This window comes from Eublepharis macularius, chromosome 8 (genome assembly GCF_028583425.1).
Source record: "Eublepharis macularius isolate TG4126 chromosome 8, MPM_Emac_v1.0, whole genome shotgun sequence".
NCBI classification, from domain to species: domain Eukaryota; kingdom Metazoa; phylum Chordata; class Lepidosauria; order Squamata; family Eublepharidae; genus Eublepharis; species Eublepharis macularius.
The window spans coordinates 21,801,472-22,069,395 of NC_072797.1; the positions used below are offsets into that span (position 1 = coordinate 21,801,472).

At 43.7% G+C, this 267,924-nt stretch overlaps 2 protein-coding genes across 2 annotated transcripts; one reads left to right on the top strand and one right to left on the bottom strand.

Moving 5' to 3' along the window:
- Positions 1-6,233: 6,233 nt before the first annotated feature.
- ADAMTS12 (ADAM metallopeptidase with thrombospondin type 1 motif 12) lies at positions 6,234-236,126 on the bottom strand. The gene is made up of 23 exons (XM_054986785.1): positions 235,934-236,126; positions 228,100-228,461; positions 155,931-156,105; positions 123,007-123,203; positions 118,882-118,965; positions 114,320-114,444; positions 104,867-105,016; positions 101,782-101,925; positions 96,089-96,233; positions 90,378-90,470; positions 86,065-86,210; positions 83,947-84,116; positions 82,218-82,351; positions 67,734-67,854; positions 46,234-46,478; positions 44,198-44,339; positions 41,229-41,355; positions 30,678-30,888; positions 26,881-27,930; positions 15,656-15,808; positions 11,417-11,590; positions 10,188-10,341; positions 6,234-7,380 (listed from the first exon to the last, which is right to left on the bottom strand). Exons 1-23 carry the CDS (start codon positions 236,058-236,060, stop codon positions 7,214-7,216), a joined length of 4,596 nt encoding a protein of 1,531 aa, XP_054842760.1. The 5' UTR covers positions 236,061-236,126; the 3' UTR covers positions 6,234-7,213.
- Positions 236,127-257,791: 21,665 nt separating this feature from the next.
- RXFP3 (relaxin family peptide receptor 3) lies at positions 257,792-259,153 on the top strand. The gene has a single exon (XM_054986119.1). The coding sequence runs from the start codon at positions 257,792-257,794 to the stop codon at positions 259,151-259,153; it is 1,362 nt and encodes a 453-aa protein (XP_054842094.1).
- The last annotated feature ends 8,771 nt before the right edge of the window (positions 259,154-267,924 follow it).

Consider the following 267,924-nt stretch of genomic DNA (forward strand, 5'->3'; position numbering starts at 1 on the left):
TTGCCTCCTTTTTGCTTCTCTCCCCCCCCTCTCCTTTTCCCTGGGAGCTGATTGGTTTGTGCAGAATTAACCACTCCCACCCTCCTCAGCTCTCTGAACTCCTTGTCCACCATTATTTTTAGTAAAGCGAGCTGAGGGTCATAAGGCTGCTTCTTGGTTTCCTTCCTCCCGGTATGCATGCTGTTGTTTTTTTTTTCAAAAGCCAGGAATGATTTCTAAACTTGCTGCTAATTCCCTGCTAGCTTTAAAATCAAGGAAAGTGTTAAATAGCTGCTTTCTCCTTCCTCCCTTAGGGTATGCACACACATTCTTTTTTTTTTTTAAAGACAAGAATGGGTTGCAACGTTGTAATGTTCCTGCACTTTCTTCCTGGCTTTAAAAGCCAGGAAAGGATTAAATGGCTGCTTTTCCCTCCCTCCCAGGCATGTTTCAGGCTTTGCCAAAGAGGAGGAAAAAACCCAAGCATTTTGCACAGCCCTTTGGAAACAAGCCTCTGCTTCCTGGGAGGAGATTAATCGGCAGCATTTTAACCCTTTCCTGGCTTGATTTAAAAAAATGAGAGTGGTACATGTTTTCCCCCAGAACTCTGCCACCAATTGCCTCTCCGGTGGGCAGGGGACAGCCCAATCAGCAAAAAGGGGGGAAGGGTTCCAACATTGCAACGTTACTATGCATGCTCAATTTTTTTTAAAAAAGTGTGACGTGAATTACAAGGCCTCAAAAGCCCAAAATTGCACCGAGGTTTTGAAATGAAGCACAGACACCAAATCGAAATTGCAGTGGACAGTGTGAAATGAACAGGTGCAATGCCGAAGCCACTGCGATCGGGGTGAATGCTCATAAATGGCGGTTTAAACCGTAAGTGCGAAAAGGGCCTTAGTAGAGTTTCTGGAAGAGGAGTATAAATTGAAGACAAGTGAAAGTTTACAAATGTCAATGGTTCTTTTATGCGCAATTGTTAACAAGGTTTAAATTGGACAAAAAAGAATGGGGATTTCAGCAAGAGAGGACAGATTTTGAAAAAGAAATATATACAAATGATGATAATAAAATTAAGAAAATGTATAAACTGTTGTTGAAATTTGATATGGAGGAATAATCTGTCAAAGAATGTATGGCAAATGGGCAAAGAATTTTGGTACAATATACAAATAGATCAATGGGAAAATATGTGGGTTAAGGGCCTCAAATTTACTTTGTGTTCCACTCTCAAGGAGAATTTTTACAAAATGATGTACCAGTGGTATAAATCTCCAGACATAATTAAAAAAATGGCCGAAGGTGTCTCAAATAAATGTTGTAAATGTGAAAAACAGGAAGGAATATTTTATCATCTTTGATGGACTTGCAACAAAGCAAAAAAAAAAAATTGGTTACAAGTGCATATGTTAATGCAGAGAATCTTAAAGGTTAAGAGTTCTGTTTGTTGAGCAAATTGGCAAAAGAGCACGGCATTTTAATTTTATATATGGTAACAGCGGCACGGCTGTTATATGCTCAAAAATGGAAGTGTAAAGTGCTACCTGCACTGGAAGATTGGACAGGAAAGATGATGGACTTAGCATTAATTAGAGATAAAACACTTTCTATATTCATGGCAAATTGGAAACCCATTATGGACTATCCACGAGAGTCAAAGAAAAATGAATTAATGATTTGTGGCTTTGATTTTTAAGAATAAGGAGATGAGACACAGAAAAAAGATATTAATAAGACCACAAGCTGATTGATAATAAAGAGGGAAGTGTTGTAGGAGAAAAACTGTAATAGATTAATAATATGCCTATTATGTTTCTTACTGTTTTTACTTTGTAGATTGATTTGTAGGCCATTCTTGGTCCTTTGTAGTTGTCTTTTTGTTATGCTCACTTTCTTTCTTTTGTTCTATCTTTTAACTTTTCTATAATAAAAATGAAAATTAAAAAAAAAATTCTACCCCTAATCTCACCTAACCTTTCCCCTCTAAAATATATAAAATGGTTATTTTTGAATTTTAAAAATACCTCATCTGGTCCCATTTCTGCTGTTTAAGGACAAAGGAGAGGGAATGAGGAGAAGGAGGGAACGTTATAACCCCATTCTGGAAACAGGAGCCTAATTCTAAATAAGGGCCTGATTACATGTGTGCTAAACACAGGTTTGATGTGTTTGGGGGTCAGAGGAAAACCAACTGAACTCTCATTTCATTTGTGACTGCACTCACCTTCAAAACGGTGTGTGCTGGGGGAATGAGCGCACGAGAGCATGTGGAGAAAGGATAGGCTTTAGCACTCCCTGCTTTCTAGCCAGCATGCTTTGGTATTTACAAAAGAGGTGTGAGGGGCAAGATGTTTTGTCTTGCTGCCATAGATATGCGTCTCCTGGGCAAACTTGTGAAAAAGGCAGTCCACATTTCCCCTACATATCACGTGCAGTCATAAAATGCAAGTTCAGGCCCTAACCCAGTTCAGGCTTTCCCAGGTTGCCTGATGGTGGCGGATGTCAGGATCTCTTTTAACACTCATGTTCTTAACCAGAGTTATGCCATGTGTAAAATTGTAGTTGTTAAGCTTTTTCTCCCTCCAGGTCCAGATGTTGTTTTGACCGCGTTTTCCACGGGAGAGAATACTTCTTATCTGTCTCTTCAGCCGAAGACCTTGACAACCTGAGCCTTCCCACGTCCACGTTCTCAACATACAGAACTGTGGGGGGAGGCTGGGAACGAGGGGTTTGATGTATTGCCAGTTTCGTTTTCTCTCTCATTCTCAACAATGCCTATGTTCAGTCAAGATCCTTTTTAGGCCTTGGAATATGGATACTTGTATCACAGCCTAGTCTTTCAATAAACCTTTTGAAATCAAGAAACTTGTGCTTCTTGCAGAAGGGGGAGACGAACTCTAGATAACGGGGATTCCATAGCCTGACAGCGGACAATTCCTAGAGCATTTGAAACCTCCCGCCAATTGCCAGTAACACACACACCCCGGGGAGATTGCCTGCCTCTGGTAGGCAACTGGGAAGCCTACCATGCTCCCAGGTTCCCAGTACCAATGGAGAAGTGCATGTAGGTGGTGCACAGCAGTGTCACTATCTGCTGTACTGACCGGTCAGTGCCATCAGGAAGACAGCATGAATGTGGAGCTGTGAGCACAGGCAGTGGAGGGATTGAGCCTGGGCAATGATGCAGTCATGACAGGGGAACATACATAAGGGTGGGTGGGAGACATGAATGAGGCCTGGTGGTGGGCAGAAGGGGATTCCCAAAACCTGGAACCAGCACTGGTTAAGTGGCCCTGGGGGAATACAAGCCAGCTTCTCCCTGCACATGGAAAGCTAGATTTCAGGGAGAAGGGTTTGCCTCCCTCATATTTTAGAGCTGTGGTTTTCAACCCATGACTAAGGACCTTCAAGTGGGTGGCAAAGCTCCACTCACCAGTCGCCACTGTCTATAGAGCCACCATTCAGATTTCATGCAAAGCTTGGATGTGCGAGGTTATTGTTTTTTGGTGTTTGGCAAACCAGCCTGCTGGTTTCATTTGAATGACATCTCAGACATGTGCGTGGGGGGGAAGCACTTTCCTCATCATGCAAATTGGGCTCAGCAAAAGGAAAACGACCCTCTGAAGAGGGGCCCAGCCATTGGTTCTGCTGCAAATATTACAGGACCAGAAAGATCTTGCTGACAACTTGCTATTCATGTATACCCATCGCTACATTTCTCTGCACTTTTGAGGCACTTGTGTTTTGACAGTCAGGATAGCAAGTGCAAATTTCGTTACTCTGCTGATTCACTTGCTCCTTTCAAAAATGGTTGAGTTGGCAAAGGGCAGAACAGCAATTTCTCATTGTTGTTGTGACAGGATAAGAAAAGAGTCGAATCTGGATGGCTCCCTGGGTGAGCAAAAGGCAGATAGCATTTTAAGTCTATGTGCTAGTTGCTTCCTCTTCTCATTCACTGGCAAGGCTACGGTTTGCAACCAGAGAGGTAATAAACACCCGTTTGCTTTAACTGATGTGCTGCAGTGGATTAAGAGATGCTGTTCTAGCCGTTAGGCATAGGAGACAAGGCTAACATGATGACAGGTCAGCTCACCATGGAGTTTGGGAGATGCTGGTTTTAAGGGAGGGAACTCCTTAGGAAACAGGGCGCTTTTACACATGCTGAATAATGCACTTTCAATCCACTTTCAGTGCACATTGAAACTGGATTTTACTGCATGAAACAGCAAAATCCACTTGGAAATGATCACCAAAGTGCACTGAAAGTGGATTGACAGTGCATTATTTAGTGTTGTGAAAGTGCTCAAAGATACAAAAAAGCTTTGCTGTGTTTTGTGTGTGTGATTCAGGGGATGGAGAACGGAGGGTCCTAAAGAGGGGCTTGCCTTCACTTTCCCAAGCACTCCATCCCGGCAACGGATGCCTCCGGTACTATCTGGTAACTTTAAAGGGACAATTAGAGATTCGACCTTTGGATTTCTTTTTCCCCCTCTCATTAGCTTCCTGATCTTAACAATGGTTCTCTTATTATACAGAGCTCATGTCCAGCTCTCTGGCGTCTGATCCATCAATTACAGTGCAGGGGACGCTTCATCTTGAATCTCAGCATGGCTCTTAACTTACTTGGGTAGCGCTGGGAAGTCCACCCCTCTCCAATCACGAAATGCACATAGGCTCACATCTGCACACCGGTCTCCAGTCTTACGCTTATGGATGCATAGGACAAGTCCCTGTAGATTAACAGCCTTCCCCTAAATAGTGTGTGTATCAGACATCAGTTACACTCGAAAAAGTCCTTTCATGCAAAAGCCTAATTACAGCTCTTTTTGACAACACAGAAGAAGATATATTTTTATTCTTTTAAGGGTTTATAAAACAGTCCACATTTTACAGTTCAAAGCGGTTTGAAGAAGCACATCATTTAACACATGAAAAGCAACACAACGGGCATTGCACAGCAACGCCATGCTTAGGCATCATTTCAGAGCGGATGTAGATTAAAGTTCATCTACATTAACCGTATAATATTTCTAGGCACCATGCAAGTGTCAGCAGCACCAAGGTATAATAGCACCGTAATTTTAAAAAACAGAAACCAAAACAGCTCAATTAACTTAGAGGTATGCGCATCTATTCATTCAGTCTTCAATATAAAACAAGACGTGCAACTCTCCAGAATTCCCAGTGACCTCTGGCCAAGGTGGGGATCTGAGGTGTTTAGCTTTCAAGCTCACTTTTGTGGCTTATCTCCCTACATAGAGCTTCAGGGGTAGACAGACGGCAAATTGTATGAAATAATTTCAGTTCAGACGTGTTCTGTGATTGGTGACAGCTGAACGTCTCATTCTTTCACGTTATTGGGGCCCATGGTAGAGACAGACAGACAGATTCACGGGGCAGTGTACATTGTAAGGAAGAGTCACCTTCAGATAGAGTATGTGCTACACATGTGGGAGATCCCGGGTTCAATTTCTCAAATCTCCAGTTAAAGGATTTTGGGCGGAGAGGGTGGGAAGAATCCTGCGTCTGAGATTTTGGAGAGCTGGTGGTGAGACCATTGGGCGGAACGATGGGAATGTATGGATACTTATATTTCTTCACTGTGCGTATGGTGAATAATTCCCATGGGGAAAATAAGGCTGCACTGGAACATAACAAAGACTGGGGCTCTATACCACCTGATTGACAAGTCCAGTATGCGGGGAGAAAACAAACTACAATTTGTCCATGCCCGTGCCTCAGAATGGCCCAAACGGTTGGCATTTAGCAATTGCTTTGAAGGCCAGGAAGCCTATAGTTGTGTTCAACTTGTGAGGGGAAGGGAGGGGAGGAAGGAGGGGGCATGGGATCACAGCAGCAGGGTTATTTCCATCACAACCCGCTGTTTGTTTGTGATGTCTGAGTGTATCCATTCTCTTTAGATCAACTGTGCTTCAGTGCTCTGCGCACCGGCTTAATTGCTGCCTTTGATATTTCTTCCCTTTCTGCATTCTTTTTCCAAGAAATGTCTCTTACTTTCAAAGACTTCTCTCAAAATAGCATAGTCCTAGATAATTTATGAATGTAAGAACCCAGAGCCCTGAATGAGACAGCTACCCAGGGCTTTTTTTCTGGGAAAAGAGATGGTGGAACTCAGTGGGTTGCCCTCGGAGAAAATGGTCACATGGCTGGTGGCCCCGCCCCCTAATCTCCAGACAGAGGGGGGTTTAGATTGCCCTCCACGCTGCTGAACGGCAATCTAAACTCCCCTCTGTCTGGAGATCAGGGGGCGAGGCCACCAGCCATGTGACCATTTTCAAGAGGTTCCGGAACTCCGTTCCCCCGTGTTCCTGCTGAAAAAAAGCCCTGCAGCTACCACTGCAAAACTGTTTCTAAAAACTAGTAGCTAGTGAGAATATTCTCCATTATTCATTTCAAAAGCTGCATCCTTTGGTAGAACCTTGATGAACATCAGAACGCAGATCTAAATGCACAGCTCATCTGTGTTAATCGCACAGACGGAAACCTACTCCCACCTGTGCACTGTCCTTGCTTGTGGGGAAAGTGGAATATGAATTTAATAAAATAAAATAATTGATCAGAGTGGCGATCTTCAGCCGGTGGTGTCTCTAAAAGCAACCAAGCAGAGCGAGCGCAACTTCGTCTAAGGCTGATCAGATAAGTAGCACCACAACTACCTTTTGAGGACAGAACAGGAAGAAGGAGTGGGCAAGAGAAAGATGGAAAGGAGGACAGATAAATACAGGACAGATAAAAAGACTATCATATATAAAATATAAAATTAAAAGTAAGCCCCATGTTGCAAATGTGGGTTAAGGATGGGGGAGGGGTGTTCCGGCTTTGGAAAGGATGAAGGCCACTTCATTAGAGTTCTACAGACCTTGGTAGGATAAGCACCAGAAAGCCATCGTATTCTTTAGTTTTGAAATCTGATTTGGCAACTCTAGTTCATTGCCATATCTTCCGTGCAGACCCACATGGGAAGTGCACATGTGCAGGGCTGTCCTGCACATGCGCAGTTTCCATGTGGAACGGCACAGAAGAACACTCAATGAACAATGGTTACAGGTAAGTGCAACCCTGTTTTCATTGTCATATCTCTGTGCAGTCACACATGGGAACTGCACATGCGCAGGCCAGTCCTGAGCACGCTCAGTTCCCATGTGTCCCTGCACAGAAGAATATTCGATGAACAACAGTGACAGGTAAGTGCAACCCTGTTTTTTCAATGATGTCATGGTTTAAGATGTGGACGATTCCGAGGTCTCATTTTGTTAACTGTCCGGGATCTCTGGCAAGTAACACAACACTGGTTTCTCACGGGTGGCATGGAACATTTGCCGAGACTCCTCAATTTCTCACAGAAAGTCACTGACAATTTGTCTTTACCACAAGGGAAACCTGTAATGAGAAAAAATGCATGCATGTGCGCATGCATGAGCACAACACAATAGAAATTATTAATGTTCGGTGCCTAAAGACATAGACCAAGACAGTAGAATACTAGAGAGATGAAAGGAAATAAAATGAAGTGACCCATCCATTACCAGATTTTAGTGACTATGAGCACTCCCAAATTCCACTCTAGTCCGGAAAAGGCATTGGGCAAGAGATGGAGACAACAGCAACCTGTGTATTTCATCTTTTATGTAAAAAGGAAAGCAAATTGCTAGTTCTTGTGAATGCCAATGCCACAACCTTTTCATACCTGAGGAAATCTCAGAAGCACAGGGTAGTGTATGTGGCGTCTTTAGAACCCTGTTCCTTGCGTGCCTTGAAATGCCTGAAACTGATGACAATTTTTTTATTCCTTCGTTTTCCTCCCCTTAAAAAAAAATTGCTCCGATACAGTTCTAGTCATGTCTAAAAATGATGGCTTAGATCCACTCAAGTTTTTTCATAGGTGGAAGGATTTCTGCTCATGCTGCGTGACTTTCTCGCCTTCCTCCTCCAGTGGAGCCCCAAATGACCCTCAAAATCCTATCCAAAATCCTTCCACTCATGGAAAAACTCAGGTGGATCTACGCTGGGTGTATATCTCTATGACTACGTGTGCCAGACTGCAGATGGAGGATTTGTATTCAAGCACATGTCTGAGTTAAAGCAATACATAATAACAGTGTGCCTGTGTACTGCCCTTGTGGACAGATTAGTGTCCAATTGAGAGCGATGAACAAAGTCAGTGTTATTGTTATCCCCACAATACAGCGGGGGAGCTGGGACAGAGAGGAGTGGCTTATCCAAAGCCACCTGCAGAGCTCATAGTCGGGGGACAGACAGCATCTGTACTTGGATGCGTATTTTGATCGCATCTGATATATGCCTGCAGTTCCTGATTCAGGAAGTCCGATTTGTGGAGAGAAGCTGGTTTTCATGCATAGATCTTTGTCTATGGATCACAGCAAATTTTCTAGATAAAATCCATCCTTTGTAATGTACTAATAGTTTGCGTCATGGACCTGATGACCTTTGATCCTGCTGCGAGAGTGGCTGCAAAATTTTCATTTTATGTCAGTTCTGGAAATAAGAGACAAGCGTCCCTGGTGTTCTGATCGATATATATGTTGCTGTTGTCAAAGTAGTGCTGAGTCGACACACATCCTACTATATAAAAGGCAAGTCATACTGTTGATGACTCACTTTTTATCCCAGTGCAGGCGCACTCTGGCCTGCACAAGGATAAAGAGTCATCATCAACATGGCTTGCTTAGGAGGGGGAGGGGGAGGCCAACATGCCCCTCCCAAGCTTCTGCAGCAGCCGTGGGAAGGCCTGGAGTGGCCCGGCACTACCACCCGGCAAGCCGGTGGGGAGGGCTGTGCTTCCCGCACCGGCCTTTTCCGTTGCTACAGCAGCCTCCTCGGGGTCTCTGGAGAGTTGTGCCGCCACAGCCGGCAAAGCACTGGGGAGGCCCGCCATGCCGGCCTGGCGCTCAGCAGGGCTGGATCGACAGGGGGGCAGGGGGGTAGTCTGCCCCCGGCCCCGCCAAAGAACTCAACAGCGCAGGCAGCCTCCGAGCCACTCGCGCTGTCGCCGCCGCCAGCTCTGCAGCGCGCCGGGACAGCCGACTTGCCATGGGGGCGGGGGGGGCACCCCAGCTTGATGACATCATGGGAGTGACATCATCATGCAGCGCCAGGAGCGCATGCATGCTATGCATGCGCGCAACTAGCCTGACTACAGTTGCCCTGGGTGCTGGTAACCGTAGATCTGGCCCTGGCGCTCAGCACACCCTGAACAGGCTGGGGTGTCATGACAGGCCACAGAGTGCTGCTCTGCTCTGCACCCACCTGATTTCCGCCCATTTGAGTCTGGTGCAGAGCGCAGGAATATTGCTGAGGTAGTGCAATGGGCCCTGGAGTGCTTCTGCATTCCGCACTGGCCCAATTTCCACCTCTTTGAGGCAGAATCAGGCTGGTACAGAACGCATGAACACTGCTGGGGCAGTGCAATGAGCCCTGGAGTGATCCTGTGCTCTGTACCAGCCCAATTTCTGCCCATTTGAGGCTGAATCAGTCTGGTGCAGAGCACAGGAATGCTGCCACGGCAGTGAGACAGGGCCTGGAGTCCTCCTGTGCTCCATGCTGGCCCGATATCTTCCTGCTTGAGGCAGAATCGGGCCGGTGCAGAGTGCAGGAATGCTGCCCGGGCAGCACGATAGGCCCTGGAGTGGTGCTGTGCTCTGCACTGGCCTGATTTCTGCCCGCTTGTGGCCGAATCGGGCTGCTGCAGAGTGCAGGAACACTGCCGGGGTGGTGTGATGGGCCTTGGAGTGCTGCTGTGCTCCGTACTGGCCTGATTTCACCTGTTTGTGGCCAAATCGGGCTGGTGCAGAGCACAGGAATGCTGTCAGGGTGGTGTGACAAGCCGTGGAGTGATCCTGTGCTCTGTTCCAGCCCGATTTCCACCTGTTCAAGACCAAAGTGGGCTGGTGCAGAGCTCAGGAACGCTGCCAGGGTGGCACAATGGGCCCTGGAGTGATCCTGTGCTCCGTACCTGCCCGATTTTGGCCCATTCAAGGTTGAGGACATGCACCACTCCAGTGCCCCACTACAGCCTATTGTATTTTTAAACACAAGAGGCTTTGTCGCTAGTCTTAAGATATTTGTTATTTTTTAAAAGCAACATTAGAGCAATCCCATTGTAATAATCCAGCAAACTGAGTTCTGAAAATAAGACAGCTCTTTGGGTGCTACGGAGTTAAACCCACCTGTAGTTTCCAAGCACTCGTGTAGGTTGCACATCTGAGAGTCTGCAGGCTTGGTGTGATGTTCACACATGCTCTTGTTCTTAGGCGCACCATCATCAGTGCTGATGCACTCCACTGCTCTTTCCTGAATGCCTCCTCCACATGAGACAGAACACTGCAAGAGATTAATTTACCAAAAAACATTTTGATAACAATGGGTACATGCATTTTAAGAGGATGTGAGATCTGCGATGCTTCATCAGGCCAAGGGTCTTTCCGACTCAGCTTCCTGGTCTACCAGATGCAATTGGATAGAGACATTTGGGAGGCTTTCTGGCAGAACATGATGGTTACATTCATAATCTGTTGACAATGCCCAGTTCCTGATAGTTAAAAAAATCCTGGACTACACTGCTGCTGATACCCTCCCAACCAATGGCCAAAGGCAGAGTAGATACTGGGTGGACAGCAATTTCATCCCCACTACAATCTCCAAAAGGATTGAGGGAAGTCATGCTCTTCTCTTTCTTGAACCTGACTCTTCTCTATTCCCACTCAAGAGCCCCATTGCTTGGCAGGCTGTCAGCTTTCTATGCCTGCATGGGGAAGAGAGGAAGAGAGGAGCTGCAATGGAGAGATCCTCGAGACCCTTGGCGCCATGACAAAAACTGGCATCCACTCCTGGGGAGAAGGACATTTTGTAAAGCAAATCTAAATCACGGGCATAACTGAGCAAATCCCATTACTGCAGCCAAGATTTACTCTTCTGAGTCGTCCTTCTTTTTAGTCTGAATATACCAGCTCTGAAACCTGTTTTGCACACCAGGACCCAGTCCAAGGATGTGGGAAATAAAGAAGACTTGATGGTTATTGATTATGTGCTGAAAGCCTTTCCTCTGGGCATTAATTACAGTGAACTCCAGTACGGGTTTAAGGGAATGCATCACAAATTAAAGAGTCTATAGTACCAATAAGCCTGTCTTAACAAAGTAATGGCACCGTTCACATCACACTTTACAACAGCAGCTTCTTTTTAAAATGTGGGAATTGGAACCCCGGCCAGCTGATGGAAGACCTTGGAGCTGAGCTCAAGAGATGTTTTTCTGGCCTCCCGAACAGGAACCTGATTAATCAGCCGCATCCCTCTTTTTGGAGATTAAAAGCACATAAACCATTGTGAGGCATAATGGATGTGCCTGTAAAGAACAGTTAATTGTTCTGCCTAATAGCTTGCTTTACAGACAGTATACCTCGCCCCAGTCCTCTGCACTCCATTCCAAACAGGGCTCTGTATTGCAGCGGATATTCAGTTGTGGCTTGCGTCCTTTTAAGTGGCAATGAAATGGCCTCAGGACTCTGTTGTCACGCTCATCTATGCAGTAAGCTGTGCGGGTCTTGAAGCCGCCTCCGCAGCTAGAGGAACACTGCAAAGGGAACAGAGAGAAAGAGACTTCAACACATCATCACTGAGCGATCGTGGTGCATCTCATGGTGGATCTAGATTATACTGAAATGCCTGCTTCAAGCTATTTCACTAAATGGCCTTCTGCCCTGTTCTTAAACGAGAAGATGCACCTTTCCTGTGGCAAGCATCTATCAGCAGATTTGACTGGATTTCAGTGCTTGTTCTAAAGATCCTGAATTATTCGAAAATATCTATTTTATCACACCTCTGCTGTGAGTAGGGCAAGCTACCAAGCAGTGTGTGTTTTTAAAATACTGTTAAGTCACAGCTGTCACACGGTGACCCCATTGTTAGCGGTCAGACTTGCCCTCACAGTATTAAGAAGGCTTATGAATATGGCAATATCATAAGCCACTCTCTGTATGTGGTCTAAACGCAGAAATGCTACCTATCCAGGCAGAAAATGGATGCTAGATCCCGGCCTGGAGCTGGGAAATTATTAGTATGTGAGATGCCAGACGAGACCAGCTTTTAGCCCCTATACCCCGGAGATGTGCAAAGATCCTAAGACAATAGGGTCTTCCAGGAGTTCCTGAATTAATCCCCTTAACACACACTACCGAGCTTCCCTTATCCACTCTCCCATTTTAGACGATTAAGGGCTCTGATAGCCTTACTCACTCATCTTCACGTATCATCAATCATTGTTGATAACTTTAGTTATCAAATCCTCCCAGTTTTATTGTCTCACCCCAGAGACAGCTTTCCAGCTTGTTGTTTCACCCCGAAGACGACCATTAAGTTATTGTTTTTGGAGGCAGAAGATGTAATCTTGCCTCAGGATATGCTCCACAGTATAATTTGACTGCCCCTCCGCCATACTTGGATCTAGCATCCACCCCCAGACTTCCATCAATGCTCTCTCTCATGGATGCCCACTTCAGGACTGATAACTGTCACCCAATCCCTCAACTCAATCAAATTTTCTTCACTGCTTTCGAGTTAGCTCTCTGTGTTTCTGTGTGCAATTGATCTTAATTATTTTTAAATAAAAACCCTTTTGATTGAACACCTGCTTCATTATTGAAAGAGTTCTCTAGAAGGGACAATCCTTGTGATACATAGGTAGAGATCTCACAAAGTTACCTGCCTCTTGCTGCCTCTCCTTGCATGCTGATTCCCTCAACTCGCAAGGAGACCCTCCGTTTGGGTGACACCAAAGGGTTTTTAATGCAAGTGGCAAACAGTGATGGTTTGACATTGCCTGCCTCTGTATAGTGATCTTGGACATCCTTGGTGGTCTCCCATCCAAGTGCTAACCAGGATTGACCCTGCTTAGCTTCCAAGATCTGATGAGATCAGGCTAGTCTGGGACATCCAGGTCAAGGCTTCAGAGAAACCTCTGAAAAGTACAGAACTCTTTCTAAAAAAAAATGCATCTGTGATGACAGGTTCCATCAACCACTTCCAAAGATCCCTTTTCTCTGTATCTAAAACAAAATGGTATGTCCATGTCACCAATTTTTGGAGGCTATCAGTTTGGGCATAAAGACTCAGTGAGTAAGTAACTGGCACATCTTGGGAGAATGGCATAGATGCTCTGAAGTCTGGCAGGTTTGAGGAAACTTGATAGCCTTGATGAGCTAGTTTGAACAACTTGCAAACTAGGGGTGTACAATTCGATTTGGTATTCGGAATTAAACGAATTTTAGCTGATTCGGTATAATTCAGATATTCCAGGTCAAAATAATCAGTACCAAATCAGGTTCAGAGAATACCAAACTCAGTTTTACCAAATTAAATTAGTAAAATTCAGCGGACTGTTCTTTTGCTGTTTCCCTGCAAAGAAACAGCTGTTTCTACCTCTCTCTTGTTTTGGCAGAGAGGTTGGGGTGGGATTCATTTTTCAACAAAACTCCACCAAATTTGCAAGGATGCTACTTCTGATCACCCTCTAAAGATACTCTAAGATTAATGAAGATTGGACCCTGGAAGGGGGCAATTCTATGGGCCCCCAACAAAGATGCCACTCTCCATTATTCCCTGTGGGGAAAACTACCTGGGGGCTGTCTAGAGGGCTGGATTCAACCAAGCTCCAGCACATTTTCAGGAGAACTACTCCTGACTGTCCTCTAAAGACTCCCCAAGTTTCTGTAAGGTTGGGCCCTAGGGGTTAATTCTATGGGCTGCCAAAGAAGGTGTCTCCAGCCACTCTATTTGTTCCTATTATGGCGGGAAAGTCAATGCTGACTCCCACAGCAGAAACACACTGGGGCAAGGCTGCCATGGCTAAGGCAAACTACCAAATGCAAGCCAAGCTCATCCCAGAGAAAACCTAAAAGAAGCAAACTGAAGCATGGGAATGATATCCCCCCAGAACCAATGTGAAGAAAGGGAACAAATATCACACCTCATCAATTCTATTCATCCATTATGAATATTTAGAGGGCATTCAGCAATAGGTTCCCGGCAAATTTGGTGAAAATCGGTTGAAAAATGCCTCCCCCCTCCCCCCCAGCCCATGGGATAGCTCTGGATTGAGTTTCCCATAAGAAACAATGGCCGAATTTTACCAAATTTCTGCTATATTACAGAACTGGAGAAACAATTTGATATTGAAAGAATACCATTTTTTCCCCCTCTGGTTTGGTATTCCCAGTTCAGATTTATCAAACGTTTTTGTGTGTACACAACCTTACTTGCAAAAGGTCCACCATAACACTTCTACCATGGAACCTTACATGGCCTAGGTGAGCGAATGCTGGACATTAGCCAATGGGATAATGGCCAGTCTCTAAAATTCAAACAATGGATAAAAAACTTACTCGGGCTGTGGCATCATTGTTCTCTCCCAGGCGTGCTGAAAGAGGGAAGGACGAAGGCTGGATCTGATCACAAGTTACTATAAATTAGGCGATTTGAAGTGTGCTTGTTCCAAACTTCGTCCGTACTTTTTAACCTGTTGTATAAACTCCCCCTGTCCCTTTTCTTAGTGGCAGCTCTGTTTCTTTGGGAATTCAGCCACATCCTTCAAACTGCTCAGCACAGCTTCCGCAAGAAAGGGAAGAGTTATCTTTCAAAGAGTTTTTTGCCCTTTTTCGTAACTCCTCAAATCGTAAGAGGATGCAGCCCAAAGCCATAGCTGAATGTTACAAAATGTGTAGCAGCTCTTTCCCCTAAATACATCTGCTGCTGATGGCAACTAAGTCCCCCCACCCTGCCTAAGCCTGGAAAAGCCTCCTCGGTTTTTTCTCAACATCCAACAAAGGGTGTTCTCCCTTAAGTCGCCACAGCCTCTCAAAGACATGCTTGGAGATCCACAGGGAAAAGAATACAGATGAGCACATTAGAGGATTCTAATTGCCCTAAGTCCTGCAGTACCTCCTTACTTTGTCTGCCTGGGTTTTTGGTTTATTGGGCCACAGCAATGGACCTATGGTTAAAGTTTACAACTTTGATAAGATGAGACGAGACAACAGGCAGAAAGACATCTGCATGAAAATTATCTCCATACTTGCATTTAAAACCACTTGAACAAGTCTTGATTCAATTAAAGCCTCTTTCGCACTGCTGATTTTTGCTGTTTCGGGCACCATACCTCTTCAGGTTTTCTTGCGAATTCCGGACTCTTCACTCCCCCTTCAGATTTCAATGCGGCATTTCAAGGGTTCTTTTCTGAATTTTCTTTCTGCACTCTGCGCTGCATTGAAATCTAAAGCATCCAGAATTTGGAAGGAAACCTGCAGAGATATGGGGCCAAAGGTGGTAAAAATCGCCCGTGCAAAAAAGGCCATCATTTCCCTTTCACCTTTCTTCCTTAAAAATACCAGTATCAATCAGTTAGGTCCTGATACGGGGAAGATTGTTTGGGGGCTAAGGAGACTGGGCTGCAATTAGGGTGGAGAACTACACATGGTCTTTTGTGCGGGGGATTTCCTTTTTGCTACTCTTCAGCACCTTTCATGAAAATCCCCATGTGCAGTTCTCGGGATTCAGGCCGGAGAATTACGTGTCTTGAGATCTCCTTTGGAACCAAAAGGCAACATAGAAATGCAACAAATAAAATACAGATGAATGACATTACTTTGCTCCAGTCTCCAGCTTTCCACTGGGCACAGGGAGGAAAATAGCACCTTCGGGCTGGATCAGGTTTCTTAATGTGCTGACAGTCAGATTCGTTCTTGGTGCTGCATTCCACAGCTCTCCAAAAAGCCCCCACACCACATGTGGTGGAACACTGTAAAAAAAAATATATTAAAAAGCTTTTAGTCCTACAACATTATAATTACATTGTTGTGATAGCCTCCGGAGATGAAGTTAGTTCTCCACTTGCAGCCCATGGGGACAGAGAATAAATGGAATCAGAAGCTAATCTGTCTTTCGTTTGAGGCATCATGTTTAATGCAGGCAAGAAATTAACCGAAAATGATGGCGCCTTAAGCTCTTGGCAGAGGCTGAAACATCTGCAGCATCACAAGTACTGCCATCCCGGTCTTCGCTGAACTTAATGACTTTTAAAGATCTTTCTGAAGGTCACTTTTTCCTTAGGCCCAGTTCTGCCTCAGCTGTTCCATCTTCTAAAGCCTGACAGCTCAGAAACAAGAGTGTCAAATATGCAGATCACTCCTCATCCAGCATTAAGTACTCTTTCAAATCCGACACCTCTTTTATGTAACTTGTGATTATTCTAATCCACTTCCCATTTTCTGTCCTGTAGACTGAAAATGGGTATGGAGATGAGAACTATTTGCCAACAGAGTTTCAGGGTCACTTCCAATGGAAAGAATTTCCCCTAATGGATAGCACTTCTGTAAGGGAGAAAAAGCACACACTGTGGAGCGCAGCTGTTTCTCTGTGTGTGCGGACACAATGAAATAAAAATTCTAACACACAACTGGAAGCCTACAGCCAAAGAACGGGCTCGGTGATTCAAATCGGTATGTGAAATAGAGAACACCACACCTTGCGAGGCCACTTTTAACAGCACCTGCCACAGGTAAAACTTCTGCCAGCATGGAGATATGAAGGAAAGTCACATGTGTGTGTATGTGCAGTCAAGTTGCAACTGACTTATGGCGACCCCAGCAAGGGGCTTTCAAAGCAAGTGAGAACGGAGGTGGTTTGCCATTGCCTTCTTCTGCAAAGTCTTCCTTGGTAGTTGCCCATCCAAATATCAACACTGCTTAGCTTCTGAGATCTGATGAGAGTGGGCAAAGTGGGCTATACTATGCTACCTTCCCTCCCCAAAACCACTTGGGTTGCTATTCTTTAACTCCTTAGCAGCACCGTCCCCTTTTCTCAGTGCCGATCCTGTGGTGTTTCTAACACAAGATTTTAATCTAGGGTTGTCAACTCCAGGTTGGGAAATTCCTGGAGATTTTGGGCATGGAGCCTGAGAAGGGCAAGGTTTGGGGAGGGAAGGAACCTTAGCAAGGTATAATGCCATAAAGTCTATCCTCCAAAGTAGTCATTTTCTCCAGGGGAGCTGATCTCTAGGGTCTGGAGATTACTTGTAATTCTGGAAGGTCTCCAGCCACCAGTGGGAGGTTGGCAACCCTATTTTAATCAAGCCAAACTAACCACTTTCCCATATATCATTCAAAGCAAACTGCATATATTCTATAGCTGAAAGTTTTAGGAGGAGGCTTCACTATCAGAAGTTGCATTTTATCATTTTCTTTTTCCATTCTACCTTTTTCATTATGTGAAACTCTTAATAAAAAAAGTTTCACTGCCACTAATGCAATACAATCCTACTATATAAAAGGCAAGCAGTATTAGCAACAACTCACTTTTTATCCCCATGCAGGCACACTCACAAGCCCTTCTGTGGGGATAAAAAGTGAGTCATCGGCAACATGGCTTGCCTTCCCACCGCCATGGCGGCCTCCTTGGGGCCTGTGGAGGCCCAGGAAGGCCTGATGCAGCAGCAATGTCTGGGGACAGCCACCCAGTCCCTCCCAGATTTACTTGGCCATGAGAGCCCAGAGACAGAGTATGCACCCACGGACAGAGCCAGGGTGTAGGAGGAAGATGCCCGAGCACAGGCCACTGCCAGAGCAGCCAGTGGAGCCACGCTGGCCCCTCCTGGGCTTTGACTGCCAGCCCAGACTGAGGGAAGAGATATGCCAGCCAGAGCAGCTGCTGGAGCAGCCAGAGGAGTCACACAACTGGCCCCTCCTGGGCTTTGACCGCTGGTCCGGGTGCAAGCAGGAGACGCGCTGGCCTAAGTGGCTGCCAGAGCAGCCAGAGATGCTGTGCTGGTCCCTCCAGGGCTTCAGCTGCCAACCTACGCAGCGCCAGGGATGGCACCAGACATCCCAAGGGCAGCAGTGGCTGAGGAAATGGCTGCACTGCACCATTGCCCTCTGAGCCTCAGATGCTGGCCTGAGTGGTGGCAGGGGCATCAGGAGCCTTGGCATGGAGGGCTGAGTCTGTGGTCAGGGCACTAGAATTAGGCTGGCCACAGGCAGACAATGGCTGGAGCCAGAGAGGAGGGGCGAGGCCATCAGCTCAACCAGCCCCAGATGGGAGGAGGCCAGCAGTCACCTGTGGATGGGTAAGATCAGTCGGGTTGGTTGGTTGGTGGTGGTGGCAAGATCAGTTGCCCTGTGCTGCAGCATTAAAAAGCACGGAGGGGCACCCCAGAGAGGTCCTGGGAGGTCCTATGCCTGACTGGACGAGGGGGCCAACCTGGAAGGCATACTTCCCCCAGGCTCTGACAATGAAAGCACGGAGCCTGACAGGCAGGAAGGCTCAATGCGGCCCTCCGGAGGTCTGGGAAGGCCCACATTGGGAGGCTGTTTTCTAGGGCCTGCTATTTACACAAATGGCTTGGTTGCTAGTATATTTATAGAGCACAATTCTTAAATGCTCACAATAGTTCACACATTTTCCTTCTGTACTTCTTACAGGCCAGCATGGCTGTTGCATTACTATGCCCATTTCACCCCTGTGGTATTTGTGGATTTGAAGCTGGGAGGCACAGTGGCTGGGTTAAAGCCAGCCAAGAAACTCATGTCTGAACAGAAGGTTAGCATAACGGAAGAGCTCAGGAGGCTGCTTTCGTACAGGACAGGACAGAAGTTTATTGCAATGTGTATCGTGTATATCACCTTCCTTCCACTGCTCTGTGTTCTGCCTTTGTAACCTCCTTTTTGCATTATGGTATAAAATAACATGCCTTAAACCGTTTTTTTGTTTGTTTGCATTGTTCTCCCGTTCCGTAATCCTAGTCCTATCCGCATTGTTCATAGGAGGTTTTTATATTTTGTAATCTGCTTTGAGTCCTAGTGAGAAACAAATATTGCCCTCAGACCCTTTTTGCATTTCCATAATGTCAGATCCAACCATTGGTCTCTCATGGAGTTCGTCCTGATCTAAGCGAGACATGTGTGTGATAACTACTGGTGACAATCGGCACACTGTTTGTGTGCCGTTTCTCACACGCAAATGCTCTCTGCACAAGTTAATTCATCGTGTGTTAATTTTCAGGCCAATGGGAGGTCAGCATGAAAACAGTCATTGCAGCAACAAGGACTTAACCCAGCTGGCAGGCATGCTGTTTCAACAGATAGACATTTGGCAGCACAAAGGGAGATTAGGAAAGCGTTTGTGGTCCTAATGGCAGCTGATGTAGGGACTGTAGCGTTCTGCTCTAGTTTGAAAACGTTCATAACACATTCCTACAAAACTGAAGGCAATGAAGGGCATGGAAAGGATTCTGTGAACTCACCTGAGAAGTAACCCCCCAAATTTTATACCTGGCATTTTTTTTTAGGCAACCAAGCATGTGCCCCTGAGACATTTCACCTGCTGTATCTAAATTCTTTTGACCTCCCTTGAAAAACCTTGCATGTTTCACCAGAGCGGTGGCTCACCTCCCTAACTGTTGACATGTTTCCTTTGGTGACCACTCGGATTTTAAATACATTAAAGTGCTTCAAAGGAAATGGATCAAATATTACAAACACATCCACTGGTTTGTCTGGCTCAGCGTTATCTAATCTGACTGGCCCTTCACAGTCTCAGGGCAGAGTCTTCTGACACTGGCTCCCACAGCCCCTTTGAGTGGAGATGCTAGAGGCTGAATCCGGGGTCACGGCTGGGTCCAAGTGTTTTTGTTGCCCCAAGCAGGGTACCCCTGTTGCTTCCTCTTGCGCTTCCACTGGCCCGGTCCAAGCACAGTACCTGTGGCAAGACTGCAGGGGCTTGGCTTGGACCCACTGGTGGCGATGTAGATTCAAGAGGGGATGCCCATTACTTCCTGCACCACCGATGGCCGAGTGCAAGCCAAGGCCCTGTGATGGCCCCTGAGTCCTCCTCATTGTGCCACCCAAAGTATTCGCTTAGCTGGCTTGGCCAGAGATCCACTCTGTTTGCAGCAAAGCCCCTCCTGGACGCTCTTTACCTTAAATGGTTCTCAAGTGGCTTAAGTGCTAAGCACTTGGCTTAACAGGGAGGGTGGAACTGGCTGCCTCTTCTATCACTCAAAACAGAGAATTCTTAAGAGATAAGCAACAGCTGTACAGAGTCATTCCATTATACTGGAGTCTCTGCGGTAATCTTATTCATTGGCTTGACAATTTCATGATAAACTGGGGGAACATCAATTTCTTGCCTAACTGTATTCACAAGCTGTTAAGAATTTCTTTATAGCACCTCAGAGTTTCCCAGCAATTTGTAACTCGCTGAGTAACAAGCAATTCCTGACAATTGTCCAAAGAGCACCAATGAATTGCAATTTGCTAACAGAAAGGGTTTCCATTCTGGGATTGGGTTGTAAAAATTAAAGACGGATGTCTTTGTTTGTTTATTTCTCAATGAGATTCAAGATGGATTACCTAGTGTAAGTCAATATGAATGACCACTGAAATGTCCCATAACATGCAATAGGTTACAGTAACAGTCAGTACATAGCAATATAGTCTGCAGTCCCTACCCCTTCTCCAAATTATCTCTCTGAACCATTTTGATGCAGTACAGCCCTTGTACCTGTATAAAAAAACCTCCTAAATAGTTTTGCATAGTTTGCAGAAAGCCAGGACAGTGGAAGCCCCCTTAACTTCATCAAGCAGGTCATTCCACAAGGTGGGGGCCACAACAGAGAATGTGTGTGTGTGTGGACAGTTGTTGATTTTATTCATTTGCAGGGTGGTACCTGCAGAAGGTCCTCTTCAGATGAGCAAAACTGACATGGCGGAGCATAGGGAGAGAGGCCGTCCCATTGATATGAGAGACCAAGGCCATGTGATAGCTAATGCCTTGAATTAGGCTTGGTAACTGATGGGTAGCCTGATGAGTAACTGATGAATGACTGCAGAATACATGCACGCCCCACTTAGCTGCTGATAATAATCAAGCTGTGACATTTTGCTCTAACTGGAAGGGGAGATCTATATAGAGTGCATTACAGTAGTCTAGTCTCTCGATGTTACCAGGGCGTGGATCTAGGTAGCCAGATCAGCTGCGTCAAAGTAGGGGGCCATCTTCCAGGCTAATTTAGAAGAAGGCCTTGGCCCTTTTCACACTACTTACTTGCTTCCGGAACATCGCGAAATGTAGCGCAAAAACCGCGGAAGATAGCGTCTTCTCACGAGAGTTTTGCGCGACATCGCGCAAAACTCTCGCGAGAAGATGCTATCTTCCATGTTTTTTGCGCTACATTTCACGATGTTCCGGAAGCAAGTAAGTAGTGTGAAAAGGGCCCTTTTTTGCAGCTGCATTAACTTGCTTCTCTAGCAGCAATGCTGGATCTAGTATAACCCAAAGGCGCTTGACCAATTCAGCAAGAGCCAATTGAACCCCATCAAAAGTGGGGAGAAGAATGTCCTTTAGGATCTCTGCTATCCCATCCAGAATTGCTTCCATTTTGTCTGGATTCAGTTTCAATTTGTTTGCTTTTAGCCATTTGATCATAGCAGTCAGGCAGCAACTCAAGAAAGACCTCTAATGACCCCCCACCCCCAGATTTTGATATGAGATATAGAGCTGAGTGTCATCCACATACTGATGATAACCAGTTCCATAGCTACAAATGAAATGATTAGCAAAGAGGTGCGGAAAATAGGGGTCTTTGCATCATTAATTCTTAGGATGCTATGGAAATTAGCTAGGCTTTGAGCATCTTTGCCAGATACTGGTCATCTTTGATAAATTCCACCCCAATATCTACCAGCTTCCATGTGCACTGGATTTTGTGTAGTTTTTAAAAAACATCTTAATATGGCCATAATTACCTTACTTTTTATTTACCAGGGATAAAAGTAGGACTGAAGTGAAACTATCCCTTCCCCTTTGTGATTTTTTAGTAATTCTGGAAAACCCTTTTTGATGATTTTTCTACACTGCTTGCAAAAAAGTTCATATTCATTTAGATTTCCCTCAGTTGATCTCACTTTCCCTTCCTAGATCCAGAGGAGTTAGCTGTGCAGCGTTAGTCTGTAGTAGCAAAATAGTAAAGAGTCCAGTAGCACCTTTAAGACCAACCAATTTTATTGTAGGATAAGCTTTCGAGATCCACAGCTCTTTTCATCAGGTGCTACTGGACTCTTTCCTTTCAGCAATCCATCAAGTAATGCTGTGATGCTAATCTGTTCACTGCAAGATTATTATTCACAAAAATGTACATCCTGCTTTTCTGAGTTGTTCAAAGAAGCTTCCAAAAATAAATTAAAACTCCAAAATCTTTAAAATTAAAGACACTGGTTTGTATCCTATGGATGTTCTGCTGACAACGATGGATCTTTTCTGCATTGCCCTTCCCCCAGCATCTTCCTGTGACCTTCCCAAAGGGCCAAGCTACAAGTGACGAATGACACTTGAACGGCAAGTGAACAGACTCATGTGTATTCCTCCCTGTTCACTTGCCCTCCACTTGCACTACGTGATCAAGTGGAGTGCAAGTGGAGCACAAGTGAACAGGGGCCAAATACACACTTCCCTACCTTCCGCTTTTCATGTGCATTAATCGCGCTGGATTCTGTCCCGTAATGTCCCAGTCTGTGTTCACATCCCTTCTCTTAGTGCTGCTGCCTCGCGCTATACTTTGTCCACATCCCTGGTAGAATCATGTAATACGGGGCGGGTTTAGATCCAACGTCACCGATGATGACATCACGTTCATATTTTTTTCATTTTTTCATCAGATTTCCGCTATAGCATTTTTTTGCTAAATTGCAATGGCGAGGCCACACCCCTGTGATGCCTGTGATTGGTTAATGTTATTCTATGCCTTCTTTGAAATCCATTGGACCATTATTCTGACAGGCTAATTTGAACTGATATTTAAGGTGGGGGTGATCCAGACTCTCCAAACAGGCAGACTAATTATTTGACGCTTGAATGTAATATTAGAATGACGGATTTCCGCTATAACGGTAATTTCAACAGTTAAAAAAAATTAATTTTAACAGCCACCGATATTTCCGACTGTCCGGCATCCTAAAAATGACATGGAAATGGAAATGACGCCACCCCTTGATGTCTCTGCGGGGATTTTGGAGCACCCCGATTAAGATTTATGGCCGGGATTGTGCAACAATGCTGGGAAAGTCCCCTTTAAAAGGGGGGGGAGGGCGGGCAAGCAGGCATGCTGCGGAGAGAGTGGAAAAGCTTGATAATTGCACGGCAAAGAGGGATGGTGTTCCGGAAAGGCTGCAAACATGGAAGTCGGGTGGTTTGAAGGGGGCGGTCTCCTTGTGAAATGCCTCTATTTGTCCACATCCATGGTGAGAACCGCGCAAGAGAAGCGTTTGAACGCATGACAAATTCGTCTGAGGCGCAACGCGAAAGACGCGAGAGAATGGCGGGATTGAGGTAAGAGTATGTGAACAGCCCTCTGAGAAGCGAATAATGGGCGGGGGAAAAGCGGAAAACTTGAGACGTGTGGATTCGGCCAGGGACTCAGGGAAGAATACACGTGAGTCTGTTCACTTGCCATTCAAGTGTCATTCGTCACTTGTAGCTTGGCCCAAAGTCACTGTTGATAGCTAGGGAACTCCCACATACAACAAAGCTATGGAGGTTAGGAGGATGTAGTGAGGAGGGGAATGAGATTGTTTCTACTCCATCTTCTGCCCGCAGAACCTATGATGCACACACTCCATTAAAATTATTAATTTAAAAAAGCCTAAGTTAAACTAGAGAAAAGGAAATATAAAGCGGCTAATCAAAACAGGATTTTAAAAGCAGCAAAGCAAGCAACAGTAGCCGAGAACAGTAGATCAACTATTGGAGTAGTAAAAACAAATCATAAGTTAGAGCCATAACAAGCTCAACCAAAGGCAGAGTAAAATTTTTAAAAAGCCTTCACCTAGTGGCTACACACAAAAAGCAAAGGCAATAGGCAAGCCTCACAGAAAAGAAAATATTCCAGAGATATGGTGCCACCACCGAGAAACCTTAATTCACCACCTACTCCACCTTGGTGTGTGTGTGGGGAGGCAGGTATCTACAGTAGGGCCTCTGAAGAATATCAACAAACAGGCAGATTCATATGGGAAGTAAAATCAAAAAGAGTCCAGTAGCACCTTTAAGACTAACCAATTTTATTATAGCATAAGCTTTCGAGAATCAAGTTCTCTTCATCAGATGCATCTGATGAAGAGAACTTGATTCTCGAAGGCTTATGCTATAATAAAATTGGTTAGTCTTAAAGGTGCTACTGGACTCTTTTTGATTTTGCTACTACAGACTAACATGGCTAACTCCTCTGGATCTATGATATGGGAAGTAATAATGTTTAGATAACCTGGGTCCAGACGGCATTAAAGATCAAAAACTAGTATGGTCATTACAAAACCTGATGTGAGTGCAGACCAGAAGGTAGCCACATTTTGCTCCCATCTCTGGAAAAGAGGATAAGTAGCTTTTGTGGCTCTCTTTCAGATAACTGGGCCTCTGTTCCATGTTCACACAGCTCTCTTTTTTGAACAAAATCAAAAAGAGTCCAGTAGCACCTTTAAGACTAACCAATTTTATTTTATTGTAGCATAAGCTTTCGAGAATCAAGTTCTCTTCATCAGATGCCTGATCCGAACTGGTCAAATACAGAAGAGGAGGGGATGGGAAAGAAGGGGACATATATCACAACAGGACATGGTGCAATTAGTGTGAAGGCAATCAAAACATTCCTTTGCTTGTAAATGTAAACATCTCCTTTTGGTGTGGAGTCAGTTTGCCGTGTTAGTTAACCGCAGTGAAGGTATCCAATTCCTATGCAGTATAAGCCCTCGATAACCACAGCTCTCCCTGCCAGCTGCATCTGACAAAGAGAACTGTGGTCCCCGAAAGCCCACACGTACTCAGGCTGAGATAATTGACAAACAAAGCCCACACCAGGCGTCTCTGGGCTCCCCCAGACCACGCCTCTGTAAAAGAAATCTGTTACCTGTGATAATGTGATAACCATTCATAGTCTCTATTCAGTCCCAGCTTGACAGAGTCAAATTTGCATATGAATTCTTCATCAACCGTATCTGCTCCGATGCTCTCGACCGAGACTCACACTTAAAAGATTTACAACAAGCATTTTTGAGACTACAGTACCCACCAAATGAAGTGAAGAAACAAATCAACAGGGCCAGACTAGTACCCAGAAACAGTCTGCTCCAGGACATACCTAAAGGAACTAACAACAGAACACCACTGGTTGTCACCTATAGCTCCCAGCTCAAACCCATCCAACGTATCATCAGGGAGCTACAACCCATCCTGGAAAATGATACCTCTCTCTCAGAAGTCCTGGGTGGAAGACCTTTCCTTGCCTACAGACAGCCCCCCAATCTTAAACGACTTCTCACTTACAATCATGAATCGGCCAGCAGAGGCACCAGCACAGGGACCAGGCCCTGCAACAGACCCAGATGCCAGCTCTGCCCCTATATCTACCCAGGGAATACAATTACAGGACCCAATGGCATCAACTACACTGTCTCTGGCTCTTACAGCTGCTCATCCTCCAATCTGATATATGCCCTCATGTGCCAACAATGTCCTTCTGCTCTGTACATTGGACAAACCAGCCAACCTCTACGCAAAAGAATAAATGGACACAAATCTGACATTAGAAATGGAAACGTCCAGAAACCAGTGGGAGAACACTTCAATCTACCAGGACATTCCACCAAAGACTTAAAAGTCGCTGTGGTTCAACAGAAACCCTTCAAAAACAAAATCCAACGGGAGGCTGCTGAATTGGAATTCATATGCAAATTTGACTCTGTCAAGCTGGGACTGAATAGAGACTATGAATGGTTATCACATTATCACAGGTAACAGATTTCCTTTACAGAGGCGTGGTCTGGGGGAGCCCAGAGACGCCTGGTGTGGGCTTTGTTTGTCAATTATCTCAGCCTGAGTACGTGTGGGCTTTCGGGGACCACAGTTCTCTTTGTCAGATGCAGCTGGCAGGGAGAGCTGTGGTTATCGAGGGCTTATACTGCATAGGAATTGGATACCTTCACTGCGGTTAACTAACACGGCAAACTGACTCCACACCAAAAGGAGATGTTTACATTTACAAGCAAAGGAATGTTTTGATTGCCTTCACACTAATTGCACCATGTCCTGTTGTGATATATGTCCCCTTCTTTCCCATCCCCTCCTCTTCTGTATTTGACCAGTTCGGATCAGGCATCTGATGAAGAGAACTTGATTCTCGAAAGCTTATGCTACAATAAAATAAAATTGGTTAGTCTTAAAGGTGCTACTGGACTCTTTTTGATTTTGCTACTACAGACTAACACGGCTAACTCCTCTGGATCTTTTGAACAAAATAATCTCTTAAGCATTGTCTGGCTGCTTCCAAATTGTGATGAACCTAAGATCTTTTTATGTCTCCTAATTGCTACTTTGTTTACATAATTACAGCCCGCATTTGTGCTCTTTCAACGTTTGAGTAAAGGCAAAGTAGAGAAATGTATTTTTATGGCTGGAGGATTTAATTGCCTCAGTGTAAAAACTTGGACCAGTCATATTTTTAATCGAGTACAATGGCAGCTTCTTCGTCTTGGAAGAAAAATATAATGGATCTGAAGAGACCCACCAGAAGTTTTTACAAATAATTAGGGATTTTCAAAAGCTAACTTTAGTGATGAGGTTTACATATAATTGCTTTTGTTAGGGATGGAGGAAGCAATAATAATTATGGAGGGGACTGTACTATTCTAGGGCTGTCTTGTTTGTGCAACTCCCTGCTGCTGTATGACTGATGTTCTCTTTGTTTTACACATCAGGTAACAACATTCTGGAAGCTACAAGGCAGTGTATATACATATACCTCTCTCAAATGAAAAAGCCAACACTTACATCACTCCAATTCCCCACTGTCCAGTAAGCATCATTGTGCAAACTGTTGGGCTCCTCTGGATATCTGGAGGCATTCAGCAATATTTCCTTGGAGGTTTCATTCTTCAGCACATTCTTGACCCACAAAAATGGGTTTTCTGTGGCTTGAGCAAGTGTTTCATTGGCAGAGGATTTCAATCTTGTTCTGTTCGAAGACCTGCCTCCTGATATTTCATGTGACGGTGGTGGGCGGATTGTGACAGGACCTGCTGTTTCAGGTGTACTTATTTGCACGTGGAACTCTTTGAGGCCTACTGTTGTCAAAGAGATACCAGCTCCTGCTAAGGGGTTACCAGAAACCTGGGTAGAAGTATCATGATGGTACACTGTTGGTGACATTTCTGAGGTGTTACCAATCATAGTAGGGGGCTCTCTTGTCAGCGGTTCACTGCGGGCATTGTCTATTGTTCCTTCACCAGTCTTGTTAGATACTGTATTAGATACTTCTGTTAAATAATTATAGCTAGGAGTAATAGTCAAAGGCACAGGGCTAATGGTAAATGAGGTCCAGTTTATGAGCCCATCTTCTGATGAGTTGTATGATTCTATGGATGCATTCTCCGCATTTTTAAAAGAAATACTTGAACGATTTGTGATAGGCCAAGGAGTGCTGTATTGCTGGGAATAATTACTGAGAACATTTAAGCCACTGGAATTACTTTGGAATATTTTTGCTTCCAGGTCTTCTTGAGAAAAGTTCATTGGGTTGAAGGGTGTGGGCATCAAAGTAACATATCTGGGCTCAGGAATTGTTGGTGTTGCAATTCTTTGGCTGGGTTTCGGGATGGGTAACTTGTCCATGGGGCCTCTTCTGGGATTACCTCCAGTTCTGATTATCTTCCCATCATGCACTTTGAAATGGGGTATCTGCAGTCTTCTGGTGATCAAACACTGCTGGAGTCCACACAGAGCTTTAGAATGAGGTTTCTTTGAAATATTACACGGCTCCCCGTTGTTTTTGGTACAAGTCACATTACGAGTACGTATTCCTCCGCCGCAGGTAACTGTACACTGCAAAACAAAGTTTAAGTCATCTGATTATTTTTTGCATACTCAAGTGAAAAATACCTAATGTGCATACATTTATAAAACTTGCCAGTCTCATTTTTTTTAAAAAAAAATCAGCGGGAAGCTTTAGCAAGAAATGCAAGTGAGAATTTTAACTAGCAGCAATTGCTCTTTGAACTTTGCAAACAGACTTCTTGGATCTACTAAGGAAAGACAGGCAACAGTATTTCTCAGAGTCTCTCTACACGAGACGTCTGACACATGAAGAACATGTGTTGGGAGATGCAAAGTTAGCTGGGAAGGTAGTTTAAAGAGCCGGTGGAGCTGTGTGAAGGGGTTGTGAAATGCCAGAAGGGAAACTTCAGCCAATTATAACCTCCCTTGGTCCAAGCCTGGTTCTGGAAGGCACTTCCAGCCCATTTCCATTCTTTGCTGCCCTCTGGTTGCAATCTCACACAGGTTTAGACTGGAGAGGTGAAATTAACAGTCTTTTGGGGGCAAATATGAAATTAACAAACCCTCTGAGGAGTGATTTCCACCAGCTCTGTCTTTTTAAACTACGCTTCCCAGCTAACATTGCGTCTCCCTACACTTGATGAACACGCACTGAGGCGTCTTGTGTAGAGAGACTCTCAGTCACCCCATGTTATAAACAAGCCATTTCACTGGCACGGACATCAGTTCCAAGACAAGTTTAGAATGGTTGTAGACTTTAAAGCATATTATTGAGTTCCATGTTATAACTGCACAGATGTTCTGAGCAGGGGCAGTCTAAACCAGAAAATAAATCCTATTAACTCTTTATGTCTAGTGCTGCAGGTTTAGTTTTCTCTTTGTCGGCCTGCTGGTGTTTGCACACTATGAGAAGCTGCAACAATATCAGTATATTTGGCACGCTGCCCTTACTAAGCCTCTCTCACATAATTTCTCTCACATCTTGAAAATATGCTTAGCTTTACACAATTTAACATTATTTTAATCTGTCAGTACATTTGACTGCCTTTGATGCCCATTTTGCGTTCATGCTGAGGCCAAGTGCCCTTGTTACTCCACTGTAGCCACATGGCTTTTTAGCAGACACAAACTGCCACTCCAAACCCAGAACTGCTTCGCAGGAAACCAAAACGTGACTCTGTTAAGAACAGAGTCATTAGAGTAAATGTCATAGTACATCAAAAACATTACCCAAAATTAAGCCCCCATTTAATCCAATTACTATCAGCATCATATTTTCGTTCATACATAAATTAGACCGGAACAGGCAGTAATAGCATTTTGGAAAAAACATATACAGTTTCACCCTTCATTTAATTTTTGCTGGAGATGGGGAAGTATACCTTAAAGGGCTTAGAAGCAAACATCTGCTATGCAGCTGTTGCTGATTAATGATAGCAAAATCAAATGATAGTTTCTTCACGACAGGAGGCTACAAAACCTGGTATTCCACTGCTGAACCAGAAGTAAACTATGCACAGCTGTTCTTCTATATTAATTTAAGATTGGACTAATGATATATATTAGTCTCCCCGGTTGTGGAATGCCTCCCTCTTCCTCTGAACCTCTTGGTTTTTAAGCACTCGGCAGAAACCTTTTTCTTTCCCAGGTATTTTTTAACCCATGTTTGGGATTTTTAACCCATTCTCTAGGGCCTGCACAGAGCCAAGCTACAAGTGACGAATTACACTTGCCTGGCAAGTGAACAGACTCAAGCGTATTCCTCCCTGTTCACTTGCCATTCACTTGCGCTCCACTTGATCAAGAGGAGCGCAAGTGAATGCCAAGTGAACAGGGAGGAATACGCTTGAGTCTGTTCACTTGCCAGGCAAGTGTAATATGTCACTTGTAGCTTGGCTTTCAGTAATGTGTATACTGCTGATTTTACTGATTATCAGTTTATAAAATGTTTCAAATAAACGAATGAAGGTTGCTAGGAATTGTATTACTGGATTGTTATCTATCACTTTTAACTGGCACTTCCAGCCTAAACAGAGTCACCCTTTTATGCCCACAGCGTTCAAGGGACTTGACAGAGTGTCAATCTAGTCAGGATGGCAGTGTAGTTGTATTATTTTCACTGTTTTACTTTTGTTGATGACAAGATTTCTTGGAGAGGCAGGATAGAAATATTCTAAATAAACAAGTAAGTGTGTTTGTGTAGGCACAGGGCACATGGGTTATGGGTTTTTTGGCGGGAGGATTCTTCCCTCATGAATTGCATGGGATTACCTCACCATAAATGTATGGCGTTGGAACCTCCAAGGTAAGTCTGTGAAGCCAGGATAAAGAGGAAGGACAGCACTAGGTGGTTTTTGTGTTTAGAGAGAGAACCAGGACCCCGTGAGGAGATGGGACAAAAGTCAAGTAATATAACTGCCTTCTCGTCAGCTGATGCCAAAGTTGTCCAGGGCGCATCCTGCCCCACCTTCCCTCAGTTTTAATAATGGCTGTGAAATTAATGTAAGGTTTTCCATGAGTTGTAAAGATTAAAACCACACAGCATGCCCACCTCTTCCCCAGACAAATCATAATGCTAAGTAATATTTGAACAAGCCCAAAGCAGACATCTCTGTTTTCAGGGGTTACTGTTAAGAGAGACCCAGAGAATGTTCTGAAGGCACACAATGTGGCTCTGCTGCTGAGGCCAAACCCGAAGAACTGGCTGTATGAAAGATCACTTGGGAACCTCATGTAAGCTGCCCCGAAGTTGGGAAGTAAAGAGGGATAGAAATGTGATACAGTTGTCAATTTACCTCAGTCCAGTTGCTTACTGTCCAGTCAGAGGGGCACAGGATATCTCTGTTGCACGAAAGGTAGGTCTTTGGCTTGAGCAGATGATGGCAATCTTCTGCAGGCAATGCCTGCTCATCCAGCCCCATTGTCTGAATGCAAAGGACAGTTCGTTTCTTCTCTCCTGTGGGGCCACAGGTGGTTGAACACTTCTGCCATTCTCCGGCCCACCACCTAGAAAGCCAGTTGAACTAATGTCAAAATGGAGTGCATATTTAGTCATAGCGCAACTGTCACACCTTTTCCCATCAGACTGTGGGAATGTTACATTGTTCCCTTGGCACATATGATCCGTATGCACTTGTGAGTTCCCCCACAGGGCCTGATTAGGATCATTTTTGTGACAACTGAAGAGAGGGGACTTCAGCCTCCTTCCGATGCTGCTTCCCCAACCTAGTATTTCCCCCACTGGGGGCTCAGGTATACTGATGGGATACATGAAAGTTTCCCCCAGTGGGGCAAATGTGCTCTTCTGGGACCATTTCAGGTTACGGGAAGGAAGGCACAGACACTCTTTCCCAGTACACCACAGCACTTATCCAAACTAGGCTCACGTACTCCAGGTAATTAATTTCCAAGCCTAGAACTCCAGGCTCATCTCTTATTGCGTGAACCCAAGAAGGATCCAGGAAAAATGTAATATGTATTTAGGCCCTGAGCTACGTGAAACTGTAAATAGACTCATGACAGTTCAACAAAACAGAAAACTTTATTACTATCTATTATTATACAGCATTTTAAATTTGCATACTGCTTCCAATTCATTAGACAGAAAGATAAATAAGGCTGAGACACTGTAACTTGTCTAGGGTCCTATAAGTCAGTCCATGAAAGACATAACACTTGGTAGGTAAAGGTAAAGGTTGTCCCCTGTGTAAGCACTGGGTCATTACTGACCCATGGGGGGATGTCGTATCATGATGTTTTCTTGGCAGACTTTTCATTATGGGGTGGTTTGCCATTGCCTTCCCCAGTCGTCTACACTTTACCCCCAGGAAACTGGGTACTCATTTTACTGGTCTCGGAAGGATGGAAGGCTGAATCAACCTTGAGCTGGCTACTTGAACCCGGCTTCCACCAGGATCAAACTCAGGTCGTGAGCAGCCCTTGGGCTGCAGTACTGTAGCTTACCACTCTGCGCCATGGGGGTCTGATAAAAACAAGCCTGGGTCACCATTCATTAGACCACAGTGACTAGATGTATTTGCATGTTAGCATTGAGGCATGAGAGAGGCTTCCATAGATCTATGTAGATTTGGGGGGGGGGGCAGGACAAGTTTACTTCACATGCAAACTCTGTTCCTTTGTGGAAGTTGCCATATCCTCAGCTTATCTCACATTGCCCCTAACATTAGGGTTGTCAACACTGGGTTGGGAATTCCTGGAGATTTGGCGGTGGAATCTGTGGAGGACAGCGCTTAGGGAAGGGACTGGGAGCTCAGCAGGTAGGTGATGCCACAGATCCACCTCCTGAGCTGCTGTTTTCTCCAAGGGAATTGATTCCACCTGCCCACTCACCCCTGTAAGCTGCAAACTCTACCTGAGACGCAGATGATTCCAATGGGGTATGGGCTCATGCCTTGAAAAAGCTGCTGTTGGAGGGACTGATCCATCCATCCATCCATCCACCCTACCCTACCCACCTTGAGACTGATACACTGATTTGAAGTTAATAATAGATTCTAGATTATTGCCATAGGGCAAGTTTTTTGGTTTTATGAATTGGCCTATTCACCGCCCCAACTCCACACTTGGTTCTATTGCAATATTAAAGAATGTAACTATCATACCATACGCCTAAATGACAGGAAAACAAAAGTTCCCCCAAAGAACACAATTCAATCTTTCAATGCTTTTATATTAAAGCAGGCTGCCCCTCTAGGGATTTTATTCTGAATGATAGTTTGCAATGGGAACCTAAACGTGGTCCTTTGCATGCTTGTTTAATTACTGTACTTTGCACCTTTGACATTTTCTAAGAAGTCTACATAATCCTACTCAGCATATTAACTCTCGACTGGTAAATCCTTTAATCCACACGGAGTAAAAGTCTGCTTTTGGCAATTACCTCCCTGAGGATATTGCTGGAAAACAGAGACTGTACTGCCTTCAGTGTCACAACTTAATATTTTGTCTAACAGCAAATAGACCTACTTGTGGGAAATTATTTAACTTACTGATCTTCTCAGTACAATGTATTGCCAAATATCAGTGAGCAGCCAAGGGGCGTATGCCACTTCATAGTAATTTGAAAAATAAAGAGCATATCAGTTTTGGATTATGTTTTCTGCCTAGCAAATTCTCATCAACTCCTTCCTCTTATGTTTTCATCCTTGGGTTTGCCTCACAGTCAGAGCCATTAAAATCTTTTACTACTTGCCAATATCCTGGGAAAAATCCACCAGATGCCACAAACTCCATTCATTTAAACTGGTGCCTGCACAATGTAATACAAAATAAACTGCACAAAAACAAATGCAGGATATATATTTGAGTAGCCTAATTACGATATTCTCTTGTTTTTTAAAAAAAATTACTTTGTTTTAAATGTTTTTCGTTTTTTGAAATGTCAGAATTTACTAGTCTGTAATTTGCCCTAACCTGGATAGTCCAGGTGAGCCTGAGCTCATCAGATCTCAGAAGCTAAGCAGGGTTAGCCTTGGTTAGTAATTGGATGGGAGACCTTCAATGAAGACCAAGGTTGCAGAGGCAGGTAATGGCAAACCACCTGTTAGTCTCTTGCCATGAAAACCCCACCAGGGGTTGCCATAAGTGAGTTGAGTGCATTCTCCACCATTTTTTAAAATTAGATAGCCAGACCCCACACAGCAAAGTTAGCAAATAATAGCTAAATAACTATAACTTTTCCTGTCTCGTCACTTGAAAAAGATCCTTACTCATAGTTTCCAACCTCCAAAGCAGTCATTTTCTCCAGGAGAACAGATCTTTGTGGCCTGGAGATCAGTTGCAATTCTGGGAGATCTCCATCCATCACCTGGAGGTTGGCAACCCTACTCATAATGGGTGACCAGGCTATTTACTTTATGATGTTTTTAATATGGTTGTATTTGTACATTTGTGCTGGAAATGAGGTTTTAAAATAGGAGTTTAAAATACAACTTTTACTATTATTCTAAAGAACCCATCCTACTATATAAAAGGCAAGCCGTATTGGCAACGACTCAATTTTTATCCTTGCACAGGCGCATTGCCAACGACTCTGGCCTCGAGGCTGCTGTGAAGTGCCCGCTTGCCGCCAAGAGGGGGACCCCCAAATGGACAGCCTAAGCATTCCTCCCCACGCCTCCCCTCAGCGCCCTCCTGCTCTGGCCTCCAGGACGCTGTGAAGCACCTGCTTGCCACCGGCAGGGCGCTGCTGAATCAGTTTTCTAGAGCCCGTTATAATTTTTTCACACAATGGGCATTGTTGCTAGTGATATGTTTTTATGGATTGAAGAATTGGAACCGGAAAGGGTATCAGATTTATTGTGGATTGTATTTTGTGGCAGAACAATATAGTTACTCAGTAAATCTGGGTTTTAAATTCTGAACTTAGCAATGCTTTCTACTTTCAATATAAAAAGCATAATAAAAGAAAAATTGTTTGTGAGCATCCTAAACAGACTCTAAAATATTGAGAACCATGCTGGTTCAGAAAGCCTCTTTCTTCTGTATTGGAGAAAAGATGATGATAGTATGGATTTAGAGCTGATATAAAAGTTTCACAGCAGGGTTGGAAGGTTTCTTTAAAATGGATGAAATCCTGCAACTGCTCTCCTGCATAATTCTCCTTTATTTCACTGAGACTTGAAGGGAAAAGGCTCCCTGTAGCTTGTTCCTTAAACAAGCTCTAAAAATTTCCCTTGGTGATGTTTAAATCCAATTTTCACTTCTTTTCAACCTGTGCTCAGAAGCATAAAATGTTTCTTAACCCATGGTTTAGATGCATATATTAAACAGGCAGTTTGTTACCAAATCATATGGTAAACTGGCTTACTGGTAATTTAACATGAATTATAAAGATCTCACTACGTAGCCTTTAAAAAAATTGACGAGAGTTGTAATGACAAGACATATTTTTATTTTTTTATTTATATCCTGCTTTACTTCCTGATTGGGGGACCCAAAGTGGCTTTTTCACATTGTTCCGCCCTCATCCACTTATTCCTCACAACAACCCTGTGAGGGAGGTTAGTCTGAGGGCCAAGCTACACATGACGAATGACACTTGAACGGCAAGTGTATTTCTCCCTGTTCACTTGCCCTCCACTCAATCCACTTGCCGTTCAAGTGTCATTCGTCATGTGTAGCTTGGCCCTGAGAGATTGTGACAGGCCCGAGGTCAACTAGTGGGCTCCCATGGATGAGTGGCAGGTTCAAACCTGATTGTCTCAGGTCCTAATCCAACACTCAGATCACTACGCCAAACCAGACATGACCCTATTGAGATGTTATGAGCAGCTGTTAAGGCAGAAGAGAAAAGGCAATAAAATGGCAGATTCCTCAAGCAGGTGTTCCGTATTTACTCTACAGAGACAGCATTGACAAATGTAAGTTAAGGCTAGTTAGGAGGAATGTTCTCAGCCAGAGGAACCACTTACGGGCTCCAAATTAAGAGTCAAGCTGCACCACCGTTCAGCATTGTTCAATGTCGATCGCTAGACCATGGCGGTCACTGAGCCTATAATAATAGCCACAGCGTATCATTCAATGAACTACTCTGAAGTCGGTTTGAAGTAGCAGGTTTGGCACATGACATCTACTTCATAAAAACGGCTAACTAAAATCAGGGGAGTGTAGTGGCACTTGCGGAAGACTGTTGTGATCTTGAGGAGTTAGAGTTTCTCCATCTTGTGCCCAGAGTTTCTCCATCTTGTGCCCAGAGTTTCTCCATCTTGTGCCCAGAGTTTCTCCATCTTGTGCCCAGAGTTTCTCCATCTTGTGCCCAGATTGCTCTGCGAGCCAGTCCGGAACATTCCATTCTGTTTCGGCAATGCAATGTGTTGTTCTCTTAAACATCCCATTTTCCACCTTAATATCCATTTTATCTAGTCACGGTGTCTTGTTATTATATTTGGGAGTGGGATGTTTAAACTATGCACTTGATATGAAGGTTTTTAGGGAGGATAGAAACATTTTTTGTATTTGAGGCTTGCCATGTACTGCTTATCTGCAAATAATGCAAAACTGAATTATTCAAAAGGGCTTTTTCCTCAGACAGGAGAGCTGTATTATAGGGAGGTGGTGTCAAGGAGATGCTTCACCAACGAGTTATGGACCATAGATTTCACTACTCTGTTGCCTTATGTACTGTCCGTTGCTTTAAATATGGCTGCTTTGTATCTGTTGCTTTAAGTGTGACCCTACTAGATAGTTCTATGTTGTCTAAGGTCATTCCTAGAATTGCTTATATTCCGTTTCAGCATTTCTTCAACTCTGTGTTGGATTTTTTTTTTTTGCTAATGTTATGTCTTTGTGAACTTGCATTTATTTACCCTCTGACATTGTTTATTGAAATGTCCTTGATATTGACTGTACTAATCTCACACTATGTAATCCGCCTTGAGTCTCATGGAGAAAGGTGAACTATACATGACATAAATAAATAAATAATCAGTTGGCCTGGAATATATCACTCCTGTCCAAGGCCAGTTAGGGGAAAATGAATGCACGAGCGTAGCCATGTAACTTAAAAAGTCTCTATAAGTCTTAGAAAACTCCCTTACTGATGAACCCCAGATCAGGCTGAACCGCGGAAGCAATGCTGCACAACCAGCCAGAACCAGGGGTCCACACGTTGTCATTTCCTGGGGTTCCTAACAGCATTATAAGGTCATAAGCATACTCTCTGTTCTGTACTTACTCATTTCTTTCCTGTTGATTATTGAAGGAATTTAATAAATCTATTTTCCTTCAACATTTGTGTGTTTAATGTCTTCAAACTGAAAAGAACCATTGTCCCTTGGCAACACAGGGAGAAACATATATAAGTGCATTTAAAACATCTGTTCTGAGCTTCACAGCTGGTATTTTGTATGCTTGCAAATACTATATGTAATTAGAATATTTTAAGGCTTTTGCTAGGAATCAGATACTGGAAAAATGCCCCCCAAAAGGTAAGAGTCTGCCATTTTGGTAGTTTGGGCCTTGGGATTTTCAAACATGCAAACAGGGATGAGAGGAGAACAAAATGATTGGTCTGATGTCTGGTGATATCACAAATGCCCATCACTATGCACTGACAGATCCTTTTCCTTATAGCTGTTACTAGTGAATGGGGACCTTTTGGTACCTGTCAAACAGATGACAGATCACAGTTTCCCCAAACATAATCGATTACTTCCCCCCTCAGTTTTTGGATAATTCTACTCCTGGCTATATTAATGAAGTAGTTCAGGAATATGTTGTTGAATAAGTGACACACTCAGGTGTGGGCAGACATCTGGGACATGAAGATCAAAAATAATTATCACTTTGATTACTGTTTTGCAGAGTATTCACAGTGCTTCATATGTATTACATCAGTAACTCTATGACCATTTAAGATAGGCCATACTCCCAAGATCCTTTCTTAGACTGGCAGAAGAATATAAACTGATTAATGAATATCGTTTGGGATGCTAGTAAAGCATACTTTAGAGGACTGGTGATAGGATATGCAACTGAACAAAAATGAGAGAAGCAACATTGCTACAAAGAAATATTGGGAAGCTTAGAGAAGAAGGAAAAAGGTTTAACAAGAGATCCTTCAAATATAACTTTAAAAGAAAACATTAAAGCGCTCTAGAATCAAATAAATTTGTTATTGATGGAAGAAATTGCACAGAATATTAAATTCGCTAAACAAAACTATTTTGAGCATGCAAATAAATCAGGGAGATGGTTAGTCTATAAACTCAGAAAGGAAAAGGAGAAAAGACTTATTTATGGGCCTATATGATGAGGTAGGAAAAGAAATGACACAAAAAGAAGAACTTAAGAAAATTGTGGAAAACTTCTAGAAAAAATTGTATGGTAAAGTTGGAGTACCAATAGAAAAGCAAATACAATATTTACAAAAACATGACCTACCTAAGCTATCAGAAGAAAAAAAAGAAGAAGCTGAACGAACCATTCACGGTAATGGAAATAGTGGAAGCCATACAAAAGCAAATAATGGGAAAGCACCAGGACCAGGTGGGCTTCCAGCAGAATACTACAAAGCATTGGGAGATGTGATTCTTTTGCCATTTAAAAGTATGATCATCACAGCAGTGCAAGAAACATCTCTGCCTGAATCATGGATGGATGCAACAATATCTTTAATACACAAAGAGGGAACAGATGGGAAAGATATTAGGAACTATCAACCTATATCCCTTCTTAACTGTGACTATAAAATATTTGCTACACTATTAGCCTCAAGATTGAAAAAAGTATTACCTGATATAATACACCAAGACCAGATAGGATTCCTCCCTAAAAGACAACTGAGAAATAACGTTAGAATTGCCTTAAACCTGTTGGAATACTATGAAGTACATCCTGAAAAACAGATGGCCATGGTGTTTTTGGATGCCGAAAAAGCTTTTGACAACGTCAATTGGCAATTTTTTATTCAACAAATGAAAGAGATGGAATTTGGAATGGAATTCATAAAAGCGATTGAAGCTATATATAAGAAGCAAAAAGCAAAAGTAGTCATTAATGACGATTGGATTGAAACAATTTGGATTGAAAAAGTAACAAGACGGGGCTGCCCCCTCTCACCATTAATATTTATCCTGATGTTAGAAATACTGATGAGAACTGTGAGGAGTGATTTGATAATTAAAGGAGCCACCGTCAAGGGCCATAAATATAAAGTACAAGCTTTTGCGGATGATCTGTTATTCATACTAGAGGAGGCTTTAGAATCAATAGAGCAACTAACGCATCACATTAAAGAATATGGCTCGATGACCGGAATGAAGATTAACTACCAGAAAACAAAAGTGAGAACTACAAATATGATAATGCCCCCAGATATGGAATTAATTAGACTGACAGGATTTCAGCTAGAGAAGAAAGTAAAATATTTAGGGGTGTACTTAACATCAAAATGTAGTTCGTTAATGTAAGATAACTATGGAAAGCTGCTTCAAGAGATCAAAAAAGATCTAGAGAGATGGAAAGGACTGCACCTTTCGCTGTTGGGAAGAATTGCAACCATCAAAATAAATATATTACCACGAATTATATTTCTGTACCAAACTATCCCGATATGTATTAACAAATCTGTTTTTGAAGAGATAACTAAGGCAGTGTCTAAATTTATTTGGCAAGGGAAAAAAACAAGAATTGTTGAAAACACTTCAAGATGTGAAAGAAAATGCAGGCTTTGCTTTACTGGACTGGAAAATGTATCATAAAGCGTGTTGCCTAGAATGGGTGAGAGAGTGGATTCTTCTAGAAAATCAAAGACTTTTGGCACTAGAAGGGCATGATTTGCAGCTAGGATGGCATGCTTTTCTATGGTATGGGAAAACAAAGGGACATAAATATTTTAAGAACCATTGGATTAGAAAGTCCCTCATAATAGTATGGGAAAGAACTATACCACAAATTTACTCTAAAACCCCACAATGGGTATCACCTTTAGAACCAAAGGTATTCTCATTAGATAGGATGGTTAGATATAAAGATCTATTAGATGATAAAGGAAGATTAAAAACAAAAGAGGAATTACAGAAACAAGGCCTTAATTTAGATTGGTGGTCAAGGGCCCAGATAGAATCCAGATACAATAAAGATAAAAAAACTGGGAGGTTTCCATCTAGAACAAAATACTTTTGAAAAACTGTTATGTGACTCTGATGAAAAACTGATTTAAAAGATGTATGTATTTCTAATGCAAATGAAGAAGAAAAATGAGGGGGTAGAAGAATATAAGAATAAATGGACACAAAATTTAGGATATAGTATTGATCCAATGCAATGGAACAAGATATGAAAAGTGAATGTTAAAATAACTAAGTCAGTGGCATTTAAAGAGAATTTTTATAAGATGTTCTATAGATGGTACTTAACACCAGATAGACTTGCTAAAATGTATAAAAATGTATCTAATATTTGCTGGAAGTGTAAGAAACATACAGGAACATTTTATCACATGTGGTAGTCTTGCAAAGAGGTACATAAATTTTGGATAATGGTCCACAGACTCTTACAAACAATTTTACAGATTACAATACCATTGAAACCTGAAATATTTTTGTTAAACTGTGTACCAGAAGACTTGGATAAAGATCAGAAATACTTTATTATACATGTAGTGAAAGCAGCAAGAATTTTACTAGCGTTCTATTGGAGACGACCAGTAATAGCGAATAGTGAAGCTAATGGAAAATGCGGAACTTGACAAACTAACTAGAACTAAGTTAGTATCTGTTTGTTGTTTTTATGAAGTTATTATCTTTTTGTTATTTTTATTATATGTTATTATCTGTTTGTTGTTTTTATGATGAACTGTTGTTTTATGGTTTTAATATTTGTATTATATTTTTATAATCTGTTGTACCTCGCCCTGAGCTCGCTTGTGGGACGGGCAAGTTAGAAATGTAATAAATAATAATAATAAATAATGAAAGGACCAATGGAAGAAGACTTTGCTGCACCATGGACCCCCTTTTATAACTGGATGAGAGACAAATATAAAGACTTGAATGTAGCAATTATATGAAGGCAATATCGTAACTTCTTACTAGTAATCACAGTTGAGTGATTAGCAGTGTGAAAAATGTAGATAAGCAGAGTGCTGTTTCAAGCAGAATATATGATACCTTTTTGTTTCTTGCTTTCCCCCTTTTCCCTACCCCTGAGAAAACTAATTATAAAATATATAAAATATTTATATGTATAAAATATAAATATAAATATTTATAAAATATTTATATGTATAAAATATATAACATATTATATATATAAATAAGATAGGCCATATTGCAGATCAGGTTTGCCTCAGAGCTAAACCACACAAGACGAATTGCATGAAGATGCTCAAGTGAAGGGAAACGCAATGTTAGCCGGGAAGTGCAGTTTGAATTTCACCTCTCTCTACAGAGCTGGCTAGATCGCTCCTCAGAGGGTTTGTTAATTTCACCTCTCTACAGATCTGGCAAAGATCACTCTTCAGAGGGTTTGTTAATTTCCACTTTGCCTCTCAGAAGGATCTGTCAATTATTAACAAACCCTCTGAGGAAGGATCTTTGCCTGCTCTATAGACAGGTGGAATTAACAAACCCTCTGAGGAGCGATCTAGCCAGCTCTGTAGAGAGGTGAAATTCAAACTACGCTTCCTGGCTAACGTGTCGCCCTTCACTTGAGTGTTCTCATGTAATTCGTCTCATGCGGTTTAGCTCTTAGAGGACGGAATTCCTATTGTGTCTGTGGTTGAATTAAAATTTGAATAGGAAATGCTGTCTAAGCATTCTCTGAACTCCGATTCTTGAAACTCCATTTCAAGAGTATCTTCCCTTAAATGACATATGTGCTACCTTGGTGGACAATCTTTTTCAATGCATTTCTTTTGCTTTCCATTGGGTTGGGTTTCTGGATCACAAAACAAGTTTTTCACCACACCTTTCCCCTTTCTCACACAGCGGGCAGTCTGTCGTTGGAAACCTGAAAGAGAAGGACGAGAAGGAAGAAACATGTGCAAATGAAAAAGAATTCCAAATACAACATAGCTTGTTCCAAAAACTGACTATTATGTCTTCCTTACTACAGATAGCACCACAAAACACACTTGTAATCTAACAGTACAGTCCTAAGAAAAGTTACACCCTTCTAAGTCTGTTGACTTTCTCCACAATGGAAAAAAATATTTGGGACTGAGCATAAGAACCGTTGGGCCAATGTAACATCTCAGCCTGGGACATCCCACATGTACAACAAGCCATACTGGGTATTTCATGTTGTCCAACAACATGAAACCATGAGGTCTCCTAGTTCTTTACTTGTTGGACATGGGAGAAGCAAGCACCAGGGCACCTCTTCCTTCTCCAACACCAATGGCTTCAGATCACATGGGAGGAAACTTTTCATGGACTGCCTATACCCAGTGTACGTTCTCGGCCACGGGACTGTTCCACATTGGGCCATTCTCAGCAACCAAGTTGCTGCTATCTCTGCATTAGTTGCAAGTGGAATTACAATCAATGATCAATACAACGGTGGATAATGTACTTTTAAATAATGAACCTCCTGGATTTTCTCATCTACATAGGTAGTTCTGTTTTATTATGAAAACGAATCCAGTATCCCTTCTATTTAATGATGATGGGAGAGAGACACCTCCAAAATTCCTTTTTTCAGTTTGGGTGGATTAGTGCTGTTACATCATGATATCAAGGATATGATCTAATGGAAGAAACAGGAATGGTGCCAATTCACAATAGTGTTAACTCACCAATTGCATTAGTTTTATGGCAACCTCGGAAACAATGTAGACATTCAGGGACATCCTAAGGTTTCTGAGTGCCCTGGGCACCCCTGTACAGGAAAGCTACCCTATACAAGGCTATCCACTTCTCTGCCAACCACTGGTGATGTCCAGGGCTCCTTCATCTGCCCACAGACAGGTCCTATGCAAGGAAAGCAGGCTGGCTCATCAATAGTGTGGCTTCAGGGTCAGATCAGGAGGGGGGAAAGGGTCCTACCTCCTCAGCTTGCCCCATGTCCCTCTGCTCCACGGAGTCCTCCCTATAAGCCAGCCCACTGGTGAGCCAGACTGCCATTCATGGCTTGGCTGTGCACAGGCTCTGCCTCCCCAAGGGACGGAGCCAGACTTCCAAGGTCATCCCATTGGCCACTGGGTAGAAAAGGATGCTGGACTCGATGGACCATTGGTCTGATCTGACAGGCTTGCTGGGCACTGATCAGCCTCAGTAGGAGGGAAAAGACAGGATGCCTGACCTTTGCCCCCTACTTGGGCTAATAGAGAGATGGAATTTCTGTTGTGAATTTGAAGGGGAGGCTAACATCTAGGGTTGCGAGGTCCCTCATGGAAACAGGCGAGGGGTAGGGGGACTTACCAGGTCATGAGGGTGCTTGCTGGTGATGTGGTCATATCGCCAGGGACATGCTGGTGTCACTTCCATGTGCACGGAAGTGACATCAGTTCATTACCAGGAATGCTGGGGATGCTCTGGTATTTGCCCAAATATCAGAGTGTCCCCAGCTATGTGCTGATATCACTGTGCATGGGGAGTGATGCCAACACTGACTCTCCCCTTCTAACTATTCCCCCCCCCTCCCCGGCTAGCCAAGTGGCGGCAGGAAGCATCTGCTGGTGGCGGGGGATTCCCCACCCTGACCGGGGCAATGGTAAGCCTGCTAACACTGCCCCCCCCACAGCCCCGATCCACATCAGGCACCCTTTGAGATGCAATAAGTTACAAATGTCAGGAGATCCAATCAGAGAACTCTCACATCTTTTCTAGTTGCACCTTTAGTTGTACAACGGTCATAAAAAAACTGTGCTATGTCCAACTGTCACCGAGGAACTAAGCAATGTACTAATTGTTTATCCATTAATTTAACCCAAATCCCAAAGCAGGATTCTTTTTAATCAGCTGGCCAACCTAACATGTCATCTAGTAATTTCCTGTAGGGTAGTTAAGTAATTACCCTGATAAAATTATTCTAAATGAAGCAGAAGTCCAGCAGGTCTTTTCATATTATTGGCTGTGAAGAGGCTTTGCAAATCTGAATTTAAACATTGAGGGCAAGATATATACACAATCACAGCTAAGTATAAGAAAGGCCCAAAAAACTTGTAGCATTAGAAATTTTTCTAAGTTTGAAAACAATTTATTTGAAAAATTTATATGACACCTCTCGGGAGAACCTGCTTGATAATATAATCTACTGAAAGAAACTCCTCACAGCTATTCAGCAAATACCAATGCCTTCTTTTTTTTCCTTTAAAGAGTTTCTGTGCCTTTTACAGTTGCACAACAGGCAGAAATTTAACAGGTGCAACTTCTCCATCGCCATGCCAGAAAAGAGGCTATACTTGTGGAACTTCTGCCGTCAGGCTGTATTCAGATATGACAAACTGTTACCATAATGGGCCTTGGGAAACTGTGGATTGTTGTTGCATCTGAAGGCCCCTGCCAGAAAAAGGGTGAACTAAAAACAGCATTTGTTCCCTCTCAGAGAAGTAATTCTCTCTCTTTGTTAAAAAGTTAGCCTGACAAATAGTTGTAATCTTTATAAACAACAAGTGGAGTAGTTCGGCTTAACTATTCAGTGATTAGCAGTTTTTCAAGGCAGTTCTGAACATGATCTTTTACAGGGTGGCTTATCCAAGGTCCTGGAGATCAAGCCAGGTGATAATAAGAGCCATTTCCCTACCCTTGAACAATCCATTTGTTCCCCAGTTAGCACGCTGCTAGGATAATGAAGGGTGAAGCCAAAGCAGCTGGGAGCAAGAGAACAATGGCATGGCACCGTCTCTTACCCCTCCCACACGTAACACTGCATGCTGTCCAGCTGCTGTATTGCCAAAAATATTCTGGCTCCTCCACTTCGTTCTCAGAGTTCCAGTCTTTACGGACAGTGTATTCATATTGTATCCCAGGGTTATTCTCCTGAAAAAGGAGCTGCAAAAACAATAAAGCATGATTGGTTTTCAATCGTGTAAACTCACAACAGGGAGCAGGAAACAAACAGATCTATAAACAAGAAAGCTTGGCTTCGGTACATTCAATAGAAGACAGGCTAAAATTTCCTTATGTTGAAATCAAATGCAATTGATACGCAAATGGTGCAATCCTAAGAAGAGTTACTCCAGTCTAAGCCCATTAAAATCAATGGGCTTAGACTGGAGGAACCCTGTTTAGGATTGCACTGAACGCTGCAGGGATTGGATTGGGCTGGTACTGGAAAGCATTGTTCCTGTCATTGACATTGTTCTCTATGAGTGGAAACAAACAAGACAAATTTCACGTGAAGAGCACTTGATTAGTCCTGCAAGCATCCCTGGGAGTGGTAGTCTAACCTTGCCCCTCTCCAAGCAACTGGAAGAAAACTGAGCAAAGTGGATTTTCTTGCAAAGAACAGCCACTCTACTGGAGAGATTCTCTCTTTCAAAAATCCAATTGGCTGGTTTTCTTCCAGGACAGGGTGGGGAGGGGGGATGTAACAGCACCCTGTCGAGAGAAGAAGAATGGGAGGGACTGGGTTTCTCTCTTGCTCACAAAACACCTCGGCTTTTTTCCTGCCACTTATGTTGTTCTCAACCTCCCCCCACCCCCATCCTTAGCTCTTGGAGAACTTTTGAAAGAGAGAGAGTGTGTGTGAGGAAGTCTCTCCAGTTGTGATTCTCCCCAGCTGAGCTGAGATTCACATCAAGTGGTTGGATTTTTTTAACTACAATTCCCAGGGGTCCTTGCAGGATCCGACACTCACCTGTGCATCTCGTGTGTTTTGACCCTGTATCTCATTCATGTCCATTGCATTAGAAGACTTTTTCTCACAGAGGAGTCGCTGGGAGTTTTATGAATGAAATTCTCTGAGGTTTTTAAATTTAATTATCAGAAGTATGGGGGCCCAATTTTGACTGAGATCAGGTAAAAAGAAAAGTTCAAGGTCTCACGATGCCATTTTCCTGACTGAGACCATGACAGGGAGCTGTTACATGTTCTGGTCAGATTTTAACAAGGGATCACATGACTGAACATTTTTCTATTTTTTTTTAAAAAAGAAACAAATCCCGTCACTAATGAAAAGTAGAGTCAAGAAGAGCCCCAGCTTAGCCTTCTTCCTGGCTCCAGTTTTCTATGGGGAGGGGGATTTTCCTGTAGACAGACAGGCACTCGACTGTGTGCCCTCCCACCTGAATTAGTACAGCCTGGACACAGGTTCGCCACCTCAGTGAGAACTAAAAGTTCACAGGAGGCATAACTGCAGAGAAAATGGTCCACTGCAAGCATGAAGATATTGCAAGGTATTGCAAGATATTGTATGACCTGATGAAAAGAGGGCAGGCCTTGTGTACTTTTAAATATTGCAACCAGAGAGGGATTGTTTGCAGGTTCACAACGGTTATGAACCAGGCTCTGTAGCTGTGTCTTTAAATGGCATACTGGAATTTGCAGGTGACATTTTCCTCCCAGACAGGAAGTCAAAAAAACATCATTGCCTGCTAAAGGACTGAAAATCAAGTCAACGTGAAAAACACAATTACATGGGCTAGTAATAAGATTGCCAAGGGTATAGCAGGATGTAATATATGGCCCTTTTAGTTCCAAGATCGATGCCTGGCTGAGTCTTTCTGAGCTGCAGTACAAATAAAGCAGATATATACTCTTGATTTGCTTCCAAACTTTATACCAAAATAAATAAATAAGCCGTATCCGTAACTGCTGACCTAGTGCAAGAGTGAGGAGGAGGGCACATTAAAGATGAGAGGCAGCTTCATGTCTAGTAGTCCACGGCAATCTCCTACTAGCCAGCTAGTGCCAGGTTCTCATGCAACCCGTTGCCTTTCCCTACCTGCAGCCACAACGATTCATTCGTGGGTCCTGCTGCCGTAAGGTTTTCCAGGTCTCCTTTCCTGTCATACTGAAATATCGTTCCTGCCACTTTGTAGTCTCCGTTCCACTGGATAATGAACCCTCCATTTAGATAATACTTTTCTGGGTCCTTACTTCTCAATGCAAGGAAATTTCCTGCTTCCGCCACTTCTACCACTCTGATGTTTCTTGCGCCTTTTGGAATCAGGCCAATATCAACATAGCCTAGGGAGGACAGAAAGGCATTTACCAGCTTTAATGATAATGTACCTTGACTTCGTTCTAAAAGCAGTAAGCTGTAGCCCTATTCAAGACCACGTATAGCTGAGAGTGCTTTTATTCAATTGAAGCGTTCATCTGCCAACATCCTCAAATTGCTTAAGAGCAAATGACTGTTTGAAAAGCAGTTTAGTGCCCTTGACATCAGCAAAGCTCTGCTAAGAACCAACAATAGTGTTGAATCAAACCATGAGGGCTGAGTTTTGCAAATGTTTTACATCCCTTAAAAACTCTCTAGTTATAGGTGGGGAGGAGTGTTACCAGAACTGCTCCTTTTAAATGGGGAAATTAGCTTTAGCAGTCTGGAACTAAAATTAGCGTGGATCTAACCAATGTTTACGGACGTCCCGATTCCAGACACTCTAGTGACAAAGAGGCAGACTACAAATAGGTTCAATAAACACGTGTATTTACTAATAGTGTGGTGTAAGCCTGAACTTGCACATACACACAAGAAAGCATACAAGGACTAGGAAATACAGAGTAAGAAATACAGAGACGGTCGCTTGAGCAGGTACCCACGATGATAAGGGAAATACTCACAATCCTGAAGCGGAGCAGAGACACGACAGCGAGGTGGTCCAATGCCAGCAATGGATCCACGGACAGACAGCAATGGGGTCTGGGTAGGAATGGCGTACGCACCATGCGGTCTGAGGGACCAGCTTAAATACCCCAAAACGTACCCTGGGGCTGGTACTGTACTTGGTGGTTCTCACAGATTAAAACAAAGGTTCTAATGGGTTACTGAATGGCTTGAATGGGCCACTTTAGGAATCTGATTGTGTTAAGTGACAACTCAGGAAGAGGGGACAAAGGAGGGAGGGGGAAATCCGAGTGGGATGAATGGATGTTCCAGCGGACAGGGCTTGCCCTGATGTCCTCAGCTCTGGAATGCAGAGGTTTCTTTGAGATGCATTCTCTAAGTGCTTGGGATGGTTGGCACTTAGCTTCTTCTCCGGGGCGGCTCCTAAGATATGCAGAGCGGGGCGAGGTACTCTTGCTGCGGACGTGGTGTGTCCGCTTCGCCGAAATGGCTTCTCAAAGCAGGCTTCTTCCCTTGGTCTTCTGGTTGCCTAAGAACATGATCGCTGGCTGGGCATGGCAGGGGCTGGTTAGCAGGTTGCCCGGTAGCGAGGGCAAGCTCGGGGACTGACCCGCGGGAGGCTCCATGCGGGAACTGACCAGGGAGCGCCTGGCCAGGCTCGCTGGAGGTTTCCCCGGCAGGCGCCCGGCTGCTAGCAGCGGCTTGGGCCCAGATGAGGCAGGCTCCCATGGAGGCAGGGGGAACAGCACATAAAACACAATCCATAGCAGGGAACAGGCACGGTCCGTGGCAGATGGCAATGCAGGCACGGGGCACACTTGTAATAAAGTCCAAACACACACTGGGAGGTCCAGATATAGGTCTGGGAAGGGTTGCCCAGGAAGAAAGTCCTTTGTGTAGTTATCCAGGCATGGTGTCAGGAAACTAACACAGTCTATTGCAGCAGTAAAGTAACTGACACGCAGGCAGGAAACTGACACGTGTATTAACACACACACGTGCAGGGCAATCTTGGTGTAGCAGTAAAGCAGCAATGCAGGAAACTTTAACACAGTCCATGGGAGGCCTTAAAGCAGGAGAGGGGGCCTACTTGGCAACAGGAGGGAACTGTACAACAATGTTTTTATATAGTTTATGTGATTTTTTTTAATCCATTAGTGCATAATTCTACTAGTCTTTGTGCATTAGCACTCAGTAATTGGATTTTTAAAAAGTATTTTAATTAATTCTGCCATCATTTTTAAAGCCAGTTGCTTTGCAACACATTGAAGTGTTTTTAAAAATAATCTTTTAATGTGTTATCACATACACTAGCTCTAGCAATAGGACTAAAAAAGGAGTATGGATAATACTTTGATATTTGAAGAACTAAATAGCACCATACAGCAGGATATGGCTTCAGGAACACAAAAATATTTGAGAATTAGCCAAAAAGTAGCTTTTTGGGTCCCTTTCACACCCTTCCAAATTTGAGGGGGAGTTTGCATCAGAGAGGCATGGTGGAACACATATTTGTCCGCAAAAGTTAGTCAATCTCGAGTGAGAAAGAAGATCTCTGGAAGAAGGATTGGACAAAACATTTGCTGGAGTGATCTGTGGCATCAGGCTAGACCATGGCCTAATTACATGCACGAGTCAGTTTCAGACCCAAACCAGTGGTGCTAAGGGTGTCCTTTTCATCATGGTACAGATTGACTGAAGAGCTTGGATCTCTGTATTGATATCCTGCCATAAATGTCTGGTTGGGACTATGTAATAATCCCTCTGATATTACCGCTCTAATTCTCAAAGAAAGCCAGCACTCATCTTGGCTTAAGGCTGTATACCACAAGATATCCCTACTGGGTTCCTCTTTTGAGTCATTGCAGATAATGCCATTCGGAAAAGCTAAGGCGATAGTTAAACAAAGAATATATGACATAGAAAGGCAGAATGATATTGTAAGGGTCCCTAGCTATGGGGCCCCACAGAAAATAAAATATGTAGTGGCTCCAGCGGCGTATTTATCACTGATAGAGATCCCAACACACTGCAGGGCCTACTCAATGGCCAGATGTAACATCTTTCCATCAGCAGTAACAGAAGGCCAGTACAAAAAGGTACCATTGATAGAGCGGCTCTGCCCGTGTGGGTCAGGAAACATGGAATCGACTCATCACGTATTATTGCACTGTAGGTTCTATGATGACAGCAGTGTAAAGCTTATCTACCCCTCATTAAAGAGGCTTTATGGGCTTACAGATGAGATAATATGTCAAAAGCTACTTTTCGATCCCAATCCCCAATACATATTGAATTCTGCCAAATTTTTAGCTATAGCCCACTAGATTCGTAAAGACAAAGCCTAATGTAGCTGGGAGGCTAGGGACTTATGAGAACAAGTATCTTTTTACTTTGGTTTTAATCTCTATAGAGAAGGTGGGGAATTTTAAAGTAAATCTTGTAGATAGGTTTTAATGTATTTTTATAGCTTGAATTTTAGTGTGTCATTTATTCTGTTACTCTGGTTTTGCTGTAGAGACTTGCGCTGGTTATATACCAAATTAAATAAATCTGAATCTGAATCACTACAGTTCTTCTGTAGAAAAATCATGCAAGACTAAGAAACTTTATACAATCCTTTCTTTCCATCCCATGATTACTTTCAATTAGGACTGCCCCATTTGTCTGTGTGTGTGTGTTGGGGAGGTCCTGCTCTGCTGTTCTGGATTGCAGCTTGAAACAAAGAAAGAAGGCAAGTGACAAGAGGTAAACAGCTTCATTTGCTACATCCCTGCATGTTATGCCAGTGTTAAAAGCACACGAGCAGGCCAATATAAAAGAGGACAACCCTGCTGTCCACTAAAAAAAAAAACCATCCTAGTTATCAAATATTCTGGATTCATCTCTGATTATAACATGGAGAAACCTCATTTGGTCATTTCATACGGGGCTGTGTGGGACCACTGGTTCTGCATGCAAAAGTTTCCAGGTTTAGTTCCTGTTATCTCCGCTTAAAAGGCTTTACAGGAGTAGGTGTTCGGAAGGGCCTTCCTTGGCCTGAGATCCTGGAGACTCGCCAATCAGAGTAAAAGACAGGTACTCAGTCTTGCAGAGCGTTGGACACCTTTAGAATTTTGAGAATGAGGTGCCACCACAAAACTGGTCCTGTAAAGTTGGCTATGCAAGAACATGGCTGTGCAGTATCGATGCTACCATATAGTCTAGCTGTAGCTATGTAGAGTTACATAGACTTAAGCATATGGTTAGATATTTTGGGAAAACTGTAAAAAGGTCCCTGAAATTAAAAAGGGCAATCTAACAGCTATCACTCAAGTACTTTATTTTTCTGCTTCTTTGACCAGTATCAGGGAAGCATGGGCTGTACCTCATCATCATCATCATCATCATCATCATCATCATCATCATCATCATCATCATCATCATCATCATCATCATCATCTACCTTTATTAGCATAACAACTGTCACAAGATTGATAAGGTATCTGATCCATAATATATAAAAACTTTCAACGATAAAAATCCATACAAACTACTGATTAAAATTACCTTTAAGTTTAAGAACTTCCACAAGAAATTTAGCAACTGCTTCAGTAATTTCAGGAACCGAATCATTTAGAAGAAACTGACATTTAAGGTTATTACTCAGATGACTTTTAGAATATAATAAATTAGAAAGCAAACGTTTCTGAGCAGACTCATAAAAAGGGCAATCTAAAATTATATGGTCAATTGTGTCTAAGGAATTAAGACCACACTTACATAGATGCTCTTGCCTCGGGATCTGGAGATACCTGCTAGAAAGCATCCTGCAAGGGAATGCATTAACCCTGGCCAATAAAAAGGCTCTACGCTGTGAGGGAATATCAAGAGCATGAAGATAATAAGCCATCCTACCTGGAAGACTAGCAAGGGTGAACAAATGCTAGGTTGTGCAGGACACAGTTTTTGCTGTTCAATATTTATAAATCGTTGCTTGATCGATTTAAAGATGTAAGCTTCGTCAGCTAAAGCTACATCATCAAGGGTGATCCCTTTAGACATGGGCTATACTTATAACTAGAGATGGGCACGAAGCGAAATACGAACCAAAATTAAGCACGAACCAGGTCGGGTCATGGTTCACGAACCGTGGTTCATCAGATCCCATTTTTGACAAACCGCCACGAACTTTAGGCTGGTTCGTTTGGTTCTTTTTTGGTTCATGACTGCAGACAGCCTGGTGCCAATCAATCAGTTTCCTAGGCAACAGGGGATGGACTTCCTGCAGACCTTCTGCTGACCCGGAAGTGACCTTCTGCTGACCCAGAAGTGATGATTTTCTGACCTGGATGTGATGTTTTCACGAACCAAACGAGCTGGTTCGTGAACCAGGGGCGGATTCGTGAAAGTTCATGGTTCGTGAAATTTGACAAACTATGAACCACATGGTTTGGGTTTTTCCCGGTTGCTGCCCATCTCTACTTATAACTACTCCCTTATGTTGATTTCTTATTCAACATTAGCACTCGTCTACTAGAGAAAAGGGAAATGTGAAGTGAACTTCTGATTAACAGTGCAATTCTAAACAGAGTTACACTCTTCTAAACCCATTGACTTCAGTGGATTTAGAAGAGTATAACTTTGCTTAAGACGGCACTGTTAATTTACCTAAATTTGCATATGAATAAAATAATAATTCCGAAGAAACAGATCATTTTATGAAGATTCCTGCATGTCTTGCCATTTAATCAGAGGTCATCTTTTAAATTGATCAAAAGATTTGCATTTGATTCATGGTCTAAACCCTGCATCTCTAGGTAATTTAGGTTTCATTTGTGGATACTGTGCCACGTTTTATTTATTTAGAATATTTATCATTCTGCCTTCCTGCCTGAAGGCAGGTCTCAACAGATTTAGGCACAAAATTGTTCTATTATAGAATTTGCATAAAATAACAATAACTGGTTGTTGTCCTCATCAAAATAATGGCTATTTTCATTCTTACTGGCACTATTATTGTGTCTTTAATTTCTTGGGCCTGACAGGGAACAAATAAGGTTGCCGTATAGCAGGTCAGACCACTGGTCAATCTTACAGTCTGCTCTGACTGGCAACAGCTCCCCAGACAGACAAAGGCCATTCCTGGAACCTGCTATTTGAGATCCTGTTTAAGAACATAAGAACAGGCAGGGCTTTTTTTCAGCTGAAACGCGGTGGAACGGAGTTCCGGAACCTCTTGAAAATGATCACATGGCCAGTGGCCCCGCCCCCTGATCTCCAGACAGAGGGGAGTTTAGATTGCTCTCTGCGCTGCTCATCTAAGCTCTCCTCTGTCTGGAGATCAGGGGGCGGGGCCACCGGCCATGTGACCATTTTCTCCGAGGGCAACCCACTGAGTTCCACCACCTCTTTTCCCAGAAACCCCCCCCTGAGAACAGGCCTGCAGGAAAGTGGTTTTTCTAGTCCAGCATCCTGTTTCACATAGTGGTCAACAGGGTTGCCAACAGACTGGAGAAAAATATCTTGTCTCTTTAACAGAAGCTTACAATGAAATCCTAAGCAGAGCTACACCATTCTAAGTCCATTGTGAAGATGGGTAGCGGAAGCTTTTCATGGCACGGAGGTAAACAACATCCTAACAACAACAACAACAACATTTGATTTATATACCACCCTTCAGGATGATTTGACACCCACTCAGAGCAGTTTACAAAGTATGTTATTATTATCCCCACAACAAAACACCCTGCAAGGTGGATGAGGCTGAGAAAGCTAGAAGCTGTGACTGACTGGCTCATCCTGTTGAGCCTCTAAGAATCTCTCTGCATGAGACGTCTCTGTGCATGTTCCTCAAGTGTAGGGAGACACAATGTTATCCAGGAAGCTTAGTTTAAAAAGACAGAGCTGGCAGAAATCGCTCCCAAGAGAGTTTGTTAATTTAATCTTCACCTCCCCAAAGGCTCTGTCAATTTCATCTCTCCAGTCTAAAACTGTGGGATCACAACCAGAGGGCAACGAGAAATGGAAATGGGATGGAGCTGCCTTCCAGAGCTGGGCTTGGACCTGGAGAGGTTATAATGAGCTGAAGTTTCCCTTCTGGCATTTTACAGCCCCTTCACACAGATCCAGTTTATAGCGAAGTCTAAGCCTTGCCACTGGGTCTCTCTTTTTAAACTTCCCTTCCCAGCTAACATTGCACCTCCCAACATGTGTTTTTCACGTGTCAGATGTCTTGTGTAGAGAGACTAAGACAGGACATTTTTTCTCCAGGCAGTTGGCAACCCTAGGTCAGTCATTTGTCCTACAGAGCCAACAGACAGGGCAGAGAAGACAAGGGCTGCCCCAGTGTTGCCTGTTTTCACTGGTATTCAGGAATTTACTGCTTCTGAATATAGAGCTTCCCTTTGGTCACTAAGGCTAGTAGCCATTGATGGACCTTTCCACCACTAACTAGGGGCTGGTCTTCTTAGCCCTTCTGCAAGCACAGCATGTGTTCTACCGTGGAGTCATACTGTTTAGCAGATGAACTTTTTTCTGTCCTATCCTTTTATATCCATGCCAAAGACGGTTTTCCTTGCTTAATTTCTTGGAGTCAGTTGCTGATAAAGGTAGAGAGGAAGAAATCGTTATTATTAAAAAGTGGTAATCATTCATTCATTCATGGACTCAAGGCAGATTACATAGTGTGAGCTGAGTACAGTCAATATCAAGGACATTTCAATAAACAATGCCACAGGGTATATAAAAGTGAATTTGCAAAGACATGACATCAGGAGAAATCCAATACAGAGTTGAAGAAATGCTGAAACAGCATAAGCAGTTCTAAGGCACAACACAGAACTACCCCATAGGATCATACTTAAAAGCGTAACCCTTTGTATAATTTAAATATTGAGTTGATTTTAATTATTTCCCCTAAAGTATTTTCATATCAAGGGCCAGACTTGCTTGTACTGGATACTGCTATTCTGGACACATTTCCACAAATCCACAACTGAACTGATTCCCTGCTGTATTTTCAGTTTGGATGTTCCACAGGGCATTCCACATCTGGGCTCAAACTTATTTAATTACCGCAGAAAGCGGATAGGGAACAGCAAAACATTTATTCCAATTAGACTACACGGTGTAACAAAAACAGACCCTAAATTGATCTACTTGAAAATGCAAAGTGCTTTTTATGCAGCAATAGTTTTACAAACACAGTTATTTCAGCATCAGTCACTCACAGCTAACTCACAAGCTTTAGTTTAAATTCACCTTGACAACTTTATAATAGACTTCTTACTCTCTGGTCTTTGTTCACGTATCTACTTGATCTTGGCTAGCCAAAACAGCTTTCAATTTTCTAAAACATTGCACTGTTTTCTAGTGCTTATCATGTAGCTTTTGAATAAAAAAATTCCAATGCTAATTAGCTGTAGGGCTTTTTACTTCTTCATTTTGTAATAACCAGCTTGAGAGCACCATAGCTGTTTCCTACACAGCTCCACAAGTTACAAGGTAAATCCCCCCAAAAATGGGATGGAGGATTCTGAATGCAAAAAACTAGATCCAAATAGTTATATTCAAAACAACCTGAATGTTGTCTTTCTTTCATCTCAAAGCATCGGGGCTGATGGATTTAATTACAGATGTGAACAAAAGCCCCTGGAGGCAACTAACCATTCCCTCCCTCCTTTTATTCACTTTGAAAGCATCTATAGGCTTATGCTTGTAACTTTTCCAGAAAAGAGGAGCAACTCATACTGGACTGGGAAGTGAAAGTGACCTGGGAACAAGTCCTTGTGGCGCAACAAGCCAGGGGTGCAATAATAATACACTAATAACATTCGATTTATATACCGCCCTTCAGGACAATTTAATGCCCACTCAGAGCAGTTTACAAAGTGTGTTACTATTATCCTCATGACAATCACCCTGTGAGGTGAGTGGGGCTGAGAGAGCTGTGACTGACCCAAGGTCACCCAGCTGGCTTCAAGTGGAGGAGTAGTTAAGGGCACGGGACTCTAATGTGGAGAGCTGGGTTTGATTCTCTACTCCTCCACTTGAAGCCTGCTGGGTGACCTTGGGTCAGTCACAGCTCTTCCAGAGCTCTCTCACCCCACCCACCTCACAGGGTGATTGTTATGGGGATAATAATAACATACTTTGTAAACCGCTCTGAGTGGGTGTTAAGTTGTCCTGAAAAGTGGCATATAAATTGAATGTTATTGTTGTTATTATTAAGCCTGGTCCTCCAGATTAGAGTCCTGCCACTCTTAACCACTACACCAAACTGGCTATCTGGCCCACTCTGCAAGGCCTGCATAGCCCGGTAGATCCAGCAATGGGCATTAGCTCATCCATTGCTTCCTCTTTCAAACTGATAGCAGTACAAGAGATAGTACAGGTTGAACTAACACCCATGACTACTGCCAATGATCTTAGCTGAATGGCCCCTGAGGCTCTGGCAGAGATGCTCGGTTTTGGCTTTGCATACCTATACACCAGTGGCCCACTGGGAAATTTCCCAGTAAGTTAAACGGTCAGTTTGCTCCTGGGAGCAGCCTAACAATTTATGTTTTTGCCAGTATCCACACATTGATCCTTCCTACAGTCTGCACTGCAACTCAATAAAGCCTCAAGTTCTCTCTTCAAAGGGCTAGTCTTTAATCATATTAAAGACTCACTATCAACGGTTCTACGTGGAAAATGTTTTCTGCCCATCTCTCAAACTAGAGCAGTTTCTTGAGGAGCATCCACACCAAGTTGTCATCCCATTGTTCTACTTTCATGATTTCCCATGAAGATAGTTTCAGCCTGCAGTAGAACAGCAAGATTTGAATCCAGTGGCACCTTAAAGATTTCCAGGCTATTAGCTTTTGAGAGCCAAGGCTTCCTTGAGCATGTGATGAGGGAGCCTTGATTCTTGAAAGCTTATACCCTGAAAATCTGGTTGGTCTTTAAGGTACTACTGGACTTGAATCACGATTTCCCCTGATTTACACCAGCGTTTCCCAAACCTGCTTTGATCTGATCTTTACCAAAGGACAGGAGTCATATTAGGTTTGCCTGTAGCGTGGTCAGCAAAGGGACAGATTTCCAAAGCTCCCTGCCCACACCCAGTGTTATCGTCCTTCCATATTCCCTTGAGTCCATCATTTCCCCATTTTAATATACCTTGATTTTTTAAAAAAAACCCTCTAGCCATAGTGGTGGGGAGGGGGAACGGTGGGCACAAGAGGACTTCTTGGAGAATACACACCGGCTTTCTTGCCACTTGCACATGCCTCTACATTCTCAGCAGCAATGAATGCACAATGAGGAATTGTCCTACTGTGGAAGTAGTATTGCCAAGTGTCTGGTTTCCCCCCGGACAGTACCGTTTTTTCTGGGACTGTCCGGGGCAAATGCAGTTAAAAAACTGGGCATATTTTTGAGCATGAGGGAGGAGGGGCAGCTGGCTGCTGTCGTCCATGAGCTGGAGGCAGCATCAGCAGGCCTTCCTGTGATTGGCGCAAGGTCACCCAGCAAGCTTCCCAGAGCAGGGATTTGAAACTGGTTCTTCCAGATCCTAGTCCAACACTCTAACTACACTATACCATACTGGCTCCCTATATTGAGTTCCCATAGGGAGCTGCTGTATGGCTGCCAGTCACTGTGGCGACCACGTGGCAGACATAAAGTGCAATTTGGTCCAGGGAGAAAAGCAGATAGGCACAACTATCAGTTGTTTGATGCACCTTAAGGGCGCAGTATTTCTTTCTCTGGGGATCCAGTGTGGGATAACAGCTTTCCTGCTCTGAAGGAGTGCTCCTCTGCCTATGTTCGATATGTATATTTGTAAATAAAGAAAATACTACAAAATACGATATCTGCTTCTCTTTCCTTAAAAGGTAACTAACGGCCTCCTGGAGAGAAGGGAGCAATATGCTTTCATAGCAGCATTTTGAATGCAATAATGATCAGAGAGGACCAGCTGTAGCAAGTTGATAGTCCGCTTTAGATCAATGATTCCCCCTCAATGTCCCTGATCCCCCTTTTTTGTACCACCGGCAACAGAATAACCTCATCCGACTTATATTTGTGATGGAAGGCAGCACGCGTACACAGCCTGGCTTGGGATTGCTGATAAATATGGTGAAGGTTTTTAAAGTTTAGATACAGGCTTTGATTGTATCGCTACTGAACCTTTATACAGCCACATTCGAGCTACAGAACTTTGAAGCCAGCTGAGAGTTGTCAGATAAAAAGTGGCGGACAGAAGACAAATTGAAATCATTCTGTTTCTGTTATCCTATTAATGTAAGTATAGACCAAAATAAAAGCCTTGCATAATAATTTGAACAACAGATACCACAAGTGGGGGACCTGGGAGGACTTGTGGGGGCATCTCATTTTCCCCTCCCATACCATGTTGTCCTTGAATACTGTTATGGTTGCCTAGTAATAGCCACTGAAGGCATCTGGTTAAAGCTACAGGCACTCCTTTTATCCTTTTTGGTTTTTTAACTCCTGATTTATTTATTTTTAGATTTCAGATTTTTCTGCAAACTTGAGGCAATTTTTAGGTGTGTAGGGAGATCGGTCTTGTCCATTCATGGCTCCAGTCTCCAGATTTAAGTATCTGCAGATCAGGAGGACCACTTGGCTATTAGTATCGTCATTGAATACTGGTTCATTCATGCATGTGGTCCCTCATGCCATATGTCTCTTTTTAAAAATTACTGCATGTATATAATGAGATATTCATTTAAATATTTATTCACCACTTTAAAAAAACTACCATATTTAAAAGCATCAAATTTGTTTCCTGATGTTACCAACCAGTCAGTACCATGTGCAGGCGCCTTCTTCCACAAAACCCTTAGCCAGTCCTCCGGACTGATCTTGACTTTTGAGAGAAAAGGAGTTGCTTGAACGAAATGTGCTGAGTGTGTTTTCAAAATGGTCCCACTGCTCAAAGAAATATGTGTTTGTGCTCACCTGTCGTGGTACTAATCTCATTTTTATATTGCACTAAAACCATCTAAACAGCTTTCCATAGTCTTGCTTGCTCAAAATCCAAAACCATGTCCTCTATAAAGTGCTGTTTAAAAAAGCCACCTGTGCATAATAAAAAGAACTTCTGTTGTTTACTCAAAACACTGCTGGTCAAGCATTAAAAAGTTCCATCTTTGGAATTTAGAATGCTCTGCAGCTCAGTTTTTATTTCAGTTCACCAAATGATGGCAGTAAAGCCTATACGAGTCCACTGCAATCTCCACAGGATTGATTAACTAGCCAGCTAATACATTTATGACAGCAGAGGCAGATAGTCAAAGCTGGTGTCTGAACCAAGTGCCAAAGGAAGCAAAAATCAAAGGGTGTCAAATGCAAGTGAGGTTTATTTTCTTTAGATGCATACTAGTTATATATTAAGGCAGGTCAAAACTGTTCGTATTCAATGAGGAAGTAAAGTTAGGCAGGCTCAAAAAGGGGCAAATGGGTAATAATTTGAAGAAAAATTACTTGATTAATTACAAGTGTTTTAGATCATACAAACACACCCTTGTGCTTTAGGATGGCTCTTGTTAAAGACAAAACAATGAATGCCAAATATGGTTTCTAAATGCTCACCAAATAATTTATATTTTTGTTTGTCACTTGATGTTATTTGATTTCCATAACTGGTCTCTCATATTATTTCACTGCATATGTAAATATTTTTATAAGCCTTTGATAGTTGACAGGCGACGGCCTTTAGATTTCAGCCGTGCTTGATGGCTGATCAGAGAGCTAGTATAGCGTACTGGGTAAGAGTATTGGAGAAGGACTGGAGAAAGCTGGGTTCCATTTGGCCATGAAGCTTACTGGGGCTGCTTGCACAGAAAATGATTCTCTGCTTTGCTTTTGTCATTGCTGTGAATACAGACCCATGTGCATTACCAAAAGAACTTCCACATGGGGAGTTTTCTATGCACTTTCTTCTGTTTGTTGGATCAGCAGTTTTCCATGTGCTCTGTAGTAAATTTAAACTGCCTCTCTGAGGTATGGTCATTACCAAAGTGACATGTCACTAGAGATGGGCACGAACTGGAAAAAAACCGAACCATGTGGTTCATGGTTCGTTAAATTTCACAAACCACGAACTTTCACGAACCTGCCCCTGGTTCGCAAACTGGTTTGTTTGGTTCGTGAAAATGTCACATCCAGGTCAGAAAATCATCACTTCCGGGTCATCAGAAAGTCTGCAGGAAGTCCATCCTCTGTTGCCTAGGAAACTGATTGATTGGCACCAGGCTGTCTGCAGTGACGAACCAAAAAATGAACTAAATGAACCAGCCTAAAAGTTGATGGCGTTTTGTCAGAAATGAGATCTGATGAACCGTGGTTCATGAACCATGAACCGGCCTGGTTCGTGCTTAATTTTGGTTCGTATTTCAGTTCGTGCCCATCTCTACTTGTTACTTCTTATTTTTGTAGTTCCTTTCATGATTATGTTATACTGCAATATTAGCATATAGACAGTATCCCTTGACTTGAAACACTACCCTGCACCTTCCTTTTCCTAGTACATGGAGAAATCATTGCATGGTAGAGTTGAAACAATCAGGTGAGCAGTGAATTCCCACCCCAGTCCAACCATCTTGCATCCTTCCCCTCCCCATTCCTTTCCCGGTAATGTGAACAAAAACTTCCTGCACTTTCCCCTTATTCATCCACAATGAAAAGGGCTGGAGACTTCATTTTCTTAAAAATGAAAACTGAACATTCAAAGGAACTTGAATTTTAAATGGAAAAAGATTAGAGGCAGCAGATTGTTATAACATTATAGTGTTATGGTACTGTGGCAATTACCATTTTTGAAGCCCTCCAGGTCCTCCAGTGCTGTGAAAATGGGGGGGGGGGGAAAGGTTTATAATGGGAAAATTACATGCATGAGTGGCTGATGGTGGGAATATGATGCATATGTAGGTGCAGGGCTTTTTTTCAGCTGGAATGTGGTGGAACGGAGTTCCGGAACCTCTTAAAAATGGTTGCATGGCTGGTGGCCCCGCCCCCTGATTTCCAGACAGAGGGGAGTTTAAATTGCCCTCCACACCGCCAAGTGGCGTGGAGGGCAATCTAAACTCCCCTCTGTCTGGAGATCAGGCGGCGGGGCCACCAGCCATACGACCATTTTCTCCAAGGGCAACCCACTAAGTTCTACCACCTCTTTTCCCAGAAAAAAAGCCCTGTGTAGGTGGGACCTTCGCAAGACAGGAAATAGTGCACCGTCCCTTCCACTGGTACAATAACATGCTTGGACAGCATTCTTTCCAAAAAGATGAAAGTAAAGCAGGCTTGGAGCATATTAAGGATGGGAAAAATCTGAATGATTACAGCTTGACATGGTATGGAAACTCCAAAAATAAAGACACTGCAGTGCAGTAGCCAAAGTGGAGGAAAACTCAGTGTGAAAGCAGCCTGGGTGAAATGGGCCAGTAACTCTGTCTCAACCTAACCTAAGCTGGGTTGTTGTGAGGATAAAGAACTGGAAGAGGGGAGAACCTCATACACAGTTCTGAGCGCCTTTTAAGGAAGGGAGAATAAAAATTTATTGGGCTGATATTTTTGTAAACATTCTAACCTTTCAAGGAACATTTTCAAGTCCCATCTGAGTTCTTTTCCCACCCCCTTTCCTTCCCAGCAGAACTGTGAAAGCAATTTCCTATTTACAAAAAACAAAACAGGCAAAACAGCTTTTAAAAACATAATTATTTTAAATGCAGTTCTCAAAAGAAATTTCTTTCCGACCTTTCTTTAGTCATTCACCCACACTCTTTCTAATCTTTTCTCTCCTCCATTCTTTCCTGTCACAATTAACTAAGAAGAGGGATGGGAAATCTTATATTTAACATTCACACAAAGATTGCAAGGCTAGAATATGTTTAAATAAAAAAAAACTAATCAAAATTGCAAGCAGAAAAAAAGACTCTCGGCAAAGCCTGGCATTTATCAGTGGGTTTAAAGAACTGAAGGGGGATATTATACCACAGATGACCAAGGATCAGGGCTTTTTTTCAGCTGGAATGCGGTGGAACGGAGTTCCAGAACCTCTTGAAAATGGTCACATGGCTGGTGGCCCTGCCCCCTGATCTCCAGACAGAGGGGAGTTTAGATTGCCCTCCGTGCTGCTGAGTGGCACGGAAGGCAATCTAAATTCCCCTCTGTCTGGAGATCAGGGGGCGGGGCCACCAATCATGTGACCATTTTCTTCGCAGGCAGACCACTGAGTTCCATCACCCCTTTTTTCCCAGAAAAAAAGCCCTGTCAAGGACATCTACCTCTTTTCAGTTCTGGTACAGGGGAACCCTCTTGTTCCAACTTACCACAATGAGGGTAGTAGCCACTTGATTTCCCCCTTACCACTTGCCTTACCTACTAAGATTTTTGTCATGTGGCTTATTCGCTCCTGGTTTGATGCTGTTGGGAAGCAAGCTTTCTCCCCACTTCCCCAGAACATTGAGGTGCATTCATTCTCCATTCTTGGCCTATCTACTCTGGCTTCCAATCTGTTTTGGGGCACAATTCGAGGAGCTGGTGTTGGTCTTTCAAGCCCATGTTGCCCGTGAGATTCACCGGGTGCCCTCCAGTGCTAGTACTATGAGACAGAGAGAAAAAGTTCTCCTTATCCACCTTCCGAGAGCCAGTTTGGTGTAGTGGTTAAGAACACGGGACTCTAATCTGGAGAACTGGGTTTGATTCCCCACTCCTCCACTTGTAGCCAGCTGGGTGATCTTGGGTCAGTCACAGCTTCTGGGAGCTCTCTCAGCCCCAGAAAGGGGGAAGTGAAAGTGGCCTGGGAATAAGCCAAGCTGAGAGGCCCTTGTGGCACAACAAGCCAGGGGTGCAATAATAATAATGATAAATTACTAACATTCGATTTATATACCACCCTTTGGGGCAACTTAATGCCCACTCAGAGCAGTTTACAAAGTGTATTATTATTATCTTCATGACAATCACCCTGTGAGGTGGGTGGAGCTGAGAGAGCTGTGACTGACCCAAGGTCACCCAGCTGGCTTCAAGCAGAGGAGTGGTTAAGAGCACGGGACTCTAATCTGGAGAGCCAGGTTTGATTCTCCACTCCTCCGCTTGAAGCCAGCTGGGTGACCTTGGCTTAGTCACAGCTCTCTGGAGCTCTCTCAGCCCTACCCACCTCACAGGGCGATTGTTGTGGGGATAATGATAACATACTTTGTAAACCGCTCTGAGTGGGTGTTAAGTCATCCTGAAAGGCGGCATATAAATCAAATGGTATTGTTGTTGTTGTTGTTGTTATTCTCCTCCACCATATGCATAATTATATCAGCCATCTACTTTCTAAACTGAAACATCCCAGACTTTTTAGCCTTTCCTCACAGGAAATATGCTCCAACTCTTTACTCATCTGCATCCAGTACGCCAAATGATGCCACTCCATAGGTATATTGATTACAGAATACTGGCCACTTTATTTTCCATTTCTTTCCTACAGAATGGAGTTTGCCTTTTCACCACCGTCACACATTGGGTCGACAATTTCATCGAGCTGTCTACTACAACACAAGATCTGTTTCCCTCTCCCTCTCAGCCATTTCAGACACCATCAGCACATATTTAAAGTTAGGATTTTTTGTTCTAGCATTTATCATCTTACATTTGCCTACACTGAAGTTACATGCTGTATTTCTTCCTGTTTCTTTATATTAAAGTTTATATCCCACCAACTAGCTTATATAGGTTCTTTTTTTTTTTTTGTAAAAATTTTTTATTGGATTAGAAATATATCATATCATATCATTTACACTCACATTCCTTTAAATTTCCAATTCTAACCCCCTCCCATTCCCCCTCCCATTGTTGACTTCCAACAGTTTTCCAACCCCTCATCTATTTTCCCTTTACTCATATAAATTTTACTATATTTATTATAATATACTTTCAAATTCTTCTAAGCTTATCTATCATATTTGTGCTATTTCTGATTCCTTTCAATAATATTCATTCTGATCACCTATACTCTATTTTACTCTTTCTACTCTCTTCAATATGGGACAAGCAATTTGCCCCACCTTATACATATTTTCTAGTACTTCTATAAACTTTGCAGATATTCATAATAAATCAATCAATTTGACTTATATTCTATATATGTTGCTCCTTACTTCCTTTTACATATCATATCCAATATAATTATCTAATTTCTCCATTATAGAGCTATTTAACTAGAGTAATCCATTCATATATTCGTTTAACATAAGTCAATCTATTATTTCCACATTTCACCTGCTGATATGTATCCATTCACCCTTTTGCAACTATTATTTACATCAGAAGGATATTTAATTTAGCTTTTATCCTTACATTTCTTATAATAATAGCACTACTAATACTCTATATAATAATCCAATATGGTATTTGCTTAGAATTATTCAGATAACTCTCCCCCCCTCGGTATAGTCACTTCCCTCTTCTTCCATTGTGTTTCAGTAATTTTCAAACTGCCACAGTTCTCCACCCACCTCCCATTTTTTCACCAGATATTGTTTCAGCTTCTCCCAGTCCTTGTTAAACTGCCCTGGGTCAAGGTCTCTCAATTTTCTTGTCATTTTATCCATCTCCGCCATGTACAGCAATTTGTAGATCCAATCCTCAATGGTTGGCACCTCTTGTACTTTCCACTTCTGCGCATACAAAAGTCTAGCTGCTGCTGTCATATAGAATAACAATGTCCTGTATTGTGCTGGCATATCTTGCATTCCCAAGTTCAGTAGCAGGAGTTCTGGGTTCTTATTCACTTGAAATTGTAAAATCTCACTCATTACTTTTATTATTTCCCCCCAGTACTGCCTAGCTACCTCACAAGTCCACCACATATGGTACAAAGAACCCTCATGTTTTCTACATTTCCAACATTTGTTAGACATGTTCAAATTCCCTAGCGCTATCTTCTTTGGTGTCAGATACCAACGATACATCATTTTATAAACATTCTCTTTAATATTAGTGCATGTCGTAATCTTCAACGTATTTTTCCACAAGAATTCCCACGCCTCCATTGTTATTTCTTTATTAAAGTTTATAGCCCACTTCACCATTTGTACTTTAACTACCTCATCCTCAGTATACCATTTTAGCAACACTTTATAGACCTTTGAAATTTCTTTTTTATCTCCTTGTAGAATTACTTTCTCTAATTCTGAATTCTCCATTCTTATTCCTCCCTTCGCACAGTCCGAATAATAAAGATCTCTGATTTGTCTATATTGAAACCAATCATAGTTTGGGGACAGCTCTTGTTGTATCTTTATTCTAGCTTTAGAAAGTTCTGTTTGAGTTATCTCCTTATACGTTAAACACTGTTGCTTATTATCGACCGTTCTTGGATCAATAACTTCATATGGAACCACCCAGGAGGGAGTTCTTCCAGACTGTGAAGAGGCTTCTCCGAATATAATGGTGTAGAAACATAGAATCTGCTTTCACTTTGTCATACCATAAATATGCATGCCATCCAAACAGTTTTTTATATCCCTCTAAGGCCAGCAATTTGCAATTTTCCAGCGTCATCCAATCTTTCAGCCATACCAGACAAATTGCATCATAGTAAAGTCTCAGGTTGGGCAGTTGCATTCCACCCCTTTCTTTTGCATCCTGCAGCACTTTCATTTTCACCCTAGGTTTCCTGCCTGCCCACACAAACTCCGATATTTTCCTTTGCCATTTTTCAAATTGTTTAGAGTCCCGAATAATTGGTATTGTCTGTAACAAAAACATCACTCTTGGCAAAACATTCATCTTAACTGCTGCAATTCTTCTCAACCATGACAACTTCAATCTATTCCACTTAATCAAGTCCTGCTCTATTTGAGTCCATAATTTCTCATAATTATTCTTAAATAGATCTATGTTTTTTGCAGTCAGTTCGATTCCCAAATATTTTACCTTGCTTGTTACTTCACAGTCTGTTATTTCCATAAGTTGCTGTTGTTTTTGTTTAGTCATATTTTTACACAATATCTTTGACTTCTTTTTGTTTACAAAAAAACCTGCCAAGTCTCCAAACTCTTTGATTTTATCTATTACCTTAGTCATGTTTTCAATTGGATCTTCCACAATTAACATTATGTCATCTGCAAATGCTCTGACCTTATAGGAAAAGTCCTTTATCTTTATTCCACGGATTGCTTATATAGGTTCTTGATAATAAAATGGTTTTTGTGTTTATGAATGAAAAAATATCCCCCATAACTTACATTTACTAACTGGTTTTTCAGGGCTTGGCTGAAAATAAACTTAAAAGCAGTTGTCACAGCAAGCCTGGGGGCCATTGAAATTCTGGTGGAGAAGGAAGGAGATTTCAGCAGGGAAGGGGAAATGAGGCTTGCCAATTGACAAGAAAAATGGACTTGGCTGGCTCCTGGGTCATTCACAGCATTTTGATGTGCAGAAATTGGCCTATGAAGCTTTTCTGACGCAGAGATCAATATTATCACTTGCTAGTTTTCGCTGACCAAGATGCTCTTAAAGGTGCACCAACACTGGCCGGTAAAAAAAAAAAATTCTTTATCCCCTTTTTACCTCACTCTTCCTCAAAGGAACTCAGGGCAGTGTATATGTTTCATCCCTCTTTCATTCTCTCTTCCCAACAGCCCTGTGAAATAGGCTAGGGCAAGAAGGACTGGCCTGAGTAAATTCCATGTCCGAATGGGGAGCTTGGAGCCTGGATCTGCCCAAAACTTGTTTGTTATTCTAAACACCCTACTACACTGGCTCCCTAGGTACAACTCACAAAGAAACAGCCTGCTCTTAAATATACTCAGAAGAAGTAAACTACATATTAGAGCTTTTGTAGAGTAGTGACTCAGTGGAAATACATGTTGTGGATTACCTGGGGATGCTGAAATGCAGGATTCTATGTGCGGTCCTCAATTCACGTGCTGGCTGTTCTTACTTGGAATGGTGCTTTCACGAGATCTCCTTTTGTGTGATTGCATCTGCAATTGTGTCCGGAGGGGCCTACAAGTACTGTAGGCCCCTTTGACTTGCCAATTTGCATTAAGGTGTGAGAAAGTGTCAAGATCTGCATTTCAATGAATGGATGTGGGGGAAACTGGGATACTTTTAGCAGTTGAGGAGGAACTGATATTGAACGTGTGAATGTATTCACATGGAGTACATTGAAGTGTGACTGTGCGAGTGAGTGTATGGAAAGTTGGAGGGGAGACACATGAAATTAGGTTCAATGGAGAATCCCTAGGTACTTAGTAATGTATATTTCCACCCTTTGAGGCTCATGGGCACGAACCAAAAAAAATTAATGAACCTGTGGTTCGTGGTTTGGTGCCACCGACGAACCCGAACAAACAAACCATAATGAACATTTCCCGTTACTGAACCGGTTCGTGGTTCGTGGGCATCGGAATGGCCCCCGTTGCACTTAGAGAGCCCATATTCACAGGGAGTGTTTTGCAGGCTCTACTCCAGCCAGCAACCAAGTTAGGTCAAGATTGCAATAGGGATCTTGGAGTTATATCCTCTCCAATCCGAGGCCCCCAGGAAACTCCTACTCGATACAATTAGAGCCACCAGTTGACGTTGGCCCAGTGTACAAGGGGTTGGCCATCAGAACTGCCTATCAGGGTTTGCAGGGATGAGATTGGAGTGCCCATGGCTACAGAACACTCCCCTTCCCCCCCCCCGGGTGTCTTCTCCCATGTAACCAATTGTAATCAATTTGCAACTCCATGGTTGGAAGGAAGACCTGCCGATCAAGGTAAGCTGGGCTTCGATTCTGGTTTCCAGGGCGACAGAAAGAGTGCAGACAGAGTTCAGGCATTCTCCCAGCTCCGTTTCCAAGGGAATTGTTTGATGGTGCCTGACTGTCTGGCTTCACAAACTACGGGTGAACGCAATGAACCGGGCTTCCAATGAACACTGGTTCATTGGCCATGGACCCTCACGAACCGCCAGATCATGAACAGACGATTAGGCAGTTCATGGGTTTTTTTGGTTCGTAATGCGGTTCGTGCCCATGTCTATGTGCAACAAATCAGGAAGTTCTTAGTTCTACCTCTACCCGGAAAACACCAGACAGACATTGGGCCAAGCTACAAGTGACGAATGACACTTGAATGGCAAGTGTATTTCTCCCTGTTCACTGGCCCTCCACTCAATCCACTTGCTGTTCAAGTGTCATTTGTCACTTGTAGCTTGGCCCTTAGACAAACTACTCTTCTCTCAGCGCCCTCCTCCCCCAGTTTGCAGTGGGGGTTACTAATGCTGACTTATCGTAACTATAAGGATTAAAGCAAGATAATATATATGAATTCTTTGGGGCATTTGTGAGTGCTATACAACTGCTTAATATTATTATCAGTAACAACATATGTTGAGTTTCCTACCACAAAATGACCTGAGAAAGGAATTTCCAAGGAATCACCACATACAGTTTGAAACTGAAACACAAGGGAGTAGAGGAAGAGGGAGTGACGTTCCTCCGCCCTTCTTAAATGGCACCCCTGATGTCATCATGACTAAAGAGTAATGTGTTCTGAGCTGACTTCATGATGTCTGAAAGTCCTTCTTTGATCCCTTGCTATCTTTTTTTCTGGCAGAAAACATTTCTGGGCATAGTTGTTTATTGAAATGGCCTCAGCAAAGCAGCGAAAAGCATTCTTTACCTAGTCCTTCACTTTGATTGAATGTTATCGTCACAGTCTGGCAGGAAGCTCCATCTCCAAGGCAAACACCACATCGATCTTCAGTCGCGTTGGAATTTATCTCATAATCACAGCCGACGCTCTGAAGGAAGAGAATTTTTTTTCAGAATAACTGTTGAGTCCATAAAACAGTGGATTGGGAAGAACCAACCACCATTCTCCTCCTTACTTATAACCTGCTGTTTTAGGAGGGAAAATGACATAAATTGAAGATTGTCATATGGCCAAATAGATCTACTTAAAATCAGACATGGTATTCCAGGCATAGAAACAGATAGGCAAAAGACCAGACTAGGAAAGGGATGCTGTGTTGGCTCTATCATTATAAGTATTAAAAAATAATAGATTACAGTCTATAGAAATATGTTGCTGTAACAATTAACAGGGAAAGCCCGACACTGCCACATAAAACACTCCTACGGAGTGCTCTAGGCAAAAAAATAAATCCTCAAATTGACCCAGTTTGCAGCCCTGAATACATCATACAGCAAAAGAAGATTTCCAGATATTTGTGTAATGTGTTCTGCTAACAGGGAGAAAAATCCAGGAGCAGAGTATTAGGCAGGTAAGGAATCTCACTATGACAAGACAAACATCTTGTTACAAACAGTGGCCAACCAGTTGACCTGAAGAGCCAATGAGCAGCCAATGAGCCAATGAGCAGGACAGAGAGGCCTCGGCCTCCCCCTGAGTTGCCTCCTAGCACTTGTATTCAGAGGTTTACTGCCTGTAGATCACAGAATCACAGAGTTGGAAGGGGCCATACAGACCTTCTAGTCCAATCCCCTGCCCAATGTAGGATGAGCCTAAAGCATCTCTGACAAACATTCATCCAGCCTCTTCTTGAAAACTGCCAGTGAAGGGGAGCTCACCACCTCCCTAAGCAGCTAATTCCACCTTTGAACTACTCTGACTGTGAAAAAGTTTTTCCTAATATCCAGCCGGTACCTTTGTGCATGTAATTTAAGCCCATTGCTTCGGGTCCTACCCTCTGCTGCCAACTGGAACAGCTCCTTGCCCTCCTCCAAATGACAGCCTTTCAAATATTTAAAGAGAGCAATCATGTTCCCCCTCAACCTCCTTTTCTCCAAACGAAACATTCCCAAGGCCCTCAACCTTTCCTCGTAGGGCTCAGTCTCCAGACCCCTGCTCATCCTCGTTGCTTTCTTCTGCACCCTCTCGATTTTGTCCACATCCTTTTTGAAGCGAGGCCTCCAGAACTGCACACAGTACTCCAGGTGCGGCCTGATCAAGGCAGTATAGAGGGGGACTATGACCTCCTGCGATTTCGATGCAATGGCCCTTTTGATACAACCCAAGACTGAGTTTGCCTTTTTTGCCACCGCATCACACTGATGGCTCATATTTAGTTTACAGTCCACTCTTACCCCTCTCTCTCTTTTACCCCTCTCTCTCTTTTGCATACACTACTACCCAGAAGTGTATCCTCCATCTTGTATTTGTGCTTCACATTTTTGTGGCCCAGATGTAATACTGTGCACTTATCTATGTTGAATTGAATCCTGTTCACACAACCACCCATTTCTACAGAGCAGACCAGGCAGCTAGGTTTCCCAGGTAGATGTGAAGCTTCCCTTTAGTCGCCATGGTTAGTAACCATTGACAGACCTATCCTTCATGAATCTGTCGAATCCCCTTTTAAAGCCATCCATGTTTGTGGTCATCGTTACATCCACTGGCAGTGAATTCCAAAACGTAATTACTTGTGAAGTGAAGAAGTACTTCTTTTTGCCTGTCATGAATCTATAGCCCACCAGCTTCATTGGGACAAAGATTCCAATCAAGTTCATTTAGGACAAGGGTCATTTAGTCTGGTGACACTGCAACATTAAGGAACGATCTCCCCCTCCTCTTGAACTTAGGTGAATGCAATTCATTCATCATGAAAATGGGGGTCCTCTATGCAAGTCAAGTGTCTTCCAACCTATGTTCCAGAGAACCCTGGGCTTCCTTGGAAGTTTAACTGAGGGCCAAGCTACACATGACGAATGACACTTGAACGGCAAGTGGATTGAGTGGAGGGCAAGTGAACAGGGAGAAATACACTTGCCGTTCAAGTGTCATTCGTCATGTGTAGCTTGGCCCTGAGGCACCTCAATGCAGCCAGTAAACAAACTTCCTTGAAAGACGGCTTAGGGCCTATCAAAATACCATTGAGAAGAGCTGCTGCCAGGAATCATTGATTATACTGCCTGATAACTAATAATAATCAGATTGCTTAACTGTCTAGGCTTATCGGCCCTCCCAGTTACTGCATGTAACACTTGTCAGCTTCCCTCAAGTTTTGATGGGAAATGTAGGCATCCTGGTCTTGCAGCTTGGCTCTCCGACTGCTGTCCAATGGACTTTTCAACTGTCACTTGTCCAACATTCCGCCAAGCTGCCTACATTTCCCATCAAAACTTGAGGGAAGCTGACAAGTGTCCAACCTGTGCCTTTTGTCACTTGTGGTTTCCCTCTGAGTGTGTGCCTGGGAATAAGTATTAGAATGCTCTGCAATGCACAGGGGACCTGTGGCAGACATGCAGCATTCTTTGACAGACAAGTCTCTGTTGAATGAGTTCTCTGAAGTTGCGCAACTTTGAACTCCCTCCCTCTCTCCCTGCACCTCCACCTGAATCTCAAATGCCTTGCCTTTCAGAGTTCAATGTTCCCATACCTAGACATCTCAGTGATAAGAAATTGCGTTTATGACAGGTTGAATGAATATCAATGGGAACATTTTCCCCCATTCATTTGGATTCCATCAAAAACATCCTCCATTCCCTTGAGTTCAGTCGTGCCTCTGCTCATAAAGAATTGAATGTTCTTTTACTTCTTAATCAGCTGGCCCTTCATCCAATATCAAAGGACACTTTGATAGACTTTAAAGGGCACCTTGCATTCAGTTTTGGCTTCTTCTTAGTGCACTGACACCAGCCATTTTAGAAAAGGGCAAAAACGAATCTTTAAAGATGTTTGTTTGTTTGTGTGTGTGTGTGTAACCTGCACAATTGTTACATTTTGCTTGTAGGTTCTTGACAAGGGCCGATTCCAGATGACTAACCTTAAGGCGTTTCATGCCGCCCTCTTCCGGATCGCGACGGGGAAAATGCGAAATATCGCGTTTCCTCGCGTGAGTTTTGCGCATCGTCGCGCAAAACTCGCGCGAGGAAACGCGATATTTCGCATTTTCCCCGTCGCGATCCGGAAGAGGGCGGCATGAAACGCCTTAAGGTTAGTCATCTGGAATCGGCCAAGGTCTGAGCTGGAACTGGCGTTCTAAGGCAGTAGCCTAAAAATATGGGAATGTTTGTTCCCTGTATGACTTTATAGACTACCCTTGAGAGCTGAATGGAAGTCTTTTTCAGGGACACTGTGGAAAGGGGCGGAGGATGAGTGGTTAAAGCTGGCTGCCTATTGGGACACGGGTGGCTGGTGAGTGGATATTTTAAATGTTGTGCCTTTGCTTTCCTACTTGAGGACAAAGCAAGGAGAACGCAGAGGAAGAAAGGTCTGTCTGCCAGTATAGGAGAAGACTGCATATCTCTTCTGGCAAATGACTGTGAACTGAGGGTGAGTTTCTGAAAAAAAAACAGTTCTCATCATTGGCGGGAAAGCAACTGCAGTAAGAGTACAGCAGCCTTGCCAACCCCCCTGGTTTTGATCAAGGCTGTTTTGCATTGAAACAAGAGGCTATTGAGGAAAGAATATTGTGTAGCCTCAGCCTGTCATTTTGGGCAAGTTACTTGGTTCCATCTAGTCCAGCTCTGGCCTGCCAAATGCCTCTGGGAATCTTACAGCACGGGCATGAGGAAATGGCATGCCCTTTAGCTATCATGGCTTCTTGCATGCTGTGGAGGCACTGGCCGGGGGAGTTCTGTGTGGGTTGTGCCAAGGGAAGTCCTGGCAGAATTATGTTGCCAGGGTGGGGCTTTTACAGTGCCCCCCTTTTGAAGGGCACCAGCTGCCCTTGTACATAACAGTGAAGTTCCAGTGTGAAACCCAACACTCATAAATTATATGCCTCAGACCTTTCTGGTTCATAAGAAATACAGTTTGTAATCCTAGACAGATGTTTCAAAGCAAATCATCTTGCCTATCAAGTTAAATGAAATGCTTTTGTCTTCCCTGCCACCAGCTGACAATGCCTTTTACTATTACTGCATTCAGACCTGTGGGAGGGGAATCACCTGTGAAGTGAAGATTTCCAAGGTACCGGGCCTCTCCTAAACCTTGCAGACTAATCGAACTGGACTAGGGGCAAGTGTTTATGTGCTCCCTGCTTAACCACATTAAGTGAGTCCCGATAAATGTTTCATATCTGATAGAACGTGCTTCCCAATTTAAAACGGAACATTCGTTTTGCTCTTTTGTCTCTAAATGTCACACGGTATGAGACTGAACTCTGGGAAGCAAACCTTCAGAGTCAGTGGCAGTCGGCAGCCTCTGGAGCTGGTGGGGCAGAGGGCACGGCAGTCAGTAGGAGGCAGAGCCCAAACCAACAATAGGCTGAGCTAACTAACTGGTTTTTTACCCCTCTTCCTCCCTTGCCATGCATTTAAGCACTGCATTATACTTCTTTTCCAGGTTCAAGACATCAGAACTGAAGGGAAGTTTGCTCATAGTCACCGCTGGGTCTAATGTCCTTATATGTATCCCACATGAATTTTTTTATCATATGTATCAAATGCCACATGGGCACCCAAGGTTGCCATGTTTTTCATTAGACAGCTCCTGTGTTGGATCGATATGCAGAAGTTTTGCTGTTTGTTGATGTAAATGTTGCCACAAAAAGGCCTCCATTGGTCCTTTGGTCAACCACAAATGGCTACACCTATCTGGGAAGCGAAACAAAGGAGCAATCTGGGATACCACCCTATCAGAGATCCAGTTTGGTATAATGGTAAGAGTGGCAGGACTCTAATCTGGAGAACTGGATTTGATTCCCCACTTGAAGCCAGCTGGGTGACCTTGGATCAGTCACAGCTCTCTCAGAGCTCTCTCAGCCCCACCCACCTCACAGGGTGTCTGTGGGGATAATAAGGACATTGAGCTTGTGGCACTAATTTGTCCAAAGGAGCAGTATATAAGCATAAGGTTATTATTATTATTTTCACTTGGATGTGACCCTTTGACAGGAAAATCTTGGGAATGTATTCTTAGCTGACTGAAACGAGATATAAGCCTTCTTTAATCAATCTCGTAGGTGCCCCAATGACCTCTGTTCATGGAATTTGAGAACTTATTCCAATCTGATTTACTTCTGCTTGTTTCAGATCATATTTATTTACTGTTTATGTTGCAGCACTGATGGACATTTTGCTTTAGAGAGTAACATAAGCAAAAAAGTGCTCTTCCCCAAAGAGCCACAGAGTCTACGCGTGCGTGAGGGAGACGAAAGGAAAGGGTGGACTAAACAGGGCCTTTTGTGTTGACTCAGGGACTCAGGGATTAATTCCCCACAGAGATTCTCCTAGTGTCAAGCTTATTAAGTGATACATGCCACGTAAAAGGCACACACTCTGCTAAGTTTCCCCTTCCTGGGCATTCTCATTTCTTTCCCCCTCCCTCCCTCCCTCCCCCTATTCCCTAATTGACACTATTATATTTTTTTCTGTCTCTGGTTTCGTAGTTAGATTATAATGCATCTGGTGGCTGTTAGATCTTTTCCCTCTGCTCTGTTTTAAATTATATAAGACTCTGTTTTGTTACCTGCTGCTGTTTACATTGTCTCATCTTCTTATACTAGATATTATCTGTTTTATTGATACATGTGATGATTTTGTTATGAGCCACCTCAAGTTTTTTTTTTAACAGATAGCAGAGGACAACAATATTCTAGTTCTTTTCCTAGGAGTATAACAAGAAGCTTGAAATTTAAAGTCCCTAGAATATTTTTCTCACTTGGTTGGTATCTTATGGACAAATAGAAGGTAGAATATCTTTTGTGCCTCATCTTGGCATTATCAGAAAAAACAGGTTATACTGATAGGACACCATGGTGAAAATCTTATTATGAGAAATAGCTGGGCAGTTTGATCACTCACAAACTGCAAAATTACATGAACCAGATACATGAGCTACAGACAATGCTGGGCTTCTATTTGCCTCTGTCTCCCCCTGTTGGTCAGAAGACTGTTATCAGCTTCAGGAGATCTAAGAGTAGGGTGACACTGGACTTAACGACATCAGCTATATCATCGCAGGGTCATTAATTTTTTCATCTTCCAATGTTAGATATGCCATCAAATGTCAGCAATGCCCTTCAACTCTCTCTATTGGATAAACAGGTCCATCCCTTCTCAAAAGAATAAATGGACATAAATCTGATATCAAAAATCACAACATTCACAAACCAGTGGGAGAACATTTAAATCTGCCAGTACATTACATCGCTGAACTAAGCGTAGCCTTTCTCAAGCTGAGAAACTTCAAAGAGAAATTGCAACGTGAGATTGCTGAAATTAAGTTTATTTGCAAATTCAGAACAATGGATCCCCACAGGGTTGAATCAAGACATTGGATTTTTCCTTGCACTTCAGGAGCTCATTTTCTGCACTGTGCACCTGTTTTCTAACAAGCTAATTGGTTGTGGAAAGTGCCATCAAGTCATAGCTGACTTATGGCAACATCTGCTGAGGTTTTCAAGGCAAGTGACTAACAGAGGCAGTTTGTCATTGCCTGCCTCTGCAACCCTGGCCTTCTCTGGAAGTCTCCCATCCAATTACAACCAAGGCTGACCCTGTTTAGCTTCTGAGATCTCAGACTGACCTGGGCTATTCAGGTCAGGGCACCAAGCCAATTACAACATGTATTATACCTAGCTTCCTGATCTTATGCAATACCTTTCCCACCTTCTGCATAGATTATAAAGACTACTTTTTCCACTCCATGTATCTGAAGAAGAGAGCGTTGACTCTCAAAAACTCATATCCCAGAAATTTAGTTGGTCTTTAAAGGTGCTTCTGGACCCCAATCTTGCTCATGTATAAAGGGTGTATCCCAATCATATTAGCAGACTGAATTAAAATGGAGTCTGACAGGGGCTGTAAAAAGTCACAGTCAGACAGGACAGCCTAAGGATATACTGGGTATGGACCATCATAAAGGCAGAAGAAGGTGCTAGGTGGTGTATAAGTGTAATACTGTAGACTGGGGTAGTTCGATCCTATCCCACTCAACTAGGCAAATTTTGAAGTTTTCCTCCAGCCTACAGAGCATTCCTCAAATATAAGCAGCTCTTCCTTCGATGGCAGAGCTGTTTAAGTTGGAGGAAGTCTCCTTATTCGGCAGAATTTCCTCTACCCTAAAGTGGGATACTGCTCAATATGCCATTCTATGTTGTGCTCTTTCCTCACATCATGTAATTGTATGTCATTATTGAGAATGCACATCACTCTGTGCCATGCTAACATGTTACCAGGAAGAAGGAGGAGAGAAACACACTCCGGATGTGGCTGTAGGTAGCCTGGAAGACGTGTCAGTATGACTGTGGCCCATTTTTTAAATTCAAGCCCAAATTTACATTAAATGAGAATAAGCATAAGGAAGAAGCTCTTATCTGAGCATTGACTCACACGACGATGTATTCCATAATGTGGAAAGGCACCTCTATATGAGTGGAAGAAGCAAAGACGTCCAGATAGAACAAAATGGGAGAGAACGCTTAATTGAGAGAATACTGGTGTGTATCCAACTGTCCATCACCAGGAGGCACCCACAGTTTTTCTGTGTTCCTGTAGCCCTTTCCAGCCCCCAGAAAGCTTATTCCTGAAGTCATGGAATCTATGAAAGAAACAGCCATGTGGGCTGGAGGACTAGAGGAGGGACAAGGGGGTGAAAATGACCCCTTGCCTCAGCTGAGTGGTGCTCGCAGAAAAGGAAGGAGCCATTTTCACCTCCTTATCTTTCACCCCCTTCAGTTCCCCCAACCTACATGCTATTCTTCCATTCAGGTACTGAAACCTTGGGAATGCTCTTTCCAGGCATCTGAAGGGTATGCAGAAACAGGGGAGTGCAGAAAAACTTAGCATTTGGCACACAGAATGGTAGGATACAGACCAATGCATGCAGATGACCCCCAGCTCTATCTCACTATGCAAATCACTGCAGGATGCCGTAGAGATCCTGGGTTGCTGCCTGACAACTGTGGTCAAATGGCTGAAAGCGAACAAACTGAAACTGAACGCAGATAAAACAGAAGTGATGCTGGTTGGGAAGGCAGAGATGGACACTGCACTCCCCATTTTCATTGGAGTTTATCGAAGCTTTCCAGACTCAGTTAAGAGCTTAGTGGTTATATTGGATCCAATGTTACTGCTAGAAAAGTAAATTAAGGCAGCCGCTGTCTACAAACTCAGTCTAGCCTGGAAGATGGCCCCCTACCTTGACACGGTTGATCTGGCCACCTGGATTCAGGCCATGGTAATATTGAGATTTGACTACTGTAATGCACTGTACATTAACTTGGAGACTCCAGTTGGTGCAGAATGCTGCAGCTCAGTTATTACTGGGAGCTAAGAGGAGCATGAATATTACTCCCGTTCTGCAGTCACTTCAGTCACACCCATCAGTTACTGGGCTAAATTCAAGGTATTAGCTATCACATACAAAATTCTTCAGTTTTGTAGATAGGACTTGGTCTGTCCTATCTACAAGACTGCCCTTCTCCCTATGTTCTATCATTGCAGTTTTGCTGCAGTGCCTTCTGCAGGCGCAACCTTGCACACGGGCAAAATCAACAATTGCTTGTCCACGCACATTCTCTGTGGTGGCCTTCACCTTATGGAGTAATCTACCTGAGGAGGTCAGGAAAGCTCCCATTCTCCTGGCTTTCTGTGAGCTATGCAAAACTGAATTATTCAAGAGGGCTTTTTAGAAGGGCTGTATTGTAAGGAACCGATAAAAAGATGCATTAGTAAAGAGCTAGGGACTATAGACTTTACTACTATGTATTGTCTCTTGCTGTAAGTATGATCCTACTGCATAGTTCATATGTTGTTTAACTTGTCAGTCTTAGAATTGCTTGTGCTCTGTTTCAGCATTTCTTCAGCTCTGTGTTGGATTTCTGCTGGCTTTAAAACTTTGCAAGTTTGTTTATTGAAATGTCTTTGAAGTTGACTGTATTGACTCACCCGGTGTAATCTGCCTCGACTCTTAGTGAGAATGGCATACTATAAATGATATAAAGAAACAAATAAATAAAGTCCTTTTTAACAGCAGCAGAAAGTCCACAGAAAGAACCAGTCCTTTCAGTCATCCTAATAGCTTGCAAGTTACTCCATTCAAGACGGGAAACAAGAGGCCAAAGGAACAGAATGAAAGAGAAGGCACTGAAACTACAGTGACTCTTCCTTCTAAGCAGGGCTCCAGACACCAAGGGAGGGGTGCAAGAGTTTGGGCACCCAATAATTCTAAAGGCAGCAGGTGGAGTCCGCAAATCATTGCAACAAATGGGAACTTAAGCAGCTGCACAAAGACAGGTGGCTTGAATCCAGTGAAAATAACACTTTGGGGACAGGTCCTGACTCCAGTTACTGGACGAGTAGGAAACTCCAAAAAACAAAACATTTTATTTTCTCTCACTTTCCCATGGTAACAATGAAGATCATGAAACCTTCAAGAAAGCCAGCAGCTGCAGCAACCAGTGGGCATCCAGATGTTTTGCTTTGGGGTTTCCAAAGGGCTCCTGCAAACGGCTTTTGAAGCTTCATTAAAGTAAAAACTGAAGTTTGGCTTAACTGCACAGAGCAAGATTCAGTCCCCCCATTTCCTGTTTCCTGTTGAAATGCCTTTTCCCCAATCACCTGTTGGAGAATTCCTCAGCTGTCCTTCCTTTCTGCTTGTCTTAGTATCACAATTTGCCTTGCTTGGCAAAAAAAGTTCCTTCCTCCTCATGAGTTCCTTCTGTGGAGCTTAAATGTTTAGTTGGGATAGGTCATAGGGTTAGCATGGTTAACTTAGAGGTCTTTCCTGCGGACTTCTCTCCCATCTCAGCTCTGGAGCTCACTAGCTCTAGGGGTTGCCAAATGTGTGGAAATGGACAGCTGAAGTTTTTCATGGCATGGAGGTAAATAACATGCCCTGGTAAATAAAATCTCTGCTAAGCCTCTATTAAATGAACAGGAGATTTCCCCCCCCGCTGGGCAGCTGGCAACCCTCACTAGCTCAGATGCTTGCACTTCTTGTCTTTCCTTCTCTCTATGTCAAACTGATTATATTTGCAGTCTGTACCACCTAATGGACTTTGAATCCCCTTCTGCAGAGATCTGGTGGACCACGTGACACATACGGTTGTTATTAGCTTCCCCACAGTGATTCACCAAATCAAAGGAGCTCTTTTGTGTTTATGTCTTCCATGTTCTATTTTGTGCGAATGATAGGGCATGGTGGCATTTTTGAGGGAGTGTCAACATTATTATATAGGGACTGGTTTGTTCCATGATGACTGACAAGTATGAAGATCTGTTATTGGTGAGTGTGGGGGCAATTTTACCATGGAGTCTGATTGTGCTGCAATGTGATATAGTCCTTAAAGTGAAATTGTCTCTCCCCCCCACCCCCGTTTCTATTGTTGCCTGTAGCAGCTGGACATAGGCATGTATGTGAGCTGTGCAAGGCTTGGTATTGAGGTTACCACTCTGGCGTAGCTACCCTTTTCCACCCAGATCTGTGTGCCTGCTGCCAAGACGCCAGCCGTTGCTGCTGAGACCCTTATAAGTGCCAGGGCCATCAGTGAACCGCTCTGGGTCCTGCCTCCAGATAGGAATGGGGTATTTAAGAAGACCCTCCTGGGTCACTCAGAGAGGTCTCGTCCCCACCCCCCCTTGTGTAGTGCGGGCATTACACTAGGCGATTCTCCTCCGCCCCCGCTGCCAAATCTCTGCTTCTCAATGAGCAAGTGAGTATCACCCAAACCACAATCTTCCTGCTAATGCAACCGTCTCTATTTTCCCCACCTTTTATTTCCTAGTCTTGTAATGAATGTGTCTGTGTTTCTTGTGTTCTGTATACTCAAAGTTATTAAGTTAACTCCTTGATTCATTGAAGTATTAGTCTCCGATCTTACTGGGCGTGTTCCAGGAACTCTGACCCTGGTATACACAGGTCTTGATCCCTTAATATAAGCCTATTGTCTATTAATTCCCCATCTTTAGGGCAGTTTGGCTAACACTATCCACAGGTACACCAGTTTTAACAAGTCACAGGTACAATGGGACTATGGGGGGTGCTACCTGTGATTTTATGCTTATGGTACTGGGAATTCATGCATGATGGACAAAATATGGGTCCTCCTCCAGCCCAAATCGTGGTGAATAATTAGTTGCAATCTTATAGCTGGTGGCCCAGATGGGGATGCTTCAGAACAGAACTAGATCAAAGGACACATCTGGCGAGTTGAATGGAACCCCAGTGAACCTCATAATGCAGACATGGTGGGATGGGGTTCAGCATCCAGATGTACGATCACGTCAGTTATGGATGTTGGAAACTGCTTGTACATATGGATTTGCTTTGTTGAATTTTTGTGTGTGTTCTGAACTATTACATATTGGAATGTAACTAAGAGTTGCTTGAAACCATTTCATCTCACGATGTGCACTGTATTTACTCATTTTATATCAATATGTATAAATATTCAATAAAGTACTTCCATTGGTCAGCTCTTCAGCATTTATCTGCAATAACTTGAATGCCAATTTATTTCAAGGGATTTGGAACAAAGCGCTCCCATGGACCTATTAGGATAAATGAGCTTTTATTCTGTTGAACTGTTTCCAGGATGTTATGCCTTAACATCATACAAAATGGAACAGCATTTCATTACCCTGCTGTGATCTATCAACAGAGATGTCAGTTCACCCTCACTGAGAAAAACAACAACCCTCAAACCCAATTAAAACATTTGCTGTGTATGACTTAACTAGCCACCATTTCTATAGATGAGTGACTTTTCAAAGGTCTTAAAGGTTCAGCAGGGACAAATAATAAAAAAGCCCACTGCTAGGGGCTATTATCCAAGCCATTGTCCTGGAAACAAATCGAGAAATCCATAAAAACAAATCCTTTAACTCCCAAACAGAAATATTTTGTATCTCGCATCCCTGAGGACCAACTACCCTCACATCTAGAAACTGGTAGATTTCCAGGGTAGGAACAAGGGGAAGGAACATGTAACATTTTTGTATGGTTATTATGGGGTGGGGAATTTCTTTTTCCAAAATTCTTCTTTTTAATATACTCATCTATTCCTCTTATTCTCTTTCCCCCCTCTTTTATGAATAGGATTTCTCTTTCATTTTTCTTCGAAGATAAATCAAGGTGTTGTTGGAAATGGATTTAATGAAAGAGATTTTATGTAACCTTATGTGCCTTCTATCACTGTTATGCACTTTTACTATTCTCAGGAGCTAATGTAGTAATTGCAACGCAACTTGCAAGAAAATGAATCTTGAAAGAAAAGACCAAAGCAGAATGTATGTTACACATGTAAATCGCTGTGAAATGTAAGATCAAAGTACTGTGAAGCTTGCTATCAGGTAGATTGCGCTTAATAAGTTTAATGAGCACCTGTTTGATTTTTGACACCTGTTCCTTACTTGATACAGAAATCCCCTTTGTGAAACTGTCCATGCAAAATGTTGCAGTGAAAGCTAGCTAAGATTAGAAACATCTCTCAAGGCTGAGAGAGAAAACCACAAAAAGGAGAAGGGGACTTAAAGTAATTACAAGCGCATTCCAGGGGAAGAGAGCAGCTCTCCTCCCACAGAACCCAGAGAAATATTCCTCGCTTGAAGCTTCCAAGGTTGCCAGAAAATGGCATCGGGGCGCCATTATTAAATATTACTTAGACCAAAGGAATGGGCATGAATGAGAAGCCCACGAAAGAGAAGGGTGAGAACAGAAGGAAGATGTTCCTTCCAGAGATAACACCAAGGACAGATAAGAAATTGTAATCGGGTAATGCTGTAACTATGCTGTTGACCTAAGTTGTTTCTTCCAATCAGAATACCCTTAGACACTTTTATCATGACACCCTCTTGAGCCAATGGGGGCCACTGTATTTTCTGAGCCAATGGAATAACAAATATTATAATTAACCAAAAGGTATTAATTGCTTTGTACTGCTATTGTAGCTTTGATGAGCATTGGGCACGGGGGTACCTTGTGCTCTTTGTGTAACCATCTTTCCTCCATTGTTTAATAAATGATTATAGATTGCTTCACCTACAGGACTCCATGTATGTCTCTTATTATTGGCTAAAGGGACATTCGAAGTACCAGTTGCGTACTACAGTGTCTTTTTGTAACTTCAGTCCTTGCAGTTGTTTTATATTATACTACACAGGGTGGTGCTCTAGCAGGAAGACAGAAAGGTTTGGGGAGACACTGCCTGCCTCTGAGCATCTACAGAGTGAAATTCTGCAGAAGCTCCTTCCTGCCCCACCTCTCTTCAAAGCTCTCTTTAATCAAAAAGGAACAGATTAGAAACTGAATACAAATTCCTAAAAAGAGGGAAAGAAAAGGATTGTTGGATTTCAGGAAGAAACTGGGTAAAGAGGAACAGAATTAACCCTACATTATTGCTTCTCAAAGAAATGTTCCAAAAATGTGAAGTTAACATATACTGAGAAACGCTTTTAGTGCACCGAGGCAGTAGGTCTGCAGGGTTACAGGCAGAGAGAGATCTTTCCTAGCTTTGTCTCCTGTGCCTCAGAAGCTTGCTGGCTGATCTTGGGCCAGTCACTCAGTTTCTCAGCCTGACCTACCTCACAGGGTGGTTGTTGTGAGGATAAAATGAAGGCAAAGAGAACAATGTAAGCAGTTCTGGGTCCCTTACAAGGAGAAAAGTGGTGTATAAACATAAATGTGCCTGAGAGCCTTGCTACAAGTGACATTTTACACGTGAAGGATAAAGGATCATTTTCGCAAGTCTTTCTGGGAACTGAAGTTCCTCTCCCCCACCCCTTTTCCTTCTGTTCCTTCCCCTCGCTGCCTGAAGAGACAGAGAGAGCCTACGGCAACATCAGCTTTTGCAAATTGTCTTGCTGGGCGGGGGGGGGGGAATGCTCCGGAGAAAGCTGAGAAAGTTGCAGCTGCCTGCCCCAAAGATCATTGAGAGCAGGCTTGTGACTGGAGGAACGATTTGCAAAAGTTGCTTCTCTGTCTCTTCAGGCAGCGAGGGGAAGGAACAAAAGGAAAAGGGGTGGGGGAGAGGAACTTCAGTTCCCAGAAAGACTTGGGAAAATGATCCTTTATCCTTCACGTGTAAAATGTCACTTGTAGCAAGGCTCTTAGTGGAGACTTAAACCCAGGCCTCCCCCAGGAAGAGTAAAATGCTGTAACCACTATATCCACCACCTCAAGAACCCCGATGGACTTTTTGAGACCTATAAATCTGTAGTCCCATGAAGTGTTGCAAGAAGGAAACATACCCAATACCTTACACATGCCATTAACACAGATGTCTCTGCTGTTGTTTCCTTCAAAGCAAGGTGTACCATCGATAACAGCATCCAGCATTTTCTCTGAGAAGTGGTAGTTTGGAGGGCGGCAATGTAGTTCACAAGGATTACCTAGAGGGAAACCCAGACAGTCAACGTGCATTTTCAGTGAAACAGTTTATAGATAGCATAGTGTAAGACTGCAAACTGCATAGTATCATACTGCAAAACATCTATAAAACTAAACAAGTACCAGGGCTATAATTCGTGGAAAGCCCCCAAGGCCCAATAATACAATTCTGTGTTGTTGATCTGAGAGCAAGAAATGCAATTTACACATCAGCTGCCACCACCCTGCAATTGAACCCAGAAGGCTGGCTGTATGCTTGGGACAAATAGTCTTACCTGAGCTATTTCAGAGGACAGATAAAACTCCGTGTGAACTGCCACAAGTACTTGTCATGTTCACTAACTTTCCCTACCACCTACATAAGTTCCCAGGTTCCCTTTAGTCTCAGTGGTGTTATCATCAAATAAAACACAGAGGCAGTTTATGATACATAAATAGGGTGAAAAAATATTGCAAAAGCGAGATAAAGATGCTGTTTGTTTTTCCTACTTGAAAAAAATTTGTGAGAGTACATTATAAGCTGGTTCTTCCGCTGTGCATGTGTGTGTTTTAGGTCAGCCTCAATGCTCCACCACAATAGCTTTGCACATCTGAGCATAGCTTCTGCAAGGGCCAGCCTGCAAATGGGCAAAATCAGCAACTGCTCATGCATGTGCTTTCTCCTGCCTTATGGAATGGCCTGCCTGGTAAGGTCGGAAAGGTTCCCCCCACTCTCCTGGCTTTCTGCAAACTACGCAAAACTGAATTATTCAAGAGCACTTTTCTACGCAGGTAGGATGGCTGTACTGTAACAAAATGGTTCCGAAAGATACTTGGGTGAAGCTTTAGGAACTGCGGTCTATCCTGCTGTGTGTCGTAAATACTGCCTGTTGCTGTAAGTAGAATCCTACTGTGAAATTTTTGCATTGTTTAAAGAGTCACCTAGATAGCTAGTTTAAAGAGTCAACTAGATAGCTAGTTGGTTCCAGATTTCTACAATCCAAACCCTAGTGCACCATTTATTGGATGATCCAATAAACCGATTGCATTGACTTACTCTATGTAATCTGCCTTGAGTTGCAGTGAGAAAGGTGGACTACAAATAATGTAAATAAATAAATAGCCAGTGCTTTATTTCTCATAGTTGTCTCCTGCTCTTCTTTCTTTCAGGAAGCTCAGATTGGCTAGGTTATGCTCAGGCAGTTTCCCATCCATGCATTGACTGGGCTGAGATCTTTTGAGCTTTAGCAATCGATGGCATTTGTGCCCTCACTTTAGACCATTCTAACATTTAACATTGCATTAGTGTAATAGTCTTTCTCTGGAATAGACAGCAAACTCAGTATCAGAGTAACTTCTGCAGGATATTTTTTTTAAGTTTAATTGATAAAATAACATAGTATTTTTCAAAACTTGCCTACCATCATGGAACCTTTTCTGTCTGATCATTCATGACCCCTCTCACCCACAATTTTCTTATCCATTATCACTTACATTTTTATCTCACCCTACCTCCAAAGAGTGCAGGGCAGTGTACATGGCTCTTCCCTTCCCCATTTTATCCTTACAACAACCCTGTGAAGTAGATTACCCTTCAGTAACAGGTGAATTTTTGTACCTGTGTTATAAATGGGAATCCACTGATAGAATTCGTTTTTGTAGGCAACTGTATCAAACTCGCTGCATTGCATCTGACGGAAGTTTGGCGTGGCCCTAGGGCAGGGTTTTATGTTACAGATGTGATAGCGTTTCCTCTCTCCTGTGCAATATTTCCCTCCAAACTGCGGTCTAAAATAGAAATAAGTAGTTTTGAAACCAAGACCATAAGCATGTAAGAACCGAATTCCTGGACAAGACCCTCTACTCTGCCTGACATTGTTTCCAGTAGAAATCAATCAGGCAATCACAAAAAGGGCATGAAGCAACTACAGCGTTTGTCCTTGGCATCTAGCATTAAGAGGTAGACTGCCTTTTTACATGGGGGCTCTATTTAGCTGCCATCAATAGTAATGAGTGATGGCCAGCCTTTTCATTGGCTCTGCTTCTGTCTCTTGAACATTAGTCTGACATCCAAAAATACAGCATGTGATTTTTTTCTCCATCCCACCCCTGTTTATCTCATACCAGGAAAAATTCCAGCACCTAAATTTCTGCCTAATGGATTACTGTTAATGGTGCAGGATGAACAGTAAAGTCTGGAAACAATGTAGTTAAGTAAATCTGGGAGCACAGGATTAAAGCGACAGCAGTTCGAGTAGGTGGACTGGGAAAATGGCAGAGAGGAAAAGTTAAACCTTTTTCCTAGGATGCTGTTTTGATCGGATATGTAGCCCTTTCAGTGTCTGTTCTAATGAAAAAAAATCTAAATATGAGAACTGACCCTGAATTTCCTCTATCTTTTTTGTTTTGGAGAGGGGAGGCACCATGGTATAGCCTGATCTTATCAAATCTCAGAAGCTAAGCAGGGTTGGCCCTGGTTAGAACTTGGATGTAAGCAGGGCTTTTTTTCTGGGAAAAGAGGTGGTGGAACTCAGTGGGTTGCCCGCGGACAAAATGGTCACATGGCTGGTGGCCCCGCCCCCTGATCTCCAGACAGAGGGGAGTTTAGATTGCCCTCCGCGCAGAGGGCAATCTCAACTCCCCTCTGTCTGGAGATCAGGGGGCGGGGCCACCAGCCATGTGACCATTTTCAAGAGGTTCCGGAACTCCGTTCCCCCGCATTCCCCCTGAAAAAAAGCCCTGAATGTAAGAGTCCACCAGGGAAGACAGGAGTTGCTCTGTAGAGGAAGGCAATGGCAAACCACCTCAGCTTCTCACTTACCTTGAAAACCCTTTTCTGGGGCTGGCGCTTAAGTTTTGGCCCAAAACATATTGGGCAAAAATGGGTGGTCCTTACAGGGCCAGGGGATCCAGTCCTCAAAAAGAGTTCCACCTCCCGAACATTCAACAAATAGAACTTTAAACTTCCTGAAAGGGTCCCCCTTGCACAGTGATGAGAACAGCTCGTGTTTGTGCAGTCAGCCCCCAAGCTTTTCCTGCACATATAGTGCCCCTCTCACGATCTGAGACATTACCTTTTCCTAAAGTCAAAATAGGAAAACTGGGGAAAGGGTCTCAAAGGATTGGGCGGCAGGAGGCGGCGGAGCCTATGCAGGCTGCTGTGGCTACTAGTAGAGGCAGCACATTAATTTTCCAATTAAATAAGCAAAGAAACAGGAAGCCCCAAAGTGCTAAGCGGGAAAGAGAGGACAGCACTGATGGGCATTTATTTATTTATATGTTGTTAAAGTTATATCCCATAATAATATCACCACAAGAAAGCCAAGATCAAATCAGCTCTTTTACCATCACCACAAAAAGCAGCCTGGAGTTCTTCTGGAATTACCACTGATCTCCAGACTACAGAGGTCAGTTCCCCTGGAGAAAACGACCACTTCAAAGGGTGGACTTTATGGCATAGATTCCTGGTGAAATCCCTCCTCAAAGTCCCCCCTTCCACAGGCACTGGCCCCAAATCTCCAGGAATTTCCCAGGCTTGAGTTGGCGACCCTTGTGAAGATTCCTCTGACAATTTTAATGCCTGTGGGTAAACATGGGAAATGTGCCTTCTGGAACTAGGCCGGGTTGGCTGCACTCAGTTCAAGTTCATTTGCAGATTTCCCTCAGGTACAAAGAAGATTGTACAGGGTCCTCAAACTGGCAAGAGGTTAAGACAACGGTTGTGCCTGAAACTTACTCTGGGTTATTGCATTGTCTCTCAGCAGCCTGGATGCCAGCCCCACATGTCCGTGTGCAGTGTGACCACGATGACCACGAACCCCATGCGCCGTTAACTGCTTCAGGGCTCTTGCCCACGGTTATGCACTCACCTGAGAAGCACCACTGAACAATAAAGCATCAAGTGCAATGGGTCAGGAAATGCACATTCACACACATTGGCACTGAAATACAAGACTCCCTGTAGTGGCTTGACTAGGGTTGCCAGCCTCCAGGTAGTGGCTGGAGATCTCCTGGAATTACAGCTCATCTCCAGGTGACAGAGATCAGTTCCCCTGAAGAAAATGGCTGCCTTGGAAGGAGGACTCTATGGCATTATAGCTAGCTGAAGTCCCTTCCCTCCCCAAATCCCGCTCTGTCCAGGCTCCACCCCACAAATCTCCAGGAATTTCCCAGCTGGGAGCTGGCAATCCTAGGCTTGACTGGAATCGGAGAGATCACCTTTCCTGGTTTGTACCTTTGTGATCCACTGGCATTTATTCAGATGTCTGATCCATTCTCATGGGATTTTTTTTCACAGTCTGGGTGAGGGGAACGAAATTCTACTCTCTCCCCCCCCCCCAAATCTTGGTGTTCACTGTTGCTCAAACTATTTTTCTAACCAGCTTCGGTTACTTCTGGAATCAGAGATGTACCAGGAGAAAAAGCCAGAAGCTAGAACCCCCCTCTCCAGCTTCACAAAAATGGGACAGACACGAACAAACACACAAGGCTGTTCTGTTGCATCTCGCTTGACCTTCAAGATGGGCCTCAAAGTTCATGTAATGCATTTAATTATTAAAATGATAACAAATTACACCATGTTCTTGTTTTAGTTTATAATAGTTAGCTATGTTTTCAAAGCAATAAATAGCCAGGTATCATCTTGCTCGGAGGCTCAGTGAGGGCAGCAGGCCAGACACATTCACCTTCTCACTGGTTTTCTACTGGCAACACTAAATATTTCTGGGGAGATAGGAGGGAATCAGAGACCTGCTACACTGGCCATTGGCTGCTGATTATGGCAGCAGATAAGTGTGTGTGTGTGGGGTGTGTGTGTGTACACAGAGTCTTGCTGTACAGCAGACAACAGTGGGAGCCATCAGTCAAAGCAAATGTGAAAGCTTTGCATTTCAGCATCAGCAGCAATCTTGCAGGTATTAAATCAGTCACCCCAGATTTTACCAACCACTCCCCACAAGACTCAGAGTAACTTGTGTTTAAAACAGACAGGACTCCCATTTGTACTTATTTTACCTATTACATTTTGAATGTGCATGATGCTGGAGCCCAGAGGGACTGTGTGAAAGGCTGGAAGGCCGACCAGTCATGGAAATGAGAAATTACAGTCATGTTGCTCAGCCATAAATTAACTAGGCTTTAAGCCAACTCAGTTTTTCTGGGGAAGAGAGAGCTGGGGAACTCCAGGCAAGTTAGAGTGCCAGGCAAGCAAACTGGGGAAGATTTTGAGGAGTGGCAAGAATGTACCCCTGGATGGATAAGACAATATTCTGCAAGTTGCTAAGCTTGAAAGTTTACTTTGACTAGAAAACAATTCTGGAGCCTTTTTCATCCAGTATAGTGACAATAGGGCATGGCCGTGCTCATGCGCTGCCAGGTTGACAGTGTGTATCATCAATCATGGCTACCATATGGTGCTGCTTTTTAAAAATCCACTACCACCCACCAACATTATCATTGAATCCCCCCACAATCGAGAAGTAAAAATGTTAGGTTAAGGAGCAGCACTCGAGATAAGCCAAATGTATTTATATAGGTACATTCCTCCTATCTGGGATAGTCGTCCTCTTCTACCAAGCTCATGACTTTGGGAAGGTTGCATATGAAGCATTGAAGGTGGAAGGAGACACCTGCTTAGTCAGCTGGATCAGCCAAATCAACCTTGACAACCAATGGGATGACAGTTGTAGCCAGATCATTCTAGCATTCACGTTAATCAAATATTTACAACTGCTGTATTTTGTTTTAACAATTTTATTATAGAAATGTCTGCTGACCATATAATAAACTTCTTCTTCTTGAGACTCTTGGGTCTAATGGCTATCAGCCAGCTTCTTAATGTTAGGTAGGACTCCTGTTTGCTGTGTGTTACTTTTTAAAGTGTCTGTGGAAGAAACCTAGAATCTGGGATTGTATCTTCAGGGTGAGGTGAGTAATTCTCCTACTTTTGCTGTCAGAGACCATTACTAATCTGAAGCAGGGACTGCCTAAATTCTTTAGATCCCAAATGGTTCTCATTAGCCCTCAAAAGTTCTGGATGCCCCACCCTGTCAAGATTTGTAAATCACCCCAGCGTAGCTATATGACCCCAGTTAAAGACCCCTTGACTTGCATTTCTGTCCCTAAGCATCTAAAGCCTGTTTTGAACCTTGAAACTGTTAGTCCTTGGAAGTAACAAGTCAGTTGTTAGACACCGGCACCCATCTTAAGGAGATACGCACCCAACTTTTTATTCACTGGTTTTTGAGAAGTAGAGTTTTTTCCAGTGTCCCACCAACTCATGGTGAGGAAGCCATTTGGAGCCATGGTGAGGAAGAATTGATGGAGTTTTTAAACCACCTCAACAATATCCACCTGAACATACAATTCACCATGGGGAAAGAAATCGAGGGTAAACTCCCATTTCTAGATACCTTGATCATCCGCAAAACAAACTTTCAGTTAGGTCTCAAGGTCTACAGGAAACCAACTCACATGGATCGGTACTTACACAAAAACTCCAATCACCACTCTCGACAGAAAGTGGCATAATAAAGTGGCATAATAAAGAGGCATAATAAAAACATTAGTAGACCGTGCAAGATGGGTATGTGAACTGCACTTTCTCAACGAGAAAATTAATCATCTAAATCATGCACTTCAAGCAAATGGCTACTCCAGAAATGAAATCAGAAGAGCGATTAAACCAAGGATAAATCAAACAACTAAGGAAAAACAGTTGCCCACAGGAAAAGTGTTTTTGCCATATATCAAAGGAATCACTGATCAGATGGGAAAGCTTATGAAAAAGCACAACCTACAAACAGTATTCAGACCCACCAGAAAAATACAACAGATGCTACGATCAGCAAAAGACAGTAGAGACCCCCTCACCTCTGCAGGAGTATACCGCATACCCTGCAGCTGTGGACAAGTTTACATCAGGACCACACAGCGCAGCATCCAGAAAAGAATAAAAGAACATGAAAGACACTGCAGACTTGGCCAACCTGAAAAATCAGCAGTGGCTGAACATAGCCTAACTCAAACAGGGCACAGTATCTTATTCCAGGACACTAAAATACTGGACAACACTTCCAACTACTTTGTCAGATTGCACAGGGAAACCATTGAAATCCATAAGCATAAGCACAACTTCAACAGGAAAGAAGAGACTTTAAGAATGAATAGAGCATGGTTTCCAGTCCTGAAAAACACCAGGCTAACAAAATACTCTACATCTTATAATAGCCCTGCAGATAAGATTAGCATATCAAGCACCAATTCATATGCAAAAGAACCTCCTCAGGATACAGTGAAGCATTAGCATTCCACACCCTGGGAAACTTTTACAGGATGACGCAACCCAAACCCACCTTCCTGAGTAGATATAAATTACCTTCTAACATCTTCTCCACATGGTTGTTGTGGGTTTTCCGGGCTGTATTGCCGTGGTCTTGGCATTGCAGTTCCTGACGTTTCGCCAGCAGCTGTGGCTGGCATCTTCAGAGGTGTAGCACCAAAAAGAGATCTCTCAGTGTCACAGTGTGGAAAAGATGTAGGTCATTTGTATCTACTCAGGAGGGGTGGGGTTGAGCTGAGTCATCCTGTAAGAGTTTCCCAGGGTGTGGAATGCTAATGGCGGGAGGCTTCACTGTATCCTGAGGAGGTTCTTTTGCATATGGATTGGTACTTGATGTGCTAATCTTTGTCACAGAGATCTCTGTCTTTCGGTGCTACACCTCTGAAGATGCCAGTCACAGCTGCTGGCGAAACATCAGGAACTACTATGCCAAGACCACGGCGATACAGCCCAGAAAATCCACAACAACCAAAACAAAAAAATCTTGCCTATGCCATTGTAAAAAAATGCATTGTATTTTAATAATTTCATGAAAATAAGATATTGATGGAGTCCTGGATTTAATACCACTGTGAAATAATACTATAATTTGCACAATCCACAGCTTCACATTTTTTTGATCTGAGCTCTTATATAGCATTGATACAATAACTCAGACAGCGAGTCCTCCTTTCAGCACAATTTTTCCAATAACAGAGTCCTGCAATCACCTTCTTTTCTCCACATCTTGTTCCATCTGCTGCAGCATCCAGTTTCGACCTGCAGGAACCTCTCACAGAGCACCACAGAGTCTGGCAAATATTCTGTAATAACCAATATGTAAACAAACATAAATAAAATGGTATAGGAGAAAAACAAGACATTAGTAAAATGATATCTCTCAGCTTGAGGTGTCTTCTATTTCAGGCACTAAGTGGGTGAGATTTTTGGGAACAAGAAGCAATGAAAAAAATCATCTTGAGGTTTTCACAACTCATCAATTCGCTTAGCTATAGCATACAACAATATGGTGATGTCTCTGTAAGAAGCATGGGTACACTTTGTTTGGAGGGAAACCTAACAGTAGGTGGAAATAGGAGGATGGAGCCAGAGAAGGAGGAAGCTGGGCAGGAGACATATTCTGGAGTCAAGGCAAGAACTTAACTGTTACACAAATGAATTGCCCATAGTGAACATTGTAAGGAAAGCCTCATCATTGAGTCGTCTGTTAACATGTGCAGAACGTAAGAAACATCACAATTGTAGAGCTTAGGGGATGTAAACTGTTGGCTGGAGCAAAGCAAGTACTTAATTTGCAAGCTGGGAGGAGTATATGTAGTTACTTTGTTCACTGTAAGCAGGGTGGGTTGTGGAGCACGAGGGCTGGGTATTTTGAGAGGGGGTGAGGGAAGGATTTTGGAAGCCATTGTGTTTGCTCCAACAAACTGTTATATTGCTGAAAATGCCTCAGCTGAACAAGCTGCAGGCAGGAGTTATGAAAAAAGCAAGATCCACGGTACTCTAATTTAGGACTTACCAATGCGCTCAGTGTGGGACTTCCATCCAGGCCTCTCTTTCCTCAACTTACTTTTTGGACACAGCTTATTGCTTTTGGGTTAACTAAATTCACTTTCTGAGAAGAAGCTGGCTCTGAGATCTTGTCTTTAGACTGGTGCCTGGAACTTCAAGCATATGCTAATGGAATCTGAACTTGCAGAGATGGAAAGGGAAAGAGACTGTAGGAGTGAACAGCTCAACTAAACCCAGTGTGTGGCAGCAGTGAAAAAGGCAAACTTTATGCTGGGGATTATTAGGAAAGGGATTAAAGATAATACAGCCAATATTATAAAGCCCTGTATAGATCTGTAGTGGTGGCCTCATTTGGAATACAATGTGCAGTTCTGCTAATCTCAAAAAAGACATCGCAGAGCTGCAAAAAGTACAGAAGTTGGCAACCAAAACGATAAGGGGTTGGAGCACCTTTCCTATGAGGAAAGGCTGAAGAAGAGTCTGGGACTTTTCAGTTTAGGAAATAAATGACTGGGGGAGTAGGAGGATGATAGAGGTTTAAAAAATGATGCATGGAGTAATGAGTGTAGTCAGAGAGAACCAGGGCTTTTTTTCTTGGAAAAGAGGTGGTGGAACTCAGTGGGTTGCCCTCGGAGAAAATGGTCACATGGCTGCTGGCCCCGCTTGGCGGCGCGGAGAGCAATCTAAGCTCCCCTCTGTCTGGAGATCAGGGGGTGGGGCCAGCAGCCATGTGACCATTTTCAAGAGGTTCTGGAACTCCGTTCCCCCGCGTTCCCCCTGAAAAAAAGCCCTGGAGAGAACTATTTCTCCCTCTCCCAAAATACTACTCAAGATTATCTAATGAAGCTGACAGGCAGTAGATTTAGAAGAGACAAGAGGAAAAACTACTTTGCACGGCAAGTGCTTAAGATGTGGAATTCACTGCCAGGGGATATACTGGTGGCCACAGGCAGAGACAGCTTTAAATGTGGATTGGGTAGATTCATGTTGGATAGGTCTATCAGTGGCTACTGGCCATGGTGACTAAAGGGAACCTCCATGTTCAGCAGCAATAAACCTCTGGATAACAGTGCCAGGAGGCAACATCAGGGGAAGGCCTCAGCCTCTATGCCTTGCTGTTGGCCTTTCAGAGTAACATGAGATGGGATGCTGGACTAGATGGACTACTAGTCTGATCCAGCAGGCCTAGTCCTATATTCTTACGTTCTTGGGATTGTAATCCCTGTGCTCTTCCTATTAAATAAACCTGTGAGAAGCCAGGTGAATTTTTTACTCCAGCTTTGATTTCACCATCATTCAACCATCCAAAAAGCCCCGTTTTCGATGTTTGTGGTAAGTTTGTGGAACACATTCTTCAAACCTAGTTCCAAGACAGAGCCAATTTGGGGCTGATCCTGTCTGGATGAAATGACCTGGTTGCCTACTCAATAGGAAAAAATAAGGTTTACGGGTCATTGGTCATCAAAAGCTTTACAAGTCTAGCAAGTGTGAGCCGCCATATCAGAAGGGAGACAAAGACATCCTGTCAAAATTCTAACACCAGTGAAAAGTGACATGGGGTATAACAGCAAAGGCAGATAATTAGAAAATGGTTCTTTTCATCCTTCCAATTAAAAAGACTTCAGTGTTTTGAGCAGGCAATCTTTTTATACATGCTGTCTAAAGACTGCCACAGCCTGTGATATTGTAGTCCCTATTAACAAAAATAGTGCAAAGAAATAAAACAGAGAGCTCAAAATGGGTTCAGAGGGATTTATGCTTCTTAAAAGATGCATGTGTCCACAGCATGCCAACAAACAGAATTCTGGCATATCATCTCGCTCCTCCCTCTTGGCTAGTTGGCCCATATGCTGCCAGCTGCAGCTACTACCCCCACTCTCATTTCCTCCTTCTTCTGTTTATGCACTTTATGCATCACTTAAATCTCAGAAGCTCAGTTGCTCTGCTTGTTCACATGCCCCCTCACTGTCACTAGCACCTCTTCTCCTGGAAAAGAAAGTCTTAGAGATGAGCATCTGAAATGTACATGGTGCAGCCTTCTCTTGCTTTAGGCTATGGTATACTTTATTCAGAACAGGAATAGACAGCAATCCAGGCTGCCAAAGTAATAACAAGCATTCAGTTTAATCTGCCAGCAAATGACAATCAATTGATCTGTATGGAAATTCCTGTTGGTGATCTTTGGCAGGTAATTTGTACTTATTGACGGCTCTTCCCAAAAGAATCTTGTGACACATTGGAATTGCGAGGGGACCACACAGAGTCATTTTCAAGGTTTGTTTCTCAAGATGATGCAACTGCATACAACTTGAACATTCCATCTGTCATAAAGTCAAGACGATTTGTCTGATCACTATGCAATTTGGTTGGAAGAATTGCCCAGATGAGTAGTATCATCTGGCCCACACTCAGAAGAATCAAATGAAATACAGCTGAGTTGCCTCAGCTTTTACAAAAAATGCACTAAGGTGCAATATTTCAACACTTGTGACCAGTTTGGGGCCCACCCAAACTATTATCTAAGATTTCTCCTTTTCTCAGCTTCCTTGCAGTAACAAATCCAAGAATATATTCTTGGGATCTCATGCTCACGGTTTTGGTTGACATCTCTTGTGTATTTTTAAAAGATGTGAGGTTTTATAGTTCCTTTTTTTATCAACGGCAGCTAAAGCAAGGCCTCAAGACAGCTACCTGATATGCTGGCAGAATGTGATGAAGAACAGCTCGCAATAGCATGAGCCATAGAGAGACGAGGCTAACATGCATGGTAGATTTCTCTATTAGTAATTTGGTACCTTTAATTCAATGTGAGTGCTCCCTCTTTGATGTTTGTGCCTTTTGGCTCCCTGTTTGCCCTCTGCCCTTCCCAGTCTAGCACTCTCATCCTACCCCATCCTCTATCCTTCTTCCCTCTGCTCTGCTTGCCTTCCTTCCTTCCCTCCCCTTTCCACTATTCCCACAACTTGTTTGTCTCTACTTTCTACTCAGGCTTATTCTGAGCCGTTGTGCTACTGCCCAGAGGCTAAGGGTGCCCTGCCTTTTAAAAGAAAGCCATCCAGTCATTCTCTGCAAGTAAGATAAATGATAGTATTGGCAGTGCCTGAGCCGAAGTTCTGCATCCTATGAAATAAGGTCATGAGAAGCCAATTGTGATGGACTGCACTTGAAAGCAGGTTTTCTATCAGAGAGCTGGGAGGGAAAGAGTTAACTCTTGCTTGGAACAGAAAGCTTGAGTGACAGGCTGCTCCCTCCTTTCTGATTGGTCAGTTAGAACACGGCTGAAGGGCTGACAGTTTTGGTGGGAAAATCTGCCTCACAATGGGAAAGTGAAGGGGTGGGGGGTTTGTCATACCAATATAGCCACAAATCCTCTCTTTCAGTGATCAAGGAAACCTGTAGACATCTTCCTCTGCATGTTCAGGGCAAGATTGAAGCAGAGGATAGTGTAAGGGGGTCTCTGGATGCCTAGCTGCCATGATGAAGACAGAGGCAAAGCTCTTCACTAAAATTATTTGGAAGGGGAAAAACATTTGGGATAGAAGAAGAAAAATTCATTTTAATACTTTGGGAGGAAACACTTCTGGTGAGGGGGAAACTGTTTTCACTTTGATAGAGTAAAAAATATGTGGAAAGATAGAAGAAAAGCAACTCTATTTCTGGAAGAACTGCCTGGACCCCCTCCTCTGACCACCATGAGGACCCTTGCTAGTGCCATCCTTCTAGCCCACCCATACCCCCACCTCTCTGGGTGTCCTTCCTTCCCCTGTCTGTTTGTGTGCTTCCCCACTGACTGCATGTCCATCCTGTATGTGCTGGGTGGTGTGTGCAGATGGAAACACCACCACTGCCCCTGCCAGGAGTGCCGCTACTGAATGCCACCTGCACGTCCTTCCCTGGCAGAGTGTGGTTGGAGGGCTCTGCAGCAGTGGGCCCTGCCAGAAACTCTGAGCTGCAGCAGCTGCTCCACCTCAGAGCATGCTGATGCTGGCCCTTGCTGTCATAAAGAATCTCTGGAGCACGTTGGGCTGAGCACATGGCTGCCTGCGGCTGGTGTGGGGAGGGAGCAACTCTGATAGTTGTGAAATATTTTATGGAATCTACAGAAAGCAGAGTTTCACCCCCTCCCCTGTAATTCAGTAGATAACCCAGAACAAGATCATTCCTTGCAAGAGGACAACAGCTGGGTCCCAGACATAGATTCTCTGTTGAGGAGGGCCTAGGCAAGCGGCTGCTTTGCTCAAAATCTATGGACTACCCCTAGATACAGAGAAATAAGTTTGCACAAATATTTGTTTTAAGAAATTATTCACCATCCTTACTTGTCTGGTCAATTAATTCACTGGGATGCTGCTGACAGATGTACATATTTTTTTAAAACTGCCATGAAGACTCTCTGAGATTGCTTTATATCTTGTTTAGATGCACCCATAGTTACAGCAGACAAAACAGACCAAAAACAAAGAGATGGATGAGTTGGTACATCATCTGCCTGGCTCCCTCCTTTCCAGTTCACTTACACAGCCTAGGCCTCTTCAGATCTGCATGAATTCAGCACAGTTAAAACTTCACATTAGGGTGCAAAAGCTATATTTCACTGTTATGCGGGGCTTTTTTCTGGGAAAAGAGGTGGTGGAACTCAGTGGGTTGCCCTCGGAGAAAATCATCACATGGCTGGTGGCCTCGCCTCCTGATCTCCAGACAGAGGGGAGTGTAGATGGCCCTCCGCGCTGCTCAGTGGTGTGGAGGGCCATCTAAGCTCCCCTCTGTCTGGAGATCAGGGGGCGGGGCCACCAGCCATGTGACCATTTTCAAGAGGTTCCAGAACTCCGTTCCACTGCGTTCCTGCTGAAAAAAAGCCCTGCTGTTATGAAAGAAAAGACGGGGGAGGGTAGAGAGTGGATGCTGGACTTACATCTACTTGATCACAGAATGTTGCATTGGATCCATACTGCAACTGGCACTGGTGGTGCACATCATAGATCACACCCGGAGCAATGAATGGTGGCTTTAGATCTTTCTTCTTCGGAACATCATCCAAGCAGAAGCCCCATCCTCGGCTGAGAGCGATGCACAGGAACAATAGTTTAACAGGGTTTGAAACATTCAGCAGCATTTTCTTTTTTAAAATGTTCACTTTGCCACTTGTAATGACGCTAATGGAGCAGCCTCACACCACTTCAGGGACAGTCAGAATTACCAATCACTTCCCCCACACCACATGCCGATAAGTGGGAGGACAGGACAACAGGAAAACGGGTAGTGCAGAGGATGCCCTGCCGGACAGACTGTCAGTGATTAGTTATATCAGGTTGTTTTCACAGGCATACTATACGTAACTACATGTAGGAGGTGAAAACACTGTTCTTCTCAGTGCTGGTCAGACAGCAGCTTGAGCACAGTCTCCTGTTTTGATCGCTTCATTTTCAGAAAGATCATCAGCTAATGAGATGATTCAGAGAATGACGACAATTAATGGTGTGAAATGCAAGACATAGGAGGGGAAGTCAGAAGATATGGGCATACTTAGCTTCAGGAGAAGATGATTAGCAATTTTCAGGAAAAAAATAGGTTGGAGATAAATGTTATAAGGAACACAGGGCTGCTGCTGAAAATGGCAGTCCTGAGCTGAGTTACTCCCAAGCCTCTTCTTACTTATATTAAAACTGATTGTCTCTATATTTCCTGGTGTCTGCTAATGGAAGCGAGTGACATTCAGCAGAGGGAAACGAATAGCAAAATGATTTCAGGACAACAGTAAATCACATGTGTTATGTGGAAGGGCAATGAGACCAGGCTGCCATTTTTTTTGAAGTAGCCATATGTTTCTTGTAACATTTAGCTCTGCCTAAACTGGCTACTATAAAAAAAAAGAGTCTGTCACATTTGTAATCTACCAGGTCCTCAGATGAAAATGCAAGCAGCCACATATTTACCAAAAAAATACAGAAAATTCTTTTAAAATATAATCACAGAGAAGTTTTGGAATTTCTCTCCCTACAAAATTTGAAGAAATTAGTTCAGCATGTGTCAAGAACTGTTTTGGGGGCTGATTTTTTAGCCGCTGCAGACATGTTTTGTTGCACCGATTCAATGTGTGTGCGTGCACGCATGTGTGCATGTCAAACTGATTGTGTTGCAATGTCGAACCACAAGTATGACTTTGCTAGTGGGCAAGGTGAGGTGAAGACAGAAGGCAGGGCAGGGTAAGGTGAAGAAAGAAGCAGAATCTTCTAGTGATTAGCTGAGCTTAGCAAACAAGATCAAAGTGGCCGTGACTCAGCAGGAGTCCTTGCTCAGCATCCCTCTGGCCCCAAGTTCAGGCCCTGCTGGAAAGTACGGGGTTTTCTTATCCTGTTCACTGAAATTAATCAGTGCTTGTGATGGGCCACATTGTGCATATGATCACATTGCCACATGCACATCCGATCTGTGGGAGAAAAACTCTGCAGCGTTATTTGAATTGTCTCCCAAATTACAGCCACAGGAAACTAAATCTAGTGAAATTGACAGCTGTAGGGATCAGACTTGTGTCCTCAAGGCCCCTAACCTATGGACAAAAGCAGGCAACCATTTGTCAAGTTTTTGCAGCGTTGACAAAATGGGCTTTCATGAAAGTTCATGCCACAATAAACTTCTTCGTTTTTACAAGACTTTGCAGCTTACCAAATAGTAGTTTATTTTGTGTATATAATAACTACCCTGGTGAGCTGGTCATTAGTTGCATCTGCTCATGTGGTCAGATGATTTGAAATGCAAAGTGTCACTTGGGCAGTTTCAAGACAATTGGCTCTTCATGTAGCTATATATGGGCTTCTACACGGGAGCGATTCTCGTTTTGGTCTCGTTGGATGGAGGATTGGCACAGGGTGATATCCATTCTTTAAAAAAAAAATGATAACAAAAAAAAAACCTGCCAGGAAATTCACACCTTTCTCTCCACACTTTCCCCAAACCTGATTTGGGTACTATCTTTTAGGCAGGTTTGGTAAAAGTTGCAGTGGAACCAGGGAAAACCTGGAAGGGGGACAAACACATAATGATGTTGGGCAGAAGTCCCCAGAAGAACCACTGAAGTTGGGGAGACAAAGCAGAGTAAGAGCTTCCTTTGAAGAAGAAAGGAGGACTACAGAGTCTAATGGTTAATACAGAAAACAGTAGCACAACCTACAATCAACTCCACTCAACACTTTATTTTAAAGCCATTTCTGCATGTCCTTAAAGGGACAGCCCACTGATTGAATGCAAGCATCTTTCCCACTTCGTTTCAGACGTCTACGTTTTCAAAACGGTTGCCGGCTCTTTGGTTTCTATTTTTTGGGCGCCTTTTCTGGAACTGTACTTTCCTGCGGTTCCAGAAAAGGCGCCGAAAAAACAGAAGCCAAACAGCCTGCAACCATTTTTTTCATTTTCAAATATTCATTTAGTTGTGTTTAATAAACAAATCTAAAAAGATAGTTATTATACAATGATATCAAATAAGTTTTCTTACAAATGAACATTTCATCTTTAGATTTCAAATAAAGGTTATTATCTATGAACTACTAAAAACTATTTTTTTTCTTGAATGATATCTTAAGACTTAACATTACTGTTGAGAATTCTTTATGTGAACATAAAATTATTGTATTTCTTTTTTGATGATCAGGTTATTGATAAAGATAGTATTTAGAATTAGATTCTTGTATAATTATTATTAAATGAGTATTGTTATAATGTCAAATCTTTTGTAGGTCGAATACAGATAATAATAGAAAAAAAATAATTTTGTAACCATTAGTAGAACCCTTATAAACCTTGCAAGAATAACCCCTCCTCCCCTTCCCCTCTCCCTCTAACCCCTCTTCTTCTCTGGATACTAATGTCTAGGTTGATTGATGAATAGGTATTTTTACTTACTGATTAATAAACTATAAACTAGATAAGAATTAAGTCTGCATGCAAAACAGTTCTCTATAGCCCTAGAGTAACACCCTATAGACTATTGGTATTTCTTATACCAAACTTGTACAACTGTAAAAAATAACGTGGGGCCCTAACTGTGAGCTCCACTCCCTCCCCCCCAACCCCTTCTTGTACAAGATTTATATATTATACAGTCATAACATTTTTACAGATTATTTTGGTTTGCTCTCAGCTTGGGTTTTTACATCTCTGTTTGTTCTTTGCTTGCTAGTTGTGTCTCACTTGAGTCTTACTTCCCTTGTAAGGTGATAGGAGATTAGACATTTTTCTTTTCTGTGAGGTTCTGTTGCAGATCATAGAAGACTCTCAATGCCAAGGTCCTGCAAAATAGCCTTCCAGATTCCTGATGTGTAGCTTGGTAGATGGTGTCTTGTATTTATACTTGAAGTTTTGTATAGTTAGTCCATTAGTATTTTATTTGAGCTTTTCTCAATGCTTCTGTTGTAGATCTAAATTTTCTTCTTTTTTCTAAAACTGTAGATGGCAGGTCTGTGAGTATTAGGTTTCATGATCCTTTATATGGGATTGAGTCTTTATTTCTTGCTATTTCCAGAATTTTACTCCTTGTCTTCCAGTCTGGAATCGTAGCTAGGTTTTTTAATTTTTGGATTTTTTTGTGCTCCCAGACGGAAAGCTTTGGTGTTCACTGGAGCTGCTCCCTTTTCATGCTGCAAGTTCTGTACCAGCCATGACCCTAGAAAGGAGGGCAGATCCACATTTAAAGTTGTTTGCTCCTCAAAGTTTCTGAATTTAAGATTTGATTGTTTTGTTGAGATTTCCATATGAAAATTCTTTCTTGAAGTTGTTTGTTCTCCTGTTGTCACACAGCTAATTCAGACCTCAGTGATGTGCTTAACATCAGCGCTCAGTTAGCATTTTGTGCTGCTTTATCTAAAGCTGTTCTTATTTCTGTTAGTTGTTCTTTAAACAGCTGGAGTAAGATTGACATTTTATCTATTTGTTTTGCTCCATATGGGCTAATTATTTGATGAGTGTTGGATCAGCTGAGTTAGGTAAGTTAATCTTACTCCCGCTGTTTTCGTCCGCCATTTTAGTTGTCTTGCTTTCTTTCTCCGTTGCTTGCTGTGAGATCGAGAAGTCCTGTAGCCTTTTAGAAATGTTTGACTTTGTTTTTTTTCTTCTCTGTGTTTTGTTTACGCATATTGTTTTCCTTTTTTAAAATTTAAAGCTCTGTTATGACGATTTGTAATGAGGAATTAGGGTGGGGAGGGACGGAGCTCTCTTTCCAAGCATCCTTCTCCCTCAAAGCCAGCACCACGCCTCAGCCAGCCTACAACCATTTTGAAAATGTAGCCATCTGGAGTGAAGTGGAAAACCACCTTCAATGAGTGGGCTGTCCTTTCAAGGACATGCGGAAATGACCTTGGACATATGGACATATTGATAAAAATGTGGGTGAAAATTATACTCTAAAATACTTTCATAAGATATTACTTCACTATCTGCAAACAAATCCATGCAGCTGGCTAACTATTGCATTTTCCATCCCTTTCAATATCCCCTTGTTGATCCAAATCAAAATCTTGATCCCCAACTACAAAAAAAAGCAAACAAAAAATGACCAAGGACAATCTGCTTTATGAGGAAAGACATTTGGAGCCTTGAAAAAAGAGAAGATGGGAGGCATGGCAGAAGGCTATAAAATAATGCATACTGTGAAGGAAATGGTGTTTTTTTTCTTCCTCTCTCTTAATACAAAAGCTCAGGGTCACCCCAAAAAATTGATTGGCAGAAGGCTCAAGATGGTTGAGAGAAAGTAGTTCTGCATACAACCAACAATTAATTTAGGGAACTTGCTGCTGCCAGATGAGGTAATGACAACCAGCTTAGACAGCTTTAAAAGGAAACAGGAGAAATTCGCAAAGGATAGGTCCATCAGTGGCTGTGTGTGGCTCCTGCTGGAAACTGGATGCTGGACTAGGCAAACTCTTGCGGGGCTGTTCTTATATTCTTATGCCAGTGGAGATGTTGCAAGCTATTTCTCCCCCTACATCTTATTCCATGCATATACTAAAAGCAGTATGGTAAACTTGTCTCCCCTATGGTAATTCCATGTCACACACATCTTTAAGCACAAAAACCCAGTGGCATAGAAGATGAAGAGCTTTGGAGGTTCTTTAAGAATCGTGACCTGGGAGAGAAGAGGCCGCTTCTATCTCCGCTTCTTCCTGACACTTGTTGCTCAGGAAGAAGAAATAATCAGGGTCCGTGCAAAAGGGACAGAAGCTAGAGCACTAGTGGGGCCATTGTCAGGACTGGCCTGAGAAATGTCATCAGCTTTGTCCCCCCACACCAACCCAGTCCTCCTGCAGGCTATAAACTACACTAAAGAACTATTTCAAACATGGAGCTGTAACAAACTACAAAACTGTTCCAGGATCCTTAAGGGAGCTTACTTCATTCTTCATTTGTTTCACAACCCACAGCAATTAGCTAGTAAAATAACACAACTCAGGACGTACCCCAGTTTCTACTATCGGTTTGGCTCGATAATCTTTAGTTACCCGATAATCATTAGTTATGCCCTGCTAAAGTGATGAGAGGTCCTCAGAGGAAATAAGGAAAATATGTTCTTCTAAAGCGGCCCTTTATCCTTGTTGTAGAACTGTCATCTTCACTTACTCAAGGAACCGTGTGATGTATTCCCTGCTGCATCGTGACCATGTGAGCGGAGAGGGGTCATACTGCAGCTGCCGGGACATGATGTATGGGCGTCTTCCCACGGACTCACAGTCATTTTCCTTTCCATCATGCTGGATACCAAAACTAGGAGACAAATAAGCAGGCACAAGGTATGATTTATAAAGAACAATCCTATCTACAAACAGCCGAGAGTACTATAGAAAATCTGCACGGATTGCTTCTGGTTATCTATTCATGTAAAGAAGGTATCTTATTGGCCTGGATGGAAGCTCATAAGAGCAGCATTTCTCAAGTGATGACTATAAGAAAAAGTTACGAACTAAGATTTCCACAGTGCCATCTTAAACAGAGTTCCTCCTTTCTTAGTCCATTGACTTCAACTGATTGAGAAGGGTGTAATTTTATTTAGGACAATACTTAATGATAACACTTAATTTAGGACAATACTTTCTCTTCAAACCGACATTAATTAATTTATTTTTATTTAATTATATCATTTATAGTCTGCCTTTCTCACTGAGACTCAAAGCAGATTACATAGTGTGAGATTAGTACAATCAGTATCAAGAACATTTCCATACAATATCAAGGACATTTCCAAACAGTGTCAAGGAGCTTTCCATAAACAATGTCATAGGATTTTACAAAGATACAGTGTTAGCAAGGATCCAATACAGAGTTGAAGAATTGCTGAAATAGAACATAATCAGTTCTACGACTGACATTAGATAACCTGAAGCACAGGTAGTATATAGGAGTACACATTAAGAAACATACATAGAGTAATGGGAATTAGAAAAACAGAACAGAAGAATTTCTGAATATTTTGAATTCAAGAGGAACAAATTCAGGCAGAAATATTATGAGGGGCTATACAGAAAATCTCAATAGAAGAATATCTGTATTCAGTGTTTTAGATAAACATCAACAGTTGAAGCTTGGAGAGATACAAGCTCAGACTGGGAGTGGATACAATTAATCAGAATAATTAATACTTATTTGCATCTTCCTTTGAATTATAAAAAGCACATGCCCGGAGTACTGTTGATCAAATGAACATTAATAGACTGAACAATGTTACCTAATAAAGGCAAATAATTTCCAAATTAGAAATATAGACCTTGTAACAATAAATTGAATGATGATGGCAGAATTGTATTGGTTAGAGGGGAATAGAACGTAGGGAAAGTCACTGCTGGGTGGTACCTTCCAGATGTTCTCCTAATTTCATGGGACCTTCCTATATGTGAGCAATCCAAAGCCCTTCCTCATAGCATTACTACTAACCCCCCACCCATGGCAGAAGCATTTACACTGTAAGCCTAAGGAGATCTATTCAGAATCCTACTGAAATTTACTTTATTTGGCTTACTCACAGGAGAGTATTCTTAGAACTACACTGTGAACGACATACATCCTATATGAATATATTATATTTTATTATAGAACTGTATAATACTAAACATCCAAATGCCATGACACAGTTTAGTCAATTTGTACAATCTATTGTATATTTGTGTTGAACAATTGGAACTTTAAAATAAAACCCTGGGTTCCCCCTCCTCCCTCCCCCCAGAAACTGGTAATGGGGATGGAGACTTAAGATGCTGCCAAGAGAACTGAAATGTAGAGGCTGAGACAGACTGGGAACTAAGTACAGAGTGTGAGTTGTGTACTGCATGAAGTTGTCTCATACTTATCTTAGCGAAACCCCAGTATTTAGTTCTCCCAAATAGCTGTATTAGGGAAAATAGTAAAAAAATATATACTTATGGTTTCCATCTGCAGCTGAAAAATTTATTCCTTGACTCTGTATTTTTAATTTTCACTTATTAAAAAGAAAAACTAGGTTTCTTTTCTTACAGAAATAAAAGAGGAAAAAACATAGCAGACAGCATTCTAACCAATTACTCTGTAAAAAGTGAACTGGCTTCTAAACTTTATGAAAACAGAAATCTTTAAACATATTTGACTACATGCATTTCTGATTTGCGTTGGCTTAATGTACCATTCTTAGGTCCCCTTCTGCTATCGCAACAAAATCTGGGCCTGTCTCCTCCTCAACAGCAAATGTTATTGTAAATGAAGTTGACGCTGCTTTCAGATGTATCTTCCACACAAACCAGGGTTCTGAGATTAAACTGAAGTTTGTAGGGACACAATAAATTCTGTCTTGCCCAGGCCCCTGCATTTGAGTATCATGGCAAACTGGAACTCGATTCAAGGCTTCCCAACCCAGAAGCCTTCAATCATATTCCACATGTGAGGGTAAGATGGGGGAATAGAGAGGGGAGTATGTGACCATGGGAACAAGTTGCAAGTAGACATGGGCACGAACAGAAAAAACAAACAAACATGGTGTTTGTTGTTCGTTGCCATCCACAAACAATGAACACTGACGAACATGATCCTGTCATGAACATGTTCATTGTTCGTGGGGGCCAGCAGGCTCTCCTCCAGCCATCAAGATCCCTACTGCACCACTCCCAGAAACCCTACCTGAGCAGGCAGTAGGAAATGTACCAATAATAAATAATAGCTCGGCCCCAGAGCCTGGCAGCAGCCCTGAAACCTGAAGGGGTAGATCCCTATCCCACCACACACAAAGAAAATTCAAGCTCCAATGCACTCACCCTGTCTCTCTAATAGCAGCTGTCTCTCCCTGAAAGCCAGAGCTGGGAGCCCCCTCCCCCTGGTCTTTTCCTCTTGTAACAAATTTGGAGCTCCAGTCCACACTTGGAAGGAAACCTGCCTATCAAGCTAAATTGGGCATAGATTGGGGTTTCCAGGGCAACAGCAGGAGTTCAGACAGAGTTCAGACAATCCCTGCCTGAGTTGCCATGGGAATTGATTGCAGGTGCCAGACTGTCTGGCTTGACAAACAGCAACCAAGGAGGCTTGCAACGACCACCTGTTTGTTTAAAATGGGGCCTCATGAACAGCTTGTGTGCGAACAGCAGATTGGGCTGTTCGTGGTTTTTTTTAGTTTGCTGTTCGTGCCCATCTCTAGTTGCAAGTGCTCTGCAAGTGCACCAAGACTGCTAAAATTTGCATTCAACCATACCTGTGTCCAAGTTCGTGGGCAACTGTGAATGCCAAAGGTAAGCCAGAGTCTTCATTGATATTGCAGCTCCGGTGAGGTTGACACATTCCAGAGAGATGAGACAAGCCTAAGGTTTCACATGGACGATTCATTCCAGCACAAATGTCTTTCCTGCAATTAGAGCACAAACCTTGAGATTAAAAGAACTTACTTTAATGACCTCAGGCCAAACTTTATGTGTGGCAGAGGAGAAAGGACCAAGTGGTGTGGGCCCAATTCAGTAAGGGGCCAATGCACACGATTGATGGATGGATTGACTTCATTTATAATCCACCTTTCTACTTGGGGGAGAATTTTATTAAGGGGACCTTCTGTGTGGGAAGCCCATGTCACAGGTGCATGGCGGATGTTTGAGGTACCACTCCTTCTCCACACAAAGTTTTTAGCCAGCCATCAAGAAATGCCCAGGCTGTTCAGTGACACTGAAGATAAGCAGGCTGGGACTGGATCCTGCCAAGAGAGAAGGCCTCTGTTGAACCCTAAGTACTGCTGAGTTGCATGATAGAAGAAAGGCAGGGTATAAATGAATATAGTCCATTTTACAATCTGTTAGAAAATACTCATTTCATGGGGGAGAGAACAAGTTGCGTAGACTGCAGTATGAGAAAGGTAGATATAAGCAGGTGGATGTAGACCATATATGGTGTTGCCTCTCTTATGATAAACAGACGTCAGAAATATATGCTGAAACGAAGTCTGCTTTACTACAAATGAACCAACCACATATTAACAAAATGTGCCTTTCTGTTTTGATGACCAATGAATACCATCTACTTTGTACTGAAACTTATAAAAGGTAACTGCACCATAGCTGTAGGTCTCCATTTTGGTAGAACACCAGCTGCTTAAATAGCAGTGTTGTAGCTTCTTTTAACCTTTCATTAGTTTCCACAACAATAAAAGGGGTAACATGGATCTTGTGTTAGCATTCACAGCTCTTTCAACTTTAGAAAACTTTGCTCAGTTAAGAGATGTCTACCTTTAACCCCCAAATATCTGGAGTTACACATTGGCTAAGACCAATATACATTGCTTTAAATTTCTCATTTAGAAAGGAAATAGACATATTTGCTAAATAAACAAACATTTTGTATCGTAAAATGAGGCTCCCTTTTAATTAAGTTAAACTGTGCATCACAGGGATATTTTGCGGAACTTACCTTGCCTCCTCTGAATAAGAATCAGGTCCAGTAGCACGTTAAAAACGGACTACATTTCCAAGATATGAGATTTAGAGAGTTAGAGCCCTCTTCACCAGTCTTTTGGAAGCTCCTCTCCTCGAAATCAAATTGGTCCAAATCTTGTTCTACCACAGGCCAACACAACTACCACAACTACCCACCTGAAACTATACTCTGAGTAAGGCTATTACAAAACCGTATTTCGAAATCATGCCTTTCACATGTTTAGATGGTAGGTATAGGTAACTCTCGTGTTCGTGCAAATCAACAGCAGTGTATAGATGGGGGAGATTTTATAAATGATACAGTGTTTAGTATCTGTTTTGCTACATAAAGATTCTGGTACAGTTTAGAATGGGATGAGGGTAGATTTTGACAAGTATTTTATTTAGGAAAAAGGACTTGTATTTGGCAGCAGCTGAGAAAATTAGGGGGCATCTTTTGCTTTAACCTGTCAAGATGTTTCACTTGCTGTAGAATTATCTTGTCAAGATGTTATATTTTTTTTCTGTTGTGCAGAATCTCACATGGATTTTATTTTTCTGTGATAGATTTTCTTCTTTTGTGGGTTTGAGTTAAGTTACAAACATAACTAGCCTTGCTTATAATTTGCAGGAAGTCAGCATATGATAGACTTTAATGGGGAGACAATGTATCTTTTGAACTTGTTCATTTTAGATATGGGACCGTAACAATAAAGTTGGACTTTGTCTTGCATTCTTTGACAGAGGAGGAAATAGACACAATTGGTGTGTTTGAGTTCCCTTGTTTAATTCTGGCTTCCAGGGCGGATTCTACCCATATCCTACCACTCTACTGAACAATGTCTGTTTATTTATTAATTAAAATATTTATATCCCACCTTTTCTTTTGGCTCAAGTTTGAAGCCTTCCTCCAATCTAAGGAGCCTTCCTCCACATTAAGTGGTTCTTCCATTGGATAGTTTAGATGGGTAGCCATGTTGGTCTGTAGTAGAACAGCCGGATTTGAGTCCGGTGGCACCTTAGAGACCAAAAATATTTTTCAAGGATATAAACTTTCGAGAGTCAGAGCTCCCTTCTTCAGACACCGGTTGAAGAATCTCAAGAAGAAAGAGTAAGACTTTTACTTGAGTGCCCCCCGGCATTGTGCTAAAAATGAAATGCTAGAACCAGTGGTCTGGTATGTACCACTCAGCACTTCCAACCTCTACCATTTTTGTCATTACATTCAAACTTCTGTCTGCATCTGTGAAGGACAGAACTTAAATTTGTTTTTTGAAATGTGTTGTTCTACTCTCAGATACATCTGCTTGCTAGACCTCTAGGAAGATGCTGATTGGATATGTATATGTTTGTGATTTGTTGGTTCTCTGGGCCTAGTGTAGGATATGGGCTAGTTAGAGGTGTCTTTCTCGTTTTGTGCCCTACTTTTTGACCATCTCTCGTGTTCAGAGGCTGAATCATAATTCCCTAAATTATAAATAAGCCAGTAACACATGGCAGCATCTAAAAAAACTTGGCAAACTGAGTCACAGATTCCTGATCATTACGGCACTATTCAAAAGCATGCAATTATCGTAACAAGCGCTGTTGCTGGAAAAGTCACAAGCAATAAAGCCCTGTGATTTTGTTGCAAGCAGACAGTAACATTAAGGACCAATAATATTTAGTTTTGTGTTTGTTCTCTTTGGAAAGCAGTTGGTGGAGAGACCTAAAAAAGCCGTTTCTAAAAGCGTCTGCATTTCATTTTGTTTGGCACAATGGAACAGGCCCTGACTCACAAAATGCTTCTTGGTATAAATTAGTGTGATTATCATTATGAACAGCTTGTTACATGATTTGTTCGTTACGATAACTAGGGATGTTGCTGAACAAAGGTGCATGTGTTGTAAGCATAGGAGCCTATGAAGCTAGCATTTCCTCTTCTGCTCACATGGCTGTTGATAATATCAGGTCATGAGGTTATCAGATTTAGGGCACAGCAAAAAGGTGACACAATCGATCATTCACTGTATTGTTATATTTTGACTGCTGTCGCAAACATCATGCTGCTGACTTGTGTTCAGCTTGTGATGGGGAAAGGAGCTATTTAATTATTTCCCCTTGTGCTCTTTTTCTACCCAAGTCTATTTCTTTGGGAGATTTCTAGTATGCTGTTCTTCCAAGGAGCTACAGGTGGAAGAAGTCACACAGAAGTCATTTGCTTTTTCTCCAATTTCTTAACAACTCTGTGAGGGAGACATGGCTGAGAGAATGAACAACTGGCTGAAGATCACCCAGCAAGCTGCATCGCAGGGCACCCAGGCTTCCCAAATCCTAGGCTGTTTCCACATGTCTTCCCCTCCCGAAAAATAGTGCAAAACTTGTGGAACGACGTGCCTTCATGGCGTTTTCAGACGTCATTGCGCCACGAAGCAAAGTCATGTCAGGAAATCACGGCATGAAGGAGCGTCATTCTGTAAGTTTTGCACTATTTTTCGGGAGGGGGAGAAGACATGTGGAAATGGCCCTAGTCTGACACTCTAACCACTATACACACTTGCCACCCCAAGCTGTTTTTACCCCTGCTAGGAAAAACATATTTTTTTGTATTTTTCTCTCGTATTTTTCTCGGGTTTTTTTCTCGTATTTTTTTCTCCAGAAGAGGTAAAAGCAGTTTGAGTTGGTGATTTTCAGCAGGAAAATGGCACACGGGCAAAGAGACAAATAGCCTTTCTCCTGATGACAATCAATTTCTCCTTTTAAACCAAGTCCCAACAGCTGCCTTGTGTTGAAAAAGAAATTGGAAAGAACAATTATTTGAGAATGCATAATTTCACCATCATTTAAACAAGTTGGAAACTGGATTGCATTCACATCATTGGCCTAATCATCATTACACCCCAGAAGGCGGAGTTTAGCTTTTAGAGACAATCAGTTGATTCAGGTTTTTTGTTTCTGGCAGTATGCTCCGATATGCAATCCTGGCTCCTCTTTTCACAGTACTGGCACCTCTTTCAGTCAGTGGGGTTGGTCCTCCACAGCAGCGAACATCATGAGTACTGGACAATTCTTTTCTTTTTTAGAAAAATAGCACTGAGTTAATTCTCCTGGAATTTTGCCCTACACATTGGATCCTCAGCACATCGCCCCCTACAGGTTAACCAATTGAGATCAATGTGTAAGCTGTTTTGTTCCAGATGCTCTTTTGTACCACCACCAATCTAAGAAAAGGTCATACAAGATAACCAGCCCTCTGGGCAATGACGCCCACAGGAAAACTTCCAGCTCTCATTTGTTATTTCTTTAGAGCCCATGCTTGTGAAAAGAAACCTAAAAACATTTTTTCTTTCTTTTCTCCTAGCAGATGAAGCTTTTCCCACTATTTGTTTTTACACCAGGAAAAGCTTTCTTCTTGGCAGGTTATTACAGAGGATGTCCAGAAACAAAAATATTTAAAATCCAGGATGAGCAGGAATTGGGGTCAAACTGAATGCTGAGAGAATGGGTGTACTGTTTGTGGGGCTGCTATGCATAAATACTATGGCCGAATCCACACTTCCCCGGCACAGCGCTAAGCAGGCGGAGTGAGAGCTTCTTTCTGGCGCATTTTATGATGTCACCGTGCCACAAGAGTGGCATCATGGTGCGATGACATCATAAATCGCGCCAGAAAGATGCTCTCACTGTGCCTGCTTAGCGCTGTGCCGGTAAGTGTGGATTCGGCCAGCGAGGTGGCTGCCCTACAGACATGCTAAATGTACAAGGTGTTGAACAATTATGTCCCTCCAAGCTACTGTGAAGAAAGGAAATGAAGATCAGATAGACTCAGGACCAAAGGAAAATGCATTAATTGTAAAATTTACTAAAGGTAACCTACAGTATTTATAGGGACTTAATTAACCCCAGTTCCGGGGGTAAAGGTTTGTTTGAGGGCTTCCCTTTTCTTCTCAGGGCATCACCAATAAGTATCAACTTTTGTCATGAAAAAATTGATTCGTATGTATGTGTGTATGTATATCAACTCTGTATTTTACAAAATGTTAAGATTATGTGCCTAAAAAAATAAAAGACAAAAATTACTATTAGGCTCTCTTGCAAATCCAACACTCTAGAAAATGGGAATGTTCCATTGTTTTCTGTGTGTTTTTTAAAAAAAACTTCAGATCAGAGGAATTCTGGGGGGGAAATGATGGCAACTTTGCTTATCAGGAACTTGAGCTGGACCAGTAAGTATTCCTTGCTGCTATTGGTCAAGATGATGGATTCATTGCCCTGATCTCCAGCTAAACTATTTTGCCTGAGAGTCTGAGAGAAGCAATAGGAAAGGAATTCCTATATACAGGACTAGACATGGGCACGAACAGGAAAAAAATCCCGAACACCCTGTTCGTTGTTCATTGCCACCCACAAACGACGAACGGAACCGAACATGTCCCCTTAACGAACATGTTCGGTGTTCGTGGCCCTTTAAAGATCCCTTTAAACTATCAGCTGGCAGGTGGCGGGGGGATTCCCCCTTGCCGCCTGCCAGCTGATAGTTTAAAGGGCCCTTTCCTGCCACGTGCAAGGGGCAGGGCCCTTCAAAAATCCCACAACCCCCAGCCCCCACCCCCCTGCCCCACCCCAGCGCCGCCGGGCTGCTGCTGCCAGGTATGAGAGGGATGGAGAGATTCTCTCCGTCCCTCTGACAGCAGGCAGAGCCAGCGCCGCGGGCTGCTTCTGCCCACTGTCAGAGGGATGAGGAGGCTCGCCTGTCCCTCTACAGTGGGCAGAGCCAGTGCCACCGCAGGGCCGCTTCGCCTACTGTCAGAGGGACAAGGAGAATCTCCTCATCCCTCTGACAGTGGGCAGAGCTGCCACTGCCACAGGACTGCTTTTGCCCGCTGTCAGAGGGACGAAGAGAGACTCCCCTCATCCCTCTGACAGTGGGCAGAGCTGGTGCTGCGGGGCTGCTCCTTCCTAGAGCCAGCAGGACTGAGAGATTCTTTCCGTCCGTCTCGCACCAGGAGAACCAGCGCCACCCCCTTTGCTGTCATTTTCTTTTCAAAGTGGCAAAAACTGTACTGCCTGTTGGAAGCTACTTTGAGGGGTTACAAAACTGACCTTCCCAATGTCCAATACCAACCAAATTTGCAGAGGACATAGTCTTCACTGTCCTCTGAAGACTCCCCAAGTTTCAGAGAGACTGCAGCCCGGGAAAGGCATGATCCATGGGGCCCCCCCTTTGTTGTCTATTTCTCTTCTGAGCAGCAAAAACTGGACTGTCTGCTGGAAGCTGAAGGGTTAAAGCCAGAAGGAAAGCCAGAAGGAGTTCAGACAGAGTTCTTTCCTTGCCATTGCCAGGAGAATTGATTGAAGGCGCCTAAGTGTCTGGCTTCCCAAACAGCGGCCGAACACAACGAAGGAGTGTCTTTTGGTGCTCTGTCTTTTGGTGCTACACCTCTGAAGATGCCAGCCACAGCTGCTGGCGAAACGTCAGGAACTACAGTGCCAAGACCACGGCAATACAGCCCGGAAAACCCACTACAACCACAACGAAGGAGGCTTGCTACGACCACCTGTTCATTTGGAATGGGAACTCATTCCAAACTCGTTCATAGGTTTTTTTCATTTGTATTGCTGTTCGTGCCCATGTCTATACAGGACAAGAAGAGCAGAATCTTTCCTCTGAAGACAATGACCCCATAAAGGGAGTGCAGGTCAGCCCCATTGTACTGAAATCATTCCTGATCCTATTACATGTGCACAGACCACTGTTACTGCTTTATTTTGAGTCCAGTAGCACCTTAAAAACTGACAAGGTTTTCACGGTATAAGCTTTCAAGACTCAAACCTCCCTTCATCAGACACTCGACAAAGGGAGCTTTGACACTTGAAAGCTTATACCTGGAAAATCTTGTTGGACTTTAAGGTGTTGCTGGACTTGAATCTTGACGTTCGACTACAAACAAACACAGCTAAACACCTGAAAATATGTATTACCTTGTAAGAGAAATGTGAGGCAAGAATGTGGGGCTAAATAAATAAATAAATAAGTTCTGTTTGCCAATGCTAATGTGACCCCATTCAGATGTGAAACTTGGCTGAATTGTTCCCCATTGTTTCCACATTTTTTTTAGAAAAAGATCTCGGACTTTAAATGCATTCAAGTCAACTAAGTACAGCAAAAGTGTTGTTAACTAACACTTGATTATCCAGAACACTCAGAGCTGAACCACAAGTGACAAAAGGCACAGGTTGGACACTTGTCAGCTTCCCTCAAGTTTTGATGGGAAATGTAGGCATCCTAGTCTTGCAGCTTCGCTCTCTGACTGCTGTCCAATGGACTTTTCAACTGTCACTTGTCCAACATTCCGCCAAGCTGCCTACATTTCCCATCAAAACTTGAGGGAAGCTGGCAAGTGTCCAACCTGTGCCTTTTGTCACTTGTGGTTCCGCTCTCAGTTACTTGGCATTGCTCACAGGGCAAGATCATACCATTAGTCATATTTATTTTATATTAGAAAACAAATTTATTTTAGAGGATGTTAATGTATTGTTAAACTATTTGTCTGTCTCTTGGAATCTAACTGATGGTCAACAGAAACAGACCTTCTGTGCCTTTACAGTTGCTAAAAGGTTTATACTTCAGCAGTGGAAAGTCAAAAGCCCACTTTCTGTAATTTACTGGATTGAAGACCTTATAAATTTATCAACATTTGAAAGTATCACATACGGACAGTAATTGTGTACGGACTTATTTTTAGGGTTTTTAAGATATGTATATGGTTTTAATTGTATAATACATGTTGTTAACCACCCTGAGCCTGTTTGCAGGGAGGGTGGGGTATAAATTTGATAAAATAAAATAAGAGCTTTGGAAACCTTTTATAAATATTTATGTATAGATTTGCCAATACTACTTTTGTAGCAGCACTGTCCTTTTTTCTGTTTGCTTTTTAAAAAATTTGTTTTTGCTTTGCACTAATAAAATAATTTCGTTTCAAAGCCTTGTATTTTCCAGAGTGTGCACATCCCACTTCCATCTCCCAGCTGACCAGCTTGGGGCCTCTGGCCATTACTGGGCATTAAACAGCCGACACTGCCAGATGACGCCCTCTTTGGGTGCCTCCTTCCCACTCAGCCTCTCTTGAGCTGTCCTAAGGACATCAGAAGTGCCCTGCTGGATCAGACCAGAGGTCCATGTAGTGCAGCATCCTGTCTCATGCATTGGCCAGCCTGTTACTATGGAAGGCCAACAGCAGGGAACAGAGGCCAAGGTCTTCCTTTGAAGTTGCCTCCTGGTACTGGGATTCAGAAGTTTGCTGCCTCTGAATGTGGAGGTGTCTGAAGAAGGGAGCTCTGACTTTAAAAAGTTTACACTTTGAAAATCTTGTTGGTCTCTAAGGTGCCACTAGACTCAAATCCTGCTGTTCCCTCTAGTCACCATGGTGACTATCTTCCGTGCATCTGTCTAATCCAATAGACTTATCCTCTACGAACAGGTCCAATAGACCTACTCTTCATGAATCTGTCTAATCCAGTTGGGCTGACTGTCTGCTTGCTGCATAGGATGGCTCCATGGCTCATGGGAAAGGTCCCGCCAGGCATGGGGCTGTCACCATAGTGATCCCAATGGGGTGGGGTTTGGTTGTGGCAGATTCCTCTGTGTAAGGGGCCTGGCAGAGCAATAAGCTTGAGTATCTGGTAGATTTACAGTGCAATTCTATGGTGCGTTACTCCAGTCTAAGCCCATAGAAGTCAATGGACTTAGACTGCAGTAACTCTCCATAGGACTGCACTGTTAATTAACCAGTAACCCCATTCATCATAAGTGCTGGATAACAAAGCTTTTTTTTTTTTTACTGTATTACAAATCTATACACAATTGTCACTTTACAAGAGTGTCATTTGGGAATGGCAGGGGAGCTTCACTCCTTTGTGTTTCATTCCTCAGGAGCTTCTATAAATTTGACCTTCCCTGTTTCTATATACTGTACATCTATTGCTAGTGAAATGGACAGCAGATAGGCATACCAAAGGCACAATCACGCTGCTATTTTTTTTTTCAAGCGACGAGTATTTGGTCGGTTCTGATAACATCACTTTAACATAAGGGGGTATAAAAAGTAACTGCAGCAAAGCATGCTTCTTTTTATTATATAATCAAGATTTAAGACTTTTCTTTCAAGAGTGTGCCTTTGTATCTTGCTAAAAACCCTCTCCCCATATCCGAAGTCTCTGTTCCGTTCTCCTTGATTGGAATCACGTCCCCATCGCTGCATCCATACCTGGTTAGAAGAACAGCCACGTCGTGATGATGGGCACTGGCGTCGCTTTTGGGGTTGATGCTCTTTTGCCACTTACAAAAGCTGCCTAGTGTCTTATCTGCATGGTGAACTATTTTCAGTCCTTGCTAAAGAGAGGGAAAGAAAATAGCATTACAAATGCTGAAATATATTTCCAGAAGAACTCTAACAACATCAGTCTAAATTACTAAGCCCCGTGAAGCAACTGAGTTGCAATATATGATTCTTTGCTTGAAGCAAGGAAAATCATTATGATAACATTCGGGATTTAATAAACAGCTAAAATAAAACTGTCATTATGATTCCTAGGGGGAAAAAGACATGTGGGAAACATAGTATATTAAGAGACCATCAATCTTTTTTAAAAAATGGTCATACGTCAAAACACTAAAGCGCGATCTAATTTCTTCCTTTTGTTTTCTACTTTGAAACTGCTTTGAATAATGATAAAGTTAAAATAGATGTAACATTATAAGAACAATTGGGCTGATTTGGAAGAGCCTCCCTGCATTCAGTAGAAATGTTGGTTTCACATAATGTCACCAAGTAACCTTTCCCTCCCGGTATACAAAGCAATGTTGCACTTTTAAAAGAAGTCTCCTTTTCACAATTAATAGGGCAACAAATGAATAGATGGCATGTAAGCAAATATAAGAAAAGGCTGGTAGTCTACCTGAAGCAGCTGGGTGGGAAAAGATTGACAGCTGAGACCGCATTTGATTTGCTAGTATGTCTTCTTGAAAAGGATATCAAAAAAGAATATCGCAGAGTTGGAAAAATTACAGAAAAAGGGTTGGAGCATTTTTCCTATCAGGAATGGCTACAGAGTTTTTAAAGTTTTCAGTTTAGAAAAAAATACAATTAAAGGAGGAATTGATTGAGGTTTAGAGAGCAAGTGGACAGATGGAGTTTTTCTTCCTTTCCCATAATATTTGAACTCGGCACCCAAGGAAGTTAATGGGAAATAGTAGTAGAAAAGAGCAAGAGTCCAGTAGCACCTGTAAGGCTAACAAAATTTGTGGTAGGGTATGAGCTTTTGTGAGTCGCTGCTCACTTCTTTCATGAGTCATTGCTCCGAAGAAGTGAGCAGTGACTCACGAAAGCTCATACCCTACCACAAATTTTGTTAGTCTTATAGGTGCTACTGGACTCTTGCTCTTTTCTACTGCTATAGACAGACTAACACGGCCACCCATCTTGATCTATCTCAATGGGCAATAGGTTTAAGACTGACAAAAGGAAACACTCTTTACTCAACAAGTAATTAAATTGTGAAATTCAGTGTCAGCGGTGGCCACAAGCATAGATGGGTTTAAGAGGGAATAGTCTTTGGTTTCTATGCCCTTCCATAGTGACTGGATGGCTACTGTGCAAAATGGAATGCTGGATTAGATGGACCAGAGCTCTGATGCAGCAGGGCTTGTATGTTCTTATGGGAAATTGCAGAGATGGGAGGAAGCTGGGGGCACAGCATTCACATTCTATATTATGTTCTTCTCCCCTAAGCATTTATAGTTCAGAAGTGTTACTTCCTTGTAAGTAAGCTTACGACTGCAGTTTAAAATTAATTATTAATTGATGCTCTCTTATTTGACATATGTCACTTCTGAACAAACACAATCATTCATTCCGCTATATTTTCCCTAAGAGGCCAGCTCACATGTTTATTTTATTTTATTTTATGAACCAAAAGAAGATACAATAGATACGTGGATAAAGAGAACTGTTCAAAGCTATGTGATACAAAACAAACAATCTTAGTTTTTAAAGTGCTTTGGTAGCAAAGGACATAAAAAGAGATTCATCATTTCAAACAGCAAATCAAACATCAGCTAAAGATATTTCTATTGTGTTAAATACAGAATTCCATTTTTACACATTTCTCTTATATTGCAAGCTTTTTGTAATACAGCTAGATTAGCTAACATAAAGACTGCTTTAGGTTTGTTCAGACAAACTCACATGTCTTATATATGTGTTCTGGAATTCCGTGCCTCCCAGGTGGGTCTGTTTCAAACTGAGATTGCTGCACATAGGAAGAAAGTGTATAAGCTCACCCCCACCCCACCCCCATTTTCCTAGGAAATGGTCAGGGGGAGATATTTGTACCACTGAAATAGCAAATAGCTCCCTGGGCTGTTTCAGTTCGGGGAGGTGGAGTGATGGGAAGGAACCCTCCCCTGCACGTGGTGTTTCCCAACCAAATTGGGCCCACACGCACTTGGAAGGCACAGGATTCCACACGTCTTCATATTGTGTGGAATAAGCCTTTTAAATACTGAACTATGGGAGACTACTGCCGTTAGCGTCACCTGGGACACTGCAAACCTGAATACCACAGTGGCAGCAACAGCTGAATCCCAAGTAAATCCACTTTTTAGTAAACAGTGCATATGTTGGCCTTTTGGTCAAAAGTTAAAAAGAAAAAAGGTATTGCAAAAAAGATGCAGAGACAGACACTATAGAGCATTAAAGCGTAGGTGACTGCATTGAAATGTCTTCTTCCCCTACTGTCTGTCTTGTGTGGACAGAAGCCTTAAAGCAAACAGCTCTTGTCGTGCCTGTTGCTCTTCAGCCCTTGAAGATGCCCACAAGTCTGAACAAAGTCTGAACAAAGCCTGTAGGCAATCAGATTGGCTTTAGCGGCTGCAGATTCATTCTGATCGAGGGGGTTAAATTGTACCCTCATGCCTTTTTTTTTTTAAAGTTGACTCTTTAGTCTGAATTGGCAAGCTTATTTTGTAAAGGTTTTCTTCTAGCTTGGGGTCAATCCATGCTTTGAAAGAAGGGTTCAGGTTAAGTTTGCCAACTCACAATCCAGAGATTTGTCCTGTACCTTTAAATTCATCCATCGTGTCTGATTTACACATTACGGAGTACACTGAGGGTCCCCACCCCATATGCTGTGTAACAGTTAGGCATGAGTTAAAAGTTCTAGCCAACTCGATTTGGATGGCCGCTGGGACATGCACAGAGAAGGAGCTTCTGCCTTCCCCCCACGCTATTTTCCTGACTTGAAATTATTTCAAAGGGATCCGTTAAGGAACCCTATGCAAACAATGGCTTGCTCATGGTTCTTTCACCTTCCATCACCAGTTGTGCAGCATATCTGGAATTCTGTTTGCCATGGTTGTGGGGGGAGATGGTGGAACTGGAAAAAAATAGTTGGGAGCTAAGGCAGTTGCAAATTTAAGGGGATTTTTGATTCCTTTTCTACTTCCAGTGGCAAGCAGAATTGAAACAGGATTTCCACATAACATTTTGTATATCACAATCCTTGATAAAAATTCCTCCCCACAAGAAAGATCCTGGTATGCATTTCTACTTAGAAGTAAGTCCCCTGTAGCCCTGGTATTACTTCTTCCTGCATTTTTCCTTTTGTTCCTTTGTTTTTTTAGCCCAATTAATTTTAGTCATTTGTGGGTTCCCTCCAGGCATGCATGAATCAATAAATACTTAATGGTTAGCTCTTGTTTCCTAGGCAGGAGGAAGGCACAAGTGCTGATTTTTACTTAGTAGCAAGCCAAAGTTATTGTGCATCGTTTTTGTTTATGATCAACTACCACAATTATAACATAATGAAAAATCAGTGTGTTTAGCTAACTACAGCACACAATGGTAACTACAGTACCTGCTGGTTGCAGGAGAGAACAGGATATAATTAATTGAACTGGAAGGGTCAGGAAGATATGCAATTTTAAAAGTACAGCAGCAAAAGGGAACTTAAATAGTCCCTTAATAGGACAGACTGACACCGAGATAACATTTTAACTTTAAAGCATTGCTACAAATAGCGATCTGAAAAAAATCAGATACACAACATAAAAAATATTGGAATGCAACAAGTTAACTGAATCCTCTGGATTGTCCATACAAAATTAGAAAATAGATTATGGCTATTGCAATCTAAATGGCTAAAGTGGTACCAACCTAAACATACACAGGGAATCTCTGAGTTGCAGACTGGAAGCTGTCATTCAGCTTCTTTTATGGTTCAGAGAAAAATAATAAATTTGTGATTTTACATTTGGCTTTGATTTGACTTTGGTGACATGCCAGTGCAGACCAGAGAATCTTGAGGTTAAGGTGAAATCGTCTAGCTGAAATGTGAATATCGAGATAGAAATAGTCACACTAAAAAATGAAATCTAATCTTGTAGGCAAGTATTGTCCCCATGCTTAAATTATAGCAAGGATATAGAAATATATCCTTGTAGAATCCATTTCAAGTCTCTATAGACACGTGCCAGCAACAAAAAAGGGAATACATTTTGTTATTAAGAAAAATAAAACTTTTAAGATAAATAGTAATATAATCATATTGAGTTCCTTAGGCTGCACTCTTAAGAACCCTTTTCCTGGGAGTAAGCCCCATTAAATAAAATGGGACTTACCTCTGAGAGAAGACAGTCCCATTTTATTTGCTCCAGAGGGGAGAAAAAGAGGATATAAATAATTAATAAACAAACGAGATACTTTCCTCTGCCTCTAAAATCTGTGTGACTCAATCAAATAATTCCATAGAAGGGAGATTGGAATCTTACCTCCTCTTCCTCAAGGAGAATAAGGCGAACCAGCACAATATGGATTGCATTACCAATGCTTGGGTCATGGAACAAGCCTGCCACCTGGGCCAAAGCCAGACAATACGAAGTTAATGGATTCCTCTGCAGCAAGATGCTCCAAACAATAATGATGACGACAATTTCTTTATACAGCACCAAGAGAATATGTGACCCTTTGCTGAGTAACATAAAGGACAAGTCTTTGCCCGTAGGAACTTACAGTCTAAATTTAGACACAGGAGGGGAGACAACTACAAAGGGGCGGAAGGAAAGAAGAAAGCAGGGAGAAGAGGGAGAGGGAATGGTAATAAACCATCAAAAAGAGAGGAGGAGTAGGCAGAGGTGATGAGGGACAAATATTGTTATCTGAATTGGTCTCCTTGCAATAAGAGAATTGTGAGGGGAATTAGCAGCAAGGAAGACGGCTATGTGAGAGGTGGTAACCATGAAATCTTGTGCGCCAATGTCTACGAGGATCCCTTCCTCTAGAGAACCCTTTCAATAAGCAGGCAGATATTCAATCAAAAAGGTTTTTTTTAAATTTTAAATACTACAGATCAATTGTACACAAAGCACACACACAGCACTAACTAGAAAAAACAGGGAGGAAAGTTGGAGAGAGTTGCAGAGTTGGATTTATAGTTACCAGGTTCAGAAGTTTGAGGGGGTCTGAGAGAGAGCAGCTTCAGTGACCAGTACTTCATGACAAGAGGGAGAAGGGCTCAGACATGCCATCTGAGGGTGTGTGGAAGGTCCAGACAGTCCTATATACTGCAGGACAGTCATATATACTGTGAAACATGCCCAGAGGCAGGACTGAGAGTCTCTGCCCTAAAACAATGCCTTAATGGTTCTTCCCAGGGTGGGACAAAAAACTAGGAAACTGTCTCAAGGGTGGGACAATGAACTAGGAAGGTTTGATTAGGTCTTCCTGGGAGGAACTATTGGTGTAAAAAGATTATTTGATGACCCACAATGGCTGGATGGGTGAGGCTATAATAGGAGAGTAGGTAAAGGGTAGAATTGGCAGGGTGTGTGAATGGATTCATTCAACTACTTCTGGAGACTTCCATTGTTCTATGGTTATGCACAAACTCCGGGGTGTGGGGCTAAGTTAGCCTAACTTCATTTCTCACGTTCCAGTACTTTTCCATCTCCTGCCTAGGCAGTCAGCTTTTCTGTGTTTTAAACACACAGCAGAGGGGCTTATGATATTGGCATATTCATAAGTCTTAATATCGTGAGGGCAAGTATGATCACTTACAATTAGAGATGGGCACGAACCGAAATACGAACCAAAATTCAGCACGAACCAGGCTGGTTCGTGGTTTGCGAACCAGCGGTTTGTCAGAGCCCATTTCTAACGAACCACCACGAACTTTAGGCTGGTTTGTTTGGTTCATTTTTTTGGTTCATCACTGCAGACAGCCTGGGACCGATCAATCAGTTTCCTAGGCAATAGGGGATGGACTTCCTGTAGACCTTCTGCGGACCCGGAAGTGGTGATTTGCTGGCCTGGAAGTCACATTCTCAGGAACCAAAATGAACCAATTCGTGAACCGGGGCAGGTTCATGAAAGTTCATGGTTCGTGGTTCATGAAATGTGACAAACCATGAACCACACGGTTCAGGTTTTTTCCGGTTCATGCCCATCTCTACTTACAATATGAGCAAATGCAGTTTTGGTTATGGAGAGCGATGAGGAAGCCGAGCCAAATCAAAGAGTTAGTAACCTGGTGTAAACAATCAAAAAGACATTTTCCCTGTTCATCCTACATGCAGTTTCATGTTTTCTCTAAGGTAACACTCGTGTGAAGAACCATGCTGCCCCAAAGATTTGCTCTGTCTCCCCCTCCTTTGCTCTTTCATACTGTTTCCCGACCAAAATAGTTTGATCGTAAAATCAATTTTTAAAATGGATGTCTGCTTTAAATGGCATAACAATGTTAAAATAGTGTGCTGTAAAAATGTTTTTAAATTGCCTTTATAATGTTGTAATAATGCCATGAAATGAGCAAAGAACATGTGGGATGAAAATACTCACAACAAATGATGTACAAAAATGGTGGGGGGGAATGAAAATGGCACATTCATACATATTCACCACCAGCACCTTCAACTAGGCCTGGAAGCAAATTGGAAAACTGTGATGGTCGATGATGTTGAAAACTGAGAGGCCCAAGAAAAAGAACCTCATCTTTGTCCCATATAGGCCATCACCCAGAGTACTTTTACCACATAGCAGTATTTTTAAATTGATGACGGGGTTACAAAGACAAACATGCTAGTTAACTAATGCAACTTAGGTGACTCTGTAAGTCACAATCTTACTAAGCCTGTGGGCACTTTATAATTCTGAGGATGGGAAGTAGGTGCTACCACAAAATGGCTTCCATGGAACCAGTCACAAAATGTTGGGAAGTGCAAAGTCTGTACATGACATTTTAGGTGGGGATACTCAAGACTGATTTCCATACCCCATAAAAGCAACTGATAGGAAACACCATCAAGTTCATGCCAAAGCATCACACAAGTCACATTGGAAACGATGTGTCGAAGAAGAGGCAAGGGTAGAGATTTATGTTATGGTAGATGTGGTGAGGTGTCTGTATATTCAAGATTCTGTCAGTTGTGAAGGAGAGAACACTTTGAAAGGTTTGTGGACTGCTGTTGAGCGGGAAGGCTGGATTTGTGAGGAAATAAGCATTGATTATTTCCAGTTAAAATTCCTTTGGGAAGGAATCTTTGTAATTGCTTAATCCAGGGTTTGTGATAAATTCTACAGATGAAGTTCTGCAGAGGGCAGTGTAGCCAAATGAATATACAGTCTGCCATTATCACTGCTAAAGGGGAGAATTTGAGGGAGCATTCAAAAAAGCATTTTGCTAATTGTTTTACTGCTAGGAGCAATCTGTAGAACTGACCCAGGTGGAATTCAGCTTTAAACCTGACGTGATTGATTTTTTAATTATTATTAAAAGGAAATACTACACAGCGGCATTAACCAGGAGTTCTTTACAGTTTTCTGGCATTCGTGCATTTCATTGGCAAGGGATTAATTACTATACACCACTGACAGAGTTCATCAGAGGTACTTCAGGCAAAATTCATTTTCCTTTAGAGCTGAGATGGGCAAATTATGGCTCATGGGGACCCACATCCAGCCCGCAGTTGCTTTTCACCCAGCCCTCAACAATCTGATGTGAGCATCAATCCACTGGACTGCCGTATTGGCCTTCTTTCTGAAAAACTGTTGAACAACTTGAGGCCTGAGGGCCAATTGTAGCCATTAAGAGTAACTGAGTAGGTCAGAAGGTCACATCTAGCCCTGTGCCTGCTTTTGTGGGCTCTGAGTTGCTTGAAACTTAAGTTGCTTGAAACTTGAGGTGAAATTTTTGCTTACTCTTCTTTAGATGGATAATCTGGGCCAAGTTGTACATTAAACAGATGAGACATTTCTATCAGGTGATGACTTTGACAGAGGGCGCTAGAGAATGAGTAATTAAAACTGTTGTCAGGCCCTCTGCCAGGCCCTCTTCTACAACAACTCAGGCAGTGACTTTTGTCCAACCCTGAAGCATTAGAGCCTTAGACCAGAGGTACCAGGTACTGAACCTGGACTATCTATGTTCAAGGGAAATGCTCTATGACTGAGCTATATCCCCTCCCTTAAGCCATTAAGCTGTAAATATTAAAACTGTGAGGAAACATAACATGTATCTGAGGAAGTAATATGGAGCCCTGTGGCGCAGAGTGGTAAGGTGCAGTGCTGCAGCCCAAGCTCTGCTCACAACCTGAGTTCGATCCTGGCGGAAGCCGGGTTCAGGTAGCCAGCTCAAGGTTGACTCAGCTTTCCATCCTTCCAAGGTTGGTAAAACGAGTACCCAGTTTCCTGGGGGTAAAGTGTAGATGACTGGGGAAGGCAATGACAAACCACCCCATAACAAAAGTCTGCCAAGAAAACATCGTGATGCGATGTCCCCCCCGCCCCATGGGTCAGTAATGACTCGGTGCATGCACAGACCTTTACCTTTACCTGAGGAAGTGAGCACTGAGTTGTAAAAGTTTGTTAGTCTTTATAATGTCACATGCCATGATACACACCATGTTTATGATAGTGAGAATATATGACTCCACATTCTCACTTCCGTGGTATTCAATCATCTTGCTGTCAGCAACCACCAGAGTCTCCACCCATCGTTCTTTGCTGACAGAGCGCCGGGAGGTTGCTTTGGCCGTTACATGGTTTCTTTCCCACTTTTCCCTTCGAAGTTCTTGCTGTTTAAAGAAGCTTAAAGTTTCTGAAACAGAAAAAAAAAGATATCAACTTTATTTCCTACTGTGGTGTTATTATGGGTCATGATATTTGGTTGTGCCAAGTGAAATAGCCTTCTATTTCTACATTATTTTATAGCCTGGAGAACAATAGGTTTTCCTTAATGGCTAGTAATGGACCCACACACAAGTTTTTACTAAAAAGTTCATTATGGAAGGTAATTTGAGATATGCTCAGGGTGGAACAATATATTATAAATGTGCTATTTAACATTTTTCTCACAACTTTTTCCAACGAAAAATCACTGCCACAAGTTGCTTTGATCCCCACTGAGGTAAATGTACTGTAGGTTTTCTCCAGCTGAAGTAAATGTGGTTTAAGGGTGGCAGTTGTCGGTGGTGAAAAGGCCTGAGGGGAAAGAGTACTTCACCTTTCCCCACCTTGCCAGTCTGTTTCTTTGAATTGCAGATCACATAACTGCATGCTGTATTTAGAAAGAACACACACAAGCAAATCTCAAAGTCAACAAATTTTGTCATGGTCACAAACTGAAGAGAACAGTTTGCTTGAATTAATTGCTTAACTGGCATAAAGCTCTGGGGCAGAGAGGGTGTAAGGATGCTGTGGTGCTTTGAAGACTAATGATACTTCAGGACACCTCAACTGCCTGGGTGCCTACTTGCTTCCCACCAGCTCGCCTTGTATATTCCTAAATATATAACACAAGCCTCCAGTAACCTTTCCCAGTTCTCACATTTAAGCTGCCTAAGAACTTCCCACCACTTACGAAAAGGGAAAGCATGAGTGATATTTTCCTCCTCTTCCATCGATTAGCTTCTGTTTCTAGACATTGCAGCTATCTGAAGCACAATCTGATGTAATTGAAGGGAATTCAATGTATACAATCCCCCATGTGTGCAAAAACCAGCTCCGGGAATTTTGCATTCCCTTGACGTTGGTTTGTGTGGTGTTAAGTGCTAGAATGGTGGGAGAAAGGGGTGAGTGGCTCAGAAAGAGTTGAGGACAAATCAATAACATGCTGGATTTGCCAGCTGTTTGTAGTCAAAAGAGAAATGAAAGGCAATTATGGTGAGGCAATGAATTATTACTCCAACAATGGCTAGTAATCGTCCTTGTTTCCCCTCTGCTCGAACAAATAGCCAGAGGAGCCATCGTAATCTCTTCCTTTCCCATTATCTCCAGCTGGCGGAAGGAAACCATATCAGAGGTTTGACCCGGTGTTAGCTACGGTCCTTCAGCAGAAAATGCACCACCTGTATGCTGGAAGAGGCTGTCTTCCCTTTCCTCGTCTTAGTAATTGCTTATGAATCTATGGTTAGTTTCCCATTCCTCTGTGTACCTGGCTAGGGCAATCACCTCCTGCACATTTCTGTCTTTTTCACAGAGAGATCTTCCTTGACAATAGTCCCTTCATTACTTTCACAGCCAACTCAGTTATGTCTTTCGTTTTCAAAATGGCAGTGCAATTTTTACTCATTTTAGTGGACAGACAAGTCCATATTGTTCTTTTTTGGCAGGAAAATTTCTTGTCGATTGTGAAATGCTACTATTAGTTCCTCTTTAAGTCAGTAAATAAAGTAGTGGATTTTGTCCTGTAAGTGAGTGGCCTCGAATCTCTAATGGATGTAGGCACACCACTAAGGTTCTGTATCAGCAAAATGGGAACAACTGTGGCCTACCTCAAAGGGCTGATGTGAGAACAAAACCATCTAAAAAGCAGTACAATAACAATGCAATCCTAAACAGAGTGACACACTTCTAGGTCCACTGAATTAAATGGGCTTTGAAGAGTGTAACTGCATAGGATGGCACTGTAACACCAGCCACTAACTGCTTCTGTGCTCCCGGCAAAATATGTAATTTTGACTATGACTGTCAAACCATTTCCCTTGAAAGTGTGCCAGCAAAGCTATTGGGAATACTATGTAGGAGGTGCGCTGATGACTACAACCTTTGGCTTAATTGCTGGAATCATTTGCCAATGCTAAATGTTAAACCTGGGGGTGTCTTTAGTCTGCTCAGAGCTTCTAACTTCCCAGACTACCGCCTCTTTCCCACATGGCGACCAGTACTGTACTGTTTGCAATAGGCTGTACTGAGTCTCCTAATCCAGCTTTTGGACAGTTTTCAGAATTGCAGTCATTTCAACATCTTGCCCAATGCATCAGTGTTCCAAGACCAAATGTCAGACTGGCCTCATTGGTTAGTTCCAGGATAGTATATCAAAGAGCACTACTGAACCTAGAAGGGCTGTGATCGATACCCAAGCCTTACAAGTTGCAGGCAGTTTAAGACTTCTTTGCAGAAATCTTTGGGTATGTGGCAGCCATAGTAGACTGATACTGTGGAATCCATGTCCACCAGCATTCAACACAAAGATGGGCTACAAGCCCTCCAGAACATCATTTCTGATGATGCCAAGGGACATCTGGCTGTTGAGATTTATGATTGATGGGGACATCCTATTTCTTCAACACCATTGCCATATGGCCCCATAGAATGCCAACATATTTATGGCAGACTTCAGCAGCAGCCCACAGGTTCTTCTCTACTACCTGAGAATCACTGATAATATTTATTATCATCTGGATCCATTGCAAGGAGACCCTCTAACTACAAAGTTTCCAGTGATTCCTAGAGTGGACTGATGTTACTTCTGGGTTTTCCCTGGAAGTGACATCACACCATCACCTTTACATCAATTGTTTATTTTATTTTTCTCCTGCCAGTCTCTGGAGCTGAGGCAGGAAACAGAAGCTGGGGGCAGGTGATCCTCTGCCCCTGGGGGGGCAACCTGGTAACCCTAATGAAATGCAACCATCTTAGTTAAAATTGGAAAACACTAAGGGTCTGATTATATGAGACATTAAATGTTAGTTAGTTGGGCGAAACTCGTATTTAATGTGTGATGGGCACTCACTTGCAAAATAGTGTGTGTGGGGGGGGGGACACAAGCTCATGAGTGCACACACTGAGGCAAGAGAGTCTTTGTGATTCCCTCCTTTCCACCCAGCATGGTTTTGCAGGCACAAAAGCGCCATGGGGGATGGGAGGTTCATCTTACTGCCATAGTCACGTGTCTCCTCGGCAGACACAAGGAACTAGCAGTAAGGCTAACAGCCTGCCCTCCATAGCTCTTCTCTGCCTGCAAAAGCATGCTAGGTGGAAGGCAGAGAATGATGAAACCTTCCTGTCTGCGCATGTGCTCAGGACCACATTTCCCACGCTGTTTTGAAGGTGAGTGCCGGTCACACACTAAACACGAGTTTCCCCCAACCTAACTTGCATTTAATGTCTTGTGGAATCAGACCCTAACCTAACACTAACCTATTGGGAAAGGGAGAGGGGGGAAATGTCCATGCAGTTCTAGGTCTAGAAGATGCTTTTAAGCATTGGAGCACTGTGTAACATATGGAATGAAGCTGAATCACTGGACTTAGAAGGGTGGTGGTGGTGGTGGTTGAAAACTAACAATAGAGTGGGTAGACTGGTCACAAGCTCATTTACTTTTACTTTTCGGAAAAAAATTCCAGATTGACTAGCTGTTTTGTTTTCATAGAAAGCCATTTCTCTTTTGTCTAATAGACAAAAGTCAGTTCTGCAGTTCTATGTTTCCTTCCCCTTCCCCTCTTTGTGGGAGCCAGCAGTCATTAAAAACTCACTTCAATAAGGGAAAATGCTGGTGGCAGTCAGCAATTTTCTCCTCTGGAAAATGATGGGCAATTAAAACAACAACAAAGTTTACACAGAGGGAAAAAAAACCCATTCATTAGTACATTTTATTATTCAAGCAATGTTAGTCCCACAACAGGGAACAGAATTTCCATGGGTCATCAGGTAGAGCATTAAACCCCAAATGCTTTTGGTTTATTCCCTCACATATGTATGAAGATTGGATAATTTGTCCCCTGGTCTCACCAAACGAGACCCAGTTTGGTGTAGTGGTTAAGAGTTGCGGGACTCTAATATGGAGAACCAGATTTGATTTCTCACTCTTCCGCTTGAAGCCAGCTGGGTGGCCTTGAGTCAGTCACAGCTCTCTCAGAGCTCTCTCAGTCCCACCCACCTCACATCGTGATTGTTATGGGGATAATAACATATTTTGTAAACCGCTCTGAGTGGGTGTTAAGTTGCCATGAAGGGTGGAATATAAATTGAATGTTGTTGTTGTTATTAGTATGATTAACTTGTTTAGCTGATCAGTCCTGTACTGTTAAGCATGCCTAACCCCTGTTGATTCCAATGATTGTATGCATGCAAGAGAATCAACACACAATGCATGCTTTGTTAGAATATAAGGCAACTACACACAATGTTAGAATTTAGGCAACTACACACAATGGGTTGGCTCTTCTGATTCCTTTTCATGAAGTCCTCCATAAAAAAAGGGCTTCTTTCGATGAAGAAAAGCTTTTCTACACCAGAGGAAAAGCCATTGGAGAATTAGCAGAAGGGAGGAAAACTTAGCAGAAGATTTCAGTTTAGTGGAAGGAACTCATGGGTTCCAATGGAATGAGCTGGATCTTATGGGAATAAGAGTGGAAAGAGCTCAAGGAGGCAGATCTTCTTTACCTTCTCCTCTCTATAGCTACCTTATGCACAACCCCAAATGCCTCTGCTTAAACAAAATATACTGCAGAATGGAGGGCTCCAGGGAGGAGGTGGTATTGGGCAAAACAATCTGCTTCTCCATGTTTTAGTGGCAAACAAAGTTGCCAAAGTCTTGGCAAATAACATTACCTGGTAAATAACAACCCATTCAGCCTCTATGAAAGGGACAGGTTATTCTCGTCAAGGAGGCACAATGAAGTAAACGTTCTGTTCACACAAGCAGGAGGTGGAGGCAAGTTTGCCTGATTTTTTCCTTCCTCACTGCTGCCTCCCATGCTACAGTATACTTTCACTGCAATCCTAAGAAGAGTTACTCCAGTCTAAGCCTATTGAAGTCAACAGGTTTAGATTGGAGTAACTTTGTTTAGGATTGCATGTTTTGCTTGCAAAGGTTCCCTGACCCACAGTTTCCAGGGGTCAATGGGGGCTGCTGGAAGAAGGGGAAGGAAGTCAAAAGTTGCTTCTTCATACCCTTCCTATGCTTCCATAGGAAACCCATTAAATTTTAGAGACTTGATTGAATACAGTCTTGGTTCATGACTTATAGAACCTACAAAAGATAAGCAAATCCCTAAAGCATATTGTACACCTTCTGGGTTAAACCAACAGTCCATCTAGTTCTGCACTCTTAATTTGACTGGCAGCAACTGTCAAGGCTGCAGCCAGAAATCTTTCTCAGTCCTGCTTTTATCTGTCCTTTTAAGAGAATAGGGATTTGACCTGGGCTCTTTTACCCAGGAAACATAGGGAATACTGCCTATGAAACACTAGAGTGGGGTGCTGGGAAGGAGAGAAAGGTCACCGCTAACTCAGGCCAAGTCAGACACAGATACAGATACAGGTGTCATGTCAGGATAGACCCATCGCTGCCGGTGAATGCATACACAACATCCGTTAGCAGCAGAGATGGGGAAGCACCGTGGCTACTGCTGTTGTCTCGCCGAGCACATTTTCATTCCCTTCCTGTTCCCAGACCCCACCACCATCCCAGGATTTACTGGGCCAAATGAGGGGAGATGTGCGTTGGGCACCACATCCAATGGTGCAAGTGGTCTATGTCTACATATGGATGAGATGACATATCAGTTAGGCCTTGCTGAGAAAGAAGTCATCTATCCAGCTGGGTGACCTTGGGTCAACCACAGCTTTTCCAGAGCTCTCTCAGCCCCATCCACCTCACAGGGTGATTGTTGTGGGGATAATAATAACATACTTTGTAAAGTGCTCTGAGTGGATGTTAAGTTGTCTGGAAGGGTGGTATATAAATTGAATGTTATTAACCATCCATGCATCCATGCATCTATCTGTCTGTCTACATGATTTATAGTCTCACTGATACTCTAGGCGGATTACACAGTGTAAGTCAATACAATCAACAGCTGGGACATTCAATAAACAATGCAATAGGATATAGACTGCAGAAATTTGAAAGGAAGCAGAAATCCAATACAGAGCACTGTAACAAACCATAAGCAATTGAATATGACATATTAAACGATGTAGAAACTACCCAGTAGGAGCATACTTACAGCAATAGACAGTACCTAGTAGTATAGTCTACAGTCCCTACCTCTTTAATCCAAGCATCTCTCTAAACTGTTTCCTTACAACCTTCCTAACCCTATTGCCTATGTAGAAAAGTCCTCATAAATAACTTAGTTTTGCAGTGTTTGCGGAAAACCAAGAGAGTGAGACCTTTCATGTCATCTTCAGGCAGGCTGTTTCATAAGGTGGGGGCCTATACAGAGAATATATGTATATGAACAACAGTTGATTTTGCCCATTTGCAGGATGGCACCTGCAGAAGGCCCTGTTCAGATGAGCAAAGCTGCCATGGTAGGGCATAGGTAGGGCATGGTAGGGCATTGGTCCCTCATAGACATGAGGGACCAAGGCCACGGAGGGCTTTGTATGTGATGGCCAAAACCTCGAATTGAGCCTGGTAACTGATGGGTAGCCAGTGGAATGACTGTAGAATGGATCTGGAGAGCTGTTGCCAATCAGAGTAGAGAATCCTAGGCTAGACTGACCAATGGTCTGGCTTAGTATAAGAAAGTTTCCTATGTGGATTTGAAGTTGTATGTGCAACTCTACCATATTTAGAAGATAAGAGGCATTCACTTCACAAGCAATGTTGGACAGTAGACTAGGAATGAAGGAAGGAAAGTAGACCAGATACTTGCACGAATAGCATAGTTTTTTTTAATCTCTGGAAATAACCAGCTCTTCTAGGGATAGTCACAATAAACATTATTATTTTTCATTCCCATTAGCTTGACATACAACCTTTTAGTGCTTGTCTGTCAAAATCTGTTTAACTGTGAATGTAATTATATTTACTCTCTGTTGCAAAGTACTTTAAGCTCAACAGACAAATAGGTCATTAACCAGACATAAACAAATTATAGGCTACATATTTATGGAATACGGCAGCAATTCCTAGTAGACGTGCCTAAGAAAAATGCATCTTTTATACAGCAATCTAGGGATGAAAAGCTGTATAAAAATCATTGCATGTGCAGAAGACGCTGTGGGGTAGCACACTTATAAGAGGTGAATTGCCATTCAAGTCAATATGCACAATCGCTATCCATTCAAATTAGAGTGTAGGCACAGATTTTCATTATCGAGATCGAAGGGGTATAAGGTTCTCAAAGGGATATAAGGTTCTTGCCCTGAGCCTGCTGGAAATGTGGGGAGGGCGGAATATAAATCGTGAATGAATGAATGAATGAATGACATACATTCAGAGGTGGCATGAACAATGGATTTGCAGTGGCATCTCACACTGGAAGGCATGGAGCAGAAGGCAAAACAAATTAGAGCAGCACAAGAGCACTGTAGTGGAGCTTTTGCAGAACATTGTGGTGGATAGTGCCCTTCAAAGAGAGTAGACTTGACCTAATTGTGCCCCTTTCCTAGCTTGATTTAATTATTTTGCCAATTAGCAGAATTGTCTGTGAAATGATCATGCAGTTGGATTTTTTTACTGAACGATTCTTGCATCTTCAGAAATAGTTCTCCCTCCACTTTCATTCTTGGCTCAGTTCCTGGCCAGCTGTTGTTGACCATGATTCCATTTCTCAGCAAAGTTTACATTTGTGAGAACAGCAGATATAAGGTTGGCTATGAAAATGTGGGTAACAGCCAGACAACATTATCGGTAAACACTTTTAAGACCTGTTGAATTCATGTGTTTAAGTGCATAGTCTTATTGAAAACAATGGGGCATGAAATAGTTTGGGCCCTTCTATGTGAAGAAGCCTGCTCCTGGTCCAGCTTCCAGTCATTTTAAGCCAAAACTGTGACAAAGTAATTACCTTCAGAATGTAGAACATGGGTCCCCAACATGGTGCCCGCAGGCACCATACTGCCCATCAACACCTTTCTTGGTGCCCACCAAGTGGTTTTAGAATGTGGGTGGGGCCAGGTAGGGCTCTTGCCAGCAGAGTTTCTGATTGGCTACTGAAGTTCAGATCTGATATGCAGATTAAAATAACATTGTTTCAGTGGTAGCTGCCACCACAGCATTTGTTTTGTTCTCTCTCATCCCCTTTCCCAGTGTATTTTTTAAATTATTCATCTTCTCCACTGTACTTGGGCTGCCTCTGTGTGTGTGGCTCCACTTCTTGTGGTGGCCTCTGTCAGAATTCCCGAGGCGCCCACAGACTCAAAAAGGTTGGGGACCCCAACGTAGATCAATATGTGAGTCCACTAGCACCCTAAAGACCAACAAAACTTTCCAGAGTATAAACTGTCATGAATCAAAGCTTGCTTCATCAAATACCTTTGACGCATGAAAGTTTATACCCTGGAAAATTTTTGTTAGTCTTTAAGGTGCTGCAGGACTGAGATTTTGTTCCACTGCTACAGACTAATGCAGCTACCCACCTGAAACCACCCTTAGAATGTAAGGCTGGTTGGAGCCTTGGCTTTCAGGTAAATCAAGATTTAGATGTTTCTGTGCTTAGTAAAATACTAGTCAAATGGTTGAATTTCAAGAGGCTGTATGTCTTGCTAGGCATGTGCACTCGGGTTCTTCTGGCCCCTTTTCGCATTTTAGCCTCTCACACAGCCACTCTTGAAGGACGGGGCACTCTTTGAGGGACATTTTTTGGTTTTCTGTGAACTGTGAGGTGAGTACCACTGGGCTAGGGCAATTGAGCCATCCTGAATGGGATCACAAAAATGGTATTTTTGTAAAGATCACAAAATATTGACAGTCATTGAGACGTTCACACAACAACAGCAACAGCAGCGCTTATATACTACTCTTCTAGACAGATTAGTGCCTCACTCAGAGCAGTGAACAAGTTAGTGTTATTATTATCCCCGCAATGCAGCTGGGGAGCTGGGGCTGAGAGGAGTGACCTCATGGGCCCACGCTACTCCTGCGGGGTGACCCCTTCATCAAGCACGCTTCTCAACTTCTCTCTTCTCCTTGTCCAGTCACTCACTGTGTTCTGATCTCTGATTTGGGAGAGGCTTAATGCCGCATCTGGCTCTTCCTCCTCCTCTTCTGTGTCAAGTCCTGCCTCCTCACTCATTTCCTGGGGGAATTTAATCACTCATTTAATTACCTCCTTAGCTTTCAAGCTGTTGTCTGAAATCAGCCAGCAAAGTTCACATGTGTTCCTGGGATCACACAGAACGCTCAGTATACATCAATGGCTTTCACACTCCCTGACTCCCAACTAGAGATGGGCACGAACCGGAAAAAAAATCAAACCATATGGTTTGTAGTTTGTCAAATTTCACGAACCATGAACTTTCACGAACCTGCGCCCAGTTCGTGAACCAGTTTGTTTGGTTCATGAAAACGTCACATCCAGATCAGAAAATTATCACTCCTGGGCCAGCAGAAGGTCACTTCCGGATCAGCAAAAGGTCTGCAGGAAGTCTATTCCCTGTTGCCTAGGAAACTGATTGATTAGCACCAGGCTGTCTGCAGTGATGAACCAAAAAATGAACCAAATGAACCAGCCTAAAGTTTGTGGCGGTTCGTCAGAAATGGAATCTGATGAACCGCTGGTTTGTGAACCACAAACCGGCCTGATTTGTCATGAATTTTGGTTCGTGCCCATCTCTACTCCCAACACCACAAAGCCCATGGCTTCTTTACTTATTGCCATGGCAGCTCTTTCCCCACAATTTGGGCCTCAGCTTGAATCAGGGTCCTCTGAGCACAGCATTCCTGAACACAAATACTAAAGTAATATTTAATTGTACCATGTTTTCAAGCATGAAACAGTTCTGCATGTTTTCAGGAAAGTAGATGAAAGGCCTGTTATATTCAGAGACATGGAGCTCAAGCCTGTGCACGCTTACTTGGAAGTAAGTTTATTGATATTTAATGGGGCTTACTTCCAGGTGAGCCTGTTTAGGGTTCAGGCTTGGCCTGTATTCACACATCATCAGATATTGTGTGATCACTATAGCATCCAATCACCTCCTAAAGTATCTTGTCCACACTGGAAAACCTCATTGTGAATGATTTCCATAGAGTAACAACAACATAATATCCACTAATACAGGCTTAGTGATAGATTCAATTCAAGGTATTGGTTTTGACCTGTAAAGCCCTTAGGGAAACCAACAAGGAAGTACAGAGTTGCTACACAGAGGCAGGTAATAGCAAAGAACCTCTTGCCTTGAAAATCCTCTGGGGTCATCATAAGTTGGCAGCAACTTGACGGTACTTTCAACCACCAAAGTCTGAGTCCCTCATCATTGAAAGATTGTCTCTCTTTAAGAGTCTCCCAAGCCCACTGTACTTCCCCACTATTGCTGCCAACCAGCTGTTCATGGGGGAGGGGTCTAGGTAACTGGGTTAGTGCTTTCCTGTCCACCCCACTACTTAGAGCCAAAACACACGTTAAGAAATACCTAGGTTCAGCACGTGTTCTCTTACCTCAAGGTTTGCCGGGATCTGTAGGTGTCCTGGAAGCTTAAAGTAGGCGTCCTGGAAGCTTAAAGATCTGTAGGAGTCCTGGAAGCTTAAAGTCCTGGAAGCTTAAAGGATCTGTAAGCGTCCTGGAAGCTTAAAGGCGTCCTGGAAGCTTAAAGCTTAAAATACAGGCGCCTGTATTTCCCTTCCCCTTTTTGCTGCTCTGTAATTGCTAAACTTTAAGCTTCCAGGACGCCTACAGATCCCGGCAAACCCTGGCAAGAGACTTGGAGGGGAGGGAGAGAAAATGGTGATGAAGGACAAGCAAGAGAGGAAGATGCAGGGGACAGGATTCCCCAGAAGCCCTTGTGGGTCTCCCACTGGTGTTAATTTTCAAAGGAACCTTATGCTGTTGTTGTTGTTGCTGCTGTTGTTGTTAATAAAATAAATATTCTTCAGAGCTTCTTGAGTCACAGCTCATGTTTTCGTATCTGAAGATGTGAGCTGTGACTCATGAAAGCTCCTACCCTACTACAAATTTTGTTAGTCTCATTGGTGCTACTGGACTCTTGCTCTTTTCTACAGCTGGAAACAACATACCACTTGATCACTGCTTTAACATAAAGTTAAAGCATAATTAACTTTACATAATTAACATAATTAACTTTACAGTTGTTGTTTCCTTTCGGTTTGTGTACCGGGGTTGCCCGTTGTTTTTCCTCTTTTCTACAGCTGAGCAACAATAACCCAAACCCGCTTCTTCAGTTCAAAAGAGCTATCAAAACCACCACCTCCTCCATCTTTAAAAAAAATTAAAAAGTAATTTTTGGAATCTTAGTTTGAGTCACTCTTATTAACTGTTAGTTGATTTGTATACTTTTTAAAGGTGTTTTTATGATTGATGTTTCAATTGTGTTTTTTGTTTTTGTTTTGTATGAAATTGGTGGTGGTTGTTTTTTTCATTGTATCTCACAAGATGCTGAACAAAGCTCCTGAGTTAGTTGGTGGAGTATTAAATGCTGGAAATAAAATACACCAATGCCTTTCAGATTGACTCAAAAGCGTGTGCTTCATTCCCTGCCGGGATGTTCAATTGTGTTATAAAACATCAGATAAGGAATTTGAAGCTAATATATCAAAGTCAAGGGACAGAAAAGCCTCTCTGGCAAGTTGGACGCCCTGGAGGGAGGGGGCGGGCAAGAGGATGGAAGGTTGGATCAACTTTCTGTCTCTTTTTGATGGAAGAGTTAAGCTGGCAAGAGAAGTTAAAAAGCTGCAATATTTTACTTAGTGGAAATCAAAGCAGTGATCAAGTGGTAGCACTGCACATGTGCACCATGCTGGGACATAAAATCTATAAAGAAGACAGAACACGAGCCACAATAACATCTTGCAACTTAAAAAGTCTCCTGAAATAGAAATGAAAATTCCTTCCAGTGAGGCCCGTACAATGTAACCTGTCAAGAGGAATGCGGCCTACTAGCAGTAGCCACCTACAATGGAAACCTCTTGACATTGTGTGAAGGCTGAGCAGTGAACAAGAAAATCCAAGTAGGCTAATCTCAAGAAACAAGTCCTGTTCCTAATTCTGATACTTACTCCAGATAGTGACTGTGTGCATATGAAGGAGGGGCAGGTGCACCCCCTTCCTACATATAAATGTGGATGGTGAAAAAACTTTCAAGTCGTAGCTGAATTATGGCTACTCTCAGTTGGGGTTTTCAAGGCAAGAAGCTAAATGAGGTGGTTTGCCATCGCCTGCCTCTCCATAATTACTCAGGTCTTCCTTGGTGGTCTCCCATCCAGTGACTAACCAAAGCAGACCCTGCTTAGCTTCTGAGATCTGACAGCATCAGGCTTACCTGGGCTGTCTGGGCCAGGGCTGCATATGAATGTAGGTGGAAGTTGTGAGAAAGTTAAAGATGGAGACAGGAGGAATTTGGTGACACAGAAGGAAGACAGACCTTGAGGGAAATCAACTAGGAAGTGACTCAGTCAGGACATGGAGTGGAGGAAGTTAAAGAAGCTGGTTCATTTTTTAAATGTTTGTTTATATAAATTCCTGACTTGCTCGTAATAGGCTCTTAACTCTTGTGACTCGCTCTATAGGCTCTTAACTCTTGTGACTCGCTCCATAATGTATGTAACATTGCAAGATGCAGGGCGCCATGTGGATGCTTGGATGCTTGATCCAAGAAGCCCCTGGCTTGTGCAATGGCCCCCCTGATTTTTGAGAGGAGAAGATCATGAAGACCAGGCATCCAGATGATTTTGGCATCTGCACAGAGGACCCACTCTGCACAGAGGACACACATGAAAAAGAAGTGATGTCTGCAACCATCCATTGGTCCATCGCATAAAGACTTTGATGCCCCAGTCGGCGTGTGAATCAGGCCTCCAATGAGATAAGATATGGAACATACAGAGATGAGGTAGCAATCCAGTTCGAACTCAGGGAAAATTAGAGGCCATCAGTGTTGGGAATTAGCTGCAGGACTTCGGAATGCAACATCCTGTTTTAAAGTGTAGTTCTACTAAGGCTGCCAACTGTGGGCTGGGAAATTCCTGAAGATATAGGGGTGGAGCCTGGGGAGGAAGCTCAGCAACAATGTGGTGCCATAAAGTCCACCCTTTGAAGCTGTCATTTCCTCCAAGGGAACTGATCCCTCTAGTTTGAAGATTTCAATTATGGGAGATCTCCAGATCACACCTGGAGGTTGGCAATCAGAGCTTCGACCAGGACACCCAGAGTTGACAGCCCTGAAATTTCTTACAAGTACTGTGATAAGCATAGTAGGTCACTCCTTGAAGACTGCCAAAGAGGGAGCCCACCACATCTCTTGGCAGCCAATTCCACTGCTGAATTACTCTTAACTTGAAGATGTTTTTTCCTAACGTCCAGCTGGTACCTTTCCTCCTGTAGTTTAAACCCATTGTTTTTAGTCCTATCCTCTGTCGCCAACAGGAACAGATTCCTTCCCTCCTCTAAGTGACAGCCTTTAAAATACTTAAAGAGAACAATCATGTCTCCCCTCAGCCTCCTCCATCGACTGCCCCCGCCCCCCCGCAAAGGCCATTTCCCACACTCTGTCACTGGAGGCCTTTCAAAAGAATTTTAAGAAATATTTTTTTAAAAATATATAGCATTATGACAATGCAGTAGCATTATAGCATGACAGCAATTACTGATTTTTTCATATTTACAACCCTCAGTAAGTCTTTTGGTGGCACAATGGAGGAAAAAATGCAGGAAAAATTGTGACTGATGGAAGTAAGGTGTCCAGAAGGATCCTGTCTGTGTCGAAATTTCATTGCTAACAGGCATGCCTCGGTTTTTGCAGCAGTGATGAATGCAAAACGAAAAATGCTCACCATGTAGAAAAAGCCCTAATCTATTTTATGTATTTTCATAAAGATTTATGTATCCTCATCTACTTTCTTACTAGTACTCCATATCAGCCTGTACTGGTTTGCTTTTACACTAGAGGCAACCTGGACGGCTGTTCCATGTAGACTGCACAGCATGCACTGCTGGGTTCTCGTGGGTGGGTTTAACAACAGAGGCAAGAACTTCATTAAGGAAAACTGATAAACTTTTAAAGCCTGAGCTGACTCAGAGATGTCTTGGCCTGAACTTCAGTGCCTGGAACTGGGAGGAAGATGATGGCACACAGAGAAATCTCTGTCCTGTAGCTAGAGCTCCTCCTTCCCATGTTTGTTTGTTTACATCACTATTGTGTTTTTGTACTGTAAGTCACTTGGGATCCCCATAGGAAGAAAAGTGGCGTATAAATGCTTAAATAAATAAAATTGGTGCTCAACGGTGGGACTGCTTGAGACAAAGGGATTTTTTTTTTATCATGCCCTAAGCTGGGCAGTGCAACAGAACCTTTATATGAAGAGAAAGAAAATGGGAGCTTTAAACTAAAAAGGAGAATAGGAGAAAGCCAATCAAGGAGAATAAACTGGAGGAGGAAAAGGAGAAAAGAGACTGTTTTTGGAAGGCAAACAGCTTACACATATACTTGGAAGCACTGAGTGAAAGGCAGCAGGTGCTATATAGTGGCAGGATCATGGAACTTCTCTGCTATGGCCTGAAGACAGAATATGGAATAGAAATGATCTTATACGTCCCTTTCATATGGACATTTTGGCTTCTAGAGGCAAACAACATCTGAAGGATTTTTTAAAAAGGCTCCACATGCCTTAAGGATAAAATGTTGTTCCCCTGTGGTTCATTAAGCCTTAATTCAGGTTTTCCAAAACCTGTTCTGATTTGCGTGTTGTGCTTTATCCATAGGGCATGTAAAACTTTAAAAAATCTGTTTGCCTCCAGAAACCCAAGTGGATTTAAAGAACCTGTATGAAAGGGACCATAGTAGTTGATTTTCTGATGGCAGCAAAATGTGCGATAAGAGATCTGTAATATTTCTGGGTCTGCAGAAGAACTAACAGAATAAGGAATGGCTTAAAAGAATTTTAATGTGAACAACTAAAAACATCTTGTACAGTGGTTCCCCTAGCCCTGCTAGGGGATTTTGTCAGACTCTCCACTTCATCAAACACAGTTGAATGACTTAAAGGTCTCTATTAGATATTGCTCCCTAGAAGTGCACTTGTACATAGTAATTGCCTGGAATGCCAAAGCAAAGTTTTCCCCAAAAGGTTATACCTCCAGTCCCCTCCCCCCAGTTCAAACAAGAGTAGTTGAAGTTGGCACGGAGCTGCAAAGCATGGAAGTCCTGGAAGTGATGCAGAGCTGAGTTTCTCAAGGTCAGTTCCCAGACGCTCAGTCCCAGCTGTACTGATAACTAGAGATGGGCACGAACAGCAATACGAACTAAAAAAAGTCACAAACAGCCCAATCAGCTATTCGCGAACAAGCTGTTCATGAGGCCCTATTCTAAACGAACAGGTGGTCATTGCAAGCCTCCTTCCTTGCTGTTCATCAAGCCAGAGTCTGGCACCTGCAATCAATTCCCTTAGCAACTGGAGGCAGGGACTGCCTGAACTCTGTCTGAACTCCTGCTGTTGCCCTGGAAACCCCAATCTAAGCCCAATTTAGCTTGATAGGCAGGTCTTCCTTTCAAGTGTGGAAGTCCAAATTTGTTACAAGGAAGCAAAGAGCAGGGTGTGAGGGGGGCTCCCAGCTCTGGTTTTGCAGACAGTGAGGGAGAGACAGTTGCTGTTGGCATTTTGAGAGACAGGAAGAGTGCATTGGAGCTTGAATTTTCTTTGTGTGTGGTGGGATAGGGATCTATCTCATCCCAGGGCTGCTGCCAGGCTCTGGGCCAAGCTATTATTTATTACTGGTACCTTTCCTGCTGCCTGCTCAGGTAAGGTTTCTGGGAGTGGTGCAGTAGGGATCTACCCCTTCAGGTTCCAGGGCTGCTGCCAGGCTCTGGGGCCAAGCTATTATTGGTACATTTCGTGCTGCCTGCTCAGGTGGGGTTTCTGGGAGTGGTATGGTAGGGATCTTGATGGCTGGAGGAGAGCCTGCTGGCCCCCACAAACAACGAACATGTTCGTGAACAGGTCATGTTCGTCAATGTTCATTGTTCGTTGTTCATGGATGGCAACGAACAACAAACACCATGTATTGTCGAAGGCTTTCACGGCCGGAGAACGATGGTTGTTGTGGGTTTTCCAGGCTGTATTGCCGTGGTCTTGGCATTGTAGTTCCTGACGTTTCGCCAGCAGCTGTGGCTGGCATCTTCAGAGGTGTAGCACCAAAAGATAGAGATCTCTCAGTGTCAACTGAGACTGAGAGATCTCTATCTTTTGGTGCTACACCTCTGAAGATGCCAGCCACAGCTGCTGGCGAAACGTCAGGAACTACAATGCCAAGACCACGGCAATACAGCCTGGAAAACCCACAACAACCAACAGACACCATGTTCGGGTTTTTTTTCTGTTCGTGCCCATGTCTACTGATAACACCACTCAACCCAAGCAAAGCATAGCCAAGATATAGTGAAGGAAGAAAGCAACTACACTACTACTCATCCCCTCCTTCGGTAGATATACATTCACAGATATGGCAGGCAGGCTGGCTTGCCTGTCTGAAAGTCCTAGAACAAGCTAAAGACACATAATCTTAGAGCAAGCCTACATACTAATAGTTCCTTTACACTGCAAAAATCTAAAGGGGTCTTTCTAAATTGTAAATTCTATCACAACAAAATCCGGTTGTGTAGATACAGCAGAATGCAATAGTATGCTTTTTTTTTTTTGGCCATCACGTCACAATTGACTTACAGCAGCCCTGGAGGGTTTTTCTAGGCAACAGTTGGACCAAGGTGGTTTGACATTTCTTGCCTCTGCATAATAACTATGAAATTCCTTGGTGGTCAGTCTCCCATCCAAGTACTAACCAGAGCCAACCCTACTTAGCTTCTAAAATCTGGTCAGACAAGCCTGCGTAAGCCGTATCAAAGCCATAGTTTGCCTAACATGTAGGCACAGGACATGGTCAGTACCTGAAATAGAAATTTCTTGGAAACTAAGCAGATCCTTGTCTGGTCAGTGCCTCAGCAGCATTCCTGTGTAAAGATGCCTGAGATCCCAAGAAAAGTTGGGCAATAGATGAGTAAAAGATAAGTCGCAATAGTCTTTTAAAGTTTTTCATTAAGTATCTCAGCTTCTGAGGCGGTGATGTTAATTGCTCTCCTTGGGTCATCAATAACAACTTAGCACCTTATGTGTTGTATTTCCTTGAAAAGGAGACACCCAAACAGCTAAGAGCAAGAGATTGTCTACCTGAGCATGATAGCATCATAAATGAGAACAGGAATATGAGCTGCAGACCAGTTATAAATCTAGTCTACTCAAAGGCAAACGCTCACTGTGCCAGACACAGGCAAGTAACAGGTTTTTGGAGAAATATCCATCTTTAATAAATGTCTGGACATGTGTAAGAATATTTCAGGCACTGTATTGTTCAGCGCATTTCCTCTAAGGACTCTGCAGAGAGACATCTCTTTTATTATGAGCTCAGCCAAGATTGTCTCGAAGACAGAGCTGCCCTTTCTAAATCCAGAAAATTACGGACAGTTCAGCCAGTGAAGGACATCAAAGAGCTTAGCGTAGCCACGAGACAGAAGGATCAAGTCACAGAATTGTTAAAATAATGAAAAAAAAACTAATTGCAGAGTTGGAACACAGGACATAATGTCTGCTCTTTGGGTCATGACCATTTACTGTTATCCTACCCTGCATTTTCGGGGCATAACAAACAACATACACTACGCTTTCTGTTCTGTCTCTTTGGACCTAGTTACTGACCTAGGCTCTTTAGAAGAAAAGCTGACTCGTGAAAACAGTGAGAGCCAAACTAAAAGTGACGTCTTACACAGGTTGGACACTAGTCGGCTTCCCTCAAGTTTTGATGGGAAATGTAGGCATCCTGGTCTTGCAGCTGTAATGGAGAGCCAAGCTGTAAAACCAGGGCGCCTACATTTCCCATCAAAACTTGACGGAAGCCGACTAGTGTCCAACCTGTGTAAGACGTCACTTGTAGTTTGGCTCTGAGGCTCAGTGAGATGATATGGTGGAAAATGTGACGGGCTCCCCTTTCCACTTCTGCATTTCCATTAATAGAGCTGCAAGAAGCCTAGATTTGGAGGAAGAACACAGAGTTTGTAGGGTTGCCAACCTCCGAGATCTCTTGGAATTACAGTGGATTGCTGGACTACAAAGATCAGTCCTCCTGGAGAAAAAGGTTGCTTTGGCGGGTGGACTCTGTGGCATTATAGCCCACTGAGGTCCCTCCCCTCTGCAAATCTCCAGGAATTTTCCAACTCAGAGTTGGCAACCCTACCCCTCTTTCTTCCTACTCCATTCCATTGTTTCCAAGCAGACTGCACAAGGATGAGAATGAAAGAAATCAGTGTAAGATATCAGTTCTCCTGGCTAAAATGGCATTATACCAGCCTCTCACCTAGATCTGAACAGAATGACCAAGTTTTTTGACAAGAACAGCACAGAACTCTCTTTAGCCCTGGATTTTTTTAAGGGTCAGAAATTACTTCCAGTGGAGAAGAAGCACTACACTACCAGCACTTTCCTCTGGCAGTTTGCAGCATTCAAGCCTTTATGTTGAAGCACTATTTTTAAATGAAATAAATAAAGCCCTCTTCTAATTAAAAAGAGTCTTATTAGAAAACTGGCCTGCCTTAATCAATGTTTACTCTATCCCTTCCCAGTTTACTCTATCCCTTCCCAGCACTATTGCTTCCCTCCTGGGCTTTTTTGTTAGTAACAGGAACAGTGAACAGGAAGAGAGATAAAGGCATATTAAGATAGCATGCAAAATAAACACAATTTGGAAGTATGTCAGTCTAATTCCCTTGAAAGATAAGCGTGTGATACAGTACACACTACACAGCCAGGATGCCATTAGCTTATAAGCCTATTTACTCTGGCAGATCTTCAGCAAGATAAAAGGGCCAGTTTTTGAGAATCAGTGGCCTGATATTTGTTGTATCCAGAAAATTATTTCTCCGTGAAAAGCCAAGGGGGAAAAAAATCCTGATGAAAAGGCACCAGTGATAAAAATTCCTATTCAGGAAAGGACAAATGTTATAGTTGTAGTTAAGCAGGTCATTTTTTTAAACAATTGCTGAAATGATTAAATAACTGTTGTTTAATTATAGCCCTCATTTTGTCAGAGTGCTCTCTCCTGAAAAGCTCCAAAAGAAAAAAAAAACACAGATGCACGTCAAAATATCACCATTACTTTATTAGAATATACGACCCTTGCAATGTTCTTTGGAGGCTTTTAAGCAGAGGCTAGATGGCCATCTGACAGCAATGCTGATTCTGTGAACTTAGGCAGATCATGAGAGGGAGGGCAGGAGGGGTTACATCAGTGCTTAGTTCTCTTGGCCCCTTCTTACATGCCCAGGGTAAGGCCAATTGCAACCTTGGGGCCAGGAAGCAGTTTTCCCCAGGCCAGTTAGGCTAGGGATTCTGGAGGTGTTTGCAGTCTTCTGGGAATGGAGCAGGGGTCACTGGGAGTATGGGGTGGAGGTAGTTGTGAATGCCTTGCATTGTGCAGGGGGTTGGACTTGATAACCTTGGATATCCTTTCCAACTCTATGAGTCTGTGGTACTTTTCACACTTGGGTTTTAAAGCGTGTCTGTACCTGTTCTGCATGCCATGTTTTCAGGAGTTTCACATTTGCAAGCTGGTCATAGGACGCGGTGCCACTCTTTCCCCCCATTACTCCGATTTTTCTCCCTGCTGATATACCCCGATGTTAATTTTTAATCAGCTGCCCAGTTGGAGCAGATGCGATTAATGCAAAAGGGGAATGTTTTGCGGCGCTCCTCCCCCTCTTCTTTTCCTTGGTTGCTGATTGGATTGTGTGAAATTAACCACACCCACATAACTTAGCTCTCTAAACTCCTCTTTTCCACCATTTTTTGGCTGCACGTACAGTCTCTCTTACTTTATGACTCTGACATATACTTTTCCTTTGGGTGGGACCTGCAAGGGAGGGGGGGTTGTTTTAACTTCATTCCCCTTCTCTGCTTTATGTGCTATTCCTGCGCCCTGGCGGGTTTCATGCGAGCGCTGCCTGTTTAGGTTGGGTTGTTTTCCTCCCCTTCTCCTCAGCCTGGATCAATTTCCTTTTCTCTCCCTCCCTCAAGAGCGCCTCTCAAAATGCGGGTCAGTCAGAATGGTGGGGCTTCTCTTTCATCTTTCCCCCTCCACCCTTTCAAGCCAGTGAGCAAGAGCACGAGGTGGGGGCAGAGGAGTGGGTGGCGGGGATGTTAAAGTTACATTTCTGGTGTGAGGGAGAGGGAAAGAGAGAGAGGCATACACACACACACACACACACACACACACAGAGGCTCTCCACTGGCTCTCCATTTAACGCAGCCAACTTGCTTAGATTAGCCAAATTGTGCCGGGTTCAAGAGCTGCTGCAGCCTCTCCTCTCTGGAGTGTGCGCACGCAATCCCCACACAAGAGAGAATTTCCACACAAGAGAGAATTTCGCAGCCCCCCAGAAAGCACGCCAAGCCTCAACTTGGCGCATCTCAGCAGAGCCAGAGGCGGGAATGAGTCTGCTTCCCCCCACACCATGCCCAACCTCTGGGGAGGCAAGTCCTGCCTTACCCTGGGAAGAGTGAGGTGGGAGTGGGTGGTTGAAGGGGCGGCATGGGGGGAGGCTTATCTGTCCGAAGATGTAACACAGGGTCAAACCTAGCTTCAAACGTCCAGCGTTCTCGGCCAGGAGAGCAAGAGGCTTAGGGCAAACCTCAAGGGAACAGTGCTTTGGATCCGGTAAGCATGTACAATTTGAATGGGGCCAGGGCCCTACCTTTATAGGTAAAACATGCCCTGAGGTGGGAGAACCCACCTAGCTGTTAGAACAAAAACGCCAATGGTCAGTTCCTGGGTTTGACAAAGGGTTTGATTACCTAGATTGGTAGTTGTCGGGGCATGTTCTAGCGCTGTAGGGATAGTTTGTTAGTGAAATCCACTGAAGTTAAGTTGATGGATTTAGGTGGGGGAGTGTACCTTCCTAGGAACAACTGTATAAACTTATGAATGTCATTTGATTAGCTCCTCAGTCAAGGTCAGGAGATCTCATCACGGAAGGAGGGAAAGGCATGAGTTAAGTTGGGATGACTCTGTGAGACCTTTGTTGCACTGGATTCCTTAGGGCTGGAGATACTACAAATCCAATCAGCTCTAATCACTCTGCATGGATCTCCCAGGCAGGACTCAGCAACTGTTAGCTGGAGGACTCTGGTTGCATTTCAAGCTGCCATTTTAAATCCAGAGGCCTGGTGATTTTTAATATCACACAAGTAGCCATGTTAAAATGGCTATTAAAGATGGTGGAGGCCGGGCCAACTGCTTACATTAGAGTCACCACAGGGCTGGGTCTGAGTGTAAAGAGTATTTATTGTCTGTTTGCATCAGGCCCTCGAGCTGCAATGTCTTTGAAATACCTTGTAATATTATAGACAGAATGGGGCAACTTTCCTGCCTTTGGAATATAAAGCAGCATCTCTACCTCATCTGGCTGTCTCAAGTGTATGAAGTCTGTAAACACGGAGAAAAAAATCCAGTTGCAGCTCCTATGAACAAAAACATTCTTTGCTATATTTCTGTCTTTCACACACACAGGCAAAAATGATCAGAAAAGATAAATGTTCAACAGGATGAATAATTAAAGTCATTTCATTTTTCCCTTCTGTCATTTTCTACAGCAAAAACAGTCCCTGTGTAGTAAAGTATCAACTCAACTTGTAGGGACCACAATACACTCGTCCTAACAGAGGGTGACAGGGCTTTTCATTTAGCTAATCAAAGTGGGTCATCTTATTAAAGAAACAGCCCCGAGGAAAGGAAAATGTATTCTAAATGCCTAAGCGTCTCATTTCCATCATACGATCACCTTCTTAATTTCAAGAGAAGATTGCCTTTTGCCTCACAATGAAACGATGCTGGAGAGTGGAGGGTATTTTAGAATGAATGCTAATTAATTTTCTGAAGCACAGAAATCAGGTTTCCTTTCAGCATGTCCTGACCACTTTACTTTTTTTTTAACTGTGAAGAGTGGAGCTGGGGGAGAAATACGAAATTTTGGCGACCTCTAGTGGGGTTTTCCTGGCAAGAGACTAACAGAGATGGTTTGCCATTGCCTGCCTCTGTAACCCTGGTCTTCATTGGAGGTTTCCCATCCAATTACTAACCAAGGCCAACCGTGCTTATCTTCAGAGATCTGATGAGATCAGGCTCATCTGGGCTATCCAGGTCAGGGCACAATCACAAAACATTAAGGATTCCCATGTTGTCCCCCTCTTTGTTGCGATCTTCCCAAACCTGGTATGATACAATCTGTTTTAAAGTACCATCGAATACTGGAAGCTTTGGATTTTTTCATGTTCCACCCACATAGATGCCATTTTCCTAACCTCAGTCCCAACTCCTTGTATTAGACACCCCCCTACACACACACACACACCATCTTAGCTATAATAACATTATAATGGTCAACTGCAACAATTACAAAGTTCTAGCTTTCTTTCTTTTTTTCAAGTAAGCCTCTAGCCCTTTTGATTGCAGAATTAGAAGGCAAAAGATACAGGCTGCCATTTCTATAATAGCAACATAGCTATTACAGATTTTTTTTAAGCCTGAAAAAGCCCACTGGTGGTAGGGGAAGGAATGGCAGTCACAGAAGATGGAGACAAGGAAAGACAGAGAAAATTTGTGTGGGGGTGACCCATCGCCACCATGTATGCCTCTGTATTCTCAGCAGCAAGAGTTACATGGAGAATCATTTCCAGGTGGAAGCAGCCATCATTTAGGCAGGGCAACATCATGTCATAATTTTGCCTCTACAAAAAAGGTAGTGGTTTCTGCATACAAAAGATAAAGAACTACACCCCGCCCCCCCAAAAACCCAGCCAAATGACTGAACATACACATTACAATGTACACCACAGCAACCCACAGCCACATTGCAGCTGTGAGTGGGAATACCATTTAAAAGTGCCACAATGCCCAATTGGTACCATGATGCAGCAACAGGAGCCCTCCCCCCCCTCCATGTTGTGATCCTGATCCGACCTCCCAAGCACTTTTCAATGGACTTCCCACCAGAAACTCTCAGCTGCAATGTGGCTGTAATTGCCTGTGGTATTGCAAGCAGTTAAAGGAAAAGAGAGGGGAAGGGAAAATCAATCTGCTTAAGCCCCTGAAAACTTAAAGAGAACCCTAGATGAGAGCATGGGGGGTGGGTGGGTGTCCAAATTGTTCCTCCCCTTTGCTATTCCGCACAGGTCCCCAGCTTGTTTAGACCAGGAACTCCCAAACAGTGCACCTTAACGGAACCGTTAATATGCAGTGGATTATATGCTAACGAAACAATTAACAGCTCTTCTAAGCCCAGCCAGAGAGGTGGTGTCAGTGCCAGCTGTGATGTAAGTCTCACTACTGTAGCATGATTCATTTATTTATTTAAAAACATTTCGACCCCCGTCTGTCAGCTAAATAGATTTGCAGGGCGGCTTGCAAGATTAATTTTTTTTTATTAAAAAGCATCAAAAGGTTCTTTTTTTAAAAAATCCCCATTCAACACCAAACAATCAAAACATTCTGAAAAGAAACTTATAAAAACAAGAGTACAAGATACGTAGCGATCAATTTAAAATGTAGAAGACAAGAAAAATGAAATAAAGAGGCATAAAACAGGTAAAAATGATCCAGCAATTCTTGCCTCCTTCCAATTGGGTTCCAGTGTGTGCATATGATTCAGGCATATCTGTACATCAGACATGATTGGAATAATTAATTAAGCTGCTAATTGGCTGTGCGATCCTAAACAGAGTTATTCCCTTTCAAGCCCAGTGGACTTAAAAGAGTGCAACTTTACATAGGATTGCACCATTGAACATTCCCAGTGCAGAGAATTAACCACTTTCAGAAGAGTCAGTTTGGTGTAATGGTTAAGATCAGCGGGACTCTAATCTTGAGAACTGGGTTTGATTCCCCTACTCCTCCGCCTGAAGGCAGCTGGGTGACCTTGGGTGAGTCAGCTTTGCCCTGTGCTCAGTGAAGAGTTATCAGACGAAGAGCTGCCTGCAGTTCACCCCCCACGCTGACCCAGCTGCAGCTGACCTTGAGTCTAATGAACAGCAATTGTCAGCTAATCAATCAGCAGAGCCTTCAGCTGTAACAGACTCAGCTGCAGAAGGTCACTCCTTCTCTCCCTCTTTATCAACACCCTTGCAGCGCAGGCGCTGTCAGAGATGGGTGGAGCTGCAAGAATGCAGGAGGAGTGCATGACTCGTCATGAGTCAGCGGCAACTGTCACATGACCAGGATGAATGAGTGAGGTCAGGATGTCTGCCTAGTAAGTGGCTGACAGTTTAGTTCATTAAGACTTTGCCATAAAAACAGCTGGAAGGAGCAGCAGTTTGTGGAAGTAACTAGTACACTTTATGGCTGCTTCACTTGTCTGGCTATTGTGCAAACTCTGGTACTCTGACCCTTGAATTGGACCTGACTTGTGGCTTCTCTGGAACACTGACCCTTAGACTGGACTGGGGGACTGTGCCAGAACAGTCAGTCACAGCTTTCTCAGAGCTCTGTCAGCTGCACCCACCTCACAGGGTGTTTGTTGTGGTGATAATAATAACATACTTTGTAAACCACTCTTGAGTGGGTGTTAAGTTGTCCTGAAGGGTGGTATATAAATTAAATATTATTATTATTAATAGAATTATTTACTATTAAGAAGCTGCCTGTTGTATCTGGATACGAGCTGCTGCTCTGGACTCACTTTCTTTCCGTCAAGTGAGAGGCCCAGAATAGTGACTCATGTGAGAGCAACAGGAGGTTGGTTCCCTCACTGTCCAATTCACACATTACGGAATACATAGGCTGGGTCTGGAGTCCCTGCCTATGTAATTATCAGACTAGGTTCCTAGTTCTCAATTTCAGTACTCACAAAGAAGGGACTTCAGTTTCTTCCAGGCCATTTCCCCAACCTGAACAGTCTGGGTGGCACTTTTTGGCCTGTTGAAGAATCCCATGTGTGTCCCAAGAACATGTGGCTTTCCTGGGCCAAATAGCACTTATTTGATGCTTCGGATCAGGAAAAAAGTGCAAAAGGAGAAGTCTGAAGCCCCTTTTCTACTTGTACGGGGTGATCTTAACCAGGGTAGCTGCCCTAGGCCCTGAACTGACGGGGCCTCTGACCTCCCAAAGCTCCACTCCCCCTCAATGGAGACGGAAAGAAGAGGTCGAGCCAGCAGTAGCAGCCCCTACCCAACCTCTTGGGGATTCAGGGAGCAGCTGGCTGGCTTGGCACCCACTCCACATACTCACCAGCCTTTTCTGAGGTTTGGGCGGCAGCAGCTGACTGGCTCAGTGGCTACCGTGTGCCCACCCCTGCTCCCCTGAGGCTGAAGTGGCAGCAGTTGGCTGGCTCAGTGACTGTAGTGTGCACACATGCCCACCCCCATCAGGATGAAGGCAGCAGGCAGCTTGGGAGCTGCCATACCCACCCACCTTGCATGGGATAAAGACTGCCCCTTGCTTGAGCCTGGGGTAGGTGCTGCAGGATGGGTGACCGCAGTGATTCTGAAGCCACAACCTGGACTTTTGCCAGAGTGTCTAAGACTGCCCCAGCAGACTGTGTAATCCCATCCCAATGGGGCATCCTGCATGTGAGAACTGAGGAGAAACTTTCAACTCAGGACTGCCTGTTATGGTGGGGACCCCAAATCCAACCTGTGTACTCCATAATTTGTGGATATATTTGAGATGCACGACTGACCTATTCCTCCAATTTTTTAACTCCAAACAGAAATTTGGAGTTTGGGAACCAGTGGTATTGATGTGCTCCAGTACCTGACCCCAAGCCTGTGGCATAGATGCATTACACAAGCAACTTTCATGGGAATTGCTGTGGGATAGAGGGAGTGCAATCTTAAACATTTATCTTGGCAATCATAATTTTTTAAAAAATACAAGCCCAGCAAAACTGCTGTTGGTGAGCTCAGAACTTCCATTTCCACAGGCAATTAGAAAGAAACAGCTGGTGCTGGCAAATTCTATCCATGACTAAATTCAGAAGGAATCTGACATAAAGGAACTGGAGAGTCTCAACGGATAAAATTATTATCATTTTGTTCTGCATGAACGAGGCCTGGTCTTTGATCAACTGGTATGAAGAGTTTTAGACCACATAAGAGTAGTATTAATTCCACCCCCATCTAATTTTTTATCGTCCATGGAGCTCCATGCAATGTACTTGGTCCCCTCTCTTTTATCCTCCCAACAACCCTGTAAGGTTGTTGTTGTTGATGATGATTTATAGTCTGCCTTTCTCATTGAGATCCAAGGTGGATTACAATATAATCTAACAGCTAGGACATTCACTGAGCAAAGTACAACAATGAACAACAGTTAGGATATTCAGGGAAACATACAATAGGGAATGGTAGCAAAATTTTTTAAAACAAGCATAAAGCCAAACTCAGAGATGGTATCTTTCTGAAATAAAGCATAACTAATTTCCATGACATGTTAGCAGTGTGGAAATTCCCTAGTAGGCACATATCTATATCAGCAGACGGTACCTGATAGCATAAAGTTTAGTCCTTGTCCCTACCAAGGCATCTGTCTGTGCTATTTCTTATGACACAGTCCAGTAATCTGGATGGAAGGTGCTCCGTCCTGAATAACTCAGTTTTGCACCACTGCAGAAAGTCATCATGAGAGCGAGATCTTTCCTGACCTCCTCAGGCAGGCCATTCCATAAGGTGGGGGCCACCACAGAGAAAGCAGTGCGTGGGCAGCTGTTGATTTTGCCCAACTGAAGGGTGGTATCTTCAGAAAGCCTTGTCCAGATGAGCGAAGCTGCCATAAGGGGCCAAGGGTGAAAGAGTTACTGCCCCAGGGTTAACAAGAGCTTCAGAGCAGAGTTGAGATAATTTGAAGCCCTTTCTATAACAGTGCAGAATTAAATCTTTCTAAGTCCATCAGTTAACAGGCTTAGAAGGGGTAATTCAGTTCATGGGTTGCAGTGGCAGTTCCTAGCCCCACACACTAGCCCCTACACCACACTAGCTCTCAATTTTTAACTCAGAACAATAACATCCTTCAGCTATCAGAAGTCTGGCAAACACTCATGCAGATGTATCGATATCCTAGCATCGCAGTTCACCAATTTAAAGCTACTGGACCACATCAAGTTCAGAGGGCAATGGAGAAGCGAGAGAGGGAAAACAATGAGGAATATTGAAAAGAAAGGATGATGGACCAGGGAGAGGAGAGAGGACTGTGGCATCTCTGCCTTTATTCTTGACATATAAATGCTCACCTCCCTGGAAAAAAATATGCCTTTCTTGAACCCAGTCTTCTTTATACTAGAATGCAAGTTCAATCCAATTTTAGTCCACTGGCACAAAGTCAGCAAATCCCGCCCCCCTCCTGCTGTTTTTACGCAGGAAAATGGCTTGGGGGAAGGCAGGAGCACTCTCTCCCCTCAGGATGCCATTCTGAGCTTGTCTGAGCTCTCTCTTTTTAAAAAGAAGTCATTCCCTTCAGCTGATGTGTGACTACTGGCCCCAAATCTTGTTCTTCTGCTAGACAAACATGGCTACCCACCTGAAACTATGAGATGGTGAGCCAACAGACGTGTACATATAGCTAAAAGAAAGGGAGAAAGTATGGAGGATATTTTTGAGTACAATCTATTGCCATCAGTTATTCTGTTTGATGGCATGGCTTTCCCAATAAATCAGAAAAGTATCTTCTGTTGGCTGAGCTTGATAAGCAACTGGAGCCGTTAGATTACAGCGTTCAAAAATGTGACATCATGGAAACGGCTATTATTGTAAATTCTATGTCACAAGTTCGCCAACGGAGAACAAAAGATATGAAAGTATTTAAAACTGTTTTTGACCAACTTTGGGGAAATGCAAATGCAGTATCAAAGAGCAGATAGGGTCAGCTTTGTTTCTGATAGGTACATTGAGCATTTTCTTAGAGAGGGAGAAAGAGAAGGATGAAAGATTGCTGATGCAATCGAACTGATGAAGATAGAACATGGTAAGTGGATAATTTTAAACCTTTTGAATTCACTCATGTACCAGACTTCTCCACATATTATTAGTGACATTCAATAAACCTGAGATTAGCAATTTTCATTTTTAACTCAGCTCACCATTAATATGAACGCCTCTAAGCTTTTCTGTCATGAATAAAATAACCTTTGCTGAGTTGGCGAAATATTCCTTCCCCCGTCCTTATTAAAAAACGAATTGTGAAACAGGTCAAGTTACAGAACACATTACTGAGTGAGCCACAAAGTCTAGACTTGTGTCACTTTCCACGTCCAGCATGCGCAAGGGACATTTTTGTTCCTAGATTATACCGACTGATTCATAATTGGGTTTTGTAGAGAACCATTTTCTAAATTTGCGATTGGTAGGAAGGCAGGTTTGGACTTTATCAATATGATTCAGCCCAATTAACCCACAAGAATGCTCCTCAAAAGATGTTCATTACTTCTTTTATAACAGTATTCACAAATTATTCATTTTTGCATACTAGGGTGACAGAAGCCTTGTACTTGTTCAATAATAGAGTCATTATATTTGAATAAATGACATCAATGGGGAACAAAACATTCAAATTACTGAGAAAATATCCAGAGTGCTGAACAACGTAGTCATTCAAAGGGCATTGAGGGTCCTAGATGAGACAATATCCAACCATTACACTATTTTTACCCCTCTGCATTCGATAAAAAGAGGGTTTCCATCCTTCCAATTTTTCTGGTCAGTTAAGGTTTATAGGGAGGTGCCAAATTCCTTACTGTGTTGAATGTGAGCATGGATTTGAGGGTCCACACAAATGATTTTGGAAGAAAAATATAGATGGGATATTTGGTATCCCGTAATGTACTTCTGCCAGGGCAGAGCTCCAAATCCCCCCCAGATACACCATGCAGTCTTGGATTCTAAGAGTCAAGCTACGAGTGACAAATGACACTTGAATGGCAAGTGAACAGACTCACACGTATTCCTCCCTGTTCACTTGCACTCCTGTTCACTTGCCGTTCAAGTGTCATTCGTCACTTGTAGCTTGGCCCTAAGATCATGTTCTAGGGAGTCACTTGAATGTTCCAGCCATCCTTACTCTCTGTATTTGTTGCTGCTTCACAGTCAGAGTAGAGTGGGAACATTCATGCTGCCCCCTAGAACACTTCCTTTTATGTTTCTTATGTGGGCAGCACTATCTTGGATACACAACAGAACACTGTAGGAATGTTTCCAATAGCACTTCCAGTCCTGGTTGGGCTTCCCACTTGGGAGTTCAGGCTCAGCTACATGCCTAAACAGGTGCCTGCACCAGTCTATGGAATTCCAGTTGGGAAAAGATCCAAAATCTATGTATTTCAAACAAAAGATATGGGCAGGTAAGTTAATTATCTCTACCACCCAGGTAGATGATAATAATGATAATTTTACCACTGCCTTCCCATATCCGTCATATAGCTTCAGAAAGTATCTCCTGAAATTTGCAACCTTCCCACAGAAGTGCAATCCACATTCCTGTTGTGGTGGTGCTGGCAGAAGTACTTCTGAGATAATGTGAAATACTTACTGAATGAACACTTGCTCAGCCTTGTCAAAAGAAGATTCTGAATCAGATATATAAGTGCAGTTATGATTATTATTATATCTGATGAAGAGAGTTTGACTCTCGAAAGCTTATATCCTGGAAAATCTTGTTCGTCTTCAAGGTGCTACTGGACTCAAACCTTGTTCATCCAGTTGCAGGTTGTTCTATAATCCAGGATTAAAGCATGGTTTAGAATCCTGGTTTGGAAACAACCTCTCTCTTGTTAAATCACTTGATTCAGATGCCACAAGTTGTGGCTAATGTAGCAAAAAAAGTGGAAAACCACCCGAGGAATGAGAAAATATATCTATATTACAGGACAATAGCAATGTAATGTTTCCAACATTAATACAATGTGCAAAAGTGTATTCATACATTCATTATAACATTCCTAATATGTCCAAAATCCTTTAAGTCAGTCCAAGCAGGGGACTCACTGCCCCACTCCGATTGTTCCAGGAACAGGGCAAATGTTCGATGGGTGGATAGGATGGTGAGTATAACTCAATTTGTATTCATAACTGTGTCTTGTATTTTCTTTCCCTTTCCTTCCAGGTATCATCTCACGTTTCCATAAAAGGGCTCCAATAACAACAGCTCTAACTGCAGCTGGCTAAGCGGCAGATTTCGTCTTACGACTTCTTCAGGACCTGGAGGATCACAACACCTGGAACCATAAATTCATTTTCATCACACCCAAGGAATGACGCGAAAGCCGAGGCTCGTGTCATTCCTTGGGTGTGATGAAAATGAATTTATGGTTCCAGGTGTTGTGAAACGTGAGATGTAAGTTGCCACTGGACTGTGATCCTGCTGTCTAAGCACAACAGCACATTGTCTGGACAGAACATTGCTAACTTTGAAAGCTCCTGCCCACATTGGCACCATTTCCTGTTGCCATCAGCCTCTCACTGGAGAGTGTTCTGAGAGTATTTTTTTTTAAAAAGACAGATAATTGCTATAGAGCGACAGTAATTACTGATTTTTTTTAAACACTTCAAAAAGCTCTCTGGTAGCACAGTGGGAGATGATGAAGGGTATATGATGGAGGAAATTGTACAGAAAACTCCTGTGTGGATACTCCATCACCAATGTTAATGTCTCTGCATTCACAGCCGCAATGAATGCACATTGGAGAATCCTCGCCGTGTGGATGCAGCCCAAGTATCTGAAAAGTGCGGGAAAGGATACACAGGCCTGAATAATGCCTGGGCTGTTCAGCAGGATCTTCATTCAGTGGCGCCTTAGAGACCAACAGGTTTTTCAGAGTGTAAGCGTTCGAGAGTCAGAGCTCCTGTCTTCAGACTTCTGACTCTCGAAAGTGTACGCTGTGAAAATCTTGCTGGTCTCTAAAGTGCCACTGAACAAAATCTTGCTGTTCTACCTGCAGACCAAGATGGCTATTGTTACGTATTGGGTTAAAATAGGGCTTAGCAAGGCCTCTAATGTATTGAATGTTATGCACTGTGTTGAGCTTCAGGTTATGTCTAGGTTCCTAATGACTGAAATCTCATTGGTTACATTCTGTGGGCAGCAGCCAATCGGTCCTGTCTAATAAATACCAATCATTGGCCTGCTAGTCCAATACATTGTATATAGTTCATGTAAATGATGGTATTCTAAAGTACATGTTCCTATTGGTTACTGATTATCATCAGGGCGGGTTTTGAATGTATATATTGGCTCACATTAGGGTTGCCAGGCCTCCTCAATCTCCCGGAGGGGACGGACAGGGGCCTGGCACTTACCTTTGGAGAGAGGGGTGTGTGCGCATGCAGAATGCACACGCGCCCCCACAGGCGCGATGACGTCACTTCGGGAGTGACGTCATCGCATGGCCGGGTGCTGCAGAACGCGCCCGAAACAGGCCTTTCTGCCACGGATCGGGCCCAGTTTTGAGGTGCTGTGGAGCACAGGAGCATTCCTACGCTCCGCAGTGCCTCAAAACGGGCCCAATCCACACCGAAACGGGCCTGTTTTGTGCGCTGCGGAGCACAGGAGCGTTCCTGAGCTCCACAGCGCCTCAAAAACGGGCCCAATCTGCACCGAAATGGGCCTGTTTTGGGGCGCTGCGGAACACAGGAGTGCTCCTACGCTCTGCAGCTGCTGAAAATGGACCCAGTTTGCAGTGGATCAGCCCATTTTGAGCACTGTGGAGCGCAGGAGTGCTCCTGCACTCTGCAGCGGCCCCAATCTGGGCCCAAATGGGCCCGATCCCGGTGGCTGCAGCGCATGGGAGCGCGCCGTGCCATGGGGGAGTGCACAAGGAAGGTGCGTGCCCCCCTGCTGCTCAGGTAAGTGGGGGCGGGGGGTGGGGAGTGGGGGTGGGGTGGGAGATCCCCCACCCCCACCGGGGGTCTGGGATCCCTAGCTCACATTGCGCTCCTGAGTCGGTCTGCTGTCTTCTGCGTGTTTTGGCTTGCAATAAAGCATGTTGTGTTGAGCTGAATTCACTCTGGGCTGAAATCGTTATGAGCACCAAGCTCAGTACATAATAGCTATCCACCTAACTATCCGCCTGGACTGTTCTCTGCCCATGCTATTCTACACAACATATAATGCTTCAGACTTGGTTGAACCTTTTTATTGTTTATTCTGCAGTCATGTTAAATTCCATTATCAAAATAAACCCACAATTTAAGAGAAGACCCAGATCACTAATACATTTGGCTGTGCTGGAAATAGAACGGGAATCGCCACTTGCAGGAAGGTTGGGTTAAAAGAGAGTGATTGGCCCAAGGCCATCCAGTGATCTTCCATAGTGGACAGGATTTAAACCTGAGTCTTCCAGATTTTAATCCCATACTTTAACTGATATACCAAGCTGGCTCTTTGAGTGAGAGGTGCTGGGGATCGAACCTGGAACTTCCCGCATGCAAAGCAGATGCTCTACCCTATCTAAAAGATCACCAGAGTACAGGTCCCAGGATTCGCCAATGGAAGCTAAATTTAGAATGGCTTTCATCTTTAGTGTGACTAATGCAATATGAAAGAGCCACGAGGGAAGTTTCTGTTGATATGCCTTTCTGCCATACAAAGAACAGTCCTGAAAGCATTTAAATGTGTACCATTCACTCCACAAGTTCGTTTGTTCTTCTCCCAGGTGCCCCGCCGTTTCCGTAAAGCCTTCTGAATGAGGTCTGTCCTGTAGATGATATGTGGCTGACTAGTTCCTTCTTTGAACAGATATTTCTTCACTGGCTCAATGAAGTAATCTCCATCAGGCAGACGGAAGTATCCAGTCTAAGGGAAAAAACAAGTTTTGGTACACATGGGAACAGTGGATGATATAATATCTGAATAATTACTATATACTTTGGACACACAGAACTGTTTGTGTTTATGTTATCTAGTAAAACTTCTAGAACTTGCTCCTGTGGATTGTGTAATTCTCACATTTGGTTATACTTCAGGGCATCTGACGAAGAGAACAGTGATTCTTGAAAGCTTATGCTTCAATAAAGTTGGTTAGTCTTAAAGGTGCTACTGGACTCTTTTCGATTTTGCTACTACAGACTAACACGGCTAACTCCTCTGGATCTATGACTTCAGGGTATAGTTGTTGCTAGCCATGCCTTGCAACCAGTGAGGGATTGGAGGTGGCAGGGACTTATTTTCAGCATTGCACTGGCATCATGACACCACTTACAGTGTGACATGGAAGAGATGTCATGATGTTGATTCGACACTCTAGCATTCACCCAAAATTCTACGGTTTAATCATAGAGTTTTGGATGAATGCTAGATTGTTGTCTAACATGATGATGTTACTTATATATTGCGCTAGAAGTGATGTCATGGTGTCAACATGATACTGATGCCTTCCCTTTCCCTCAGCATTTTTCTCCCACCAATCAGGTGAGCAGCAATGGGCAGAGTCATCCGGAGGCAGGAAGTCTCCCTTCTTCAGGGCAATCTTCTTTGGAATGTAACATATAATTATTAGTGGTCCTCAACCTTTCCAGACCCAGGACTAGGTGTCAGCCTGAGACTTGTTGAGCTGCAATCATGTTAAGAAGAGCCTTCCAGTTTAGCATTAGATATAGCGACAAGGTAGAAGCCCAGAAGTAATCACAGGAGGGGGAAGATATTTGGAAATCTCACCCTTAAAATCTGTCTGCCCTGGATTCTAATCTCCCAGGGACTTCAGCAGACTGATCCCCCCCCCTCTCTCTCTCCCTCCCCCCTTCGATGGATGTTCAGCTGTTCTCAACAATCCACCCCCCTGGAGCATTTTCAACTAGGCTGTTGTTATAGAGATTTTTAAATTTAAAAAAACAGTTAATTTGCGAAGCCCTATTTTCTGCAGATCTGTAGAGCTGCCGCGTCTAATGGTGGCCCCAGTGTGTGGCCTTCTTGATCCACATGGGAGCCAGGCAATTTACTATTAGGTACATAGATCCAGAGGAGTTAGCCGTGTTAGTCTGTAGTAGCAAAATCGAAAAGAGTCCAGTAGCACCTTTAAGACTAACCACCTTTACTGTAGCATAAGCTTTCGAGAATCACAGTTCTCTTTGTCAGACCCTCCACGCATCTGACGAAGAGAACGGTGATTCTTGAAAACTTGTGCTACAGTAAAGTTGGTTAGTCTTAAAGGTGCTACTGGACTCTTTTCGATTTTGCTATTAGGTACAGCAATACATATAAGCAGGGAACTATCATTCAAAGTAAATTTTCTAATAAAAAGTGTCTAAAATTAAGTTAAACTTGTGATCTACAGGAAACACCACATTTTTCCAGATTGCTTATTTTTGTTACAACCTATAAAATGAGCTTTATTTGTTGAACCCCAGCTACTTTTAATCTTTCTCACAGTTATAACACACAGTTAATTCATGTTTATCCTTCTGTTTATCCTTATGTGCATGTGAGGACTAGAAGCTTTTATTAAAAATACCAAATGACTGAAAGTTCTTCCAATCTTATTTTAACAGTTCCTAGACTAGGATGAGTCACACTCACCTGTTAAGCATTAATCTTTCAGGCCTACAAGCAGGGCTTTTTTTCTGGGAAAAGAGGTGGTGGAACTCAGTGGGTTGCCCTTGGAGAAAATGGTCACATGGCTGGTGGCCCCGCCCCCTGATCTCCAGACAGAGGGGAGTTTAGATTGCCCTCTGCATGGAGGGCAATCTAAACTCCCCTCTCTCTGGAGATCAGGGGGCGGGGCCACCAGCCATGTAACCTTTTTCAAGAGGTTCCGGAACTCCGTTCCACCGCGTTCCTGCTGAAAAAAAGCCCTGCCTACAAGGAACAATTGTATATAAAAGGCATCAGAGAAATTGCTTTTCTACTTATTTGTTTACAGGCTTTGTTGACCTTTCTTCTCCTCTCTGTAAAAATATTATTATGCAAAAGGGTAATTAAATTCTTGCTAAGAACCGAGGTAATAAAAATGCATGACACAGCTTTGGAAATGCCAGCCTGTAGCACTGCCTCGGTTGTCTGGAATATAGCGGGAATCTTTTTCGGAGGAAGAAAGGAACCCTAGGTAAAAGCTGTCACAAGCACACACATACACACTCTTGGCATGGCAAAGCAGTCTGATTTAAGCCCAGCTGTGAGAAGCAAACAGGCATTCAACAAAATCACAAATTGTTACGAGGCAGTAAAATTGTGTGAAAACTGGAAAGGATATCACTGCGAGAAAAGCTTTCTGAAGAAGCTGCTGCCTGAGATGAAAGCCTTTCTCTTTTTGCATTCCTCATCTTGTCATCTCCCTTGCCATCAGAATTAAGACCGCTGTCTGTCTGAGACAGGGACACGTCCTTTGTGGCCTTGCTTTACTTTGCATAGCATCAGGTACACTGATGGCATAATATAGCAATAGTTATCCAGTATTGAATGACATAATGTGAGAAAATCCGTTCCCTTTTCTTGTCAGTTTAACAGAGCGATCCTAGAAAACATTTTCCTGGCAATAAGCCCCACGGAAGAGACTTCAGTAAGATTCCAAGAAGTCCTGCTTAAGAAGGTTGCCGTCTGCCGCAAATTGCTCCCTTGTCACACCACTGGCATAGCTAAGATTTTTAGGGCCCGGCATCACTCGCCAACCTTTGCATTCATACAGTGCAGTCCTAAGCAGAGTTACTCCAGTCTAAGCCCATTGTCTTCAATGGCCCTAGACTGGAGTAAGTCTTCTTAGGATTGCACTGATAACGTACTAATTTATACAGAAGGAAAAACAAACGCCGCTTTACATAATAGCTTCCTACCCTTAAATCCTTCCATGATGCACTTTAAACCATACACAAAATGGAATAAACTTTGCCTTGTGGATAGGCAGTTGTGTCTTGGCACAGGCTAGCTCTTAGGGTCAAACCACACGATACAAAACACACTTGAATTACACTCGACTTACAGTCAAATACACTTGAATTACAAAATAGACTTGAATTACCTGTGTAACTTGAGTGTATTTTGTCTTGAGACCCTTAGAAGCCTGACTTGAGCGCCCACCCTTTTTTTTTGCCATCACTTGCAGCCAACTTATGGCAAACCTGTAGGGTTCTCAAGGTAAGAAATGTTTGCCATTGCCTGTCCTCTGCGAAGCAACCCTGGACTTCCTTGATGGTCTCTCATCCAAGTACTAAACAGGGCAAACCCTACTTGGCTTCCATGATCTGACAAGATCAGGCTAGCCTCGGCTGTCCTAGGCTCCCAAAATCTATCAGTCTGTGAGTGATTCTGCACACGTTGGATAATGCACTTCCAATCCTCTTTATAGATCATTTGGAACGGATTTTTTCGTGTGCAGAACAAAAAATCCACCTCAAATGATTGATAAAGTGCATTGAAAGTGCATTATCCAACGTGTGCAGAATCACTCTGTTTTTTATCCTGCCCAAGGATCTTAAGGGGCATATCAGGTTCTTCCCCTGCTACCCAGATTGGCCCATTAGGCCTAGCTGCTGCTGCTGAGACTTAGCTCTGCTCAATGACCCAGCCAGCCCTGGACCCAGAGCACCCCTAGTGTTGGGGAACAGTCACTACAGGAGCAGAAAGAGACGCAGACAAACAGATGCTGCTATTGGGAAGGGGATTTAACTAAGTTAATACAACAGCAATGGACAGCAAAAGCTTCCAGCAACTGTCCCGCTGAGTAGGATGCCAGGGTCCCTGAGGCAATCACCCCAGCAGGGCACTGTGGCATTGTATCCATCTGATCCACACAAAGCTGGACCATATTTCTGTTATGTTCTGCTATTTAATTCAATGTATTAGATTTCTATCTAATTAGATAGAAATTAGATAGATTTCTATCTAATTTCTATCTAACTATTTCTTCAGATAGTTCAGCTGTGGCTCACAAAAGCTCATACCTTGCCACAAATTTTGTTAGTCTTATATGTGCTACTAGACTCTTGCTCTTTTCTACTGCTACAGACAGACAATCATGGCTACCCACCTTGATCTATTCATCTGGCAGTTACTGGCAAACAGGCTGAAGATTTTAGGGCCACCTGTTGTACTTCAGGTGGCAGGGGCAGCCAGCAAAGAGTCTCCGCGATTCTCAATTTCATTTTTAATGCAGAGATTACCTCCCCTATTCACTCCCAGGTTTGCCAAGGTTACTTGTACAATTTGTGCAGACATGTTCCCACTTCACAGAGGTATCTGTTGATGCTGCGTACAATTCTCATAATGTATTCATTAGCTACTGTACTGTCCGTTGGGATCTCTCTAGTCTGAAATGCGATAGTTCAGTGAATGGACGAGAATTTAATTATCTGTCTACTTAAACGTTGCCTTGCTACATTCGTACAGAGAGCATTCTCTTTACTATACAATAGCTTCCACTCTGCATTTTTGTAAGGCTATTATTATTTTATTCTCTTTTTTTCTTGTTAAAAAAAATATCTCATAACCTAAAAAAGAAGACACTGCATAATTTATTCATGTGACAAGCTTCTCAGAATACAGGGAAGGGAGAAAGGAAGAGAGGGAGGGAGGGAGGAAGAAAGCTTTAAATGGGGAGATGTTTGCATCTATCTGTCTATTTATTTATTTATTTAATTTATTTAATTTATTTATAGCCCTCCATCCCCGTGAACGGGCTCAGGGCGGGTTACAATAAAATGCATAATAGGCATTAAAACATATAAATACAATTAAAAACCAACCCCCCATAAATACATGCAAAACAGCATTTCAGATGGCGCCCCCCCTCCAATTCCCCAATCCTTATGTAAACAAGCAGAACAGAACAGAAGGGGTGGGGTGGGGGCCACAGTTTATAATAATCTGGTGACTGCACTTATAGGAGGCAGATGATTTTGTTGCCCCCCCTGGCGGGAGACCGGGGCCATTTCCACACTACTCACCTTCATCCAGAATGCTGCACAACATTGCAAAAAAACGCAGAAGATAGCGATGCCATGCAAAACTCGCGCAAGAAGATGCTATCTTCCATGTTTTTTTCACGACGTTGCGCAGAGTTCCGGATGAAGGTGAGTAGTGTGCAAACGGCCCAGTTGAGGTTACATCTTATGAGAGAAATATTGTCCTCCTTCCAGACTACAAATGGTTTTGAAATGTCCCAGATAATGCATTATAAGAAAGCTGTGAGTCTCAGCTGCAATGTATCGAGAGTGATCCCTAGAAATGGAAATAAGGTGTCATATTCTAGGACCCAGTTCCCCTGGACACTGAATTTGAAGCACAGCAAATCTCTACAGATGTGAAGACCAAAATCAGTCCAGATGCTGAGAGTGGAGTTCTGTGAACTGAGAGCCAAGCTACAAGTGACGCCTGACACAGGTTGGACACTTGTCAGCTTCCCTCAAGTTATGATGGGAAATGTAGGCATCCTGGTCTTGCAGCTGTAATGGAGAGCCAAGCTGTAAAACAAGGACGCATACATTTCCCATCAAAACTTGAGGGAAGCTGACAAGTGTCCAACCTGTGTAAGGCGTCACTTGTAGCTTGGCTCTGAGTTCCCAGATTTTTTTTAAAAAATCTGTTATCAGGTATGGGGGACCCTGTTTTGATCAGGACCACAACACAAGGGACCAGGGCGGGGGCAGGGATGCCAACCTGCAATTAAAATGTACTAAATAAATAAGTATACTCTTATTTTTATCAAAAAGAGTCCAGTAGCACCTTTAAGACTAACCAATTGGTTAGTCTTAAAGGTGCTACCGGACTCTTTTTGATTTTGCTACCACAGACTAACACGGCTAACTCCTCTGCATCTTATTTTTATGATGGCCAGGGGGGCCTAAAAAGCAGCAAGTGGCCCAGACCTCTCTGGAACACTGAGAAGATCCAGCGACCATGGCCCTTTGTTATAATAAAAGATAAGCATACTTGCATGGTAAGGCAGATGGAAGAAAAATGCTCTATAATCTCTTTGTTCCTGTGATCTAGCTGCCTGCCCATGTTCTCCTTCTCTTCATGCATTTCACAGTCTCAAGGGGACAGTTAGGAGGACCGTCCAAACCCACACACGTACAGGGCCAGCCCTGTCTTGAAGCCGACTGAAAGCCAATCGAGAGAGACACTCTCAAGGGCTTCATATTATTGGTTGGTTAATCATCGGTTAGATACACCTTTTGAGATATTTGGCCTTAGTTGCCTAAATGTCTTAAACCAGACCGGTTTTGATATATGCAGGCTATATAACTAGGGAGATGAAAGTTGGGGTGATGAATGATGATGACGGGTCGTCATAAGGCAGTAGGATGTTCTATACTATTGACTTTACAATCTCTGCTCTTAAGAAACCAGGCAAGGGGGCTACTCTTGTCCTCTGTCTGTCTTTCCTGTAGAAGCTCTTCTTCATCTCTTTTATATTCTTCTCAAACGTGTTAACAGCTGGCTAGAACCACTTCTATAAAAACCATAATGGCTGGCTAGAACAGCTTCTTTCCATAGAGCTTGGAGAACACTGAGCCAGTCAGTTCCTAGTTCTTGTATCTGACAAAGGGAACTTGACTCTTGGAAGTTTATACCTTGAAAAACTTGATTGTCTTTAAGGTGCAACTGGATTCAAGTCAGCTCATACTATTCAGCTGTCCTCCACTCCAAACACCTTGGGAAGCTCAGAGATCACAGAACTTAATACCATAGATTTAGAGAATGATAGCCTGCTTGTGAAAAATTCACCAAATCTCTTTTTTCTATAGTAGCTAGATACGGGCTACATAGACTGGTTTTACATCCTTTACGTCAGCAGCAGCACTTACCTCAGTTTCATTCTCCATTTCATGCCTATTTGCATGGCTACAATGCCAGAATTAATTAATGTTTTGTGTGTTCCCTGCTGCTAAATCAAACATTTGCCCGACCCTTATTTCAGACAAAGCACTTCGCTACGTGTTATGACGTGAGTGATGATGATGACTTTATTCTTTTTCGTACACATCCCGAGCATGACTGCTTCGATTCTTCCCCAACAAAATTGCTTTCAAGGCATGATTCACCTCCTGGCAAATAACTGGATGCTCCAGTTTCATCAGAGGGAGGAGAATGGGAAAGTGGATTGGGTGCATGATAAGATCCAAATCCCAAGTCAGTATTTGATTTAAATTTTTTAAATTCACACCATATAAAGTGATAGAGGTAAATTATAGCCTCTAGAATTAAGAAATTACATCTCTGTCGAAAATAAAATGTGATAAGATGTTCTGAATATGAATGATGCGCTCACACCTAATATGCATTAACTCTTCATCTTACTAAGTTATCTGGGAAAAGCAGTGACAGATAAGCCAAAGGTGCCAAGTGGAAGTATCAGGGGTCATTTCGTAGAAAAAGAGCTGGAGGAACTCATTAGCATAACTCATTAGTATATGCCACACCCCTTGACATCACCGGAAGTGTGTCTTTAGCATGACTGAGCTCCATATGCCACACCCCCTGACATCACCTATCCTGGCTGTTTTGGACCCAATCCTGGCCATTCAGGGCCGAAATTGGGCCCAAAGTGGCAAAAAGGGGTTGAAAATGGCAGGAAAAGGGCCCAAAATGGTCAGGATCAGGCCACTGCTGGGTGGGAGACTGATCCACCACCCGTCAGAGGCCCAATCCAGGCCGTTTCAGCCCCAGTCTAGGCTGAAAGAGGCCCCAAATGGCCAAGTCAGGTGGGCAGGGCCACCTGACATGTGACCTCTTTGGGGAACTGCTGGAACTGCATTCCTGCGCATCCCCCTCGAAATGAGCCCTGGGAAGTATTATTCCAATGTGCCTTTGGTGGAAGTAACTAATGAATAACTCTGATTGGCAGCTGTGACAGAATTCACTTTAATGAAAGGTTTCCACAGTGCAGTACTCAGAGAGAACGATAGCTATTGATGGATACAACAGATATTGCCACTCTGGTGACAATCTTCACCTTCTAGCTGTTTGGGGGCATAGCTTTCTAAACAAGAGCAAGATCTAAATAGACTCATGATCTAAGTATATCATGCAGTGATTTAATTCCTACAGCTCTTAGGCGTTGATAAGCTTCTCAAGGAGCTTCAACATGCATAGAATGCTCACACTATGAGCCTGTGGAAGCACAAACAAGTCTCTGTGCACCTATACATCAAATATAATCTCCTCCCTGTAATCTAAATTCATGGTTGGTGCCACCTGGAGGCCAACTGGCAGGTACTTTTGTTTGGAAGGCAGCCTGAGCTTGCTTCTGGGGAAAATGGGATTTGAAAAATGAGTTTCCAAGATAATAACATAATAATAACAACATTTGATTTACATACCGCCCTTCAGGACAAAGTAAGACCCACTCAGAGCAGTTTACAAAGTATGTCATTATTATCCACACAACAATCGCCCTGTGAAGTGGGTGGGGCTGAGAGAGCGCTAGAAGAGCTGTGACTGACCCAAGGTCACCCAGCTGGCTTCAAGTGGAGGAGTGGGGAATCAAACCCATTTCTCCAGATTATAGTCCTGGCACTCTGGCTGAGGCCATGTAGATTGTGTGACCCTTTGGCAGCATGTCTGCTGCCACAAGAAGAGAGGGAAACACATTTGTTTTTGTTTACTGGGTGGTTTTTCAATAGGCCGTAAGTGCCTGTTTCGTTACCCTTGCACAACAAGGCCATAGTTTACATGGCTGCATATTCACCTCTGAAGCCAGAAGTGGGTCTATTCATTCATTGCTCGCATTCAAATCCCACCCTACCTCTAGGGAGCTCAGTATCCAGAGGGCAGTATCCAGAGGGAATGGTCTTCTGTTTTGCCCTGCAGTTTTTTTTACCCCTCAGGTAGGTTATCCTTCAGGCCAGAAAAGATGCTGGCAGTTCTATGTGCAGATCTCCCAGTGCTTATTAAAGCACAGTAGTCAAGGCGCATGGTGGTCCAGTTAAGGCAAGGAGGTTTAAGCCTTCCCCATGCCATTTTCTTGACCCAAAATAGCCTTCAGGAGCTTCTATTTACCCCAATGCAGTAAATATACACATACTTGTATCAGCAAATAGTGGTTTCCCAAGTCCATTTTAGTTGAGGGAAATGGCACAGGAGAAGGCTTAATCCCTTCTTCTGCAGTCCTTATCTAAACTGGGACCTGAACTGTCTGGGGTCTGAGGATCAGCCCCCAGATTTGCCAAGAGGAACAGGTGGGGCACAGCCAGGAGGCAGCTATTCTGCTGCCCTGACAGACCAGGTCCCAAACTTGCCGGCATCTAAGGGAGGTAAAGAAGCACCCAAGCCTCAGAGGGCTAGAAGGGGCAGGCGGAAACCAGCCAGCCCCACCCTCCACTGGGAGGCTGGGAGCCCAGGCAGGGAGAGTAAGGACAACCAGGAGGGGATCAGACCAGAGGGAGAAAGCCCAGGAAACAGAGACAGACAGACAGCAGCAAGACAGTCAGCAGCCTTACCTGCAGCAGAGGAAGGGCAGCACAGGGCCACGCCCCAGCCTGCAGGCAGACTAGAAGGAATCAGCCAGAACCAGGTGGGGCTGCCTACAACAGCCAAGGCTGTGGCTAGGGTGCTAGGGCCATGGCTGAGAGGTGGAGCCAGGAAGGAGGAAAGGGATATAAGGAAAGGCCACCCACAGGGCGAGGTGGGTTGTTGTGTAGGAGGGTGGTGGAGGAAAGAGAGAGAATGAGTGAGTAGTGGACGGGGGGAGGCTAACAGCTGGATGGGGCAGCTGTCATGGAAGGCTGCCAGGACAAGGTCAGGTTAAGGGGACCTGTGAGTGGACTGAGAGGGTGTGAGGGTGAGGTATATTCCCCCTCCTTCCACAGAGCAGGATCCCACATTCCCTGAAGGTCCTTCAAGGCGGAAGTCAGGCAGGCCAGCAGTTTACCAGGCAGTGCCCTTGGCAGAACCTGACATCCCCGAAGGCCCTTTTAGGTGGAAGTCTGGCAGGCCGGTGCCTCACCAGGCAGTGCCCTTGGCAGAACCTGACATCCCTGAAGGCCCCTTAGGTAGTGGTCAGGCAGGCCGGCATCTCACTGGGCAGCACCCTGGGCAGAACCTGACATCCCTGAAGGTCATTTAGGGCAGCAGTCAGGCAGGCTGGTGTCTCACCGGTTGGCGCCCTTGGCAGAGCCTGACATGAACATCTGATAATTGAGTTTTAATTCTCATCTAGTTTGGGTCTGAGAGCAAATTATTGCCACTAGTTCTTTCAACAAACTTCATAGTCTGAGCAATGAATTGAGCCTAGTCCATTATGGACTACACCATAATGGTTCTCTGTATGCAAAAGATGGGTGCTGCTGACCTCTCCGCCCATGCCCCTTAACTCTCCACACTTAGTTACTTCATGCACTTCTTCCCTTTTCTAATTTTGATGCTAGAGCTGAGTCAGAATGGAAGAAAATATCTGGAGTAATTGAAAGTAGGAAAAATTCAGTGCCCACATCCCAAGCCCCCCACCTTTTTACTGTGAAAATACAACACATATTCCCTGTATCCTCCTATGTGAACAGAGCAGTCACATGAAAAGAAATACATACCTTCCCCCATTCCACCTAGTTCCTTCAAGAAACTTCTTTCTAAATAGATCAATTGGGGCCATTTGTGTGTCCATGTTCCATTCTTGCATATTGTACTGCCAGCCTCAGTCATATCTCTAAGAAATACTTGATTATAGGAAACCCAGATTCTTTTTCTTGTGAAAGGCAGTTTCACTTACTTGTACTTCATGCTTTTGTGTGTTTAAAATAACTTTTTCATCCCAACAATACATCTTTCTGAAAAGAGGAGAGCACATTGCTCCAGAGAGGATCATCATACACTTCTTTATCTCTTTTCTGCTACCCTAAATAACAGCCACTTCATTGACATTTGATAAAGCTCCAGCTCTTAAATTCAGAATTATCTGGCCCTGGTACAAGATGGATTCTTTGCTCTTGTCATTTTTACCAGATAATCTGTAAATTCCAACCTCACAAAAGGTTATAAAATTTCACATGAGGATGGACAGGTGGGCCTTTGTTGTGGAGTCTCATCGAGTTCCTTAGTAAGTCCTTTCTGCAGCTGTGATTACATAACTCTTAACTCAAGACCCATCCACACAGCCATTCTGCTCATGGTTGAGTATTTTTTTTCCACCACAGGCTCTTGCAGGGGTCTGATTAAATGTGAATTAGGTTGGCAGTAACTCATGTTTAACATGTGGCCAGCATTCAAATTCAAAATAGTATGTGGGAGGAAATGGGCGAAATCTCTTCTGCCTCTATTTTATTTATTTAAAATATTTATATCCTGCCTTTCCACAATGCCCAAGGTGACATAGAAATGTAAAATGCACAATTAAAGACATAGTAGAAACACTTAAATCAAGTTAAAACTGCATCAGATATGTCAAGTTAAAATTGCAACAGATATGACCATCAGCTGCTATGATGGACCCCCCCTTCCCCCCCTCACTCTGAAGCAGATTTTCTCATCAAAAGCTAAGTTTGCCTGCTTTGGCTGAGCAGCCTCAGGTAGTGTGTCTCTATTAATGATGATTTCAAAGTTGTAAAGTTCCTTTTGTTGTCTCCCCTCCCCCTGTCCTAATAAGTGGTTATATTTTAGTCTTTTTAGCACAGCCCAGAAACTTGATAGGGGGAAAAGCACAAGCCCTCTTTCTTTTTATATGAAATGGCACTAGAGGCAGAATAACTCTCAAAAGAAACAGCAACTTTATGGGACAGGCAGAGATGGAATATGGGCAGTCAGGTGATGAAATTGCTGAGGTAAAATGTGTTGGTGGAATAGAATACTTTAAAAGTAACAGGCATAATAAGTTCCTGTAAGCTTAGTTTCTTATTCTTAGATCTTGATCTTGATAGTGAGAGGTGTTTTGTTTACTCCTTTGGTTACAGTAGCAATGTTTCTTTACAAAACGTAGGTTTCCAGATGTTAGTTCAACACAGCTTTCCCTTTTCAACAAACACAGGGTCCTTCTTCATAAGACATAACCCTGTTCACTTTGCTGAATGGGAGTCTCCACTTACTACCCACTCATTCCGCCAAGAACACACACACCCCTCTAATTTTTATCTTGGCTGTGTAAATGGGTTTCAATTTGTGCTGGTTTTTATACTTGGGTTGATCCACTGAAAGTTCCCCTTAAGACAATTTTGTCACAGTTAGGGCCAATGTTCTCTTTTTCCTCACTTCAGAGGGGTACCAGTCTGACCCTTTATGTCAGACTCCACACTCTCAACTCAACTCAAGATCCTAACTGAACTGAAAAATCCTGTCAGCACCAACTGTCATTCTGACTTGCCAATCAGAGAGAGGAAGGAGCAGCCTGTCAATCAATCTCTCCTTTCAAGCAATTATCAACTCTTTCCATAAACTAAACCTATCATTCTTTTCTGTTAGCAAGAGTTTTTGAAAATCAATGTTGTGAACCTTGGTATTCCCGTCATGTAATTTTGTTCTTTTTTTCCTCCCAGTACAAGGTTTGTTGTCACAGAGATGCCAAGAACTTCACAACACAGCTATCACAATTGTCCCCTGACCCAAAAAACTTGAAAAACTGGCCTGAACTAAATTTAAATTATAGTAATTTCTTGAGATTCATGTAATAAACTTTTTCAATATTGGTTTCACTGCTATTTCTAGATAAATGGCAAAGCTCTCTGACTTAAGGCAAGACAAAATGCTTGAATAGCCATGAATATTTTTATGAGATGTAGACTCTGGTAAACACTGCAAGATCCAGCTGAGACTGCACCTAAGAAGCTAGCATGGTCACAAAACTAGGGTTGCCAGTCTCCCACTGAGGGCAGGGGATTCCCTGCTCCCACCCTCCACTCCTGCTTATCTGGCCAGAGGGGGGAAAGGCAGGGGAACCTGCCTCCCGGGGTGTGCTCCTTTGTGGTACAGTGCACTCCTGTGTGCTGTAGTACGCCGGTTTGGGCCCCAAACGGGCCCGATTCGGCCTGCTGTGGAGCACAGGAGTGCTCCAGGGCCCATTGCACAGCTCCAGCATCACTCCCTGGTTCTGCAGCGGCCCAATGTGCCTGAATTGGGCTGAATTCAGGCCAACTTGGGCCCATTTCAGGCTGAATCGTGCCACTGTGGAGCACAGTAGCACTCCAGGGCCCATTGCACTGCCCCAGCAGCACTCTCACACTCCACAGATGCTTGATTTGGGCCCAATTCACCCCACTGTAGAGCGCAGGAGCATTCCCCAGAGCATCACGTGGCCTGCACAATGATGTCACTTCCCAGAATTGACGTCATCACATAGCCCAGGAGCAAGACCACACAAGGATGACCCAAAGGTGAGTGAGAGGTCTCCCGCCCAGAGGGTAAGGAGACCTGGCAACCCTATCACAAACCCATGGAAACCATCAATGGGAAGGTACTATTGTGTATAATAATGTCCTTTTCCTGAATTGTGGGGTTCCACTTTGGTTGTTTAGTTCTGTATTCAGGGAGGCTTGTCTGGTACAGTTGTTTTCTAGCATAGCTGGGTGGTGTATGGAAAAAGAACTGAGGCACATTTTGCAAGTAACATTTTTGCAGATCGGTGCACAAAGCCCCCTATTTTAAGAGGCAAGCCCAAATATGCAGTGGACGTGGTCCAGTCAAATTTAAGCACTGTCAAGCCCTGTTGATTTCAACAGGAGAGTTCAGTGTGTGCAAAAGACACAGCCACTGGAATTAACGGGGCTTAGAAGAGCTCCACTTCCACTGGATTGGACCCAGAATGCCTTGAGATGTCTCTGTCTCGAGTTGTGACATTTATTGGAACAAAACCAAGTGAGGCCCTAGACAGCTGATCCTGCCTGCTGCTTCTGACCCTACCTGGAATGGTGTATGAGCTGTACCAGCTGTTCTCAATACATTCTGGGACTTACTCCAGGAAAGACAGCTGCTGCAGACATACCATAAAATGCTTTGGCTTGCTCGCATTCTGCCTCAAGTTACACAGCAACTATGCTTTACACTGGATACTTATTCACAGCCATTTCAGGCTTCTTAAAAGTGTTTGAATTGCAGTCTTAAGAATGTATCATTTGCACAAAAAAGATGCATTTAGAAACAGAACTAGTTAATACATTTTTATTCCTGCAAGGTGGCATCTTATGTGAAAAGATTCAGATAGTTTGCCAGATAAATGATTCCTTTGACTGTTTCTGAAAGGCTTTTGATGAGAAATTTGCCTCCTTATTTATCCTGATCATATTTTAAATTCTGAAGGGAAAAGACATTGCACTATACCATGTAGGTCTGTGTAGAAAAAGAAAAAAATCTCTACGCTCCTTAGAATTTCTCCTTAGCTTTAGGAGCAAATGAATGATTTTCTTCTTCTTTTTATGAAAGGGCAAAATAGATCAGTTATTGGAACAAGATTAATCCAGTAAACTAGTATCAAAGGATAAATGATTATTTGGATGTAAAATCCTTTCTGATAATAAGCATTCTTAGGGGAACTGGGATACATGTGTGTGTTTCATAAGTAGAGATGGGCATGAACAGAAAAAAAGCCGAACATGATGTTCATTGTTGGTTGCCATCCACAAACAGGGACTCGTGAACAATGGCCCTGTTCACGAACATGTTCGTGGTTGGCTGTTGGTGGGGGCCAGCAGGCTCTTCTCCAGCCATCATCCAAGTCAAGATCCCTACTGCACCACTCCTAGAAATCTGACCTGAGCAGGCACCAGGAAAGGTACCAATAATAAATAATAGTTTGGCCCAAAGCCTGGCAGCAGCCCTGAAACTTGAAAAGGTAGATCCCTATTCCACCACACACAAAGAAAATTCAAGCTCCAATGCACTCTCTCTAACAAAATGCCAACAGCAACTCTCTCCCTCTCCACTGTCTGCAAACTAAGCCAGAGCTGGGAGCCCCCCTCACGCCCTGCTCTTTGCTCTCTTGTAACAAATTTGGAGCTCCACACTTGAAAGGAAGACCTGCCTATCAAGCTAAATTGGGCTTAGATTGGGCTTTCCAGGGCAACAGCAGGAGTTCAGACAGAGTTCAGACAATCCCTGCCTAAGTTGCCAAGGAAATTGATTGCAGGTGCCAGACTGTCTGGCTTGACGAACAGCAACAAACAGCAACGAACGAGGCTTGCAACGACCACCTGTTCATTTAGAATAGGGCCTCACGAACAGCTTGTTTGCGAACAGCTGATTGGGCTGTTCGTGGCTTTTTTTTTTTTGTTCGTATTGCTGTTCGTGCCCATCTCTGTTCATAAGTGACATGTACAATTTGAAAACACAGAAAGAATTTTGTAACATCAATAGATTTATTTATTTGTTGTGTTTATCCCACCCTTTTTCTAAAGAGTTGAAGAAGGCATTCAGAGTTGTCCCCTCTTCCATTTTTTCCCCAAACCAACCATTTGACATAGGTTTGGCTGAGGAAAAGTGATGGATCCACAGTCACCCAGTGAGCTTGAATGCTATCACATCACATCACATCTCACAGAAGGAAACAGACAGAAATATCAATAGCACTGCCACCCTTTCACCACTTGAATGAACTTTCCTATTTTGATAGATCTATACTTAATAATTAGAAAACCTGCTAGGAACAGAATTTATCTGTATTTATAAATTTCATCATTATATCTAGTTCTGAACCAGGCCATGCAGCCTTCAATACAGTAGACCATGTCATCCTGTCGAGGCATTTGGCATAGGTATCAGGAGATGTGCCTAGGACTGGTTTAAATCGTTCTTCATGGAATGGACTCAAAGGGTTGTTATTGGAAACCAACTATCTTCAGTGTGAGAATTATTTTTCGCAGTTCCACAAAGCACATCCTTATCCTCCACGTCATTCAACCTCTATGTAATGCCTTCAGGAAAAATCATTTATAGTTGTGGAATTGGATGCTATCAATATGTAGATGATATCCAGCTATATATCTCACTATCCAAATCCCTTAGTGATACAGTAGAGGTGCTGAGTTGCTGCTTGACAGCTGTTGTCAAATAGCTAAAAGCAAACAGATTGAAATTGGACCCGGACAAAACGGAAGTGATGCTGGTCAGGAAAGAGGAGATCTTGAAGGACACTGTGCTTCTGACCCTTTGACAGTGTTCAGTTGATCCTGGCTGACTCAGTTAAGAGCTTAGGGTTATACTGGATCCAGCACTACTGCTAGAGAAGTCAGTAAAAACCTGCTGCAAAAAAAGGCCTTCTCGCAACTCGGACTAACCTGGAAGATGGCCCCCTACCTTGACGCGGCTGATCTGGCCATTTGGATTCATGCCACGGTAACACTGAGACTAGACTACTGCTTCATGCTTGTTTTCAAATTTTCTGCTACCATACCAATGTATCTGTTCATTGAATGCCCTAACTGCAGATCAGATTGTATTTTGTTCAGTATATGTCCTAGCTGTTGATTATTTTGTATTCACTTCCACTGGGTAATCCACCTTGGGTCTCAGTAAGAAAGGCGGATTATAAACAAACAAACAAAACTAGTGGCAGATGGGGGATTTTGCTGTAGACATAATGGAAATCTCATGTTTGCAGAAAGATCTGAAATATAAAAAAGGAAATGCATTGGGAGATTAAAACTCTCCCAAATAATAGTAACATTTGTAGCTTTAAGAGTGTCCTCTGAGCTCTCAGAGACCATTCTGTGGGTTGTTTAGGCAACCACAAAAAAAATTGCTGAATCTTATGAGCCTTAGTTTGTGTAAAACAAAGCTGAGGGGAGAGCAGGGATAGGTAGGAAGTAGGGTTACTAGGTGCCCATCAGTGGTGAGTGTCCTGCACATGGTTGGCTGGACTTCTCAGGAGTCTGTCAGTCACTTGGTCAGTTGACCTCAGAGGCACTGAGCTTGAAGCTGAAGCACAGTTGATCCAGCAACAAGCCTCCCAAGCCTCAGCCTAAATAGGCTTAAGAGCTAATCTGGCTCAGCTGCATCTGCTGGCAGGTGTTGGAGCTCAGGGGGCTATGCTTTGTTCAGGTCATGATCCTGCAAGAAAGTATCCCATTTTGTTCTGAGTCTGCAGAGAAGTGATATGCTGCCAGCATCACACTTTGCCTCTGTTGTACCACCGCTGCCTGGGCCCTTCACTGCCACCATTCTGGGGAGGTGATCTAGAGGGGCAGTGTTGCCAGCTCCCCCTAAGGCCAAACCTGGGGTGGGGGGCATGCTTGCATCAGCCCATGGCCGAAAGCTACGGTTGCCAGTCCCCTGCTGGGAGTTGGGGATCCCCCACTCCAACCCTGTCTCTGCTTACGTGGCCAGCAGGGGAGGCAGGGGCCTAGGGGGCATGCTCCCAGGCAGCATGGCACACTCCTGGGAGGTGCAGCGCACTCCTGTGGACCATTTTGGGCCCAATTGGGCCCGGCCTGGGTTGCTGCTGAGCACAGGAACACTCCCTGGGGGTGAATCGCTCCCTGCCCCCCATGGAGTGTGGTAGCACGATGACATCTCTTCCCAGAAGTGACGTCATTGCACAGGCCCGGGAGCACACACGTACTTTGTGTGAGTGTGCAATGGATATAAGAGCAGATAAGTGCTGGGGGCCCCATCTCCTGCCAGGAGCACAGGGGCACCTGGTAACCCTACAGAAAGCACCCATACACCCATCCATTGTGCAGATGTGATGGGTTGTGCTAGGGACCGATTTGCTAAAAATCGGCCCAAAATAGAGAGTTTGGGCTGGTTTTTACAGAATCTGCCCCTACCACAACCCATTGCTTCCGTTCTATGCCAAAAATGATGTAATTTGCCAGGAATACAGGTGGGTGAACACTTTGCTCATGTGCTACTTCCACTCTTCCTCTCCTGTTTCCTGGTGCTTTTTCCCTCACCAGCCAGGTGAGGGATGGCAGGGGAAAAACAGAAAAAACTTTTCTGTTAAGTCAGTTCAAACATCTGCCTACCTGCCTTTTGATTTTAACCTTCTGTAAATAAATCTTCTGTTACCTTTTGAACCTCCTCAAGCCTTGTGTGCCAGTTTCTGCTAAAGGGAAGCACAAACCCCTGATCTGTCCCCTATTAAGACTTGGCTGGGTAACCATTTTTAATATTTCCTAAGCGTGGGACAAGAAGGAAAGTTGAAGCTTAACATCAGCCACGCTGCCAGAGGCTTCCCAGCCCGGTATACAGCTTCATAGGCTTAAAGAGGAAAAGTTTTACCTCAGGGTAGGGGAAGGTCAGCCTAAGCCTGAGTTGGAAGTGGGTTTGTGGCAGCTGTAAACAGGGAGGAAGGGAGTAAAAGAGACCAGCTGAGGCTGCTGGAAGCTCGAGCAGAGGAAGCTTGGCAGCTGGCCAAGAGAGCACAGCTGTAACTGTCCAACACAGCCAAACTAGCTACCCCAGGTCCAACTGCTTGAGGCAGCCAAGGCCAATGAAGTAGGCAAAAGAGGGGTGTGGCCTGGCAGGTGGAGCCTGGAATGAGGGACAGGATAGAAGGGAAGTCCACCCACAGGGTGGGGTGGGGTGTGTGTAGGAGTGTGATGGAATGGAGGAGAGATGAAGAAGGAATGAGAGAACAGCAGAGAGGAGGTGGAGGAAAGGAGAGGAAGAGAAGTAAGACTGACAGCTGGGTGGGGACAGCTGTCATGCAAGGCAGCTGGGACAATATCAGGTTGAAGGGGCCTGTGAGTGGACTGAGAGGGTGTGAGGGTGAGGTATACCCCCCTCCTACAGAGTGGGCTCCCACAGATTCCCTGAAGGTCCTTTAAGGCTGAAGTCAGGCAGGCTGGCACCTCACCGGGCGATGACCAAGGCAGAACCTGACAGGAAGATCAATCACAGATCTCCCATATACAATGTAGATCAGCCCTGCATTAGACAAGTTTCAATCCCACTAGATTCACATGTGCAAGGCTAAAGGAAATAACACCCATAAGGGATGCCCCTGGCTCTTTAAAATAAAGGCAGGATACAAATGAGGCCAATAGAAGAATAATTGAACAGGAACAGCAATGCTTAAGTGTGGCATTTATCTACCCTTGGCATATCCTGTGGGGAAATCTGAAAGAGAAATTCAGATGGTGATCCTTTGTTCCCCCTGCAGACAAACATTTTATCCCGTATGCAGAGACTGTTAATGACCATTCCAACAGCACAATAGTATGTCAACATCACAACTGACGTTTGACGGTGACAGCAGCTCAGAACTCTAAATGAATCCTCTCGCTTTAATCTTAGAGGCCGTGCCTTCCTCAGCAGGCGCAACTCCGTGTGCCCACTTGCTGCCAAGCTGACAGTTTAATGACAGGGTTGCTAATGAAGCAATTTGCCCAGAGCGTGGCAAAGGTCTGGTGCCTGTGTGGCTCTGCATCTCATTTCTCCACCCTGGTAAACTCTTGTTTAGTTCTGGCAGAAGGAATGTTTTGGAGAGATAAAATGAAGGTTGATTCAGTAGACAGCGGAAAGAGACATAGGGCCGGCCTTCTCTACTGAAAAACTTGATATAAGTCACCTGTCAGTATAAGCACTCTTTAAAACAGAGATTGTGCCAGGTGAGCGCACAAAAGAGCCTTATAACAAGTCAAACTGCTATTCCATTTAGCTCACTGTCTCTGATTGCCAACAATTTCCTCAGACAAAGAAAGAGCTTTCCTAATACTTTTCTCCTGGAATCCTTTTATTGAAGACTAGGAACAAAGCCCGTTGTGGGGAAAAATACAATGGGCTCTAGAAAGGGGAGGGCAGGCAGGCGGGCATTGCCTCCTCCTCCGTGACTGACCCCAGCCTGGTGAAGGGGAGGCAGACATTGCCACCTGATAAGCTACCGATCCCAACCAGGTGAAGGGGGCAGCCATTGATTCCTGCTCTGCGCCTGATTCTGGCCGGGTGAAGGGGGACACGCATTGTCACCTGCTCTGCACCTGATCCCAGCTAGGTGAAGGAAGGGGGCGGGCATTGCTACCTGATCTGTTCCTGATCCCAGGCGGGTGAGAGGGGGATGGGCATGGCCACCTGATCCTGTAAACATATAAAAGGGGCACCGTGGAGTACAGAAATCCGACAACAAAAGACCTTCCACGGATGTAATCTATTAAGCTAAATGTTCTTAAAGTGCACCGTGCTAATATAATATAATATAATATAATATAATATAATATAATATAATATAATATAATATAATATAATATAATATAATATAATATAATATAATATAATATAATATAATATAATATAATATAATAATAAACTGCATGGTGCACTTTAAGAACATTTAGCTTAATAGATTATGTCCGTAGAAGGTCTTTTGTTGCCTGCTCCTGATCCCAGCTGGGTGAAGGTGGGGGCGGGCATGGCTACCTGCTCCATTCCTGATCCCAGCTGGATGAAGTCAGCATGTAGGCATTGCCACCTGCTCAGCTCCTGATCCCAGCTGGGTGAAGGTTGGGGTGGGCATTGCCATCTTCTCCACTCCTGATCCCAGCTGGTTGAAGTCAGGGTGTGGGCATTGCCACCTGCTCCCCTCCTGATCCCAGCTGGGTGAAGAGGGGGCAGGTATTGCCACCTTCTCTGTTCCTGATCCCAGTTGGGTGTAGGTGGGGGCGGGCACTTCCATCTGCTCCGCTCTTGATCCCTGCTGGGTGAAGAGGGGGCAGACATTGCCACCTGCTCTGCGCTGATCCCAGCTGGGTGAATGCTAGGGGCTGGCATTGCCACCTTCTCCCCTTCTGATCACAACTGGGTGACGATGGGGATGGGCATTGTCACCTGCTCCCCTCCTGCTCCCACCTGGGTGAAAGGTGGGTGGGCATTGCCACCTGCTCCATTCCTGGTCCCAGCTGGGTGAAGGTAGGGGCAGGCATTGCCATGTGATCCACTCCTGATCCCAGCTGGGTGAAGGCAGGGGGTGGGCATTGCCACCTGCTCTGCTCCTGATCCCAGCTGGGTGAAGGCAGGGGGTGGGCATTCCACCTGCTCCACTCCTGATCTCATCTGGCTAAAGGCGCAGGGCAGGCATTGCTGCCTGCTCTGCGCCTGACCCTCGCCAGGGCTTCCTGCCGTAGCATGCTCTCTGGAGGTCTGGCTGCCTCATCTGGGCTTCCCTCCACAGCAGTGCCCTCTGGAGATGCACCAAGGTGGGAAGTGAGTTGTGTCAGGAACATGGTTAGCCTTTTATATAGTAGGATGCCAGAGACTGAATGTGGGACATTCTGTATGCAGAAGTAGATGCCAGGGACTTACCCAAATCCACCAATAATTCCTTCAGGAAGTATTCCACAACTGAGTGCAATAATTATGTAATGGCAATGCATTCACACATTTCAAATGCATGTCAAATAAGACATAATATTAAAGAGACTGAAAGATTATCACCTACCTGTGGTATGTCTTCCCTGGAGCTACTTTCCCTGGCACGGTTGCAGGCAATTTTAATGGACTTTTTCAGGACTTTGGTGCTGGTGATTTGAGTATATTTCTGTGGCCATTGTTTCTATTACTGTTGATTTATTGATGACAATTATTTATGAGAGTATTTATTAATTTTTCCTGAATGGTATTTGTGGCAGGTTATTTATTCTTGTGAATGTACTTGTATGATTGATAGAGGACAGTATCTTGAAACAATGAGCACCTTATGAAATATTTATAAGCACTTGGTCACTTTATTCGATGATATCTAAAGTAGTTTTGATTTTTGGTGATATACCGTGACTAGTATTTTTTCCTCCTGACTGTGGGTTTCCACCCTTGTTTGTGGCTTTGGATCAGGAGTGCCTTTGGTTATTCTTGGTTTTGTTCTTTAACATTTTAAGATATTACATGTTTTGGGGTTCAAATAAACAAGAGGTCGGTGGCACTCTAAAGGCTAACAACATCTTATTCCAGCGGAAGTTTATCGCAGAATAAAAATTATACTGGAATAAAATGTAATTACTTTCAGATGCCATGAGGCTCCTATTTATGTTTTTGCTTCAGTAGGTTGCTACTCTAATTCAATAATTTGGGTTTGTTTCCTTTGGTTTTAATAGGGAGGGGCTTGTGGCTAGGTACTATGGAATCTGTTTTGAATGCAGATTGTTCCAGGCTCAGTCCTTGGCATCTCTAGCTAAAAGAATCCTTTGTTTTTATTTAGGTTTCAGTGGGGAAGCAACGTGGCTTTCAACCACCTGAGACCCTCGAGAACAGCAGACTGACTTTAACGAATTAACCTTATTAAAGCAGCTTTCAGGCATTCAGGCGTTCAATGGGAAAGTTCTGCCTAAAAGGGACTCCAGGTCCCTAGGTGGGGGTGTGGAATCCCCTGCTCCCACCCTCCGCCCCTTGCCACCACTCATCTGGCCAGCGGGGGGAAGAGACATGGGAACAGGCCTCCTGCACACGCTTCCAAGGTGGCACAACAACATCACTTCTATTGGGTTTTAGTTAAGGCATGTTAACTAAATAAACTGCACGCAGAAAGCTCTCATCCAAATTAGAACCAATAACTGTTTATTTGTCTAAAGAAATATATTTCCATAAGATAGGGTTGCCGGGGACCAGGAGTCCCTCGGCAGGGGATCCCCAGGTCCCTGTGGTCTCCCAGCAGGGGACTGGGAGCCGGCACTTACCCTGGCTTCCTTTCTCTGCGTGTGTGTGCTCCCAGCTCACGTGATGATGTCACTTCCATGAGTGACATCATCATGCAGGTTCAAAGGGCACCCCAGATCAAAGGGCGCCCTTGTTGCTGCCACTGCCACCTGCCCACGACACACACAGGGGCCGCAGCAGTGAGAGGCAGCAGCAACGGTGACAAGAACAGCATGGTCTTGCTGCTGCCACCACCCGCCCGCTCGCCCATCTGCTTGCCCGTCCACCCACTCGCCTGTCCGTTTGCCCGCCCACTCATCCACTCGCTCATCTGCTCACCCGTTCACTCGCTTGGGCCGCGACTGCAGCCTGCGCAGGGACCATGGCAGCAAGAGGCGACAGTGAGAGGTGGCAGTGCTGGTGACAAGAGTGGTGTGCTTTTGCTGCTGTTGCTGCTTGCTCTTGCAGCGCAGGAGCGCGCCCCTACCCAGGGGTGTGCCATGCTGCCCAGGGAGTGGTCGCCCCAGGGAGTGCGCCCCCCCCCACCAGCCAGGTAAGTGGGGGAGGGGGGAAGGGTGGGTTCTGGGGATCTCCTGCCCCCGGCGTGGGAACGGCAAGCCTAACATAAGATTAGTGAAGAGATAGAACGAATAACTGAACTAATTGGCTAGGATGGCTTTAGATAGAAAGTAGGCCATCTGCTTTATTTTCCCTCAGGCGGAGACACAACGCTGCCTTTACTGGTGCATGCAGGGAAGAAGTGAGAGAGGAGGGGGAGAGAAGGGAAGGAAGGAAGTTCCCCTGGCAGGAAAGAGATTGATAGCAGGCTATCTATCTAGCTGACTCTATGGTTGTTGCCTTCCTTCTTCTCTGATGGTGGTCCTAAAGGCCTGAGCAAGAGACATCGCCAGTCCCTTCTTCTAACAACTTCTGGGAGTGTGCAGACACAGCAAGAAAGGTAAGTGAAGTGTCCCCCCCTTCCACCAGAAAGGTAAGGAGACCTAGCAACCCTAAAAGTGCCTAACCAGTTTATTACAGGCCAGGATTCCTATAGTTATCTTCTGCCTTATGCTACCCCAGAATACAGGGAAAGAGTTGTGAAAAGAAACCTGCGCTGCACACGCACAGATCTCCTGTAACAGTTAGATTTTGTCTCAAACAAAATATTAGCAAAGGAAATAAGTTTTTTGAAGTCTGAAAATAGCAGATAATTTAATCTGCAAGAACTCTCACAAGACACATACACACACTCTACACAGGTAAGGCATTAGGTATATAAGGTCTGAGATTTAGCCATATACATCAGGTTAGATTTTTCCATCTTAAGCCTACTTCCACCTCTAAGGACACAACACACACTCTTCAGGATTGGTAGCTATGATCTAATTTCTCCCTTTTTCTTAATCTTTCTTTCTCTCACTGAGAGCCAAGCTACAAGTGATGCCTTACACAGGTTGGACACGTGTCAGCTTCCCTCAAGTTTTGATGGGAAATGTAGGCATCCTGGTTTTACAGCTTGGCTCTCCATTACAGCTGCAAGACCAGGATGCCTCCATTTCCCATCAAAACTTGAGGGAAGCTGACAAGTGTCCAACCTGTGTCAGGCGTCACATGTAGCTTGGCTCTGAGACCCAGGTTCTGCACACCTTTCCTTCCCATTGCTCTTGGTTCCTGACATGGAGCCTCCATGCTCTCTCTCCAGAAGCCCCCCTCCAGATCCTCTGATTCTGTTGCTCATGATAGCCCTCCCCATTTTTCCATGTCTCCAGCAGAACTCTGTCTCAAATCCCCAAGCCTCCTTGCATTCTTTCATTCTCTCATCTAGCCTTTCTTTCCATATCTTCAGTCACACACACATCTATGCAACTCTCTCTCATAGACTAACCGTGAGTTAGACATAGTTGAGCCTCTTAATTATCAAAGATTTTAGTAAATGTTGAATTAGGATTTACCAAAGTAGATTTTGATTGCCAGCTGCCTTTTAAATTTCCTTTCTGTCTTGCCATCCATCTATTTTTCCGCAATAATAAAAGAATTTGTCTGTCTGCTGTGGCAGGCACACTTCATCTGAAAATAAAGCTAGGAACCTCCAAATTAGCCACTAGCTTCAGGATTATTGTGGGAACTGCAGTACCAATAATGAAGGGAATCAGAACATCCTGGTCCAAATTGTCTACAGAACCACCATGACCACATGCTATTTGCAATGGAAGCTAAGATTTTTTAAAAAACAATAGGGGGTGTTTAAGAAAAGATAAACTTATAGTTTATTGAAGTAGATTACATTCATGGAAATATCTTGGAGTAGAAAGAAAGAGTTCTAGTCTAAAGAATCACTTTCTGTTACCACAGCCACCTTGCACAGCATCGAGGCTGGATGTGGTTATGTGGATGAGGGCCTTCATGGCAGAAGCTCTGAAAAGTAGATCCTTCCCCTTTTGAAGGCCATGAGGCAAGAAAAGAGAATCTCCCAAAAGGAACAGAGGCAGAGGAGGAGCCCAGAGGAAGTCTGACCTTAGATAAAGAGAAGCAACTTACTAACAAGAGAATTGCACATACACACAAAGAAACAGGCAGCACCCCCCCCCCATGTCCAAGGTACGCTGAGTTACCTGTTCCCATCAAGCCATACCTACCTCACAGGGCTGTTGTGGGGATAAAATGGAGGACAGAAGAATGATGTGAGTGCCCATAGGGGAGAAAGGCAGCACAGACAATGAAGGAGGAAAATGGAAGGGGGTTAAGAATTTCCCTGAACCATCAGAGACAGTATGTGTAGTCATTAAACCTTCAAGCACTTATGCAAGGATTCAACCAAGCCATTTATGCAAGCAAAACTTTTTTTTTTCTAAATGATACTACTCATTTAACCTACAGGTTTTGAGTAGGTGCAAACAAATCTATATTTGGGGTTATGTGTGCATGGAATATGAGCTCAAACATACCTTCTCAGATACTTTGTTTTTAAAGCAAACAATTGCTGGAAATAAACTCTTGAGCAAAATTACTTGTCTGCATTTTCTTTTCTTTCAATACAACCAAATCAAAGAATGCCATGGAGTTCTGATTTGCCTCCTCTCATAATCAAGTTTTCTATTATCTTCCTCAAATCATTTAACACTTGTATCCACAGGGTGCGAGTTGCAAACCACACCTCACAGGAGAGAACATGCAAATCACCAAGAGGGATCAAAGTTTTATACAGAAAAATAATTGGAAATTCTTTCAAGCCTGTCATAAGGACAAAGAAAAGGCACTGAAAATAACGGCAAACAAGCGTCTTCATGCTGTGCTGTTAGCTGGAAATCCCAGCCGAGCTCTGGATTTCCTTGGAGGCCCCTGGCAAATCACAGTTCTTTAAACTCAGCACTCTATCTCCAAACAAGGGAAGCGAGCCTTTGTAATAGAATGTCCACGCCCTCCCAAAAAAAACCATCTGCATTTTCACTGAGCAAAGACTGAAGGGCTGGTAATATCAGCTGTATCCGATCGGGTGGATCTGAACCCTAACCTACCTACTGCTCAACTGAGCAAAGTTTATTTATGTACTTATTTCTTAAAATATTTATCCCCCCAAAACTTTGGCACAAGTTTTAAATCTTTTAATCTAAAGAGACTTCCTCCAATTTAAGTGGCTCTTCCATTGGAGGAAGAGATGCTTAAGGAGGACGACTCCTTGGAGGAGAGTTGGATCCACCCCAAAGACTCTTCCTCACAGGCAAAAAGCTATTTTAACTACAGCTTCCCCAGCAATAAACAGCACAGAGATTTTGTTAAAAGACCGTCCTACATTTTGCAGTGCAGCTTGTAACTTTAAGAGAGAGGCACGAGGCTCTATCACCTCCCTACCCTGTGTGAATTGCAAAGGAGGACCTGTTAGAATTCTTCCCTTATGCAGTTCAGTTTATATTCATTTTGTTAATCTGGATTACAAGAGGTAAACTATAACAGGCAAGTTAACAGGTTGGTTGATGGGAATACACAGTAGACAGCAGCTACTAGAAAAACTGCAAAAATGCTTACTACATTCTCACTGTAGCCTGGAAAATGGATTCTTAACTCTACACGGCCGACCTGGCCAACTGGATCCATGCTATGGTAACATCAAAACTTGACTATTGTAATGCATTACTAGGAGGCTCCAATTGGTGGCTCGACTATTATCAGGAGTGAGCAGGAGCTTGAACATCACTCCCATCCTACAGTCACTCCATTGCTATCTATCAGTGACCACGCTCAGTTCAAGATATTGGTTATTACATACCAAACTCTTCATGGTAGAGTTGCCAGATCCCTTTAGTCCCCCGGTGGGGGATTGGGAACTTGGCACTCACCCTCCACTGCGATCGGTGTCCTCTTTGTCTCATGCGCTCCTAGTGTGTGTGATGACATCACTTTTGGGAAGTGACATCACCGCACAGGTCGAAGGGTGGCCTGGTGTAAGCACCCATGCTTGCCAAGGGGCTGAATCGCCCTTTGGCTCGGGCCCGATTCGGCCCAAAACGGGCCTGTTGCAGAGCACAGGGTGCGCTCCTCCACTGGCCAGGTAAGTGGGGTCGAGGGGAGGGGGTGGGAACAAGGGATCCCCCACCCTGGGCAGGGGATTGGCAGCCCTACTTCATGGCCTTGGTCCAGCTTACCTATGGGACCATCTCCCTCCCTATGTCCCTCCATGGCAGCTTTGCTCATCTGAACAGGGTCTCTTGCAGGTGCCAGCCTGTACATGGGAGAAATCAACAGCAGCCCATACACGGGCTTTCTCTGTGGTGGCCCCTACCCTATGGAACGGCCTGCCTGAGGAGGTCAGGAGAGCCCCCACGCTCCTGGCTTTCTGCAAACAATGCAAAACTGAATTATTCAAAAAGTCCTTTTTTCTCAACTAAGAGGATGGTATTGTAGGAAAGGGGTTCCAGATGTTTCACTAATGAGTTAGAAACCATAGATTTCACCATTCTGTTGCCTTACATATTATCTGCTGCTTTAAATATGTACTCCTATATACTACCTGTGCTTTATGTTGTTTAATGTAAGTCTTAGAATTGATAATATTCTGTTTCAGCAATTCCTCAGCCTCATATTGGATCCTTGCTAATACTATGTCGTTGTAAACTTATATTCATTTACCCCATGACATTGTTTATGGAAATGTTCTTGACGCTTTATGGAAATGCCTGCCCTTGTCCTTGCCACTGATTGTACTGATCTCACACTATTTAATCCGCCTTGAGTCTCAGTGAGAAAGGCGGAATATAAATGACATAAATAAAAATAAAATTATATATACATTCTCACAAGATCTCTCATCCAAACACCAACTAAACCTATGACCTGCTGAGCTTTGGCAAGGTACTTCATGTGCTTTCATACCATCCCTTGGGTCACCACATGGAGTATTTGGGAGTAGGGATTGTTCTGAGGACCAGATGGGAAGAACAGCTCTCTCATTCTCCTGGAGGCAGTGTTGTCACGGTCTCCTTGCCACAGGAAGTTTGTTAGCATCAAACTTCTGCATCCATGGAATTTCCTGGAGCATGCAAACAGACTGCGACAACTGAAGTGCTCTCATCTTGGTGTGGAACAAGGAAGGAGGGGAGCTTGCTACAGTCGGAGGCAGCAATCTCTGGAGCACTCAACCACACTGCTTCAATCTAAGAGCTAACAGGGAAAATCGGGAGTTTAGGAAGGAGCAAGAGTCAACCAATTAGACAAAGCTTCTCTGAAGGGCACATGGTTAAAGCTAAAGGGCCAAGGAAAGCAGGGATCCTTAGAGAGGGAGACAAGGTTCAGATTTCTATACGCCAAAGTTAGAATGTCAGTGGAAAGTTGCCCCCAAAGTCCAACACAACCACATTTGATTTCCAAAGAGGGATCTTTTTAAAAAAATAAAAGGACTAATCAGAAGAAAGTCAGAAGGGAAAATCAAGAGAATTAAATCCCTCCAGGCGGCCTGGAAACTATTTAAAACCACACAAACCCAGACGCAGATAGAATGCATAACGCAAGTTAGCAGAGGCACCACCGAGTCTAAAACAATCCCTAAGGGGTTAATGGGCCGAGTAAAAGAAAGCAACAAAAGGCTTCATTTAAAAAGCTGAAGGTGAATAGAGAGATGAGGTGAATAGAAAGGGGCACTGGTTCTGGCAAAAGAAACGTTAAGTAAACAATAAGGTAAGCAAAAATGGAATTTAAGGAGCATATTGCTAAAAACATTAAGACAAACAATAAGCATTTCTTCAAGTATATTGGGAGGAAGAAACTGGCCAGGGAAGTAGCTGGGTCTTTGGATGTCAAAGGAATGAAGGGACTGTTTAAAGAAGATGGAGAGACACCAAATAAACTGAATTAATTCTTTATGACTGTTTTGACTGTAAACCACGGGGCCTGTGTCCCTGTCAGAGCTGCTGTTTCAGGGAGCGGTGTTTGCTATCTCCAGATATCTTTTTTCCTTCAAATAAGAGGACTGCAGCTATAGGCAGAGTCATTATTTAGGCCACACACTTCAGTGTTTTAAATTTGGACACACTGAGTTCATCATACATTTTGATACTATGGACAAAGGTCTTGAAATATAAACTATTCACAAAAATTGGGAACAGATGTCTACATTAATCGCATTCCAGCTATGATATGTCTCCATGCAGGCAGCTTCTCTAGAGTGGAACAAATAAAGCAGCTTATCCATCCAGTTATGGCTGTTCTTTTAGTTTTTCTGCATCAGCTTTAACTTGGCTTGGACCCGCAAGGTATCTTAGACTGCAGAGCACTGAATGAAGATGGAGAGTCTGTTCTATCACCAATTATGAGAGAGAAATTTAATTCCTAACAATGACGTCTTGGAGCTGTAGATTGTTGAACAGCAAGTCAGTTCTGACAATATGTCATATTCTGAGTCACACATCCATAGCCAGTTCTGTCACTTGGCATTAGGTCCTAATTCCCTGTTTGAGGGCTTAGACAAAATTAAATTAAAATTATTAAATTGTTTGTGCATACATGAAGATTTAGTTATTTTACTTTTTATATCTGTACCTGTCACTAAGGGATCCTGCAATGGCTTGCTATATTACAGCATTGTAATATAGGTGATTTAAACCGATGGTTAAAAGCACATCAGCTACATGAAATTGTGAGCTATATCCCAAAGGATCTAATGCAATTTTTGAAAATTTTCACTTGCCAACAGGTGGAAGAGATTTAAGTGCAGCAAAGACTGCCCTTGTTAGTAAGCTGAGAAAACCAATAAACACTGTGCAATTAACAATGCACATTGTCGAAGGCTTTCACGGCCGGAGAATGATGGTTGTTGTGGGTTTTCCGGGCTGTATTGCCGTGGTCTTGGCATTGTAGTTCCTGACGTTTCGCCAGCAGCTGTGGCTGGCATCTTCAGAGGTGTAGCACCAAAAGACAGAGATCTCTCAGTGTCACAGTGTGACCACGGCAATACAGCCCGGAAAACCCACAACAACCACCTAACAATGCAAAGTTTACTCTTACAATACTTGACAAATTAAAATAAGGCATGTACAGGCAGATATACAATCAAATGAAAGTCATTCTCAATATACAGGAAACTTTCTTCCCACTGTTTCAGTCTTTCATCTTCTGTAATGCTGTTAATGAACACACGACCTACGCACATCCGGTTACAGCATGCGTTTCAATGCCTTCCTCAGAGTCGCGTTTCACAATAGCCTACACGCAATAAACATACGACTTCTGAGTTTGCTCCTGCTTTAGAGGGTTCCACCTCTCCCTTCCCTTCAATGCAGCCCAGTCGGTAGCTCCAGAAATCGGCCTGATTTTCTGGTTAGTAAGCTGGCATGCCCCTTCCAAGGCTTAGCAGTCAGTAAAGTTTTGAATACCTGGGAAAATGACCTCTCAAAGATTAGTAAATATTACCCAGGCGTTGGAATCACAGGTGAGTTCAAGGTATACGGCCTCCCTTCTTAAAGGATCCCACTTTCTACTCATAGATCTTGGTATATGCAAAACAACTGTATTTGTTTAAGAGAGAGAAATATAACTTGCACTGTTGGATATGGTACTGCCCGCCCACAATCTCAAGTCCCAGGACATTCCATTGCTGACCTAAAAGTGGCTGTCCTCAACAGAGAAACTTCAAGGGGGGGAATTACAAGGTGATAGTGCTGACATGGAGTTCATTCACAAATTCAGAATACTTCTTTGTAGCTCCTGCCTGCTGTAGCAAAATAGCAAAGAGTCCCGTAGCACCTTTTAAGACTAACCAACTTTATTGTAGCATAAGCTTTCTAGAGCCACAGCTCTCTTCATTAGATGCATGCTGTGTCCTCCATGGAGGCATTTCCGCAGTAAACAATCACCTGAACCAAACAAACGCAAGAGCTTCCAAACCACTTCCCTGCTCTCCTCTCCCAGATGAAAAAATAACCAGCCCTCATACGCTACAATCCACCAAGCTTACAGCAAGCAAAGTACCTCCCAGCATGCAAATTAAGCAGTTACTTTGCTTTGCCCAACAGCCTATGTTTCCAAAGCGCTACATAAATGTAGGTACATGCAAGGCAGAAGCATTCATTGGAGTTTGGTTCTAGTCTGGAGCAGATTTAGGTTAATCACATTGCAAAGTCATCTAAGTATTTTTGGGGGAGGGGTTGGTTATCGATCACTGTCAATTGTATATTTTTGTTCAATTAGGAGATTACATCTCTCTTCATTTTCCTCTATTATAAAAAACTTTTAAGATTGTTACTGGGTTCATCTTTTTTGATAAAGTATTACTCAGCAGGTTATTGTTATTTTAAATAATACTAATATATTAGTAATAACAAAAGTTATTTATTTATTTATTTATAACATTACATTTCTAGACCACCCTCCCCGTCAGACGGGCTAATAATATTGCATTATTGTTTCTTTTGTTGCTTTAACATTTGACATGTTTTGTTTTGCTCTATGATAAAACTATGATAACACAGAGGAGAAAGCAAAAAAGCAACATAAAACACTTAATCATTCATCCCCAAACCCTACCCTTCCTAAATATATCTTGGTCCCATCCATATCAACTTCTTTGGGAGGCTAAAAGTGCTACTCTAAGCAGAATCTCACCATTTTAAGCCCACTGACTTCAGTGGTCTTTGAAAGGAGTACATAACTTTGCTTGCGATGGCAGCATAGGTCACTCTTCACAGGATCCATTCATGTTCTCTCTCTCATTAACCTCCCTGTGTCCCCCCCCTCCAATTTCCTGGCCTTCCCACTTTGGGCTGAGCAAGAGGGTCTGCCTTATGGTTCATTAACACACACATCCCGCCCAAAAGAAAAGCCCCTTTCTTCCCCAATCGTCCTTTTCTGGGATGGGGTACCCAGAGGAGAACCAGGAAATCACCTGGCAATTAGCCTAACACCCATCTCGGGCAAATCAGTACAGGCAAATTAGTAGAACTTGTAATCAAAGAATTATTAGGCACACAGAGGAACAAAGCCTGCTGAGCAAAAAACAGCATGGCTTCTGTAAAGAGAAATTCTGCCTCACCATCCTTTTGGAGTTCTTTAAGAATATGAACAAGTATGTGGATAACAGTGACCTGGAAGGCATTATATACTTGGACTTTCAAAAGGCTTTTGATAAAGTACCTCACTAAAGACTTCTGAGTAAGCTTAGCAGTCATGGGATAAGACGGCAGGTCATCTTATGGAAGAAAAACAGAAAGCAGAGAGTAGGAATAAACTGACAGTTCGAGCAAAGGAAGGAAGGAAGCAGTGGAAGCAAGTTCCTTCAGTAGTGAAGGAAACACCCTTTGTAAGAGGGGTATATTAATTATCCTCCCCTGGCAGGATTATCCTCCTCCTGGCAGGATTTTAACAGCTCGGATGAGCAAGGATCCAGTATACAGGAAGTGGCCTTTGCAACCTCAAGCACTCTGTTGACACGTCAGTCAGGGGAAATGAGCATGAAACTATCTACAGAACTCTGACAGGTGGTCACCGCGGATAACCCTGGGAACAAGAGCTACCCTTAAATTGGTGTCTAAGTTGGACTGAATGAGAGAGGCTCTCTTGTCAAAAAATCAAGCAGAACCATCACTGCTAATTTCCAAATCAGAGACCAGAGAGTGAAGCCCAGATGGCTTCCCAAAAGAGAAAGAAGAGATTTCAGTTCCATTTAATGTATTACTGTAGATTTTCCCTCTCCCCAAGCCTGAAATATTTTTCTGTTACAACACGAGGCTCAAACAATATATTTGGTACGGTAGAAGTGAAGTAAAATCCTAAAATCCAAGGAAGAATTATGTACATCTCAATGTATGTCAAACATTTATGATTAGTACATTCTAGCAAGTGATTTGCAAGTCAGCTTGCCTCTTAAACATGAAGATATGTGATTAGAGCGTCCTTCCACTTTTACATAACCAGCCAAATTAAATGATAGACTCATGGACAGATAAAACACACTACTGTAACCCACCAACCTAAACCTTTCAAGTGTAGCTTTCAGTTAACTGGACGTGCCCTAAAATCCAATCAATGATTTCTAGTAAGATTACTTCCTCAAGTAGTGCAAGTAACGATTGTAAAAATAAATAGGAATCTCAGGACAGCTTAGACTTCTTAATCTTTAGCCTACTTTATTGTCCTCCACAGCTTTGATGAGGTGGAGTTTATTTTAAATTTTTAGAATTTCAGCGACTTGCTCAAGATTTGGTTATCGCTATGGCTACATTTGGGCATTCCTTTAAGATGGCATGAAGTTATCATGCACAACTGTGAAGAAAATGGCTCTCTGTGATTCACTGTAACCATGTTTTCAAATCTTTGGTTCAGGCTCAGAGGCCTGCCTGAGAAAGCTGCGGACCTTACAGAAGCTCTTGGTACACACTGACCTTGTAGATAAGATAATGTGCTAGCTTGTTAAACTTGTTAGCTTCTTAGACTTCCATGGTACAGTTTGGAGCCAATTAACATGCTTGAACCATCAATGCATTTTGCACCTGTGAGAGAGGGGTGGTTCCAAAAGCTGCAGATTTGGTCTTCTCATGTATGCACCTTAGCAACGGTGACATCAGCTTTTGGGGTCCTGATTGGCTAACAGGCCTGGGCCACTTTGGTTCCCAAAACTCATAAAAATAGCTTACCAACATGGAGCTATAGGCTTTAGTCTGGTTTCAGCAATTCAAGCTGTATCCTTGCTATGGCTTCATTCCTAGCTCTGAACCTGTAAGATGGAAGTCCCTATGCAACCATCTTTTTGTCTGCTGTGATGAACAACTGAAGTCGTGTGTGCCTCTTTGCAAGAGACTCTGATATTTTGCATTTGTGCCAAACTTGTTTTGCCTTCGGGAATACTGTGGTATGTATAGGTAGTGCTTACATGCTATAGGTTTGGTTGTTTTATCCCCACAGTCTGTCTTTCTATTTTGAATATCTTTGCACCTTAAATAAATAATTATATTTATAGTTCCGTGTGGTTCTTGACTCTGAAACCTCAAAGTCATGAATTGAACCCTTGGACCACCTACTAAGTGAAATTTTGTTCCAAGAACCCTGCTTGCAAGACTGCATTGCAAGGTAGACCTTCTGTTTTAGTTCCCTGATAGGCTCGGAGAGTTGTCCCTTTACTCACCTTGGGATAGACAAAGGGACTGATGGCAGCTATTAGGGCTAACATGAGAACAGTTTCTCATTGCCAGTTTGCATAAGTTCTGTGTAAAAGGAAGCTGGGTTCTGTGTGTGCTGTGCTCTCCCTAAGAGAGGGGTAGAGGCGGTGGGCCCCGGCGACCTTGATAACAGCACACCTGGTTTGTTGCCACCAAAGCTCTCACACACCTTGCTTCTAAATCAACATAATCTTCCCTTGTCAGGCTGAGAATCTTGGCAAGAAACTAACGGCTGTAATTCAGTCTTGGATTGCACTGTAACTCTAGTTACCTATGATGTACAAATTCAGGAGTGCAGGTTAACAGGAGTAAATACTCTCTCTGCCCCCCCCCCAATGGAATTCTAAAGCAGGGTTTAATACAGGCTTAGAATCCTTGTTTGTGGATCTTCCTGTTAACTTGCTGTGCTTGCGTTCATCTGTCAGGGGTAACTGGAGTCAGCAAGAAGCTGAGATTTTGCAGTCAGTTAGAATGAATACCATCTTTGTCAAACAGCCAACATTTCACAGAGGCAAATCAGGACATGTTTATAATACTCCATGTCTAATAAATAATAATACCACTCTAATTCTAATAGCAAGGATGATTGCTAGATCCACACACTACTATGTTGCTATTTATCCATCCTGCATATGCTACATTTGGTCACTATGCCATACCAAATCCCCACTGACGAAAAAACCAAATGTCTGTTCTATTGACTAAAGATGTATTTGAAATATCACAGCTGTCCTACAATATGTTATCACCAGATCAAAATAATATCTCAGCAGTTGCAGGGTGTGAAATTTTAGACTGCACTGCATGGAGTTTTAATGCCCATGAGATCTTGAGACAACACGCATCCTGTCTGTGTATGTGTCCCCTCTGGGGCTGCTCCTGCTACAGCATATCTGATTTAGAGCTATGGCGTTCAAGTGGAAGCATGGGAAGCTTATGCATGGGCATATCCAAAGAAGGAGAAGGCAACCATGCACAAAAAGATGCATCTGATGAAGAGAGCTGTAGTTCTCGAAAGCATATGCTACAATAAAGTTGGTTAGTCTTAAAGGTGCTACTATTTTGCAACTACAGAATAACAATGCTAACTCCTCTGTATCCATGCACAAAAGACAGAACATGTGCACACCACTGCAAAGAGACTCAGTGAGAGCTGTTAATAAACTTCTCTCTTTCAAAAATGGAATCAAGAGTAGGGATAGGCACGAACCAGAAAAAAAATGAACCATGTGGTTCATGATTTATCACGTTTCATGAACCATGAACTTTCACGAACCTGCCCCGGTTCACGAATAGGTTTGTTTTGGTTCATGAAAATGTCACTTCTGGGCCAGCAATCACCACTTCCAGGTCAGCAGAAGGTCTGCAGGAAGTCCATCGCCTGTTGTCTAGGAAACTGATTGATTGGCATCAGGCTGTCTGCAGTGATGAACTGAAAAATGAACCAAATGAACCAGCCTAAAGTTCGTGGTGGTTCATCAGAAATGGGATCTGACAAAGCACTGGTTCACAATCCATGAACCGGCCTGGTTCATCATGAATTTCGGTTCGTGTCCATCTCTAATCAAGACCACTGTCTGTTTTATGTAGGCTGACAAAGAGCCAGCATCTTATTACCATTTCCTTCTATTTCAGAAACATGATGCATTTTAAAACGCATCATTTATTGCCAAGATCAGTTTGAAGCATTAGACATTTGTCATCTCAGGTATTCTGAAGTGTCCAGGTATATGTGTGTGTGTCTGGTAATAACCTGCCAGCAAATACTGACAGCTTCTGCCACATTTTCTCACTTCATTAGTGTCAAACTGCTTGATAAAGACAGAAGGGACTAGGGACGCAGCCCATCTTTCTTGCAGCTATATCCTGCCTAGAGTTGAGCTCAGTGTACTCAGAGACTTTGCAGTAGATTGGGGACAATGAAGCTGACTTACCTCAAAGGGGCAGAGAGTAACAGAAATATATCTGGCTGCCATTGGCTAAAACACACTGAACCAAAGGGTCTTTAGCTACTTTTGACTGAGTTGTTCAGATCATATGGAACAAAAAGAGAGGAAGGCCTGGAGAAAAGGGATAGAAGAAGCAGGGGCCCATGAAAGAAATACAGGAGGAGGAAGAGAAGGCCAGAAGAAAGAATCTGAGGGAATGGAAAACTGAGGATAGGAATGAGAACTGCAAATAGCCAAGAGCCACAGAGGCAAGATGGGAGTAATAATAACATCCTGGCCTGTACCCTACCAGTAAGTGAAGTTTGACAGCTTCCTTCAGCCTGAGGAGATTTTCTCCAAGTTAAGCGCCTGTTCCTCAGACAGAAGAGTGACTTAAGTTGGAGGAAGGTCCCCTTAGGCTCAAGAAACATCCTCCAGCCTAAAGTTTAGGCTGGAATTTAACAACTTCCACAAAAGTCACCATTTTAACATGTTGCTACAAAAACAACACAGGGTCCTGTGCCACCTTAAAGACCAGTATGTTCACCACAATAAATCTTTGTTGATTTGACAGATGCTTCTGACTGTAGCATGTGCCTTAAAAAGTACTATTATGTAGAAAAGAGGAATAAAAATATTCAAAGCAAATTTTACACTGCCCAAGCCCCGGGATTGTGCTGATTTTTCATTGTGGGGATATATTACTTTTCTTCCTGGAGAGATTTTTTGTGGTGATAGAATGTTTGTTGACTTTCAATTCATGGCTAATAAAATAAATGACAGAAGGGATTATTTTTCAATAACTTCAATTTAGGAGTTCTATCACCTTTGTGGCAGAATGGCGAAACTGAGAATATAAATTCTAAACAGAGGAATTTAAAAGGATTGCTGTAAACAACCTTCCAGTCTTACAAGAAAACAAATCAAGATTTTATTTATTTCAGGGACAAAAATATTTGAACCTTATACTTGTGTACTCCCTGCTCCTCAGCCATGAGAAATTCTAGGGCAGGGGTCCCCAGCATGGCATCTGTGGGCACCATGGTGCCCGCCAACACCTTTCCTGGTGCCTGCCAAGTGTTTATAGAAAAGGGGTGGGGCCAGGGGCAAATCCACATGCCCTTGGCATGACACAGCATTGCACTAAATGTTCGCTAAACACCCAGAAGTATAACATCTTTCTAGCGCGATTTCAGAAATTGTGCTAGAAAGACGCTATACTTCCGGGTGTTTAGTGAACATTTAGTGCAATACTGGGATGCTCCAAGGGTGTGTGGATTTGCCCCCGGTGGGGCTTCTAGTTAGCCATTGGATATCTAATTGGCTGTACAGATTTTTAAAAAGTTGCTTTAGCTGCAGCTACCACCACAGCACAAGAACCTTCACTGTGTGACTGAAATTAAGCTGTGTAAGCAAAAAATTGTTTTTCAATAATATGTTCATTTTAAAAGCTTTCTGGTAAGCAGAGCTTCTGCCTGAGATGTTGAAGAGTTATTAAGAGTTATGCATAACCTCTCTCCCTGATATTTTGTGGTTGGCTCCTCCTTTTGTAGTAGTCATTTTGCAGCTGGCTCCCCATAGCAGCCATTTTGTAGTTGTGCCCACCACCCTGTCAGATTTCAAAAGGTGCCCACAGGCTCATAAGGTTTGGGGTCATGTGTTCCCCAAAAGGGTTTAATAGTCTTTAATGTTACCGGAATGGGTCTCCTTGTGAGTTGGGGGAATTAGCAAACAAGGACATGGCTTTGCAAGATAAATAGTGAGCTCCTCCACCAATTTTTACAGGATTCCTTCCCAAAGGAAACTGATGAGATGGGTGTTTTCCAAATTAAAAGGTAGTTTTATTTAAAGGGGAAATTTACACACACACAAGAGGCACTGAAACACACAAGCACACAAGATTCTTAGGAAAGCAGTGATGAAAAGGGGAATAGATTGCAGGATTTGGGGTGATAACTACCTATCAGAGGAGTAGAGTAGTCCATGGAAGAAAAAAGCTTCAAATGGCCAGCATTCTTGACCAGAAGACCCAGAGAGACTCTGAGGGCACAGCGCTTGGATCCGAATAAACGTGTACAAATTGACTGCGGCAAAGCCAGTATTCTTATAGAGTAAAACAGACACTGAGGCAGGAGAGTGACTTCAGCTAGTAAGACAAAGGAACCTGTTGCTTTAAGCAACAAGTGTTATTGATCTGAATGAGGATTTAATCATAACAATAGAAGTAAAGACATGCAGATCTCTGAGGTTACGCCGCATGAAAGGAAAAGAGAGGTTGAACACTCTAACTCAATTCACAAGCAGGCTTATATGTCATATATTTGCTGTGTGCAGAGTGACTTCTTTTTTATAAAATATGTTTTCTGTATACATATATATAAAGATTATTCTTCCAGATTATGCTATTTGTTACACAGCAACTCGTGAAACATGACTCTGAGGAAGTAAGACAAGGGACCCTAATGGTCGTCTCCTGGGAAGGACAATAGGTTTGAGTATCTTGATTGGTGCTTCCAGGGTGTGACAAAAGAGTTAGATTGACCCTTCCTGGTATCTTACAAAGAACTATAGTTAATTAAGTGCTCTGCGGAGTTGGTCGAGGAATTTAGAGTTTTGATTAAATGTTCCCAGGAAGAACTTAAACTTATCAGAGCTGACTGATGATCCTTGATTGTGGGACAGGATCTTAGCTGGAGTTGTAATCAATGGGGGGAAAGGAGATTGAAATGTCTGAGAGGCGATAATAGTATTATCATCTCTCTTGTCAAGGAGCTGCTTGCTTCGGGGCATGGGAGGCAGGTGATAATGACGCCTAATTACTCGGCCTTCCATTTGCATAGTATGTGCATTCCAGCCTCCTGGGAAGAATCTGGCAATGTTCTGCCCTGCTGTGCAGTTTGGCTTAGTGCAGTATGAAATGCATTAGACTTAGAGGCTTTTGATTTTATATCATAAGCAGCTATTAAAACGCCGGAGGCTAGACAGATTGCTCACACTGGATGAAAGCACAGGAGGGGTTACAGTATGCTCCGGTTATTAGTATATATTCTACCTTAGGGTGGAGGAAGTTCTTCCAGCCTAAGGAGACTTCCTCCAACTTAAGTGGCTGTTCCTCCACTGGAAGAACGACTTAACTTGGAGGAAAGTTCTTAGACTGGAGGGAAGCACCAGACTTTGTCCAGTGGATACAAACCATTTGCTTTATCTACAAATACACAAGCAGAAAACATGGAGGCAGCAGGCTGCCTATAGTAGGCAGCAGATCCCCAGAGGGTAATTTGTGCAGCCTCCCAAAGATACCTCCAGCCAGAAATTTTCAGCTCTCAGTCCATCTACCTCTCACTGTCTATGCAACCTGCTCACTGCTGCTGGGGCTTTGTTGTTGTTGTCATCTCTGTACCCTTCCCCTAAAGTTGAGAGAACAGAAAGCACATTCTCCAAGTTCTGGGGGTGATCCCCATAACTGAAAAGCGATTCTCTATTATTGGGAGATTATTTCTTTGCATTTTCTCTCATTGATGAAATACCAGCCACAAACCTGGATAATTAGCCAGCAAATGGGAGGGGCTATGGCTCAGCTATAGAGTATATGCTTTGCATGAATAAGCAGGACTTCTAACTCTGTGCTGGGAAATTCCCAGAGATTTGGAGCAAAGCTTAGGAAGGAGCGTCTGGGGAGGGAGCTCAGCAGGCATGCGATGCCATACAATCTGACCTCCAATGCTGCTAATTTCTCTAGGAGATCTGATCCCTGTAATCTACTTGTAATTCTGAGAGATCTCTAGGCCCCACATGGTTGCCAATCCTAGTAGAAAGTCTCAGGTTCAGTCCCTGGCATTTCCAGCAAAAGATCTTGGATAGTAGGCAGTGGGAAAGAGCTTTCTCTGCCAGAGAGCCGCCATCAGTCAGTGTGGGCAATACTTAGCTAAATGGATCAATGGTCTAACTTTGTATGAAACAGGTTCATCTATCCAACAAGGCAGCTAACAAAGGAGCAGTCGTTTAGCAGCTGCAGCAATACAAAGGAATAATATTTACATGGGGTATGATTCACACATATGGGCATCAATTGGTCCTGAGCTCAATAGTTCCTCTTCTATCTCCACCCTCCCCGCCCCAGTTATGTATGCAGGGCTCATTTTGAGATGGAACACGCAGGAATGCAGTTCTGGCAGTTCCCCAAAGAGGTCACGTCAGATGGCCCACCCACCTGACTCTTGGCCATTTTGGACCCGTTTTGGCCTGGATTGGGGGCCAAAACTGCCCGGAACAGGCCTCGGATGGGTGGTGGATCACTCTCCCACTCAGCAGTGGCCTGATCCTGACCATTTTGAGCCCTTTTTTGGTCATTTTCAGCCCCTTTTTGCCATTTTGGGCCCAATTTCAGCCCTGAATGGCCAGGATTGGGTCCAAAACAGCCAGGCTAGGTGATGTCAAGGGGTGTGGCATATGCAAATCAGTTATGCCAATGACACACTTCTGGTGATGGCAAGGGGTGTGGCATATGCTAATGAGGTATGCTGATGAGTTATGCTAATGAGTTCTTCCAGCTCTTTTTCTACAAAATGACCCCTGTATGTATGCATACATGGGTTACAGTGCGCTGGACCCTCTTGGGATGAAACGCTCAACCACACCTCCTGTACAACTTTCTACCTCTCTCCCTCTTCCCCAAATCCACCACCTAAACTACTGCTATCTGATACTTTTTGAAAGTCCCACTTTGTGGATGCCAAAGAATGGCAAGGACTTCCTTTAGAATATGACTGTCTCCTCCCTTCAGGCATAAGAGAAGGATTTCTGAATTATTTGCTAGTGCTATAGTCGCATCATCTCCTCTGGGCATGTCCTGGCTCCCTCATTTTAATCCCTTCAGATTGCCATTTTCTTTTTAACATGTGCTTCCGCTTCACACTGAGGCATTGCTCTCCTGCTACATTCATTGTATTGGGAAAGACATATTTTAAGCATTTCCATTCTCCGTTCTCAGCTATTGTTCTTAGGTGACAGCCCATGATCAAGTATAAATAGGGAGCCAAATTCAAACGCGACATCAATATTATAGGCAGCAAGATTAAGCCATAACAAACCAAGCATAACAAAACTGCTTAAAACCAGAGAGAATCCAATAGCTTAAAAGATTTTGTAGCACAGTCATCAGTTAAAAAGCAGGGGTGGGGAAGCGAAACACACACCCACACCGAAAAACTTAACAGGAAGCATTGTAAAATAAAAAGGGTTTTGTGTGGCCCTCAAACTAGAACAGGCTCAGCTGCATCATTCATGGGCACAATTATTTGTTTGTTTATTAAAATATTTATACTCCCACCTTGGGACTGGCAATAGGGCCACTGCAATTGGCATAATCTGGAATTTCCAGACATTTTCAAGGGCAGCTGCATCAAGAATGCACCTTGCCCGCACCCTCAGGATACAATAACAGGAATACAGCCAAGCAAATGCAACTGATTCGGTGCAAGATTTGGGTCTAGTAACAACTAGATTTCTCGTTGCAACCCACCTGATCTTGTGCATTAAACCTCTTGCTTTCCTTCCCATCAGCAATTCCAGTGACTTTGTCTGCTTGTTCACTGAGGCACCTCAGAGCACATCTCATGACAGAGGCACATGACAGCAAAGAACACTGAAACTTTCATGGGTGAGGATTGAAAGATGTGCTGTTGTAATCCATAGATCTTTTTTAAAAAATCTGTGCATGGAAACAGCATTAAGAGCTAGACTTGTCTGAGTGGCACAAAAGCAGCAATTTACAATGTTTTCTAGTGATCTAGTGGAACCAACCTGTGTTCTGACAAGAATGCTCTCACAGTCTCTTTGCATGAGATCTTATACAAGGACGCTCAAGTGTAGGGAGATACAACGATAGCTGGGAAGCGTAGTTTAAAAAGAGAGAACTGAAGGCTCTGTCAATTTCACCTCTCTACACTAGTACAGAGATCCCTCCTCAGAGGGTTTGTTAATTTCATATTTACCTCCCCAAAGGGGATGTGAAATTGACAGAGCCTTAGGTTGGCTGGATTACTCTGCCATTGTTACTATTCAAGAACCTATTGGGATTCCTGGAGTGAATCCTTTATAAGACCCTTCAACTTTGTTCCAGGTCAAAACAAAGAAGTTGCTAGGAGTTCTAATCTTTAAAAGATCTCCCCAGTATCTTTCATAGTGCAATTACCCTCTTGCCCCCATGTAGTTTTACAAGTTGAAACCAGACCTGATGTTATAGCCTTTAAAAGAGGGAAAAACAGTCAAAAATCTTGAAGCGGTCATTTCTCCCTTTTGATTTGCATGGGCAATTGGACAAAATCTCCCTTTCTGGCACATGCCCCTCTGAACTTGGTCATTACAGCTCTGTAATTTTCCTTTAAAAGACTGAAGATCTGTGACCTTCATCATATCTATCTTATGTGCTAAAGGTATAGTTGACAGAGCTGTTATGTGTTTTAAAACCCAACCACTCAGTTCCATCTTTGCCTCCAGTAAAAGACCTGGAAATCAATTTAGTATTTCAGAAGCTTTCCTCTGCAAAACAAAATTGAAAACATGAAATGGAGAAATAAATCCCCTAAAGCCAGGTATCCATTGGCTTATGCATCAACCAATAACCCCAAACATCTAATTTCTTGCAGAGCAACAACCTTGTTTATGCACCAGTGTGACACCCTGCATAACCTTTCCTTCACAAAATGCCTTCTAGGGAGCACAATATACATCTAGCTTAGTGATGGGTTGAGGAAGCAATTGATGGCATGTCACTTTGAATTAATGCATGATTGATAGGCCACTGACAGAACTAATCCCTGGAAAGATCACAATGGTCTTAAATTAGGAAATGTATTGCAAACAATTCAGCGATTGCTGAAAATGCTTTCTCTGCTGGTACAGCAGTCTGCTAGAGAGGCAAAAACATGGCTTGGGACCGTGGTAACTGAAGGACGGTCTTCTTGCCTGGGAATTAAAATCACAGGGAGGGGGCCCTCCTGACTGTCCCATCAACCGGAGAGGCTTGTCTGGAGGATAGACAAGAGAGGTCCTTTTCAGTGGCCGCCCCACAATTATAGGACAACGTCTCTAGGGAGGTGAGCCTGGCCCCCCTCACTGTCGATCTTTAGGAGACAGTTGAAGACTGCATTTTTAAAGACTGCATTTGATTAACTTGTTTTTTCTTTTTACTGACAGTCTTAAACTGTCAGTAGTTAAAGTAGAAGGTGGTTGATATTTTAAATTACATTAAATACACTAGATATACATCTACAAGAGAGGAAAAAATGTGAGGCAGAGAGACATGCAGTTGCATCATCTGTGCTAAGAGTCAGAGGCTCTTTGGGCATTATGGGGGGGGTTATGCATTCCACACATTTAGAAGTCGGCCATGCAGCTCCCTCCAGATGTTTGGATAGTACATAGCCTAGGTTAGCTCAATCTCATTAGATCTCAGAAGCTAAGCAAAGTCGGCCCTGGTTCATACTTGGATGGGAGACCTCCTAAGAAGTTCTGGGTTGCTATGCAGAGGCAGACAATAGCAAACCTCCTGTGTTTAGCTCTTGCCTTGAAAGCCTCAGCAGGGGTTGCCATATGTCGGCCACAATTTGATTGCAAAAGGAAAGTAAAGTTTGACACTGCAGGAGATGTAAAAGGGAAAGAAGAAGCTGAAGCCACCAAGAAGCAACTGAATGGCTCCCTCGGGTGTCTTTGTGCAAAGAGAAGAGAATTCTGAAGTATTATAAATACACCCTAGGCACAGAGCAGAGTTTGGAAAGTGGCCAAGGCCAACTGGCCCAGGGAAACAAGAGAGGGTCCTACAAGCTCAAGGTTTTTCCAGAAAGAAACATTCAGGAGCTAGATGAGCAATGCTGGGAAAGCACTGACTGGGAAAACAGCACCTGTTAAATTTCTGCCTGCCATGCTGCTATTCTCTATAAAGAGAATAAAAAAGAAGGACAACCCTGATATTGATATAAAATGGAAGAGAGGTGAAAGTCTTGTAAAGCCTCTTTGGGGCCTTGAAGGAGGGATAAAAATAAATATCTAAATAAACCAATATTTCACAATTCAGGCTACATTCTGATTCAATAGGGTCTAGTTACAACTTGTTCTTCTGGAGAGAGTCTTATTATTTTAAAAAACAAAAACCTGATAAATACAGCCAAGTTTTTAAGAACAGTTTTATTAGTAAAGAAGATGGGACTTTTTTTTTCAAAATTAAGAGTTACAGGACAGAGTATCTTAGAAAAATACTGAACATGAGTTTTCAACATACATTTCTCTTGAAACAAAGCAATACTGATGATAAATTAATCATGATTGTACAGCGATATGTTCATTACCTAACCTAGATTTAGCACCAAACAAGAGATATAGATCCTCCATGGGAAATCAGTAACAGCAATCAAACATAGTTATTTGAGTAAATATTTTGTTGGTTTTTAAATAATTATTTGTTTTTAAGGTGCAAAGTGCTTATAGTGAATAAATAATACTATATTCTAAATATATTACATACAATAAATATCTATACAAAATTTAACTCCATAAGGGCCGTTTCCACACGGCTTACCTTCCCTCGGAATGACCTGGAACATCGCGCAAAAACCGTGGAAGGTCACATTTTCTCGCGCGAGAAAACGTGATCTTCCGCATTTTTTGCATGATGTTCCAGGTCATTCCAAGGAAAGGTAAGTCGTGTGGAAATGGCCCAGGTCCCAGATTCTCAGAGTACATCCACAAATAATCTCAAAAAGTCCAAAAAGAACCATGCTTATGTCCAAATGGTCCACCTGGGCATTCAACTTAATGAAGTTCAGTCATTTATAGGAAATGGTGAAATACACTTCTTCACATCTGTGTTCCAGGATGTCTGTATTGGGAAATCCTCCAAGACAGCCATCAAGAACTACCTGTCCAGAACCAATTTTCATTCCTTATAGAATGGTGCCCATGTTGTAGTGACAATAATCAACCTTTATTCCATCATGTTCAATAGGATGCTAGCTGTTAACCTGTTTCAAACCAGTCTCTTTTTCAAGAACACCATGGAACATTCCTAAATTATATACGCACAGAACAAATAATAAATACAGTATACACAAACATCTCCTGTCTTAATTGTGGACTTTTTAAAAATATACTTACAAAACTGCAGCATTACAAATTTTCTGCTCCAGTCTCCATTAAGCAATAAGAAGTAGTAGGGTATGGAACACTCAACAGATCAGCATAATTAACGCTTAGTTGAATCACTGGGATTTAAATATATTTTTATTGATTTAGCGAGTCACAGAACCCAGTCTTAAAATTCATTAAGTACAAATACAGCAGGTGGAATACCCATTCAGTTCTATTTTTCTCACCTAGATTTCCCGGAAAATCCATCTTTTTATCCAGATTTCATCCTCTGCCAACTGTGCTGCCATTCTTTCAGTGTTTTCCATTCATAACTTCAATTAGATGCCATGGAGGTTTCTTTACATCTGCATTTCCTGCAGTTACTTTGCATCATGGTTTTTTTTAGTATCTAAGGCTGCAATGTGTCATTCTGGAACATGAGAATACTTGTGGCTTGGTTCTCAGTTCTTATGACGAGTTTTGCTGCCTTCCTCCCATAAAACTTCCAGAGCTTCTCCCTTCCCCATTATGAACAAATGTCTTTGTAAGTCTGTCATCAAAGACAGGTCTCCACTTGACCTTGTTTCATCTACTTTTGGCTTTGCCTTCCTGACTCCTCCTAGGTTCTTCCAGAATTACTCTAGACTAGAGATCAGTTCCCCCAGAGAAGTGGCAGTTTTGGAGGGTGAAGTTTATGGCATTACATCACTGCTGAGACCCCTCTCATTCCCAAACTCCACCTTCCCCAGGCTCCATCTCCAATTCTCCAGGAATTTTCCAACCTAGACCTGGCAACCTTGTCTCCTTCCTCAAAATACTTGGCAAAGCCAGTCTGATACATTGACAGTAGGAACAATAAGGTACACATTGTACACATCTCCGGACAACTTAAATAAGAGAGGGATGTTATTGAGGAAAAATAGAAGCTTCCATTCAATCTGATATTCTTCTGGGATTTCATTATAGGCTGGGTAACCAGCAATCTGTCCTTCAGGAGGGTCTACTTGAAGGCCTTGACAAGCTATTTTAATACACAAGTCATTCTGAAATAAAGTTTCAACACATCTCAAGCTGACAGCCCATTTCATTCATGATGAGTTAGTACAACGATATATTTGTATTTTAAAATGAACAGTCTCTCAGTAGAATTGATGTGATCTTAGCACAAATCATAACTTAATGCCAAGCCTGAAGGTCTAATGAGATGTGAAAGAAGATGCCTCTCTGTGTGGCTTCTCCCCCTCTTAATCATAAACTGTATGAAGAGAGAAGAGAGGGACTGGAAGCTTGCTGTGTGCGAATGTGAAAAATGCAGAGATCTGGGAATAGTTCATTATATAGTTAATGCTGTTCTAATTCCCAGAAGCTCAGAAACTTGAGAGCTCGCTGCTGGATAAAACAAAGGAAGTTATAGTTGCAAACTCGTCTAAAGTACACTCTAATTTTAAGGGATTAGAATAATAATATTTCAAAAGCATAGGAACCAGTCAGTAGTCCTGGAAGGAAATGTACCAAAGTAACAGCACAAAAAGTATGCAGATGAGCTATTTTGTAAAGTGACAGTGACAGGTAGTTAGTTAACAAAAGTGTTTGATGAAGCAGAGAACATCCAAAACCAAAATAAAAATGATCAACTGGTGTAAAGACAGCCATTTAAGAAAATGTTTTTATCACAAGCAAATAGATCTCCTTTCTGTGGTCTACAGCAGGCTAAGCAGAAGCACTGTCTTCTTTCTATTCACAGCTAGTCCATCTGTTCAAATGGTAGCTGCACTGGCTCCTCATCGAATTCTGTATTAGGGTCAAGGTTTTGGTTTTAACCTTTAAAGCCCTAAACGGACTGGGACCAGCATACCTGCAGGACTGTCTCTCCCTGTATGTACCCTGGAGAGCATTAAGATCAGCAAACAAGAACTTACTGGTGCTCCTGGCCCTAGGGAGGCCTGGCTGGCCTTGACCAGGGCCAGGGCATTTTCAGTCCTGGCCCCAACCTGGTGGAACTCTCTTGTTGGAGGACACCCGGGCCCGCTAGGATCTTATATCCTTTCAGTGGGCCTGTAAGACAGAGGTGTTCTACCAGGCATACGGTTAAGGCCAGTCTTTGATCGTTTAGGAGCCTCCCTACTGGTCTCCCGCCAGGAAAGCAATATAACCATCTGCTTCCCTATAAGCGCAGTCACCAGTTTATTATAAATTGTGCCCCTACCCCACCCCTTTGTTCTGCTTTGTTTATATCATGACTGGAGAAATTGGAGGGGGCCCGCCATCTGTTTTTGTATGTATTTGTGGTGTTTTTGGTTTTAAATGTAATTTATGTTTTAATGCTCATTGAGCATTTTATTGTATCCTGCCCTGAGTTCACGGGGAGTGTGGGCTACAAATAGACTCACTCACTCACTCACTCACTCACTCACTCAATCAATCAATCAATCAATCAATCAATCAATCAATCAATCAATCAATCAATCAATCAATCAATCAATCAATCAATCAATCAATCAATCAATCAATCACACTTTATTATTAATTTAGTACATTTTTATCCTCCCCATCATCCACAGAGCTCCAGAAGACACGCACCATTCTTCCCTTCTCCATTTTATCCTCACAATAATACTGTGAGGAAGGTAAGGCTGAGACTGGTGCAAAGTCACCCAGCAAGCGTCACAGAGGTTTGAACCCAGGTTTCCCAGATTCAGCCTGCCATCCTAACTAATACTTCATGCTGGCATAACATAGTAACAGTAAATAATCTTCGTACACAGTTCTTGAGAGAAGAAATAGCTCTTTGCCTCCAACTGGAGATGGAGAAGAATTTTTAACATATCAAGAACTGGGGAAAGATCTTTCTGAAAAGCCTGTCAGGTTGGCCCTCAGTGGTATAGACCAGCCCCTAGCTCTTAGTCAGCTGGGCATTCTCACAGCTTGGATCATGTGACGGAATGGGCTTTCAAATGAAAGGTTTACTAAGTGCAGCACCCAGAAAGTAAAGGGTTAAAAAACTGCCTGAAGGGAAATAATTGACATTCTTCTCTGTGATTGGCCAGTGAGAAGGTAACAATTGGTGCTGACAGAATTGTGGAGGAGTTGCAGTTTGGAGTTTGACAAGGAGGGTCAGTTTAGTAACCCTCTGTGTGAGGAAGAAGGGGAAGTTTTCCCTAACTGGGACAGCTTTAGGTTTAAAGAAGACTTTAGCTGAAGTACTTTAGTGTGAAAGCCAGCACTAATTTACACCGACAAGCTGGAACTGAGGGTGTGTTGTTGGCAGAGGAAGTGGGTAGTGAAATGAGACTCACCTTCAGTCAAGTGAACAGGGTTATGCCTTTTGAAGAAGAATAGTTCCTGCCCAGTGTCAAGGGGGTTTTGACTCTGAGGAGGATCCTGGGTCTGGTGTAAAATGAAGAGTGCTATATTGAAGTCAGAACACCTACGTTGTAAAGTAAAATCTCTGAAGAAACCTTGTTAATGTACCCTAAGTTTGAAACTAGAAGCCTCTCACTTTTAGGAACTGTAAATAGTTGAAAGAGCTATAAGAAAATTATTGTGCCTAATACTTTTGAAGTATTCTGTTCTACAATCAAAATTTACCTCAGCTTTTCTTTCACTGCCTACCTGCCTGTTTAATAAACCTGCTGTTTCCTTTTGGACTTTCCTCTGCTTCTAGTGCCATTTCATTTTAAAGAAGAGTAGGCTCCTGCTTTTTGCCTTCCAAGCTGGAATATAAGCCAAAAATATATGTGTGTGTTAAGTATGGGACAAGAAGACCTTTAAATTATACCCAGAGATGCTTGACCAAAGGCTGTCCAGCCACAGCAAGCAAACTTGACCATTTTGAAGGGAAAATCTGCCTTACAGTGGGGGAGTGAGTGAGGGGCTTTCACTATAAGTCCCTGAAACTTATACTGCCCCCTCCCTGGCATGATGGTTTTGAATTTTCACATTTTTTTTAATGAGAAAACATTTAAATAGTCTGAAAGGTAAATCCAGCAACATTTTTGGCACAAGAGGCGGATGACTGTGTATTTCATCTCCGAATCAGCTCTTCCCTAGAGGCTAGGATAGCAGGTTCTGTTGACATAGGTTATTTCTGCTCTGATCATTCTGAGGACAGTTTGCAAACCATAACCAACAATGCCACTTCACGCACTGGCTCTTTGCTCTGCAAAACAGCTAGAATGAAAGCTTGTAAACAAATTCCTCGCCAGGCACTGGCAGACTTTTGGGCCCTGCTTTCCCATGGTTTTGTGTTCCATCTGTTTCACTTGCTGAGAGAAATTCTCGCTGCCTGGTGTTTTGCTTTTGGTGTTTCCAACAAAGACAATTTCTGGGAGCATGGCTTTTGTTTTAACAATGAAATTCCCTTCTTTTGACACTCGGCTCTACCCTGGCGATCTCTAGAATACAGAGGCAAGCTGCTCTTTTAAATTATTTATTTCACAGACATCTATGCTGCCTTTCAACCCCATGAGGGCCCCCACCAGCCTTTCACCACAATCATGAAACATAAAACCATTTAAAATGTTAAAATATCCTCATAAAAACCACCCACAGGATACAAATAAAAGAGAACAGACTCCTGCTGTCAGACTCAGAACAGAGCAACTAGGCAGGGCAACAAAGGTGGTTTCCTAATTATGACTAGATCAGAAACAAGATTGAAAAAGACCCAGATAATCAGTTTCAGTTTTTAAAAAGTTGCGATGGTTTGGCCACAACTCTTTCGATGGTAGATTAGAAACTGAACAAAAGTTGTTCAGAAATATCTAACGATGCTTTCTCAATAGCAGTTTTACTGCCACCTCTTTCAAAGCCAGGGGGTGCAGGCCTTCAGAAACAGAAGTCTTTATATCTGGCAGAAGTTACTGAGCTAACCCCACTCTTTTGTAGATGTCCCTATCCATGAAGGGTATGGATCTACAGGGCAGGTGGCCTTGTTTCTCCAAAGTTCTTGTTCACATCCTCAGGTTGCAACACCTGAAAGATATCCACATGAATGGGAGAAACAAATTTCAGGAATGTTCACTGTACAGTTCTAAACTGAGTTATACCTTTCTAATGGATGCAAAGTGGCCAACTAAGGTGGCCAGAGTTATACCTTTCTAATGGACTTCCAGTGAATGCAAAGTGGCCAGCTAACTCCTGGACTTGACTGCCAACCATGTCAGGAGGTAATTCCCCAAGAGCTGTCAGAAAACCATTTGGATCCACCATTCTCCTGGGTGAGCCAACTGAATAGCCCCCCCCCCACTCCTGAAAGGGCAAGTAGCATCCAAAAGACTAAACCCCACCAGGTAATGATCTCTCCATGGCAATGGATTGATAATTTTATTTTTGCAATTTTATCATGAGAGTCCCACCCCGTACAGAATACAAATTTGAATGTGTACTTGCGTTCGTTGCGTTCGGCAGCCGTTCGTCAAGCCAGATAGCTTGGTGCCTTTCAATCAATTCCCCTGGCAATGGCAGGGACTGAACTCTGTCTGAACTCCTCCTGGCTTTCCTTCTGGCTTTAACCCTTCAGCTTCCAGCAGACAGTCCAGTTTTTGCCACTCAGAAGAGAAATAGACAGCAAAGGGGAGGGGGGGCATGGATCATACCTTTCCCAGGGTGCAATCTCTCTGAAACTTGGGGGGTCTTCAGTCTGGCATGCCAGAGGTGGCACAGGGCTGTGAGATAATCCGTCCCCTCCGGAGCAATCTCTGCCGGCTTTGTCTTTCTAAACTAGGCTTCCTGGCTAACATTGTGTTTCCATGGATATGTGCCCCAGCATCTCGTGTAGAGAGACTTTAAACGTTCTCTGCCTTGGTCAAGTTTTTTGCCTGGGAAAACTGAGCGGAAGCGAAACACTTACAGTGGGCATTCATGTTCTTAATAGACAAAGAACACAAAAGGCTGCACAGTAGACATAATGAAAGCATCTCATCGAGAAGACTGCTGATACCTTTAGCAGTTCAGTACTCAGGGCCTTTCCACACATTGCAGACAGGTAAACCTGGCTTTGTGGAAAATAGGCAAAAGTCTATATGGATCGGTCCTTTAGAAAAGTGTAGATGGGCTACACTTGTGCTATTTTGTAGCAAGGCCCCATTACCGGGGAAAGTTCCCTAACCATAAATCATTCTTTGTAAGCCTGAGTTCCTAAAATGTTTATGTTTCATTTCATCTCCATAAGAACACCATGCTTAGTGGCTTCTACTCATCTAAATACCCAAGATAGCTCAACATTCATATGCCAAGAATTCCAGCCGATGAACAATCCTGCTGCCAAAAAGACATTGGAAAATGGAACTAGAATAGACGGAACTTTTATTTCTTGTTGACTTAAGTTTCCCTTATATTGTTCTTTATTCCCATTCACTGTAACTGGATTCCTGCCTAAGGTTCACTTAAAGTTTACTTTGTAACCAGTCATATAAACCAAGAGATAACAAATCTTCTAACATTTCTTCAAACCTTAGATCTGTTTGCACGATAAAGGAGGCAGAAGTACATGGCTAATCAAGGAACGAGATCTTGCATTAGGTCATCTCAGCATTCGCATAAGCCATGGTTGCTTTTCAGGGTACACAGAGGTTAGTGGGACTTATCCTTCACCATAAACATAGTAACCTGTTTATGATAATGAAAAATAGTGTGTGGCTGAGACACTCAAGAGTCCCTGGACTTCTGGTCCAGATTTCGGGATGCCTTCCACATTTGCTTGGCCTTTATCTTAGCACAGACTGCAAATTATTACCCAGTGAAAGATGGGTTGCCAAAGCATGCTGAGCTAACATCATTGCATGGGATTGCATGAGGGGAGAAGTACCTGTGACATGGCAAAAGGTTGCCACTGAAGAAGGATAGGAAAACACGAGAGGAACAATGGGAACAACTGTGGTTACCTTCTCACCCACTTACTCCACAGGTTTAAAGATAAATGCATCTAACCAAGCAACTATCTAGCTGAATATTACAGATGACCAGCTCTCTACACTTTTATGGCTACGATGGGCTGAATGTAGGATTCCCAACCTCCAGGAAGGGTCTGGAGATCTCCTGGTCTCCATACTACAAAAATCAGCTCTCCTGGAGAAAATGGCTCTGTTGGAGGGACTCTATGGCATTATACCCTGCTGAGGTCCCTCAACTCCCCAAATCCTGCCCTCCTCAAGTAACTGCAGGAATTTCCCAACCCAGAGCTAGCAACCCAAGTTAAATGCAATACGATCACTTGAAACTATCACCAATGATGATATTATGATTAGGTACAATCCAGTTCCACAGGAAAACACAGTGACTTGTGAAGGGCCCATGAAATCCACTAATGGTACATGTCTGAAAAGGCCTGGAATGTCTTGTTTATGCCATCAAGAGTTATCCAAGTAAAACAACTGCAGCCGTCTTGACTGGAGAAGTTTAGTTCACTTTTGCTGCTGTGTGGGAGAAGTTACACTCACTTCCCTTGAAACCACAGGTCACCACAAGTGTGGGAGCAGCCGTAACCGCTCCATTTATGCTTTTCTCTGAAAGCAAGGCCCACCCTCTCACCAGTAAGATGCTGAACTCATCTCTAATTGCCAAGAGCTGTGAATAATATAAACGAAAGGATGATTGCACCTCTCTGTGCTGTGCAAGAGAGGGAGGACTAGAACAGAAACATAACTAAACAAGTGTACACACACATGTAGAGAAAGAACTGAAAGAACTAAGTATGTTTATCCTAGAGAAAAGAAGGTGGAAGAAACAGCCTATTTTTTACTAAATGTTAGGTTGTTATTAGTTATTTTCAATTCATTCGTCATAAGTAAAAACATGCCCCAAGAACAAAGGTCTTTAGTAAGGAGCATCTAAATGTGTATTGCATTTCTACCTCCGCCATATTATTTAGCCATGTATAATACTCCTCCTATTAACCCCATGTTGTTCTCAAAGCAGCTTGCAAACAATTTGAAAATACAACAGGTTGGATCCAAAAGCACTGTTCTGCCAGCATAATGGCATTTACACTAGTAGAACAGCATGTTCATGAAAAGAGAAGGGGGAGATTTTTACCAATTTCCCTCCCCACTGCAGGTTTCCTGAGCTAAGCCCCCCAAGATCAGCATTTCAAGCATTTTGGGTGGCTAACTGTGCTGCAGCAGAAGGGGAAAGTCGGGAAAGTCTAATTATGTGAACTTCTCTCTTCTTGCAGTAATTCGGATTCAACCCATAATAAAGAGTGTTATTTATTTATTTCAACTATTTTGATCCTGATACCCTCAGACTCAAGGCAGCTTACAGAGCAACAGGTGGCAAGGATACAAAAGCAACATAACAGTCCCTCAACAAGAAAAACAACAACAACAACACCCCCAAGTTAAAAATGCTGCCAGTTCTGCCCAGTTTACCCTCTGGCAAACACCCTCTGAAATAAAATAATCTTACACAGGGCTTTTTTTCTGGGAAAAGAGGTGGTGGAACTCAGTGGGTTGCCCTCGGAGAAAATGGTCACATGGGTTGCCCTCGGAGAAAATGGTCACGGCAGCACAGAGGGCAATATAAACTCCCCTCTGTCGGGAGATCAGGGGGCGGGGCCACCAGCCATGTGTCCATTTTCAAGAGGTTCCGGAACTCCGTTCCCCCGTGTTCCAGCTGAAAGAAAGCCCTGATCTTACACATCTCCCTAAATGAGTCAAGGTACTTTCTGCACCAGCTGGAGTGTTCCCTGGGTTGGGACGTGCAGGAATAGGTTTACCTGTCCAGACAGTCCATACACAGAGGGCTTGGGCCATTCCAACAACAGGCGAGCTTATTGTTCCCAGCAGGGGGAAGAACACTGGCACTCACATACTGCTATAATTAACTCACCTACTGAACTGGGACTCTAATAAGGCCCCTCCCATAAAATCCTTGAGGGGGGAAATCTGAAACTAGTTTATAAGGTATAAGAAGTGAGTTGCCGGCAACACTTTGCCTTTTATGTCTTAGGAAGAACATAATGGAGCTGCTGTAGCACAGTGGTTAAGCGTTTCAGCTGCAAATCAGCACTCTACAGGTTCAAATCCCACTACTACCATGAGCTCAGTAGGTGGCCTTGGGTAAACCACTCCTTTCAGCCCAGCTCCCCAGCTGTATTGTGAGGATAATAATAATATTAACTTGCTTACCGCTCTGGGTGGGGCATTAATCTGTCTAAAAGAGTGGTATATAAGTGCAGTTATTATTATGATGCGAGCTGCTGTAGCATTAGTGATTGGGCTTTGAATCAGCACACTGCTGGTTTGACTCCCATGACTGCCATGAGCTCAGCCGTTGGCCTTTGGTAAGCTGCTCCTCTCAGCCCCAGCACCCCAGCCGGCTTGTGGGGCTGATAATAACTAGAAGAGCTCCGTATGAACTTAGTCATGTTGTGAGAGGGACGGCTGGAAGGGATGAGCCAGTGCTCAGTTCACTTGGCCCTTTCTTATATATTCCGGGTAATGCTGATCACCACTTTGATGTCAGAAAGGAATTTTCCTCCAAGCCACAACGGCCAGGGATCCTGGAGGTTTTTTGCCTTGAGCAGGAATCACTAAGGGAGTTGGGGCTGGGGGGAGGAACTGTGAATTTCCTGTGTTGTAGGGGTTTGTACTAGATGACCTTGGAGTCTCTTCCAGCTCTATGATTCTATGAATACGCACAGCTGCCTTGTTATCCAAGCAGGTACAACACACACGTTTTGCATGCACATACAACTTTGGTACACAGGAACCACCACCTTGAAAAATCCAGTGGTTTATTGGTACATACCAAACCCATACACACACACATGCACATAATATACACAATATGCACATTGCCCCTGTTGAGACAAAAGGTGACCACATGTATTAAGGATCTGTGTACAGCTGAGAGACTCAAGGATGTAACGACTCCAAAGGGCTCAATTTTTTTTTTGTAGTGGAAGTATTATTATTCATGTCAATGCTTAATAAATTAATTGATTGCAACTCACACAATTAGTTGTCTCGGATTATTTTTTAAATCAAGTGACAGCATCAATCTCATTTTTAATTGTGCCTGTAGGAGGAACGGCAATCATTTCTGAATGTAAAATTTTGGCTTAAAGCTCAGGATTGGTTGAGACACACACAGATCTGGTGAGCAAGCCAGAGAAGATGAACTTCTAGATGAGGGGAAGGAACTTTAATATGCACCCCTTTGGGGCCTACAAATGTTGGCAGGTACACATTTGGCAACAAAGTTATGAGAAAGGGAGTTCCTGGCAGGAATGCTAAATATCTACAGCATGAGGCACAACATAGTTCTGTATCAGGAGCAGACCATAATGACAAACAGACCTGCACCCCCTCCCAAAAGGAAATGGCAGGCGGAGATCTCTGATTTGTTCTTGCTCTACCAAGTGCTGAAGGTTTCTGCTCTTCTATGCTCTGGCAGCAATCGGATAGCTTGAAATGCCAAGCATTTACTTATTCAATTTGTAAACGGAGCCCCAATGATAATGTGTCCACATGCAGCTCAGGAGGGGCAACCAGCAGCAAAGAAAGAAAGAGCCTTTCTACAGAGCCTGTAAAACAGGCAACAGAAGTTGGTTGTTCCTAGTTATCATTGGGATTGTGTTACTTTTGCGTTCCATTCATTTATACGGCTACTTTTGCATCCTGTGACCTTGCTAGCGATTCCCCCCCCCCCTCCGCTTAGCAGGGAGGCTATTTCAATGCGACTGCAGTTGAATGTTCCCAAAACTTGAGAATGTGTGGAATAGTTCAGAGGAGCAGCAAGGACCATTCATACCAGCAAAGATGTAGCAATCCCATATAAATCAAAGAATCAGAGGGCTGTAGCGGCACAGCGTAACCGAGTTAACAAGCACTTTCTGTTCCTGAGATAGGTGCTCAATTTCATACCTTGTTCTCAGGGACAAAGCTACACAATTTTTTAAAAAGAATCATCCAAGAAATTACATAAAGGTGAAAGAATAAAACAGGATTTATTGAGTTAATATTGCTTGCCGCACTTATAACGTGCAATGTTCTTACAAAAACAAAAAACCCTTGCTGGATGACATCTTTTAAAAGCAGTCTCTTTTTTTCTGACCTACTTTATGTCTAAGCTTCTTGGGGAACAAAAACGTTCCGCATTGTAGCTTAAGAATTCTGACATTACAAGCATTGTAATCATTGGAGCTCAAATTTTCAAACACGAGGCTTCAGGATAATGCAGAACCTGACAGTCTATTCTACCTTGTAGATAAATTTTCAGGCGGATGATCACAGAAATTCATGTTGACATTTCCAGATAGGATTTTCCAGGATAATAATATTTTAAATCAAATCACAAAAACTGCTGCAAAGAACATCCAGTCTAACTACCTCTTCCCCAAGGCAATAAATCTAGACTATTAATGCTTATCGAAGTTGGCAACTCTGATCCTCAGTGCTGTAGCACATCTGAGTATACAGGAAACAGATCTAGAATCCAGAGGATTCTGAAACAACCATGAGGCCTTGCCATGTATGCTGCCGTGACAGACCACCCCCCTTCACTCCCCCACTCTGAGGCTGTTTTTCCTGCCAAAATCCAAGTTTGCCTGCTTTGGCTGAGCAGCCCAAGTAGAGTGTCTCTATATGCAGTCTGAAAGTCTGTTTTGTCCCACTGTGATAAGCAAATTTAATTTTGGCTTTTTAGCCCAGCCCAGAAACTTGATGGGGAGAAGCATGTGTTTTGGAAATGGCATCAGAGACTGTATAATGTTCAAAAGAAACAATAACTTTATTGAACAGGCAGGGATGGAATAAGGGCAGTCAGGGAATGAAAGTGCTGAGGTCAAATTTGTTGATAGGACACAATACTCTTTAAGTCAAAGCAAAATAGTTTTCTTGAAGCTTAGTTTCTATGTTCTTAATCTTTAACAGTGAGAGATGTTTTGTTCAGTGCTTTCATTACAGCAACAATGTTTCTTCACAGAGTTTGCTTTTACAACTCAGGTTTGTTCAAAACTGTTTTCCCTTTACAACAGACCCAGGGTCCTCCTCAGAGCCAAACCCCTCTTTAAAAACTGGGCAGGAATTAATTTTCTTCATATAAGAAGAATTAACCCTTCTTCACTCAGCTTGAATGGAAGTCTCCACTTACTACCCAATCACTCTGCTAAAAACACACCCCCAGTTCTATCATGGCTGTGTAAACAAGTTTCAGCTTTTATACTTAGAATTCCTAACTAGAATTCCTCCTCAAGATAATTATGTTATAGTCAGGGCCAAAGATTTCTTTTCCCTTACACCAGAGGGGAGCCTGTCTCATCTTCTCTGTCAGACTCTCGCACACGCTCTACTCACAATCCTGTCAGCAACTGTCATCCTGAAGGCTGGTTCTGACTGGCCAATCAGAGAGAGGTGGGAGCAACCTGTCAATCAAGCTCTCATTCCAGTTGTTCACTTCTTCCCTCCCAGCTCTCTGAGTGCTGCACTTAATATACCTTCTTTAAAGTGCATTCCATTACAGATGCATAGAAGCCTCTCATGCAAGATACTTTATACAGGTCAACACCAGTTCAGATGACATGCTGGAGGACTCCACGTGTTCATGGAAAGGTGTAGTATGGACCCTTTCAGGGCACTGCAGAGCTCAAGGAACCAGCTAACCATAGCCCAACAACTAGATCTTTATCTGAGGGTCTGCTCCATCTCACTCCATTATAAGAGGTGAGATGGCATTTGAGGGTGTAGTCCTTCATCCAGGTATTTGGTTAACTTTGAACTTGGTTTTAAAACTTGGGCTTTACAGGCGTGTGGAGTTTATTATTGCCTGATTTTTAAAGCTTTGTTGTTTCACTGTAATTTTTTTGTCTGTTGGTTTTAAATGTTTTACAACATTTTTTGAGCTATTAAGGGCATGGAGTTTAGATCTGGAATGATATCCCTTTACCATCATACATTTATCAACATAAGAGCAGCCATGTTGGATCAGACAAATAGTCCATCTAGTCCAGCATCCTGTTTCATATGAAGTTCAACCAGTAGCCTCAGAGGGACAACAAACAGGGCAAAGAGGCCAAAGGTTTCCTCCAATATTGCCTTCTGATATTCAGAAGTTGACTGCTTTTGGATGTGGAGGTTCCCTTTATTCAAGGGTCATTTCGTAGAAAAAGAACAGGAGGAACTCATTAGCATAACTCATTAGCATATGCCACGCCTCTTGTCCTCACTGGAAGTTTGTTATTAGTATAATTGATTTGCATATGCCACACCCCCTGACATCACCTATTCTGGCTGTTTTGGACCCAATCCTGGCCATTCAGGGCCAAAATTGGGTCCAAAATGGCAAAAAGAGGCTGAAAATGGCTGAAAAGGGGCCCAAAATGGTCATGATCGGGCCATTGATGAGTGGGAGAGTGATCCACCACCCATCAGAGGCCCAATCCGGGCCATTTCAGCCCCAATCCAGGCTAAAACGGGCCCAAAGTGGCCAAGAGTCAGGTGGGCGGAGCCACCTGACATGTGACCTCTTTGGGGAACTGCCGGAACTGCGTTCCTGTGCGTTCCCCCTCGAAATGAGCCCTGCCTTTATTTATCTTGGCTGCTATTGACAGACCTATCCTCTATGGCCAGTGGCCACTATTAACTTAAATTATTTGTACAGCACCTCTCCATAAAAATACCTCTGAGGAGGCTCACAAGATAAATTAATAACAGTAAAATATCAGACATTATAAAATGTCATATAACAGTGCAATAACCCTTGCAAACAGGGAATAAAAATACAATTAAAATACATTTGTTTAAATTACATCTTCAAACATTCCAAAATTACTTATTTATTTACTTGACTTTTAGCCCGCCCTCCCCGCAAGCAGGCTCTCAGCAGGTCACAACAAGGATAAAGCAGTGAATATAAATATTAAAACATTTACAGCAATAAAACCAATAAAACCACATCAAACTACAGTAAAAGCTGCACAGCATAAAACCTTCTGAAAAATATAAAACAGAACAGCTAAAAACTCCAGTTAGTAAAATAAATATTCCTTTGCCTGGCACCTTAGGCACCAGGTGAATATTGACAGGGAGACAATTCTAGAACTTTAGTGCTATGAGATAAAAGGCCCAGTCGTAGATGCTTAGCCAGGAGCCACTTAACCTGAGAGTAGAGGCACACTGCATGAGTCCCCTCATAGTGGTCTTAAGGAGAGGGCAGATTCATAGAGGAGAATGCCAGTTTTGCCATGTATCCTGTTATATTTTAAACTGATGGCTTGTGATCTCCTATCTTAGCTGACCCTAGTCTGACCACAAAGCTTGGCAGAAAAGCTAACAGGATGCCGGAAACAGAATTTTGTGTCTTGGCCTACAGTCTGTTGGAAGCACTGCGAGTTAGAAATGACCGGCTTCCAGGAAATCTACTGGCCTGACTATAATTGGAGAAACTACTGATTGAGAAATTCATACATGTGCAAAAAGCTGCCTTCTGCAGTCAGGCCAGTAATCCGTCTAGTCCAACGTTATCTGCTTTGATTGACAGTGGCCCCCCAGGATCTCAGGGAAAAAGTTTCTCCTAGCTTTGCTGCTTAAATCCAATCCTGTTAATTGAAAATGTCAAGGACTGAACCTGGGACCTTCTGCAAAGTCTGTACTGAGTTTAGGGTCTCCAGGACGGAGCACGCAGTGTGTGCACGCTCCCAGCCAGCGTGGCGATGTCACTTTCAGAAATGACGTCACCAGACTTGCCACACCACCCATGGGAGCATTCACATGTTTCATTTGATCTCCAGATTACCTAGATCAGTTCTCCTGGAGAAGATGAGGACTTTGGAGGCTAGACTCTATGCCATTATAACCCACTGAGGTTTCTCCCCTCCCTATATTCCATCCTCCTCAGGCTCCGCCCCCCCCCCCAAAACTCCAACCTAGAGTTGGCAACCTTAATTAGAATTATTTGGGACTGGGGATTAATGTTAATGTAAAGATTGTTTGGTCAATACAGGATGTGTATGTTTGCTAATCATGTTCTCTGAATTGATTATCTCCTTCAAACTCACATGCATAAGCTGTGTGTTTCAAACTTGACACTTCTAATGCAGCAGATAAAAGACTATCAGAAAGGGCAGGTTTTTTTTTAATCCTTTAATATAGAGAGGAACTAAAATATCCTAGTCTCTAAACCCTACTGTTGTGTGATCTTACTGCACCAGTTCCTTAACAATGTTAAATATAAGGGAATGTTTCTAAATTACACATTCTATGAGCCTCGCTACAAGTGACATTTTTCACGTGAAGGACACTTAATTGTTTTCACAAGTTTTTCTGGGAACTGAAGTCCCTCTCCCCCACCCCTTTTCCTTCTGTTCCTTCCCCTCTCTGTTAGAATTGCTGCCTGAAGAGACAGAGGAAGCCAGCGGCGGCAGCAGCAGCAGCTTTTGCAAATCGTCTTGCTCCGTGGGGTGGGGGGGGGGAATGCTCTGGAGAAAGCTGACATGTCAGTGAAGCTGAGCAGGACACCCAGGGAAGGGAGAAAGTTGCAGCTGCCTGCCCCCAAAGATCATTGAGAGCAGGCTTGTGACTGGAGGAACAATTTGCAAAAGCTGCTGTTGCCGCAGGCTTTCTCTGACTTTTCAGGCAGCGATTCTAACAGTTTTAACAGAGAGGGGAAGGACACTCGGACTTCACCGACATGTCAGCTTTCTTCAGAGCATCCCCCACCCCCCAGCAAGACGATTTGCAAATGCTGCAGTTGCCGCTGGCTTTCTCTGTCTCTTCAGGCAGCCATTCTAACAGAGAGGGGAAGGAACAGAAGGAAAAGGGGTGGGGGAGAGGGACTTCAGTTCCCAGAAAGACTTGCGAAAATGATCAAGTGCCCTTCACGTGTAAAATGTCACTTGTAGCGAGGCTCTATCACTAACACAATGATAGAAACTAGTGCCAGGAATACTGAAAATTATTCTTTTCCTCTTCAGCAAATCCAAGCACACCAAGTTTAATCATCTGAAATAGTACATAAATTCAGACTACTACAAATCAACACACACACACACCTATCTTGTTTTGCTTTGCTTGGACACCTAGGCCCTCTTTCTTTTACCCAACAAGCAGCAAATGGCTACTCCTGAAAGCTGTGTGTATCTTACTGACTCACAATACTGCAGCAACACTGATGTAGTGCTGCCTTAAAGCACACTGGTAATAAATGAAGTGTGTGTGTGTGTGTGTGTGTGTGTGCGCATGTGTTTACATAAATATATGTGAGCTGGTCAGACTGAGGACTCCAGTGAAACTGTGCCATATTTTCAATAAAAGACTTGTAATCTGGCATGTTGGACATGCCAGATGTTCAAGCTGGATTCAGAAAAGGAAAAGGCACTAGATATCATATTGCAAATTTACCATGGAGCACACCAGAGAATTTCAGAAGAAAACCAGCCTGTTTTTATGGATGACAGCATAGCTTTCATGGAAAGCTATGGTTGGTGTTAAAAGAAACGGGTGTACCACAACATCTGATTGTGTTGATGTGCAACCTGTACTCCAGAATAAGAAGCTACTGGAATACAGGGAAACAGAATGGTTTTCAGTTGGCAAAGGTGCCAGACAAGGATGTATATTATCTTCCTTTCTATTCACTTTATATGTACAGTGTATCATAAGAATGCTGGATTGCATTTAGATGAAAGTGGAGTGAAAATAGGTGGAAGGAACATTAACAACTTGAGATATGAGGATGATACCACATTACTGGTAGAAAACAGTGAAGACTACTGATGAAGGTTAAGGGAGAAAGTGTCAAAGCAGGATGACAGCTGAACATCAAGAAGGCAAAAGTTATGACTCCTGAGGAATTACACAATTTTAAGATTGACAATGACGAAATTGAACTTGTTCAAGATTTTCTGTTCCTTGGCTCAGTCATCAACCAAAAGGGAGACTGGAACCAAGAAATCAGGAAACGTGGAAGGAGAGCCACGAAGGAACTTGAGAAGATCCTTAAGGATAAGGATGCCTCACTGGGGACCAAGATCAAGATAATCCACAAGATAGTCCCCTTTACTATGTATGGAAGTAAAAATTGGATAACAAAGAAGCTAACAGGAAGTAAGTTAATTCCTTTGAAATGTGGTGCTGGAGGAGAGTTTTGCAGATATCATGGATGACCAAAAAGACAAATAAGTGGGTACTAGGTCAAATCAAGCCTGAATTCTTCCTAGAAGCTAAAATGACAAAACTGAGGCTATTGTACTTGTCACATCATGAGATGACAAGACTAACTGGAAAAGACAATAATGCTAGGAAAAGTGCCTAAATAAATAAACATATACTAATGTAATCAGAAAAATGAAACAGCAAAGGTTTGATTGCTCTGTACACCTGGGATGGTGGGAAGCAGGAAAGTCTTATGTTTGAATTATCCTTTCCCATCCCAAATGCCTTAAACATAGAAATCTAGCATGTCAAGGTTTGACTTTTCCTCAAAATGCTGTTTATTTTCCTATACACAGTGAAGATTTTTATGGGAAGTAACATTGCCGTGGGAACTAGTAGGGGCTGTGGGTTTGCTGCCAAACTCCTTTTTAGAATATGACTTCAACTAGAAAAACAAGTTAAGGCAGCTGCAAAAAATGCTTTCTACAACCTCACTCTAGCGTGGAAAATGGCTTCTTATCTTGACACAGCCGTCTTGGCCACCTGGATCCATGCTATGGTAACATCAAAACTTGACTATTGTAATGCACTATATATTGGTCTTCCATCTAAGTTAATTAGGAGGCTCCAATTGGTGCAAAATGCTGCAGCTCGACTGTTAGCAGGTGCAGGCAGGAGCATGAACTTCACTCCCATCCTACAGTCACTCCATTGGCTACCTATCAGCTACCGTGCTGCTCAATTCAAGGTAATGGTTATTACCTACAAAGCTCTTCATGGCCTTGGCCCGACATACCTATGGGACCGCCTCCCTCCCTATGTCCCTCCACGGCAGCTTCTCTCATCCGAACAGGGTCTCTTGCAGATGTCAGCCTGCACATGGGCAAAATCAACTGCAGCCCTTACACGGGCCTTCTCTGTGGTGGCCCCTACCCTATGGAACAGCCTGCCTGAAGAGGTCAGGAGTAGAGATGGGCACAAACCTAAATATGAATGGAAAAAACGCCTGAACCAGGCCGGTTCATGTTTCGCAAACCAGTGATTCGTGGAAGCTCGTTTCCACGAACTTCCACAAACTGGTCTAATGGTTCATTTGGTTCGTATTAAAGGGGCAGTTTAAAATGCCATTTCCCTGGGGAAATGGCCATTTAAACTTTTCCTGCCCCTTTAAACTTTGTATTCCATGAAGATTTTATATCTGTTATTGCAACGAGCAACATTTTGTAAGTCTGAGAACATGAACTTTGCCAAAGCATATGAATCACTATCTGGTGCTCACCCATCTGTGAAAGTAGAACATGATTAGCATTTAAAGGAAACACCTTTGCCAGCAACATCAAATTTCACAGCAATCGGCTGTATTCAGGTGTAACAACAATCAGTGTTTGAGCACTGAGATGGACATCTTCAAGTTGTTCTATTCTCTTCCCCCTCCTTTTCTCCACTGCATATGCCTTACAAGATCTAAGACTTCCACTTTTGCAACAAACCATAGTTATCTGAGCCATGTACTATGGTTTACTGTCCACAAACCAGGATTCAACCATAGTTTAATCCTGGTAGTATGTATGCAAAAGAACACCATTTGTGGTTCGGACATAATGATGCTATAATTTGTTGCGAATATGGAAGTCTTTAGCCATGTGCAGTTGTTACTAGACATGGGCACGATCCAAAAAATAATCCTGATTTAGCTGATCGTGATTCTGCGGCGGCGCCGAAGCCAGGTACCCGAACCTCACCAATCAAGTCCCGTTTCTGATACAGAATCGGGAAGGCCGACGCGGGAGGGCACCCCACCACCAACACTCCCCCAGACCAGAGTGACCAGGCACTATAGTGTGTAATACTGTGTGAGCCCTCAGCCAAGGAGGTGCCCACTGAGCTTGGCCCCAGAGCTAGACGGCAGCCCTGGAAGCAGAGAGAGAGAATAGGAATAGAGCCCAACCCCAGCTGCAACACTCCCCCCCCAGACCTGAGCCCTCAGCCGAGGTGCCCACCGAGCTTGGCCTCAGAGCTAGGCGGCAGCCCTGGAACCAGAGGAGATAGCTCCCTATTCCCTAATTCCCTATCTGCTGAAGCCCAAAGCTAAAGCTCCCTCTCTCTCAAAAGCGGCAAGCGAGAGCTCACCTCTGTCCCACTCCACCCACAAGCGGAAAGTGAAACTTTGTTGCGCAGCACATGGCTATTTATAAAGCCTGGGTCTGCTACGCAGGAGGGCTGTGTTTGGCCGTTAGAGCTGCCTCTCAGGCTTTGCAGGGATGAGATTTGAGTACTCATGGCTACAGAAGAACACCCCCTTCCCCCGCCCTCCCCTCTCTTCTCCCAAATGGACGAGACGGGTGCGCGCTTTTCTGGCTGCTCCGTGGTTGGAAGGAAGCCCTGCTGATCAAGGAAAGCTGGGCTTCCATTCGCGTTTCCAGGGCAACAGAAGGAGGGCAAACAGCTCCGGCATTCCCCAGGCTCCGTTTCCACGGGGCTCCGTTCCCTCGGGAACAGATGGCTGGCGCCAGACTGTCTGCAGACTGCAATCCCAAATGTAAACCGATCGATCCGATCGAGACCCGATAGAGCGCCCCACCCAACCGCTGAACCGGGAGCTGTGGACGGAACCAATCAGCCTGGTCCTGATGGCGCAAAGGCCAAAATCGGGGCAATTTTCAGACCGTAATTCCGATCGTGCCCATGTCTAGTTGTTACTCTTCTGATGCTCTGATAACTCTATGCACAATCCTCCCTATGAATAGAGCAACATGCATATTTTCCAATAAGCACAAACAGGGACCCAGATTTTTGAGTCTTTGTGTATGCCAAAGCAGGAAAATAGGTTTCTTGCCTTCAAACAAAATGGCCATCAAGGGTATTGGGAGGATCAGAGGTTAGCACACACTTCTGGTATGTGAGGCTAAAGCTTCAAAATCGCAATGACTGAACAGAATGTATGATTCTAAGAAATGAGGGGGGGGGGGGTCCAAAAGTTGTTATTATCATTACAGTCCATTATGTGTGAATGCAGCCATTGTCTTTATATAACCCGAAACAGCATGCAACCTGACCCAATGCATGTTTACTCGTTCATAGACCTTATTGTGTTCAATAAGTCTTCGCCAGGTAAATGTGTATAGGATTGCAGCCCTAATTGTGTAAGGTGGTTTTTTAAAAAAAAACACTAAAAAGCTCATTGTGGGTAAGTCAGTGGGTGATTGTCTGCAAATGTTTTGGCCCAGAAAGCAATTATTACCTAGGAAACCGCACATTCCAGTTATTCTTCTTAAACATTTTAAAGTATTTATACACTGCATGATCTTACGCTGTTTTGCTAAGTGGAAAAACATTTCTTAGATTTTGAGATATGACTAGCCTGGTTTTTTTTAAAAATAGTGTTCTGATTAGTGATTATCATCCACTTTGTAAAACTCTGCATTTGCTTAACTATTATCAGGCTGTGCTCCTGAATTGAACTCCGCCCCCCCAAGCCACATGTGCTCAGCCAGGGAATAGCTCAATTGCAATTCCTAAAACATGGAGAATGTCTTTTCCAACCCCTGAATAAGCAGAATTAGATCCCACACAACCAGAATTTACAGCAAGGTGGTCAGAGGATAGCAAGATTTAAGTCCAGTGTCACCTTAGAGAGTTTCAAGATATAAGCTTTCGAGAGCTAAAGTTCCTTCTTCAGATATCTGGAGCTTTGACTCATGAAAGCTTGTAACCTGAAAATCATGTTGGTCTCTAAGGTGACACTGGACTCAAATCTTGCTGTTCTACTGCAGATCAACAGGGCAACCCACCTGAAACTATCTTGATGGAAGGTCAGAGGATGTGACTTTTAAGGCTCATGTGAATGATATTCATAGAATCATAGAGTTGGAAGGGGCCATACAGACCATCTAGTCCAAACCCCTGCCCAGTGCAGGATCAGCAGGATATTGTCATTTTCAGTTTTTAATTTTTCAGTTTTTGTCATATACAAATACAGGAGCAAAAGCAGCTGTTTCAAAAGACGAATAGTGTTAGTAACATTATACGGATCTTTTGATGTTCATCGTGTTCCGAGGGTTATGCAGGATATTGACTATTGTCATAGTCAATATCATGTAATTTCCAAATGGATGTTGTGCACTTCCATTACTGCATAGATGCCCCATGGAACAAAGTTTTGTAAGAATTATAGGACAAGCATCTGGTATGGTTGGTTTTGTGGTTGAATGCCGTTCTTGTTTATATGTTCAAAGAAGGGGATCCATTTTTCAGTGAAGTCAGTTGATCTGGGGTAGATGTCATTTTTATTATATATATCATTGGAATACATTTGCTATTTTTATTAGTGGGCTCATGGCGGCTTCATTGCATTTCCCCCCCACCCATCTGTTATACACCCTTCTGTCTTGGCAGTTCAAAGTGTTTCCTTTTTCCTTTCTTAAATCACTCTAAGACATATTCATTCAATATAACTAGAGTGGAAAGAACACACGCAGAGGAAAACCAGGAATAAGTGGGTTTGCTCTCCTTCCCAACAATGTATGATCAATGGAATCTGAGCATGGTGCCTATGCACATACAGACTATGAGCACTGTTTTTTCAAATGTTCCTGTTTATGAGAACAGAGCCGAAGCATGTATAGTTTGTACCCATGTGGCACCCATATGGCACCATACTCATGTTATGCTGATCACACATAGGCATGGTGGCAGTCTCAACACTAGTTTCCATCCTCCCTCTATGAGTCTCTTTACGCAATACTTTTGACATGTGTTCTTCACATGTCAGGAGATGCAATGTTAGCCAGGAAATGTAGTTTTAAATGACAGAGCCGGCGGAGATCATTCCAGAAGGTATGGATTCTCTCACAGCCCTCTGCTGCCTCTGGCATACTGGACTGTTTCCCCTTCCAGAGCCTTTGCCTTGCTGAGGCTTGGTTAATTCGAAGCTTTAAGCAGTGAGGGTGGCAGGGCAAAATCTCCAGAAGGGGAGACAGTCTGGCATGCCAGAGGCCCTACATGGATTCTAGTGAAGGAAGCAAAGACATGCGCAAGGAACTGTGTATACAGATCTGCTTTTGAGGGGATGAATTGGAGAGCTCCATATTTAGTCACAAATTGTACTTTAAAAAAAATTGAGTTAGTGTCTAAATTTAAAAATGCAGCTTCATCATTCAGAACACCTTTAATTGACATTTTACTTCAAGCCCATGAGAGGACTGTACCACATTGCACTGGCTGATATTCAAAATGGCTGTTTTCTCCTTGAGGTTGACTTCCTGAATCCACACCTTTTTCTGTTTTCTTATTGATGTAGCATTCTAAAGAAAATTGCCGCAACAACCAGTACCTTCAGAATACAAGTTGTTTCAAATATAAAGAAACACAATTGTTTGATGCTTTTCAAATTTCTTCAAGGGGATTGAAGGCCTTTGGAAGGGACTAAAAAATTGATCTCCTTTGTGAAGACTCTCAAGTGTCTCTGCATATTGGATTTACACAGAAGCAAATACGACATCCAGGTCAGCATCCAAATCAGAGCGAGGAGCACTTAAACTCACCAGATTCAACGGGAACATGAATTTCACCACGTAAGAGAGTATAAATCAGTGACAGAACTGAACCTTTACAGGAGAGAAAAGACATACTAGAAAGCACATCACCTGAACAGCAACAGCAAAATAAGAACTAGTATATAATTCAGCTTTGGAGCTCTGACATATGTCAAGAGAGGAAAGTCTCTGCATATGAACAGAAAGCATATTGTTATTTGAAGCAGATGGGTGCTGTTACTCATCAAAACTGTGGGTTTAAAAAAAAACACGCATCCTTCTTCTACCACGAATTCAAGTCTTGGCACAGGCTGCACTTCAGCTTGCAAAGCAAAATCATAACGTCTGGGGGGGAAACTATGTCCATTAAGATCAGCATCCTGTCATAGAAACATTGAGCTGGAAGGGACCCCTAGTCAAGGCCTTCCACATGATATGTTAGGTCATGTCACTAGAGGAAGTTAGAGAAAAAGAGACAGCCGGCCTGATCATCTCTTCTTTTTTGTTTGAAGAGCCAGTGTGGTGTAGTGGTTAGAGCATCAAACCAGGATCTGGGAGGTTCAGGGTCAAATCTGCATTCTTCCAAGAGAACTGACCTTGGCCAGGCTCTCTCTCTCTCTCTCTCTCTCTCTCTCTCTCTCTCTCTCTCTCTCTCTCAGCCTAACCTACCTCACAGGTAGGTTGTCAGGGTTAAAATGGAGGCGGGGAGAAGAATGTTGTAAGCCATTTTGGGTCTCCATGAGGAAGAAAAATAAAGTATGAATGTCTAAATAAATCAGTCTTGACTGAAACATGAAATGGGCTGGGGCAAAAGCACTTTCCCATGGGACTCTGGTACAGCTCTCGAAAACTTATACCCTGAAAATCTTGTTGGTCTCTCAAGTCAGTGTAACAGCTTGAGGGTTTAGGCTGGGGGATGAGTGGTGATCCCTGAGGTAAATTTCCTTAGGGCTCAGGGACCTCCACTCTTTGTGCAGGTAAATTTTCTGAGGTAAATTTTCTTAGAGCTCAGGGACCTCCACTCTTTGTGCAGGTAAATTTTCTGAGGTAAATTTTCTTAGAGCTCAGGGACCTCCACTCCTCCTTGTATCTGAAGGGAGCTCTGACTATCGAACGCTTACACTCTGAAAATCTTGTTGTTCTCTAATGTGCCACTGGACTCAAATCTTCCTGTTCCTCCTAAAACTGCACTGGCACAGCACCTCCTTTAAATTGGACTGCTACCCAGGCAAAGTAGCTGTGAGTCCAGCCTAGTGGCTTTGCACGGCTAGCAGCCCATTTAAATTGAGAATGCATGCCACTGGAATGGCAACAAGAGTTTCCAGAGGAGAGAGAGGAGGAGGCATGGAATGACAGGCAATCAAGCAGGACCTTGGGCTGCTTTTTCCATGGCAGCAGCAGTCACCTCTGCTTCCCTTCTCCTTTCCTGCTTCCCTCCTCTGCTTCCCTTCTCCCCATGGATGCCACCCCTGCTAACTTACAAGCAAAGGGCTGGGAACAGTTGGCAGCCACTGGGGGCAGCCTCTCTCCATGGGAGGAAGGAGGAGAAGAGCAGCAATACAGCAAATCCTTCCAGTCCTCGCTGCTTCTCAAAAGAAGAGGGCAAGCAGGGACTGCTCCCTAGGGAAGCAGCTCGTCAGGTGACACTCCTAGCGGTGGGCCAGAGGATGCTGCTCATTGATGCCAGTCCTAAGGACAACGTACTGGGAATATTTTAGCCAGCTGGGAACCTGATAGCAAAAGGAGTGCTTGACATTAAGATCTTTCGTTAACACAGACGTACATCTGGTGCAAGCGACTTATTTGTATTTCATTAATGTGCAGTCAGGGAAGTCTCCAGGCAAGCCTGCTGCCCCTGGCCCTCGACTTCATGCGCGGAGCTCTGTGTCAGAGCCTTCCAGTGTGCGCTGCATGCACAGCCAAACACTGCAAAAATTAAGGGTACAGATCATGAAGACAGACCACCTTTGCAGAATGGTTGGCGCTATACAAAGTTTCCCATCAACATGCAGGGATTATAAACCAGGGCCAGCAGGTGCAATCCCATTGCTCCCACAATCCTCACTGATTATACACAGATATGTTGCCTGCAGGCCCACTGACTGTGTATTATTCATCATTGCACTTGGAGGACACATTTTAAAGAAAACATATTTTAATTGTCCAGATAGGTCTGCTCAAGAAAAATAACGAAAAGATAGCATTTCTGACCTGCTTTCAACTTCTGTTTCTGAACATCTTGGGATGTTTTACAGGCTAACAATGTTTCCTAAGCAAAGAATTCTCATTCCATAGTGACAAGTGGGTACAGAGGGGGAATTTTTTCACATATATTTACACTGAAATTCCCTGAATTGCAGCCATGAGAGAGCTAAGAATGGAGAGGAATACATTCAAGCCTTGAAATTTTGCAGGCAGCTGCAATCTTATAGAAACCTTTTTCTTTTTGTAATTGGGGGACCCACATTGGCCAGAAATCTGATCTTTCCCTGAATTCAAAAGTATTCTGCACATTCTTAAGGGCAGGCAGGCACAAAACTGCAAATTCTAACAGCAGCTTACTACTATAAAATTTCAGTCCTGTTTAAAGTCTGCAAAAAAAAGAAAAAGTAAAAACTAAACAGAAAGAAACCAACAGTCTATGAGCAGGACTTTCAACTACAAAATTCAATAAAAGCAGAAACAATAGAACCAAGAACCTGCCACTAAAAGTGTCTCACTGAGATCAGCCCTCCTGCAAAAGGGCCTCCAGAAAAGACCCATTTTCATCATTTCCAGAAAACCAGCTTCTAGGGGTAGGGAGTTCTAAAATCTGAGAGCCACCATTGAAAAGGCCCTGGCTCAATGCCAGTTGATCTTAGACTGCAAGTAGGCTGATATGGGCAAAGGCAGACCCCCTCAAAAATACCATTCATAAATTTATTTTATCAAACCTTTTTTAAAAATCCACAAATAGAACCAGTCTGAAATCTGAGCTCCTGACATTGGGGAGAAATCTATCTACATATATAAAGACAAGTGTCCTGACTGACTCATCAGTGCTCAACCCAAACCCCTGGACCTAGAAACGTGAAATTTGGGGAGAACATTCCTTTCATAAACATCTGCTAAGAAGGGATTTTAAGAAATTTGCCCCCTAAGGGGTAAGATGTGTTTTCCCAAAGGGACACAGCTTCCCTGTGTGGCCGGCAGGCTGCTGCCTGCTTGCGCTCCCGCCCACTGCCAGCTCGGCCACTCTTCCCTGATTGGGCCAGCCTTTCAAGGTCATTTGCATATGCCAGCTGATTGGGGCTCACAACATTCCACACCTCATCCCCCCACCCGGACACAGTTGGAACACAGAGGTCACTTGCATATGTGGCCTGATTGGTCCTCACCCCCCACATTCTAAACAGTCTGCAGTTGCTATTGGGAGTCATTGAATGTGACCTGAAGTAAAATGCACCTCCCAGTCTTCCCCTAAGCGTTCACTAGGGTTGCCAATCTCCCTATGGGCGCTGGCTTTCCTGTATGGCTGGCAGGCTCCTGCCTGTTTGCACCCCCCTCTCTCTGATTGGTCAGCTGTGGAACGCTGTGTTCTGAGGTAAAAATCAGGTAAAGGAAACTGCAGACAGTTGAAGAAAGACGGTACAAGACTCCTGAATAGGGATAACACACTTCGCTTTATTCAAACACCTTTGTGAAGTTAGGGTACTATATTACAAAGCCAACTAAAAAAAAACCAAAACACAAACCAAAATATGTTCCATACCCATAAGTATTATAACTGGATTTAATGTAGTTAAATACTGTAGCAAAGCACAGGTATCAAGCTAGTGTTTAATAATTGTGTGCCATCAAGGAGCAACCTACTCATGGTGACCCCTGCTGGGGTTTTCAAGGCAAGAGATGAGCAGAGGTGGTTTGCCATCGCCTGCCTCTGCATAGCAACCATGCCCTTCTATAGCGGTCTCCCATCCAAGCACTAACAATGACCGACCCTATTTAGCTTCCAAGCTCTGCCAAGACTGAGGTAGCCTATCATCAATATCAACCCAAATGTCAAGGTCACTTTGTCACTTACGATCCCGCTGCACGTGCTGATCACTGCTGTCCCATGTCTTGTGTCTGACTGCAAAACCGTCCCAATGAGATGACATGAAGTTCCAGGACGTGACACAATCTTTGCACTGGTGTAGTTCCCATATCGCCTTTCCAGAATATAATTACTGGACAATAATCCTTGATGGAGAGTCAAGTTAAAAAAGAGATCCTTTTCTTTGTGCTTAATTTTATAGTACACTCTGTTGTCCTTTCGCCTCAGGTCTCTTTTCCTTCTAGCATTTGAGGTGTGGTGATGCAAACTGTAAGAGAGAAAACATCCATCTGCATCGACTTTTGCTGGGCTCACCACTTGGTATTCCTGCAGCGTTTTGATAAAATGATCTAAGGAGGAAAAGATGCCAATGAATACGTGGAACTTTTCGCCACTGTTTATTTATTACATGTTAACATCTAACCTAGTGGTGTACATGAAGCTATTCCTCTCAACAGCTCTGTAAGGTAGGTAAAGTAGTGGTTTGAATCCATGTTTTCTTGATTCAAATCCAAAATTCTAATTTACTGCACCGCACAGACCCTGCAAACACTGTCGCACAAAAATTTGAAATCTTAGAGATTCCTTAAGAATATGAGAAAGAATTGCTTTTCTAGATTAGAACAAGGTCCATTCTGCTGGATTCAGATCTTTTAAAGAAAAAAAAAAACAGCCTGTTCCAACAAGCATAGCTATGTACCTGGGCTAAAAGTCGGGTTGCCAATGGACTGGGAGTGGGGGGGGGATACTCTCCTCTCCTCTTTTCCTGTCATAAATGCAGCCTAATGACATGGGTGCAAAACATGGGCTGCACACCGCATGGTTAAACCACATTTTGCAGCCTGTAATTACTTAAATGTGTTGTCATGGTCCTGTTCTGGGACACGGGAAGACATTTCACTTCTCCTGAAGGGAGGAGTCAGAACACGGACTCTCAGCTGAGCCATTTCAGAGGGCATGTTGGAATGTGCCAGTTTCTGGGTTGAGAGTTGGTGATATGACACTTCCCAGGGGGAATTTCCAGGGTTCAAACCCAATTTCTGTGGAGAGGGGAGTGTAATAATGTTACCTCTCAGTCTAAACAGCTGGCAGCATTTTGACTACCCTCCAATAGTTACATAGGCCTGGTGACATCATGGAATGGGCCTCTTAGCTCCTTTCACAATCCATTATGGTCCATGTACCGGTTTGAGTTGTACACCTCTTATGTAGGGTTGGCACCCTCCTGGTGGGAGAGGGGGCCTTGGCGCTTCTTCACGTTCCTGGAATGCTCCTTGCACATGCACTGTCCCACACTGGTGCAATGACATCACTTCCAGGAAGTGACATCAGTGTGCAAGGCAGGGAGAGCACATGCTTCACAGTGGGCTGATTTGGACTCCAAACGAGCCCCATACAGGTCATTTTGGGCCAAAATTGGCCTGCTGTGAAGCACAGGAGCACTTTCGGAGCAGCACAGTGATGTCAGGGAAGACATCATGCCAGCCCTGGGAGCATGCCCGGGAGGCCCATTCCCTGCCTTTCTCACCCACTGGCCAGGTAAGCAGTGGCCATAGAGTCCACCCTCCAAAGCAGCCATTTTCTCCTGGGGAACTGGAGATCAGGTGTAATTCCAGGAGCTCTCCAGGCTGGAGGCTGGCAACCCTAGGACCAACATACCTGAAGGACTGCCTACTCCCTTATGAACCTACCTGACCACTGCAGTCATCCTTCAAGGCTTTGTTTCACGTGCCCCCACCTTATGAGATTAGGTGGGTGGCAACCTGGGAAAGTACCTTCTTGGTAACGGCACCTAAACTCTGGAATTCCCTCCCCAGGGAAACTTGTCTGTCCCCTCCTTTTGCTATCTTTTGCCAGCAGTTAAGACTTTTTGTTTGTTTATTTGTTCATTTGTTCGTTTGCTCATTTGTTCATTCAGTTGGCTGGTTGGTTTGATGTTCCCTCAGTGACCCTCTTTCCTGCCCAATCTTTTAATTGTTGTTTTTATGTTTTTGTGTGGTTTTAGCTCTGGTTTTAATTATGTGGTTTTGTTGGTTTTAATGTTTTTTAAGATGAGGTTTTAGTATTATGTTTCCGTTAGCTGCCTTGATGACCCTTATGAGGGCAGAAAGGCAGGGTAAAATAAATTTAAAAATAAAATATATATTACACAGTCTTCCAATGAACTATGCCCCTACCCACCCATCCAGTTTGTGTTAAAGATCCAATACAGTGTAGTGATTAGACCTCTGGACTAGGCCAGGGAAACCCAGGTTCAAGTCCCCACTTGCCATGAAATTTAGTGGGTTTCCTTGGTCTAGTCTTTTTCTCTCAACCTAACCAACCTCACCATGTTAATATAAGGATAAAATGGAGGACCGGAGGACCATGTGCGCTACCCTCAGCTCTTTGGAGGAAAGCAATTTCTACCAGTAGTTTTCATCTGTATCTCAGGTTTTATGGGCTCAAGAATACTCAAGATACTCTTCAGCAAAGCCTTTTTTTTCTCACTAGACGAAACAAAAGTCAAGTCATCTCTTCCCACCTTCTTTCTGATTTCTATCCAAACTTGCAAATATAACATTTAATCACTTTTACAGGATGTACCAAATCCTTGACTGGTGTAAATGATTAAAGATCCTTTTGAAGCTAGTGAGAAAACCACACTGATTAACAACAGCTGAGAAACTACCCCAATAGACGCCCATCTGTCCCTCTATGCAAAGCTCTTGGATTGGCTTCTTCCTTTCTCCGTGGGAATATTTATAGTAATCCAAGTATGCAGTGATAGGGGATAGACAGCTATGGCTATTAAAGCTGCCGCTGTTGACATGATAAACGAAGCCCATTTCACATGTCTGTCTTCTTTCCTCTAGTTAGACAAGGGCCATGACCCACTAAAGTGGGGGAAGGGACGACTGTCCTCTTCATGGCTTGGAAGACATCTGTATTCTTGCTAGATCCAAAGTCTTAGATTTCAAAATAATTTGGTAATGCTGGCAATATGAATTATGGTGGAGGAAAACATGAGATGACAGTCGCTTCCCTGTTCTCCCGTTTTTAAATCTTGTAGCAGGATCTCTGGAAGAGAAACTTGGCTCTCAGTCACTCTCCTTCCCACCTCAGTTGGACTCAGATAGGCAGGCAAGTTCCAGATCACTTAATTTTCATATTACCGTTGCTGTGATGTAGAGTTAAGTAGAACAGCAGGATTTGATCCCAGGGGCACCTTAGAAACCAATAAGATTTTCAGAGCGTAAGCTTCCGAGAGTCAGAGCTCCCTTCTTCAGACACAAGTAGACACCTCCCCGTCCCACAGGGCAATTTTCTTATGGGGTCAAGAATCAAAACACCCAAAGCTGGAAAGTGAATCCCCGCTTCCAGCATAGCAATGCCACCACCAGTCTCTTTGACCCTCGACCTGAGACCAAGAGGTAAATCTCAAGTCCTATTAGGTGTTAACCAAAAAAGAAGTCAGCTCTGCAAGGTTGGACACTTTGCAGATCAAGTAGCACAAAATGATTACTTGAGTAGCTATAGCAAACAGACCAAAGTACTGGGGCTGAGAGAGCTCTGGGAAGCCGTGACTGACCCAAGATCACCCAGCTGGCTTCAAGCAGAGGAGTGGGGAATCAAACCCGGCTGTCCAGATTAGAGTCCTGCTGCTCTTAACAGCTACACCAAACTGGCTATTAAAAGAGGTGCAAGAAAGTATAATGATAGAAGTGTGCCCTACAGGAGAAGAAAGTAATCCTAAACTAAATAACTAAACAAATAACACTGTAAAGGCTTTCAGTCCTAAGCCAGATGTTACCTTTCAACTAGAGCACAAAAGTCCAGGCAAACCTTCCAAGTCCAAAGTCCAGAGAACAAAGGCAAGATGGTGTATGGCTACAGGCAGGGCTTTTTTTCAGCAGGAACATGGTAGAACGGAGTTCCGGCACCTCTTGTAAATGGTCACATGGTCGGTGGCCCCACCCCTGATCTCCAGACAGAGGGGAGTTTAGATTGCCCTCCATGGAACGGAAAGCAATCTAAACTCCCCTCTGTCTGGAGATCAGGGGTGGGGTTACTGGCCATGTGACCATTTTCGCCAAGGGCGATTTAAACTTTAAAAAACTCCGTCTTTGTTCCAGCTGACCCAAAGTGACATCATTGTGCGGTCCTGAGTTCCATCACTGAGTTCCACCACCTCTTTTCCCAGAAAAAAAAGCCCTGGCTACAGGCTTCTACCAGTACCCATCCCCAATGAGAACAGCATCTAGTTGCATTGGTCTGGTATCTACTTGCATCTGAAGAAGGGAGCTTTGACTCTTGAAAGATTACACCCTGAAAATCTTGTTGGTCTCTCACACACCACTGGACTTAAATCCTGCTGTTCTACTGCAGATCAACACAGATACCCACCTAAAACTGTCCGTATTGTCAAATTGACACCATTCATGCAATCACTTCATTCCAGTTACTGCAGAGTAACTACTATTGATACAACTAGATACGGCCAACTGGATGCCAGCAAAAGAGAATCTCAGCTTAAATGTGGTGGCTTTTCTGAGGTCTTATTCACACACTGGGCCTCTCAGAGAAGCCCATGGCCACATCCAACTTTTAAGGCCTCTAGCCATAATAAACTTTTTAAAAGACACGATACACATAAAAAGCAAGTTGTGAAATTATGAGATGTCAAAACATTAACAGGTGTCTAAATTTGAGGCCCTCTTAGAGCTTGAGGGCCAGGCTAAATAAACCCCCCTCCTCACCACCCCCAGTTCATCGCTCCTGTTAGTGCATGCAACTACTTGAAGTTGCAATGCAAGACAGGAACAGTGGCAAAGGGTTTCTCTGCAGCAGTCCTTGTTATGATAGCATAATACCGTGTTCTTACCCCTGCCCGAACACACAATCTGGACTAAATACAGTAGATGAGTTGTTAGATGAGAAGCCACAATTGTGAAAAGGGGGCTTTGCAGTGGTGAGGCAACATGCAGGGAGAATTTTCCTAGTGCACATGGAGAAACCCCCTATGCTGCTTGGTTTCAAGCATCTGGCATTACTCTTTTACTTGTCTAACTGTGCCACAGTGGCCGTGCAGTAAATATTAAAGGCATTTCCTCCTCCTCTGGAGCCATTAGTGTGTTTTGTCCTTGCATTCTTCAGGTGAAGTTCAGTGAGTACTACTAGAGTGACTTGCAATGAATTTTGTCCTTGCTTCAGCCTTTTCAAAAGGTAAATTTTAGGGATCCAACCACGCATAATAGGACTGCGTACTACACTTGATCCTCTGATTTGTGTGGTCACCATTTGGGAGTGAATGAAGAGACGAGACGTGTGTATCTTTAATGTGCATACAGCTTTTGGTGACCTTAAATAATAACAACAACAACAACAACTGTGCTTATATACTGCTGTTCTGGACAGATCAGTGCCTCACCCAGAGTGGTGAACAAGTTAGTGTTATTATTATCCCCACAATACATCTGGGGAGGTGGGTCTGCTTATCCAAGACCACCTACTGAGCTCACAGCAGTAGTGGGATTCGAACCAGTAGAGTGCTGATTCACAGCCGAACCACTTAACCACTGTGCTACAGTCCCATTAAGGAAAGTTGGAGTACCAAAACTTGAACCTCTGAAAAGGACTTTTAAAACTCCACAGGGTTGGAAGAAACCCTCTGAATGGCAGTGCTGTAGTGTCTCCTAAATGAACAAACACATTAGGAATAAACCTAGACAGGCTCCTAGATGCAAATCTTGCCCTGACGCAAGTCCAGAAGAAGACTATTTGCATATACACACACTCAGAAGTTTGTATTTTCCTCCAGTATAACATACCATGGATATGCACATTCAAGTGACAAGCTACTAAATTGCAGGTGTAATTTGGGTTGCTAACCTCCAGGTGGGACCTGGAGATCTGTCAGAATGGCAACTGATCTCCAGGCTACAGAGATCGGTTTTCCCTGGAGAAAATGGCTGCTTTGGAGAGGTGGGTTCCATGGTATTATAACTCATTAAGGTTCCCCAGGGCTCATTTGGAGGGGGAACATGCTGGAACAGCGTTCCTGTAGATCTGAAAAGAGGTCATGTGGGTTTTGGCCCCGCCCATGTGATTCCTTTTCCTCCCCGCTGCCTCCTCACTGCCCATGTCTTTAGCAGCAGGCAGCGGCAGAGGCAGCAGCAGCTGCGCCGCCACCACCACCCCATCACCACCTCCTGGATTCCCTGGTAGGAACCTGGGGGGGCGGCCGCGTGGGGGCAGTGGTGGTAGGGAGGTGGCCGCATGGCCCGTCCTCCAGGCCTGCAAGCGGTGAGGGCTCTGCAGAGAAGGGTAAGCTGCTTTGAATTCATTCTGCTGCTTTATTTTCATTTGTGACTCATGAGTGAGTGAGAGTGAGTGAGTGAGTGCAAGCAGGGCTGCTGGGGCTGGCTCTCCAGAGGAGGGTAAGCTGCTTTGAGTTCATTCTGCTTTATTTTCAGGAAATAACCGGAGATTTTTGGGGAAAGGAGCCTGAGAGGTGGGTGTCACCTTCTGACACACTTCCGGTGATGTCACGGGGTGTGGGGCATAGCTAATGAGATATGCTAATGAGTTGTGCTAATGAGTTCCTGCAGTTCTTTTTCTATGAGATGACCCCAGAAGGCGACACCCTCCCAAGGCTCCACCCTCAAATCTCCAGGAATTTCCCCAACCTTGAGTTGACAACTCTCGATATCATACATGCTCACAGTTGCATTTATTCTGCAGGATGTAAGAAGAAGACTGGGGAGAAAAATGGGATGTAAGTGAAGAAAACAAACAAACAAACAACAAACAAACAAATAAATATAGTGTTGGTGCAGAATCTAACTATTTGAGAATTTCACTTCAAAACATTAGTTTCTCGTCCTGGCAAATGCTAAACATTGACTTAAAACTGTATGAATGATGCCTCTTAAAATCTCAAAAATCACTGTGGTGGTTGAATAAAGTTCCTTGTGGTCACACAGGATGGCATTTTATTCCTCCCCATGAGTTACAGAAGTAGAGCACATTATGAAAAAGAAAGTAAGCAGAACACAGGCACTTCAGCTTGGTTTGTATAATTTATACTGGCTGCAGTATCTAGTTTTTCCTGGGACTGAACTTTGGATTGCAGAGCCCTTCTCTCCCCCCACCCCCCCATCCTGTGAATTCTTCTGCACATGGGTTGCCTTGCCCCAGTTAAGAAACTTTATCTTCCACTTCTTCCTTTTTAAATAAAACAATAATCAGGGTGGAGGTTGTGGCAAAAAGCAGAATATTTTGCAAGAGCTACGAACTGACAAAAAAAATGGTTATGTAAACTTGTTTCTTTTTCTAACCCCCCCCCAAAGAAAACACACCAAAGCAACCTAACCTAGTTGCACTATGAGTGGCAGTTGAGACCACCCGTGCCTCACCAGCATTAGCATAACTCCCTCAGTAACATCAGTTAAATGTTAACACACTGGCTGGCAGCAAGAACATTTGTGATTGCAGCTCAGGGAAGCCTCATATTTTATGGAAAGTTTTCTAAAGCCTCCAGAAAGGCCAGAGGCTGCCTCATCATTTCTTGGTGTGTACTAACTAAGGTATCCCATGAGCTGGGAAACAAACCATTTACAAAGTTGCACAGAAGCTAAAATATTGCAGGCAGTCAATACAATACAAAGCAGAGGCACTGTAAAAGAAAAAGAGGGCTCTGGATAGGTTCTCCGGCAGATGGTGCCTTTGATTTCATACACAAGAGCAAGAAAGGGAACGTGAAAGAAAGATTGCCCACGTTGTCCTATGTTAAATGCGGCTGTTTAATTTTTTTAAAAAAGAAACAAGAGAAGCCACTGACCTTGCCTCTTGTCAGGAAAGAAAAAACGGCCCGGTGGAGGATTTCTACCATAGCACAACGCCAGGGAATTAAAGAAGTGGACCCAAAAGGAAACATTTGCAACCCAGTTTCTCTGGAAACATGGCATGTTTTGGATGCAGCGTTTAGGGAAAGGCGCTTAGTTGGAAAGAAAACTGTATAGCTGCATGGCAAGAGAAGATGAATGCATAGAAAGAGGGACAGAAGAGAGGCGAGGCGAAGGCAGGGAAGGCTTTTTTTTCCCCTGAAAAGGGGAGTGATTAGATGTTCTGGTGTCTGATTTCTGGAAGGGGAGGAAGCTGGGTTTAGCGAGGAAGTGGCTTCTAGGGAATCCCTTGTTCACACAGAGTTGAGAGAATGCCGTTGAAGGCATAACAAGGAACTTTCTGAGATGCGATCCTGTCAGCTACCTTGGAGGGGTAAAGGCATTCTAATTCTTAGCCCATGACACTCGCAGTGCTTTCTGCCTTGCCTGGAATGTGTTCTGTTTTCTGTCCCGTTATAAAAACATGTGTGGGAAAGGCTTTCAGATCCTGTCTGTAAAATGCCATAAACCTGGCAACGGTAACTTATTCTGGCCCTAGGGAATTGAAGGCCAGAGCAGAATGATTCAATATTCCCACCAGGCAGGTGAAATCAGGGGCACTCCCAGAGTTTTATTTATTTTGATATTTATACCACACTTTTCTCTTCAATGGGGATCCAAAGCAGCTTACAACTTTGTTCCCTCTTCCATTTTATCCTCACAACAACCCTGTGAGGTGGGTTAGGCTGTGAGAATGTGTCTGGCCCAAGGTGGCTCAGTGAGCTTCCATAGCAGACTCTAGTCTGACACTCCAGCCATTTCGCTATGCCATAGTTCAGCTTCTCAAGCAGTTTTCACCACCACTTCCAACACACAAATTCCTAAAAACGAAAGTGCTTTTGAGCAGGCACAGTGTTCGATATCATGAGGAACTTAACCAGATTAAACAGGGTAATCCTAAAACCTGACTTCAGTGGCTTTAGAAAGATGTAACGCTGCTTAGGATGGCACTATCTAATCAAAGTTGATGGAGTTGCACTTCAAGTGTAATGTCAATACAGATTAGTAGCCTGCAAAAGTGGGGAAAGAGAGAGAATTATCAGCTTCCAGGTGGTGGCTGGAGATCTCCTGGAATTACAAGTGATCTCTAGGCAACAGTGATCAGTTCCCCCGGAGAAAATGGCTACTTCAGAATGTGGATTCTATGGCATTATACCCTACAGAAGTTCCTCCCCTCCCCAAACTCCACCCTCCCTAGGCTCCACCTACAAAATCTCCAGGAATGTCCCAACCCAGACCTGGCAACCGTCCTAGAGAGAGAGCTAATACTTACCAGTACAGAGTACCAGCCCGTTTTGAGGGAGGGGCTCTTTCACAATTAATGCTGGCACTTTTTAAAGAAAAAGCACTAGCACATCTATCCCCGCTCAGATTCTGGAGGAAGCAGCGGAACGATAATACCAATTCATTACACAGCTATGAAATTATGCTGAAAAATGAGGCTGTACAAATAGCCAGCTATAATAACATCCTTTGATATTACTCCATCTCCATCTGTGATGACTCCCAGGGTGTCCCAGTTGCTGGCTTTAACATTCAGGACTGGGTGTTCCACTGTGATGCCGTGATTGATAGGCAGGTGATCTCTTATTCTAATTTCTCCCAATGGTTTAAACTATTCAAGAAGAATCACATTAGATCACCCTATTTGGTCATCATCCTTCCTGGTAACTTTAGAACAGCCTTTACCTCAATTTGGTTCCGAACTATCCCCACAGCGCTGTTAGCTAGTCGCTACGCCAAAACATCTTAAGCCCTCCGCTACTGTATTTGTGGTGCCCATGTTCTGGAGGATTTACCACATTACCTATTATCCTGCCCACTCTGTGCAGAGCCAAGGAATAAATTCCTAGCAGAGTTTTTAATTGGTTTAAACTCCTCTTCAGACTCTGAGGAGTTGTTTTTTCTCCTGTCTGATACTGCTGCATCTGTTTCTTATAGAGTCTCTCTTTTCGCCTTAGCAGCCAAGAAAATTCGGGCTAGAGCTGATTGGCTGGTATTTTCTGCCTAGAGTGCAGCGCTATGCCAGGACGTGCGGAATCACCCTAAGTTCACTTCAGGAAGTGACATCATCACGTCAGCGCTGGGAGTGCAAGAATGCAAAGTGCACACCATGATCATCATCTTGGTACCAGGTCCCCCCTCCCACTAGGAGGGTATAGGGACCTGGCAACCCTATGGGGTCCCCCACCCTCAGTGGGGGGATGACATCCCTAGGGCCTTCTCCCTGTTTCCCCAGAACAGCTCTGATCAACGAACAACGCACATTGAATTCTTTTCCTCAAAACAACTCTGACTAAACTACAATTCGCTCCACCCCCTACAGTACAGCTACCATCCAATCACAACACATTTGACTGACCATCCAGCCCTCTTCCTTCTTGCTTTAGAGGCTTGCATAATTTACCACAGTAAACATACATTCAACACCCCACCTTAATTAGCAGAAAACTACATCAAAACATTAAACAGAATATGGTTAGCACAGTCTTAACACATCTACTATTGTATATTGTGATTACCAGCTCTTTATTATAATAAACATCTTTATTGGAGACTGGAAGCAGACAGACTGAAGAGTCAGGCTCAACAGTAACCAATTTATACTTGTAGAAACCACACCCACTTTTACAACAACCAATACAATGTAAGCAGCTAGAATCCTTTGTTTGCATGAACTAAATACAAGTATCAACTTTTGAGCACAGCGATTGGACTACAAAGCAACAGTTCTGATTGGCCATGCTGGCACCCAAACACTAATAGTCTTGTAGGCCTCAGGAGCCTTGTTCTACTCAAGCAATACATAACATCTACACTACTATACAAATAGGGTTGCCAGCTCCAAGTTGGGAAATTCCTGGAGATCTGGGGAGTGAAACCTGGAGAAGCCTGGAGAAAGTGGGGTTTGGTGAGGGCAGCCCTGGCACCAGGGTTTCTGGCACTGGAGGCAGCCTTGCGCACGCGCCCTGTGGGCGCGCGCACCCCGGAATGCGTGATGACATCATCACGCAATGACATCATCATGCTGCGCCACCGCAGGGTGGCTGAGGCGGCGCAAGGAGGCTGCCCGCGCACCGCACGCCCCTGTCCCATTGCTGCTGTGGCTGCCTGGGGGTGCCATGCTGCCGCAGGGTGGCTGAGGCGGCACGAGACCGCCCGCGCGCCGCGCGCCACCAGCCTTCCCTGTCCCGTCACTGCTGTGCCTGCCTGGGGCCGTGTGGCGGCGGCGGCAGCAGCAGCGCGGGGCTGGCCGGCGGCGATGCAGGGCTGGCTGCCAGCGGCGTGGGGCACGCGGCTCCACCCCCGGCACCCCCTCCAGCGCCCCCTCCAGCCCCGCGGCACCTGCGGCCGCCACCTCACCACCTCAACGGTGGCACCGGCCCTGGGTGAGGGAAAGGACCTTGGCATGGCATAATTCCATAGTCCACCCCCCAAAGTAGCCATTTTCTCCAGGTGAACTGATCTCTGTGGCCTGGAGACCAGTTGTGATCTCCAGCCACTACCTGGAGGCTGGCAACCCTAACACAAATATATTTTTTCAAAAACAAAAAACCCTGCTACCCTTTCCCTACACTTCTGTTGCATTTAGAGTTGCCAACAGCCTGGGAGGGGGAAAAATGCTGTGCTCATTTAATAGAGGTTTAATGAGTAGAAACCAGTGAAGCTTTTCAAGGCATGGAAATAAATAATACTCCATTTAGTCTTTATTAAAGGGCCAGGACAAAGAAGGGGGGATACATGGAAACTGTATATCATGTGGCTGTACCTGAGAACCACACTGCTGACAGGCTGCAATCAGGAAGCCAAGATGCAGGAAACCCTCTGTGTGTTTTAAACATAAACGGGGCACATGTGAGTAGCCACACATTGTGAGGTTTCACTCAGATAACCTTCCCTAAACTCTTGATAAACAAGGCAAACTTCCCCATGCACCCAAAACATTACCATAGATGAACATTTCATTCTAACATTCAGAGCATTCACGAGCAAGGACTTCTGAGCTATCCAGGGTTTATGTTTTCGCATGAGTCATTGCTCCAGTCATAACTCTGAAAACTGGTAATTCTGCTGTCTCTCTGCACCGAGAGAGAGAGAGAGAGAGAGATCCCATCAATCCGAATCAGAGATTCTATAATAGCCACAACCAGATTTATCTAGGGGTTTATATAGTTATTGATTATGTAAAAACTTTCATACTGCTTTTCTCCATGAGGACCCAAAACAATTTACAGATTATATAGCTTCTACAGCTTCACTTCGATGGCATGGGAGCAAAGGAAAGATAAAGGATCTTATTAAGGAATAGGCCTCTTGGGACTATCCACTAACAGCCATTTCAGTTATAGGGATGCCAACAGCATGGAGAAAAAAAATTGTCCTGTCACTTTAATAGAGGCTTAATGAGATGTTATTCACCAGGTGACATCATTTACCTCCATGCCATGAAAACCCTCACTGGCCCATTGCCATACCATAAATCTCTGTTAAAGGGGCAAGACATGTTTTTCCAGGTGGGGGGGCAGGCTCCCCTCTCATCCCAAAGCACCAGTCCAAGCCCTGAAAAGTCCAGAGATCCACAAGTGATAATGTAAACGCCATTCTGCTTTTTCCTCTAACCAGCTCATGGCGTTTTAAATACCTGGAAAGGGGAAGGGGCTAGGTTTGCCAACACCCTGGAGAAAAATGTCCTGTTCTTTTAACAGAGCCGTTAAGTTTGCAAAGAGGCAGCTGGAACTTTTCATGGCATGGAAATAGATAATATTACCAGATAAATAACACCCCGCTATGCTACTGCTAAATACCCCTAGGAAGGGCAGGTGATCAACAGATCTTTCCCACCTGGTCTGGGTTCCCATATCTCCCCAACACTTCTTAAAGTGGGTTTTTTAAAAAAACAAACTGTTGTGATTAATTTAATAGCAGAGTGTGTGTCAGTGAGGAAGTGTGTGTAAAAACCCTTATCTGCAATTCTCGGAAGAGAAAATGTTATTGATGTGTACGTGGTAGAATAAGGTGATCCTTGGAGAGAAAACAGAGAATCCATATTTTTGCAATGCTGTAGGATAAGGGATCCAGGAATGCTAGACTGATGTGGCTAGCTGGGACTAGACTATTGCTTGCCAGCCGTTGTGTGTATTTGCCTCTTCTCTGTTCACCTTATGCATTTGTCTCTAAATATTACAACTCCTCCCAAGTGAGCTAGCCTTGTACAAGAGGCTGCCTTGGAACTTCCCACCCCATGAAGAAACCGGGAGGCTTAAAGCAAAGTGAGCTTCTGGTCATAAACCATTTGCAATACCTAATACGCCCTGGATCTTTTTAATGGCTTAAGAATTTAAACAAATGGCTTTAGGACAACCCAGCTCTGAGAACAGAAGGTCCAACAGGCTGATAAGAGCACTTCCCCCAGTGCTATTGACCTTTTCTCGGGATCATTTTTAACAAGCAGCTGGAGTCTTTTTAAAAGTTTTTTTTAAGGCAGCTCTTTGTACGTGTGTCTGTTTACACTGCAGTCAGACCTTAGTTGCTCGATGCTCGTGTGGCTGCTTGCAATTGTTGCTCCCTGTGGATTCCCCCAAAACGATGTGTTTTGAAAGAACATTCATGACTATCCCCCATTCGTTCTCCCTCTGTGTCACTTGTGCTTTTACAAGCATCCACCATGTTTCCTCCCAGTTGCCTTTTTTGCCAAACTAAAAAATCTACCACCTCTGGAGTCTCTTTGCACAAAAGGCATGTGGCCTCCTTGGAGCAAGAAGTGGCTCACTCATTTATTGCCCTTGTTTCTCTTTCCCCCTCCCTCTAGGAGCTGAATATGTCGCCAAAGGGATGATTTTCCAGCACCACCCAAACACACATGACTCAGTGGTGGAGTCTCTGTTTTGCATGCAGAAGGTCCCAGGTTCAGCTCTTTGCATCTCCAGCTAAAAATGGATCAAGTACTAAGTGATGTGGAAGAGCTCAACTTAGGTTCCTGGAGACCTTCTGCCATCTGTCAGCAACCTTGATAGGCCTGACTCTGTACAAGACAACATCATACATTCAGGTGGGGTTTTCCCTCCGGTAAAAATGATGCCAAGAGAGTCATAAATAGAGATGGGCACGATCCACATTACGATTGAAAAAAAACCCACGATAATGGCGATTGCACGATCATGACCTGGCGTATCTGGATCGCGACCCAGCGATTGGGAGAGGCCTGGATCAGGGCGATCGGGCTCGGTTCGGGGATCCAGACACTTTTTGCGCCAGCAACCTATTCCCCTGGCAATGGAGCCAGGGGAATGCCTGAGCTCTGTTTGCCCTCCTTCTGTCACCCTGGAAACCTGAATGGAAGCCCAGCTTTCCTTGATCAGCAAGGCTTCCTTCCAACCATGGAGCAGCAAAGCAGTCCCAAGTTGGGAGAAGACACCCAGGGGAGGGAGAGGGAAGGGGGTGTTCTGTAGCCATGGGCACTTCAATCTCATTCCTGCAAACCCTGATAGGCAGCTCTGATGGCCAAACACAGACCTCCTGTGTTGCTGAATGGGCTCGTCGCCGTCTCCCCATGCCCGCTGTGCCCAGCGGCCGCCACCAGCACCCACCTTCCCACATAGCTGGGAATAGCAGTGCACCCTGCTTTGGCATCCACGATCCACGGCTCGGGAACAGGAGATGATCGGTGCGGATCATTAATTCGGGATCATTGCCAGCGCCGATCCACGATCAGCTGGATTATTAATTTTTTTGGGATCATGCCCATCTCTAGTAATAAATGGCTCTCTTTTCCAAGTGGCACAGACGTGCCTGTAATTTGAAGCCTTCAATGGGATGGTGACCCCCACTCTCTTTCCCTTCCCTTATAATTGTTGATCACATCTCTGTCAGGAACAGCTGCATCTGTTGAATTTGGGCCTGCCACACAGCCATTGCAAGTACAGAGTTTCTAGCAATGCATAGCACCAAAGGCAAAAAAAAATATCAACAGATGCACCTTTTGCAGCATGAAGACCTGGTAAAAGGAAACTGCTGGGGTTTAGTTCGTGATGGGGCTTATAACAGAGGCTCTGTATCAGGCAGAAAATTGAGAGGTTCTGCCTTCCCCAGTGTAGAGTTGTGAATATGTAAAACGTTCCCACCTGTTGAATGTAGGGTTGCCAGCTCTGGTTTGGGAAATTCTTGGAGATTTGGGGAGTGGAGCCTAGGGAAGGCAGGGTTTGGAGAGGCAAGCCATCTCAGTGGTATATAATGCTGGTAGAGTCCACTTTGCAAGGTAGCCATTTTCTCCATGGGAACTGATCTCTGTCACCTGGAGATCAGTTGTAATTCCAGGAGATCTCCAGCCACTACCTGGAGGTTGGGAACTGCAGTTGAAAGCCAGTCATGGTACAAAAGCCCTGCCAAAAACCAGGAAAGATGGCAACCCAAACACCAAGAAATGATTGTCAACATCTTCTAAGTATTGCCTAGGAGGGAGACGATGGCCACAGGTGGGTTTTCCTATCGCAAAGTAATGGGGAAAGCAGCATTTGAAGAAGCGTCTTCATCTCTACATCTCTTAAAGAGAAGTCCCTGTGAAGATCCAGCTTAGCCACCCTAAACTGGCCCTGTGCGCTCTTCAGCACATCATGTATTTGACAGTGCAGATGGTGCTGCCGTATGGTGAGGGAATGGGGCAACCAAGAGTGACAGACTCTGCTTTTGGGATGCCCTTTCCCAGGCTTTACCTGTCGTGGAGCTGATTATTTTGACAAGCAATGCGAATGGGGAGTTCACTCTCTTTGAAGCCTTTCAGTACCGTGCCAAAGTTCTAGTGATATATTTGGACATCCGTCAATCCCTTGCCTGAGAACACGCAGGAATCTCCCATCCCTGGTCAAGAGGAGATCAAGCGAAGCAGCCAAGCCTGCTTTGGTCAGCGACAAAATCCTGGACTGATACCTAAAATGGAAGTTTGTTCTGCTTTAAGGGCTCGTGTTGTCTGACAAGAGATCTGTGTAAGTGTCAAGCCTGCAGATTTTATATAGTTCTACCAAAGTTGGGTCATTGGTCCATATATTTACAGAACTGATGCTATAAAGGGTTGCAAAGCTGGAAGTTCAACAGAGCTCTTAAATCATGATGGGCGTTCTATATCAGACTTCAGGAGGGAAGGTGGCATGGTACAGCCTGGTCTTATTAGATCTCGGAAGCTAAGCAGGGCCAGTACTTGGATGAGAGACCCCCAAGGAAGACTCTGCAGAGGAAGGCAATGGCAGACCCCCTCTGCTTCTCACTTGCCTTGAAAGTTCCTTGCTGGAGTTACCATAAGTCAATTGTGACTTAACAGCATGTATATTCACAGACTTCAGCTGGTTTAACAAACATTCCCTCTTCCCAGGAGGAAGGTGTTAAAGATCTCTGATTTAAAAAAAAAACTTAGGACCCTCAAAGAACAATTCCAAAAATTTGGGAAGCTATCATAGGTAAGCTGGTATCATAAAAAAGAGATGAGTTTGCAACAGAAATGTGCCTTTTTAATTGCGTTCCAGAGTTGCAGCTTGTCACGCAGGACAGCTGGCATCGTTCTGCTAAGGCCCTGTCCGCCATTGCCAAGTGTTTCCCCAGGAAAAGGAGAAGGAATTGATAACATCTGAGGCAGCTGAACAAGACCAGTGGCTGAGCACTTGTCCTTCCCCGTTTTGTAGATATTATAGCCTAGCTTAGGCGTAAGGAGGGAAGGGAATTGGGCACATATGAGGAGACCTGCAGGAACAGACAAGCGGTCCATCTAGGCCAGTATTCTGTCTCACCCACGGGCCAACAACAGGTCATACAGGTCAAGGCCTTTCCCTGAAGTTACCTCCTGGCTCTAGTATTCAGAGAACGTGGAAGTTCCCTTCAGCCCCCATGGCTGATGGACCTATCCTCCATGAATCCTTCAAATCCCCTTGGAAAGATGTCTGTGCCTGGGCCATCATTAGAACTGTGAATTCCACATTTTAATTACTCGTTGTGTAAAGTAGTATTTCCTTTTGTCTGTCCTGAATCTACTGCTCGTCAGCTTCATTGGATGCCCTCGAGTTCTAGTATTATGGGAGAAGGAGAAAAAAAAATCTGTCTATCCTCTCTGCCCCATGCATCATTTTATAAACCTCTGTCATGTCTCTCCCTTTACTTATCACTTTTCTAAACTTAAAAAGCCCCAGTCTCTCCAAATCCTTAATCGTCACCTGTACTTTTTTCCAGCTCTGCAATATCTTGTGCACACACAGAACTGCACACACTATTCCAAATGAGGCCACACAAGGACAATATAATATTAGCTATCTTATTTTCAGTCCCTTTCCTAATAATTCCCAGCACTCAGTTTGCCTTTTTCACTGGTGCCGCACAATGGATTGACCCTTGAACTGAGCTACCCACTATGACCCCAAAGTTTCCTTCTCTCCCAGTCACAGCAAGTTCAGACCCCGTTAGCACATACTTGAAGATTCCCCCACCCCTGTGCTTCACCTTCCACTTGCCTACCTTGAACTTTGCCACAGCCCAATTTGTGGCATTTCTCTGGGAGCTCTTCACAGTCAACCTCGGTTTTCACCCTCCTGAATAGTTTTTTGTGTCATATGCAAAGCTGGTCATGGCATTGCTCCCTCCCAATTCCAGGTCATTTATGAGCAACTTAAGTAGCATCACACACAATACCGATCCTTGTGGGATCCCACTGCTTACTTCCCTCCGTTGAGAGAACTGAGCTTTGCCAGAGGTATTGGGCCTTTTGGTCGTGTCTGAACTGCACCAGTATAACCAGCACCAGCCTGGGATGACTTTCTGACTCATCAGTGGCTTGGAGAGTGTATTAAGTATTAAGTGCATATTAGATGATTTGTATATCTCAATTTAAATTGTAGTCTGTGTGTATTTTGTACATAAAACTGCAGTGTGGAAGAAAAGCAGGTTTAAAAAATAGATATGTATTCTGCAAAAGAGTGGATTTGGCCTTTTAAACAATAAAAGAGAAAAAATTGTAGTCCAACAGAATTGTACATGTGGTTGCCAACTAGGGATGATACATTCCAGGAGATTTTGGGGGGTGGAGCATGAGGGATGGGGTTTGGGGAGGGGAGGGACCTCAGCGTGGTATAATGTCATACAGTCCACCCTCCAAAGCAGCCATTTGCTCCAAGGGAACTGATCTTTGTAGCCTGGAAATCAGTTGTAAATAATTCTGGGAGATCTCCAGCCACCATCAGGAAGTTGGCAGCCCTTCACCAGCCTCTGTGCCTGTGGCTTACAGAGCTTGGACTGCAGACAATAGCAAGTGATAATTGTACCATAACAAGCTTAACTGACTGACTTATGCAGATGAAGTTGCTATCAAGGGTACAAAATCAGACCAGACCTTTTTTCCTGCTCACTTTGCAACCCTAAATAGGAAGTGAAAGCACAGCAACATCCCTGAGCCCTTTACACAGAAGACAACATACAAATACAGATTGCCAATCCCTAGAGAAAAAAAATGTCCTGTCCCTTTAATAGAGGGTTAATGTGTGAAAATGGGCAGCTTTTCATGGCGTGGAGATCTGAACCTGACCCTGCACCTGGGCAAAATCAACAGCTGCTGTACAGGTGCATTCTCTGTGGTGGCCCCCACTTTATGGAACGGCCTGCCTGAAGCAGTCAGGAAAAGTCCCCTTCGCCCAGCTTTCCACAAAACTGTGCAAAACTGCATTATGCAGGAGAGCTTTTTTATACTGTCCTGTAAGGAAATGGTTCAGAGAGATGCACTGGCACAAGGATAGGTTCTGTAGACTATGCTACTGTGCACTGTCTGTTCCTGTATGTAGGCTCCTACTGGCTAATTCTACATTTGATTATGTTGTGGTTACTTATGTTGTGGTTCAATATTTATTTCCAGCTCTGTACCAGATTTCTGCTTGTTTTGTTTCAGCATTGTTTTTTAGTTCTGTATCGGATTTCTGCTTGTTTTCAAATTTCTGCTATCTTCACCCTATTGTATTGTTCATTTGGTTTGCTGTAGTGGTTAAGAGCAGCAGGACTCTAATCTGGAGAGCCAGGTTTGATCCCCCACTCCTCCGCTTGAAGCCAGCTGGGTGACCTTGGGTCAGTCGCAGCTCTCTCAAAGCTCTCTCAGCCCCATCCACCTCACAGGGTGATTGTCGTGAGGTAATAATAACACACTTTGTGAACCGTTCAGAGTGGGCACTAAATTGTCCTGAAGGGGGGGTATATAAATCGAATGTTGTAATATTGAACGTCCCAGCTGTCGATCGTATTGACTTATCGATCTGTATAAATATACAGGCAACAACTCCTGGTGAAGACCTGGCAACACAGCAGCAGCATGGTTGTCAAGTTGCCGCTCGGAGACTTTAATTCCCAAACACTGTGGGAGATGAAGGAGGCGTGGCTTATTTTCTATGTCCTCCAGCTTGCACGTCAAACAGCGTGTGAGGAAGGAACGGAGGGAGAATCTGGCGCTGCTGCCATCTTTAACTGCATCAGCAAATTTAAAGGAAGTCCTAAATTTGTGACTAGCCACAATACATTGTTCATACATTTGCCTTATTCCAGTGAAGACATGCTGGTCTATAAAGGGCATTTCTCTGACTAGCGACGGCTCTTCCGAGTCTTGGGCAGAGGTTTCCCCCACCATCTACTCTTTGTTGCTTTTAACTGGGGTGCTGGGGATTGAACCTGGCACCTTCTGCATGCCAAGCGGAAGCTCTACCTCCACCTGAAAATGCTAAGAACAGAGGTACTCTGGAGTGCCAAGCTGCTGCAGCTTGAGCGGTAAAAATAAAACCTTCTTGTCATCTGGAACAGTCCTGAAAATCGCCCTGTTGGCATACATGGAACGGTAGGGTCTATTTGCTTGACTGAGATCGCACTGAGGACCAAATTTGGTTTTTTCTCTCCTCCCCACCAGTCCCCAATCCGAAATTCATTTTCTAAAAAGCCTCTGATCAATCTGTGTCGAAAATGATCATTTTCATCCTGCAGCGCCCCTGCTGTGTTGTGTTTCCTTTGCAGACCTTGTCAAATGAAGAGAAGCTGTTTATTATGACTGCAAGGGTGGGCCAAGCAGATGTTTTCTACCTGAATACATTTAGGAAGGGAGGTAGGAACATTTTCAGTGTAATTGATTTGGGGGGGGGGAGCAAAAATGGATTCTTAAAGGCTTATATTGCATGTGCCATTGTATTTAATAAGAAAACCACACAACTCTGTGTAACCCAGTGTTTCTGTTTAGGACATTTATTGCTCTGGAGAATTCCTCAAGAATTTTACCCCTCTCTTTCTCACAGACCCCTTTTTGTGGGTCTGGCAAAAGGAATAAAATTAAAGGCCTCTGATGACTTTCATTTAATGCACTATTTTGCTGAATATTACATTAATAACATCCACACCAGGGCTTTTTTCTGGGAAAAGAGGTGGTGGAACTCAGTGGGTTGCCCTTGGAGAAAATGGTCACATGGCTGGTGGCCCTGCCCCCCGATCTCCAGACAGAGGGGAGTTTAGATTGCCCTCCATGCTGTGGCCATCTCAACTCCCCTCTGTCTGGAGATCAGGGGGCGGGGCCACCAGCCATGTGACCATTTTCAAGAGGTTCCGGAACTCCGTTCCACCGCATTCCTGCTGGGAAAAAGCCCTGATCCACACAATTCATTATGTTGCTTCAGGCAAGTGAATACTGTGAGTCGACTCTCCACCACCAGTTTTCCCTGGAGAGACAGCAGTGGACTGCAAGTGATGTGAAAAACCCGCCATGCGATCTCCCATTGGGGGAAGGTGATCTTCTAGGCCGTGTCCTCGATTAGAATCAACCCATCCACTGTATCCTTACTGTGTCCTTGTAGTGAAAGAGTTGGAATGGCTAGCTCTGAAAGAGCAAGCATCGTTTTCTCATATTGGGAAGCTTACATTCAACAAACAGATTAATGTATGCGTGCCCCACAATTCTCAGATTCTTTGACTTAAAAAAAAACCTCACTGTGTTTGTATATGAACTCGACACATGAGGAATGCTTTCAAATCAGTGGCACATTCAATCGCTTAATATCAGTTGCAAGAATTTGCAAATAAATTATTCACTTATGTAATCATGTAGAGCCACTAAAAGTAATTTGGGTCTCTTCTAATTAAATGCATCGAGGCAACTTCTTCATGATTAATGAGATTAGTGGTGGGTGAGTAAACCCATGTCGCGCTCCTCATCCTGGAAGAGAGAATAAAAATTTTTAAGGAGCAAGGGTGCATTTCTGATTTGAGGATGCTGCTTTTGCAGTTTGGGGCTGCAAACCTGAAGATTCCAAAAACAACCTGATCGAGAGAGTGGCTGTCTTGGAAACCTAAAGAGCAGAAGACCTGCCTTGATGCTGTCCGTCTGCTCCAATACTCTGTTTCTAGCCGTGGCGGGCCAGCGCCAGGAGTCGGCGTGGATGAGCGCCTCTTGGGACCATGGCGTAGCGGAGGGTCCATACTGGAAGCTCTGGGTTGGTCTCCCATTTCCTAGGCTGTGGAGGAGGCAGGGTGCATAAAAACAAAGCCTTGCACACCTGGCCGAGTCTAGCGACACAGAGGTTCATTTTCACAATGCTTCAAGACCAAAAAAACCTTTTAAACTCTGACTTGGTGTTGAGAGTTGAGTTTCTGGCAGCTAAGAGAATGAGCTGTGATCCAGGTTCAAATCTCACCTCTGCAATGAACTCTCTAGGGGCTTTAGGTAAGGTTGCCAGTCTCCAGATGGTAGCTGGAGATCTCCCAGAATTACAACTTATCTCCAGCCGACAGACATCAGCTCCCCTGGAGAAAATGGCAGCTCTGGAGGGTGGACTATATGGCATTATACCCTGCTCAGTCCCCTCTCTTCTCTCAACTCGACCTTCTTCAGGCTCCACCCCCAAAGTCTCCAGGAATTTCCCAACCTGGAGCTGGCAACCATAGGCAAGCCACTCTCTCTCGGCTCCAGTCTTCAATACGGAGATGATAGGACTGGCCTGCTTGACAGGGCTGTTGTAAGGGTTACAGAAAGATAACTTCTGCGAAGTGCTTTGAACAATGAAAGCACTATATAAACACTAAGTGTGTTTCTGTGTATGTCACAGGAATTGATGCCTCTTCTGAACTACTTCCAGCATTCTTAGAATACGTCTCCAGGCATGCCAGTTTAAGGATCAGTTGATGCAGTTGCCATTGATTCCTAATTCTATATTAGTAGTTCATCCTTACCCATTCAGAGTTGTTAGCGCAAATCTGATTCAAGAAACGCAAGGTGAACAGCTATGCCCCAGCAGCCACCCTTGAACCACCCTAAATCACATGCACTGCAAGGTTATACCCAGTCCAAAGGTTCATTTTAGAGGGAAACTGAGAGCTTTGCATGGTCACTTACATAGTCCCTAATGCCCAGTTCATTCCTAACAGAGAAGGTGGCCATTTCCACACTGCTTACCTTCCCTCGGAATGACCCGAAACATCGCGCAAAAAACACGGAAGATCGCACAAATCTCGCGCGAGAAAATGCAATCTTCCGCGTTTTTTGCGCGATGTTCCAGGTCGTTCTGAGGGAAGGTAAGCAGTGTGGAAACAGCCGATGGTTGGGACTATAAGTAATAAACAGAACAATGAGGACAAGTCAATGGAGAGAGGTGGGGAAGTACTTGAACTGTCGATTATTAAGGTTGAACTCTTCCACTTAAAATCACTTTTACTCGTGACTGTAAGCAGCTGGAAGGGTCAGGCCAAGCTGCACTGACCCCAATCTGCTCATGCATGCATGAGGCTCCTGCTCTTCAAAATCATTTTAATTATCATTCTGGAGTTGCCGCTGCTGCTGCTGTCGGCACTCCAGCTGGTGCTCTGTTCGCAAGTGATGCTTCTCTCCTTGGAAAGGTCATGACACTTCTCTGCAGCGCGGGCAAGGAAGGATCCTTCCCATTTGGGTAGTCATTAAAATATACAGGTGCATAATTACAGGAAGGCCAATAGCACAGAGTAGATAGAGCAGATCTGTTCAGAGGTGGCACGAAGTTGGAAACGGGGCTGTAAATCTGGACCACTTTCTGGTGCATCCCCCCGTCAGTTCCAGTGAGTTAGCTCAGCTAAATGTCTGAGCTCTGATCTAGGAAGTCTCTGATTCAAATATCTTCTCTCCCATAAACTCACTGGATAGCCTTAGTCAGGGATTTTTTTCAGCTGGAACGCGGGGGAACGGAGTTCCGGAACCTCTTGAAAATGGTCACATGGCTGGTGGCCCCGCCCCCTGCTCTCCGGACAGAGGGGAGTTGAGATTGCCCTCCGCGCCGCTGCCTTTCATTGAAGGGAAATATAGAAAGATCCCATGCGAGGACAGATGCTGCCGTTGCTCCATTGGTGAACTAGAATAACTTATTCATATGTTCTTTCGCTGTCCTTTCCATCAGGTCTATAGGGGTAAGTTTATTTCCCCACTCTTAGACAGACTAATTGCAGAGGCAAATAAGGCCTGCCTGGAGAAACTCCTAATGGATGAAAATCCAACTATCTCCAGGCAGATAGCCAAATTCTGTCTCCATTTGGTTAAATTCCATAATAAAAAGCATAGCCATACATAGTCTGTCCTGCTCTTTTTACGATTTTAACGTCAATGTTTTAAATATTAGGATTACTGCAGTTCCCAGAGAACTATATACTTTTTAAGATAAGATTTTAAATGCTAAATGTATTTTTCTATGTCCTTTACATTTTTACACGGGATTTAACTATTCTATTGATTGCTAAGGATGTATTGCCATTGTAAAGGTCTCTGACTGCAAATAAATTCATTCATTCACTAGCTATGTGACAGCTCCAGCAGCAACAGAATGGAATTTTTGTTTAAATGGCATCACTGGAGTTGCAACCACAAGCAAACGGGACCAAAAGGAGTAACTAGTTCTAGTTCGGTTCATTTTCCCCAAACCCGTAAACTATGTTCTACTAATAGAGCAAACAAAAACAAAAAAAAGCGAAATGCATCCTCTTTCAAACTGTTTTCAACTATCTTAAAAACTATAGTCTGTATGAAAAAAATGGAATCCTGTCCTCAAGTCATAGCTGACTTATGGCAACCCCTGGCGGAGTTTTCAAGGCAAGAGACTACCAGAGGTGGTTTGCCATTGCCTGCCTCTGCAACCCTGGTCTTAGCTGGAGGTCTCCCATCCAATTACTAGCCAAAGCTGACCCTGCTTAGCTTCTGAGATCTGATGAGATGAGGCTCTCCTGGGCTATGCTGGTACCCAGCTTGTGAATACACTTCTCTCCTTTGCCCTTGAGCTATGGATGTCTCATTAAGTGCAATACAAATAGATTAGGGATCTGTGTGGGCATCAGCCTACACAGACGTGTCCTCAAAGTAGCAAGTGGATTAATGAAAAGCAGGTTTCCTTCCTAGCAAGTGTTTGCGATTCCTTTAATATAGACTATTTATGCCTCACTTTTTATGATAAATGAGAACAAAGAAAAAAACATCTTCTTTTATGCAGCGCAGTGATAAACTGCTGACAATCTGTTCTTTATTCACTCGTACCCACTGCTTCTCTGCACTTAGAAGTGAATTAGTTAGCTGTATAATTTTGCAGCATCTCTGTCCTTAGTGGTGTAGCATTAGAGGAATCAGAAAATTATCAGCTTGGGGAGGATAGTAACATAGCTGGCAATTTCGGAAATGAGAATGTATTTACACAGAGGAAATTGTTGACATATTAAAGGCAGAGGAATCAAACCCCCACATTTTCCCTTGAGCAGTATGTTAGAGCCAGAAAAGTCCCAGCACTGGAAGCATGATGTCTTTTCCACATATAGTCTGTTACGGGGCTGGTTGGTACTTCTCCCCATTTCTGCTATAAAACAAAATCAGGAGAACGTGAAGACCAGCGTGAGTGCATAGCTTTCATAGATCTAAAAAGGTAAAGGTAGTCCCCCGTGCAAGCACTGAGTCATTACTGACCCAGGGGGGGGGATGTCACATCACGATGTTTTCTTGGCAGACTTTTTATGGGGTGCTTTGTCATTGCCTTCCCCAGTCATCTACACTTTACCCCCAGGAAACCGGGTACTCATTTTACCGACTTCAGAAGGATGGAAGGCTGAGTCAACCTTGAACCAGTTATATGAACCCAGTTTCTGCCAGGATCAAACTCAGGTCATGAGCAGAGGTTGGGCTGCAGTACTGCAGCTTACCCACTGCCCCACAAGGCACCACCCTGTAAAAAGTCTGCCAATAAAACGTCAACCCCCGAGGGTCAGTAATGACTCGGTGCTTGCACAGGGGACTACCTTTACCTCATAGATCTAAAGTGAACATAAATAGGGCAGAGGGAAAATATATCTCCTTAGCTGTCAGATGCACGAACCCACCATTCCACTCACAAACTCAGGTTATCCAAGCTACTTCTGCACAGTTTGAGTCAGCTTTCAAATCCCAGTCTCCCCTGTCTAAGCCTAGCACTGTATTTACTAGGCAGCGGCAGGGACTCAGTGGCAGAGCATCTGCTTGGCATGCACAAAGTCTTGGGTTCATTCCTCAGCATTTCCAGTTAAAAGGGTCGGATAGTAGGTGATGTGAAAGACCCTAGAGAGCTGCTGCCAGTCAGAGTAGACAATGCTGACCTTCATAGACCAATTGCCTGATTCAGAATTAAGCAGTCTGATGTGTTCATGTAGACTACGCCCAAATAGTTCTTTGGTCTGGGGCAAAACAATGAGGCATTGCCGTAGAGGGAATGGTCTTGCTGGTATTTCCCATGTAATTTTTTTTTTTAATGAACGGCATGTTAGGGTGGCACAGCCCCGAAAGAACTAAACATATACATTTTCAATAAAAGTCACCAAATGGCACAGGCAGAGGTGGTGGGAAGAGTTTGGTGAGGAGTTGTGATGCACTGGTAGACCAGAAGGCCCCAGGTTCAATCCCCAGCATCTCCAATTAAAAGGATCTGGTAATGGGTGGGTGTGAAAGGAACCGAGACCCTGGAGAACCATTGCCAACCACAGTAGACAATACTGACCTTGAAAGACCAAGGCTCTGACTCAGTAGAAGGGAGTCTCATAGGTGAATCATATTTGTCGCCACTGGAGAACATAATGGGGGATATAATCAGTGGATAGCGGGACTCACAGGCAACCATATTCCCCTGGAGTGCCTGTGATCTGATGGCAAATTCTTACCATTCCAATGTAATATTCCAACAATGCAGGATTCCTTGCCACAAATGAGTAGCAACAGTGCCATTGTTATTCGAAGAAATCTATTGTCATGGATATAGCTAGAACTATAAGGGAACAATTGCTGGATAGGACCAAGAAAGTTATTCCAGACACCTTTGCATACAAAAACAGGCTTAGCCTGACCTCATAACTAGATAGGCCTAGAATAAAATAACCTTGGAGAGGGGCATAAAACAACAGTTACACGGTTGTATTGCCATGTGTAGGTTAGAAGAGCCATCTAAATCATACAATGGACCAAGGTCTTGTGCAGGGAGTATCTGAGAATGGCAGGAATGTGTAACTTCATAGAAGCTGGCAATATTATAGACATACTGATGAAGGGCCAAAGGATATTCAGACATATGAGAAAATTGTAATTACTAATTTCTACATAGACTTTGATAACATAAAAAGGAACAAGAATGAACTAGCTATTATAAGTTTCAAGAAGATGTTTCAAATATGGATAATCTTTTTTGGTATTATAAAGATAATAGGCAAGAATTGGAGTCTCTGAAGCAGCTATTGTTAAGAAAAGGTTCTGAAACCCTATAAATACGACAAGCTAAACCATCAGCGAGGTTCTTCTTTGGAGGGGCTTCTTGCCTGTGACCGTCGTATCTTTGGATATTCATGTAATTGCTCTTTAATGATCTGAGTATTTATAATGGATGGCATGATTTTCTGTTGATTGAGTTAATACCAAGAATCCTGAATAATTATTTTGCAACAATAAAGGCTTAAAATGGAAGCAGAGACTCCATAATTGTATTACTTGTGTACAATACCTGGTAATGAACCTAAGATGTTACCTGTGGTGTGCCTCTTGCCAGGAGTTAAATGATTTGATATAGGAAAGCTAACTAGATGCTCAGGGCTTCTTAAGTACACACTTGTATTTGAACCAGGCCTAACCAGAATCATCCAGAACGTTATGATAGATCCTAATAACGGTTTGGGATAGGGATCCCAGACCCCTGGTGGGAGCGGGGGATCCACCACCCCCACTCCCCCACCCCGCCTCCACTTACCTAACTGGCAGGGGGGGCACGCACCTTCCATGTGGGGTCCCCCGCGGTGCTGCATGCTCCTGTGCACAGCAGCCACCGGGATTGGGCCCGTTTGGGCCCAGATCGAGGCCGCTGCAGAGCACGAGAGTGCTCCTGTGTGCCGCAGCGCCTGAAAATGCCCCGGTTTGCGGCAAAACGGGCTCATTTTCAGGTGCTGCAGAGCGCAGGTGTGCTCCTGCACTCTACAGCGCCCAGAAACAGGCCTGTTCTGCCGCAGATTGGTCCCGTTTGTTTCTGCATGGATCGGGCCCGTTTTGAGCCCCCTGCAGAGCCTGGACGTGGTCCCAGGGGCTGCGCAATGACATCTCTTCTGAAGTGACATCATCGCACCTGTGGGGGCCTGCGTGCATGCACCCCCTCTCCCCCAAGGTAAGTGCCAGGCCCCTATCCCCCGCCCGGAGGTTGAGGGGGCCCGGCAACCCTAGTTTGGGAAAGGTTGGCCACCAGAGAACGGCGGTCCAATAAAATCTTCTGATCAGTGGATGATGCTAAGGTAAGAGTGTAGCTGTTTAAAGGAGTGGCTCTCTAGCCCACAAAAGCCTAAGTAAGAAGAAGTTAGAAGGAAAACTTGTTAGTCTTTAAGATGCCTTAGGACTGGGCCTGATTAACACACTTACAGGTCTGGAAATATTATCGTTCAACACATTCGCGACCTCTAGTGGCGATATTTAGAATCGCTGCTAGTTTTTTTCTGATAAAGAGCCTTTTATAAAGAAATCAAACAAGAAACCCGTATTTCATCAATGGCCTGGCCTCACATTGCTAACTCCTCCTGCCAATCCATACCTCCCTTTAGCTTCTGGACTATCCAGTCAGCCTTCCTTGAGCACTACCATTAAAAAATATTTTTAGTAAATGTCATTTTACTCTACCGATAGTGATATTGCTACTTTACCAGTGGCACTGACCTTTAATCAGTACGAAGCCGAGTTTCTTAGGACCTTGTTGTTGTTGTTGTTAATGATAAAGATACTGTTAACACAATCATCAGCGGTCTTTTTCACATCTTTATTGCTCACAGAAAAGTCGGAGAGGGGTGAATAATGAATGACAAAGTCAATGTTTATAGAATAAACGAGCATTAGAGAAAGGCAGGCTTTAAAAATATAAATGCAGAAAACAATTTTTAAAAGATGAATTGTTTAAATAATTTAAACGGAAACCACAGAGAGTTAAGGTCTCTGGTAAATTTTTAAGCTTCCCGTGTTGCAGAGTCCCGATCACGTTGGACTGCAAACACATCATTCTAGAGATATAACGAAAAAGCAATTTTGCAAGATGGATTGAGGCAGACGAGCGATAAGCTTTTTGCTGCTTTCTAAGTGACTGTATTCCATTTGTTGGGCATGGGAATTCAGTCGTTCAGTTTTGAGAAGCTTTCATGAAGACAGAAGCGATTACTGTTCCACTGTTGACAGCCCCTCGGTGTATCTTCCTAGGAATCTGCAAATTTTTAAAAAATGCAAAAGTTCCTTGCATTTGAAACAGAGGGTCGTGCGACTGAAGTTGTGGCGGTGTAGTAAGGAATCGCCTTAGACTGGAATCCTTGCAGAAAGTCAATCCAGACATTCGTTGGTCCAGACATTCGTTACTCCAGAACGAGCCAGATATTCGTTTGAGTTGGGGTGTTTTTTTTTTTTTTTTAAGAAACTAAGAAGTTCCTCCTGGCGAAGCACCTGCGTCCCAAACCTCCCCGGTGCGCGCTCTAAGAGACCTTTCATTACCAGCTAATTTGGCGGCTGAAGAGGACGGAGGAGAGGCGCTCTGGCATCGATCGCGTTCCCAGGCTGCTCGGTTTCAGCACCTTGGAGAGCTCCACCGGCGCGCCACCGCGCACGCGCGCCCCTCTGCCCAAATAAGAGCAGGCGGCGGGGGCAGGAAGGCGGCAGAAGTGCACCGCCGGAGAGGCAGCGGGACTTGGGCGAGAGTTGCGGGCGGAAAGGGACGGAGGCGCAGCTTAGGAGAGCCGGGCCAGCTCTGGGTACTTCGGCGCGCGTCTGATCGAGGCAGCCGCGTCTGAAAGGCGCTGCTAGATCCGCGGCAAGGCAGAGTTAGCGGCCGGGTCGCGTTGCCCTACTCCTGTCTTGGCGCTTCAGCCCTCGGACTTTGGATCGGCGCTTGTTCGTTTGGCGAGCCGTGCGCTTTCCCTTCCCTGCTGCGCTCCCACCGTTCGCTCCAGAAGAGGAACGGGCTGCGAGCGTCTCTCTTCTCCCCAGACTCCGCAGCCAAGGACTTCGCAGCCTACATTGGATCTCTAGCGGCACCCCGGTAAAGACTCCTAGGCTTTGGGCTGCTAAGCTTCGGGCTGTTTCAGTGAGCACGTCGAAGAGGGGGACCTCTCTCTCTCTCTCTCTCTCTCTCTCTCTCTCTCTCTCTCTCTCTCTCTCTCTCTCTCTTTTGCCTTCCTGGGCACAGCTGCTCTTTCGGGACAGGGAGGGACAGAAAGGAGCAAAGGCTTCGCTCTATCATGGGATGGATACCCTTTGCGAACACAGCTACTGCTCGCTAGCAGCTAGCATGAAAGAAGCAGGGCCGGGAGAATTCCCGGATTTCTCCCTCAACTTCTTGGAGGAAGGGCAATGGAGCAACATGAGCAACCAGTCCCTGCAAGAGCTTCCCATGAGCATCGCCAACCTGGACCGAGCAGACGGGCTGCAGGGCTCCAGCTGGATCATCGTCCGCATCCTCATCTCCATCATCTACTCTGTGGTGTGCGCCCTCGGCCTGGTTGGCAACCTGCTGGTGCTCTACTTGATGAAAAGCAAGCAGGGCTGGAAGAAGTCCTCCATCAATCTCTTTGTGACCTGTTTGGCGGTGACAGACTTCCAGTTTGTGCTGACCTTGCCCTTCTGGGCTGTGGAGAACGCCCTGGATTTCACCTGGCTCTTCGGCAAGGCCATGTGCAAGATCCTCTCCTACGTGACGGCTATGAACATGTACGCCAGCGTCTTCTTCCTCACTGCCATGAGCGTCGCTCGCTATCACTCCGTGGCCTCTGCCCTGAAGAGCAGAAGGCAAGGGGGGCTTTGGGGAAGCTGCTGGTCAGCCAAATGGCTCTGCGTACTCATATGGACCTCTGCCATCCTGGCTTCCTTGCCCCATGCCATCTTCTCGACCACCTCCACAATCTTAAACGAGGAACTCTGCCTGGTCAAGATCCCGGACAGCCAAGGGAACAATACTCAGTTTTGGCTAGGGCTGTACCAGTCGCAGAAGGTGCTGCTGGGCTTTGTGCTGCCGTTGGGCATCATCACCCTTAGCTACCTGTTGCTCGTCCGCTTCATCAGCGACAGGCATGTGGGCGCCAGCTCCTGCGGCCCCAGCACTAAGCGCCGGTCCAAAGTGACCAAATCGGTGACCATTGTGGTGCTGTCCTTCTTCCTCTGCTGGCTGCCCAACCAGGCGCTCACCACGTGGGGCATCCTCATCAAACTCAATGTCCTGCACTTCAGCCATGCATACTTCCTCTCTCAGGCATACCTGTTCCCCATCACGGTGTGCCTGGCACACTCCAACAGCTGTCTCAACCCCATCTTCTACTGCCTCATGCGCAAGGAGTTCCGCAAAGCCCTCAAGAAGCTGCTGTGGAGGATCACGTCACCCTCGGTGACCACCATGCGCCCTTTCACTGCAACCACCAAGCCTGAACAAGAGGAGAAAGCATCGCATGCCCTGCTACCCATTCGCTCTGGGCATGATTCTCCTGCAGCCATTGCTGCTCCTGCCATTGCAGGCACCGTGTCTGACATCATCTCTTATCCCCCAGGCATGGTGGTGTACAGTGGCCGCTGTGATCTCTTGCCCACCAGCGGTTCTGCTGAGACTCACTGTTAGGCATCGAGGGGTTGGGCATGGATGAAGTTTTTGAAGCTGTTCCTATCCCCAGGGTCAATGGATGGGTATCTGTACACTGGGGGACTTTCTTGCCTTACAGATAGCAGGATGATAGGAATAGGATTATGCCCCTGTGGTTGTTCTGTTTGTAGGGAAGAAGGGGAGAGGAGACAGAACATAAAACGTGTGCAGGACTGTGCCTGTAATACAGGGAAGACAGCCATAGCCAGGCATTTGGGAGAGATTCCCCAATATCAGCAATGCGAAGGATGTTGTCTAGAGAAGCGAGCTCAAGCAAACAGAGGAAACGAAGGCAGTGTTCTTTCAGGACTTCCTTGGACATTTGCTTATCTTTTGGGAATTGGCCAGGGTATCTGCTCCTGACGCTCTTAGTGGTGGGGAGAAGGGGACGACTAGGTTGGGGCTGTTCCTGGTGAAAGTGGGAGTCTTTTTAATACAGGGACCACCCTCAGATTGTCTGGTTCCAGTGGGAAAGGAAGCTCAGGAGACCCTCACTGGCATAACCCTTGAATTGAAGTGTGATGGTACAACTTAGCATCCTTCCTAAAGGTAGTAGGGAAGGTGTGAGAACGGAGAGAGGAAATTTACGAAGTTGCTGTACTCCGGAAGCAGGTAAAATAGTTGAAGGAAAGGAAATCAGAGAAGCTAGGAACGGCGCAGCTTCTTCAAGCATACTGATAGTTTTCTGTGATAATATTCAATTAACAAAACCACGGAGAGCATCTGGGATCCACAAGGCACTCACAGAGCTAAGCCGCAGTGCTGAATGGCTGTAAAAGATGCGAGATCAGATGGTAGTAAGAGGGGCTGTAAAGAATCCAGGAATGAACAGGGTTGCCTTGCCAAGACCCCGGCTGCATCTGATCAAAAGTCTATCTGGTCTAGCATCCTATTTTCAAAAGCAGACAGCCGGATTCTTCTGCACCCATATAAGCAAGGCATGAAGGCAACCGTTTGTGCCTTCCCTGTTCTTTGCCCCTGGCCCCCGCCCAGCACCTGCTCCCCAGAGTTATACTGTCTCTGAACACGGAGTTTCAACCAGCTGTTCAAGTTAATAGAGCCACTAATAGATCTGCCCTCCATGGGTTTGTCTGATGTTTGGGCACCTTGGGCAGAGAAGATGTCTGCATCTTTTAAAACAACCAACCTTTTTTCCTGGAAGAAGTGCAGGAAAGGGTCCTTTCTCCGCTGCATCTTTGGGTGGCTTTTTCTGCCCGTCTGGCATTCAGAATTATTCAAAGTCCTCCTTTGTTGTTAAACGGTGAATACCGACCAGGCTTTGCATTTAAGCAATAGGATTCACTCTTCGGATCCACTTTTCTTTCTTCTCGAGATCCTTTTAGAAAAAATCCTAGCTCTTACATTGCTGCTGTGGAAGAGTTGATCACTGCCCCAACCCTGATTTATTGGTAACTCTCCGTATATCCATGGCTACTCTTGTATTAAGCCAAAGGGGCTGGGGTTTCTCCAAAAGGCTGATGATCATTACGTAGTGCTATCAGTGAAGATGCTGTACCTGTAAAGAGGTAGGAACAAAACAGCCTGGTTGGTGTTCTGGGGTGCAGCCCAAAGGGATGCTTCATGACTGATGATTTTGCATTAGATATTCTGTTAAGTGTCAAGAGACTAAGCCTTGTTCCTTATTAAACCACTCTGCTTATTCTGTGTAGAACATTATTGCTACTTCATCTGCCGGCAAACTTTGCTTGAAAAGATTCAGTCACTCTGCTGCCAGTTTTAAAGGTAGCTTCAATACTAAAACTTCTGTAAATCTAACCTTTTGTGTTTGCGTCTTTGTGCGTGGAATTCCAGGCCAGGAAGTGCCAACCTTGTTGAACCCAGAGGGACTTTTAGAATTTTGAGAAAAGGTAGCGGGTGCCAGGGCTTTTTTTCAGGGGGAACACAGGGGAACGGAGTTCTGGAACCTCTTGAAAATGGTCACATGGCTGGTGGCCCCGCCCCCTGATCTCCAGACAGAGGGGAGTTGAGATTGCCCTCCGTGCTGCCAAAGCGGCACAGAGGGCAATCTAAACTGCCCTCTGTCTGGTGATCAGGGGGTGGGGCCACCAGCCATGTGACCATTTTCTCCAAGGGCAACCCACTGAGTTCCACCACCTCTTTTCCCAGAAAAAAAGCCCTGGTGGGCACTATCACAAAACAGCTGCCTTGAGGAGTGGGGGTCCTAACCTTCACTCTTCCCCCAAACATATTTTTAAAATAAAGTTTCATTTAAATAAAATGTTCGATGATGAACTTGGAAGAAAAATGGGTTTCAGGTTCTGTAAGAAGTCAAAAAAACTTTGGGGTAATTTTTCCTGAGCTTGCTCACATATATTTATTCATTTGAAATGAATTGTGCTATTGCATTGGGTGGACACAGATACTATCTGCATGTGTTTGTGGGATTAGAAACTCTCAGAGGCGGATCTAGGTGAAGCCAGCACTGTGGAGTCCATAAAACTGTATACAACGGGATTTTATTTGGCACGTGTGTGTCTGAATCAATGGGACTTAGGCTTGCTTTTGTGTTATCTGCTTTGATGACCTGCTCCTTTTTTCTTCTTCTTCACTCTGAAGACTAATACATTTGTTGCAGCAAAAGCTTTCATGGGCTTCAGGACACAAAAGCTTTTGTTGTTACCCTAAATTTGTTAATCCTGATGGTGCCACAAGAGACTTTATTTCAAAATGAAGGGACTAAAGAAGGATTCTGATGGAGCCATGTTGCCCCTGCCTGTTTGAGGCCACTAATACATTTCAGGTTAGACACATGAGCAGAGGAACAGCATCCATCCTGGGCATGCCAAGAGGGCAGCTGATTGGCAAAGGCTCTCTTAACACCTACAGGAGTATCTCAAGAGTCAGAGAGGGGCTGCGGCTCAGTCATAGAGCAGAAGGTCCCAGGTTCGATACCCAAACAGGTAGCAGGTGATGGAGACCTCTAAGGAGACCCTGAAGATTCACTGCCAATGACAGTGAACAATACTGACCTTGATAATACACTGTAAGAAGAGACCAGCTGGGCCATACCAGTGGCCCATCCAGCCCAGCATTCTCTTTCACCCAGTAGCCAACCAGATGCCTTTGAGGGCTAACAAATAGGGCATAGAGGTCAAAGTCTTCCCTGATGCAATCTCCTAACGTTGATATTCAGACGTTTGCTGCCTTAATCACATGCCTACCGGTCACTGATGGAACTGTCCTCCATGAATCTGTGTTAAAGCCGGCTATGCTTGTAGCTGTCAGTACGTCTCCTGAGATTTCAACCAGTTAATTTACTCTTTGAAAGAAAAACTTCCTTCTGTCTGTTCTTTTTTGCCCATCAACTTCATTGGGTGCCCCCCAGTGCTATGGGAGACGGAGAAAAAGCTTTCTCTATCCACTTTCTCAATTCCATGCATAATCTTATATACTAATAGCCAAGTAGCCCTGATGTGTGTGAACGGACAAGAGAGATCTTCCTACACACCTGAAAAATGCCCTGGGTTTGCAGAAAAATCTGTAATCTAAAACAAAAATACACCAGAGGTTAAAAAAACCCAAAATGATTAAAAGATCTCTGGTAGCTTTAACTACCTCAGCAGATAACAGTTTAGCCAATATTCCAGGCCTGGTTTCTGTGAGGAAAAAGCAGGGGGGGCAGGGCCCTTTCCTGGGTTGTTTGGGCCTTTGAGAGAGGACTCATCAGGACCAGGACCAGAAACAAGCACCACATGACTTGATACCACATGACTTGCATGACTCACGCAGGCCTGGCTGCTTGCTACTGTTCAACAGCACCCCCCCCTCCCAAGCCAGTGTTGTGGTTAGAGTTTCGGAGACCCAGGTTTGAATCACCACTCTGCTGTGGAAGCTTACTGGGTGGCTTTGATCCAGTCACACTCTCAGCCTAACCTACCTCTCAGGGTTATTGTGAGGATAATATGGATGCATGACGTAAGCTGTTTTGGGTCCCCACTGTTCAAAATAAATTAGTAAATATAGATGAAGATGGGAGAGAGATAAAAGGTCAGTTGTTTTATGGGTTTGAAAGAAAGAAGGACATAGGGAAAGGTGAGTATATGGGGGTTGCCAGGAAGAGGGGGAAAGGGAATAGTGTGGGGAAGGGGATACAGGGGGAAGTGAAGTAACAACAAGTTTATGCAACTGGCCTGGCTCAGCTGGTACCATGGAACTAGGCCATAGGGGAGAAGGTGAAAGGGAGAAAGGTGAAAATGGGGGGACAGAAAAATGCGGGTGGGAAGGAGAAAGGGAATCTAGAAAGGGGGAGAGTTTATGTGGGGCAGTGAAGGGAAAGAGGACATGGTACAGGAGGGGAACATGAGATGCCCCCGCAAATCCTTGTGGGTCCCCCACTTGTTTTCTCTCTTATCGCCGATGGTTTGACTGAGTCTAAGGCAAATTCATGCATTCATATGTAGTGTAACAGCAGGTGGCTGCAATCCTAAGGATGCTTTCCTGGGAGTAAGCCCCACTGAATAACACAGAACTTACTTCTGAGTAGATCTACCTAGGATTGCTCCTTGTGCTAAAAATCGGGTCACTCCCAGACTGAATCTTACTTCTGCCTTAAGCAAACCTCTGTTTCTTTGCCTCCTTCCCATTCTTCAAAATACTGAGATAATTATGCTGGCTAGGAACAGAACAATCAACATGACACGCTTTGCACACTATAAACGGCAAAGGCTTCAAGGGACTCTTTGCCTGGAGCTGAATAGGGCACGCAGATATCTGTCACTCAGAACTGCAGATTGCTATTATCAGTTACATTTATGTGGCTTAGATGCCACTGGAAAGCTCCACGGATTGATTTGGTGGCCTCCCCCCAGCCTCCTGAAGCCCAGAATGCCCTCCCAAATGCTGCTTCTGCGGGATGGAGAATGCCAGGAACAGCATAAGGGGTGGGGGGGAGTTGGAGGTCTGTGGCAGGTGTGGGGAATCCGCAAAAATCATGCCGCCCCTTCTGTTAGCAAGAAATTTCCTCTGGATGCAACTGAAGAAAAAAAGTCCCATCCCTTTAACAGAAGCTTAATAGGGTGTTATGTACCTCCATTCCCACACATTAAGCTTCTATTCATGGGGCAGAAGTTTTCTTTCCTGCAGGCTGTTGGCAACTCTAGATCCAACCCACTGTCATGCCAAAATGCTACCTCCCCCCCCCTATTCCCATGTCATTCAAACTCATCTTCCATCACATCTTCCCCTCTCCCCACACACCCCTTCCCTCAGTTCACTGCCTCTCCGCTCTTTGCACATTTGGATAAAATGGGAGGGGTCAAGGAGAGAAAGGGGAGCTGCCCTTCCTGAGCTCCTTGGAGGAATTATATAAGCAAATTTGTTCTCGCTGCTCCGTTTCCTCAGCCACCTAGCAGCAACTTCCTTTCGCTTCCATTCCTAAGCCCCACCTCCAGTTTCCTCTGCCCCTCCTTTGGCGTGCTACAGCCTTGGGTCTCTGGGCCCCCCAAGCCCCCTTGAGAAATCAGAGCCTACAGTACTCAGCGGAGGGCCAGGGCTGGCACGGATGGAACTCTTTGCCACTGAAACAAATACAATATAGATGTCGATGTTGCCAAGAAAAGCAATGCCCCGGGTGACAGATATGCCAAAGTGCAGGAGGCCAGGATCTAAGCAGGTGTCGACTTTGCGGAGCAGACATGATCGCTACTCTTTGAAATTTTTGCTATTAGGTGGATAACTGTTATAGGAACTGAAGTACCAATATAATAGAGAAAATAATTGGTAGTGCAGTACAGTTGCTTAACACCCAACTGTTCAAAATCTTTTCAAAAACTAATTTTTTCACTCATGGAGAAAAATCAAGAGCATTCTGTTCTAGCTTTCTTTGGGGGTGGGGATGTAGCATTTGATTTTCTTAAGCTAATATTTTTCCACCTGGATCATTCCTGTTCAAGAAGGTGAGCCTGCAGGTTTCAGGCTAGACACTTTGTGAATGAGGTTTCTAAAGACAGGCATTGCTCAAAACCATTGGCATAAGTGAATGGGTTAATTTTTTTTAAACAAGGTGGCAGTTCTTGAACTGCTTGCTCTGGAGTAAATCTATTGGAGGTAGTTAACCACCACCACCACCCCGCCAAAGACATCAAGGATTTGTTTCTATATCGTTACAGTTGTTTTGTAACCTGCTATATATATCCAGACAGATCTGTCATGGTTTCTGCTTGCAAAGGAGTTACGCACTTGGACCGGAAGCTCTGTTCTCTAATTCCAGGGGTGTATGGAGTGACTTTTGTAACCCAGTGGGGAAAGGTCTGCACATGAATAGAAGCACTTCCATTTATTATTTCATGTGCTCTCAAAGCTGAGACCCATCATACAAAATAGTTTCCAGGGCAAAGAACTGCTCAGCTCTAACTTGATTCAAGCTGTTTCTATATATACGTTGTGTGCATTTGTTCTCTCTGCATGTGTGAGAGAGAGAGAAAGAGAGAGAAATATGATCAATGCTGACATTTACTAAAAAAGTATCAAGATGCACAGGGGCAAATGTCAGAAATGTTTGATATTTATCAGGAAATATCAAAGTCAACTAAATGCCTTCAATAAAAGTCATATATATTCCATACCATGGATGTAAATGTCAAAAAAAAAACCCTCACAAACACTGGCATAAACATTTCTGATATTTTCCACCAAGTCTCCCCAAGTCTTAATAATTACCAACAGATATCAACATTTTCAAGAGTTCTGAAGTTTACTGTTAAGATCACTTTTATGGCAGAGTTAAGATTTTAACTGAAGAAAAGATTGTTTCCCTCCTTCTTGCAGACTCTTCCCAGGAGAGAACTAACTAAATTCTGCCTTTGGGTGTGTGGGATACGCAAGCGGTTGACTGAGCCTCAATCATTTACTTCCCTGTTGGAGGAAGGTATCATCTCTCTGTCCCCCCTACAACCTACGCCCACAGCTCGTCACTCATCACATTGCATGTGCCCTGTTTTTAAAAATTTTACTCTTCTTTTACTGTCCAGAGCTGATTCTGCATCGAAATAAATTGATTGATTGATTGAAGACAGCAAAGTTTACCATTCTGTTTCTTAGCCTTCATATGACCCTGGATCATACCAGTACCAGGTCACCATAACTCTATATGAACCCAGCCTTAGATACAGTGTGCAACTGGAAAGCTGGGTTGGGATGCTGGTGGGGAGATATCAATGACAAATATTCTTTTCTTCTCTTTTCAGTTTAGGAGCCATACTTGAGCTGCCTGCAGTTGTTTGTGGATTCTTGGCCAGTTTGTCTGTGCCAGACACTTAACATCAAATATTTTTAAAAGAAACTGAAAATTCAAGATGAATTCATGATTTGGGCAGGATACCAATTGGAGTTCAAATGCAAGTTTTTAAAGCTACGCATTATTTACATCTATTTACATAAACGTTAAATAACAAGGGGGATAAGATTGTGCCCTTGCGTAACCCTGCAAGATAGTTCCCACACTGATGATAGCTGGTCTCCAATGGTAACTATTTGAGTCTGTTCCATGAGGAACGAGCTAAACCAGTCCAAGGCACATTCTAATACGTACTTCTGCCTCCAAATGTCTCAATAGGATGGCATGGTCTACTGTATCAAAGGCTGCTGATGGCTCCAGGAGGAGCAACAAAGAAGCATGGCCTTTGACTACATTCAGAGAGAGGCCAACTAAAGCCATCTCTGCCTCATACCCTGGCCAGAGTTATCCAAGAAGACCTGCAGTTGGTCTGCTTCTGCTCTCTCAATCACTTTGCCTAGAAAGGGCAGAGTAGAGACTGGGTGACAACTGGCCACATCATTTTTGTCTAGGGATTTTTCTAACTTGTGGGCAGATAATTGCTTCTTTGAATGGCTGTGGGAAGGTGCCTGGAGTTAGTGATTACGTTTATGATAGGTATTAAGGGTTCGTTGATGCGGTCCTTATGTGATCCTTGCCAAGATGGGCAAAGGCCCCGTGCACAAGTAGTTACCTTCCCAGATGATGATGATAAATCCTTTGATATGGGATGGCTGACCCTCAAATTTCACAGAAATTTAGAACCGGGTGTGTATCTATCTACACCATAAATTTATATTGGATTTCATATCAGTTTAAGTGTTATGGCTTCATCAAAGAATCCAGGGAGATGAGGTGGAAAATTATTAGAAAAGGGACACAGCGAAGGTATGTTTCGATCCAGCAGTGGGCCACTGGCCAATTTCCACTTAAAGCTCACTAGTTAAAAAAAAATGCTGGAGGAGGAATATCAAGGTTTGATCCAGCAAGGCACTTCTTATAGAACATGAGCTCTAGGACAGTGAACACAGAATAAATACAGCTTGACTGTTTAGAGAACCTGAGCATATACTTTTGCGTTGGAAATTTAAAACACTCTGGGATTCTAGTTAAAAAATGAAGTGGATTATATAAACTGATTAGCTGAGCACCTTGAGAGAGTTCCTTAGCCCTCCTTCTTATGTTCTACTGAGAGGGAAAGGGACTTCTTAAAAACTGGCTTAAATTAGTGTTTGTAGATAGAGCTGGCCAGTTCATTAGGCAGACCTTGGTGGTTGCCTAGAGCAGGACAAATGAGATATGAAAAGAAGCTCAAGGTAGGTCCCAGCTGGGGCCAGATCAGCAGCAGCCAATGTCAGACCAGGGTGGTGCCATCAGCCCCAGCACTCCCACTTGGGTACGCTGCATGATCAATGGTGGCACTGGAGGCCAGGGCGTGCTCACCCAGTCCAAGTCCCCCAGCCCCAGTTTGCCCCAG

What these genes read in the sequence shown, in the direction of transcription:
- RXFP3 (XM_054986119.1), top strand. Translation starts at nt 257,792, where the DNA reads ATGGATACCCTTTGCGAACACAGCTACTGCTCGCTAGCAGCTAGCATG.
- ADAMTS12 (XM_054986785.1), bottom strand. Translation starts at nt 236,060, where the DNA reads ATGCCATGTTTCCAGAGAAACTGGGTTGCAAATGTTTCCTTTTGGGTC. An exon ending in GCCCACGAACTTGGACACAG is followed by an intron (nt 101,926 to 104,866) that starts GTATGGTTGAAT and finishes TTTGTCTCCTAG; the next exon opens with TTTTGGTATCCAGCATGATG. An exon ending in AAGCTGGAGACTGGAGCAAA is followed by an intron (nt 11,591 to 15,655) that starts GTAATGTCATTC and finishes TTCCCTTTGCAG; the next exon opens with TGTTCCTCTAGCTGCGGAGG.